At 45.8% G+C, this 288,358-nt stretch overlaps 9 protein-coding genes across 14 annotated transcripts in view; 4 read left to right on the top strand and 5 right to left on the bottom strand.

The window, feature by feature from the left end:
• LOC130196678 (tenascin-like) overlaps positions 1-58,750 on the bottom strand; it is a 59,159-nt gene extending 409 nt beyond the window's left edge. Inside the window, exons 1-23 of one of the 3 annotated variants that reach the window (XM_056418998.1) lie at positions 58,528-58,750; positions 42,204-42,751; positions 39,691-40,911; positions 37,512-37,775; positions 36,552-36,667; positions 35,368-35,521; positions 27,438-27,707; positions 26,997-27,182; positions 24,007-24,096; positions 23,202-23,465; positions 18,018-18,293; positions 13,469-13,741; positions 11,434-11,556; positions 9,591-9,734; positions 8,991-9,110; positions 8,561-8,704; positions 6,050-6,180; positions 5,823-5,955; positions 5,589-5,740; positions 3,645-3,741; positions 2,829-2,990; positions 2,223-2,386; positions 1-996 (exon numbers count right to left, since the gene is read on the bottom strand). The exon at positions 1-996 is cut by the window's left edge and continues 409 nt beyond it. In XM_056418998.1, coding sequence (XP_056274973.1) covers positions 886-996; positions 2,223-2,386; positions 2,829-2,990; positions 3,645-3,741; positions 5,589-5,740; positions 5,823-5,955; positions 6,050-6,180; positions 8,561-8,704; positions 8,991-9,110; positions 9,591-9,734; positions 11,434-11,556; positions 13,469-13,741; positions 18,018-18,293; positions 23,202-23,465; positions 24,007-24,096; positions 26,997-27,182; positions 27,438-27,707; positions 35,368-35,521; positions 36,552-36,667; positions 37,512-37,775; positions 39,691-40,911; positions 42,204-42,693 — 5,085 coding nt within the window. In that variant the 5' untranslated portion in view covers positions 42,694-42,751; positions 58,528-58,750 and the 3' untranslated portion in view covers positions 1-885. The remainder of the gene's footprint in view (positions 997-2,222; positions 2,387-2,828; positions 2,991-3,644; positions 3,742-5,588; positions 5,741-5,822; positions 5,956-6,049; positions 6,181-8,560; positions 8,705-8,990; positions 9,111-9,590; positions 9,735-11,433; positions 11,557-13,468; positions 13,742-18,017; positions 18,294-23,201; positions 23,466-24,006; positions 24,097-26,996; positions 27,183-27,437; positions 27,708-35,367; positions 35,522-36,551; positions 36,668-37,511; positions 37,776-39,690; positions 40,912-42,203; positions 42,752-58,527) is intronic. The other 2 variants (XM_056418999.1, XM_056419001.1) reach the window with 2 other exon arrangements.
• Positions 58,751-124,718: 65,968 nt separating this feature from the next.
• On the bottom strand, positions 124,719-148,933 carry LOC130196697 (TNF receptor-associated factor 2-like). 2 transcript variants are annotated; one of them, XM_056419022.1, is made up of 11 exons: positions 148,364-148,933; positions 147,133-147,211; positions 146,218-146,316; positions 145,368-145,529; positions 144,605-144,679; positions 144,386-144,460; positions 142,583-143,068; positions 141,464-141,641; positions 141,228-141,376; positions 140,023-140,241; positions 124,719-124,785 (listed from the first exon to the last, which is right to left on the bottom strand). In XM_056419022.1, the coding sequence occupies exons 1-10, from the start codon at positions 148,549-148,551 to the stop codon at positions 140,023-140,025; spliced, it is 1,710 nt and encodes a 569-aa protein (XP_056274997.1). In that variant the 5' UTR covers positions 148,552-148,933; the 3' UTR covers positions 124,719-124,785. The 2 variants fall into 2 exon arrangements, with proteins under 2 accessions (XP_056274997.1, XP_056274995.1); XM_056419020.1 differs by lacking the exon at positions 124,719-124,785 and adding an exon at positions 136,053-138,641.
• Positions 148,934-149,208: 275 nt separating this feature from the next.
• On the top strand, positions 149,209-169,208 carry LOC130196690 (rab-like protein 6). Of its 2 annotated transcripts, XM_056419012.1 has the most exons (17): positions 149,209-149,313; positions 151,166-151,535; positions 154,557-154,691; positions 155,009-155,056; positions 155,264-155,293; positions 155,790-155,842; positions 155,990-156,078; positions 158,171-158,311; positions 158,820-158,925; positions 159,166-159,269; positions 159,503-159,873; positions 159,987-160,137; positions 161,060-161,257; positions 164,085-164,313; positions 164,985-165,174; positions 165,851-165,906; positions 166,016-169,208. In XM_056419012.1, exons 2-17 carry the CDS (start codon positions 151,406-151,408, stop codon positions 166,205-166,207), a joined length of 2,223 nt encoding a protein of 740 aa, XP_056274987.1. In that variant the 5' UTR covers positions 149,209-149,313; positions 151,166-151,405; the 3' UTR covers positions 166,208-169,208. The 2 variants fall into 2 exon arrangements, with proteins under 2 accessions (XP_056274987.1, XP_056274988.1); XM_056419013.1 differs by lacking the exon at positions 155,264-155,293 and having other exon boundaries at positions 166,016-168,514.
• Positions 169,209-170,282: 1,074 nt separating this feature from the next.
• Positions 170,283-180,616, top strand: abcb9 (ATP-binding cassette, sub-family B (MDR/TAP), member 9). 2 transcript variants are annotated; one of them, XM_056419010.1, is made up of 13 exons: positions 170,283-170,711; positions 171,205-171,268; positions 171,899-172,578; positions 174,039-174,153; positions 175,173-175,303; positions 175,396-175,601; positions 176,407-176,604; positions 176,696-176,824; positions 176,905-177,093; positions 178,064-178,237; positions 178,339-178,498; positions 179,372-179,508; positions 179,598-180,616. In XM_056419010.1, exons 3-13 carry the CDS (start codon positions 171,900-171,902, stop codon positions 179,913-179,915), a joined length of 2,436 nt encoding a protein of 811 aa, XP_056274985.1. In that variant the 5' UTR covers positions 170,283-170,711; positions 171,205-171,268; position 171,899; the 3' UTR covers positions 179,916-180,616. The 2 variants fall into 2 exon arrangements, with proteins under 2 accessions (XP_056274985.1, XP_056274984.1); XM_056419009.1 differs by lacking the exon at positions 170,283-170,711 and adding an exon at positions 170,781-171,100.
• Positions 180,617-180,795: 179 nt separating this feature from the next.
• Positions 180,796-188,586, top strand: vps37ba (VPS37B subunit of ESCRT-I a). The gene is made up of 4 exons (XM_056419043.1): positions 180,796-180,977; positions 183,134-183,305; positions 185,418-185,500; positions 186,358-188,586. Exons 1-4 carry the CDS (start codon positions 180,873-180,875, stop codon positions 186,853-186,855), a joined length of 858 nt encoding a protein of 285 aa, XP_056275018.1. The 5' UTR covers positions 180,796-180,872; the 3' UTR covers positions 186,856-188,586.
• A 1,547-nt stretch (positions 188,587-190,133) lies between these two features.
• Positions 190,134-210,821, top strand: ppp3cca (protein phosphatase 3, catalytic subunit, gamma isozyme, a). Its single transcript, XM_056419028.1, is given in 15 exon segments — positions 190,134-190,857; positions 194,030-194,227; positions 196,764-196,888; positions 201,003-201,114; positions 201,716-201,861; positions 202,421-202,505; positions 202,508-202,559; positions 203,817-203,894; positions 203,972-204,066; positions 204,135-204,260; positions 205,159-205,236; positions 205,852-205,936; positions 206,222-206,319; positions 207,215-207,241; positions 208,725-210,821. Coding segments are annotated over 15 exon segments (1,536 nt in total). The 5' UTR covers positions 190,134-190,790; the 3' UTR covers positions 208,889-210,821.
• A 543-nt stretch (positions 210,822-211,364) lies between these two features.
• Positions 211,365-227,736, bottom strand: LOC130196687 (zinc metalloproteinase-disintegrin-like lachestatin-1). The gene is made up of 22 exons (XM_056419011.1): positions 227,368-227,736; positions 225,875-225,963; positions 225,719-225,795; positions 224,574-224,652; positions 224,327-224,403; positions 222,560-222,746; positions 222,389-222,451; positions 222,112-222,183; positions 221,837-222,006; positions 220,864-220,945; positions 219,946-220,079; positions 219,344-219,521; positions 218,356-218,445; positions 217,224-217,419; positions 217,030-217,135; positions 216,666-216,822; positions 214,132-214,212; positions 213,559-213,646; positions 213,371-213,476; positions 213,217-213,304; positions 213,042-213,137; positions 211,365-212,216 (listed from the first exon to the last, which is right to left on the bottom strand). Exons 1-22 carry the CDS (start codon positions 227,426-227,428, stop codon positions 212,184-212,186), a joined length of 2,310 nt encoding a protein of 769 aa, XP_056274986.1. The 5' UTR covers positions 227,429-227,736; the 3' UTR covers positions 211,365-212,183.
• A 7,621-nt stretch (positions 227,737-235,357) lies between these two features.
• Positions 235,358-266,057, bottom strand: apba1a (amyloid beta (A4) precursor protein-binding, family A, member 1a). Its single transcript, XM_056418358.1, has 13 exons — positions 265,969-266,057; positions 251,994-252,057; positions 247,712-249,277; positions 245,357-245,458; positions 245,216-245,255; positions 243,690-243,835; positions 241,033-241,065; positions 238,470-238,556; positions 238,044-238,232; positions 236,073-236,252; positions 235,745-235,963; positions 235,526-235,645; positions 235,358-235,405 (listed from the first exon to the last, which is right to left on the bottom strand). The coding sequence occupies exons 3-13, from the start codon at positions 249,230-249,232 to the stop codon at positions 235,358-235,360; spliced, it is 2,685 nt and encodes an 894-aa protein (XP_056274333.1). The 5' UTR covers positions 249,233-249,277; positions 251,994-252,057; positions 265,969-266,057.
• Positions 266,058-268,086: 2,029 nt separating this feature from the next.
• On the bottom strand, positions 268,087-279,146 carry ptar1 (protein prenyltransferase alpha subunit repeat containing 1). The gene is made up of 7 exons (XM_056419031.1): positions 279,061-279,146; positions 277,174-277,343; positions 275,406-275,472; positions 275,161-275,265; positions 274,184-274,388; positions 272,636-272,967; positions 268,087-271,938 (listed from the first exon to the last, which is right to left on the bottom strand). Exons 1-7 carry the CDS (start codon positions 279,144-279,146, stop codon positions 271,566-271,568), a joined length of 1,338 nt encoding a protein of 445 aa, XP_056275006.1. The 3' UTR covers positions 268,087-271,565.
• Positions 279,147-288,358: the final 9,212 nt, after the last annotated feature.

Here is a 288,358-nt window from a genome sequence, read left to right as displayed (position 1 = left end):
ATGGAAACACATCAGCTGTTCTCTTTTCTCTGTTTTCTACAATACTGTGGCTGTAGCATGATGCGTTCAGGGGGCTTACGCAATGAATGGAAACATAGCAATCCACGTGGGATGTGGCGGGTGAAATACTTTTTTTTCTCCATGCGAATTTCTACTTTTTTTTCTCTGTTCATTTCTATAACTTGGGGAGGATAAAGTGACACTGAGACGAGTTAAGCACAAAGACAAACAAATGGCAAGACGGAGATCTGAGCAGTGCCATCCGAGGAACATCCCTCTTCAAATGTTTAAATCTGACGCATATGTGTACAGTGCTGTACAAGGAATAGAATGTCTACGACAATCCAGTGGAATTATCACCGTATCATCGGCCCTGAACCTAAACAAGACCCCATTGTGCTCTAAACAGTCTGTCCTTTCTGTAACACCACACAAGTTGAAGTAGGGAACTGTATTAATCTGTACACAACATAATGCCCAAACTGCACAGTCGCCTCCCCACAAATGCCGCAACACTAGAGAAATCGGGGGAGTGGGGGTGGGGGGGTTGTTCTTGCTCTCTTTGGTGCGTGAGGAGGATCCGCGTGGGCTTCGATTTAAGTCTGGTTCGTAACATGCACATCGATTATTTATTTTTTTCCGCACCTGCAGCATTCCTACAACCGTATCACAGAGGGGGGGGGGGGGGGTGGAGTCGATTGGTGGGGGGGTGGAGGGGTTGTTGTTGTTGTTTTTTGCGTGGAGGCAGCAGGGCTCTCGGCAGTGGCTTTGGTCGCTGCAGGGTCGAAGGTGATTTATGGGGACAGTCCAGACAGAGTAGTAGCAGTGTTGTTGTTGTTGTTGTTGTTGTTGGTGGTGGTGTCGGTGGTGGTGTCGGTTGATCGTCTATGACCGTTTCCTCCTTCCCTCCAGGTTCCTGAAGTTGGACGGCCTGATCTTCATCTCGGCGAACTCGATCGAGTGCTCATGGCCTTTCCAGTGGAACCAGTTCACTCCCTAGAGGGGAGGAGACGGAGGGTGTTGGTCAGAATAAGAAGTGGAGGTGTGCGCTCGTGACTACAGCCACACAAGGACAGCAAGTCCAACGCCAACACCTCGACAAGTCTTGCTTTCAGCAATATCTGCACCTGGCCACTAGGGTGTGGAAAGGCTCAGGAAAAACTCCCAAATCTTCAAACACTGACGCTAGTTCAGAGGCATCCAACTATCTCCAGTGTAAACCAATCCACATCAGTGTTAGAGGCTCCCTTACAGTCAGGAAATTGGCAAAAAAAAATGACCATAACAACGAATTATGTATCTCCTCTTGTGCGCAACGAATGTGTATCACAACTTGGATTTGATCTGCAGATGCTCTGGTTGAACATGAGACCAAACATTTCCAAAATATAGCCAGGACATTTTGGCCTGTGACAGAGGAGGCAAGGCTGTATGTTATCTCGCCGTCAATACCTTTTTGCAAAACAAAAGTTGATCAACATAATCAACCACGAATGGTCGTCATAAACGAGCACGCAGAATATGAGGTCGACGGATCCGACAGACGTGCACACACATGTTACCAAACGCATCACGCCTCGGGGGGACAAGGACATGTGACCAGTGGAACTCCCTCAGTAGAAGCAATGAAACATTCAAAAGCGTTGCAGAAAAATTCACTTGCGTGAGTTTAATCGCGTCATTTGCTTGATTCCCGCCTTAGAGGGGGCGGGGCTTACTCCACGGAAACAGTTAGCATTTCCGCCATTCACAATGGAAGAAATAAGCATTATTTCTGCTTTTTACTTTTGCATAACATTAATATCATACATTTATATGACATCACCCGTCGGCTCACACAGCTCAGTGACTTTCACCGACTACGTCTGGATAACTGTCTCTTCCAGCGCCATTAGAGCAGCAGCAGTTAGAAAAATTTGCGTCAATCGCAACCATTCCGGTCCGTACTTTGACTTTGATTATGGGATCTTCTCACGCGAAAAAATCTGCAAGGCTTTTGACTCATGAAACTCAAACATCAAAGACTCTCCAAACCCTGTGAAACTCTCTGGCAGCCTAGTCAAGACGAGTCAAACCCTCTTAAGGACCCCTGGAAACCTCTTCAAATTCAGCTGAACTCTCGTCAGGAATCTCACAAACGAATGGAACTCTATCACGGCCCCTCAGTGACCCCTGGAGGCCCCTTCAGGGAGCCTAATTATTGCAGTAAGGACATGCCGTACCTTGCTGTGGCTGTTGTCTCCATATCGTCCCATGAGGTTGACGCGGTGGCAGTTCTTATACCAGAAGGCTCCCTTATAGGACAGGGCACAGTTGGTGACAGCGATGTCGTTGTCGTGGTCGTAGGTGGAGAAGGGACGGCCGTGGTGGTAGGTCATCGAGTCGCCTGCAAAGATACAGCAGAGATGTTCAGTTACATTTAAGTCGCAAAGAAAAGTAGATTTGGCCACACAAGAACAGCGATATTGGACGATTCTGGAAACCTCCGATTACGACCAATGCCAACACCTCGACACGTCTTGCTTTCTGCAATATCTGCACCTGGCCACTAGGGTGTGGAAAAGCTCAGGAAAAACTTTCTAAACAATTCAGAGTATGGTGGCCCTCAAATAACATAAAGCCCTCTCTAGAGCCAGTGTTTGCTGCTAATAATACCAATTTACTCCTCGTAAATATTTGATTAACAAAACACAATGCTCATCTTTCTCAGGGAGACTACTGAACATCTTTAAAAAAACACAAACAAAAGACTACGCTGTTTCATGTGCGTGTGCCTTCGGTCGGAACCGGTGGGTTTGGTCAGAAAGTAACTCGACGGGTAACTTTACCCGCTGTTCCACTGTATCCTCCCACGTGGACCTTGTAGCGGCTCCGAGGTTCAGAGATGGAGAACTTGTCGTACTGAGCGTAGGCGGTTTCTCCCTTATCTCTCAGGTCCACTCGCAGCTCGAACTGACCTCCAGCTGTGATCTTATGCAGGTTGGAAAGACCTGTGAGAGAGAGTGGAATACGTAAGATGGACGGGCAGCAGGGATGATAATGCTGTGAGGATTTGCTCTCAATATGTAGCTAAAATAAGCATCATCTAAAAAGCTGCACATGCAATGTCAATTGTCAGAAAGACATCTGTAAATGTCTAATCGATGCCTACTTTCAATAAAAAGAATACAAAATAAAAACTAGAATGCTGTGATGTCTATGACAATATATTATTATCAGATGATACATTATAAGTCAATGTTTACATAAAAAATAGGGTTAAATAATATCTGCCGGATGATAACTCTAGTTAGATTCAAGCTTCAAAGTGTATGTACAGCATTCAATATGATTAATTAAAAAGTAGAAAAGTGCACTCAGTAGAGTTAAGTGAAATTACCCGTGGACAGACAGCCAATCACACACACACACACACACACACACACACAGCCACACACGCAAGCTGACACTTGATCTCCCCAGGGGCTCACACATGATAATTAGTATAATTAAATGAATCCATGCAGGACACTGGATGCTCTTTATTTTTGGATAAATCCTCTTATTTAGGAGCAAAAACATATTGATTATATCACCGTATTCTCGTGTTGTGGAATACTGTGTTGTTCTCTGATTATTATAAGTTTTCATTTGTCTTAATTTACCGAGCCAGAATTCGTCATTCATGTCACCGAAGCCGCCTGTGTAATTCCTCCAGTTGCGGAAAAACTCCAATCTGCCGCTCTGTCGTCGGAGGAAGACCTGAGGGCGACAGACAAGAAACGGGTCACCACGCATTCCCGCTGATAAAGAGTTGAACACAAACATATCTCAGCATAGAGTTTTTCCTTTGAACAAAATGAGAATTATTTATGATTAAAAGTAGGATGGGAGCCAGAGCCTTCAGGTATCAAGCTCCTCCTCTTTTCTGGAACCAGCTCCACCTTCAGTCCTGGAGGCTCCGCCCCCTCATGGAGACTGAAGACTTTCCTCCTGATGGTCTGAGAGTGAGACCTGAACCAGGTTCACCTGGAGAGACCTAGAGATGCTGCTAGAGGCTGAGAGGCTGAGGGGGACGCTTAGGATACACTGAGCTCCTCTCTCCTTAAGGACACTTAGGATACACTGAGCTCCTCTCTCCTTAAGGACACTTAGGATACACTGAGCTCCTCTCTCCTTAAGGACACTTAGGATACACTGAGCTCCTCTCTCCTTAAGGACACTTAGGATACACTGAGCACCTCTCTCCTCTCCTCTCTCCTTATGGACGCTTAGGATACACTGAGCTCCTCTCTCCTCTCCTCTCTCCTTATGGACGCTTAGGATACACTGAGCTCCTCTCTCCTCTCCTCTCTCCTTATGGATGCTTAGGATACACTGGGCTCCTCTCTCCTCTCTCCTTAAGGACACTTAGGATACACTGAGCTCCTCTCTCCTCTCTCCTTATGGACGCTTAGGATACACTGAGCTCCTCTCCTCTCTCCTCTCTCCTTATGGACGCTTAGGATACACTGAGCTCCTCTCTCCTCTCCTCTCTCCGTATGGACGCTTAGGATACACTGAGCTCTCTCCTCTCCTCTCTCCTTATGGACGTTTAGGATACACTGAGCTCCTCTCTCTCCTCTCTCCTTATGGACGCTTAGGATACACTGAGCTCCTCTCTCCTCTCCTCTCTCCTTATGGACGTTTAGGATACACTGAGCTCTCTCCTCTCCTCTCTCCTTATGGGCGCTTAGGATACACTGAGCTCCTCTCCTCTCCTCTCTCCTTATGGACGTTTAGGATACACTGAGCTCCTCTCCTTTCCTCTCTCCTTATGGACGCTTAGGATACACTGAGCTCCTCTCCTCTCCTCTCTCCTTATGGACGTTTAGGATACACTGAGCTCCTCTCTCCTCTCCTCTCTCCTTATGGACGCTTAGGATACACTGAGCTCCTCTCTCCTCTCTCCTTATGGACGTTTAGGATACACTGAGCTCCTCTCTCCTCTCCTCTCCTTATGGACGCTTAGGATACACTGAGCTCCTCTCTCCTCTCCTCTCCTTATGGACGCTTAGGATACACTGAGCTCCTCTCCTCTCCTCTCTCCGTATGGACGCTTAGGATACACTGAGCTCCTCACCTCTCCTCTCTCCTTATGGACGTTTAGGATACACTGAGCTCCTCTCCTCTCCTCTCTCCTTATGGACGTTTAGGATACACTGAGCTCCTCTCTCCTCTCCTCTCTCCTTATGGACGCTTAGGATACACTGAGCTCCTCTCTCCTCTCCTCTCTCCTTATGGACGTTTAGGATACACTGAGCTCCTCTCTCCTCTCTCCTTATGGACGTTTAGGATACACTGAGCTCCTCTCTCCTCTCTCCTTATGGACGTTTAGGACACACTGAGCTCCTCTCTCCTCCTCTCTCTCCTTATGGATGAATGTTCATCTCTCCATCACACATTATTAACTCTACTTCCTCCCCAGAGTCCTTGTGACTTCACGTCTCATCGGGTCCATTGGACCTGGCTGGGTCTGATCCCTCCTGCCTGGTGGGCCGGCGTCTTGCAATGGCCTTCCTTCTTCCTCTTATTTAGTCCATAATAAGCGGGTGGGGGGGGGGACTTACGATCCATCCGCCTCCGTCGCTGCTCATGTCGCAGTAGACCTGGACCGGCTGTCTCTCGTCTCCGCCCAGATAGATGGTGTACAGGTCTGAGATGGTGTCGCCGTTCAGCAGGGCCTGGGAGCAGTCCCTGGGGAACCGGTACAGCACGCCAGCTACGCACACAACGCCGGGAACCATTGGAGCATCAACACGACCGGGAAGCGGGCCGATACATCGCGTAAAGGACACACTCACTGGTGGTGAAGACGGTCGTGACGACACTGCTTCTCTTGGGACCGGCGATGGCCTGCAGCTTGACCGAATACCGCGTGGAGGCGCTGAGCTGAGCCATGTTGTAGGAGACGGCGTTGGGACTGAGGACCACCTCCTGAAAGAGAAGCCCGGGCGGGACATTTTATTCAGAAAACACGACATCGAAGACATCGTCCGCGTCCGTGGAGCTCTGGCACCTCTCCACTCACGCGGATGGTGCCGTCCGCGGCCTCGAAGCTGAGGATGTAGCCGGTGATGTCGGCGCGAGGCGGCTTCCACGTCAGCATGCCGTTCTCCGTCTGGATGTTACCAGCCGCCAGGTCCTGAGGGGCGTCCACATCTAGGAGCACAGCGAGCATTTAAATATATGTTTTTACGTTCCGTTTGCGTCAGCTCTTTCAGCCCCGAACTAACGAACCAATCGAGGCAACGTGAGACCGGCGTGGAGGAGGCAGGTGGCAATATCGCCGTCGGTGTCAAGTGTGGAATCCTGGTTCGGGTTAGAGTGAAGGCCGATGAGGATTTAGACTGTTTTCAGTTGGAACTCCATTGAAAAAAAACTACGATTTTTTACCTCGCAGCACATAAGTGTTGCCGGTCTGCCGCTCCTCGAAGGATACATTTGTTAGTTTGTTTGTGTTATCGAAACATGGACTGTATAGCTGTCCAATATACCCCACTAGAGAGCTTGTAGTACCATATCGCCCCACTAGAGAGCTTGTGGTACCATATTACCCCACTAGAGAGCTTGTAGTACCATATTACCCCACTAGAGAGCGTGTAGTACCATATTACCCCACTAGAGAGCCTGTAGTACCATATCACCCCACTAGAGAGCTTGTAGTACCATATTACCCCACTAGAGCTTGTAGTACCATATTACCCACTAGAGGCTTGTGTACCATGTTGCCCACTAGAGGCGTGTAGTACCATATGCCCACTAGAGGCGTGTAGTACCATATTGCCCCACTAGAGAGCCTGTGTACCATATTACACCACTAGTGAGCTTGTAGAACCATATTGCCCCACTAGAGGCGTGTAGTACCATATTACCCCACTAGAGGCTTGTAGTACCATATTACCCACTAGAGAGCTTGTGGTACCATATTACCCCACTAGAGCTTGTGGTACCATATTACCCACTAGAGCGTGTAGTACCATATTGCCCCACTAGAGAGCCTGTAGTACCATATTACTCCACTAGAGAGCTTGTAGAACCATATTGCCCCACGAGAGAGCCTGTAGTACCATATTACCCCACTAGAGAGCCTGTAGTACCATATTACTCCACTAGAGAGCTTGTAGTACCATATTGCCCCACTAGAGAGCCTGTAGTACCATATTACTCCACTAGAGAGCTTGTAGTCCATTTTGCCCCACTAGAGAGCCTGTAGTACCATATTACACCACTAGATAGCTTGTAGTACCATATTACTCCACTAGAGAGCTTGTAGTACCATATTGCCCCACTAGAGAGCTTGTAGTACCATGTTACATCACTAGAGAGCTTGTGGTACCATGTTACCCACTAGAGAGCTTGTGGTACCATATTGCCCCACTAGAGGCTTGTAGTACCATGTTGCCCCACTAGAGGCTTGTGGTACCATATTACCCCACTAGAGGCTTGTGGTACCATATTGCCCCACTAGAGGCTTGTAGTACCATATTGCCCCACTAGAGAGCTTGTAGTACCATATTGCCCCACTAGAGGCTTGTGGTACCATGTTACACCACTAGAGGCTTGTGGTACCATATTACCCCACTAGAGGCTTGTAGTACCATATTACCCCACTATAGCTTGTGGTACCATGTTGCCCCACTAGAGAGCTTGTAGTACCATGTTACCCCACTAGAGAGCTTGTAGTACCATATTACCCCACTAGAGAGCTTGTAGTACCATATTACCCCACTAGAGAGCTTGTAGTACCATATTGCCCCACTAGAGAGCTTGTAGTACCATATTGCCCCACTAGAGAGCTGCCTCACTGCCCAGTTCCTAGAGTCTTAAAAAGTAGGATGGGAGCCAGAGCCTTCAGGCATCAAGCTCCTCCTCTTTTATGGAACCAGCTCCACCTTCAGTCCTGGAGGCTCCGCCCCCTCATGGAGACTGAAGACTTTCCTCTTGATGGTCTGATAGTGAGACCTGAACCAGGTTCACCTGGTCCAGACCTAGAGATGCTGCTAGAGGCTGAGAGGCTGAGGGGGACGCTTAGGATACACTGAGCTCCTCTCTCCTCTCCTCTCTCCTTATGGACGCTTAGGATACACTGAGCTCCTCTCTCCTCTCCTCTCTCCTTATGGACGCTTAGGATACACTGAGCTCCTCTCTCCTCTCCTCTCTCCTCTCCTCTCTCCTTATGGATGAATTCTCATCTCTCCATCACACATTATTAACTCTACTTCCTCCCTGGAGTCCTTGTGACTTCACGTCTCATCGGGTCCATTGGACCTGGCCGGGTCTGATGCCTCTTGTCATCATAAAATCATAAAACGCTGACACCCTGTCCTCAGCGGTACCTTGATATGCCGTGTCTGCTCGAGTCGGCTGAAGGTCAATCGACGTGGATTCCTCCTCTTGGTTACCTCGCACTCACCATGCACTTTTGTTTTCAATTAAAAAATATCGTCTAAAAATAAATTACAGCTACACACTATAAGCTGCTGTTTTAGTTTGAGTCGGTAACGCTGCGCTCGGCTTCCCGGAGGCAGGTGGTGCTCACCGGTGGTGAACTCGGTGGTCGTGGCCGCGCTCTTGGCCAGGTCCCTCACGGCGTACACCTTCACCGTGTAGAGCGTCGCCGGCGTCAGAGAGCTCATGTCAAAGTCCACCACGTTTCCAGACACGCGCTCCATCACTGGAGCCACTGGGAGGACACACAGGCAGGCCTTAGAGCAGCACATGGAGGACAGGCAGACGGCTGACGACATATTTAATTGCTCAAAAAAAGTTCAGATTTATACTGAATATTGGGATATTGGCCATGTTGTCTCACTCAGTCAGATATAATCAAAATCATCCGTTCAGCACCTTAATAATGATTTAACAATGGGAGCATTTGTGTCCTGTAAAAAAAAGCATTGTTTTTTGTCATAACAAATCTTTTTTTGAATAATCAACACGTGTGATGATTCATAACGTATGTGAGGTACCCGAGTCGGCACTGTAGGTGATGACGTAGCCGTCGACGGTGGCGATGGCGGGCTGCCAGAGCAGCAGAGCTTCGCTGTCTGTGATGTTGATGGCAGTCAGACCGCGGGGCTTATCCAGGGCTTAAACACACACACACACACACACACACACTATGAAATGTCTCCCGATGGAACAGAGCTTGTGGTGGAAGGAAAACACCACCATTAGGCATGATGTTACTTTAACACAAATGACTATAAATATGTTTGATAACCAACCCTGTCACGTTGTTACAGATGCATTTTCTACTTTGTGTTCCTGGAATTGTCCCGGCTGTTGTCTCTAAATCAGATGTATTCTCAGACTCTGAGTCATAAATGTCCACTTCAGCAGCTCTTGCATCCACCAAATGTTCCACCTTCACATCTCTCTATTCTGAAGGTTTCTCCAGAGGGGTTTGTTAATATATCATTCACAACCTGTATTCTCTCCCCTTTCACTGAACATGGATACAAGAACACTTTTACAGGATCACAAAATTAACAAATCCAGGTAAATACGCTTTTTTTTAAAAACCGTGTCTAAAGATAATGAATGTGTGTGTTCCACATTTGTCGCACCTGTACTGACGCTGTCTGATGCAGGCTCACTCTCCCTTTGACCCTTGACGGCCACAACGGTGACCTCATAGGTGACCCCGGGGGTCAGGTTGGGCAGCACAGTCTGAGACTGAGAGCCGTCCACCGTCAGCGTCTTCGCATTACCTGAGAGGGGAAACAAAAAGCATATCAAAACATATATACTTCTTTACAGTCAAATGAGACAATATCAAATCTAAACATTCGAATGGATTTTATTATTCATGGTTGTTTTAAGCATTTTGTTTGTTTTTAATTTATTTTTAATTTATTTTGTTTTTAATTACTTTTTTATTTTTTATTTTAATTTATTTTTATTTTTTATTTTAATATGTATTTTTAAATGTAATATTGGTTTCTTGCTATTCCATTTGTTTCGCTTTGACTCTCTGTGGAGCACTTTGTAAACATTGTTTTTAGAGGTGCTATATAAATAAAGTTATTATTATTATTATTACCCATACACACATAGCTGGGACTGAAATAAAAGGGACTTTGTATTTTACACTTCTTTTAAAGGAATAATCTATCTTATATTATTTACGGTGTTAACTTGAATTCTTGACAAAAAAACATTCAACAAATGAAAAGTCCCGATGAATGAAAGTCAATGGAGCGTTTAACAAAAGGAAAAACTGAGTCCAGACGTCCAGGTGTCAATCATCCTGTCAAACGTTGTTAAACGCTGGTATTGGATATCAGGGTTCTGATACCCACAGAGCAGATACAGATATGTTGGACATTAAGGGACTTCATCTGGAAACATCTCAGATGTAGAACTAGCTTTCATGGAATTAAATTATTGGATTAAATATGGACTAGATATCATCTTTAATAATTATATGTGCTAAAAACCGAAAGGACAAACACTACTCGGACATTAGTGTCTTCAGGGAGTGACAACATTTCAAAGGTGAAGAAAAAATAAAGATTCTCTATGTTACCTGGCAACATATGAGGGAACTTGACATGCATGTATTTATTGATCTAATCTTTAATTGCAGGAATCAAATTATAATGGTTCTGATAAACTGTATTTCCCCCCTTTTATAGTCATACATATACATAGTTAATTATAGTTATTCTTTTAGATATTTGTTGATGATTTTTTATATTTTCTCTCGACCACTCACTCCCTCGTTTGGTAGAAGTGCTTATAAGTCGTCACTAGGGGGCAGAAGTAGTCTATCTTTGGAGAAAAGAGCAGATGACACAGGATGAAACAGAATGAGAGGTCAGCAGTGAGAATGTCCCTCATATGGAATAATCATCTGTGGCTGGAGGAATAACGGTGAGCGCTCCTCATCTTCATGTCAGAAAGGCATTCTTTCTTCTCCTGAGTCATTTGGTTACCATGTGTGCATTTGGAGTCTCCAAATGTCCTTTTTGGAGCTCCGCCTGGATCTTTTCATGAACAACAATGTAGGATGGTCATACTTTGTCCTATCTGAAGGCAGGTGTTTAATAATAGTGAAGTTACACACCTATTATTATCCTGTACAGATAAAGACATCGATGGGCAGTTATTTCTCCTGAAATACATAATCTTACATTGTTACTGCCTTCAAAGGCCCGCTGCTCTGTTTCTGTATGAGAGTAAGGAGTTCTGACACTTTCACGAGTAATCTCGGTGTTTTTTTCTTTCTGGAAAGAGCTCATTGATGCTTATAGTCAGAGGGGTTCAGAAACTACAACCGTTTTAATTTCGTCATTTCATTTTAGGCGTTTTTCCTAAAAATAAAAAAAAATGGGGGCGGGGGGGTGGAAGAGGTTAACGGTTTAGTGTTTCAACTTGTTGTTCTCGTGACTGCAATACGACACTGACCTCCATGAGCGGGCACATACGTGACCCTGCTGCCGTCCACCCGAGCCTTGGGCGGCGCCCAGTGGACGGTGGCCGACGTGTCCGTGACGTCGGAGAAGCGGATGCCCGTGGGCGAGCCCAGGCCTGGCCCAATCGAGACACAGCAGGCGGGGGGGGGGGGGGCAAACAGAACAATACGGGTTTAGTTCATATGCGCATGCCGCCTTTCTGAGACAGCGGCGAGGACTGGAAATATCGCCACGGACACGTATGTTCTGCTTTCACGGTTAACACCAGACAGGAGAAGACACACACACGCGTATTATTGACATGGTAGTGTAGCCGAGGCAGATCCACCACTGCTATAGAAAGAATGAAGCGAAAGAAAGGGGAGAGAGCAAGGCGGAGCAGACAAAAAGGGGGCCTGGGGAGGCCGAGAGAGAGAGAGGGAGAGAGAGAGAGAGAGAGAGAGAGAGAGAGAGAGAGGGAGAGAGAGAGAGAGAGAGAGAGAGAGAGAGAGAGAGAGGGAGAGAGAGAGGAGAGAGAGAGAGAGGCCCTTCCTGGCTAACCAGTGAGCCACAGTATCTTGCGTGACAGACCCGAGGAGATTAACTTGCCCCCATTTCATGGCAACACAAAAGTGAAACATGCGCCACGCAACCCAAGAGTAAAGCCCCCCCCCCCCCCTCAGGGAGGACAGGAGACACATAGACACCCGTTCTATGTGACACAGACAACTGCTCCCCCTCCCACACACACACACACAAAACACACACTTTACAAGAAGCGACTCCGACACACAGTCAAAGACGACATTGGGGACGACGACCGGACAGAGGCGACACAACGGAGGGGGGGGGGGGGGGGTCGGCTTATTATTAACTTTCAAGGCTGTTTCTTGATAGTTCTGGGCTCATAACTTCCCCCACGGGAACATAGACTACGAGAATGATATATTATCAATATCGCTAGATTTTTAAAACACGGTTGATATCAGCAAACACAGCCTATCTCAGTCTAGATGTGATCCAGCAGCAGCGGGTCGGGGCCCTGAGGTCAGCGGACCCGAAGCCGCCGTGTGGTCCTCCGGGTCCCAGCCTGTGTGCTTGGACATTGCTGGTCTATCTGGAACCCGTCTGGAGCAGACCGACCGGCGACTCCCGACACCACGCAACCAGAGCTGGTCGTCGTCATTAACCCTCCTGTTACCTTTAGGGTCAATTTGACCCCATTCAATGTTTAATGTCGGTGTTCTTTGGGGTCAATTTGACCCCAGGCTGTTTTTCACTGTGTCAAACATATAAGAATTAGAACGGGCACTCGGTAGAGCGCATACCTTCGCATATCACAGGATTGGGCATTGAATTATGAACATGTTGGCATTAGTTGCATGCCAATTGGATAGAAATTGACCGCGCTATGGTAAAAAGAAGATGTTGACCTTTTCATGACCTTGACCTTTGACCCGATCGATCCCAAAATCTAATCAAATGGTCCCCGGATAATAACCAATCATCCCACCAAATGTCATGCGATTCGGTTTCATACTTTTTTAGTTATGCGAGTAACACGCATACAAATAAATAAATAAATAAATAAATACACGGCGATAAAAACATTACCTTCCGCATTTTCAATGCAAAGGTAAATATCAACTTTTTTATATATTTAAAGGGCTATTTAGGTAGTCAACAAACAAACATAAAGTACCTCACACTTAAACTTGGGAAACAATATTAATTCTAATAATTTTCTGGAGGTTTTAATCGCTGGGGTCAAATTGACCCCGAGGGTAAAATATGTCAGCAGATGTAAAGGTAACAGGAGGGTTAAGAGTGATTAATTCCTAAAGATAACCTTTCTGATTCCGTCAAACGGCGGTTGTTGAGTGCCTTGGATTTAGTTAGAAGACAAAAAGACAAACACAGGGATTAATCACCACGTTTTCATGCCGTTGCCACAAGAGGACGAGTTTGACGAGAGAGGACGTGAACACATTGACCACGCTGACACGTCTCCCCGCTTCCTTTGGTGCTCCGCCCTCTTCACCGTGTACCTGTTCTCACCCACTCCTCTAAAGACTTGGAGCGTCTCCCCAGAACCAGACCAAAGATTTTGACTCTGTACTCCGTGTCCTCGGCGAGGCGGGTGAAGGCGGCGCCGCTCTCCTCGCCGCCCAGCACCAGCTCGCTGGGCTGGCCCGGGCCCTCGGCCTCCCTGACCATCACCACGAAGGTGTCGAAGGAGTCCTCCTCGGCCGTCCAGGCCAGCCTAAAGCTCTCGGGGGTGACGTCGGAGACTAGGAGAGCCTCCACCTCTGGTTCCACCTCTGAGTGACAGGGGAAAGTCAGTTTTGCTCCGCTGTGAAACTTAAAGAGCGCTTTGAAATGTCAAGGAGCTGCCAGAGAGCGTGTTTACGGCTTTGTGTAAACGCCAGCATCGGTTATACGGAAGCCCAGCAGAAAGAAAGAGCGTGAAGAGAAGAGTTTCACTGCAGATCTGGCGAGGAAGGAAGGAATGAGCTGAGCCCGTCAAAGGCTCTTTGGAAAACAGATGGAAAACGGAGAGTTAAAGATTGGGGCCGCGGTTATTTTTCAGGACATTTTTGTGGGACAATATATTATCCTGGCCTATGCTACTAAACGTTGAACTCGAGGAGGCAATTCAATATCTGGAATGAAGTCTTTGAATAAAAAGATAAATGTAGAAGAGCCGCATATGTGTGTTTATATGTCTGTCGAACCAAGTGGTCTTGGTGCCTCGAGCTAAATTGCGTTCGTGGATGGCGGCACATCATCTTCATCAAAATGACATCGATTGAAAAATTGTGAATGAAGGCGGTCACGCACAATCGCTTGAGGAAGCTTCTGAGCTCTATTCTTTACTCTTTCTGTTGACTCCCACTGTGCTTTTTGTACAGATCATTGAGTTCATTCACTGATTGGAAACACAAGCTAGTTAGCTAACGGTGTGCTCGCTTGAACAGGCCGATGGGTTCACAGGGTTTATTCAAAAAATGTATTTTAACAAAAGACTCCCGTCTCATGGCCGTCTCTTTTGTGGAGCATTTATACCCTGATGGCAGATCTACTGAGCACCGACAAGCGAATGCACCATCGCCGCAATTCTCCTGGATTTAACTGATTTCAATGCAAACGTTGCCATGTTGTCTGTTAGTGTGTCCTTATTTCTGAAACGCATTTAGGGTTAGCGAGGGCGACCAGACGTCCTCTTTTCCCTGGACACGTCCTCTTTTTGAGACCTAAAAAATGCGTCCGGCAGGGATTCCAAAAACGTCCGGGATTTTGCTTCGTCGGATATTTGTGTTTCTCTGGGTCTTTCACAAACTAGTATTTACCCCTTACGAGTTTTGGAAATGCTCTGAGAACAGTCATTGGTCGACCGACCTCAGGGTTGCCAGATACCCGATAATTATCCTCCAAATACGACCATTTTGAGCCTTTGGTACGATACTTCACCATTTGAGCACCTTGCCGCCTCCACTAGTTGCATTGTTGTTTGTGCGGCATCCTATACACTACTACTACCCCCCCCCCCCCTCCGAGACGAAGTGTCCTCTTTTTCACAAACTCAAATCTGGTCACCCTCGGTTAGCTGACGTGCGATTTCACTTAAAACAATTAAAATCAAATAAACGTTGAAAAAGTAAGCCAAAGTAAAAGAGGCTCTCTTAGAACGTTGCTCCAATGCGGCCGGCGCCCTGCCGACGGGGGAGTGTGCGGATGTGTTGCAGTAAGAGCTGGTAGTTAGGCCGTCATTAGCAGCAGCTAATAACGGAAGTGATGGGAAGTGAGGCTGAGAGACAGCAGGAGCCTACAGCTGCTGGAGGAAGAAAAAAAAAGAAGCTCCGTTCCTCCAGAGGACGAGTCCGCTGGAGCTAATTAGCGGGAGAAACTTCCGGCAGCAGCAGCACAGATGGATACGTGGACCGGACGAAGCTCTTTTAAAGCAGCCGGGATAGAAGCAGATAGAAGGGAAGGCTCAAGGAAAGCCTCAATAAAGCCCAGCGCCACTGCTCATTAAAGCACTCCACCAATGGGAGGGTCTCAGGGGTCCTTGAACTAGCCTGAATCTCCCCACACCCCCGCTTCTTTTTTTTATTGCGAGGGGGGAAAACGCATGAGACTTGTTGTGAGTAAGAAGAAGCGGTGTGGCAATGAGAAGCGGAGCAGACAAATCCCAGGGAGCTGTCACTCTTCATGAGCCGCCGGGCAGCTTTAGCTGGTCAGTGGAAGAGAGGGAGGGCCGCCGCCTTCGGCTAACATGTGCTAGCGTGCTACTGACTCCCCCCCCCCCCCAAGACCTGAGGCATCACACTCCCCGCTCACAAAAGAGAGCCTGTTGTTGGAGGCTTGTGTTGATATGAATCCCAACCGAGTCCAGCTTGTTTCTGGTTGCCGTCCACGTCTCTTTGTGGTCCCGTCGCTCATTTGTTGCGGTAAAAAAAGAAAACTCAATGGTTTCCTCCTTTCGGAGGAGGAATCTGCTTCCCCCAACAGCGTCTTCTTCCAGCGGGGCCGCCGCCGATGACCACCGTGCGCAGCATAATCAAATTAGTCGGCACTTGTGTTCACAAGTTGGAATGTTTTATGGATTAAGTGATGCGAATGAAAAAATGTTAAGATGGTTTCCCCCCCCAGACATTAGCATGCAGACAATAGGGCCGCGTTGAGCGCATGCCATATTCTGCATGGCCCCAGAAGCCCCTGGCACCCCGAGCACCAGAGCCCGGGGGCAACGGCAGCATGAGAATGAAGAGCGCTCCGGACTCGGGGGGGAACTGGGGATGCATACAGAAGAGAGGCCGCACACAAAGTGACAAAAGAGCCTCAGGGTTGGTGTTTGTGTCCTCTGTCAGTCCTCCCATCTTTCTTCCAGCTGACTGATCCTCATCAGTACAATGTTGAATGATAATGTTGGAATGGATGTAAGACTGGTGAACTCCTTTTTGGTTTTCAAGGGAATTATTTATGAAACAATTCTTGAGTTATAAATGTGATTAAAAACGTATTTATATGGAAGATGTATGTGTTAGTATATATAAATATATTTTGTTTTTTATTTTGTTTATTGTTGTTTTTTTGTTGTTTTATTTTCTTCTATATTTTATATTAATTTTCTGATTTATTTTGATTTCAATTCAGGATAGGAATTTATCAGCATTTTTTGCTTCTCCCTATACCTTTTCAGTCTTTCTCTTTTGTATATTATATAGGATAATATTGTATTGTATTTGATTTGATTGACTGAATAAAATACACAAACAAACAAATAATGTTGGAATAGAGTCTGACGTAAAAAAATAAGTTAAAAAATCAACCGCGGTTATAAAACGATCATTTTAAAAAGTGTAATCTCGTCTAAATAGTTTTCCTGGGTGACGGGAAAGGTGTGGATCCTCGGAAGGTATTTTGTGGTGATTTATTCGTGACAGTGCCATGAACAGCCGCCTTTAGAAGATTTTGGTTTCGCTGTTAGCGGCCCACTCATTAGGCACACGCTGTAACTCTCAGCGCGTTAATCACGGGTAATGACTGTGTTTGGTGTAGTGGGCGGGGAAACCAGCGCACCTGTTGTGGCCCAGTTAAACAGCACACTGACCTTTTTTTTATGTGTTTGTGCCTGTTCACACAACAGACCAGGTGCTATTCCAGGCTGGACTCGTACCAACAGGCAGACTGACGGCTCCAAGGTGGATCACACGCGTATCTGCTGCTGCGTTAATACGGATCAGTGTGTGGTTGCTGTGGGGTGTTAAGAGTGTTTTCCATTTCACAATCCCCTCATCGAAGGCATCATGGATGGCTGACGAGGGAGTGTTTTTTGGGGGGATTTGGATTGACACTCCGTTGGATGGAAAGGACCATTTGTTTACCGTGAGAAGAAGACCTTCCAGCTCCGTGGCTCGGTAGGTTTTCTTCTAACACCTTTTTGAATGTACCTCCATACATCAATTGTGATCAGGAGACAGGAGCTGAGTTGCCGATGGGGATGAACAAAACAAGCCTCCATCCCTACAAGTACAGCATCGTGTGATCAGTCACACAGGTTTGGCAAATTAAGGTCTTGAAAACAATTAAAAGTGGCAGATTTGACTGTTTTAAGACGGTGATTGTTTTAACCCTCCTGTTACCTTTAGGGTCAATTTGACCCCATTCAATGTTTAATGTCGGTGTTCTTTGGGGTCAATTTGAAATATCAACTTTTTTATTTATTTAAAGGGCTATTTAGGTAGTCAACAAACAAACATAAAGTACCTCACACTTAAACTTGGGAAACAATATTAATTCTAATAATTTTCTGGAGGTTTTAATTGCTGGGGTCAAATTGACCCCGAGGGTAAAATATGTGAGTAAATGTGAAGGCAACAGGAGGGTTAAGGACCTGGAAAAAGTCCCAGAGCACAAACAATCAGAGTCAACGTAGTCAACATACCAAAGAGGAATCGCCAAACCCCATTTGACAACCGCGATGAACCGTTACGAAGAAAGTCCACGCAGAAACACAGCGGTCGGTTCCTTGTGTGCGGCAGAAGAAGGAAGCAGAGGAAAGAGAGAGCCCCCCGGCGTCGACAGCGGTGATACCTGTGATCGTGTCTGCAAAGACGGGGTCTACGAGCGCCCCCCTGTGCACCCCGTACAGACTGGCCCTGTACCAGGTGGTGGAGGACAGGCCAGAGACGGCGAAGTAGCGAGCATTGGCGGGCACCGTGTGGTTTTGACACTCGTCGCCCGTCTCTGCGTCGATGACCTCGATCAGAAAGGCCTCGAACGCCCCGTCCTCGGCGGACCAGGACAGGAGGAAGCTGTCCCACGACACGTCGCTGACGGTGACGTTGGTCACCGAAGGCGTCTCCTCCTCTGGGCGGCAACAAACACATCAACACGGGAGCGACAGGACAGACACACAGCATACAGACAAGAGGTTAGAGCGATGCAGGGCGTTCGCAGACCATCCCGGAATCCTTCGGACTGGAACTCGGCCGGAGAGGAGCGGACGGCTGATTTCAGAAGTGTTCCAGAATTGGTTGCAGGTGCATATCGGTCGAACCTCACGGCACACACACAGCTGGGTTCCATTTGAACCTTTGTTGTGGAGAACAATGACCATTATGGAAGATATTAGACAAACAAGACGGAGCTTCTGCTCAACATTCGATGAGTCCTCCTTGACAATATCCGCTGCAAAAAAAAGAAAAGACGATCCCTCATTTCATATTTCAATCAGTTCATTTCGCTGTCCAGAGGAAAAAAACAAGAGAATAGGTCTTCACTTTGTCTGGGGCGGAAATATTCCCTCATTTCCACCACAAAAAGCCTCATTATCAACGACCGCCTAAAGCCATCTCCCTTATATTACCATATAAGTGGAAAGACTTTGAGATAGAAGGCAGCAGACAGAGATGCTGATGCAGCTTGTGCGCATTAATGGCTGTGGATGAGCCATTAACATTTGAAGGTGCAGCGTAGCCTGACCGGTGTGGCAGGAGTACGCCGTCCACTTCACAACCCACGGGGAGGCCATGCAGAGCCATGCACAGCAGCCGGTAATTGGAGTCCATTGAGTGCACGAGTAGATTAGAAAGAGACCGAGATAGATGTTGCAGGTAAACATCGAGGCTTCCATTATCCTCTTTTCACTCTGAGAGGGGAGCGCCAATGGGGTGTTAAACAATGGGAAGGGGATTGGGGGGGGGGGGGGGCTTTGCTGGGATGGGCTGATCATCGCTTGTGAGAGCTCATATGGAAAACATGCATTTGCTGTATAATGTGTTGATTTTGTGGCTTGAGTCTGACTTAAGTCATCTGACTTGAGTCCACACCAAATTAGGGCGGGTATCCCTTAACCCTCCTGTTACCTTTAGGGTCAATTTGACCCCAGGCTGTTTTTCACTGTGTCAAACATTTAAGAAATATCAACTTTTTTATATATTTAAAGGGCTATTTAGGTAGTCAACAAACAAACATAAAGTACCTCACACTTAAACTTGGGAAACAATATTAATTCTAATAATTTTCTGGAGGTTTTAATTGCTGTGGTCAAATTGACCCCGAGGGTAAAATATGTTAGTAAATGTGAAGGTAACAGGAGGGTTAAGTCATCTGACTTGAGTCACCTTCCTAATTCGGGCGGTTATCCCTTAAGACCAACATTTTATTTGGCTACAATTCTTTAAAAAGTGATTGCTTACATTTGTAAGATAGGGAATTAAAAGGGAGGGTTCATTTAAAGAAGCGAGCTAAAAATCATGAACATATCCTTTGAGCTCGCTTCCTACATTATATTAGGACAATATATTCCTTTAGTATTTGAGAAAATACATTTCACTTATTTTCCCAGCCCTAAGTGTCGGTTCACCCAAATTACAGAAACATATTTTCCCTCTTGCGTAGAGGTATCTCTGGATGTTGATTTGTACTTAGCAATGTCCGCTGTTTTGCTGTTTTGATGTTTCTGGGAAGAGATGCTTTTCAAAATGTCCTTTTGCGCCACACAACTAAATGTGATCCGTCTCTATTTGACTCTGGCAAAGGTAGGAATCTTCGGAACCAGCTGTGGCTGGAAACCATTACGGCTAATCATATTTATTTGTCTTTATTTCTTCGTATTTTGAGCGAACCAACTCTTGAAGCCTCCAGTTCTGGTCGTCACATGCGGGCGAAGATGTGTGTCGTGACGAAATCAAATGTTCCCCTGAGATATCGCCTTCTCATGCGGATATCTGCCATTTGATCCACACTCAATCACATCATCTTTTAAAATGAGAATCAATCCGTCCGGGCATGCTGGACAATGATCTCGCTTTTTTTTTTTCATGCTTATTGTTCTCAGTTTGTCTCCGCGAAGAAATCGTGTTCTCACACACTCTCGTCTTTTTGAAGTAAGACGCTACCAACATACTGCCCAAAATGATGTCATACGACATATAAAGACCCTTTTCACAGTTTACCGACAATGGTGACGTCCACAGTTTGGCAACGGAAGTGCGGCGGACGGAAATAACTCGTAGAGCGAAACAAGAGCGTTAACCAGCGTACAATTGGGAGTTCAATCTAAACAAATTGACTTTCCAGATCCATGTCCGATCATGAGTGGGCATAATAAATGGAATTTAGTTCCCCGTTTAAAGTTGGATCAAAGCACCACTTCCCTTGCCAACATGATGGGGGCACATTGTTGATGACATTGGCTGTGAAAGGGTTTTATGAGTCTCAGTGCACAGCTGATACCAGTTTAACCCTCCTGTTACCTTGGGGGGTATCAAAGAAATCAACAACAGCAGGCAAACATGTTTGTTCAATTTCTTAATTTGTACAAAGATGGGCTCTGAATGTCGGGACAATGAATCGTTATCATTTCCACGTGGCTGTTGTCATTGTTCCCCGGAGCAGAACTCAGATTATTAGTGTAAATTATGATAATCCTGTTTTGTGTCTCTGTGTCTTTCAGTCGGTATACCTTCATTTTCAGGAGCACATTTCGGCTCGGTATTGACTCTAAACAGCTCTCCTGAAACACTAAAAAGAACAAATTGAATAAAACTCTTATGACCTTTTTATTATTGCCCCCCCTGTAAATCGAGTGCGCTCCGTGTCTGGAAACGATAAAGACCGAACGGTCCGGGCTGCGGATTAGCGGGCTGCTGATTTTTCAGAGACAGCATTTTAACAGGAGTCCCAGCATGCGGCCCTTTATCTGACAGACCCGCGGTTCATCGTGGTCAAATAGCACAAAACCAGAGGGGAGCGGGGGCTCACGCCAACAATCATCGCATGAATGAACCGTGTGCTGGCTGCACACATGTTCCCCCCCCCCCCCACACACACACACACACACTCAGTTTCCCTCTATCTGAGTCTTTTTAGCCACTCAAGCCTCCCAATCATATGTGCCACACATGAGCACACAGACTAGTGGACATAGAGAGTGGACACGTGCATGTGCGCACCCCCACCCCCCCTCACACCCCCCCCCCTCTCCACACACAACTAGTCTGCATTCTTCTTGGCAGTGTAAAATCCCAAACCAACAAAAGGCGGTTATCCCGAAGCTAAACCAACTTTCCTCTCGCTCCGTATTGATTTCCGCCCGCAGCCCTGCAGGTTAACGGGCACTCGTCGCATAACTGGAAGGTCGTCTGAAAGAATATGCCACAATCGCCACTTTTGTCTCAACTTGTTTTGGTTTTAGAAACAGGGGGGGAAAAGAAAAATAATCCCACATGCTCTAAATGAGCCTTGGCGGGAGGGGAAGGGTTGGGGGGGGGGAGGTGGGGGGTAGAGACAGAGTGACTTACATTGAGGAGCTAACAATGAATTCAATTCATCGCTTCGGTTTGGCTGCAGTACTGAGGGACAAAATAAACTGAACCTATGGTTATTCTCTAACCCGGCCTACCAGCCAGAAGCCTCATGGACACAGTGGGCTTCATTCAGAGGAGCCTCCCTCTCACACACATTTCACTGATCCTGAATAGTTCAGTCTAGCTACTAATAAAGGCACCTTTACCACCTCTTTGCTTTGTTTTTGGCAGTCAGCTTTCAGAAAAGAAAAACTCACTTTCTTCTGGGGGTGTTTCGCCACGCAGATTTACTTTTTACCGCCAAGATTTGGAGATATTTTTACCTCTGAGTGAGATCTGGGAGATCCTTGACCAAGACCACAGGGTACAGGAGTATCGGGGAAGCCAATGGTCCAGAGGTAAGCCAATGGTCCAGAGGTAAGGCAATGGTCCAGAGGTAAGCCAATGGTCCAGAGGTAAGGCAATGGTCCAGAGGTAAGCCAATGGTCCAGAGGTAAGCCAATGGTCCAGAGGTAAGCCAATGGTCCAGAGGTAAGCCAATGATCCAGAGGTAAGCCAATGGTCCAGAGGTAAGCCAATGGTCCAGAGGTAAGCCAATGGTCCAGAGGTAAGCCAATGGTCCAGAGGTAAGCCAATGGTCCAGAGGTAAGCCAATGGTCCAGAGGTAAGGCAATGGTCCAGAGGTAAGCCAATGGTCCAGAGGTAAGCCAATGGTCCAGAGGTAAGCCAATGGTCCAGAGGTAAGCCAATGGTCCAGAGGTAAGCCAATGGTCCAGAGGTAAGCCAATGGTCCAGAGTAAGCCAATGGTCCAGAGGTAAGCCAATGGTCCAGAGTAAGCCAATGGTCCAGAGGTAAGCCAATGGTCCAGAGGTAAGCCAATGGTTCAACAGCGGCATTTATTCGTATCCGTGGCGTACAGAAACATGCAATGCCGACATGTTGTCTCCTGCCGACTGGGCTGCTTGTTTGACATTAGCCACTCTGGATAATCCACAGATGACAATTAGAAGAGGAGCTATGTTTCATAGGAAACATAGGAGCTATGTTTCATAGGAAACATAGTATGTTTCCTATGAAACATAGCTCCTCTGAAAACCATCCAAGGCGAGATCGTTGGGTTTGAACATCAAGGACATTATCAAGCCCAAATCTATCTGTACTGTAGTGTGTGAGAACATAAGGTGTTTATAGTTTGGGTGAATCACCGTTATAAAAATAACAATTTGCTGAGATTGCGCACAAAATAACCAAGGCCAGAATTCCTGTCTGATTATATTTCTGAGTTAAGTTCAATGTTGATAGTTGGAATAAATGCCCAACCATAAACGACCAGACATTTGAGCCAAAGATTCTTCCCCCTGTCCTCCACTGTTTCCTCCCAAATGTTTTCGGAACTCAATAACTTCACGTCACGACTGCTTCCTCGCGCCCAGTCAGGGCCGGTATGCTCCCGAGGGTGCTAACCTGTGGGTGCTGAGATGGTGGTGGGTGTGCTGGTCCTGCGGCCCCTCTCGGCGATGATGCTGACGGTGTACAGCGTGCCGGGTGTCAGGCCCCGCAGGGCGTGGGACTCGGAGCTGCCCGGGACCACGTCCTCCACCCGGTGGCCGTCGGCCGACACGTAAACCAGTCGGAAGGAGTCCAGTTTGGCCAGGGGGCGTTTCCACTCCAGCATCATGGTGGTCTCCGTCACCTCCGCCACGGTCAGGTCCTTGGGAGCGTCCAGGGCTTTGAAGTAGAGGAGAGGCTGTGATTGGAGGTTGAGCTTTTGATACTACAAATCTTAAAACTTGAAGCCATTTTCTGAGACATTTCCAAAGAAATTACATCATTAGCTTAGGAAACAACTAAAAACGCATTGGTAGAAATGTGATTGACACATTGAGTTGTTTATTTCACATTTTTGTCTCTTTGCGTTTCATGAATTCACCAAAAGTTACCGTTTGATGATGCCTCATTTGCACATTTCGCCATAACATGTCCGAAAACTTGTAATAGAATGTGTCTTAATCTAAATAATCACCTGGAAAAGTGTCATGGGGATATCTATTCGTACATTTCACTCAGACTGTGCCATAAATCTCTACTTTACCAACGTAGCAGCTAGGTGGCTAACGCTAACAAGCTGTGGCCACCCGTGGCTCGTGATTGGTTCGGGGCGAGTCTGTGGGCGGGACCGCGATACCCAACTCCTCCACACCCTGATATTAAAAGCCCAAGATGGCAGTAATATGCAGCGTGGATGAAGTAAAATGTGATCGTATCTCACCGGTCACTGCGTTGGTGGTCGTCGGCAGACTCTCCCGCTCCTCCGTCACCGCGGTCACGCCCATCCCGTACTCGGTGCCAGGTCTCAGGCCTACGCGACAAAGGTTCGAAATATATATATGTTTTTTTTAGGGCTGTGAAACGATTACAATTTTTAATCGGGTTAATCACAGGTTTTTGTGGATTAATCATGATTAATCACATATTACCGATATTCTCGGTATATTTTGTGAGAACATAGAGATTTATGACAAAAGACGGATATATACATTAATACATTCTTCTATACAATGGTGCTGCAACTCAGCAGTTATTTAGCAGTTTTCTTCCATATGGAACATTAATACATCTTCATCCTAAACAGAATGTTTAACCCTCCTGTTACCTTTCGGGTCAATTTGACCCCATTCAATGTTTAATGTCGGTGTTCTTTGGGGTCAATTTGACCCCAGGCTGTTTTTCACTGTGTCAAACATATAAGAAATATCAACTTTTTTATTTATTTAAAGGGCTATTTAGGTAGTCAACAAACAAACATAAAGTACCTCACACTTAAACTTGGGAAGCAATATAAATTCTAATAATTTTCTGAGGTTTTAATTGCTGGGGTCAAATTGACCCCGAGGGTAAATTATGTTAGTAAATGTAAAGGTAACAGGAGGGTTAAGCAGAACATTTTCTCTTGTTTGTCAACCATTAACTCCACCATGATACAATCTAAAGGCCTCTAGTCTTCCTCTAGCAGCTGCTGAGGCAAACTGACTGTGTGGGTTTTCTTCATGAACTGGGCCGTGATGAAAGGGACGGCGGACACCGCTGCAAAGCTGAAACCTCACCGGCCCGGACAGGTGGACAGATTGACAAGTGACTTTTTTGCTCGGTCCCGATGCGCGCACGGAGCTCTGTGGCGCGAGACGGAGATCGATAAGTGTTAACGCAACGCGGAGAGACAGAAATGACATGCTGCTGTGGAGATACGATCAACAACAGACGTTTAGTTTAATAAAAGAACAAAGACGTGCTCTAGAGAACATGTCAGGGGGCGGGCCAATCTCTTTAATGTCATGCGATCTACCGACACTACGCCGCGATCGACTGGCAGGTCGCGATCGATGTGTTGAGACCCTGATCTACAGGAAGTAAAAGTCGTAACAAGGTTTCCGGAGGTGAACCTGCGGAAGGATCATTACCGATGAACAGACCGTCTGCATGAGAGCGGACAGAGTTCAGATTGAAGTGGTGGATTGGAAGCTCATTTTGCAAGTGACTTTTTCCGTCCGATGTGCCGCGACACGCCGGCATCCGAGCTCTGCGCGCGAGACGGAGATCGGAGTCGTGTTAACGCCCGTAGAGACAGAATGACATGCTGCTGGAGAGACCAACAACAGACGGATTGGAAGCTCATTCTGCGCATGCGTTAAATGCGTTTAAAAAAATAACGAAGTTAAACCTGTAATTGAATTAACTGAGTTAACGCGTTATTTTTCACAGCACTAATTTTTTTTAAACACTTGATACAGAAATATAAAAAGCAACGTCATGTTTTGGTTTGTTCAAATCGGGGAGGCGCTGCGGTCAAGCGGCCAGCTGTTTCGGCTCACGGCTCCGGTGGGGATTGCAAACGCACAATAAAAGCAGCGCTCTCATGTGGCCGGCGTCGCATTTGCATTGATGGATCTATAGGGCCCTCGTGGCGGAGCCGGGAACACTCCACTCGCTCCGACACGGCGAGCTGCGGCGGCCCTCTGGTCTCGACAATGAAGGCCTCTCCTCCTGGGCCGATCGCCTCTAATTCCTTTATTAACTCCCGCAGAGGTCATCGCACGCACGGTCTTTCAGCATGAAATTACACCTAATGCCCAGGAAACTCATTATCAATAAAACCACGAGCGTGAAAGCAATTACAGATAATAACTGTGTGAACGAAGTGCTGATGCATGTGTGTGTGTGTGTGTGTGTGTGTGTGTGTGTGTGTGTGTGTGTGTGTGTGTGTGTGTGTGTGTGTGTGTGTGGAGCCGAGTGGGACGTCGGCTGAATGGACACAGTGCTTTTATTTCCACGGGACGGGCCTCCCAAGGACAAAGAATTGGGCCAGACAAAGACACTATTAGCCCATTTTTAGAAGCTTTTTTTCTCCTTTTTTTTTTCTCATGGTATCTAATCCGGCCGCGCAGCGTCGAAACAAACAAACACACACACACACACACACATCCGCCTCAAAGCACGGCTTTATGGTGTCAGCGGCGCGAGATAGATGGAAACGTTTGAGCGAAGACAAGCGGCCGTGTTATTCCATTTAAAGTCTGAATGCCAGCCCCCCCCCCCCCTTTACCCCCCCCTAGTGGGTTTTTTTCCAATAAAGTGAGCCTTTTTGTAGACGGGCAAACATTTTCCCGACGCAAAACAAAAGGCAGCGCGTTCTGGAAGTGAGAAATATAACACTGAGCGATTAACGGGACGCTCGCAAAACACTCGCCCGAACAATTAGGGGAATAAACACTTAACTCTGTTTTCCTCCTTCTTATTCACACAGACGCTTTTTCACACGAGACTGAAAGCCGTTTGTGTGTGTGTGCTCTCTCTCTGCATACGTGAGGGACACAATGCAGCAGCAGCAGCACTGACTGCGACCTCAATGACATCATAAAGTCAGAACTGTTATTGTGATATAAACTCTACACTGAGATAAAAGCTGTTCCTTCTGGTCACATGACATCTATTGCATCCGTCCATCCGGGAGACGGACCCTCCTCTTTTCCCTGTGAAAGTGTTTTTTCTATTTTTCTTGGGAGTTTTTCCTGATCTGATGTGAGGTCAAAGGTCAGGGATGTCGTATGTGTACGGATTGTAAAGCCTCCTGAGGATGATTAGTAATTTATGATATTGAGCTATATAAAATAAACTGAATTGAATAAACACTGAATATCCGTGATAACTGGACTAACTTATTTCTGTGTGTGTGTGTGTGTGTGTGTGGCTGGGTCCCAGTACCGGTGATCTTGGCCTGGGTGCTGTCCTTGGGTCCCGGGGGGAAGAGCATCTCCCCGTGCTCCCCTCCGGACAGCGGTCCATACTTGATGCGGTAGTTCTCCACCGGGGCTCGGCTGTTCCTCCACTCCAGGGTGATGCTCTCGTCGGTCAGCTCCACCGTCTGCAGGTCTCTAGGGGCGTCCAGGTCTACGACGCGGAGATGGAGCAAACCGTAAAGGAGTGACAATGGGGGGTGGGGGAGGAGGAGGGAGAGGGGCCTTTCGGTCTCTCCAGGAACACAAAGCAGCAGGATGACCTCCCTCATTAACGCACAGCCCCCCTCAGTAATGTCTGTGTGGTCCCGCCAGCCGACACACAGCTCGTTAAACTCGGCTATGATCAACAGTCCATATCGGTGCCAGTTTCACCCCGAAGGTTGTGATTTACATGTTTTCGTCTCACCTGTGAGGAAAGACTGGTAGACGGGGACGCTGGTCCGCTCTCCCCTCCGAGCCAACAGGCTCACCTCGTACTGGGTGTCGGGGATGAGGCCTCCCAGGTGGTACTGGGTGTCGGGCAAGGACAGCTCGACCACGGTGCGATCGGCGGGGTTGGAGCTGAGCCCGTAGGAGACGCTGACCCCGTCCACCCGGGCCACGGGCTGAAACCAGGTCACCAGCGCCGTGGTGTCCGTCACGTCGCGCACGTGCACCTGGCTGGGGGCGTCGATCACTGGGGAGGCAACACGGTGACAGCTGTTAGTGTCCTTTTGGAGGGGACTCTGTCTGGATCACATCGTTCACAGGACTAGGAGGGTGGAGTGCAAGATACGTGACCGGGTCCCTTTAAGAGCTGGGAGCGTAACCAGGGCAACGAGGTGGCGTTGAGGGGTTAAAGGTCACGAGTTGTCAGTGTCACGGGTGGAATGTTTGTGTGAGTGAAGAAACGGCCACGGAGGTGTGCAGCCAAAGAAACTAACTTTGTCCGCAACGTTCATTCCCGCGCTCCTACACTTTAATATATACAGTAGATAATATATATATGTGGATACACGTATCAACGGGTGTTTGATTAAAGATTGTTCAAATTAAAACTTTTTGGTTTCATTTTGGCCAAAAGGAAAACCGTATCATTGGTGATCCGTCACTTATGAACATTCCACTTCTTCAAAGTTGTTACGGTTGAAAAGAAATCAAACATTAAAAGGGACACACTGCAAAAAAGTCACTTATAGATATCAACATCAAACTTCCCAGTTTATAACTGAAGGAGAGAATTATTGTTGGGTTAAAAGAAATTCTATGAAATGTTGAAATATGCAAATGAGGCACTATCTTATGCACTAATTTGCACTAATTTTGAGAAATCAGACATTGGATGAAGCCGGGTTCAACATTTTTGTTTTATTGAGTTACCGTGACGTCACATGGAGTGTCGCCGTGCCTGAAAACAGTCATTTTAGCAATGCGGGTGCAGAACACATGACAGCCCGACTGCATTCATGAGGTCAAATCCCCGCGCCATGAACGGCGTCTTTTCACCGGAACTGAAATTGATTCGTCACACGGAAACAACGTGAGCAAAGTCAACCTTCTGCACGCGGCCGATAAAGCGTGGAATCTGCAGTTTGAGCTGAGCACGGATTTGTCTTCTCAGAACGCCGCGAGGATGTCACCATGATGCCGTTCTCCCCGGGAGGCCTCCGACCCCTCTGAGCCCGACGGCTCGACTGACTGGTGCCTCCCACGCATGGCGGGTTGGTTGGGGGGGGGGGAGAGGGGAGTGTGGAGGACTCGCTCCACACAATTAGCCCCTCGGCATGCAAATCCCACAGTATGAGCCCACAAGCCGGTGTCATGGGAGACATTGAGGAGAGCCTGAGTGACACAGAGAACTCTGAACCTCACAATCCAAGTCGTGCTGAGAGGTGGGCACACATGTGTGTGTGTGGATACACCATGCATTTAATACAAGGTCATCCATTTTGACTTTTTCTTGCATCCACAAGACCTTTTGGCCAATAAAGAAAACTTTTTTCCAATTGATCCGTCCATGTCAAAGAGCAGAAAAAGACAAATGACCCCCCCCCCCCATACAGTTTTTAAGAAACACATATTAGTTCTTTTAAAATATAAAATTATGTCAGATATTTTATTATTTCCTTTATACGTTATGAAAGATGATCAAATAATAGTATTTCATGTTATAAAGATTTTTTTTCATACCATTCAGTTTTTAAAACGTTTCTTGTTATGACACCATCTCACTTCCTCTTGTTGGTATAATTAATATAATCAGGATTTTAGAGTGTAAAACAGGGTGTGCTACTTCAGCCATCAAAACACAATGAGACGGCCTTCGTCACTGCTCTTCCTCGTCTGAAGAACTGTAACAAAAACACTGTAATTCACCAGCCCCGCTCTTTAGCGCTGAATTCATAAGCAACGGTCACGATCGGCCTCTAATGGCCCCACCATGCATGCCTTTGTTTATCCTGGCAAAGAGCAGACCATTTTCACACCATCAATAAGCAATGAAGTGGCCTGAGCCACCGCGAGAAGCTGCAGCTGACATAGATTAAACTTTGAACATTGCTGCGCCTGTTGAAACACAAGTCTCCCGGAGCTCAATGCCACGAGACGATACACGGAACAGACTCACGTAACAACTCCATCGAGAAAATGGAGAAATGTTTTGACCTGCCCCCCCTATTCAACACCTAAAAATAGTTGTTGGTGGTTCGTCATGCCGGTGAAGCCACACATTTAAACCAGTTTTCTCTCTTTATATTGATCCCCAGACCTCCGGGGTCTGGGGTAATACCATAGTAATACCATAGTAATACCATAAGTAATACCATGAGTAATACTATGAGTAATACCATGAGTAATACCATATTAATAACATGAGTAATACCATAGTAATACCATAAGTAATACCATGAGTAATACTATGAGTAATACCATGAGTAATACCATATTAATAACATGAGTAATACCATAGTAATACCATGAGTAATACCATAGTAATACCATAGTAATACCATATTAATACCATGAGTAATACCATATTAATAACATGAGTAATACCATAGTAATACCATGAGTAATACCATAGTAATACCATATTAATACCATGAGTAATACCATATTAATACCATGAGTAATACCATATTAATACCATGAGTAATACCATGAGTAATACCATGAGTAATACCATATTAATACCATGAGTAATACCATATTAATAACATGAGTAATACCATATTAATACCATGAGTAATACCATAGTAATACCATATTAATACCATGAATAATACCATATTAATCCATGAGTAATACCATATTAATCCATGAGTAATACCATAGTAATACCATATTAATACCATAGTTAATATACATATTAATCCATAGGTAACATATTAATACTATGAGTAATACCATAGTAATACTATATGGTAAGTGCCATTCAAGTGCCACTGATTGCTAATCTGTTTTTCAAAATATGATCAGAAGACGTGTTTTGGTTTCGGTGTCAGATCTAGAGCCTTCCTGCTGTCCTGATGGCCGATTGGGGGAGCTCGTTCACACCACTGAGGAGCCAGAACAGCAAAGAGTTGAGATTGAATCTTTGATTTTGAATACATCATTTTCATCTTCCGTTCTAAACTCCATCCCTATATATGATGAATCCGTTGCTGTATATCGTGAGGGGCTACGTTGATCGACACTCATAAGCTGTGGCAGACCAGCAGTCCAGAACATACCACTTATACCATCAAGACAGATGTACATCCTGCTGGGGTGAGACCTCTCCCTGTCCCAGGCTGTTGTTCCTGAGAGCTTCAAGATGTCCACCATTGTGCCTGTCCCCAAACACCCCAAGGTAACCTGCCTGACAGATGACTGGAGACCCGTAGCCCTCACCTCGATTGCTCGGTAAAATGCTTGAGAGGAAGGTTGGTCAGGACTTCATTGCAGTATCCATGTTGCCTGCCGCTGGACCCACTGGGCCAGCAGTTGCACTCATCGTCAAAACACCTTGATCCACGACGCGGCGCCAATTGCCATGGCACTTCTACCGCCCTTTCCCACCTGGAGGAGGAACTGTTGTGTCTTGCGAATGCTGAGTTGTGGACTACGGCTCAGCGTTCCAACACACTATTGTTCCATAAGCTCGACACCAAGCTCAGAGGTCTGAGCTGCATACCATGTGTGCAGCTGGATACTGGACTTCCTGGGCGGACGCCAGGTGGTGAGGATGTTGAGTACCACCTCGACCCGTGACCCTCAGCAGGGCCCTCAGGGATGCGTGTTGAGCCCTCTCCTCTACTCCCTGTACACCCCGCGACTGCACCTGGCCATGCAGCTCAAGCTCGTCATCCATCATCAGGGTTTGCTGGCTGACACAGGTGTTGAGACTGATCACCCGACTGACGACAGAGGCTACGGCCTATGGGGAGGAGGTTGGATCACTGAGTACAGTGCCAGGAGAACAGCCTGCGTCCTCAGCGTCAAGAAGACCAAGGGAGCTGATCGTGGACTACAGGAAGCGGAGAGCACACACCCCCATCTCCATAGGCGGGTTACGTGAGAGGTCAGCAGCTTCAAGTTCCTCGGCGTGCACATCTCCGAGGACCTCCACATGGACCACGCACGCTTTTTCACTCACGCATTGGTGAAAAGGACCCAACAACCAGCCTGTCATTTCCTTAGGCATTGAGGAAATTCAACATATTTCGCATCCTCAGAACATTCTACACCAGTACCATCGAGGTGTTCTGACAGGTTGCATCACACGTCTGGTACAGGGAACTGCACACGCCCTGGGCGTAGGGCACTACAGAGGTGGTCGCGGTCGGCTGACAGTACATGCGTTGGAGGTGAGCTTCCTCCCTCCTGGACATATACACTAGCCCAGTGCGTGGCAGGAGCCAAACGGATGATGAAAGACAATAACCACCCCGGCCACAAGCTGTTCACGCGCACTTCACCGTCAGGCAGAAAGATACCGCGGTATCAGGTGCCGCACAAACGAACTGAGGACAGCTTCTTCCAGTCAGGCCATCAGGCTGCTGAACAGGACTGAGACCCTCATTAACTACACCAGAACATATTCTGTGAATATATCTATAGCCATGGTGTATATTTATTACATTGTTTATATATATATATATTGTATATATATATGTGGCAACATATATACTATATATATATATATAGTCTCAAAAAGTGTAGCATTTTATTACATTTGTTTATATATATATATATATTACCTTGATGTATATTCTGTTACATTGTTTATATATATATTGATAATACTTTCTTCTTTTTTTTTTGTGTGGATATTGTAGTTTATTCTCATTCTTATTCTATTTTTTGGTCTGCTACTGCTGTCCGATTGTTTTACATAAAATTTCACGAACGATTATACTTTGTATAAAAGGATGTGACAATAAAGCTTGAAACTTGAATTTCAGCACAAACCCCCAAATGACCAGCTCACTGCGGTGTGCCACTCCACCTCTGCCCTCCTCTGGCCCCTCTGCTCGTCCCCTTATCACGCTCTCCCATTCACCTCAACTCTGCCGGCCCCCTGCTCCGCTGCTACTCTGATGGTCTTGTCCTTAAGACAGCCGTTCAGAATCCATCTCTCCTCTTTGCGCATCGGCACGACAAGCCCCTCGACGACGCGAAGCATATGGTCAAGTGAAAGGGAACACTTGGTTGCTTCAACTCCTCCCATTCTGCCCTACTTTAGGGCAAAAGTGATCACAGAACTCTGTCTTCACTTTCCCCAAAACTCTTGTAATTTTCAAGCCCTTACCCCTGTCCCCCTTACCTTTGTCACATTCTACGACTATTTCACAAATAGTCGGAACCATTTCCTTTGAAATCCATCTTCTATCCCCCAAAACGGAATTTCACCCTCACTTTCTCTTTATTTGAGTCTGCCAATGTTAGCTTGGTGAGCCTTCTGACCGCCCCTGCCTGGCCTTATGGTGGCGCATTCGGCTATTGTCCTGACCTTCTGACCTTCCTCACCCATCTTATTAACAGCTCCCTCTCAACTGGCTGTTTCCAACTCTCTGAAGGAGGCGAGAGTCAACCTCTCCTGAAGAAACCCGCTCGACCCGTCTGAAGTCAGCAACTACAGACCGGTCTCTCTTCTTCCTTTTCTCTCCAAAACTCTGGAGCGAGCTATCTTAAACCAAGTGTCCCTATCTCCACAGTAACAACCTTCTTGACCCTCACCAGTCTGGATTCAAGGCCGGCCACTCGACAGAGACTGCCCTCTAGCTGTCTCTGAGCAGCTTCACACTGCTAGAGCAGCCTCTCTCCTCTGTCCTTATCCTTCTCGACCTTTCTGCAGCATTTGACACCGTGAACCACCAGATCCTGATCTCTTCTCTTCAGGATCTGGGGATCTCAGGCACTGCACTCGCTCTTTTCTCTTCCTACCTTAAAGACCGCACCTACCGGGTAACTTGGAGAGGATCTGTGTCTGATCCTTGTCCTCTCACTACTGGGGTTCCTCAAGGCTCTGTCCTGGGTCCCCTCCTCTTCTCTCTGTACACAAATTCTCTCGGCTCTGTCATTCGTTCGCATGGCTTCTCCTACCATAGCTACGCTGATGACACCCAACTGATCTTCTCGTTTCCACCGTCCGAAACAGAGGTGGCGGCGCGAATCTCTGCCTGTCTGACTGACATCTCTCAGTGGATGTCTGCTCACCATCTGAAAATCAACCCTGACAAGACCGAGCTACTATTCCTTCCAGGGAAAGGCTCCCCCACCCACGACCTGACTACCACCTTCAACAGCTCTGTGTTGGCCCCTACCCTGACTGCCAGGAACCTCGGGGTGACACTCGACAGTCAACTCTCCCTGACGGCCAACATCGCTGCGACGACGCGTTCCTGTAGGTACATGCTGCACAACATCAGGAGAATACGGCCTCTTCTTACTCAGAAGGCGGCGCAGGTTCTGATCCAGGCTCTGGTCATTTCACGCCTCGACTACTGCAACTCCCTCCTGGCTGGTCTACCTGCTAAGGCCATCCGACCTCTGCAGCTCATCCAGAATGCAGCAGCTCGACTGGTCTTCAGCCTCCCGAAATTCACCCACACCACTCCGCTCCTCCGCTCTCTCCACTGGTTACCTGTGGCTGCTCGCATCCGCTTCAAAACACTGGTCCTGACGTACCGTGCTCTAGACGGATCGGGCCCTGTCTACATCAGGGATATGGTCACACCGTACACCCCGGCACGTTCGCTCCGCTCGGCAACAGCCAATCGACTTGTGATTACTGCACCTCGAGCTAATCACTCGAAATCCAGACTGTTTGCTGTCCTGGCTCCTCAGTGGTGGAACGAGCTCCCCACTGACATCAGGACAGCAGAAAGTCTCTACATCTTCCGTCGGAGACTGAAAACACACCTTTTCCGACTATATCTGGATTAAAACACAGATTAGCACTTCAGTGGCACTTAAATAGCACTTACTTATGGTACTTTTGTAGTTCGACTATGTTGAGGAAATGTTACTTCCTGTATTCTTGTTGTTCTTAGTTTGTACTCTAGGTTGAAATGCACTTATTGTAAGTCGCTTTGGATAAAAGCGTCTGCTAAATGACATGTAATGTAATGTAATGAGTAATACCATATTAATACCATAGTAATACCATATTAATACCATGAGTAATACCATGAGTAATACCATATTAATACCATGAGTAATACCATGAGTAATACCATGAGTAATACCATAGTAATACCATGAGTAATACCATGAGTAATACCATATTAATACCATAGTAATACCATATTAATACCATGAGTAATACCATAGTAATACCATATTAATACCATGAGTAATACCATATTAATACCATGAGTAATACCATGAGTAATACCATAAGTAATACCATGAGTAATACCATGAGTAATACCATAGTAATACCATAGTAATACTATGAGTAAGTGCCATTCAAGTGCCACTGATTGCTAATCTGTTTTTTTTCAAAATGTAGTCAGAGAAGACGTGTTTTAGTTTCCGGTGTCAGATCTAGAGCCTTCCTGCTGTCCTGATGTCGGTGGGGAGCTCGTTCCACCACTGAGGAGCCAGAACAGCAAAGAGTTGAGATTGAATCTTTCGTTTTGGTCATCATTTTCATCTTCCCGTTCTAAACTCCATCCCTATATATGATGAATCCGTTGCTGTATACGTGAGGGGCTACGTGTGCGTCGACACTCATAAGCTGTGGCAGACCAGCAGTCCAGAAAATACCACTTATACCATCAAGACAGATGTCCATCCTGCTGGAGTGAGACCATTCCAGCCTAAAACCCCCAAATGACCAGCCAGTCAGCGGTGCGATTGTGTACACTCACTTGTGACGACGTTCTGGGAGGCTGGCGGTCCACGCTTGTTGTTCTTCACCACCTCCAGCTTGACCTCATACTCCTGGCCCGGGCCCAGGCCCGACTGCTCGAAGGTGGTCTCTGGACGGCCGAGGGCGTTCAGAATCTCGCCATCTTCCTCTTTCTGCCAGCATCGAGGAAACAGCATCAACCTCTATGACGACTAGTCCTGGCATGATGTGTCAAGTGGAAGAGGGGGGGGGGGGCACTCTGGGTGGCGTTTAGACTCAAGCATTGACAGGGGACTACGTTTAGTGTGGCAGTGAGTAGATCACAGTAGCTCTGCTAGGAAACATTTCCCAGAGCACTCTAAGGGGAAAATGAAGCGGTACACAAAGAAAATGTACGGCAATCAGAGCTGTCAAGACATGCTAACTGCTCTGTTTCACAATGCTGGCTCGGCGGAACCATTTCCCACAGGAAACCCGACTTGATCCTCACGTATGAACGTCAGGCAATTACTGGATTTGAAGTTGGGGTCTGCAGTGGGTCGTGTGAGGCTTCTACCAGTAGAAAAGGTGCCTTATGGTGGAGGCTGAGGTAGGCTCTACAGCCGCGTTCACACCAAAAGCTTCTACTTGCGTGAGTTTACTCGCTTGACTGTTTGTGGTTTATTCGCTTCATTCGCGCCTAAGAGGGGGCGGGGCTTATCTCCGTGGCTTTACTCCATGGAAACGGTTATCATTTCCGCCATCCAACTTGGAAGAAATAATCACTATTTCCACTTCATACTTGTTGATGACATTCCAAAAAAGTTAGAACATCTAACGCCCTCGTGTTTGGGTTCATAACATTAATATTATGTATACATATACTGTATATATATACATGACATCACCCGTAGGCTCACCAACGGCGCAGCATCTCAACGCTGATTGGCTTTCGCAACTCAGCGTCGGGTGAATTTTTCTCCAAAGTTTAAATATTTAAACTTGAGGCAATTAAGGCACATTTTTCGCTTTGCTCAATTTGTGTCATTCTGGTAAAAATGTGCGTCAATCGGAACTATTCCCCTCTGTGCATTGAATTTGTATGAGATCTAGTCGTGTGAAAAATTCTCAACACTTTTGGTGTGAACGCAGCATAAAGGCCAATCCTCCTCCTGGAATACAGAAGCCTCGTGACGTCGTTAGCATACGGGCAGCGGGACTCACTGTGTTTCTGAAGATGAGGTTCCAGCCATCGAAGGCGACGTCCAGCGGGTCCCACTGCACCTCCACTGACGTCTCCCGCACCGACTTGAACTTGAGCCCCTCGGGCTCGGGCAGATCTGGGACCCATAGAACAAAACCGTCACTACCTTTCATCTGGATTTATACTTTAAAGCTCCTCTTTTATGGAACCAGCTTCCACTTTTAGTCCAGGGCTGAACCAGGTTCACCTGGTCCAGACCTAGAGACGCTGCTAGAGGCTGAGAGGCTGAGGGGGACGTTAGGATACACTGAGCTCCTCTCTCCTCTCCTCTCTCCTTATGGACGCTTAGGATACACTGAGCTCCTCTCTCCTCTCCTCTCTCCTTATGGACGCTTAGGATACACTGAGCTCCTCTCTCCTCTCCTCTCTCCTTATGGACGCTTAGGATACACTGAGCTCCTCTCTCCTCTCCTCTCTCCTTATGGACGCTTAGGATACACTGAGCACCTCTCTCCTCTCCTCTCTCTACTTATGGATGAATTTTCATCTCTCCATCACTCATTACTAACTCTTTGTGCCTTCACGTCGCATAGGGTCCTTTGCACTTGGCTGTATCTGATGCTTCCTGCCTGGCGAGCCGGCCTCCTGTCACGGCCCTGCTCTTGCGCCCTTTCTGCCCCCCCCCCCCTTTCTGGATCGTGGACCATGCCTTCTACGAACTACCCATACACAACTAGTCATACTCATTGAATGTGTTTATATAACATTGAATGTGTTGTAACTCTGTAATGATTCATTCTGTACGTCTTCTGTCCATCTTGGAGAGGGATCCTCCTCTGTTGCTCTCCTGAAGGTTTTTTTTTCTTGTGAATTTTTTTTTTCTTCAAATTCCTAATTTGTGATATTGGGCTACATGAAATAAACTGAATTGAATTGAATCCTCTGCGTTTCGTTGAGTGCCACAGAGGAGATTGACATACGTGTCGCCACCCGAGCGCTGACGGGAAGACTCCTCTTGTTGTTGAGCACAGCGTAGACGCTGATCAGGTACTCTACGCCAGGCTCGAGCTCCCGAATCGTGGCCATCATCTGGTCTCCGGGCACCCGCACATCCAGCTCCAGACCTCCAGGGGACGTCGGGGCGTAGGTGATCAGGTACTCGGTCACTCGCATCTCATTCCTCCAGGACAGGTCCACCGTCTCTGCAGTGACCACCGCCACCATCAGGTCCTTGGGTGGCGAGACTATGGAGAGACACTGGAAATCAGTGATTTGTATTGAGGTATTGTGTTTTATCCTAGTAACATTGGAGTTTTCTCCGAGTTCTGTATGGTTTAGAAATGTGGCTATGGGCAGACGAGAGAAGATAACATCAAGGATGACTTTATCTAGAAAATATATATAAATAAAACCGTAAGACTACGTAAAGGATTCAGAGCCATTTTGACATTTAAGTGTAAAACTCACTGAAGGCTGATGTTCTATAAAATGAGTTAATATAGCAATAATGTCCAAGATATTCATTTTCATAAATGTGTGTTGATGCCAAATGAGGAAATCCAATGGTGATTGAGCCTGTTGCACATGATTTGTTCCAGCTGTAACGAATCATTCTCTTGCTGTATATTTACCTTTAGTTTTCCAATCAGCTGTTTTTAAAACCACAATTTCCATTTTTCCATGTGATTATGCAGAAATAAGATAAATAATATAAACCAAATCAATGTTAGTTTTAATGGGAAATCAAAACTGGTTCCCATTTGGCAATCGCATTAATTAAAAACGCATTTCATTCATATGTAGAACTAGAGACCATCCCGTTTATGGTAATTATGCCATTAAGGGAAAATATATCTAGAAAATATTGTAATTTTAACCAAAAAGTGTTTCTGTAGAAGAGGAAAGAACAACCGATACCTGACAGTTCATTACAAGATCTCAATCTAAATAGAATTTTCAAGCCAGGTCAAGCTGTTTACAGCGACAACAAAAAGGTACCAACCAAGAGACGAAGTAAGAGACTATAGCTGCAGACGAGGTGGAGCGTGCAGTCGTTAAATTGGTGGCCATTTTCTTCAGGTCGTTGGTGGAGAACAAAACGGAGTTAAAACGAAGATTGATTTTGGGACTACAACATTCAGGAATAGTCTTCGAATAATGTTGCTCCATGTGTGGTGGATGCAAACGGACACGGTGTGCCCCCGAGTGGCAGCTTTAGAGCCCTAATTGTAGAATTTGCTGGCACAGTTTGTTTTGCGGCACCCTCCGGTCGTGGGGTGGGGCAATCATTTCCATTTTCATCGTCCCATTGCGGTCACTCTAGATCACTGATAGGCTCTCCAAGGAGCCTTGAAATGGAACCGTTATGCTTCTCACTAGAAATACAGTTAAAGTTACATGAATCAACATTCATACGAGTGTGAATATTTCATTTAAAATATCTGAAAACATAATAGCAATCTCTTCTAATCAAACAAGCGCTCCCTTTTAAAAGTCTCTGTGTCTGTGCTGAGTGTGAGAATATCACAGCATTCTGTTTAACATTAATATCTTAACTTTGATTTAAAAATCGTGTCCATAACTACAGCTGTTTGGAATTGTTTGGAGCTTCTAAGCTTTATTCGTAATGTTCTAAAATAATTGTATTATAAATTATTTAGTGAAACCCTCTTCCCCTGTCTGGCTCTCTTTCAAACACAATCCCAGCTCCTCGTCTCCTCGTCTCCTTGTGTCCTTGTCTCATTGTCTCTGTTCTCAGTCCTAAAGTCAACATTCATTTAAATAAGATGGATTTGATCAACTCAAACATGTTTTCATCTCACAAAATCTTTTGCTTCAATCCATACCCGTTGGCGTTGAGCCCTTCAAAAACAAACTCATCATTCCGATCACAACATGCACCTGTATCAATATACAAAATCATATTTCTTCCCCATTTAGTGACGAGGTTATGGTGATTACAGAGATCATTTTGATAACATTTTTGTTCTGGTAATCAGTTAAAATCACCTTCAAATTGGTGAAGGAAAAAAACACCCGTCGATCATCTCTCCAATCGTCGACCTCGATCCGATCGCTTTACCGGCACTTGGTAATACCGGTAACAGTCTGAGAATGAATTCTATTAAATGAACCCGTAGAATGCGATTTCTCGCTTACCTTCGGAGCAGTCCTCTCCAACAAAGCCCTCGCTGCAAACGCAAACTCCGTCCTCGCAGTGCCCCTGGTCCCGGCAGTCATTCGGGCAGGTCAGCGCGGAGCAGTCCGGCCCGGTGAAACCTTCGTAACACACGCAGCCGCCGTCCACGCAGTAGCCTCTGTCCAGACAGTTCTTGGGACACGTCTTCTCACCGCAGTCCTCCCCGGTGAAACCCTCGTGGCAAACGCATTGCCCGTCCTCGCAGCGGCCGCGGTCCAGGCAGTCGTTGGGGCAGGTCAGCCCGCCGCAGTCTTCCCCGGTGAAGCCGACGAAGCACGCGCACTTGCCGTCCACGCAGTCCCCGCGACCCATGCAGGCTTTGGGACAGGACTTCACGCCGCAGTCCTCGCCGGCGAAGCCTCTTTCGCACGCGCATCGTCCATCGACGCATCGGCCGCGGTCTTGGCAATTGTTCGGGCAAGAGACCTCGCTGCAGTCTTCGCCTTGGTACCCGACATCGCATACGCATCCTCCGTTAACGCACTGGCCCCTGTCGCCGCAGCCGTCGGGGCACGAGAGGACGGCGCAATCTTCACCCTCGAATCCCGGATCGCAGATGCACTTCCCGTTGAAGCAGTGGCCTCGCTCGCTGCAGTTCTCGGGACAGGTGAGCTTCGAGCAGTCGTCTCCGCTGTAGCCGCTCTGGCACGCGCACCGGCCGTCGGCGCACACGCCGCGGTTGTTGCAGTTGCCCGCGCAAGTGGGCGCCCCGCAGTCCTCTCCGGCGAAGCCGTCGTCGCAGTAGCAGGTGCCGTTGACGCAGCGGCCGCGGTCGTAGCAGTCGTTGGGGCAGATGAGTTCGGAGCAGTCGGCGCCCGCCCACGGCTCGTCGCAGACGCACTCCTCGTCGACGCACCGGCCGCGTCCCAGGCAGTTGTTCAGGCAGTCGGTGCGGGCGCAGTCCTCGCCGACGAAGCCCTCCTCGCAGAGGCAGGACCCGTCGACACAGTGGCCGTAGTCGCCGCAGTCCAGCAGACAGAGCTCGACGCCGCAGTCGCCACCGCCGAAGCCCTCGAAGCACTGGCATTTGCCATCCACGCAGCGGCCCTGGTCCTGGCAGTCGTTGGGGCATTCTGGTTCGGTGCAGTTGGGGCCCTTCCATCCAGGTTCACACACGCAGCCGCAGGTGTCGGCGCTCCAGTTGCCACGGCCGTTACAGAAGGGCTTTGTGGACACTTCACCTGGGAGAGGGCAAGGGGGGGAAAGGAAGGATTGTAAAGCTGTGTGATCGCAAATAATTCCGTAAAACAACGATGAACACAAACCATGGCTGCATATCTGAGATAGATAAGAAGAGAGTTGCAGGAATGATTCCGAAAAGCCTCCACATTAGTCAGGATTTTAGCACAAGATTTCCCTCGTGTCAAAGTCAAAGAGTTTTTGCTTGGATGCCTGAAAGAAGGTGTGTGGTTAACATAAGTTCTACAGGATGAAATATGTGAATTAAATCTGTATATACACTACCGTTCAAAAGTTTGGGGTCACTTAGAAATGTCTTTATTTTTCAAAGAAAGGCACTGTTTTTTTCAATAAAGATAACATTAAATTAATCAAAAATACCCACTATCCATTGTTAATGTGGTAAATGACTATTCTAGGTGGAAGTGTCTGGTTTCTAATGAAATATCTCCATCGGTGTATAGAGGCCCATTTCCATCAACTATCACTCCAGTGTTCTAATGGTACATTGTGTTTGCTAATCGCCTTAGAAGACTAATATCTGATTAGAAAACCTGTGCAATTATGTTAGCACAGCTGAAAACAGTTATGCTGGTGATATAAGCTATACAACTGGCCTTCCTTTGAGCTTGAAGTTTGAAGAACAAAATTAATACTTCAAATATTAATCATTATTTCTAACCTTGTCAATGTCTTGACTATATTTTCTATTCAATTTTCAATTCATTTGATAAATAAAAGTGAGTTTTCATGGAAGACAAAATTGTCTGGATGACCCCAAAATGTTAACGGTAGTGAACATATATACATATGTATATATGTATATATATACACATATATATGTATATATACACATATATGTATATATACCGTATGGTGATGTACCACCTTACACATTTTTAACTGTATTCCTACTTCCAGGTGGCCAGATTCAGTCCATTTTATTTATTTAGAGAAGCTGGAAATCTTTTTGAGGGTTTGAATGTTTTCAAGCTTTGATGACACTGACACGGACGCTCCGACAACCCATAACTGACAGTCGGATGCGAAGAGGCTTTGCATTGACGACGACGTTCAAACTCAAGTCGTGGCAGGATATAAACCGCGAGCTTGAAAAAGATCATGACAATCTGTTTGTTTGCATTGGCCAGCTTTTCATGAACTGAAATCCAAAATGAAATCCTTTCTGCCCTCAAACTGGAAGCCCTTTAGAAAGAGATTCCGACGTGAGTCGACTTGTCTCGTCAACGAGACACTCTACCATTACGCCGGCACATGAACGATATCGACTGACCCGTAACCTGAGATCCACAGCAGCCCGTCCCGCTGCCGCACTGCTCTCTCAAACCCGACAGCTCGGACTCCAGCATCTCCAGCCTGCTCAGGATGTCCTTGATGCCCAGCTGGTTGTCGCAGCCGCACGCCTGCTTGGGGATATTGATGCGGTGGGTGAAGACGATCTGATTGTCGCCGTCCAGCGTGTGCTCGATGTGCTCGGAGTTCTGCATCTCCATCGGGGCGCCGCCGCCCTTGTGTTTGAGCTCGCCGTCGCCGGGAGAGTCGAGGTGCACGGAGCAGAGGGACGTGGCGGGGACGTTGATGTTGTAGACGTGGTTGAACACCACCGGCTGGTCCGGGTGGGGCAGGGTGAGGTTCTCCTGGGTTTTCGTCGGCGCCAGAGAATCCCGACGGTGGCGGATGACCTTCTTGACCAGGCCGGCGGCCGAGAGCTCGAGGAGCAGGGCCACGGTGACGCAACCAAAGAGGAAGCCTTTCATCCCCATGATGACGCCCCGAACCTCAGGACGTGGTTGTGGCGACTGTTCTGGGATCAAATGGGTGCTAGAGAAGGAAAAAGTACAGAAAGAAGCGAAAAATTAAGAAGGGCACTTCTTTCCAGGCACATACACATTTAAAATAGTTTGTCTGGACACTGCAATCTACGCATCATTCTGGTGGATGTTACCCGTTTCTTGATCACAATTGCCGTTCACACACTCCCACCACAAATGCGTCCGCACCAAAGCTAAATTGAAATATCATAGTATGCCACTGAAAAGCAATTACCCTTCTTCTGTTACCCCCCCAAACAAAAGACCACTTCCAATCCTGGTGCTGACCCATTTTAGGCCCCTCTGCTCTTCGAGTCGGAGACACACACTTATTTGTTTTTTGTTTATTTATTGGATCCCCATTAGCTGACACCTTAGCGACCGCTAATCTTCCTGGGGTCTACAGAAAGGACAAAATACAATACATACAAAAACATACAAAACATATCGTGAAACCAACAGTTAAAAATAGTACAACAAAGTAAAAAATAGTGCAGTCAGATGCACAGTTGAAGGATAAGATATATGTTATGCAATTCAACTTAATTCATACAAAGAAAGAGAAAATCAGATGACTAAAAAGCAATAGAATACGTCAAGTGGTGAATGTTCTTAGGTGCGCCTTTAATTGTTTTTTGAATGACAAATTATTACTTGGCAGATGATATTCTTCTCACAATTCCTTTGAGGACCGGGGAGCAGCAGCCACCGCAGGGGGCGGCGGCGTACGGCCTCGGTTGATCCGAGGCTTTTCCCCTTTTTCTCGGCCACGTTGAAGACAACACCTGCATGGTGGGGAGCCTCCTCCGACATTTCTTCCCCCCCCGCAGTCCAGGCCACAACCCAAGCTGACGGGTTAATAACGGAGTGCGGTTAGTCCATCTGTGGGCTTCCTGTAAAGCACAGAGGTCTGCACAAACTTCTCGGCTTCCTGCAAACATCCCATGTCAGCATTCCCAGACAGCCACTGGGTTTTCTTTCATTCAAGGAAAAAAAAAAGGTTGTGGCATAGAAACCAACCTCAAGACCTGGTGTGTTTTCTTCTTCTAAATGTAATATATGGGCTTGGTTACAGGTATGTTCTTGCTGTTACATTTGGTGTTATTCATGGAAAAGAAGACTGAATCTTAAAGCATGGTGTTCCTTTTAATAATCCTGTTTCTATTAGTTTTATATCCTGAAAGATGCTGACAGACATGCAACGTTACAGTATTAACCTCTCAGTACTGGAACCGAAAGGGAGAAGAAAACTATTGGCTCAGCCTCAGTTTATATAATGCCCTTTTTAGCCCACCTTGCTGACACCAATCATTTTCTGCCTCTCATAAAACCAATGTGTGCCTTGGCTGCTCTCAATGTAATAGCACCTGTTAGCCCAAAGCAAATATCTGGATAAGCACACAAAGCAGATTTCAAACCCTGCGGTGGAATATATCTTTTTATAGGGCTTTTTATGTGTGCGACACCTGACAGTGGCGCTGATATGGATGCATTAAAGAAAGATCTTTGTTTGTTTTTCTTTGCATCTTTGCATCTTCACGTGTGGACACAGGGGGCCTGGCAGTCAGCAGGTCATATTCCTTGAAGAGGTGCTCGGCTTCTTCATCCCGGCCCGACGTGTGATTAGGCAAGCTGACAGATGAGCTCAGCTTGGAGGGATCCCACCGCTTCAATGCCCCCCCCCCCCCTGATTAGACAGGCAGGGATGAGCACCTCCATGATGGGTCGACTGTAAAAGTGCTAATGTGCGCTGATGGAAGCGCTGAGGATCTGGGCCCTCGGGGGTCCGGCCCAACCCCCGCCACCCTGTGTCTCATGTCGCACATGCACATCGACGCGCACACACCGATGAAGTCACACCGCTGTTCCCAAGCGTCACAAACCAGGGATTCAATCAACAAAATAGCCAGAAAATTGCTTTGAGCTGCTGCTCAGGTTTTAGTTCTGGGCGGATGGTTGGCTTTCTCACTTTGAAGGCTGGCTGCTCTCCACATGGACTTCTGAGCGAGGAAACCCTGAGAGACCAAAGCGCGCTTTGTTCGAGAAGCTGTGGCTCTGGCAAAACTCTGCTTTATTCAGAATTAGACGCAGAGAGAAGAGAGTTCCACGGACTCGGAAATTAAATCTGATTTGACCTTCTCTCTCCTCTTTGATGTCGTCTACCACGCTTTAATATGAAGCAGAACAATCGCAGTAAGAGAATCTGAGTGTGACGCTGATACCCCCGTTTAGATTTCCTTCATAGACACCATGTGGCCCTGGCGCTATGCGAATGCTGCTGGTTGCTGGCACTGCAGACAGACTTCATACAATCTGACTGCTGCTGCTTTGTCATTCCCACATTTGGTTTTGCTGTTTGGTTAGCTTCTCCAACAGCAACAAAGCTTGTTGCCCGTCTTGTGGTCGAATGTGTGGCAATTCTTTTTTTGCTCAAGAGAAACCTACTGGCATAAACATTTGGTGCAACTGATCTAAATGATCCTGTTGTGAATGACCGAAACACTTCAAGTGTTAAACCTCACGCAGTGGAGAGCTGGAAATATCGATTTGGGATTGATTTTAAATGTGATGAGGTCTCTCGCTGTCAGGAATGTTGTTGTTTTGGGATTAAAGGGACAGGGTCCGCCAATCAAACAGCTAAACTTAAACCGTGAACTGACTATAAATGTAACCTTTCCCAACCTAAAGCACAATGCATTGTGGTCCTCATAACAACAACAATTTCACACCAGATGAAAAGAAAAACATTTTGGCATTGCATCTTTCTGAAAAACCAGCAATGTGACAATGCCACGTGACGACGTAACGTGACGACGCAACGTGACGACGTAACGTGACGACGCAACGTGACGACGCAACGTGACGACGTAACGTGACGACGCAACGTGACGACGCAACGTGACGACGCAACGTGACGACGCAACGTGACGACGTAACGTGACGACGCAACGTGACGACGCAACGTGACGACGCAATGGCGACGCAACGTGGCGACGTAACGTGACGACGCAACGTGACGACGCAACGTGACAACGTAACGTGACAGCGTAACGTGACAACGTAACGTGACAACGTAACGTGACAGCGTAACGTGACGACGTAACGTGACGACGCAGCGTGACAACGTGACGACGCAACGTGACGACGCATCGTGACGACGCAACGTGGCGACGCAATGTGGCGGCGTAACGTGGCGGCGTAACGTGGCGGCGCAGCGTGGCGGCGCAACGTGGCGGCGCAGCGTGGCGACGCAACGTGCGGACGGCGCAACGTGGCGGCGTAGCGTGGCGGCGTAACGTGGCGACGCAACGTGGCGGCGTAGCGTGACGGCGCAGCGTGGCGGCGCACGGCGTGGCGCGTACGTGGCGGACGCAGCGTGGCGGCGCGGCGTGGCGCGGCGCGTGGCGTGGCGACGTGGCGTGGCGTGACAGCGTGGCGTGCGACGCGCGTGGCGGCGCAACGTGGCGGCGTAGCGTGACAGCGTAACGTGACAGCGTGGCGTGACAGCGTAACGTGGCGGCGAACGCGTGGCGGCGCGACGTAACGTGACAGCGTGGCGTGACGGCGTGGCGTGACAGCGTAATGTGACGACGCAACGTGACGACGCAACGTGACGACGCAACGTGGCGACGTAACGTGACAGCGTAACGTGACAGCGTAACGTGACAACGTAACGTGACAGCGTAACGTGACAGCGTAACGTGACAGCGTAACGTGACAGCGTAACGTGACGACGTAACGTGGCGACGTAGCGTGACAGCGTGGCGTGACAGCGACGTGACGTGCGCGTGGCGTGACGGCGTGGCGTGACGGCGAACGTGACGCGCAACGTGGCGACAAGCGTGGCGCGTGCGCAGCGTGACAGCGTAACGTGACGACGTAACGTGACAGCGTAACGTGACAGCGTAACGTGACAGCGTAACGTGACAGCGTAACGTGACAACGTAACGTGACAACGTGACGGCGTGCGTGGCGGCGCAGCGTGGCGACGCAACGTGGCGGCGTGGCGTGGCGGCGCAGCGTGACGGCGTGGCGTGACGGCGCAACGTGGCGACAGCGTGGCGCGTAACGTGACGCGTAACGTGACAGCGTAACGTGACGGCGTGGCGTGACGCGTGGCGTGACAGCGTGGCGTGACGACGTAACGTGACGACGTAACGTGACGGCGTAACGTGGCGGCGTGGCGACGGCGTAACGTGACAGCGTAACGTGACAGCGTGACGCGTAACGTGACGCGTAACGTGGCGTGACGGCGTGGCGTGACAGCGTGGCGACAGCGTAACGTGACAGCGTAACGTGGCGACGTAACGTGACAGCGTAACGTGACAACGTAACGTGACGACGTAACGTGACAGCGTAGCGTGATGACGTAACGTGACAGCGTAACGTGACAGCGTAACGTGACAGCGTAACGTGACAACGTGGCGTGACGCAGCGTGGCGGCGTAACGTGACGGCGTAAGTGACGTGACGGCGTGCGGCGGCGTAACGTGACGGCGTGGCGTGACGGCGTAACGTGACGGCGAACGGCGTGGCGTGACGGCGCAACGTGACGCAACGTGGCGGCGTGACAGCGTGGTGACAGCGTGGCGTGACGGCGTAACGTGACGGCGTAGCGTGACGCGGCGCGGCGTGGCGGCGCAGCGTGGCGTAACGTGACGGCGTGCGTGACGCGACAGCGTAACGTGACGGCGTGGCGTGACGGCGTAACGTGACAGCGTACGTGACGCGTGGCGAACGTGACAGCGTAACGTGACAGCGTGGCGTGACAGCGTGGCGTGACAACGTGGCGTGACAACGTGGCGTGACGGCGTAACGTGACGGCGTACGTGACGGCGTGGCGACGCAACGTGGCGCGACGTGACGGCGTGGCGTGACGTGGCGCGACAGCGTAACGTGACGCGTAACGTGACAGCGTGGCGTGACGCAACGTGACGGCGCGTAACGTAAGCGTGACAGCGTGGCGTGACAGCGTGGCGTGCGCGTAGCGTGGCGGTACGTGACGACGCAACGTGACGCGACGCGTGGCGACGGCGGCAGCGTAACGTGACGACGTAACGTGACAGCGTAACGTGACGACGCAACGTGACGACGTAACGTGACGACGTAACGTGACGACGCAACGTGACGACGTAACGTGACGGCGTAACGTGACAGCGTAACGTGACAACGTAACGTGACAGCGTAACGTGACGACGTAACGTGACGACGTAACGTGACGACGCAACGTGACGACGCAACGTGGCGACGTAACGTGACAGCGTAACGTGACAGCGTAACGTGACAGCGTAACGTGACAGCGTAGCGTGGCGGCAACGTGACGGCGTGGCGTAACGTGACGACGCAACGTGACGACGCAACGTGACGACGCAACGTGACGACGCAACGTGACGACGTAACGTGACGACGTGACGCGTGACACGCAACGTGACAAGCGCAACGGCGTAACGTGACAGCGTAACGTGACAGCGTAACGTGACAGCGTAACGTGACAGCGTAACGTGACAACGTAACGTGACAGCGTAACGTGACGACGCAACGTGGCGACGTAACGTGATGACGTACAATGTAACGTGACAATGTAACGTGACAATGTAACGTGACAATGTAACGTGACAATGTAACGTGACAACGTAACGTGACAACGTAACGTGACAACGCAACGTGACGACGCAACGTGACAACGCAATGTAACTCGAAAATATACAACGTTAACGGAAGGACGAAACAGAATGACAAAACGGAACAAGGAAACAGAACAGAACTTGACAACGTCAATGAAAACACAATAGAAAACAACGGAACAACTGAATCTAACCGTAATAGTTACCGTGACTAAATGACATGACGTAACTGAATGACGCGGCGAAGCGACGCGGCGAAGCGACGTTACATGCAACAGAGCAACTGAATCTGACAACCATAGCTAACGCGAATAAATACCAATGTACTTTAGCAGACTTTATTCGGGGCCGATCACACCAAGCCGTGTCGCAACAGGGGTTGAAAAATCTGAACTTTTGTAACAGTCGCTCGTTGTACAAAAAATGTCACAAAAAAGTCAACATTTCATCATATTGCAGAAACGTCACGTTGAACGGGGCTGGAGCCGATCCCAGCTGGCAATGCGCAAAAAACAGGATCCACCCTTCCAGGCAATCACAGTCTGACACATAGAGACAAACATTCACACTCACATTCACACCTACGGGCAAGTTAGAGTAATTAATCCGCATGTCTTCGGATTGTTGGATGAAAGCCCACACAGAAACAGGAAGAGAGGCTGAAACACAGCAACCACAATTAAAAATAAATGTAGCATTCGTCATTCAAAATAGCATTTTCTGATCTGTTGCCCCTGTTGACAAAATCCATTTGAATCATGGGATTTTTCTGACCCGTCTATTCTGTGTTTGGGTGAAGTTTAAGAAATTACAACTATATATATATAAATTAGAAAGATCAACATCCCCGATTAAAGAAATGTCAGAACACCCGATACCTATCCAGATCCAAAGCATGCATGAGCGTGGTATGCACAAACCTTCCAACAAATGTCATACTCCTTCATTTGTGAAGGCTAGAGGAAACAGTCACATCCAAAGAGTCTAGAATTGACAATCCGCAGAGAGCTGCCTCTTTACAATAGTCTTCTCATACATCCTGATTTTTTCTCATGAAATTAATGTAAAAAACAGCAGCAGTAACTCACGTCCTTCCTTATGTGTGTATTCCAGCATATCCCTTTCTTTAGCTTCCATGTTGTGCAAATACAGAACCTTAAACCGTGGGTCCATCATGAGGACACATTTATTTTACACAAAGACAGACCAAGGGCATCCAGATAAGAGTAAAACACGGCCAGTCCCGTCAGCCCGAATCCCCGTAAATTACCAAATATCTCCAACCCAACGCGGCGTGCAAAGATTGTATTATCACTCAGCATTGATAGTGCATTTGAACAGCGCTGCTTCAATGGCAATAAATCAATGCCTGTTGGATGATTACTTTAGCAGCGTGATTCTTTCCTCCTTTTAGACAAAGATTTTATTTTCAGGTGGTTAAGAGATTTAAGCGCAAACATTCTGTAAGCAGACATAACTTTTTTTCCAACTCAAGCCAGGGCCCCATGCTGCCAAACAGTCGTTACTGTGGTTCACCTTTGCTGAGATTACTAAATGACAGCTTTGCTATTGCTTGGGAACACAGTGGTTATCTGTACAGCCGTTCTGAGGAGGAAATGACATTTGTATTGGCACAAAAGAAAGGCCAGCGAGCAATGTGTGGTCTGTCATTAAAAAGCAAACCGATATGTGAAAAGAAAGATTGCTAACAGGGATGGACTGGCAGACGGAGCATTTTTACGATGGAACCATCTTTGTCTCACCGCTCCATGAAGCAGGTTCATTTAATTTTTATATTTTTTTCGTAATTGGCTGGCACGATCCCATCTTTAAATCCTTTGCCCTGTGGGCTCAGGGCCTTCATTCAACAGGGCATCTGCAAAAATAGGATATGGAATATGGGAAATGGATAAGACAAAACAACATGCAAGGAATGCACGGAGCAGATGCAGGCCAACGCAAATACAGTCCAGAATGTTAATAGCTCCAGACTTTTCAGACCCTTAAGCGTCTTGCTGCTCGCTGAGTAAAGTTCTGCGGTTATTGAGCAGCTTTTTTCAGGCAGCAGCGTCTGTAATCTCTGTTCTTACTGTGGTTGGAAAAAAAAGTATCCATTATATATACTATAGGAATTCTATTCATTTATTTCTTGCAAAAATGTGTAGAAATCGTTTTGAATGCTATATAATGTGGTATAATTATGGTTGTATGTGATGGATATAGACTGCTTCTAGATTATTGTGCATTACCAGTATGTGTGTGTTGATGGCATTATAGACATGAAAGTGCGACTGAAAAATGAAATTTGATTCGGCAGTGAAGGAAGATGAGCGTTATTATCAGCATCGTGTCGTAGTTCATTTTTAAATGAAAAACCGAAGATAAGAAAGATGTGTTGACTATGACTGGATAACGGCAGCAGTGAGTGTGAACAGACAGGTGCAGCAGCCGCCCGATAACTCGACAACAAACAATTTGGATAATTAAGCGGCGTGCCCCCCCCTCGGTGCTTAAAAAGCTGTAAATATTCAACGACTACAACTCGAGTCCCAAGGCTTGTTGAACAAGGCTGATAGGATGCGCATGCTTTCTTTTGATTTCTGAAGAATTTTTCAAGCTTGCCTAGTTTTGTAGGTCACCCACGACAAAACCTCAGCCTGCCGTCTTTGGTACAGTATCCAAATCTGGGTCGCTGGTATAAGGACTGAATGAAGGGTTATTGTCTGGGGCTCTTTTCACCTTGAGACACTCTCCCACTCTAACAGGGGAATGACCAGGAAATGGACCTCTGTCACGGACACTCACTGCCATGTCAAGAATCACGAATCACGAATCCAAGCCAAGCCACATGCTCCAAACAAATGGTTTCAGTAAAAAAGAAGAGGAAGGCGGAAACCAAACTAACAGCAGGTGGAGAATACGTTAGCTAGCTAGTTTACGTTAGACATCATGTGTTTATCGTGACACTAACTGGCCCGATAGGTTTTCATAGCGTGTTTATTCGAATAAATACAACTAGAACACCAAGACTATTTTATTGTTGTCCTTATGAAGGTGGGTGGTCGGTGACAAGGCGGGACGGACCTTCAGTTAGGGGTTAGCTGTAGCAACTCAATTAAGCCAGTGCAAACCTCAGCCCTGGAAGTTACAGCGGGCTAAACTGTGTAACGGCACCAACAAAAAGTTTTCTGATCAGGCAAGGAGCCTGGGCAATCCCCCCGAGGATCCCCGGAGGGTCAGACCCCCGAGTATCAGACCCCCAGGCGCTGAGGTTTGTGCTTGCAGAGAAAGTGAGTTGCCACAGAGAACTGCGAACTGAAGGTCCGTCTTCCGGACAAAATGAAGGTACGTTGTTTTTTCTCGAACTATCAAAACGTACAGGGACTTCAACACGAGGATAGACTGGACTTACATTGACTCACTGTCACCTCTATGGGTACTGCTGGTATTGCAAGACGGGACGGGTGGGTTTGCATGCTAGAAGAGAGCTCCGCAATACATAGATGTCTTTGACGTAACGTGAACACTGTAACCTCTTCACGTTCTTTACATTTCACATCTGAAAGAGCTCATATCCCAAAGAATCACATATACACACGAGAATTGGAATCTGCTGATGACCATGTTTATCACAATCAACTTGCCTTGCAAGGTGAAGGAAACCACATATGTCCGGAGCGAGAGCAGGTTAATATTGATTTGGATTCCTGTGTCACCACCAAGGTCGTAGCCAGAGAGATAACAAGTTGCTGAGGACAGCACTCTGGTTGTGAGTTATCATCGTCAAACACAGAAATGAATTTCCAGGAAGAGGCTTGAGCTGACCGCCCAACGCTCAATCGATGGTCCCGTTGTTGCGTGGCAGAAAAGGTTTTTCAAAGTGTTATCACCTCGCACTCTGGAAGACACACACACGACTTTCTTTTTCTGCCCTTTAATGACCGATCATCGTTATTGTGCTGAACTAGACAAAAATCCCCCTCCGGCAGAGTAAAGCAGCAAAACTGCTCGTTTAACGGTGGAGGCGGGAGAGATGCGGCGGTGGGAGAAAAGACGAAGGGCGATCAGTTTCGACTCATTTCATGTTAAGGAAATGTGGCAGTCATGTGGTCAGGCCATGACAACAGCACACAGCTAATTTGGTAAAGACAAGCCTACTCCGAGTCTGATCCTCCTCGGGAAAATCTTCTTCTGTCTTGTCTGACAGATGCATATTTCAAAAGCAAGTTAGGTGCAGCGGTTCCCAGACCAAGATGAATGGTTATTACACATATGATCTGAACAATCTGTAATTTATAAGGTCATGGGACCAGCATTATAGATACATTTGACACTATTTTTAAAAGAATAAAGCTTTGAAAAAGCTTGTAATAAAATCAATGAAAAGTATCATTAGTTTCAGCTGATAAACACATATACTCTATGAGTGATGTCTTTACAGATTATTCTGCTAACCCTCAGAGGCCAACACAGCTTTCAAGATATGTTCTTGAGAACTTTGAAAATGACTATTCATGCTTTAGTGTGAATACAGTAACTTATAATGCCCATATATAATGAGAGGATTTGTATTCACTGAGGTCCAGATGACACTTAGCATATCCAGGGCAACGTGGTTGAATGTAAATGTATGTAATAACCATAATTATATTCAACTTCTTCTAACAAAAGTCCTTTGCCTTTGAAGTAAAAAAAATCTCTCTATCCCGTCACGCCTTACAAATCTGACAGAAGACACTGACGTGTAATCAATCAACCATATCAATATTTCCACTACAACACGCTATCATTATTTCCCAGATGGTAAACAATTTATGATGATTTGACTTGCTAAACAGATATGAAATGGGGAATACTCTCTTTTTGATGGATGAAAAGAAGGCTGGTTTCATCCGCCGTGACCCCATTGGGTCTGATGACACAGATAGCGGGGGGAGCGGTGGGGGTGAGTGTGTTCATGGCTGATAAGGCAGACGGGGAGGTTGGATCTGAAATACCGGCAGAAAACACTTATCTGGGTACTCGGAGAGAGAGCGCTCTGCCGAGGATGAGCCCTATCTCGCTCGCAGAGTGCTTTGGAGCCTGAGCTGACACGTCTGACTGATACCGCCCCAAAAAAGTCTATCCCTTCAACCAAAACCAATTTCCGACTTTGACACTGAGATACGGAGAAAACGAATGTTGAACGAACGAGCGCGCTTCACTGGGTCAATTGCACAGCAGACAGTCAAATCTCAATTTACTTTTTTTTTTTTTTACTGCATTGTGATTTGACTCGCGTCTCGCCCCGAGGCCCGTCGGTGTTCTTTTACGACGTGTCCCCTGCAGCGCCTCCGTCTCGCGCTGCTGTTCTCGACGGGGCCAGATGGAGAGGTCGGAGGCTTGTTCATTGTTCCTGAGCTTTGTAACATGCCGGGGTGCTGGTGACCTACTGTTTATTAGCCTACCCCCCCCCCCCCCCCCCTACCCCTCCGTGTGGCGTGCAGACTTGGCAGCCTCATGTGCAGCCTTTACAGCACATCCACCTGCTGTTTTCGAGTGATCGCGTGGCCCACCCTACCTACTTCCTCCCCTCGGCTTTCACGCTGCACCGCAATCGCTATTCAAATCTGGCTCGCACCTGGCTAGTGCCTGCGTCGAGGTATTGATGTCGACTTCTGGGACTCCTCTAAACTTACCATGTAACGAACACCTTCCCTCTCAGGTAAACAGCTGCGAGGCGAAAGCCCCGGGCCCCAGAGAGCGGTTTGGCTAGTTGCGACTTGTGAACTTTAAAACATGGAATTGGTGTCAGTGTGTGTTCTCAAGTGGCACCATCATAGAAAAGTGTGGACATGTGTCTGACGGCAGGAATATCTTGACCTTCAAACTATAAGATACGAGCAACCAAACAAAACAGACTCACCACTTTCTGTGTGGAATATCTTTGAAATGTGATTCAGACATTGGAGGCAAAGGAGGCTGAGTCAACATGTCAGAGGACTTTGCAAGGCCTTTCAAAGACTGCATGTTACAGCACTTTACACTAGAGGTTTATTGGTTACTTCCATTTACACAGGATGGAAAGGATCTTTTTTTCCTCCACTATAAATGGAAGCGAGCGTGTTGGCTGTGATGCCCGGACATCTGTTTGTCCTTGTCTGTGATGAAAGCCTGAAGCGTGTTGCGTGTCCAAATTGGGAGTGCCTTCCATTCAGACACGTGTATGAGCCTAATGACCTCGGTCCCCGGGGTCGGCTCTTCATTGGCTTCCCCGCTTTTTTACTATTTCCCCCAATTTTAATTGTGTGCCCCTCTTTAAAGGGACCCCATATTGCTCGAAGAACATTATGGCTCATGCATTCCAATGTGTAAGGTGACTGGTGGAGGCAAAGTGTCAGTACGAAGAGTCTACCACAAGTGATCATCCATTGGAGGGTATGGGCAATACAAAGGCATCCCGGATCCCACAGCTCCCAAGACTTCCACTCCTTTGCTGTCACAAATTAGCATCCGAGGAACATTAAAAACCATCTGGAATGCTTTAAACACTGGAATTCTTCGAGGGGAGTCTTTATACCATGGTGATGACAAATCAGACTTGGACTGAGTGGGGCGCAGGGAAATCTAATTGTGGTGACTTTTGTCAGCATCATTGATGCCTTCCAAACATTTATTTGAAAAAACAAAAGCACACTACCCTTTGATGCAATCCTCCAAGTTCAGCAGAGGATGTTAGAATTTGAGAAGACAGGATTCTTCTTCCGTGACCAGATTTTCCGTCGGTGGCGCTCGAGTACAAGTCTGAGCTCCGTCCAAACCACAAATGTCTGCAGACATTATCTTTAAAGTCTATACTTAAAGCAGTGATTTATATTGTACTGCCTGATGCTCCTCTTTTAACATTAGACCTCCAGTTTCACTGTGCTCAATGTGTGTTTTGCTTTACTAGATATACGGTATTTAGAGCCATCTGGACCACAGGTGGTCACATAAATCAAGTAGTTCAGTTCAGATGAAAACATCTCATGAATTATGTGAAATCTAGGGAGATTTACTCAACACGACAGCACGACGTTCCACCAGAAACCAGAGACAATGTAGAAGCCAGAGACAAAGGGTGAGGAAAGAGGGGAGGCGGCATAGAGAGGCTAGATCGGCCTGAATTAAAGATGACGTTCATTTAATCCAACCCAAAACATCTCAGCATCTCTCCTGAGCCTCATCTGAAAAAAACCCACGATGACTGTTTGCTTTCAATCACCAGTGAAGGAGCTGAGTGGGGTTAAAGACAGTCACCCTCTCGGAGACCTTTGTGGGGCATTGAGCGTCGGGAAGTGAACAGCTGTGCAAACAAAGGCCTGTTTCCCACTCGTCGTCACGCCGAGTGTCCCTGTCAGCGGCGACTCGCACGCCGAGCCAAGGCACCGTGAAACATGCATGCGAAGGAGCCTCCGATGCCGCCGACAGTCGGGGCCGATATCCACAAAACAAGTCAGTGTGTGACAACTGAAATAAGTCAAAATGAGACAAAAGAAGAGGTGTTTCACATACACTACCGTTCAAAAGTTTGGGATCACTTAGAAATGACTTTATTTTTCAAAGAAAAGCACTGTTTTTTCAATAAAGATAACATTAAATTCATCAGAAATACACTCTCTACATTGTTAATGTGGTAAATGACTATTCTAGGTGGAAGTGTCTGGTTTCTAATGAAATATCTCCATAGGTGTATAGAGGCCCATTTCCATCAACGATCACTCCAGTGTTCTAATGGTACATTGTGTTTGCTAATCGCCTTAGAAGACTAATGTCTGATTAGAAAACCCTTGTGCAATTATGTTAGCACAGCTGAAAACAGTTATGCTGGTGATATAAGCTATACAACTGGCCTTCCTTTGAGCTTGAAGTTTGTAGAACAAAATTAATACTTCAAATATTAATCATTATTTCTAACCTTGTCAATGTTTTGACTATATTTTATATTCATTTGATAAATAAAAGTGTGATTTTTCATGGAAGACACAAAATTGTCTGGGTGATCCCAAACTTTTGAACGGTAGTGTAGATGGAGCTGAGCCGGAGGAACCTGAAGTCACAGCTGCTTCATTGTGTCCGCATCTCCTCATCACACACAAATACCACCCGGCAGACGCTGCCCTGGTATCCTGTGGGTCTCCTCCATCACAGCACCTGATATCTCCACAACACACCCACTGCTCGCTCTCCTGCTGGCTCTCCTCCTCCCGACTCACCAGTTTACCTCTAATCCTCCACTTTAACCCTCTCTGGCGAAGATGGAGGTGGGGGTCCCCGTATTACCTCTCTGACCCTCTCTCACTAAGATGGAGGTAGGGGTCCCTGTATTACCTCTCTGACCCTCTCTCACTAAGATGGAGGGAGGGGTCCCTGTATTACCTCTCTGACCCTCTCTCACTAAGATGGAGGTAGGGGTCCCTGTATTACCTCTCTGACCCTCTCTCACTAAGATGGAGGTAGGGGTCCCTGTATTACCTCTCTGACCCTCTCTCACTAAGATGGAGGTAGGGGTCCCCGTGTTGGGCACCACAAGGATAGGATTTTTTTCCAAAAACAGCTTCAGGGGTACTCAGTCTCAATCTGTGAGCCCTGCAATAAATCCTGCCTTAAAGGACTGCTAAACTAAGCCAAAGAATTCCAGGCAGATCTAGAGGCGCGCTGCACTCAGGCAGGAAAATCAATTTGATGCTTCAAACTCCTTTCGTGAGAAAATGTAAATCTTGAATACAGCAGTCATTTGCCTCCAAATAAACACATGAAATCGAGAGCACTTGAACGCACCGTTTCTCAATGCAACATTATTACCTTGTCCGGTCTGACCAGCAGCTCATGGAGGGCGATGTGAGTCAGGTCGCCCTCCATGAGTGCTACTGTTACACTATGTTTAAGAAAAACGACACACCAGTTTGCTTTAATAAGAATAATTAGTTTGACTAGAGATTGTAAGCTCTTTAGCTGTCCAACACCCACACACCATCGTATTTAGTGATCCATCAAACGTCCTCTATTTCATCCGTTTCTCTTTCGGCAATCGCTGTGTGGGACGCACCCGACAAACAAATGAAGCTGACCTCAAGATAGAAGACTGGGAAGCACATGGAGGGGGACAGCCACTGCCAGCATGTTGGTGTGTGTGTGTGTGTGTGTGTGTGTGTGTGTGTGTGTGTGTGTGTGTGTGTGTGTCTCAGTGAAGCTGCCAGTTTACAGCCGGCAGTGTGAATGCTGGAGATCTGGGAAAGGAACCAACCAGCAGCATCTAATACATAGCAGCTGTCTGTCTCCTGGGTAACACAAGCCTACTGTCTGCTGGCAACCAGAAAGTATACAGCTGGAGCTATTCCGGCAAGCAGCGCATACGGACACACACACACACACACACACACACAGACACGACCCATCTCTCTCCGATCGGCATCAGACCCAACGCATGCAGAACAAATCAGTGGAACATCACAGACTTCCATCTCGGAAGAGATTATTCTTTTTGTTTGTTTCTTTTTTTTTACCTGCGCTGGTAATAAAATGGGAATTAGCGCGAAAAACGAGAGGAAAACACGTTCCCGGCCAAACATAATTGGCACCCAGTTGCATTCAGTGAAGTGCGAAATTCACCCGCTGTCTGAAGTCCTCCCTTGTAAACCATGAGCATGATTTTCAGAAGCTGCTCTGATGAATGGAAATTCCAAATGTGTTTTCACTGGAGGTGATGATATATAATAGCCACACATAATTAGATGATTAATTTAATTGACAAAAGGCAATGCATGTGGGTCATTTAGCAAGCAAACGTGTTAAAGGCTGATTAGTTTTTTCAAATAGGAGAATTATTCTGATGTTTGTGTCATTGTAAACTTAATTTTTGAGGCTTTTTGGACAAAATGTGTGATTAGATGTCCCTTGCTGAGAGTAGCATGTGTTTTATGTTTTGTCGACTAAACAATTATTATTGAAGCTTTAGAAATCAAATTTCTTTCAAAAAAGAATTCAGAAAATAATTCTCCCAGAAAGTTTTGTTATCAACTCATATAAAACCAGGCAACAGAAGCTTATACAGTTGTCCAGCTTTGCAAATCATTTTTCCTTCAATCATCCTAATTAAAGTCCATTCATTCATTCTGCTCCGGCAGGTAAAGAAGGTGACTTACCTCACGCGAGGCGCACGATGCTCACGGCTCCTCCACTGATGAGGAAATGTGAGCAGAAGCAGGCGTTGGAAACCTTATCAGCCAGCCCCCGATAAACGCTCTCAGTACCTCTCAGAGCGCTGACAGCTCTGTCATCTTCCCTCTGTTCTCCGAGAGTGTTTACTCGAGTCCACCTCGAGAGCCGGCTGATGTTGTGCAGCCAGTAAGAAGAGAGAGACGGAGAGTGGCAGACTGAGAGAGAGAGAGGGAGGGAGAGAGAGTTCCCTTTCTTTTAAACAGTAGACCCTCTGCGGTCAGACTCCACTCCCACCTACTGCTCTCTGAAATGCCCCCCACCCATTCACCGTCTCCACAGCATTGTGGCTGAAAAGCGAAGGAGGCTGAAACGGGACGCCTCGAGGCTGGATGGCGGAGAGAAAGACTGACTGAGAGAGAAAGAGTCGGGAAAGGGAAGGGGGGGTTGGGGTTTGAGGCGGGAGGGGGTGGTGGGGGGAGCTGGTTGGACCATTAGCAGCAAATTGCAGCGGGGGAAGCCAATGGAAGGCGAGATGTGAGTGAATGCAAGGGCCCTGCATTAACATAGCGTTTAAGAACTTGAAAGCGGGGAGAGAAGGGGCCCCGCCTCGGCTCCATTGGTGAGGCCGATGCAGGCAAAACACTGAAGGAATAATTAAATGATCAATACGTCGCTATTTTTGGTCCGACTAATGTTTGGTCCTCAAAAGCGTGACAATATCTTGAGAACTTTCCGGTCAGGCTGTGTATCCGTACCCCATGAACTGTTAGGCATCGCCAGAAAAAGGTGGCATCGCAGCTTCTCCAGTCAAACGATACCTGCGACCCACATGGAGAAAATAAATCACTATTCGTAGGATTTTTTGCCACAACCAACAACCCATACAGGCTGCTCTCAGCTCTCAACAGGGAGTCTGGCTCAGCTGTGGCAACAGTGTCCACATTGCTGACAGAGTTACCATGATTAAACGTAAGGGGAGTGGCATAGGCTGGGCTTTACGCTCCCGTGAAGTTCCGTTGGCTAAAAACAGCCAATGGCTATCAACAGTAACAGCCATATGAGATATTTGCTACCCAGTGAGACGTGCACACAGTTTCCATTCCCATGGTGGGTCTCGAATGAAGCACTCTATTGTCATAAGTATCACTTTAAGGATAATTGGATCGGTAAGAGTATTTTTTCAGAGCTGCTTTGTGAACTGACGGCTAAGTTGCTACTTGCCAATAAGCACATAGTTTATTAAAAAAGATGTATATGTACCATCCCAACATGTCTCATATCTGTCTAAAAACCATGACCAGTCTGTGGTGTCAATACCTTGAGCACGGAGGATTAAATAAAGGTTGACGGAAACGCAGTATATGAAGAAATGATGGGTGTCTCCATTTGGGGTTCTCCGTTCCCCCAAAGGTTCGCTCTGTTATGGTTTGCTATTGGTGTGAATTTGCACGGCAATGTTTTAACCCCACTGATAACTCCAGTGGTTGCACCAAATTCCTTGGAATCTTGGACGAAACTTTTCTCTTTTAAATGCTAGTGCAACCGACCCTTAAAGCGAGCCCGATCCCATTAGAATAAACATCATTGTGAGCTTCTGGTGTAGTTTGAATCATCGTGAATCACCCACTGTGACACCATCGGGTCAATGTTCTACAACGACGACACCCTTAATGTCGGACACTAGCCAAGAATCCTTTGCGCATATGTACGCAATTTGCAGTGCCAGAAAGCAAATGCGTAGAAAGGTGGTAGCTGATAAAATCATACAGTGCAATTTAAAAATGGGGTTCGATGTCATGGAAAGCTTATGGATTAGCATCGTAGTTTAAATAAATTCATGAATAAATAAATTCATAAAAAATTATATTTAAATAGAAAATAGCAAAAGAAATTAATTAAAAAAGTAATCACCAATAAAAATACTAAATTAAATAATAATAATAAAATAAAAAATATGTTAAATTATAAAAAAATATTGGTGCCATAATGGAACAATTTTTTTTATATTTGGGATTTCAAGGTCATTTAAAAACTAGTAAGCTACAAGCAATACAAATGTAATTGAAATATTCACACTGTCCATGAAATATTGTTCATTGTATAATGAGTTATACTCTGGATTCGCATTCTCATTTGGCTGCACCCGCCCCGACCGGTGGCCTCCTCGCCACCGACGCGTCCGTTCAACGCGGTTGGGCGGCGACCGCCAACTAGAACCGCCCTCGAATAAACACAGGAACAAAAGAGCCTGGGAGGATACCCGCGCCACACAGCTCCTATCCACCTTGGGGTGGAGGGGGGGCGGGGGGAATATGTGGGGGGGGGGGGGAATACTAGACTTCAAAGAGCGTAGATATGGCGCATCAAAGATCTTCCATGAGAGGCGGCGTGACACTCATTAAGTCAGAAGATGACCCCGCCGACTGATCGCACTGGCTTTGTTGCTGCTGATGGTGATGGTGGGGAATGATAAAGACTTCCACCAATATTTCCCTATTTCTTTTTTTTGCTTGATGTATCGCTTCCTGAGCAAACTATTACAAAAGTGCTAATGATGCAGTTCCAGGGGGAAACAAGTCATACGGAGGCTAAATTAATGTATGTTTTCCTAACTTATATGCAGAAGCCTTTGGGGAAATATGGCTCATCAAAAGCTGAAACGGCCAACATGTTGATGAAGATCGTGGTATGCGAGGGGAAGATTCATACGGCGGGGGGGTACCGAGCGGAGCTTCTTCTTTCCCCAGAAGGGGGAATGATCCTCGTCTCGTTGCTGAGAGCCGGTCGCCAGTCAGGCAGAAAAGATCCTCTCTAATCCCAGATGCAGCACAATGGCACATGTGCAGCGCGGCTATCGGGTGATAAAAAGCGAATTCAATGACTCGAGGGCCCTAAATTCATTTTCATCTCCCGCTCCCAAGAGAGAGGGAGGAAATCTATCCAGTCCGGGGGCATGGATCCCTTCTTTTCTTTTAATGAATTCTGTCTGTAATGATCATCATTTAGATGAGATGATGGGCTGAATGCCTGGCTATGTATAGCACCTGTTTTAAGTGACTGTAAATGTAGATTCCCTGTGTCTCTCCATCTGTTCCTGTTCTCACCTCTCTCTCTCTCTCTCTCTTTCTCCCTTCTTCCTTCCTTCACAGCCTCGGCTGGCTTTTCTTTTATTTGCAGAGAATTGCTGTGGGAGTTCTCCGCCTCCCTGTTTGTGAAGGCGTGTACCTGTTCACCCGCTTTCGGAAGCAAGTGAACTGGGGGGGGGTGTTGATTTCCCTCGATGACTCCTCGTACGCCGCATCCTCGCCTGTCAAGTCCTGCCGCCGCTAGAAGCCGGGAGGCGTCTGCACGAAAGGAGCCTGTTTTTTATTTCCATTAGAGCGAGGTTCACTTCAGATCGGCCGTCATTTGAAGAGAGAGAGAGCTTCGTGTCGCGGCACTGATGTACGGGACATTTCCTTTTCAAAGAACAGTTTTTTTCCGACACACAACCTATTTCATATTCAATTTATGAGCTGCCAGACGCAATGCAATCAATTATGACAGGGTGTATTGTAACTTAATTGTGGAGCTGTGTATAACTCGTGCTGGGGGAACTTAATCTAGTGGCAGCAAGAGGAGAAGTGAGGCAAAGGTTGCCTGGAGCACTTATAATAAGGTCTTCTTGCCACTGTGTAATTGGTGGCATCCGACTTGAAGGGGAGGAGAGGGACTCTGTGGGAAGTGAGAGACGTTCTGTCAATGACAGTGAGACCTAATTATACGATGGAGCTCCTGCAGCCAAGGAGGATGTCAAAGCGGCCAGCCATAAGGCGGACACACCACCCGCCGGTGTGTGTGTGTGTGTGTGAGCTCACAGGTGACCTGGAAGGACCTGTTTACCTCATTAAAAATGAATCACAAGGTAATAAGGGCCCCCGCTCCCATTCCTCCCCCCCGCCCTCCCAATGTCTGTCCTTCATCCATTATGCAGCAGCGAGGTGGGAGGGTTAAGTCCTCGGGGAGGGTCACTCGGACCGGGGACCCCGGGCTGCCGAAGCCCCCGCCTCTGTAATAATGAGACCATAACACCTGGGTGGCGGGAGGCGTAATGTAGGCGATGAGCGCCGAGGCGGGGAGTCCAAGTGGAAGCGGCCGTCAGGGGCGAGCCTGTGGCTGCAAGAAGTTAAACAAGGGAGAAACGGCCTATTAGCGGTGATTCATAATTCATCATGCGGGGGGTGAAAGAAGGGGCCCCACCACGGCTCTTATGAGGCATGCAGGCACAGAGAAACCAAGTGCTTCAGGTTTGTGTTCCTGCTGCTGTTTGCAGAGCCACTTGCATTATATATGTGAGGGAAATCGTCTCATCTAGAGAGGGATTTGGAGTTTAGAGGGCAGAGAAACCGGCTTGAGATCGGAAGGTCTGAAGGTTAGAATCTCGTACTGGAGAAGATCGAAAGAGGGAGAAGTAGAAGAATCCCACAGTGAAAGGGACGTGTTAATATTTCATGAAACTAATGCTTTTGAGATGAGACAGGAGTCGGGTTTAGTTAGCTTAGCATAAAGGGTAAAGGACCCCCCCCCCCGGTAACTTGTTGAGGCGACGGGTCGAGGTAAAGCATCGACCTCGAGTGGTTCGGGTCGGTGGAGCAAAGATGGTCACAGGACCTGAACAAGTTGGGTTAGGGGGACCTCGGCGACCACGGGACGCCTCGGGCCAATCGTAGCGCTTGAAAATGCTTCTCAAGGCGGGTCTTGCCGGTCTGTACGAGCGGCGGCGGCCGAGTCCGATCGAGTGCGGCGTACGGGTTTCTCGGCGAGCCTGAGGCCCGAGGGGGAAACCCCCGGGTCGGCCCGCGACCATCTGGACTCACTGAAGCGACATTATCTTGGTCACGCCGTGAGTTTGTATCGCCGCTTGAGGTTGCCGTGCTTCTCGTGTGATTGCCAGCGTTACGCAACAGTCAGATACGAATCGGCCTCTCGCTCGCTGTGGTGCGATTACTTTTCATTTTGCGTTTCAAAATATACAAAAGAAATTATTCAAATACAAAATAGGGCTGATCATTTGGATATTTACCTTCGCATTGAAAATGCGGAAGGTAATGTTTTGATGATTGATATTGTTATTATTATTGTTATTTTATTGTTATGCGTGTTATAACGTAAAAAAAAGTTATACGAAAAATCGCAAATAATTTGGGATGATTGGTTATTATTATAGATTTGATTGAAGATTCTGGGATCGATCGGTCAAGGTCAAGGTCAAGGTCATGAAAAAAATTTCTTCTTCTTTTTACCATATTGTATCCAATTGGCATGCAACTAATGCCAAAATAAATGTTCATAATGCCCAATCTTGTCTTGATGCTAAAGATATAAGCTCTACCGAGTGCCCATTCTAGTATTATTTGTATTCGTGAAACATTTGGCGGTGCGGTCTTTGTTAAAGGCGGAATGTGTCTCAAAGCACCATCTTCATTTTGATATCGTCCTGCTGCCCGTAAAGATCACACCACCCTGATGTTTTATCCTCAACCTAACAAAGTAGTTTTGTTGGCATTCCCAACGGTAACGTCACGGTTTTCCGCGGCGGGTGACCCGGGGCGTTAGAAAGTGGCGCCAAGAGAGTAAGTGTCCGTGTTGAGAAGTGGGGATGGAAACCGATGGACTTTTTTTCCCCGTCTATCGTAAATCATATCAAAGCCCAAAAGAACTGAGCAGAGACATTTTGCTGGGAGATTAACTGGATAAACAACAAACTAGCTGTAGTTTTCCTACCCGTCTCCAGTCTTTAGGACAAGCTCCACCAAACACTTCCTGACCCTAGATCAGGAAGAGGGGAAACCACCGTGCTATTGCTTTATGATGAACACTGGCTGACACAGCGGCTGTATATGTGAGATCCCTCGTCCCCCGCGGTCATAAAACATATCGAGTATTCACAGGAGTTGTTGTGGGGTCACACACAGTTACGACCGCGGCACCCATTTGTATAAAAGGCCAATAACTGCCTTCACAGTGTCGGGAGCTTGTATCTGCGGTGTGGTCCCTAACCTTTGACCTGCTAACCGTTCACCTTTTGTGTTGCTACAGTTGGCCCCCAGTTTCCTGCCGACATTGACGGATTACAAAACTGTTTTATTTCAATTGACATTATTACCCCCGTTTTTTTTAAACAGCAAAAGCGATCCATGAGAAAGTCGGTCTCCCTCAAAAAGTAATCCAAGAATGCCATATTGTTGAAAGGGAAAGTTATTTTGAAGGAGACTGGGCTGAAAGCAGAAGGGGTGGGCAATACGGTACTACAAGCTCTCTAGTGGGGCAATATGGTACTACAGGCTCTCTAGTGGGGCAATATGGTACTACAGGCTCTCTAGTGGGGCAATATGGTACTACAGGCTCTCTAGTGGGGTAATATGGTACTACAAGCTCCCTAGTGGGGCAATATGGTACTACAGGCTCTCTAGTGGGGCAATACGGTACTACAAGCTCCCTAGTGGGGTAATATGGTACTACAGGCTCTCTAGTGGGGCAATATGGTACTACAGGCTCTCTAGTGGGGCAATATGGTACTACAAGCTCATATGGCACTATAAGCTCTCTAGTGGGGCAATACGGTACTACAAGCTCCCTAGTGGGGTAATATGGTACTACAAGCTCTCTAGTGGGGCAATATGGTACTACAGGCTCTCTAGTGGGGCAATATGGTACTACAGGCTCTCTAGTGGGGCAATATGGTACTACAGGCTCTCTAGTGGGGCAATATGGTACTACAAGCTCTCTAGTGGGGTAATATGGTACTACAGGCTCTCTAGTGGGGCAATATGGTACTACAAGCTCTCTAGTGGGGCAATATGGTACTACAGGCTCTCTAGTGGGGCAATACGGTACTACAAGCTCCCTAGTGGGGTGATATGGTACTACAAGCTCCTTCAGATATGATGGAATCTGATCGATGGCACTAATGACCAGCATTAAGAACAGCGATATAAAAACAGACCGTCTTCTTCTGACCGTCTCATTCAGTGATGTCAGACCTCAGTGTTACATTGAAATTGTTCCACAACCGGCTCAAAAACCATTACAGTTACATTAAATAGATAAACAAAATAGCATGTGTCTTTTTCACCACGCCATATTCATCTCACGTCACAAAACCGAACGCTGTAAAATTAAAAAGCAAACTCCATCTCCAAGTGGCAATCACATGGAACAGGTAGGAAATGGTCTACTGCAGGAATCCACCAATGCGATCCCATCGTTACACAGGTGATGCAGTTGGCTGATGTGAGAATGATGATGATTAAAAGGAGCCAATGTTTGGCGTTATAGTAGCTCATTTCATACACTGCTAATTGGTGCTTTCTCCTTCACATTATTTGATATTAAAATAGGACATTGTGTGTCATGAAAGGGCCACACCGGGATCATATTTACCCATTGTTGGGTTTTTTCCATGCCTACATTACTTTGTATTAGCAGAGATAATAGAAAAATCTAATTTTTGTAATCCTCTCATGTGTGCACGCCTCATTTCTTCATGGAGCACCTATCAGCACGCGGCACTTTTTTTTATTTTTTATACAACATGTAACAGCCTGGATGTTCCCCGTCCTTATCTCTTCTATTTTAAGCCGTGCAGCCCCTATAGGACGGTATGGCAGATCCCACCCGTTGTCTCCCGGCTGAACCCGAGCTCATATTTAACGTCACACAGGTGGAGACAGACACGCAGCGACAGCACATGTCAGACGGCATTGCTTTGTAGATTAGCATGCCGGGGAGTTCAGACTATTCCTACAAGCCTGAGCTACAGTAATATAGCTTATGGTTTAAATATGATGCGATTTGTGCCGCAAACCATAACAGAGGCGTAAGCTGCAGGATTCAATCTGACAACGAGGATCCAGAGCTGATATTTTACTATCGGAGGCAATTTAAATTCCTGTACGGCTTCCTGATTCCTCAGCATGCAGACACCGAGCTCACACACGCGTTACTGTGGGCTGCGGGGGCGTGAATGTAGTTACGAGACAAACCATGAGCAAATAAAAAGTCAGACGACACAAACAAATGCAGGAAATACAAACAAACATAGAAGAAACAACCAAAGACAGGAAAGACAACAAAACATATAAAACACAAGCAAATACAGGAAATACCACAAAACATAGAAGAAAGAACCAAATACAGGAAATACAACTAAATACAGGAAATACAACTAAATACATGAAACACAACTAAATACAGGAAATTCAAGCAAATACAGGAAATACTACAAAACATAGAAGAAACAACCACATACAGGAAACACAACCACATACAGGAAATACAACTAAGAAACAAGAAAGAGAAGCAAATACAGGAAATACAACTAAATACAGGAAATTCAACCAAATATAGGAAATACACCCAAATACAGGAAACACCACAAAACATATAAAACACAAGCAAATACAGGAAATACGACAAAACATAGAAGAAAGAACCAAATACAGGAAATACAATTACATACAGGAAATACAACTAAATACAGGAAATTCAAGCAAATACAGGAAATACTACAAAACATAGAAGAAAGAACCAAATACAGGAAATACAACTAAATACAGGAAATACAACCAAATACAGGAAATACACCCAAATACAGGAAACACCACAAAACATATAAAACACAAGCAAATACAGGAAATACTACAAAACATAGAAGAAAGAACCAAATTCAGGAAATACAAATAAATACAAGAAACAAAACCAAATACAGGAAACACAAGCAGATACAGGAATAAGTCCCAAGTCCAGACAACACAGACCCGACCCAGAAGCTCCTGATGCTCTCCAGAGCTTAAAGGTTCCTCTCTGTGTGGAGCACATTCCTGTGTTCGGCGTGTTGTCCGTCTCTGGTGCCACGTTGATGATGTCTCCTTCATGTGCTTGTCTTCCGGGCCATGCCGGTTGTGCTCCCAGTGGAGGAGATATAAAGCCTGAAGCCTCCCTCCACACGGCCGACATGGACTCAGGACGTCCTCCCAGACGGAGCGGCCAGAGCTCCAGCGCGGCTCCATTCAGGCCCGGCGGCTCTTTATGGCTGCTTTACACCGTCTGTCTGGGCAAAGGGTTCAGGCCTGTGTCTTTTACCTCCTTTGTCTGCTCTCCTGGGGGACATGAATGGGAGGTTGGGGCCCGAACAAAAGGCAGATCACGGGTCCATGGGGGGGACAAATGAGCTTAGTTTGGGTAATGGCAGCCCAAAGGAAAAGGAGGTCTGGGGAAGGATTGAGGCTCACCTAGGACCGGAATGGGAGGAAGAACAGCTGAACTCCTCCTTCCCCCTATGCACATGCGCCTTCACTATCGGACGACAACAACAACAACAACAACGGGGGGTGAAAGGGAGAGGATCACCAGCTGATGGCATGTTTCCATGGTAACCGTGAGCTCTGATCAGTGATGTCGACCCAATAAAAAGGAGGCCGACCTTTGACCTCCGGCTGGTGATCATCACACCCTCTACTACTTATCGCTGCCTCTTCCACAACGTCGTCATGTCGAAGGGTTTGTCCGACTGTCTATTGCAGCCTCAAAGCCCTATATCTTATAAAATAGCTTTTTTTTCCCCATGAATATATTTATCTTAAATATATGTGGAAAAGGTATGCATGTGCCTCTGTATATTCCTTGAGGGCAACAACTTATGAGCAGCAGCCGGGCCTTTTATTCTGGGATCAAGATATTAGACCTTTGCTTTACAATAGAGACGGAGTTGAGGTTTCTCTAAATGTCACCGAATCACAAATGCCAATTGGATTCCAGCCGCCTGCGATGCTTCACACTTTTCTTTCTCTATTTTTCCTGTAAAAAAACATTTCTTTGTGGACACACACACACACACATGTCGTCCCCCCCCCCCCCCACCCACACACACACACACAAAACTCCCTTGTGGTTTTCCTTGTCTGCTGCTGTTGCTGTGTGCAGGTTATCCTGCAGAGCCTCAGTGTGGGCCAGCAGAATGCCAGTTGCGTTCAGGAGCACTTTACCGCGTCCGTACATTCGCACGTCAGCTTTCATAATCGTTAACGTGGTCAACGACCACCGCGTCGCAGTTTGGAGTGTTCGCTGGGATCCAATTCAATTCAATTCAGTTTATTTGTATAGCCCAATTTCACAAATTACAAATTTGTCTCGGAGTGCTTTACAATCTGTACACATAGACATCCCTGCCCCAAAACCTCACATCGGACCAGGAAAAACTCCCAAATAACCCTTCAGGGGGGAAAAAAAGGGAAGAAACCTGCAGGAGAGCAACAGAGGAGGATCCCTCTCCTAGGATGGACAGATGCAATAGATGTAATGTGTACAGAAGGACAGATTTAGAGTTAAAATACATTCAATGAATATGACAGAGTGTATGAATAGTTCATAGTAGGCATATTCCACGATGGAGACCTCCACGATCCATCAGGCAGATGGCGGTGGGGAGGAGGAGTGGGCGGAGTCTCAACAGGACAGTGGCGTAGTCATGAGCAGGAATTCCACGACCCAGGCGTTCCATCTGGCAGATGGGATCTATGCCGTCTCATAGGGTCCGATGACCCCATGAGGCGTAAAGTCAAAAAGGACTTCGGGAGAAAGCAGAGTTAGTAACGTGTGATTGAGAGATGAAAATTCATCCTTAAGGAGAAAAAAAAGAGGAGATAGGTACTCAGTGCATCCTAAAACGTCCCCCGGCAGCTATAAGCCTATAGCAGCATATCAAGGGGCTGGACCAGGGCAAACCTGATTCAGCCCTAACTATAAGCTCTGTCAAAGAGGAAGGTCTTAAGTCTACTCTTAAACGAGGTGACTGTGTCTGCCTCCCGGACTGAAATTGGAAGCTGGTTCCATAAAGAGGAGCTTGATAACTAAAGGCTCTGGCTCCCATTCTACTTTTTAAGACTCTAGGAACTACAAGTAGTCCGCATTTAGTGAGCGTAGCTCTCTAGTGGGGCAATATGGTACGACAAGCTCCTTAAGATATGATGGAGCATCACCAATCAAGGCTTTGTAGGTTAAGAAGAATTTTAAAAGTGATTCTTGATTTTTCTGGGAGCCAGTGCAGAGCAGCTAGTGCAGGAGTGATGTGGTCTCTTTTCTTAGTTTTAGTGAGAACACGAGCTGCAGCATTCTGGATCAACTGGAGGGACCTAAGAGATTTATTAGAGCAGCCTGCTAATAAGGAGTTGCAGTAATCCAGTCTCGAAAGTGACGCGTGAACCAATTTTTCTGCATCTTTTGAGACAAGATGTGCCTGATTTTTGAAATATTACGTAGATGAAAGAATGCAGTCCTTGAGATTTGCTTTACGTGGGAGTTAAAGGACAAGTCGATCAAAGATAACGCCAAGATTCTTTACAGTGGTGTTGGATGCCAGGGCAATGCCGTCTACAGAATCCACATCACCAGATAATTGATCTCTGAGGTGCTCAGGGCCGCTTAAAATTACTTGGTTTTGTCTGAGTTTAACATCAAGAAGTTGCAGGTCATCCATGTTTTATGTCTTTAAGACATGCTTGAATTTTACAGAGTTGGTTGCTCTCCTCTGGTTTTATCGATAAATATAGTTGAGTGTCATCTGCATAACAATGAAAGTTTATGGAGTGTTTCCTGATAATATTGCCCAAAGGAAGCATGTATAAGGTAAATAAAATTGGTCCAAGCACAGAACCTTGTGGAACTCCGTGATTAACGTTGGTGGTTATCGAGGCGTCATCGTTTACAAATACAAACTGAGATCGATCTGATAAATAGGATTTAAACCAAATTAGTGCCGTGCCTGAAATGCCAATCGACTGCTCCAGTCTCTGTAACAGGATGTCATGGTCAATGGTGTCGAATGCAGCACTAAGGTCTAACAAGACCAGGACAGAGAGGAGTCCTTTATCTGCTGCCATTAAGAGGTCATTTGTAATTTTCACCAGTGCCGTCTCGGTGCTGTGGTGTTTTCTAAATCCTGATTGAAATTTCTCAAATAAACTATTATGATGTAGAAAGTCGCACAACTGATTTGCGACCACTTTCTCAAGGATCTTGGAGAGGAAGGAGGTTAGAGTTCGGTCTGTAGTTAGCCAATACCTCTGGATCCAGAGTGGGCTTCTTCAGGAGAGGTTTAATAACAGCCACCTTGAAGGAGTGTGGTACGTGGCCTGTTAGCAGAGACACATTGATAATATCTAATAGAGAGCCGCCAATTAAAGGCAAAACGTCTTTAAGCAGCCTCGTCGGGATGGGGTCCAAGAGACAGGTAGACGTGTTCGAAGTAGAAACCGTTGAAAATAATTGGTCACGGTTGATAGGAGAAAATCCCTCCAAATATACACCAGGGGATACAGCGGTTTCCGCCTTCTCAACAGACAGCCTTCATGAACCTGAGCAGATGTGAAGTCAGTCACATTTCATGTGTTCAAACGTTGGTCCAAGTGATTCTAATAACTCACAGACACACAATCCTTAACACATATTTACACTTTCGATCAGTTTTTCCCTTCAACTTCTTTCCTGGTCCAAGACCCGGCTGCGGCGATGGTATTTCTGATGTGGGCGATGTGACTGATGACCAGCGGCGACCTCTGGGTACGAGGCCGGGCCGACGCGTTGACAGGTGATGCGTGAAGCGACAGGAGATGAGCTGCTGAATAATGAGCCTTTGTCAAACACGGCTGTGGAAGAGCCGGCATCGAGAGGCGGCGCGGCCTCCCCGTGATTGATGCCCACCTCGGGGGACCGGGCTCCAATTGGCTGGTGGTCCCCCGAATGTGAACGGAACGGAGCTTTTCTTTTCAGTCGTGTCATGGCGCCCGCAATATCTTCATCTGCTGTCTTTGCGAAGCCATTAAAAAAAAAAATAATGCCATGTTTTTGTCAATCCATTTAAGCTCTGCTAGGATAACTGTCAAGAGAGAGTTGCGCAATGAATTTGAATGAGAACCGTTCCCTTAGAGACTCAATGAAAGAGGAGACAGGCTCCGCCCCCTCATGGAGACTGAAGACTTTCCTCCTGATGGTCTGATAGTGAGACCTGAACCAGGTTCACCTGGAGAGACCTAGAGATGCTGCTAGAGGCTGAGAGGCTGAGGGGGACGTTAGGATACACTGAGCTCCTCTCTCCTTAAGGACACTTAGGATACACTGAGCTCCTCTCTCCTCTCCTCTCTCCTTATGGACGCTTAGGATACACTGAGCTCCTCTCTCCTCTCCTCTCTCCTTATGGACGTTTAGGATACACTGAGCTCCTCTCTCCTCTTCTCTCTACTTATAGATGAATGTTCATCTCTCCATCACATATTATTAACTCTGCTTCCTCCCCAGAGTCCTTGTGGCTTCACGTCTCATAGGGTCATCGGACCTGGCCGGGTCTGATGCCTCCTGTCATGATGCGCCCCGTAATTTGTGATATTGGGCTATCTAAAATAAACTGAATTTAATTGAAAAGAACTGGAGGCCGACTCGTCCCCTTTTCTCCTCTCGCCTTTACATAAGCATCTTTTCATCTCGTAGAAAATGCAGCCAGACTTCAGGATGTTACATGGCATCTCCGGAGAAAGAAAACACGCCCGCCCGTCAAAGTGCGGACGGCAGCTGTGATGCGTGGAAGGTGAGAGGTGAGGTCAGGCGGGTCAGACCGAGAGCAGAAGGTCCCGCCGGACAACAGAGGGGAGCTCGGCCCTGAGGAGGCAGCTTAGGACGAATCACATTAGACAGCTGTGAAGAGGTTGGAGTGGCACTCCGCTCCCCGAGTCCATTACAGGTGGTCAGCTTCAAGGTTGAGCCATTAGGAAGCTGCTCCCCGTGTCATCGCTGTGCTCCGGAGGTAATTGGCCTCTCATGAGCCTCTAAATGACACGTTCTGCCGTCTCTGACCGGTAGAATATGTTGGCTTTCCCGAGTTAGAGTAAAATGTGCCTTTCCGAGAAATGAGTGTTTAATGTATGCATCTTACATTTCAATGACTTATTGTTGTGTACGTTTTCGGTTTTGACTGTGTGGTCATTTGATTGGCGTCATATCTGTGTGTGTTCTGGATGTTTTTTTTCCATTTGATTAATGAAAAGTGGGCGATAGTGAGCTTTCAAAAGACATTTGAGAGACAATTGCAAGTAAGAAACGATTGTCAATGTTATTTTTAAAGTCCTCTTGAGTTTTGCAATTTTCAATTAAATTCAGTTTATTTTATATAGCCCAATATCGCAAATGTGCCTAAATTCTAGCAAGCTGGTTGGTCTCCTCTGGTTTAATTGATAGATATAATTGAGTATCATCTGCATAACAATGAAAGTTTACGGAGTGTTATCTGATAATATTGCCCAAAGGAAGCATGTAAGGTAAATAAAAGTGTGCATTTTCTACCTGTGAGGCGAGACTACTGACTACTTGGATCCTGCTAAGTATCTTCTTTAAACTAGTTTTATCTGCTAAAGTCACTGTTGTATTTGTTGTTTAAAGCTGCTGGATTGTTAGTCTGTCCTGTTTTAAGGAGTTGTTTTGGTAGAGAGGTGTGTCCTGTGTTCCGACACCTGAATCTTCACTGATTGGACGAGCGATCGTCACCTGGTTCTATTGAGTGTCATTTGAATACCAAAAGCCAAGGGGCGGTGTCAACGCGGCTGGAGGTAATTGGCACTAACTTGGGCTCATAACCGGGTGGGGTTTTTCGCGTCAGCTGTAGCGTCATCGGACGAAGACTCGGAGGACAAAGACATAGGAGTCTTCCGTTGGAGTCAAGACTCGAGGACAAAGACATAGGAGTCTTCCGTTGGAGTCAAGACTCGAGGACAAAGACATAGGAGTCTTCCGTTGGAGTCTTCGGGGGTGGCTGAGTATTTCCCCTTTTTTTTTTTTTTTTTTTTTTATGTGTGTCTTTTCCATACCTGTGCGTATCTCTACTCGTAGTTACTATAGGACTCGCTCATTCATGTACCGGAACCCCTCCTCTGTTATCCTTCCTACCCGTTCTACTCACACCCAGCACCTGGTCACAGGAGGCCTCTGGAACTGTCAGTCAGCCAACCGCAAGGCCGACTTCATCTCTGGCTTTGCTGTGGAGCAGTCGCTTGACTTCCTGGCTCTCACTGAGACCTGGATCACAGCAGAGAACACGTCTACCCCGGCTGCTCTCTCCTCTGCCTTCTCCTTTAGCCACACACCCAGACCCTCTGGTCGGGGTGGAGCTCCAGATTTACTCATCTCACCCACATCGTGTCTCTGTGCCTACCCGCGTCCACTCTTTATCCCACTGACTTTTGAGTTTCATGCGGTGACCGTTACTCATCGGTTCAACTTCACATTGTTGTTCTCTACCGTCCCCTGGTTCTTTGGGAGATTTCTTGGGCGAGCTAGGCGTCCTCCTATCGAACTTATGGAACACGGCCCCGCTCATCCTTCTGGGTGACTTTAACATCCAGACAGATAAGTCATGTGATCTCTTACTCTTACTGTCTTCCTTTAACCTCTCACTCAGTCCCTCCCCTCCTACTCACAAAGCCGGCAACCACCTTGACTACATTTTCACAAGAAACTGCTCTACCTCCAACCTCACTGTGACTCCTCTCCATGTCTCTGACCACTTCTTCATCTCTTACTCTCTCTCGCTCTCTGGTACTGACAACCCACCCATATCTACAGACTCTGCACCTGTACGCCGCAACATTCGCACCCTCTGCCCCTCCTCTCTGGCCTCCTCTGATCTCCTCTCTGGCCTCCTCTGTCCTATCTGCTCTCCCCTCAACTGACTGCTTCTCACTCATGCATCCTAACTCTGCCGCAGACACTCTCCTCTCTTCCCTGTCTTCATCTCTTGATTCTCTTTGTCCTTTTAAGACACGACCGGTTCGGAAATCCTCTCCGGCTCCGTGGTTGTCGGACTCGGTCTTGCGCCGAGAGAGCCACCCTGCGGCACGGAAAGAAAATGGCGCAAATCGAATCAAGCGGAAGACTTGCTCTTCTATCAATCTCTCCTCTCCTCCTTCTCTTCCTCTATCTCTGCAGCCAAAAGCTCGTTCTACCTGACCAAAATTCAGTCTTCCTTCTCTAACCCCAAAAAACTCTTCTCTATCTTTTCCAACCTCCTTGATCCCCCCTGTCCCCCTCCTCCTTCCACCCTTTTGCCGAGCCACTTTGTCGACTACTTTACAAACAAGATAGACGACATACGCTCCTCCTTTACAAATCCATCTTCTATCACCTCACCAACACTAACTTCTTCATCCCCCTCTCTTTCCTCTTTCACCCCCTTGTCTCCCAATCAAGTTCTTAGCTTGGTGACCTCCGCTCGACCGACCACCTGTGCCCTTGACCCCGTCCCACATTCTCCAGGCTATTGCTCCTGATCTTCTGTCCTTTCTCACCCATCTTATTAACAGCTCCCTCTCAACTGGCTGTTTCCCTAACTCTCTGAAGGAGGCGAGAGTCAACCCTCTCCTGAAGAAACCCACGCTCGACCCGTCTGAAGTCAGCAACTACAGACCGGTCTCTCTTCTTCCTTTTCTCTCCAAAACTCTGGAGCGAGCTATCTTGAGCCAAGTGTCCTCCTATCTCCACAGTAACAACCTTCTTGACCCTCACCAGTCTGGATTCAAGGCCGGCCACTTTCGACAGAGCGGCCCTCCTTGCTGTCTCTGAGCAGCTTCACACTGCTAGAGCAGCCTCTCTCCTCTGTCCTTATCCTTCTCGACCTTTCTGCAGCATTTGACACCGTGAACCACCAGATCCTGATCTCTTCTCTTCAGGACCTGGGGAACTCACACACTGCACTCACTCAGTTCTGTACCTACCTTAAAGACCGCACCTACCGGGTAACTTGGAGGATCTGTGTCTGATCCTTGTCCTCTCACTACTGGGGTTCCTCAAGGCTCCGTCCTGGGTCCCCTCCTCTTCTCTCTGTACACAAATTCTCTCGGCTCTGTCATTCGTTCGCATGGCTTCTCCTACCATAGCTATGCCGATGACACCCAACTGATCTTCTCGTTTCCACCGTCCGAAACACAGGTGGCGGCACGAATCTCTGCCTGTCTGACTGACATCTCTCAGTGGATGTCTGCTCACCACCTGAAGATCAACCCTGACAAGACTGAGCTACTATTCCTTCCAGGAAAGGCTCCCCACCCACGACCTGACTATCACCTTCAACAGCTCTGTGTTGGCCCCTACCTGACTGCCAGGAACCTCGGGGTGACACTCGACAGTCAACTCTCCTGACGGCCAACATCGCTGCGACGACGCGTTCCTGTAGGTACATGCTGCACAACATCAGGAGAACACGGCCTCTTCTTACTCAGAAGGCGGCGCAGGTTCTGATCCAGGCTCTGGTCATTTCACGCCTTGACTACTGCAACTCCCTCCTGGCTGGTCTACCTGCTAAGGCCATCCGACCCCTGCAGCTCATCCAGAATGCAGCAGCTCGACTGGTCTTCAGCCTCCCGAAATTCATCCACACCACTCCGCTCCTCCGCTCTCTCCACTGGTTACCGGTGGCTGCTCGCATCCGCTTCAAAACACTGGTCCTGGCGTACCGTGCTCTAGACGGATCGGGCCCGTCTACATCCGGGATATGGTCACACCGTACACCCCGGCACGTTCGCTCCGCTCGGCAACAGCCAATCGACTTGTGACTACTGCACCTCGAGCTAATCACTCTACATCCAGACTGTTTGCTGTCCTGGCTCCTCAGTGGTGGAACGAGCTCCCCACTGACATCAGGACAGCAGAAAGTCTCTACATCTTCCGTCGGAGACTGAAAACACACCTTTTCCGACTATATCTGGATTAAAACACAGATTAGCACTTCAGTGGCACTTAGATAGCACTTACTTATGGTACTTTTGTAGTTCGACTATGTTGAGGAAATGTTACTTCCTGTATTCTTGTTGTTCTTAGTTTGTACTCTAGGTTGAAATGCACTTATTGTAAGTCGCTTTGGATAAAAGCGTCTGCTAAATGACATGTAATGTAATGTAATGTGGCCCAAGCACAGAACCTTGTGGAGCTCCGTGACTAACGTTGGTGGTCATCGAGGCTTCATCGTTGACAAATAGTGGCGGAATAATCGCGCGACACAACGAATCGGTAATGAATTTCATTATCAATTTGTGTCAACTATTTTAATAATCGATTTTATCGATTTGTTGTTGCAGCCCTACTGCACACACATATTTAGTATTTATTGCTGTGTTCTTTATCTTGATCGTTTATTTTATAATCTTGTGATTAGTTTCTGCAGTAGCTACATAATTCAATTTTTCAATTAAGTTTATTTTATATAGCCCAATATCACAAATTAAGAATTTGCCTAAGAGGGCTTTACAATCTGAACACATATGACATCCCTGACCTTTGACCTCACATCGGATCAGGAGAAACTCACAAAGAAATAGAAAAAAAACCTTTCATTTACATACAACACTATAAATTGCCTTTCCATATGAAAGTTGATTTTTGCAGATGACAATCAGTGTTGTTCCTATTGTTCGATGTCGCCATGCAGTCTAGAAGTGTATCTTTCTTTTCTCTCTCTAGCTTGTCCTCATCTGTAAAATAAAAGTCTGTTAATGATTCCTCTTCTCTTGCGTGGGGACGGAGGGACAGACGCAGGGAGGGAAGGATGGAGGGAAATGGGAACGACTGAGTGTTTATTAATGATAAACGAGCTCCAGAGACTCCGGAGGGCTCGGCGATCTCTCGAGGCACAGAGTCTGCTCTATTTATTCCCTCAACTTTTGAAACAAAGGGAAATATATATATATATATATATATCTGGAGCCCTGCTGCGCTCATTTACTGAGCCTTGCAAACATGAATTACATCCAAATTTACCCCAGAGCTTTTCTTTGATGATGACAGGTCTTTTTGAAATTCTAATGGATGCAATTATGTCTGGAAATACATTTGTAATAGTTCGTCGGACTGGTTGGAGAAATATTGCAGCGTATTCTCAGGAGAGTAGCCTGTTGGTTAGGTTGGTTCAGTAAATATCAACAGAGTCATTTGTGTGTTAGTAACTAACCCTAACCCTAACCCTTAACCCCGAACCATGAATACCAGCGTCATCCACAGAAGCCTGGTTCTCAGGAACCTCTGATTTTCTGTCCCACCAGGTAATTAATTACATCTCAAGCATGAATCAGCTCTTGATTACATGCCGACAATGAGGAGCAGCAGGAGACTGAGTTCAACTGATCCTGAGTAATGATGCCCAACTTTCAGGCTCTAAAACAAGAATGTTTGTGCTCGTCACTGTTGTCTCAGTGATGTCGACCCAATAAAAAGGAGGCCGACCTATGACCTCCGGCTGGTGATCATCACACCCTCTACTACTTATCCCTGCCTCTTCCACAACGTCGTCATGTCGAAGGGTTTGTCCGACTGTCTATTGCAGCCTCAAAGCCCTATATCTTAGAAAATAGCTTTTTTCTCCCATGAATATATTTATCTTAAATATATGTGGAAAAAGGTATGCATGTGCCTCTGTATATTCCTTGAGGGCAACAACTTATGAGCAGCAGCCGGGCCTTTTATTCTGGGATCAAGATATTAGACCTTTGCTTTACAATAGAGACGGAGTTGAGGTTTCTCTAAATGTCACCGAATCACAAATGCCATTTGGATTCCAGCCGCCTGCGATGCTTCACAATTTTCTTTCTCTATTTTTCCTGTAAAAAAACATTTCTTTGTGGACACACACACACACACATGTCCCCCCCCCCCCCACACACACACACACACACAAAACTCCCTTGTGGTTTTCCTTGTCTGCTGCTGTTGCTGTGTGCAGGTTATCCTGCAGAGCCTCAGTGTGGGCCAGCAGAATGCCGGTTGCCTTCAGGAGCACTTTACCGCGTCCGTACATTCGCACGTCAGCTTTCATAATCGTTAACGTGGTCAACGACCACCGCGTCGCAGTTTGGAGTGTTCGCTGGGATCCACACGTGACTCCGCCTTCTCAACAGACAGCCTTCATGAACCTGAGCAGATGTGAAGTCAGTCACATTTCATGTGTTCAAACGTTGGTCCAAGTGATTCTAATAACTCACATACACACAATCCTCAACACATATTTACTCTTTCGATCAGTTTTTCCCTTCAACTTCTTTCCTGGTCCAAGACCCGGCTGCGGCGATGGGATTTCTGATGTCGGCGATGTGACTGATGACCAGCGGCGACCTCTGGGTACGAGGCCGGGCCGACGCGTTGACAGGTGATGCGTGAAGCGACAGGAGATGAGCTGCTGGATAATGAGCCTTTGTCAAACACGGCTGTGGAAGAGCCGGCATCGAGAGGCGGCGCGGCCTCCCCGTGATTGATGCCCACCTCGGGGGACCGGGCTCCAATTGGCTGGTTGTCCCCCGAATGTGAACGGAACGGAGCTTTTCTTTTCAGTCGTGTCATGGCGCCCGCAATATCTTCATCTGCTGTCTTTGCGAAGCCATTAAAAAAAAAAATAATGCCATGTTTTTGTCAATCCATTTAAGCTCTGCTAGGATAGCTGTCAAGAGAGAGTTGCGCAATGAATTTGAATGAGAACCGTTCCCTTAGAGACTCAATGAAAGAGGAGGCAGGCTCCGCCCCCTCATGGAGACTGAAGACTTTCCTCCTGATGGTCTGATAGTGAGACCTGAACCAGGTTCACCTGGAGAGACCTAGAGATGCTGCTAGAGGCTGAGAGGCTGAGGGGGACGAGAGGATACACTGAGCTCCTCTCTCCTTATGGACGCTTAGGATACACTGAGCTCCTCTCTCCTCTCCTCTCTCCTTATGGACGTTTAGGATACACTGAGCTCCTCTCTCCTCTCCTCTCTCCTTATGGACGCTTAGGATACACTGAGCTCCTCTCTCCTCTCCTCTCTCCTTATGGACGCTTAGGATACACTGAGCTCCTCTCTCCTCTTCTCTCTACTTATAGATGAATGTTCATCTCTCCATCACACATTATTAACTCTGCTTCCTCCCCAGAGTCCTTGTGACTTCACGTCTCATCGGACCTGGCTGGGTCTGATGCCTATTGTCATGATGCGCCCTGTAATTTGTGATATTGGGCTATCTAAAATAAACTGAATTTAATTGAAAAGAACTGGAGGCCGACTCGTCCCCTTTTCTCCTCTCGCCTTTACATAAGCATCTTTTCATCTCGTAGAAAATGCAGCCAGACTTCAGGATGTTACATGGCATCTCCGGAGAAAGAAAACACGCCCGCCCGTCAAAGTGCGGACGGCAGCTGTGATGCGTGGAAGGTGAGAGGTGAGGTCAGGCGGGTCAGACCGAGAGCAGAAGGTCCCGCCGGACAACAGAGGGGAGCTCGGCCCTGAGGAGGCAGCTTAGGACGAATCACATTAGACAGCTGTGGAGAGGTTGGAGTGGCACTCCGCTCCCCGAGTCCATTATAGGTGGTCAGCTTCAAGGTTGAGCCATTAGGAAGCTGCTCCCCGTGTCATCGCTGTGCTCCGGAGGTAATTGGCCTCTCATGAGCCTCTAAATGACACGTCTCTGTCTGGTAGAATATGTTGGCTTTCCCGAGTGAGAGTAAAATGTGCCTTTGCGAGAAGTGAGTGTTTAATGTATGCATCTTACATTTCAATGACTTATTGTTGTGTACGTTTTCGGTTTTGACTGTGTGGTCATTTGATTGGTGTCATATCTGTGTGTTCTGGATGTTTTTTTCCCATTTGATTATTGAATAGTGGGCGATAGTGAGCTTTCAAAAGACATTTGAGAGACAATTGCAAGTAAGAAACGATTGCCAATGTTATTTTTAGAGTCCTCTTGAGTTTTGCAATTTTCAATTAAATTCAGTTTATTTTATATAGCCCAATATCACAAATGTGCCTAAATTCTAGCAAGTTGGTTGGTCTCCTCTGGTTTGATCGATAGATATAATTGAGTATCATCTGCATAACAATGAAAGTTTATAGAGTGTTATCTGATAATATTGCCCAAAGGAAGCATGTAAGGTAAATAAAAGTGGCCCAAGCACAGAACCTTGTGGAACTCCGTGACTAACGTTGGTGGTCATCGAGGCTTCATCGTTTACAAATAGTGGCGGAATAATCACGCGACACAACGAATCGGGAATGAATTTCATTATCAATTTGTGTCAACTATTTTAATAATCGATGTTATCGATTTGTTGTTGCAGCCCTACTGCACACACATATTTAGCATTTATTGCTGTGTTCTTTATCTTGATCGTTTATTTTATAATCTTGTGATTAGTTTCTGCAGTAGCTATATAATTCAATTTTTCAATTAAGTTTAATTTATATTGCCCAAAGAATTTGCCTAAGAGGGCTTTACAATCTGAACACATGACATCCCTGACCTTTGACCTCACATCGGATCAAGAGAAACTCACAAAGAAATAGAAAAAAAACCTTTCATTTACATACAACACTATAAATTGCCTTTCCATATGAAAGTTGATTTTTGCAGATGACAATCAGTGTTGTTCCTATTGTTCGATGTCGCCATGCAGTCTAGAAGTGTATCTTTCTTTTCTCCCTCTAGCTTGTCCTCATCTGTAAAATAAAAGTCTGTTAATGATTCCTCTTCTCTTGCGTGGGGACGGAGGGACAGACGCAGGGAGGGAAGGATGGAGGGAAATGGGAACGACTGAGTGTTTATTAATGATAAACGAGCTCCAGAGACTCCGGAGGGCTCGGCGATCTCTCGAGGCGCAGAGTCTGCTCTATTTATTCCCTCAACTTTTGAAACAAAGGGAAATATATTTTTATATATATATATATATATATATATATCTGGAGCCCTGCTGCGCTCATTTACTGAGCCTTGCAAACATGAATTACATCCAAATTTACCCCAGAGCTTTTCTTTAATGATGACAGGACTTTTTGAAATTCTAATGGATGCAATTATGTCTGGAAATACATTTGTAATAGTTCGTCGGACTGGTTGGAGAAATATTACAGCGTATTCTCAGGAGAGTAGCCTGTTGGTTAGGTCGGTTCAGTAAATATCAAGTCATTTGTGTGTTAGTAACTAACCCTAACCCTAACCCTTAACCCCTAACCATGAATACCAGCGTCATCCACAGAAGCCTGGTTCTCAGGAACCTCTGATTTTCTGTCCCACCAGGTAATTAATTACATCTCAAGCATGAATCAGCTCTTGATTACATGCCGACAATGAGGAGCAGCAGGAGACTGAGTTCAACTGATCCTGAGTAATGATGCCCAACTTTCAGGCTCTAAAACAAGAATGTTTGTGCTCGTCACTGTTGTCTCTAGGTAGCAAAGGCAGGGCGTTGTTTTATCATTCAGAAAAATACTTGAAGTTGAGTGCTTTATGTTCCATATTAAGTCATTATGATGTTGGAATATTGCCCGTCTACACATCAGATCAACATTATCATTCATTTGGAATATAACATTAATATCATATATATATATATATATATATATACTGTATATATATGTATATATATTATTTATTGATATATTGTTATATTTTATATATTTATATATAGATATACTGTATATATGAATAAATAAAATATAATAATATATAAATAATATATATATATACAGTACATATATACAGTATATATTTATATATATATAAATATATAAAATCTAATAATATATAAATAAATTATATATATATATATATAAATAATATATATATATATATATATACAGTATATATATATATATATTATTATATAACATCACCTGTAGGCTCACACAGCCTGGTGTCTTTCACCAACTACGTCAGAATAACTGCCGCTTCCAGCAAATAATTCTCGCCGAAAGCAAACATTTGCGTCTGTACATTGACTTTGCATGGGATCGACTCGTGTCGTGAACGCAGCATCGGTCGTGTGCTGTTGTTCCTGTTGCAGCTCACCCTCCATCGGAGCAGATGTCCTCGCACATCTGTACGCCGGCAACGAGATGCACTCTCTGGAACAGTAGTGGGGGAATGTCATGGCTTCCATGTGCATGTTTAACATAGACACTGAAGACTCCCTGTTTGGTCCTCCATTACTTTCACACTTTTCTTTACATTCCTCCGCTCTGTGTGTCTGTGTGTGTGTGTGTGTGTGTGTGTGTGTGTGTGTGTGTGCGTTTTCTCCCGTCCACGTTGCTCACACAAATCTGGGCCGCTGCGAGGCGAAGCTACAGTTTCAGATCCGGCAGCCTATAATTACGGCGGCAGCTCCAGGGTGAGAGCGAGAGAAGCAGCCTGCTGGCTAATTGCCACTCAGAGCACCGGGGGTGGGAGGACGGCTGCTTCACGTCCAGCACTTAGAGGAACGGATCAACCACAGCCATTCCAGAGGTGGAGCAGGACCGAAAAAAGAAGGAAAAGACACGCCGGAGACGGATGCATCGAAGTAAGTCGGCATCAGTCACACAATGGATACGACGCTATGCTTTCACACTGCATGACATCATTCATACACTGATGGGAGGAGCCTGGTGTCCATCAGGACTGTCCAACATTAATACACCGTCGGCACAGATACGGAAGACATTCGGGGATAAGTGTCTTGCCCAAGGACACGTCGACATGGGCGAGCGGAGCCGGGAGATCCTGTTAAGTTTGTTTCTCAGGTACAGAAATGATGTTCAGTGACCTGGTGAATGTTGAATCATCCAAAAGTTGTAAGAAACCTAAAAAATTCTGAGTATAGTTTGTACCTCGTCACCACCACCATTACGAACAATTCAATCAGTTTTCAGTGGGATGGAGTTATTCACCCCTCCATAGATCAGAGTTCAATAAGTATAACTGTATTTGTTTTAATGACAAATACATGTTCAAACTACATTTTTAGGGTCACTGGAAAAATCTAGATATAAATTGCATTAGTCTACCATAACATGTATGTTCTCCTGAATTATATTTGCATTTTGTTATTCTTTTGTTGATGGGGTGATGTAGATACATAGAGATGAGACACCTGTGTGCTGTTCAGGGTCATGTTGGCCCGCTCACTCAAAATCAAACCAAATGAGTGATAAAGGATTTGTATTGAAAGTAAACTTTAGTACAAGCAGAAACCTCAAAAATCGGGTGGGGTTCAAAAGGTTAACATTTGTTATTATATTGGCCCGTTTAATAATGATAATGAAATATTGCATCCTTCCCTGAACCCTTTGAATTTATGGAGCTGGAACAAGTGATTTATGAGAAGTTGTTGCATTAAAGAGGGTTATGTGAACCAGGACACACACACATCAAGAGGAGAAAAGAAATGTGTACTTAGGATAAAATTAAATAATAAAATGTTCCGGTATGAGGCCTAATAAATACAATTAGTTTTTAAATTATCTCAAGCTCTGGAGGGGCCTGGCCACGAGGTGGACTAAAGTAAACTCACATCTATTGCCACAGTGAAATGTTCAGTATAGATTATGTTTATATTATACTGTATACGAAATTCTGGGCAAGTTGAGCACTTTTACTTTGCTATGTTATCACATTTCATTACATTTCACTGATACGTATTGGTAGAAGAAGTAGAAGATGTGAACACTCCCCCCCCCCCCCCCCCCAATTGTAACACAGGCCTTTTTGTTAAAACGTTGTCGTCTCAAGCCCGATGACATCATCAGGGTTATTTCCTCAGACTTGACAGACACCATTAATGGACTGCATTTACACAGCCTTTTATCCATTAAGCACTTAACATTGTGCCTCATTCACACAAACACACAAACACACACACACACACACACACAACAGAAAGCTACCAAGGAGCTGGCACCACCATTGGGAGAGATGTGGGGGTCAATGTCTTGCTCGACACTCGGTGGGATGCTCTGGAATGCCATTTTATTTAATATTCTATAAATATAGATGCTTTAAAAAAATGCATTAGTGAGGAAATAAATATAGGAATAAATGTAAATACAAAACCATGAATAAGTCAGTGTAGTTCAATAAATTAGATTAATTTCTTTCTTTTTTTAGGATTTTTTTAAAGGACTACTTATTTCATAATTTCTTTCTTTCTGCAGAATATAAATATATATATATATATATATTGATGAAACTATAATGAAAAATGTATATACTTACATTAATTTATATATATATTTATAACCTCATTTATTTATTTCAGGATATCATATATATTCATATATTTAATAATAAAACGGGAAAAAAATATTTTTATTTAGTAATATAACAAAATACAGTCTATTATTCAAAATAAATGTTTCATAATGTGCCCTAAATCTTCTAAAAACTGAAAAAAGAACATGTGCATCTAGAAAAAAATATAATCCAATGTAATTGAAACACTTGCTCAAAATGATTTATGGTCTGTATGGGAGTATCTATGAGAGCCGTCTATAGACCACATCCCATAAAACATGTAGAGAACACATGTGAACACACACACACACACACACACACACCTTGGGGAAACCCCTCACCGGTGTTCATTTGCTCCGACACACAACCTCTCGGCCGACTGTCTCGGGTTGCAAGCAGATGCTTCTGAGACGTGTGTTCATAAAAGCCAACAGTGACCTCCACGCTTCCCGCTCCGCACCATAATTTTGTTTTCAGGTCCTTTTAATGAGTAATCGAATGATCAGGTCCCTTGATGAGGAGACGTTGAGAGATCCGGTGAATTACAACACTTATCGATCAGTCTTCATCCTTTGCTCTAATTCGTCTCCACGAGTGATTGTTTCCTTGACAAAGGTACGGGGGATGGTATGGAACATGCTGAGTGACCTTTACAGGACAGAAGATGATTTACACGATTGCCCCTTCACATAGTGTCAAAGATAATATAACTATGAATATATAAAATTACCATTACACACCTTTAATATTCACAGTTTTGCGTGTGTGTGTGTGTGTGTGTGTGTGGTCAGTCGTACACACTCTAACGAGCCTTTTCTTTGCCTTCTCATCACTGAGAGCCCAGGAGGGTTTTGGGGTACATCGCCTGTTGCCTGATTGACAAGCGCCACCGCCGCCGCCGTGGTCTCATTGCACGGCTGACTCGGCCCAATCCGCAGAGTCAAAACAGAATAAGGCCTTCGCACATTGACATGCGACGGAGAGCACCCGGGGGGATGAATGGATGGGGAGCCGGCAGTTTCCACTCGCTGTGATCACCACACACACACACACACAAACACACACACACACACACACTCTATACAGCCTCGCTAGTGTCTGACGGGGGAGTGACACAAAGCCTTCAGTGTGCGATCGCCGAGGTGGAGGAGAGAGGGACGGGGATGATCTGTGTGTCCACGCAGACAAAGACACTCGAGACGCGAGGATACATCACTCCATCCTTTTATTTAAGAGAGATTTGGAGATTTTTGTCAAGTTTCAGCACTGGATTTCAAGTTCGTTAGGAAACACACGCACAACCACACACACACACTCGGGATGATTCGTTGCATTTGAGGATTACATAATTTACGCAACCTGCAAATCTCGTGACGCCTAACCAACCTAAAACAAACCCATGTCAGTGTCCCACTGCAGCTAGAGAGAGCAAGACGACTTGTGAGACTCACTCCAGGAGTCTCCAATTCAGCCTCGGCTGCTGACTGATTGCCAATCAGCCAGCAGCCGACGCTGCTCTCATAAAAGGAGCAGTTGCGAGTGGAGTGTGAAGAGTGAGCAGAGGCAAATCTCTGGTGCTTTGGGGGGAAACCCACGGGTGACAGCAGGGATCTTGTCACACAGACATACATTTAAATCCCTTCGAGCAGAAATGAATTAATACTTGTATAAGCCTGTGGAATGTATATCTGGTATTTAATACTTCCATCATCTTCCTCTGGGTATAAAAGGGGAAATGATATATGTTGTGAGAACCAGTGATCCCTCACGTAGCACATATAGCTGAGATGTATATTAGAAGCTTGGAGAGAAGAGGGTGTTACTCGATGTGTTCGGGGACGTAAACAACCCGACCCAACGTGAGCTGATGGTGTCTCGAGGGAACCAATGCTCACAGTAACTGTGGAAAACATATCCCATCGTCTCATTTCTCGAGTATATGTGTCCAGATAGAAAAAGAAAAAAAATTTCCCCCCTCAGCGATGTACATTTCTCTTCCACGCTATCTAAACTAATGAGAAAATGCTCACACATTTCAGTGCCATACGGTTCTTGTTTCTTTTTTTTCCAGCAGACATTTTATCAAGCAAGGCAGAAGCGCCGGGAGCCGCTCAGTGTGGACGGTGATGGGAAATGATTGGGATTAGAGGGAACGCATCCTGAGTTCACATTTTACACACCTTTTACATTTTTATCATTGTACATGTTGTGTATCTGGAGTGGCTACCAACGAACAAGTACAAAGCAAATGCGTCTCAAGATGTTTTGTCGGTAGACCTTCTATCATTCGACAGCTCAAGTCTCCAGAAACCAATTTCTTCGTGACTCGGGATAATCTAGCCACCTTATCGTGCTGTCACTATCAGAAAAAACTTTCCACAGAAGAACTAGTCCCTGCTTCTGAGCATCACATATAGACTTGAAAGCACCGCCAAGAGTTTTTTGTGTGTTTTATTAAAAACAAAATAAAAGTAATTGCATTTGTTTATCCAGGAGCAAGGAAGAGATTACATTAATTGGACATATAAATCCGAAAGTTAAATAATCCAGCTCTCCGGTACTGCCTCTCATTCTATTGTGTTGTGCACACCTCAGCGGGACTTTAGTTTATAAGCTAATAAATATTAAAATCCTCCGAATATACATCTTAAATATGGTCTTAAATAAATATATTAAAGGATACTTAGCAACAGCAACAACTCAATGAGACAATAGTCAAATGGAGACATTCAAATTGATAAATAACAGGTTATTGATCATAGCACCAATGGGTGAGGTTGGGCTCAGGTGTTGAGGTGGGGGTTTGGTTATGGTCAGAAACCTCGAAGATTAAAAAAATATTCTTAAGCTTCTTCTTTTCTTTTTATAGTTGTTTATAAAAATGCACAAAATCTGATGGTAAGAAACCCACTTCCTACCGCAGCATTAGTTCATTGTGTCTGGAGCTGTATTAGGGTGATCACTAACAGCTCCATGCCAGACCGCGACACATTGTGACTCACTGGGTTTCCACGAGTTTCATTCAAGAGTGACACAAGCTTTACATCACAAATACAACTTCCTGCCTCCGTCACATCCTCCAATTATTACATTATGTGGCCGCGAGGTTCTCAACATGTGGCAGCAGCTCCGTCTGCCGAGCAGAATCTCTCCACGCTTAACGCTGACATCAGGATTTAAGAGCGGCTTCGAGATCTGGACTCGAGGAGATGATGTCACGCGGCTGCAGACACCGACACATCTGCACATCGTCTGGCGAGACCGCAGAGATTTCATCGTCAAAACCCGGATTTATCCCCGTTTGATGAATAAAATACACACCGAGCTCAGATTCACAGACAGTGAATCCAGTAGCCGGTTGTCGATTATGGTTTTAATCACGTGACGATCTCTGGAGGATCGTGAGCTCATCGGCGCAGTTAGCCAGAAATTTGGAAAAACTCTGTTTGGTGTGGACCGAACTCCCCCGGCTGCATCTTGGGAGCGTCACCGCTTGGCCATTAACCAGGCGGGCGGGGGGGTGGTGGTGGCAGAAGGGCGGTGTTTTAACAGCCACTTAGCGAGAGTGCGGCGCCGTGCTACGTCGACACATTCATCCCTGTGTGTGTGTGTGTGTGTGTGTGTGTGTGGACATGCTCACATCCCCTTTGCTGTCGGTGGTTAAAGTGCATCAACACTCCACAGCAGCACTCGGATATCGCTCGCCGGGCTCAATGCCGTCGAGGACAATCGGCGGAAAAACATCCCGCTCTGCCGGGGGTGGGGTGGGGGGGGCTTTCCGAGCCCGTGCGATCTCCCGGCGCGTCCCTCTGGAAACCGGACTGCTGGTCTTCCGACGCGGCCGGTAAACGTATCTGCTGGTAAGTGTGCGGCCCGGCGGGCTCCGGCAGAGCGACGGGCGATCCGTTCCCCGGCGAAGATGGCAGCCTGAATAATGCAGGCGCTTGTTCGAGTTTGAATGAAATGAAGGAGTTGGCGCTGGGAAAAGGTTCTGCTGGCAGATGATCCGGTGGCAGAGTGCCTCCCCCCCCCCCCATCCCCCATCTCTCTCAAGGGAAAGAAATGGAGTTCTCAAACAGGGTGCACCTTCACAGAATCACACATTCCAGGAGGGTGGCAGATTTTGCATCCTACAAAGACCTAATTGAGCACTGAGGAGGTCTCACCGCGGCATAGCTACCTGTTACCATCTGATATCAGCCCCCCCCCCCCCCCCCTCAGAGACCCGTGCCCATGGAAACAGGAGCCTGAGAAAAAGTCTTGTGCAAGGTGCTTTTTCCCGACCCCTTCTCTCTTCCCCTTTATTTTGTGAGCATTAATTGCTTGCCAACGGCTCTTGACTGCAGCGAGTTGAAACCTCCCTCTCGGCAGGTCTGGAGCTCGGTCCACAGTGCAGGTCTTCTCTTCTTCCTCCCAGCGTCAAGCCGCCAAGGAACCGGATCGCTTCCGTTAGCTGTGGTTAGAGAGCCGCTCCCCCCCCCCCTGTACTCTTTCCACGCCTTGTGTACGGGGGGAAATGATTGGGAGACTGGAAGCAACAGAAGGCGGGGGTGTTTTAAACTCCCCCTCACCCGCCGCTGGAGTCTGGTTAACAGACAGCGAGATGAGGAAACTCAGCGACCCTAATTTAATTTCCAGAACAAGCGTAACGCGAGTAAACGGGGACTGTTATTTTATAAATTGTTCCTATTTGACCTGCGTTCATCCACTGAATCGTGTTCCGTTATGGGCCCAAGATCAGAAACTATCAATTTCACCTCTCTGCAAATATTGGAATTACTGATGCTGCTCAGGCCTTCATGGCTTTTCTTTTCTTTCAGGTTAGCGCTCTCTTGACACGCTGTCATCAAGCTGAGGATCATTTGACAGAAGATGTGCCCCGCCGTCTCATCGGGAGTCGGGAGCCAGAAGCCAAATTGTTACTCTTAGCGGCCGCCCGACGTGTCAGTCGAGGAGCCCCAGATTATTTATTTTTTTATGTTTTAAACGCTCCCGAAAATACACCTCTTCACGAGACAGCCGACTCGACTTTCGGCGACCTCATGCAGCGGCGTCCTCTGAAAAGAAGCGCTGAATTGCCCGTAATAAGGTCCCTCTCGAAGTTAAACGACGGGACTCTCAATGCAGCGATCGTCGTGCAGCGTGTGGGGTGGGGGGGGGGGGGGTCATTAAACTTTCAGAAAAAGTATTTTGATAAGAAGCACAATGGCAGTGAATTGAAAAGGCTGTTTGTTACTTCGCTATGGGCTGAGTGTAGTCTATCTTTCCCCCGTAACACTGCCCATATATAATAATAATAATAATAACATGCACATCGGATCAGGAAAAACTCCCAAACAACCCTTCACGTGGGAAAAAAAATTGAATTGAATTGAAAATTGATAATAAACAATTCTATTTTGCTCACCTGACTCGTTTTTCCCCATTTAACTATCTTAATGCTACATCTATGTGGTCCAAATGTTAATAATAATAATAATTCATTTCATTTTTATCGCACTCTTCCTTCAAAGAATCTCAGAGTGCCACACATATAGTGAAAACAAATAAAACCGATTAAAACAGTTAAAGCAACCCATAAAATAAAAAAAAGAAGAATGAAATAGCTGACAATAAATTAACTCAAGGTAACAAATGCCTTCCTGAATAAAAAGGTTTTCAGGCCAGTCTTAAAAGAGTTCAGTGTCTGAGTTGCCCTCAGGCACATGAAGGTCAGTGGACTGTCAGTTAGTTGTCAGCCTGCTGTGTAAAGTCTTCCGCGGCTCAAGTTCTTCGTCAAATCTTATGAAGTTTAGGTTCGCATGATGGATATTTGTTGATTGGCGACACTAGACTATATCATTCACCCTTTTTTTTGGCAACACATAATAAATTGAATTAAAGCTTCTGTCAGTGTATCTTCTACCCGACTGGCATCCAAGCTGAGATGATGGAAAGCAGAGCTTTCTAGAAGTTATGTCCCATCCTCCAAAGACGCTTTCTAAACACAACGTTTGCTGATGCTTTGTCGCCAGCAGAGCCAACACCGCTGCCCCAACACCGCCGCCCCCCCCCGAGGCCGCCAAGCCCCAAGAGAGGAGTGCAGCCTGGAGGCATGCGACGGTAATGTGTGTGTGTGTGGGGGTTCCTTTGCCGGCGGCGCCCTCCCCGGCTTTGTTCCGCACGTTATCTTTGGCGGCAGATAATCCTGAATGTGTTGGATCACAGCTGCTTCGCCGGGAATCGTCCACCGGGCTCACCGCGCACGTCAAACTCATCACATATTCAAAAGGGACTAAATCTCCTCCTTCGCATATCTGCTTGCTGGAGGGGCACGAGCATGTGTGTGTGTGTGTGTGTGTGTGTGTGTGTGTGCCTCAGCCTCCTCCTCCATCCTCATAGAGGCTTTGCAGCCCCCCCCCCACACACACACACATTTAACCTTCCCCTTTCATCCTTACCCTTGTTCACATTCACTCATGCTCAAAGACTTGGGGAAACAGTCTGATTCACAACTTCACTTTGTGGATTAACTGTTGACACACGCACACACACACACACACACACACCGAAAGATGTGTTGAGATAGACACATTGTGTGTGTGTGTGTCTGTTATACAGGGACAAGGCACTATCGGACTCTGGACAGATTGGAGGGTGAGATAACTGATCCTGCAGTGGGTGTCAAAGGTCAAACGGGCCAAGCTTGACCCCGAAAACTTGAATTCAAGCTGCGGAAATCGATATTTATTTTCACAGTGGATCGAATTACTGCATGGAATACCCACAAATAAAAAAGCCCGACCCAACACGGTTCTACCTCGTCTTCAGCTTTAAAAGCTCGGATGAAAGGAATTTGTACCTCCATTACAACGGGGTCAACGAAGTGGCTTTGAAACGGTGGATAAACACATTTCATATTCTATGTTCTTCACAATAAAAGTCCACAGAATTTGTGCTACTTCATCGTACTCTTCATCCCGGCAGTATTACGAGACGTTTTTTTATTTAACAACTGCGGCAATCAAAGATCTGTTGATTTGGTAATAAACACTTTTCATTTCCTATAAATTCCTGAGAGTAAAAATGTTTACTGTTCATTTATTGTTGATAGTAAAAGATTATATTATGAAGCGGCAATACATCTGGAAATGTTAGGTTTTCATGAGCAGAAATGTGCCTCAACTCCAATCCAGTTGAAAGCTCAACAGGAAAACAAAGCAGAGATCTGAGAGTCCAACCCAACTCTAAATATGGGCGACGACGTGAGGCAAGCCATCAATTATGTCCAACTTTAAGCCGTACAATAATTTAAACGGGTGAGTTATATGAAAATATTCACCTCGTACACATATTAGTACCAGGCTGTAAACATGCTTATTTTTGCCCCAAGTGGACGTTTGAAGAACAGCAGGTTTATTGGGCGGTTCCATGTTGATTCCATTTCTAAGCAGCGGATTTTTGCCGCTTATTTTGAGGGTTTAGAATCAAGGTCATAACGGGTTGACCTTAACCATCGAGACATTACCGCAGTCCGCTTGGAGACGGGTGGAGCGCGAGGCGGCCTCGTGAGCTGGTCTGTCGGCCCAACTGGTCGTGGAAGAAGCAAATCAGCGCTGTGTGGTTTTTACTCGCCGCTGCTATAAAAAAAAGGATCCGAGACTATCCGAGACTAGCTGGTGAACATAGAGGAGAATTTAGCACATAAAGAGACAGATCCCCCCCCCACCCACACCAGGAGCTGACAGGAGACTAAAGAAGCGTCAATATTAGAATATTTGTTGTTTTGCAGGAAAAAACGACCCCAAATAAAAGCAAATGTTGCATAAATTCAATTCAGTTTATATTTTCTATACAGCCCAATATTACAAACTACGGATTTGCCTTGGCTTTACAATCTGTACACATTATTTTCCCTTACATACTAATGGAACACGTATGATTGCACACACTAACTGAGGCTTTGCTGAGCTTGCACAAAGAGCTCCAGACAACGACCATTTACATATTGTAGTTAATTAGTGGGATGAGGTGTGCATGCTCGGTATGCCACCTAATTGCACTTTATTGCAGCGATCTTGTTTGGGTTCCCCATAAGCAGGATAAGGGCTAATCTGGGCTTTTATATAGCCAAATAAATGACATGGGCTGAGTCTAAAATGCAAGAAGTGGCTGCGCTGAACAATAATAAGAGCATTAATGTATAAAATGCATTGGGGGTAAACGGGAAATAACTTGAGAGAGCTCGTCAGTTTGTTGTAGAACATGACTTGTGCAGTTTATCTCGGGTGGCCAGACGTCCTCTTTTCCCCGGACATGACCTCTTTTTGAGACCTAAAAAATGTGTCCGGCAGGGATTCCAAAAACGTCGGGATTTTGCTTCGTCGGATATTTGTGTTTCTCTGGGTTTTCACAAGTTTTGGAAATGGTATCTCCCTTACATTCCACCTTCTTGCGCGAGCTCTGACTGTAGAGAGAACAGTCATTGGCCGATCTCAGTGTTGCCAGATACACGATAATTATCCTCCAAATACGACCACCTTGAGCCTTTGGTACGATACTTCACCGTTTCCAATCTGGCAACACTGAGTACCTTCCCGCCTCCACTAGTTGCATTGTTGTTTGTGCCGCGTGCCGCATGCCCCCCCCCCCCCCCCCGAGACAAAGTGTCCTCTTTTTCACAAACTCAAATCTGGTCACCCTAGTTTATCCAATAGCTCATACAATTCATCTGCTTGCGCATCTTATTCCAGGATCTGCACTGAGGGGATTAAGCAGCGGATCGATCCCCAGTGGACATGTGTTGGGCAATGTTAGCTCAAGCAGTCCCGCTGGTAATGCGCTTGTTTGAATGTGTGGCCACTCAGTCGGTGGCCGTTGATCTATCTGCAAGTCCTCACCTCCACACTCCCCCACTACTAATCCTGTCCCCAGACAGGCTGATGCCAGATCAGCGCTGACTTCAGGCTGGAGGGACCCCCATCTCCAAAAATAAGCCCCCCGGCCTGAGGATCAGCCTCCATAAATCAGTGCCGTAATGTGAATTTGTCTCGTACATTACTTACTTTGTGCATTATCAATTTTTTTCGTTATAATTTTCTGCAAGTCATATGTAAAGAAGGATTATCTTTATTAAAATATATTTTTTAACCATTTCTTTGAACAAGGATTGCAACCATACAGTGATGTATGGTGTGGAGTTAAATCACTTCTATAACTCCTATCTTATGAAAGCAGCGCTGACTGTACTTCATGTGTTCCCCAAAACAGTGATGTGTTGCCTTGTTTGACGGACCACCCGGTTTGACCCCACCTGAATCACTAAGTAAAGAGCCTCCTCCTGCAGTCCTGTTTTCGTGTCGTGCTTTTGGGTTCCAGTACCTGTAACCATTACAAAAAGTAGGATGGGAGCCAGAGCCTTCAGGTATCAAGCTCCTCCTCTTTTATGGAACCAGCTTCACCTTCAGTCCTGGAGGCTCCGCCCCCTCATGGAGACTGAAGACTTTCGTCTTGATGGTGCTTATCTGCTCTTCTCTCTCTACTTATGGATGACTTCATCTCTCCATTGCATATTATTAACTCTGCTTTCTCCCCAGAGTCCTTGTGACTTCACGTCTCATCGGGTCCATTGGACCTGGCTGGATCCGATGCCATGGCGCTGCTGATGCCCCGCCCACTCCTCCTCTCTACCTCCACCTGCCTGATGGATCGTGGAGGTCTCCATCGTGCAATATGCGGACTACAAACTATTCATACACTCTGTCATATTCATTGAATGTGTTTTAACTAATGATTCCTTCTGTACACATGACATCTATTGTTCTGTCCATCCTGGAGAGGGATCCTCCTCTGTTCTCTCCTGAAGGGTTCTTACCTTTTTTCCTCCTGAAGGGTTATTTGGGAGTTGTTCCTGATCCGATGGGAGGTCAAAGGTCAGGGATGTCTATATGTACAGATTGTAAAGCCCTCTGAGGAACATTTGTATTTAAACAAAAATTACATTACAACCGTTTTTGATTTCAAACAAATCTACTAAATTTTAGTCTTTATTTCAAGAACAGTTTTCCAAACAACAGAATATGTCCTAAATGTCTAAAAACGGCAGTGTTTGTCCAAAGCGTAATGTGGGTAGGTCCTTTCCTAAGTATTTATTGATTAGTTTCAGACAAAATATCGATGGATACACGATTCCACAAATGACGTTGCAGCTCAACACAAAACGTCACACTTCTCGTCCAAGCTCTCGGCTCGATGTGAGAATCACGTACGTTCTTGTGAGAAGGACACAGAAGTAGAACGTCTAGATTACGGCAACAGCCAAACCATATTTCTGTGCCGCTTTACCGCCACGATATGAATGAAACCGTTGCGTAAACACCGCAGGATGCGCCCGAGCCTCCATGGACTCCAGAGATCTCCCAACAGCAGAGCTGAAAGACGCCTGAATCCCTCAGGATACACAAACCTCCTCCAGCCCCGGGATCAATTCCACCTCCTGACATTTGGATTTCACTGCCGCTTATTGGCCGCCAAGAGATAAGCAGCGGCACTTTGTTGGTGTGTGAGTAGAATAAAATGAGGTCTGAGTGCAACAACAAAAAAGCGAGCCATTGGAAAGAGAAAGGGCCAACTGGCCCCCAAACACAAGTCAATACCGCTTCTGTCGCGCACCGGGCTAATTAAATCTACAGACTCTAAAAGTATATTTGGAGGAGCAGAATACATCTGAAATGATGCACACTTATACGCTACCGTCCAAAAACACGACGGTCCTTCTTCATCCCAGGGTTTTTAAATGGGTCAATTTGGACGACTTCTTTAATCTACTGGACACACATGGGCTGAGATTCACGGTGCGTGCTCAGAATTTCTATCGGGTACTCCCGTCATTCTCCCCCTCAACCCCGCTCTATCTTCCTCAGTTCAATAAGTCTCAACACGTCATCCTCCCACCAACCACCTCCATCATATTGTTGTCCTATTGTAATGTTTGAGGAGCTGGCGGGAAGATCGATGTCTGATTATAAGGAACACACAGAGCGTTGCTGCGATGTCAGAGCTGTATCCGAGGGAGCAAACATGTGTGTGTACATATACATACGTATAAGTTACATTAGCTAACCACGAGTCAGAGTCCGCCATGCCTCTGAATCCAATACAAAGGCTTTAAAAATGCACTCGGGTCAATGGATCAATGGCGCGTCTGAATCAGTCTTTGCGGGTTTGTCTTGTCAGCTACATTAGATTCAGGAGGAAAGTGGGTTGATGAGTAAACATGACGGCATCAATACTGCATGAGGCCGAAACATCCAACGATTTATTTTTCTTTAATGTCTGTAAGAGATCTGGGTCGAATCCTCTTCATACTGCCGACGTGAAAAACCTTCTTTTTTTCTTCTTTTTCTGCCACATTCAAAATAAACACGGAAAGTGTAAAAAGCCAGAAATAGTCGTAAAGAAAGCCATAAAGTTTTCCAGTGTGCTATGACATAATTTGCCCATCAGAGAAAAAAATATATATTGTTTTTGAAAAGAGCAAACCAAACCACAAGTGCCAAATCCTGCAAAGGACATGAGGCTTCGTCCCCATCAACCTGATCATTCCAGAGCCAGAAAGAGAAGAAATAAAAGGTCTACCTTGTTCAGACGGAGTACTTCAGTGGCATTGTCGGCGCTGGAGCTGCAGGGCGCTTGTGTTCCCCCAGTGAACTGAAGCAGATGTCAGCAGAGACACCTGCTCCAGCTCAGCCTCCTCCTCCGGCCCGGGTCCCAAAATACCCCAATCGCTCAGCCTCCCGGCATGCTGTTGTCTTAAGCACGGCGGCGGGATTTATCGACTCATTTACGACATTTCCCATACATTTCCTCATCTGTTGCGCAACCGTTTTTCGACGTCGTAAACGAAGGGTAGCGTTAGCCGTTAACCTAGCGTTAGCCGTTAACCTGTAGGCAAAGTGTCGTTGTCGGTGCAAAAATACGAGTGTGGTTGCTTTGATGAAAAATACCTAAATTAGTGGTAAGCATTAAAAAAAAAAAAATTCTAAGGAGCTTACAGTCTCTTACGGAGGGACTCGGCCCCGGGGTTAGGGCTGGGCGGGGCGTGGGCGGGTGTGAGTTGGCGGCTGGCCATCTGTTTGGGATGTTTCCCGGTGGGCTTGCATCAGCACCCGTATGAGTGACTGACAGTCGGGTAATCCAATCTCTACGCTTTTCGGGGGGGGGGGGGGGGTTGGCTAGGGTTCTCCGCGAGGAAGGATATTGAATCACGCAAGAAAGAAGTCAAATGTTGTGTCACTGTGGGCAGAGATCTTCGGCCCCGGGGTCGCCGCTTTAATCGGGCTCCGCTGGGCAAAGACACGAGGAACAGTGACCTACATCTGAAGATGTCCCCGGTGTCCTTGCTGCAGAGTCGTAGTATGTGCTCATTCTTTTGGCGATTACCGCCACACGGATCAGGCATCCGCGGCTTCCGCAGCCGCAAAGAGCTCCGCGATACGTGTAATTACATATCAGATGTGATGCTGCTGTGGGGGATCTGATAATCCATGAAAACGGCTTTGATTATTTGGTAGTTGGACCACTTTTCCAGCTTTTTTTTCCCAAAGGCTTCTTAACTGCGAATTGTGGTTTTCTCATTTAAAAACATTAGTGAGTGGACCTTCATGTTAGGATTATGTGGTCAAAATATTTTAATAAAATGTGCATTTCTTTGCCAATTAGCTTGTTTGTGGGTGGGTCTAATCGCCAGAAAATCCATTGGCAACTATCTTTATAATGGATTAATTCTTTTGTTTTGAAGCAATACTCCCAAACAATCGGTCAAATGTGAGGATTTGTTGGTTTTCCATGTGATCTAGAATATTTCGTTGAGTGTCTTTGGTTTTTCTAACTGTTGGTTAGCTAAAAATTTGAATGAGACAATTTGGGCTTAGGGACTTTTTTTTTTACGACTATATCCTGACATATTTTGAACCAAGTTACCATTATTAATCAGTACAACTATCTATGCTGGCTAGATTTGAGTGATTTCTCTGCCTAATCCGTTTTGGAGAGATGCTCCACAACTCTCCAAAACCTTTTTTGGAGTTTTTTTACCAAAATAAAAGATAGAGCTTTGAGGCCTTTATTGCTGCAGTATACAATGTGCATTGTGGATTTTACTAAATATGTTCACGTGTTATCAAGTTAAACAAAACCTTTCACAAATTACAAACTAATTGATTCTAAACACACAGAGTGGGAGAAGCGGGGGCCAGAGGGGGTACAAAGGTTATGTTTTTCTGCTGGGCCCTCGAGGCCCTCGAGCAGCGGTGGCCAACCAGTCAGAGACTAAGAGACCATTTTTACTGTGTGTTACCGCAAAGAGCACACACACACACACACACACCTCAGATTTATGTAAATGTCACACACCAACATGATGACATAAATGGACTCCTACAGTACTAGACCACAGCCCAGTCATGTTCAACAATGAACATTGTGTGCCCTGTCTCACACACTCTCTCACACTCACACACTCTCTCACACACACACTCTCAGTTCAACCAAGTCCACAAACAAAAATATAATAATTTACAACAGCGTTTTTCTTTCACTATGCATGTTGCTTAGTGGGATTTATGGCATTCCTTGAACAATCCTCTTCAAATCTGGCTTAATTCCGTTGTTGCCACTCGAAGCAGTTCTTTCACACGAGTGTTTCCAAAAGCTTCTTTTTAAACTACAAAGAAAAATAAGTAGAGTTGGTGACAAAGTTAGAGGAAGACAATACATTGATTTGGTCGGGTTTCTGTTGCTCCTTTCTTTCTTTTTCCCGGCCGTAGATCACCTTTTTTTTCTTTTTCTTCTATGATGTGTCAAATGTTCATTCATCTTCAGTCATCACAACGGAAATCTGGCTGTGCAGAAAAATAGGCCTGGCTGATCCGTGGGCTGATCGCATCTATCACATTACACACCTGTGCTGTTGTTCCTCACCATGAAGGCAAGGTCGGATTTCACTCCAGAACGCACACACACACACACACACACACACACACACACACACACACACTGCCACCGGCTTCACACCACTGGCATTTCAAAACTCTTTCTGCACCCAATCTATTGCAGGAGACCAAGGGCAGAAATAAACCTCCGAGGTGCCATTCGTTTAAACTTAATCCTTCAATAATCCTCGGGGCACAGTTGTAGAACGGTTTTAGACCTCGTCACATATTCGGGCGCTTTGTACACATGTTATTTGTCACCTTCACATTCTGATCTAAATGAGATTCACGTTGCAACGCTACTCGGTTGAGACGTAGATTCACTTGAGTTGTTCGTCCAATCCCCAAAAAAACAAAGTACAGAAGACAGCGGGTAACTATGGAATCTTGATTCATTGATTATGCTCTGCAAGCTGGATGTATGGGACAGGATTTGGGTATTTTGGATGTAGTATTGACCAATTGCGTTGGAGCAGGCTTGGGTTGAGTGTCAGTGTGGAAAGAGGTGGAACACGATCACGACGTACTCCTGGGTCCGTCCGTTGGGGACGAGTTAGCTTCTAATTAGCCTCCCAGACGGGATATTTACGAAACATTCCGGTCGTAGACGTCGTCTCTCCACTCCAACCGCAGTCTTGCGTCTCACGTTGCTAATCTGCCCGTAAACAGTGACAGGTGCACGGAAGAGGAAGCAACACCCAACCCCCGATATTTTTTTCGTGGCCCTCGGAGGCGGAAAATCGTCGTCAGACTGAGAGCCAATGGACTTTCTTTTTTTACTTCTTCTTTTTTAAATCTTAGATGTTTGCAGCCATTCAAAAGGTTCAGAGGTCGAGGTTCACAATGCTTGTGTATCTGTCTTTGCTGGATGCTGCACGGCACCCTCTCGTTCACACTGTCCCGGTGGGTTTTCCCGCTGCCTTGTGTTCATATTTTTGTCTGAACCATTTATGACATTTGCCTCCTAAAAACTATTCATACATTCTGTCATATTCATTGCATGTGTTGTAACTCTGATGTTTATTCTGGTCACATGACATCTCTTGCTTCTGTCCATCCGGGATTCTTCGAAGTTGTTCTAAAAGACGATGGAGGCCCCTGTTGGGTTTTATCCTGAGCATCATCGGTGACCCGTAGACCACATAGCTTCTACAACTCATGCCCTGGTAAGATGTATAGGCTCCTTTAAATAACTCTGGTGCAATATACTATGACTAAATCCTAAATGAGACACCTGAGCTAATTACACAAGTATTAACCAATAATTGGATCCTCCTCTGTTTCTCTCCTGAAGGTTTATTTCCTTTTTCCCCCTTAAAGTGTTTTTTTCTATTTCTTGGGAGTTTTTCCTGATTCGATGTGAGGTCAAAGGTCAGGGATGTCGTATGTGTACAGATTATAAAGCCCTCTGTGGCAAATTCGTAACTTGGGATATTGGTATGTATTAAAATAAACTGAATTTAATTGAATATACACTTCAACAACCAGATGCTGTTCTTCCAGTTGTTTTCTGGAGGTGTCTGCATCGGCTCGGGGGCAGTTTGGCACGTGCCGCATGAGGTCTCCTCCTGGGAGGGTCTGTGTCGGCCTTTGTGACTTTTTTTGTTGTGTTTGTGACTGATGCCACCTGGTAAAAAAATTTACTCCTCCCATTTCCATTTACACCGCACGCCTCTGGCAATAAACTTTAAAGTCAGACACAATGCCATTGTGCTGTTTGCCTTTGAGCCAGGCACCATTAGTTCACATAAGTAAAGCCCGCTCACCCCTAATCCTCCGAAGATGTATGTAACAAGATTTCATTTCTGAAATCAAATATTGGGGATTTTCAGTGATCATAACCCAGAATGCTTTGCTGCTCAACCGTAGGACTTGTGAACAAGTAAGTTGCGTTCTGGATTTGGCAACTGAGCATTCAATGTAAGTACATAGTGTGAATATGACGTGTGTGATTGGTTCCACATGGGTCCTCAATGTTTAATGAGTGTATTCACACATGGGTGATTATAACAAGGGAACAAGGCTGCTGGATATCACTCGTGTGTGTGTGTGTGTGTGTGTGAACAGTTATAGCTCAAATATAAAACTTCAAAGCGGCTACATAAAGCAACTGTAAAAGCCGTTTACAACCAGCAGCCGACTGTTCAGGTTAGAAGGGACTTTGAAGACTAACACCGGTACGTCTGGATTCAAACGGTATATAATTGACATTTTGGGGCAGCATGTGCAGCTTTTTATTAAACTTCTAAACCTGGGTGTGAGTTCAATAACACTGAATATGCTGAGGGAATTTGCTGGCATCTTGGAACGAGACGGTAACACGAGAAATATGTCAAACCGCTCAAGAACCACGAGCAGTCAGACAATTGTCACTGTGTTCAGAGACCGCCGCCATTACTTTGGCATATTAATGTCCAGAGTTATTACACACAAGGTGTGACCAACCCGAGTTCTGTCCACTGTGAGTTTACAGCAATTTCTGTTAAACAAGCCTAATTATTATAATATACAGTTCACAATTAAGACAGACTGTCTCTGTCATGGGGGATTCATGTCTTTGTACCTTTTATGTTCAAGTTTCTACGTTACATATTAAAACCTTTAAGAGTTTTGCTGCCTGAATTAGCTCTAGGATTGTATGAAACAGATAATGATGGTAACTCTCACATATAATAAATGTAGCATGAATCACACTGAATCGACTGTTGAAGGCTTGTCACTGTGTAGTTTTGCTACATTTTAAACCGCATGAATAAGTTATTTTCTCAGCCACTTTGGGGGCAGAACTTGGCCTTGACTCGGCAGTAAAGATATTAGATATTTTCCCTCTCGATGATATAAACATATTGATTAAAGCAGCTTTACAATTAATATGAACACAATGACAATACAACAGAGTTTGGCAATTAAAATGATGCTGTTAGTATGGTAATATGGGGATTTATTAGAATATCTCAAACACAAATCAGCATCTGGGGTTTCTTTGAATAGACCCATCCATTGCAAAGTGAATATGCTTTTTAGAAATCCTAAACCAGACATTAGGTTGCAGACTCCCAAGGTCGAGGTTGGAGGTTGTGGGGCGCTCCCCCTTGTAATGGAGCTATCAGACATACTGACATAGATATTGCACAACAAAACACCAATGAATGTGATTTATATGTCTACTGCCTTCTATATGAAATGGAATTGTCTGGAAAAAAAGAGACGCCATTCGCTGTCCTTTAAAAACAAGGTGACGGATGCTCACGGAACAGTATCATTTCAGAAACTCATTAAAATGAATGAGGAACTATAGGTGGGGTCAAATGTGTTGTTATCAGTCGCCAATGGGAATTTGAGATTGATTGAACATGCTCAAAGAAATCAAATTCATCGGTATTTATGTCACAACGCTGCTGACTTTGCAGTGGAAATGTCATTTTACTTCAGATATGAAGCCCTTTTGTTGCTTTCTCTAAAATGAAATTAAAAGAGCAGCATTTAATCACGGTGTGCAGAAAAAAGAGGATTTGTAGAAGTTGTTGTAAAAGACGATAACGGTCTTGTTGGGTTCTACATTGAGCATCATTGTTGACCCGTAGACCACATAGCTTCTACAACTCATGCGCTGGTAAGATGTATAGCTGCTTTCAATAATTCTCTGAATAGGGGATATAGTTGGATCCTCCTCTGTTGCTCTCCTGAAGGTTTCTTCCCTTTTTTCCCTGTGAAATGTTTTTTTATTATTTGTGGGTGTTTTTCTGATCCAATGTGAGGTTCTGGGACACGGATGTCTATGTGTACAGACTGTGAAGCACTCTGAAGGAAATTTGTAATATATTGAGCGATATAAAATAAACTGAATTTAATTCAGTATAAAGTCTCTGCTGTCAATCACGCTTGGCATTCACTCCTAATGTGAACGTTAAACTTGAACATTCTCGTTCTCAGATTTACTCTGAAGCTAGAATCCAACATGCAATCCATACGGGACTCAAAGAAAACAAAGCTGAAGAGGAGCCGTTGTGATGTGGGGTGTTGATCCTTTCATTTATATTGCAAATGAATGTGAATACAGTCTAAATATAGTCGGATCTTTCTTCTTCCCAATCCAGGTCACTGGGACACGGGAATCGGTCTCGTCTTTCGTCGCCGTCCCTCAGGGTTTGAGTATTCTCGGCGTCAAAGCGTTGCATGTTGGGAGCTACACAAGAAGAAGCTCAGTTTCCTAAACACACACTTGTGCTTTGTCAAATTTACAAACCAGCAGGCAAATTGAGTAAGTATCCATAAGGGGATTTAATGCTATATTCCAAAAAGGTAAGTTAAAGGATTGGTTAGAGTAGGGGCGGGGCCACGGGGCGCTGGGTGGGCGGTTGTCTTCTGAATGTTTTCTCAAAAGCCCTGAATGTTTTTGGGGTTTCATAATCCCTTTGTCTTTGTAATTTACTCTCTTTGACTGGACCGAATTCTACAAAATGTGACAGGATGCAGTCGGACATCCTGGTATTTTGTTAGACGTGGATCTCAAATGGTTAAGCCGACACATTGACCTTGAATGTTTACGGTTGGGCATTGAGCGCAAATGGTTACGGTTTGTCATCGACCAGATCTGTGGTCTTCTATGTCTTCAGAAGGTTAAGTTGGCAAGACTCTGTCCATCTTTTACAGGTTGTGTTTAGGAAGGGGCCACTTCAGGGCCAGTGTGGACGGAGGCGATGATTACAGCAGCCAACAACTCTTTAAACACATTTGAGATGTAAGTAATAGTATAACTGTATAATAAGCTTAAGACGACAAAAATCCACGAGCCAACTACAAAATCAATATGATTAGTGAAATCGGTCCTGTCAAAAGCAACGAAAGAAATTAAATGAAATATATACTTTAATTATAACTGCAAGTAGTTGTCATTGCACATTGGACCATTGCTGGCCATGGTTCATGTGATGGCAAGAGAACAAAAGTTTGAAAGAGTATTCTGTAATACATGTTGTTCTCTCGAACGCCCATACTAGTGCAAACATACATACAAATCCTTATCACAGATGTTAGTGCAGCCTGAGTTTTATGTCAAGGAATTAACCTGTGATATCAGATATCATGTGTGATATTTAGTGACCGATACGACTCAGAAATCAGAGGCCTCACAGGCGCCAAGCGCATCCCGACACAGAGAGACACAAGAGTCAATGTCATGGAGACGGAGTCAGACCTGGGGAATTAGGTCAAAGTTTTTAAATCATTAATCCATGTGCGCTTCGTCTTCCTCTATTCAGTCTTTCATCAGGTAACATGACGCTCAAGCTTTCCACTGTTTGGTCATCGTTGCCCGATACACTAGCCAGCTCTGCTCTAATCCGGCCGTTAGATGGTGGTCCTGATGGAGGATGACCACATCGTCTGACTCACACACAGTCCGACCGCAGCTCGGGTTTCAAAATCATTCGTGCTCTTTTTCCAACCGAGACCACGCACAGTGAAACTCAACTCTGTAAAGGCAGACGGATCATTGGCCTTTGCCTAAAAAAAACATTTGCGCGTCAGGAATTAGTTCGGAGTTGCACGTTTTTCCCCGAAGATCAATTTACTGAATTGATGTCTTCCAGCTTTTACCGGCATTGGCTCTGAAAATGTTTAAACATTCTAATGTGTGAGTGACAATAACACAAATACCCTGATTGGCCTTCTTTTTATGGAGAAAACCTATCTGCAGTCCAGCTGTCCATGAGCGCGTTATACAAGTGATAACCCCGCAGTTTGCATTAACTCGGACTCACTTAAGGTGGACTGACCTTTAAGGTGGAGCAGCGCCGTTGTCCTCAGGGATTGAAAAGCATGTTGTCTTTAATGTTTGTATTGATGTGGTTTTGATGAGTGTTTAAAGTTTGAACAATCATCAAAACTACATCACTTATCCAAGTCAGAAGCTGTAAAAAAAGCATCATTATAGTCAGATTTATATCTTTCCGATGGAAGCAGCCAAAATGAGGCTTAAAATAGTGATTTTTCATTAATTGTCTTGTATTCTACATGTCTCATTTAAACTCTCGCCCGAGTACACAAAGGTAGAGGTTGTACAATTGTAAATAGTTTCCAACATTTGGAACACTTAGTTTTTTGGTGTGACCGCAGCTCGAGTCGGTGACGCTCCACCGGCTGCTTCTTCAGTCCACCTGCTGGCCGCTCTTGACATTTGCTCCTGCAGCTCCCTTCCCCAGCGCAGCCCGCTCCATATGTGGTACATTTGATATATTTACGACAGCTTTCAAAATACCAAATCATGACGATGCACATATTACGGTTCTGTCGAGTCCAAATATATTCCTACCACACTTGCCGCTGTCCGCGTGAAGAACAAATCACTTGAATCCCCCGTTGAGTCTTTCAACGCAATTCAAACAAATCAGTGTTGGAGACATAACTTGGGACTGAAAACATGACCTCATGGGCGAGATGATAAGACATCAACCTCTCATTAAACCGGTTGATCCCGACAACTTACGCAACATCTGCTTCAGTCACGTTATTTCTGCCTCAGATTCGTCGTGTATCACGAGAGCGTCGCTGAGACTTTCCTCCCCTCGGTTTTAACCCCCACGTCAGCGCTTTCCTGCCCTCCTCGTCTCCGTCTCCGCTTCAGATGGTTTTCCCATTTGTTGAGCTCCACCTGCCAGAGAGAGCGCCGAAATAAAAGGAGAAGACTGCACCAAATAAGTCGGGGGTGGGGGGGACGAGGAAGGAGGCCCGAGGCCCAGGGGAGGCCTTCATCCTCAGGTTACCGAGCTGACCATTACTCTGTGTGGACACGGAGAGGCTGATTGAAGCCAGATAGAGGAAGTTGGGGGAGGGGAGGGGGGGAAGGCGAGACAGAGGCTGGAAGACTGACAGGAAGAGGGGGGGGAGACTCAGGTTAACGGAAGGTAAACTGTCAAACAGGAGCAATAAGTACAACGTGTACCATTCTGTCAGGGACGTAGACAAACTAATCTGCGCTGTAAAACATCGGAGACAACGCTTCCTCACAAATATATCATTTGAAAAGCGACCCAGGCGCCAGAGAGTGGCTCAGTGCGTTGCGTGGGTATCGGACGCCGGGGTTCAAGCGTCGGCTCGGGGGCCAGAACGGGTCGGTCTCGTCCGTCTGAGTGGATGACTTCACGTTTCCTGGTGGGTGGGCGCCGGATGTTTCCACTCACGTTCTTCTACTTCCTGCTTCCCTGCAGTCCAGAAGTTGTTACGACACCCGCCATCGGCGTTCCTCTTAGCGCGTGACGAATTGACCAGAGCGTGGAGAATAGTAACTCGTGCCTCGGAGAACCGAGGTCGAGCTCCCGCCGGGGTGATTTTTGTGCAAGTGGAGCGGAAATGTTCCCTCCTTCTCAAGGGCGCCGGTTTGGTCTGCGCTCGGGTTGAGTCTAATTTCAACGACATGCGTTGAGACGCGTAGAACTTAACGAAACAATCCATTGAACTGGCCCCGTGCTCCGAAAGAGGAAACGGCCGATAGATTATTTGGACTAGCAAGGTGAGGAGAGAGATGAGGAGGCTGGTGGTGGGGAGGGAGCCCTGACAGGTGTCTGACTGATGGTGAAAGGGAGGCAATGATTGACACCAAAATAAATTGAAAAAGGACGAAGAGCTTGAGAAGTCTACCACTATTTCAATAAAAAAACATATACCGTGCCGTGACATAATAAGATGCGACGAGTTACTCGCACCAGCGCTTATACCAGGGGAAAAGTTAGACCCCGTTTACACAATGGGAAAACGCATATATTTTCATGCGTTTTGGCCTTTCATTTACACAAAAACGGAAGTTTTATCACGGAAAACGATCATTTCTAAAAACTCCGGCCAAAGTGGAGATTTCTGAAAACTCAGTTTTTGTGTTTGCGTGTGAACTAGGTCAAACGGAGTTTTAGGTTGTCAAACGTCACAGTATGCGACTAAAAATGCTTCACGTCATGTGAGCGTCCTATGTTTACAGTTAGTTTGCTTAGGTGCGCCCGACGTTATTTTTGAAAACGGAGGGGCAGAAATATTCGTTTCTGTAAATATGTGTTTAACATCTGGGGGAGACCCGGAGGAGCCGGGTCAAGCAGTAGCTGCAAATCATGTCGGTTGTAATCGGTGTTCACCGCCACGTGGCCGGGCTTCTGGCTCTGACACCGCGGGTGAATTTTCAATCACAGGAAAGTTCAGTAAAATTACTTTACTAGTGTTACGAGATACGCTCCCAGCACTTCCCGTGTCACGGGGTAAAAACCCTTCGCGGGCATAAAGCGTGCTGAGTGTTGATCAGTAAAATGCCCGATGCTGGTTTCTCTCGTACCATATCCTATTGATTCTTTAGACAACGACACTGTATAGATGTTTGAAGACAGTACGGGTTCAGAGGGTGACAATATTAACTGATGAAACTTTCCCAGTTGATTACTCGTCATGTTAAATATGCAAATGAGGCATTATCTAATGGTAACCGTTGGCGAATTTAGGAGAATCTACATACGCAAACAGACAAAGTAGAAAAGTAAAGACCGAAATGTGTTTTTCGGGATGTTTCCTTGCTCAGAAAGAAGACATGGTATGAAGCACAAAATCTAAAAATGTACCAGTGTGTGAAAGAATTATGTATGAGCCTGAAATAAATCGTGTTTAACTGCTTTACACACACAATAATAAATAATAAACTCCATCCTGTGAGGTTGTACAGTATGTTGTAACTATAAATGTGTTGAAATTGAATATGAAAAAAACCTTGAATGTCATTGCACATAAATGGCTATTTTTTACTTCTGCTTGGTTTGATCAGTCTGCAGGAGGAGAAGGAACGCTGACGACAACGTTGCATTGTGGGTACATATAGGAACATAGGAGATCCCTCGGGAGAGAGAAAGAAGTGAGAGCTGCTCGTCATTAGAGGAAAACCATTTCATGGGTCCTCCACCTCCCCTCGGTGTCGGTCTTTTTATATAATATTCTTCGTGAGACTAAGATGATATCCATATTTGCACAAACTGTATCCGCCTGCACTCAAAATGTCGGATTCTTGAAAGTCATATAATCCTTCAGATTTCGCAAATTCCAAAGCGTGTCGCCAAACTAAGCTTTCATTTAGCATTCTGATACACTGGTGAAGGGACGGATTAGAGTAACCCGATTAACGGGACTGGTCCTGCATCTGTGAGACGGCTTTCTTTTTATAATGGCCACACGACAAAGATTCTAATTAGTGGGTCTTCGTTCCCGAGAGGTTATTATGCTGTTATTAACGGCAAAGCCAAGGTTGAAGCTCCTCTGTGATTATACTCTCACCAAAACGTGGTCAAATCGCATTGGGAGTGGAGGAAAGCAACGTTGTGTCAAAGACGGCTATAGAAATACACAGTAGCGTGCAAACCAGTGTTATTATTCCACGTCAGCGTCCAGCCCGTCCTCAGTCACACGTGAGAGGACGGAGCCTCGGGCTCGTCAATAACACATCGGGTTAAATTGCATGAATGAGAAAATGGTACCCCTCTTTCGGGTCGGGCCACCTTGTGACTGACGGGGCGCTGCCCGACCAGAAACCTATAGGTCAGGGGTCGGGAACCTCTGGCTCGCGAGCCATATGTGGCTCTTCCGGTGACGGCATATGGCTCCCAGACAATGTAAAAATCTCCGCCCGCCCCCCTGTAATTTTCTCTATCGCGCCAGATTACAGCAGAAATAATGTCAGGTCCTTTTCTTAAAGACGTCTTTGTTCTTTTATTAAACTAAACGTCTGTTATTGATCGTATCTAACCAGCAGCATGTCACTCTGTCTCTACGTGTCGCGTCAACACTTCTCGGCTCGCCGTCTGGCGCGCATCGGGGCGGAGCAAAGAAAAAGTCACCTGCACCCCCCCCCCCCCCCCCCCCGGTAGCATCATGCAGCACCAGAAGTCGCATTAAAAGCAAGACATATTTAATTTATTAGATGTTAAAAATACTATATGGCTCTCAATGAAATATATTTAGAAATATTTGGCTTTTTATGGCTCTCCCAGTCAAAAAGGTTCCTGACCCCTGATCTAGATGGTCGGAAGTTGTCGGGTCCGGGTAACGACCCTTTTTCACAGGCAACATTTTGACTTAGCGGTTAATTTAATAATGATAATTGACTATTAACTTCATCAACCGATTATTAATATTTGATGTCGCGCTCAGCGTCCACCAACCAGGTTAGCCCTGTGAAGATGGTCAATCACAGCACCGTAGTTGCAGCCAATCACAGCCCTTTGTGGGAAAAGCTGACAGGGATTAAATGTATAAATGTAACAGATGTAAAACAGACTGTTCTCAGCTGCTTTCATCTTTTTAAAAAATCTCAACGATGTTCCTTTCAAACACAGCGAACGTTTTACTAACGTTAGCTGTGAAAACGTGTGGCGTTCAATGTCCCCGACAACCTCTGGATTCCATTGAGCCACTTGTTAGCAATCACCTCGTTAAAGAAAAGCTTCAAAATACACCAAAGGGGTATTTAAGGACTTATGTTATGTCGTAGAACAAAATATTAACATCTTTTAAACTAGCCACAGACTGTATTTCAGGCATCTAACCAAAAAGCCCGGCGACTTCGTGATGAGGAAGCCAGAAGCGCCAACATGCTGACGACTTTAGCTCCAGCAGCATTCGTGGAGCGCGGGCCAGAAAATTATAACAGGGTTCTTACACATTTTGACCAATGGATTTCCGTGACTTTTCCATGACTTTAAACCAAATTGCCAAGACCAAATTGAAATCTCAGTATAAACATGAAAAATTTAGAAAATGTTGTGTATCGAGAGCGTACGCCGGCTTATATTTTGAGCGTCTTTCTTTAAAAAACATCTCAATTATTCCAAACTCGGCGTGAATGAACATGTGATTATAACAAAATGTCCATGAATTTTCCAAAACTTTTATGATTTAAGTTTTTTCCATGACTTTTCCAGGCCTGGAAACGACCATTTTAAAATTCCATGACTGTTCCAGGTTTTCCATGAGCGTACGAACCCTGTTATAACGCTATTTGGTCGTGCAGCTCTGATTTTTGTAACTTGGTCACAAATAGTTGACTGATAAAGACACTGTGATTACACGAGGGAGGACCATTTGTTTGAGATGCTTTAGAAACAGAAGGTTTTAAAATATCCACATTTGAGTCACTATTGTCCAAATCAAAAAGTTTACAGGATAGTCGACCTTTTGTTTCTTAATAATACATTTATTACATGACTTCTTTCTTTACGGGGCTCGTAAAAAGGCAATAAAGTAGCCCATGGATACGAGACTTGAGTTTACAGATACAATTCCTCAGCATTATTGTGGAGGTCGGTTTATGGCTTTTCGCCGCTTACGCTCGTTGTCTTTCTGCTTCTGTTCGTACGCCCTCTGGCGTTTCTGAGAATAACGCAACAAACAGCGCATGGAGAGAAAACGCCTCCGCCATCTGCGGATGCTCGCGCTACGATGCCAAGAGCGAATATAAACAAAGCTGCACGGCCTACTGGGACATTTGAATCGAACAAGAGATTACAGTTATTCATACTTTTCTATAAGTAACTAAACTAATAATGACTTCTTGACTTCAAAGTATTCAAAATCAGTGGATGGGAACTGTTTTGTGGGCTGTGACTTCTGGTCCCCGTAATGTATTCTCCACGAGTCTAGCATGGAAAATCTATTACGGCACGAGGTCGGCATTTTAAAGAGACGGCTCTGAAGATCAGACAGGAAGGAAGCGCTTTGTACCGCACGCCGCTAGATGTGCCCCCCCCCCCCATCCCCCCACACACCCCCGCACTCAAACCTCAAGAAAATATATGTGATGAAACACACGAGCCAAGTGCAAAGAAATCAATTGGCATGAAGCCCAAAGCGAGCCGTGGCGATGCGCAGATGGAGACGTGTTTATCGAGAGAGCCCGTCTGAAGGTGTCGAAACCTCCGTGAGCGGCGGGAAGAAAACGGTCCATAATCTCAATCTCGCTCCGGCGGCCGACACGGTCGACTGCGAAGGAAGAGACTGTTGCTATGGGAACGACGAGCGTGTCCATTTTGTTGATGTGTATTTAATATTTCTTCTGAAAGTATAGTTCAAACACACTTTTTTTCTTTAAATGGATGATTCTGTTAAATACGGCACGGTGTGGTTTCCTCTCGGGCTCAGACCTGCGATGCATCCCTCCCAGAGAAAAGAGTTCAACAAGTATTTTCATTTGCGGTGAGAGTCTTGTGTGCATCCTCAACGGGAGCATTCGGGGAGACGAGGGCTGGTGGGCGGGGCCCACTTTTTTGGCATTCCTCTAATAATCAGTTGAACTATTGACCTCGTTCATATTGAGCCGCTGGGCCTCCTTCTCTCCTGCTTGCCTTCGCTCATCAACTTCCAAAAGATGTAATGACAACAAAAAAGGGGACGGACATGGGGGTCACCCATCAGCTGGGTAATAGAGGAGGAGTCTGTGTGGACCTTCACACCTGGCTGTGTCATCATCATCATCATCATCATCATAGGTCTGCCCAGCTGTAAGGGATGCCTTGTGAAAATGGGGGTGGGGGGGGGGGGTACAACCTTCGTTCTGTTATTGAACCATTTACACACAACCGCCTGTCTTCAGATGTGATATAAAGTGATTTACCGAAGAAGAAGAAGCACATGAGCTCTGTTCTTTTGTTTCAGAAAATCCTCGTCCTTCCTCAGGTCACACGGGGGGTGATGAAGCATAACGCCCCGTTATTCCTGCGCCGAAGTCTGGATGGTTAATCAAGAAATAAATTGTCCCGGGCTGTAGGCGACCCCCCCCCCCCCCCCGCCTGTCATTTGGACTAATCCCCCCCGTCAAAGTTGTGTAAGTGTAATGGACGGCGAACCTGTGAAGCGTCCCACAAAGTAATATTCTCCGTGATGAGACGTCTTCAAAGAGAGGAAACTCTCTTTTCACACAATTAATCATATTCCGTATCCACTGTAGTTTGGATTATTTATATATTTGGTATGGGCCGCTGAGGAGACGCATTATCAACCGCTGCTAACAAAGTGTTTGTCAAATTGCTAAATAATGTATGTAAAATGGCAGAGCCGGTGTGCAAAGGGAGCTGGATCATCATAATCCTCCGGTGGATGGAATCCCATTTGCCGCGGGTCAGCGCCTCACGATGAGAAGGGTCAGATTATTGCTGCAATCCGGCATCAGAGGCTGCGTGACGCCGCTCTACCGACACCGCCGTGGAAATCTACAGCAGATCGCGGCATGTTTCTATATTACAGTCTGATGGACTTCTGTTCCCTCCACAGGATCGGCAGAGCGGCGCCAATGTGGGCCTGAAATTATGATCACAGATATTTAACACAATTATTTAACATAGTTATTCATTTATTCTAGGGACTACATAGTATATTTTTTATATCTTTAAATATGTCAAAGATGTCTATAAAAATACATGATACTGTATATATATATATGTAATATATATATAATACATATGTATATATATATATATAATATATATATAATATATATAATATATATACATATAATATATGTTGATATATATACAGTATATTTATTTTTGGGAAAAAATGCTAAAATAATTCCATAATTTTCACACGAAATTCTTAAGGCTACATTATAGAGTAAAATGTTGTTTGGTTGCTCGAGTAAACGATTTAATCACAAACACATTGTTTGTATAGATGTGAATGGTGATGACTACTCTGTGGAAACCGTTTTCATTTCCACCATCATGCAGAAATAACCACTAGTTCTGCTTCATACATGTTGATGACGTCCCACACACGTCAGAACATCTGACGCCCTCGTGTTTGGGTTCATGACATTAATATCATATATATATGTAAACATAACATCCCCCGTAGACTCACACGGCTCGGTCACTTTCACCGACTACGTCTGAATAACTGACGCTTCCGGCGCCGCCAGAGCAGCAGCAGTGAGCAGGAGCAGCTCGACGCCGATTGGCTTTCGCAACTCGGCGTCAGGCGAATTTTTAAACAAAGTTTAAATCTTACAACTTGAGGTGAAAGAGGAAAACATGTGCGTCTATCGCAACCACTGGCGTGTGTACGTTGACTTTCCCTCTGGGATCTAATGGCGCGAACAATTCTCAACGCTTTTGGTGTGAACGCAGCACGAGGTGTCGTGTGTTTCCTGGAGGAAGTGAGACGTCTCGCAGCCAAATTCATTTCCACGTGAAGCAGAACGTCGTGAATCCCGAAGCTCGGACAATTGCGTCTCCGAAACGACGTTTCCGATCGTATCTCGGGACGCGCTCGGCCGTCTGGATGGAGCGCGTTGACATCTGTTCCGTGTGGGTTTGCTATCGCCTCGCGCTCAGAGCGCTGAGAAAAAGGTTCTACTCCCCCGACGGCAGTCCTGTACTTTTTGCCTCCTCCGCAAGCACGGAAAACTGGATGTACGGTAGCAGGAGCCGGCGTCTGGAGACGAGACACGGAAGTGACCTTCGGCGCGTTCTTCCTGCTTCCCGGATAATAGCTGCAGCAGACCTCTGGCGGGACTCGAGCCAACGACTTCCCACGAGGCCCCGGACCGCAGCCCGGCGGCTGGAGGCCGAGGCGCACCGCGACGCATGGAGCGAGGTGGAGCTCTGTTTGTATGGCAGACAGGCAGTGGTGGATAACGGAGTTAAAGGAAAGATACCTGACTGGTAAAAGACGACAATACAAGTGAAAGTCACCTATGAGAACTTGATTAAAAGTCTTAAAGTATCTGATTCTAGGATCAAAAGTATTGTTCTGATATTAAATGTGCTTAAGTATTGAAAGTAAAAGTACAAGTTCAAGCTATCTATGACAAAGCAAAAGGTCAGAATTTTGAGAATTCTGAAGTTTACTCTTTTAACCCTCCTGTTACCTTAAGGTCAATTTGACCCCATTCAATATTTAACCCTCCTGTTACCTTTATATTTACTGACATATTTTACCCTCGGGGTCAATTTGACCCCAGCAATTAAAACCTCCAGAAAATTATTAGAATTAATATTGTTTCCCAAGTTTAAGTGTGAGGTACTTTATGTTTGTTTGTTGACTACCTAAATAGCCCTTTAAATATATAAAAAAGTTGATATTTCTTATATGTTTGACACAGTGAAAAACAGCCTGGGGTCAAATTGACCCCAAAGAACACCGGCGTTAAACATTGAATGGGGTCAAATTGACCCTAAAGGTAGCAGGAGGGTTAAGTGCTGTGGTCAACGACAAGTTGGGTGTTATCCATCCAGGAGCAACAACGTTCATCATGTATTATAAGGATCCTTTTGCATCTACTATGAACTTATCATCCGATGTGAGGTCAAAGGTCAGGGATGTCTATGTGTACAGATTGTAAAGCACTCTGAGACACATTTGTAATTTGTGAAAATGGGCTATATCAATAAACTGAATTGAGTTTGAGTTTAGTTTATTTTGATCAGCAAAATATACAACAATCAGAATTCAACAGAAGAAGAAAGTGGCTGACGAACGGGTCGAGGCTGAAGCCATCGAGCTTATAAGTGCCCTAACCATGATTTCTCCAAAAAACTTATTTTAAAGAACCATATATAGAAATACATATACATACACAAATACATAAAACTAAACAAACAAACCAGAACTTCAAGAACTTGTCCCCATTAACCGTGACTTATGATGCTTCATCAATGCTGTTACGTCTTTACTTCTCCAGAGTCATGTCTTTAAATTGTTGAATTGAATTGAATTGGATCATAATTCTCTGAGAAGCAATAAGAAACCATGAAGGAGTTGTGCATTTATAAGTCCCCTCATTCCGACCAGAGGATGCAGCGGGCAAATGCAAAATATGGTGTTCATTAAAAACATCAACAGGATGCAACGGGCCAGCGTCGAGAGAACGGACTCCTGCCTCGACGAGCACGCTGCCGGAGAGGTTCCACCGGAGAGGTTCCACCGGACGCTGCAGCTCGGAGACCGGCCCAACGCGGTCCTCCTGCTAGTGGGTCTGTGTGGTCGCAGGGAGACAACAGTGGCAGACGGCTCGGGTTCCCCCCCCTCTCGCTTCCCCGACAGCCCCCGCCGACGAGGCTTTGTTCCGCTGGCTTAAACTGCGGCGGACCCAGGGCTTCCCCAAACCCTCTGACATCAGCGCACAGCTGATACGAAGCACAAAGGATCTCGAGAAAGGGAGGAAAAAGAAGCGATGCCTTCTATTTATAAACCATGAATGAAGGCCGCGATTATTTTTGCTGGACCTGAAGGACAAACTCTGTATTGAAAACAGCAACAAGTTCCAATAGGAGGGAAAGGGAAGCCGCCTCATATCTGCATCAGTAGAAAGTCCAACTATTCCGAAGTAGAAGTGTGTTCCCGAGAATTTAGCACATCTACACAGACCAGGAGTCCAGTGAGATGGGAGGTATGGAGCCGTTCTCATTACCTTCGCATTGAAAATGCGGAAGGAAATGTTTTGATCGCCGTGTATTTATTTATTTATTTGTATGCGTGTTACTCGCATAACTCAAAAAGTATTAAACCGAATCGCATGAAATTTGGTGGGATGATTGTTTATTATCGGGGACCATTTGATTAGATTTTGGGATCGATCGGATCAAAGGTCAAGGTCATGGATAGGTCAACATCTTCTTTTTACCATAGCGCGGTCAATTTCTATCCAATTGGCATGCAACTAATGCCAAAATGTTCATAATTCAATGCCCAATCTTGTGATATGCGAAGGTATGGGCTCTACCGAGTGCCCGTTCTAGTTTCTCCATGTTGTGCCTCCTCGATCCTCCTGCTTGTGACCTGGACATTTTAAGTCAGACTTCTGATATTGTCTTTTAAAAGGAGCTTTCTTTTTCTTGGAAGACGTCCTCACTGGACCTTTGCCCCTTTACAAAGAAGCTTTCCAGATAACTCAGTTTTTTACTCATTTGTTCTAGCCTGTTGAGGTAATTTTTCAAAATAAAACGTCTTTCAGACCTTGATTCATTATTTCGGTGCCCGGTGGTTGGGCACCGCTGCTCTAGGTGAACTCTTCCCGACCTACAGCACCAATGGAAAGAAGATATTGAACTATTTCCATGTTTATAACGTCTACCTACAACCTCTCTGTGTTCAGCAGCCTCCAGGTTTCACATGACTGGGGGTCTCAACCGAATCAATCATGACTTCATCTGTGTTTTTACCGGATCGGCTTCAAGCAAAGAGTTTTTATTTGAGGCGATATTCTAAATAAGATATGTCAATCTGTGAAATGCAATTTTTTTGTGCTAAATAACCATCCTGTGTACAATAGAAATGACGTTCCCAGCAGGCTGTTGGTTTCAGGGTCCTGTCTGATGTGATTAATCAGGGTGCAGAAATGATGACAATCAGTGAATAATGTTGTGTATACAAACTGGAAGGATGGTTGTTGTTGTTGTTTTTAAATATTAATTAATATTTTTGATGAAATGTCAAAATTGTAGGCTTCGTTTTCCTTTTCCTGACTGAAGCATTGCACAAGGACCATTGGAAAGATGAAAATCTCCCAATAATCACAGTTCTTACAGTTTCTGGATCGGATACACATTGTAGTTCTGACAATTCTTTAGAAAGAAAATAGGTTTTTCAATCCCGCCGGCAGGTTTTGGGGTCCAGAGGATTTGACTCTGCTGTTGAAGATGCACATAAATGTATTCATGCTTTTGTTACTTCTCCATTAGATCGTAAAGTCCTCCGAGACAAATTTGTGAATCGTGATTTTCGGCTGTATAAATGAATTGAATTGAATTATCGCTGCTTTTATTATCATTCTATTATACGCACTGCTGCAGTCATTAGTAGTTGCCAGTCATAAATTGTCTTTTATTATTTCTGCGGAGACTGCCACTACTGCTATTACTGCTCTCATTATATGTATAATTTCTGTCATATTGATCGACTATGTTGTAATTTTATTATGTTGTCTATTCTCTACACATGACATCTATTCCTCGGTTTCTTCCCTTTTTTTCCCCGTCAAAGGTTTTTTTTGCTCCTATTTCATAACAAGACAATTATTACCAAATAGCATTGTATATTTTAAATTGTTATACACTTATATCTGTGGCAGCCGATAAAACCAACAATAGGATTAATTAATAATCCACTGGGGTATCGATGGAAAATGGTTCACATTGCTCATGGGTCAGGGAGGAGGGACCCTGAGCAGAATTGTGCTTTGGGTCCCAGGCATGTCGTATATTTTCACACATGTTCTGTTATTCCTCTGCTAACTGGAATGCGGCGTTATTGTACAGTTTGAATGATGTCGAGTGCCTCGATTTTGTGAGGTAAAAATGTTTTTGTCAAGGCCAGATGACAGAATCAACTGAGCCAGCTGGAGGGCTCTGTGTGCTCCAGATTGAAGAGCTTATGAAAAAAGAGAGTGCCTGGAGTTATGTATCCCTCTCCAGAACAGGGCATCTGAGGGTTAAGCACACGGCGAGCTGAAGAGCATTCCAGCTGATCTTAAATGATATCAGAACGAGGAGAGATGGGATGTGACATGTAATCAATACGTCTAATATCATACCTCCTCAATGCTGGGAACAGTTATAGAAGCACGACGGGCAGATGCCGTTATGATCCGTCCTGGAATTTCCACCAACTTCAGTCTCAGTCAGCACTCTTCCACATCCATCCATTCCATCCATTATCCAAACCGCTCTTCCTTTATTATGGTCGCGGGGCGCTGGAGCACATAGACAACTACTTGCCAACTTTTAGACCCGATGACATCAACGTCATCCGGGCACCATGAATGTATCATCCACATAGCATGGCAATCCTTCCAATAATTATCCAGATATTCAGTCAAAAATATCTCCACTTCAGCATTTGATCTAATTAGCATATGAATGATTGAGTTATGGACGTGTGTTGTGAGGTCACGGTGACGTTTGACCACCAGAAAGGAATCAGTCCATCCTTGAGTCCAGGTGGTTTGAGGAAATTCCCTCAAGGCATCCCAGAGATGTCCATTCTCAAGAATGGACAGTACGGACGGACAACAGGGATCTTGAATGTGTGAAAAATGTTGTTTAATATTTTGACAAATACAACATAGATTGGGGGGCTGCACTTCCGTGTGGACGTTGCGTGTTCTCCCCGTGTGATATTTATCTGTAAGTCTCTTCGGCAAATGTCAGATTTCATCCGTCAGCACCGGTTCTGGATGGAAACGTCCCACTCGGGAACACACGGCCCAGTTACCGACACACACGGCATTTCTCCCCGTCAATCAGAGACACACTTACGACCGATTCCAGCCGTCTGCACCATTATTACTTTTCAAGACTTTTTCTGTGTTCCCAGCAGACTCGGAGAGAAAGTCTCAGAGAGAAAATTCATCTCAATTTCACAATACTCGACGCGGCTGCGATCGAGGATTGGATTGCATGCCCCCCCTCCCCAATTTCCCTTGACCTCAGTAGGACTAAGAAAACACACGGCTTGATCCTCCAGAGCCACGTTCAAACACTTATCTGATCATTAACAACTTCTGCGGAATCCAGTGGGAACCATTCCGGGCTCGTAGGTGTGAGCCCCGACTGGACATTGTTAGTGTAGAAGGAGTCAGACACGGGCAACGTCTCCTTCTCCTTCGGCGCAGTGGCGCGGGACGGCCAGGCGGGGATTTGGGGGGGTTAATTTTGATTAATGGCGGCAATTAAGCGGATAAATAGAAGCGGACACCTAATGAATCTGTCTGCCTGTAGTCAGGAGTCTGAATGGAGCTCTGGAATTGCTCCCAGAGCCCGATGCTCCTAATTTGATTGCATAAATCACAGCAAAGCTCGCCTTTAGCCCCCGCTAAACCCTATTCAACACTAATGGCCGACGCAGAATTCCATCAGACCTCCCCAATTATCTCGGCCGACGGGGAGATACTAATCTGTAATAATTGCCATATGTTGATTTAATTGAGCCTGATGAGGGCTCAATCTGTGTGCAAAGAAAAATCTGTTAAATGGCTGATAATACAGACATGATATCATAGAAAAGTACACAATGGAGTCAGTGTTTAGCCCGATGTCACGAGCAATAACTCAAGAGGCGCTTTGAACTGCAAAGGAAAGGAAGCGGGCCGCATCGGTCTTCAGAGAGGAATAACCTCCCCCCCCCCCCCCCCCCCCGGGGCTCTTGATGCAGTGGGGAAATACCCCCGCATGAGGAAGGCTGCGTCTCAGATAGAAATCTGTCCCCGTGTCGGTCACTGCGTCTGCATGTAATCTCTTCCCCAGACGGACTGTGGGCCAGCTGCAGGTCACCACACATGGTCTCGAGTGGAGAATGCAAGATGCCAGAAGTTACCTCAGCTCCCTCTCAAGCCGCCCACCGGGAGCCCCTCATCATCATCATCATCGCGGTCATGTCATCGGCATCGTTAAACAGTGATGTCAGATAAACAGCCACTGCAGTTTGCTCTGATGTCATGTTGTACGCGAAGGCAGATCCAGGCTATTAATCTTCATTGATTTCTGTAGCACAATAAACACAATAAAATGTTTCAGCGCGATAGCTTACCCCCCCGTGTCGGACCCCGAGAGAACCACAAACATCAGCGCTGTCGAGACGGTTGGAATTGGAAGATGGCGCAGCTTTGTTTGCCAAAGTTGAACTCATCGTATAATTTGACTTTTGATCTGAAATGTCATCATTCAAATGCTGATGTCATCGCCATAAACGGACATCTGCAAATGAATGCTGTGGGCAATGAGAGGAGAAGATGTTGGTTTTGGAAGCGGTTTGGTTTCCATTTGTCGTTTTTTTTTTACCAATCGAATTTGAGCGGGCTTCGGTTGCATCGACTGTCGCTGAGAAGTCGACGTCGTCGTCGTGACGTCACCCATTGGTTTGTGGACCGATGTTGGGAAGCTGGAGTTTGTGGTGTTTTGGTTGTCGCCACCTTGGATCACGGCCATTGCCCTCTTGGCCTCATGGCAACCAACCGGTAAATGGAAGTGACCATATGTGGATGGCGGAGGACCGATGTCGAGACATCAAATACGACTCTGCTTGGGTTGTGACCTGAACACTATGCTGTATTGTTTGTTTGTTTGTTTGTGTATTTTATTCAGTCAATCAAATCAAATACAATACAATATTATCCTATATAAGATACAAAAGAGAAAGACTGAAAAGGTATAGGAAGAAGCAAAAAATGCCTATAAATTCCTATCCTAAATTGAAATCAAAATAAATCAAAATTAATATAAAATAAAGAAGAAAATAAAACAACTATTGAAGAAACCTTTAAACTAACGATTGAGACCATAAATATTTTCAATGTTGACTGTTGTTCACTAAGAGGACAGACCACTAATAGACGGTTCTGAATTTGAAGTCGGGGCTTTTGAAATACATTTAGTATGCGATCGCACGCTCATATGGTTTCTGGTCTCCCCAAAAAAAATTCATTTTGGAGAATAAATGGATCTGAATAATGAGCATGAGCAAAACACTGTGGCTGACCAGAGGCAGTAAACTCCAACCTCATCAATAAAACAATCAGAAGAAAGTGATGTCATGAGAAGAAACAGGGTAAAAAAAAGCCTTAAAGATGTTGCCAATACAAAAAAAAAGTTGTTGTGCAGATTTCATATTCAAAATGTCTCATATTTCCTCTACCACCTTCTCCGTGTTGCCTCTGATCTGCCCCATCAGAGCAAGTTGAGGGTTAAGTTACTTGCTCAAGGGCACCTCGACAGTTGTTGTTAAGGGAACGGAAATCATTACTCACTCGCCCCTTCTATATTTTCCAGAAGTCTGATGACTCGCCTACGCAAAACCGCCACCCTGCTTGTCCGTGCCTCCCCACTCGACTGCATGCCTATCTGTGGACAGTTTATTATTATGACTTCCTCCCCGCACTTCATTTGCAGAAGTGACCTTTGGTTTTTGCCCTCTAGATCTCAATGTGTCAGGAGGGGCTCGTGTCCCTGAGGGGTGGTTACGCCGCGCTACGTAATTGTTTAAGGTAAAAGACCGCCGTAGCAAATGTGCCATGTCGAAAAAACGGCCTTTTACCGCAGACGCCCCCGAGCCGGAGGATCCCCGAGCAGCCGGCCGCCGGGGCCTCGGGCCTGTGGGGAGTTGGTCTTGGACGAGAGGATGCAAGATGTCAGAGAACAGAGAGCCCTTGTGCTCTTTGAGCCTCGCCGGTGACCTCGTGGTTCGGTGGCGTGCCGCAGAAATGCTGAGAAATCATGCGGCGTGAACAGGAAGTGTGCTGCCGCTCGCCGTGTGTTTACGGAGCGCAATGTGCCGTGCCGCCGCTCTTCATCCCCGATGTAACCGTCGTCCACAGACCAATGCCGTTCCCATCTCTGAAGCTGTGTACGTTGAAGGCGATAACAGACGTGTTCTGCCAATGGCCTCATGTTTTTTTCCATCCACCACATCTGATGTAGTCGGAGTTTGCACCCCGTGATATTCTTAGCGGGGTGGAATCGCTGAAACGCCATTTAGGCAGGCATGTAGTGCGGAAGCTTGTTTTCCATTAAAAAGCTAATTAAATTATTTTATGTGGATCGGAACCTCCTTTGGGCAAGGTAAACCACCTAATCCAATCAGCTGTAAGAGAGATGGATCTATAAAGAGTTCATTTATATCGCAGCTCGTGAGAACTGTTTTCGTGTCGTTGTAATTCAAGCCGCAATAGTCAATACGGCGAAGGATTAAATGCCAACGCGTATTGTAAAAGGAGCTTCTGGTAATGATCATCAACCGCCTCCGCAGTCCCCCCTCGGCTCCACGGAGCATATTTCAGCTCATAGTTTGGGTTTTCATCAGCATTTTCTACTGGCTGCAGCTGTGTTCAGCAAAAAGCTGTAAAAACCCAACGAAACAAAAAATATATATTTATAAATCTATCCGTCTGCATATCTTGCCGGAGAGTCGTTAAATAGACGCGTTAAATATCAATACACTTTTAACTAGAATGGGCACTCGGCATATCACAAGATTGGGCATTGCATTATGAACATTTTGGCATTAGTTGCATGCGAATTGGATAAAAATTGACCGCTATATGGTAAAAAGAAGATGTTGACCTTTTCATGACCTTTACCTTGACCTTTGACCCAATCGATCCCAAAATCTAATCAAATGGTCCCCGGATAATAACCAATCATCCCACCACATTTCATTCGATTCGGTTTAATACTTTTTGAGTTATGCGAGTAACACGCATACAAATAAATAAAAAATAAATAAATGAATAATAAAAACTAACTTATCATATTAATAGCGTCGCCGCCGCCAAAGTAGCATGACATACTTATGTCAAAGAAATGACCTCAAAACATAAATTAAATATTTGTCATACTACGGGGTCCTTTTCCTCGGGGTACCAGGGCCCGTTACATTACGTCTGTTTTCCTGAACCAAGGCGGCGCCAAGGAAGTTGTTTGCGTGATCGGTTTTTCCAAGAAAGGAACGCCACAGACCGAACCGTCTGCCCTTTTCTTAACAGGACGCCAGCGTATCGTACTGCCGCATCCTGAACCCGCTTGCCTCTGGGCCCGGAAGGTCGAGGTTCCCCAGGCCTTTCCTTGCTTGCTGTCTCTCTGCCGTCACTCCATTGTTTTCTGTTTCTCCTCTCCACACAACCAGTGTGAGGCCCCCCCCCCCCCCATCGCCCATCCCCCCTCCCATCTATGGCTCCTCGGGGAATCTCTGGAATGACGCCTATTTACAGGGTCTCACCCCTATGAATGGATTTTTACTCATGGGGGTCAATGTGCAAGTTCTTTTTAAAAATGCGTTTTCCCAGGATTAAGATGTTTCTCTGCACCAGTTACGCGGTAAATGCCAATAACCGGAGCTGCAGCGACTCGACAGCAGCAATAAAAAAAGCATCCGGAGGGGGCCCCACGAACAAAGACTGCCGCACAACAAAATTAGATCGACCTTTGAACTTGGTTGAGTCCCTAAAACTGAGCCAGTAATTTGTTTCACACAACACCAAATTCATCCGTCGTGTCCACGTCGACAGCAGGAAGCCGGTGGACCGCTGCTGGCGCTTTGACTTTCGGGGGCTGGCGGCATTTGTTTCGGTAGGCGAGTCGCCGTCGGTACCGAGCGCCCAGATTTATCCTCTTGACAGGACTCAGAACTACCGGGGAAACTACCCCCCCCCCCCCCTCCATTCCATGTTAACATCCAGCTTTCAAACAGCAGTTGATGGAAATAATAACTATTATTATCATTTCTGTGGCAAGGCTGCACCCTTTAAACCACCACGAACGTCCAGGTGCTCGTCTTTGAACGTGAATGATCAAAGCCTTTTTGGGGAGGGTCGGATCCTGCCCTTCATACTGTTTGCGGCCGTGAAAAACAATAAGCACCTGATATTTTAGTCCTCAACTTGTGACATTGAGCGAAGTAGTGGTGGCTCGTCTAATGAATGGCGAGCTGAAAGCTAGCTGGAAGGCCGCAGCTCACCCGGGCGTCTTGAGTGAAGGTGTCGAGTGTCGAGAGTGATTTAGAGGCGGGGCGTTGGAAGTGAACCAGCCTTTTCTAATTAGTGGCGCTTCGCTGTCTTTCACCTTCTCTTCAGTCACATAACCCAGCAGACTCCGTCCCCTCTTTGACATTTATTTTTTAATTTTCACTAGCTTTTTTCGTAATTTTGCTTGAAATTAATTCCACCCTTTTTCCAACATCATTTTTTCATATTCACACTTCTCAAACTTGTCTTCAGTTTATTTTACATGGTAAAATTATTTTTAGTCTTTTGAACTTGTTTTCATTGCGAGTGTTTTTCTTCTTTTATCTCCTAAGGACTTTATTGTTTTATTAATTCCACCCTTTTCCAACATCATTTTGCTCATTTGTTGTATTCGTACTTCTCAAACTTGTTTTCAGGTTATTTTACATCTTAAAATAATTTTTAGTCTTTTGAAACTTGTTTTCATTGCGAGTGTTTTCCTTCTTTTATCTTCCAAGGAATTTATTGTTTTATTGTGTTATTTGTATCTTCTGGTTTAAATACTTCTTTTATTGTTTTTCCTTCTAGAGCAATCTGAGCAACATTCTATGATATGAAAGGTGCTGTATAAATTTAGTTTATTATCATATATTTATCTATTTGGCTGGAGGGAGGTGAGTCATGACTTCTTGGGGGAGGGGGAATAAAAGAGGGTATTTTAGATTTCTCTGCCCAGATTTATATAATTGGAGGCTGCTCTGGGAGTCTGGGGCCCCGCCAGCTCCGCTCATGCATCAGAATCAGTCAGAACACTCGGTGCTTGGTAGCCTGCGGATATTTTTCCTGCTGCCTGTGGACTTTGGGGAGACTCTCTGTTTGGTTATACAACCTTTAGTGGCTGGTAGTGTTAAAGAGTTGTTTTGCAATGTGATTTATTATTAGCTCATTTGGTCGACAGCCTTGATACAACGTATTTATGTTTATTTTCAATGCACCCTATAAGGCTTGATCAGGTATTCCGCGAGTATGTCGAGTCTATGCAGCGATTTGATAACATTTTATTTGATCATAAGCTCACGAGCAAACTAGTACTAATTCCATTAAGATGCAGCGAGAGCCTGGATGGGAGTCAGAGAAGACATGTGGACGAGGCAAGAAGAGTTTTGAATCAATGAAGACGAGTATCTTAATCGGAAAAACAGGTTACACACATCTGCAGGATGTTAAACCCACGGCCGTGCCACTGAAGGCCAAGTCCGACTCAGACGCCTTCAGCCACTGAACGTGATTTACATCCCTGCATCGCATGCAACAGTCATTTCCCCAAAACAGCGACCTCTGCATGGCGGTCTGTGTCGGAGCGAAGCCGGGCTCATAAATCGAGGGTTATCGGGACAGAAAGCGTGATGATGAGAACCACACAGGGGGGTTCATCTGCGGGGACTTTTTATACATTTTTATTTTATTTTTTTAATATCTTTCGCTCCACAAGTGTCAATCGTGAGCAGAACTCTTCACCTCGCGCTCTAGCTGCGGCGCCATCATTGAGAGAGAGTGCGCCGAGGCCTCCAAAGAAAACAGTAGCCGTTGACAAGGAAAACACGGGGGCCCGGCCTGAGGCCCCCCCCCTCCTCCCCGGTGCTTCAGAGGATACTGCTTCCACCAGCAGTGGAAATAAAGCCTCCTTTATGTCCAGTCCCGTCTAGAGACAGACGGACACGAAACCTTTCGGAAGCCGACCGCAAGGCCATCTGAAAGGAATGAACGTTACGAGGATTAGAGCTTTATAAGAAGGATGCACATCAGCGTGGAACACGGAGCGCCTCGTCGAGCCTTTGTCTTCAAACCGCTCGGTTGAATTAGCTCGAGTCTCTCATTTCATGAGCGAGAAGGTCGAGTCTGTACGTTCTCAATAAATCTGTCACACCAGTGGATTGGATTCAATCTATTGTCATTGCACAGAGTGCAGGTACAGAGGCATGACATGTATTCTCTACATTTAACCCCTCCTTGGTTATTAAGGAGCAGTGGGCTGCAGCGATGCGCCCGGGAAGCAACTGGGGGTTCAGTGCCTTGCTCAAGGACACATCGACTTGCAACTAATGGGGAGAGCGGGGATCGAACCGACAACCTCGGGGTTGCAGGACGACCCCCTCACCCCACTGAGCTGCAGCCGCCCCCAGTTCCCAGTGGAACTCTTGTTTCGATAATCAAAGCATTAATCAATATGTTTTATACCAGCGACAGGTGAGATTATTAAATTCTACCTCGGTGATATGATTCTGTCACATCTCAGTCATTTCCCGTGACTTTTTGTAAATCAATTTGTTCCGAATGACTTCATGTCATGGTTTTCTGTATCCGTTTAAATGACGGTAATCCGAACAGTAATGTTTGAGTGGCTGTTAAATCCACAATTAAATTACGCTACAAATTGTTTTCACCTGTATAATCTGAAACATTCAATTCAATTTATTTTGTATAGCCCCGAAATCAGAAATGACAAATGTTCCTCAACATGATAACCCAAATGCAAACCACCCGTAAGAGAAAAAAAGCACGGGTCTGTTCTTGATGGTTTATTAAGAGTGTGTGCACGTACACACATTCAGAAACAACCACTTTACTTTCACCCACTTTCACATCTCTTTACATCGTGTATTCTTTAGCTAGCGCTCACCATTTTTGTATATTTTCCTTTTTGTTTCCGTTTCAAATCTCTTGAACAGGTTGACGCTGACCTTAAATATCAAGCCTGCCAAAACAATCGCGGAGCATCGCTCCGTCGACCTTTCCGTCTGTTGTTGTCCGCGAGCTCGAGAATCTCTCCTGCGCTGAGCGTCTGAAGAGCTCTCTGGGAACAACTGTTGCTTTTCACGGAGAAGAGCCTTAACAGAAGCCCTATTCATTTTATTTGTGGGTTTCCTTTTGCTGAAAACCACACCTGAAACTTGTCTTTGTTGGAGTAAGACTTGGCTGCCCCCCCACCCCAACCCCGTTTGTCAAATTCAATCAAGCCCTCAGAGCCGGGCCATGGACAGAACCACATCGCAGCGTGGAGTGGGTGGTTTTATTAAAGGAAACATTCCATCGTAGATCCTCGTCCTGAAGGATAATTGCATCGATGTGCCTGAAGTGATGATGACCCTGCCCCTCATAGCTGTATATATATTATCTACTAAACATTCCAATTCTAAGAACGACATCAGTTTTCAATTTATTTTACATTTAAACCTTTCAATTGTTGGGGAATTGTCTTTTTATGCTTGAGGAGGTTCCTGAAATGACCAGAATGTCAGCGGTGATAAGAGCTTGAGTACATTCTCCAAATGCCAAGGAAAGGTGCTTCAGTGCATCCTTTCTTATCTCCTTTAGCAAAGGGGAGAGATGGAGTTATCCAAGAATGTCTTGCAGGCAGGAACTTTAAAGCTCTGCATCTTTCTGCCAACAACATCCTCCGACGCGGTTTGATTTTAAGGATGAGCTGAGAACATCCTTCTTGGAATCCTCGTACTCTACATCATTGAGTTTTTTACTCGACGTATTTTCTGCAATGGACAAATAAAGTTGAATTTTTTGTTGTTGCCTATAGTGTAAGTGCAGACGCTTCCTCAGCACTGCGGTTGTCTTTTCCTAAGTCCTTACGAACTCTCCTTCACATCTTTTCCTTGAAGTCATCAGAATCAGAATCAGAATCCGTTTATTGCCAGTAATGTTTACACAAACGAGGATTTTTTTTTGCCGAAAGGTGCAACATTTGACATGACAAAGGTGTGTGTTTCAAGAGACATGTGTTGACCGTATTAAAGTGTATGTTTACATGATGTGTGTTGTTTGTTTAACCTGTTTGCCTTTTCGGGTCATTTTCCCGAAAATAATACACCCTCCCCGCCTATGGGTCATTTGACCCGATTCAATGTTTCACCCTCCTGTTACCTTTATATTTACTAACATATTTTACCCTTTGGGTTCAATTTGACGCCAGCAATTAAAACCTCCAGAAAATTATTAGAATTAATATTGTTTTCCAAGTTTAAGTGTGAGGCACTTTATGTTTGTTTGTTGACTACCGAAAGAACACCGACATTAAACATTGAATGGGGTCAAATTAATCCGAAGGCGGGGGGAGGGTGTAATATTGATTCGGGTCAAAATGACCCGAAGGCAACACAAGGGTTAAAAGTGCATGTTAAAGTGACATGGTGTTTTCCAAGGAAATGTGTCATTCAGACGTCACATTTTGTACTTCTACCTCGGCCTCAGTCTCAGATCAAATGATGTCAAAGAACTCTTGAGGTTTCCTGAGTCAGCCAGAAGGGACCAGCACACTTCCCTTTATTCACTGATGAATGATGATAAGCTGATAAAAGATACACAACCTGTCCCGACACCCCCTCCTCTCTACCTCCTTCTGTTTCATGGATCATGGAGGTCTGGATCGTGGTCCATGCCGACTCGTAATTATTCATGCACTCTGTCATACTCATTGAATGTCTTTAAGTAACTCTGTAATGATTCCTTCTGGTCACATGACGTCTATGTCTTCTGTCCATCCTGGAGAGGGATCCTCCTCTGTTGCTCTCCTGAAGGTTTCTTCCCTTATTTCTATTTCTTGGGAGTTTTTCCAAATTCGATGTGAGGTCAAAGGTCAGGGATGTCGTATGTGTACAGATTGTAAAGCCCTCTGAGGCAAATATGTAATTTTGGTGTCTAAAAAATAAACTGAATTGAACATGAATACAAATAGATGTGCATTACGTCGGCTGATATATCATCTTATAATCTTAATCTTGAAAAACAATGAATGACTTAACACAATTTAAATGACAAATTAAAATGTTGATTCTAAATACATAAACTTGCCTTTAATGTTTGACGGAAATGTTTCATTTGTAGGACTCTTGAGTTCGGTGCTTAAGAAAACAATTGGACAGTACATGGTTCTCACTTTAAATTGCTATTACAGTATGTCTTTTAACTATGAAAGCTTTTTATGAATAATATCCCACACTGCATACATTGATGCTTTTCCCACCATCTTTAGTATATTTAAAGTCCTACTTTTTAACAAGAATGTTTGGACTCATAAAGCAAAGTTGATCATTGTTGTCAAGACCAGATTCCAGTCCACAGTATGTCGTCCACGTCTGTAGTCTGGATCCCCATTTTCATCTCACCAAAGAACATTTCCTTGCTTCAGCCAAGACCAAACCCCGTTCTCAAACCATCAATCAAAAACCTCCAACCCTCCATTTCTTTTCATTCATCCGTCTCACTTTCCTGCTGTGAGGAGAACTGAGCTCATGATTACAAAGCGTTCATTGACGTAATATTTGAGTGATATCGTCGCTTTTCTCACAAAACTCTATAAGTTCCAAGCTATCAGACTCTCTGCAGAACTTCCCTTGTTATAAATGACAAATTGCTTTCGCCCAGTGTCTTCAGGCGACTGCTTTATCATCCCTGTCCCCCCGGTGAGATGGGACAGCCACATCCAACTGTGACGAACTTCTATCTCTGGAACTCTTCTCTCCATCACAACGTGGCCCTCAACGGACCCGACCTGGAGGAGCAATGACTTGTGGAAAGGCCCAATACCACCTGTTGTTTCATGCATTTGTGCTCTCTGGGGAGTCACCAGGCCCTGTCAGAGATATGCAACTCTGCTGCCCATGCAGGTGAACCCTGACATTACCCTGGCCGAGAGGCGCCCCCATCTGGTTCAACAGGCAGCCGGGGGAAAGAAGTTCTGGTCGATGCGTCCGAGTCTCCGACTGGGTGGCCCAAATTGGAAATGCTGGTTGTGGTGGAGCCAGGTTGTACCACACTGAGTCACACGAGATCATACGAATGCCCTGAGACCAAAATGGTTAGAAGATCTGACAGCTCCCGCAATGTTGCGACGTCAAGGAGATTTTGAGGAAAACCTAAATAAACACAAGACGTCCGCATCCGACAGCCTGCGTCCAGATGTTCTAAGAAACGCCTGTCGGAACAGTGTTTATGGAAGAAAAGAAAAGTAATTCACATGGGGGAGCTGCCGATGGTGTTGCCATGGCACCGGGAGCAGACGGTTTAGCGAGCCCCCCCCAACCACGCCGCCATCCCCTCCGGTTTGTTCCATTCCCACCAGCCGCTGACTGCACGCATCTGTTTCAAAGTGTGCATTTGCAAAGACTAATGAAGGACATTACGAGCATGTGCGTATTCGCCACATCAGCAGAACCACGAGCTGGAGGTGGGAGTGAGCTCAAGACACCAGAATGTGGGTTACACTGGTAAAAAAAAGCAAAAAATACACCACATGAAAGGGGCTCCTGTGGGAACCCATGACTTTTTCCCTCCTGCAGGAGCTTTCCAACCGGGGGGCCCCAATGTTCATCGTGGGTTCATGAGCGTTGCCAAGTGACACGTGAACCAAGCAAATCAGCTCCTGTTCATTTGCTGACGTACCTCTCAAGACCTTTCAACGACCACATCGGGGGGGGGGAAACAATTCTATAATAGAGTGTGAGGTGAGAACGACTCGCCCGGGGGCCCTCCACGATCCAAACTGATCATGACATCATGTTGAGCCATGTTGTTAATGACCTGATGTGCCTCTGGCGAGTCTGTGTTAAAAGGTGGCGAGCGCTTACGACTTTTCCATCTTAACAACTGTGCTTTTTTTATTTTTGAGCTAACAGGCTTATTAAGGATCAGTTCAAAGTACGAGAAGGGGGGGGGGGGGTGTTCAGTAACAGTCCTGCCGCTCAGTGGGCGACTCTTCACGCTAACGATGAAACACACAGCAGGTAGAGACTCTAGAGCCCAGCGGCATCTCCTGAATGCCATTCATTCTTTCCGTTGAGTAGTAAAACAGCTGCCGGTCCAGAGAACACACAGCGCTGTTTGTGTTCTCCCGGGCCTCGAACAGCGATAACGATAAGTGATTTTGGGGCGCAGGGTGATCTAGGACAAACATAAGAAGTGAGAGTCATCCGGTATATATCTCTGCCACGAGAGATCCCAGGGGGAATGAAAAAGTAAAACTGCTTTTTTTTGTGAGGTCCCGGGCCAGTGATGTCCTATGTGTACCGATTGTAAAACCCTCTGAGGATGATTTTTACTTTTGGGCTCTACAAAATGAACTGTATTGAATTGAATAGATGGATGTAACTTTAGCCCTTACAACAAAAAAGACTGCTCTCTCGTAAAAACAGCAAAACTCACTGCAGATAAACGTTATTGACACATAGTTCATGTATTTCTATTTGTATCACTATAGTAACTAGAATGGGCACTCGGTAGAGCGCATACCTTCGCATATCACAAGATTGGGCATTGAATTATGAACATGTTGGCATTAGTTGCCAATTGGATAAAAATTGACCGTGCTATGATAAAAAGAAGATGTTGACCTTTTCATGACCTTGACCTTTGACCAGATTGATCCCAAAATCTAATCAAATGGTCCCCGGATAATCACCAATCATCCCACCAAATTCCAATGCGATTCAAGAAGATTGACCTTTTTCATGACCTTTACCTTTGACCTTTGACCCGATCGATCCTAAAATCTAATCAAATGGTCCCCGGATAATAACCAATCATCCCACCAAATTTCATGCGATTCGGTTGAATACTTATTGAGTTAGGCGAATAACACGCATACAAATAAATACGCGGCGATCAAAACATAACCTTCCGCATTGTCAATGCGAAGGTAATAAACCCTTCTCGAGAATGCCAATATTTCAACTCAGACTCCTAATTTTTCTTCATAAGATGTTCGATTTCAGATGTGGAAAGGAAGGGCTACTCTGGCTCCTCCAGCCGTGTTGAAGGCCAAGACGCTTTATCCCGACTTGCTCAGTTATAAATGATGAGTTCGTCCTCATGGGCTGCGTATGAATAAGTGTGAATTGGTGAATGACATGTGGTGTAAAAGTAGTCGCTTTGAGTAGGAAGACAAGTAATCTATTTTAAATGTTAGTTTCAAGTCTTCTTCAATACAGCATGATGTTCATTTAGTAAATGAAGGTCCACTTGGACCACCTTTACTGGGGAAAACCAGTGCAGTTAAAACCTAGAAATTAGGACATCGGTTGACCTTCAAATGAATTCTCTGGGATATTCCACATTGTAATTCACTGTGAAATCATTGTAAACTGTTGTGTGGTGCGTTAGTTCCTGAAAGGGAACCAGCCAACAGCACACCAACAAGGCCAGAGCGCCAAGCTAACGAGGCTCCAGCAATATCTTCACCACGAACCAACGTTTCTTTGCGAATGACATCTACGATGTTAATCTTTCAGCACTAGACCGGCTGTTCAACTTTCCTTGTTTTTGTTTCCATTTCAATGATTCGTATTCATGCACAGACTTTTAAATGTGTTCATTACAACCTACGAAAATGCAAAATGCCGTCCATCAATATTCATAACACTCTTGAAACATGAATAATTAAACAGGGAAGAAGCAAGAGTGAAGACTTGCTGGAATCACATTCCTCGTCCTGCGTGGATGACGACGTCACGTCCCCATCCTGCAGTGGACACGCACAGCAGGGGGCTTCCTCAGTGGCCGCCCACCGTTTACCTTTGAGACGGAGAATGCTGTTTGTGTATCTGACGGAGGAAACTCACAAGAGTCCTCCTCATAGACATCTTCATAAACGCCGGGATCACAGAGAAGAGTGGTTTGGAAACTATAGAGGATAGGGGGTTTTGGGAGGGGTGGTGTCTGGTTTGAAAATAAAATATCATTGATAGGAAAGAGGATCTCAGCGGGTTATGGTGACGGGGTTGAGATGGGTTGGAGAGGTGCATGCATGGGAGACTTAATCATTCTCCTCACCTGCCACTCCATCTTCCCCTTTGTATCTCTAATGACACACACAGGTATATCGAATCCCACACTGTGACAGCGGGTGCATCAACGGGTACAAATATGTGAGAAGAACACTTCTGGTGGGCATACTGAAAGAGGAATTGGCTTGTGGTGTGAAATACTTTCTCATATTTGAGTGAAAACTGAGGCAAGCCTGCCCTCTGCAGAGCAACATGATGCACACAGATATTACAGGATGTCAACGTCTTGATGTTAAACGCAGACAAAACTGAAGTTATCTTACTCGGCCCTGAGCACCGCAGAGATCAATGATCTGGTGATGTGGTTTCTGTAGACGGCATTGCTCTAGCATGCAACACCACTGTAAAGAATCTCTGTTATCTTTGATCGGGTCCTTTAACTCCACGTGAAGAACATCTCAAGGACTGCATTCTTTCATCTACGTAATATTTAAAAAATCAGACACATCTTGTCTCAAAAAGATGCAGAAAAATTGGTTCACGTGTTTGTTACTTCTAGACTGGATTACTGCAACTCCTTATTATCAGGCTGCTCTAATAAGTCTCTTAAGTCAACTCCTTATTATCAGCTGCTCTATAAGTCTCTTAAGTCAACTCCTTATTATCAGGCTGCTCTATAAGTCTCTTAGGTCAACTCCTTATTATCAGGCTGCTCTAATAAGTCTCCTAGGTCAACTCCTTATTATCAGGCTGCTCTAATAAGTCTCTTAAGTCAACTCCTTATTATCAGCTGCTCTATAAGTCTCTTAGGTCAACTCCTTATTATCAGCTGCTCTATAAGTCTCTTAAGTCAACTCCTTATGATCAGGCTGCTCTATAAGTCTCTCAGGTCAACTCCTTATTATCAGGCTGCTCTATAAGTCTCTTAAGTCAACTCCTTATTATCAGGCTGCTCTATAAGTCTCTTAAGTCAACTCCTTATTATCAGCTGCTCTATAAGTCTCTTAAGTCAACTCCTTATTATCAGGCTGCTCTAATAAGTCTCTCAGGTCAACTCCTTATTATCAGCTGCTCTATAAGTCTCTTAAGTCAACTCCTTATTATCAGGCTGCTCTATAAGTCTCTTAAGTCAACTCCTTAATAACAGGCTGCTCTATAAGTCTCTTAAGTCAACTCCTTATTATCAGCTGCTCTATAAGTCTCTCAGGTCAACTCCTTATTATCAGGCTGCTCTATAAGTCTCTTAGGTCAACTCCTTATTATCAGGCTGCTCTATAAGTCTCTTAAGTCAACTCCTTAATAACAGGCTGCTCTATAAGTCTCTAAAGTCAACTCCTTATTATCAGGCTGCTCTATAAGTCTCTTAGGTCAACTCCTTATTATCAGCTGCTCTATAAGTCTCTCAGGTCAACTCCTTATTATCAGGCTGCTCTATAAGTCTCTAAAGTCAACTCCTTATTATCAGGCTGCTCTATAAGTCTCTTAGGTCAACTCCTTATTATCAGGCTGCTCTATAAGTCTCTTAAGTCAACTCCTTAATAACAGGCTGCTCTATAAGTCTCTTAAGTTTGGGCGGCTTTAGCTCAGTGGGGTAAGAGGGCCATCCCTCAACCGTAAGGTCGTGGGTTCGATCCCCGCTCTCCCCATTAGCTGCAAGTCGAAGTGTCCTTGAGCAAGGCACTGAACCCCCAGTTGCTTCCCGGGCGCTTCACCGCAGCCCACTGCTCCTTAATAACTAAGGATGGGTAAAATGCAGAGAACTAATTTCCCCTTGGGGATTAATAAAAGTGTATATTTATATTTTTATTTATTTTATTTAAGTCAACTTCTTATGATCAGGCTGCTCTATAAGTCTCTTAGGTCAACTCCTTATTATCAGGCTGCTCTATAAGTCTCTCAGGTCAACTCCTTATTATCAGGCTGCTCTATAAGTCTCTTAGGTCAACTCCTTATTATCAGGCTGCTCTATAAGTCTCTTAGGTCAACTCCTTATTATCAGGCTGCTCTATAAGTCTCTTAAGTCAACTTCTTATGATCAGGCTGCTCTATAAGTCTCTTAGGTCAACTCCTTATTATCAGGCTGCTCTATAAGTCTCTTAAGTCAACTTCTTATGATCAGGCTGCTCTATAAGTCTCTCAGGTCAACTCCTTATTATCAGGCTGCTCTATAAGTCTCTTAAGTCAACTCTTATGATCAGGCTGCTCTATAAGTCTCTTAGGTCAACTCCTTATTATCAGGCTGCTCTATAAGTCTCTTAAGTCAACTTCTTATGATCAGGCTGCTCTATAAGTCTCTTAGGTCAACTCCTTATTATCAGGCTGCTCTATAAGTCTCTTAAGTCAACTCCTTATTATCAGGCTGCTCTATAAGTCTCTTAGGTCAACTCCTTATTATCAGGCTGCTCTAATAAGTCTCTTAGGTCAACTCCTTATTATCAGGCTGCTCTATAAGTCTCTTAAGTCTACTCCTTATTATCAGGCTGCTCTATAAGTCTCTTAGGTCAACTCCTTATTATCAGGCTGCTCTAGAAGTCTCTTAACCCTTGTGTTGCCTTCGGGTCAATTTGACCCGGTTCAATGTTTCACCCTCCTGTCGCCTTCAGGTCAATATGACCCGATTCAATGTTTAACCCTCCTGTTACCTTTATATTTACTAACATATTTTACCCTTGAGGTCAATATGACCCCAGCTATTAAAATCTCCAGAAAATTATTAGAATTAATATTGTTTTCCAAGTTTAAGTGTGAGGTACTTTATGTTTGTTTGTTGACTCCCGAAAGAACACCGACATTAAACATTGAATCGGGTCAAATTGACCCGAAGGCGACAGGAGGGTTAAATATTGAATCGGGTCAAAATGACCCGAAGGCAACACAAGGGTTAAGTCAACTCCTTATTATCAGGCTGCTCTATAAGTCTCTTAGGTCAACTCCTTATTATCAGGCTGCTCTATAAGTCTCTTAGGTCAACTCCTTATTATCAGGCTGCTCTATAAGTCTCTGAGGTCCCTCCTGTTGATCCAGAATGCTGCAGCTCGTGTTCTCACTAAAACTAAGAACAGAGATCACATCACTCCTGCACTAGCTGCTCTGCTCTGGCTCTCCATAAAATCAAGAATCACTTTAAAAACTTTCTCTTAACCTACAAAGCCTTGATTGGTGACGCTCCATCATATCTTAAGGAGCTTCAAACCTGTTGATCTAAACCTGTTTTCTTGCCCATATGGATGATGGTCCAAACCCTGAAAATAAGAATGAAGTCTTTACAAACTAGACATTTTCTGAAAAAAAGATGTTAAAGGATGAGACTGTTCGCATAAAAGACCCAAACCAACAATGAATGTATCATTTAACACATATTATACGATACATATTCTTTCTCTGTGCCATAGAGTTCCATTGTTTTGTCCAATTTACCTATGAAAACACACCAGTGAGTCACACTGTGGGCATACTATGAACACAACCACACACACACACACTGTAGAACACACACTAAATGTCTGACTCCCACATACACCATCCTGCTGCACCAAGTACTCGCTATAGAGCACTAAATGTGGATTAATCCATCGCTGAAAATAGTCCTAAACAAATGTTTTGAGTCCCGTACGACGTGACCAGATGTTCAGGTGGTTACTTCTCTTTCCACCCACTCCATCCAGAGGATATTTTCAGGCATTTCTTTTGCCCCCGAGCTATTATTTCTTACAATCACACTGATGAATTGATAACACGCGCTTCTCGGAGGGATTATGCAGTCAAGCATGTCCCACAATGCCTCCGGTTGAACGGAGTAAATTCTTCCTCTTGGATATCTCCTGCGCTAATCCACATATTAAACCACATATCCCGGCTCAACTTGCCAAGTGTCAAGATCTATAATTAATGCGATCTTACTTCTTAAAGCTCACTCTAAATAGTTTGATTGCATGAATTGATATTACTTTAAGCCCCACTTTTCTTATCTCACTTTATCGAACAGGCCTCATAATGGTTGATAATTCTGTATCTTTGTGTTGTGAATTTTATCTAAAGATAATTGTTGTGTCAAAGTGTTCCCTGAAGAGACAAAACACTGGCTGCTCCGTGTGCATGCATTTGCACTGTGCGCCCCCTTGTGGTCAAACTATGTCACTCAAAGCCCCCCAATGGTCTGCAGTAGTTTCCCTCTTTCAGCAAGAATGTGTGAATCTTCACGTTACAAAACTGTGCACTTCTTTGCATAGAGGGCATCTTAAAACCTTTAATAAAACAAAAACAAAATACAAATATGGAACAACATTTTTCCCGGTAGTACAAAGAAGTTTCACGAACACACGACGAGTCACTATCCACACCGACGTAGTAGCAGAGAGAACAACAAGCGAATTTGCAGTTTCATGTCATTGCTACAGATGAAAAAAAAGCTCCTCATCCTAAATCTCAACACGGGCTTCAGAGAGAAAACAGAGATGTGAAGGAATCAAACACAGTTCCAGTCGGAGTAATATTGGAAATGTGCACGTCACGTTGACACATTGTTCTGTTGCGATAACAGTGAGGCAGTGTGGCATCTCCTTAGAGTCAATATCGCTGATACAGCATAACATCTGCCGGGCTCCAAATGTGTGCATGTGTGTGTGTGTGTGTTTGCCTCCGAGGGGCATTTTAGCAGACGGGGATGAAAAAATGTGAAGCCCTTTTTAGTTTTTAGTTATGTTCGCCAGCTATGAATGACGACTGAGTCCCGGCCCGCGTCGGGCAGAAGGAGCGAAAAGAAAAAACGTCCGCGTGGCAGGTAGCAGCCGTTGGAGGCCACGGTCCGCACCGAGGGAAAAAATGTCATCTGCAAAATGTCCACAGCATGGTCTGAATATGGAGAAAGGATGTAGGACCACGTTTCCGTAACGACGAGGCAGCAAAGGGGTCAGATTACAGGCCGCGTCTTTTCTGCAAACAAACCTGCAAAAATTTGCTTTCAAGCGGTCTCAGCACACGATAGAATCCTCAATATACACGATCTATACGTTACTCAGATATGTTTTCCATAGCAGCACACATACCGCATCGAAGCTCTACATCAAAAAGGTGGGACCTACATTTTAATCACACGCTCGCGTGCTGTATATATTGATTATCCAATAAAATGCTGGTCCACAATATGAACTTGTGTTTTTTTTCATATAAATGCATGTTTCCATTTCCAGATTCCGGTATTTGTTGAGAGGTTTATAAACGTGTCGTGTGTGTTTGGAGGAAGATGCCATCTATGATTACATAAAGTAAAACGGGAACATTCAATAGTGTTGTGTATGCAAAGCGAGACATTCTTAGTCACTGGGATTTCATCACATCAAAGAGTTCAGAAAGAGGAGGAGTGGGGGAGAGACGGTAAGACATTCAAATGAAAAAAATACACTTCACAAAATTATTTTCACATTTTGGTAGGTTTGAACTCACAGGAAAGCACATGGAACATTTCAAAATAAATAAATAAATAATAATTTAAAAAAAGGTACAGGCACTTCTTTATCTGTAAAAAGTAGGTCAGTTCAAAGCTGTGAGGAAAGTAAAAAATAGGAAAATATTACAATAATATCCACCGTTTCCTCTTCTAATACCTCGACTCTCTTCCCATCTCAATTCCAGCCTCCACGCGGCGTCTGCGTGTCTAAGCTCCGCCCACATGGAAATATCACCGCGTCTCCAAAGAAGCATCGACGTCCCGTTCTGCATTCAGTGACATTACGAGTTCAACAAACAGGCGCAGCTGAGGAATGATACGTGTGCACTCACAAAGCTGAAATGCAGGTGACGAATGTTGGCGTGAGAAAATGTTGACACACGCTTAAGAATGCAAACGCTGATCCCGTTGCATAAAAAAAAGTGACGGTCCGATTGTATGCATATGGCGGCCTGCCTGCTCTTCATACTGCAACCGTTTTCTTAAAATTAGAATTGAGAAAATCGGAATGATTTGTCTTGGCTGACGTCTCGACATATATATCGCCACATACGCGGCGATATTTCCCGATATATGGCATTCTTAACCTCGGTATCATTCTTTTCCAAGAGATAAAATCACTGCGAAAGGTCAATTCAATCCTCATTTATGGCCGTTATAATATTTGTACGTATGAATGTTTTGAAATATTATGAATTGCTCAAATGGAATTGATGGTATCCCTGGTAAAAAAGGTCAAAGAAAAATTCCAATATGCAGACAACAAATATTGGATCTATCAGACTTGTAAATATAGGTTAGATTTTTAATATAAAATATGTGATGTTTCCATGTGTGGGAACTGGGCTTTGACTCGGTGGCCAGACGAGGTCCATCTTCCACAGAGCCAACATGCTCGCGAAACAGCAGAGAAATGGAACGCCGCGCACACGGGAATACTGCACTCAGAATTCATGGAATTCAAGCAAAGTCCACGAATGATACGAATGAACACTTGAGGGCTGAAGACGTTCCAGGAGCAGCAAACTAGTCCAACTGCGTACGCTGAAGGCTACACGGGATTATCACACCGTCGTTGGAACGCCACGTCGGAAATGCTAAAGTCACGCCCTCCCCCCCAAAAAACAAAATCTAGGAAATTAGTGGCGATTAAAAAAATGTAAATAAAAAAATACAATACAAAAACCCCAGGTGAAAATCAGATAACAAAAACGCTGTTAGCATCACCAGCACCTTGTAGTTTAACAGCTGCAGTAGCTAATAGTTATACGTTCACATCGGGCCCAACGACGACATGGAGCAGGTCGGTCATCGGGAGGGAATTAGAACCCAATTCTGCAGCTCCCGCGGTGAAGAGACCAGAACGGATCTAAAACGAGAAGATATTGGACTTCCGTTAGCCGGGTTGCCAAAGACACGGCTCCTCGTGAATGCCAACGTCACTCCGTCTGCTGGATGTGTAAATAAGTAATAGTTTGTCCACACGTCAGCCAAATGAGCTCCTCAGATGTGTCCTTTTGAGCTTTTACCGAGCTTCACTCGAGTCAAGATAGTTACGCGAGCCACTAGCTAACGCCCAGTTATTTTGGAACATAACTACCCGCTAGCCGCAATAACTGTTCTTTGAGCTCTATTTAAACTTGCAGAAGGAAACAAGAATAGTCGTGTTTCTAGTCACATATGTTGACGCATTAAAGAAGTCTGAAAGGAACCAATACAATTTCATAAACTTCCTTAGTGGAGCGAAAGCGTTTTTTATACTCACTCAAGGTGATTTTCGCTTTTGCCAAAGAATAGTTTGTGGAAACGTCTTTAAGGTTTAAAAAAAGAGCCAGTGTGTAGGACTCGCCGGCATCGAGCGGCGAAGCTGCAGACCGCAACAAACTGATTGGTGGCCGAAGTTAAAATGCAAAAACACAAATGTCCTCGCCTGAAGCCAGTATTTGGTTTGTGAAGAGGGTTCACGATGTAGATATATAAACGACTCATTCTAAAAAAGGATTACAAAAACAGTGGATCATACAATGAAGACAAATTACTTCGAATTTTCTACTTCTGCCAATATATTCGCCTTAAATACGACACACTGGCCCTTTAACTCTCAGGAGTAATCAGCTGTTTCTGCCGTCGCAGTCTTCTAGAATATTCCCGAAATAAATGCCTCCAGACAAGCATGAAACATAACTATCGTACGTGAGCTGGATGGCCGAGGCTCCTGGTTTACTCGTTTATCCGCTGTGAATCCAGTTGGTGGAAACGCGCCGAAATGAGATTGCTTCAAGTTCGCTCGACAACCGAAAGGGAACGCGGCTCACGGACATAATTAATGTCCACGTAAAGATCTGTGGTGATGACTGGAGATTAGAGACGATGTCATCTTCGTGGTTCCACAAGCAGAATATTCCAAGCCTCAGAAAGAAGGTTGAATACCTTTGGGAGGGTCTCCGGTCACCGGGGACACAACGGCATAATAATATTGTGTCGCTTTGGTAGGTAATCTATGTTTTTGTCAAATAGAAACTCAGTTTGATTGGTAGACTAGATGGTTTAAAGATGTCTAAACCAACAGCCACTGGCCCCAAACAAAAAAAGAAGCTTCTTGCTCTGGTCTTGTGTATCGCCGCCAACAAAGGGTACCGAACCCAAAAGAACGAGACGGACCCCAAAGACAAGTGGCGGTAACTGGTGATGCAGAAGCCCGTTGACTCAAACAGGTGAGTGGCGCCCCAAAGGCAGGGGGTCCTTTTTACCTAGAGCCCAGTGAGGTCCACAATGGCCTTGATGAAGATGGTGTCGTCGCGTATGTAGGAGTTCTTGGAGTCCAGCTTGGCGAGCGGGCAGAAGAGCGGGCAGCCGCTGGCGATGTTCATGTCGCTGACGGGCCTCTGGAAGGACGAGGAGGAGACGTCGGGCCGGAAGGCGTCGATGATGTGCTCCCTGTTGTTCTGGTCCAGCAGCATCAGGGTGACCTGGGGGCGGTGGGAGGAGCCGAAGCGCCACTTTAAAAGGTGCTCGTTGGGATATGAGTCACGCTTTATTCAAAGGTTGTTACGGATCGGAGAAAAGGTTATTAAAAAAACTATATAAATTCATAAAAAATTATATTTCAATAAAAAATAGCAAAATAAATTAATTAAACAAGTAATCACCATTAAAAATAATAAATTCAATTAAAAAAAATATTAAATTATAAAAAAATATTGTTGCAATAATGGAACAATTTTTAAAATATATTTTGGATTTCAAGGCCATTTGAAAACTAGTAAGCTACAAGCAATACAAATGTAATTGAAATATTCACACTGTCCATAACATATTGTTCATTGTATAAAACGATCGTCTCTCTTCTTGACAGTGAGATGAGACGATAACAACCTCACTCCTTGAGGTCTGAAGCTGGAGTCAGGACGGGTTTAGCCTAGCGTAGCATAAAGACTGTTAGGCAATGGGAAACCACATCCTGACTGCAGTCACATAAGCATGGTTCAGTTCTGTGTGGATGCAAATATGCAAATTAAGAATGACTCAGATGTTGAACATAAGGAGAAGTAGCAATGTAGAAAGTAAAAGTCCTGCATTTAAAATGAGAATAAAAGCATTCACCTGGGTGGGCCTTTGTTGTTTTTGATACCAGCGTTAGAAGTTTGCGTGTTCTTTTGTTTTGTTCAATAAATGATCAATGCTTTCTTTTGCCGATGTGAACCACAAAGCCATGGCGCCTCACTGGCAATTTGATTTACGTTTCTTCTGGATTTATTGGACAAATGGCCACTCCGATAACATTTAGCATTAATTCTCTGCCATAACTAAGTTCCCGAGGTAGTGGAGTAAAAAAAAGAAAAGAGTACAACACTGGCCTCTGACATGCAGTGGACTATATATGTACATGTGTTGCTGAAAGTAATTAACATTGGGTAGGATTATGTAAGCGCGTGTGTGTGTGTGTGTGTGTTACCTTCTGGTTAAAAGGCCACTTGAGCAGCGCGTCGCTGTGGCCTCTCATCACCACGAAGAACAGGGACAGGTGTGTGCCGCGGCCCGTCCCGTCTCCGTTCAGGTAGATCCTCAGGCACATCTTGTAGCCGTATTTGCTGGTGTAAAAGGCTGGAAGAGACAAGGGGGACCACGATCTCTCAAAAATCCCTGAAAATCCGACCGGCGCCGCCGTCGTCGGGGTCGCGGAGCGCTTACCGGGGGAGAACATGGCGGGGGCGCGGCCCGCCACGGCGTCCTGCCTCTTCTTGGTGAAGTCGGAGATCTTCCAGACGAAGATGCCGTCGTACGTAGCCGCCGACATCTCCCTCATCTTCCCCTCCATCTCCACGACGGAGAGGTCCCGCAGGCTCACCGTGCGCTCCAGCTGACGCACCTGCAGCGGGGCACGGGGGCAGGAGGGCGGACTCCAATGAATGGAGCACATCTTTCAATAATTTCATAGTTTGAATTCACTCATGCAGCAAAACGCGTCTTAGAGGTCGAGGTTCATGTTTAAATCGAGAAATGTTGCGTTGTTAAGATGCATATGAATTAAATTAGAAGCAAAATCAGTCATGTAAGATTTGGTCTTTTTTTCTTCTCCCCTTCACATTTACGGGTTGGGACAAAATAAAAAAAATAAAAAAATCCCTTTCTAGACAATTTTTGACGGTATGAAGACGACTTGACTTGTTATTATTGTGGATCGATTGACATTTTCAAATCCTCTTTTTAATTTCTGGTGCCTTGATAATTTGACTCGTCTTGCTGGTTTATTCAAATTAGGTTCCCAATATGAATACGCTCTAGTATGAAATGAGGTGTGAGATGGTCTCTGTTGTTCTTGTTGTTGTTGTTATGGCTCTCTACCTTGCAGACAAGACTTAATCTAGACTCTCCCTCGTCTCTCTGACCAGTTTTAAACTAAAGTTAACAGAACTTTATAATCACAAACTGTTCTTGCATATCAATTTTTGTCTTTTTGTGTAGAATCCCATCTGGATCATTTAGATTTAAACTTTATCTTTGTGTTTATGTAGCTCTGTAACGCTGTCCTTCTGGTCACATGACATCTCTGTCTTCTGTCCATCCTGGAGAGGGATCCTCCTCTGTTCTCTCCTGAAGGTTTCTTATAATTTTCCCCCCCTCAAAGGGTTTTTTCTAATTCTTTATCCTGATCCGATGTGAGGTCAAAGGTCAGGGATGTCATATGGGTTCAGATTGTAAAGCCCTCTGATGATAATTAGTCATTTGTGATATTGGGCTGTATCAAATAAACTGAGAAAACTGAATCCAGAGGAAACCACAGCTGGACCCGCGTCTCTCGGGGTCTACCTTGTTGTTGAGGATCTCGATCTTGTCCTGGTCCAGCCGGTGCTGCCGGTTGTAGGCCTCCATGGTGGCGCAGGAGCGCTCCATCTCGCGGTTGAGGACGCACACGATGTTCTCGAACGTGCCCACTTTGACCTCCAGCTCCAGGCAGCGGCGGCTCAGCTCCGCCACCTTGGCCTTCTCGCTCCAGAGCTGCAGCGCGGCGCTGGGCAGCGGCGTGAAGGCGACGGCCGGACGCGGGGCGCACGCCGCCGCCGGGGGGGTGGCGAGGGCGCCGGCGGCCGCTGCGGCCCCGCCCATCTGGCTCATCTTCAGCTCCAGGTCCCTGAGGGAGCGGTGGAGCTCCTGCAGCTTGTGGCCGGCCACCTCCAGGCTCTGGGGCTGCAGGCTCTCCAGGCTCACCTTGATGCCCATGATGAAGTGCAGCAGCAGGTTGAGGTGCTCGTAGGAACACTGGCGCTCGTGGTCGTGCAGCTTCTCCTTCTCCACCTCCACTCGAGAGAAAGACACCAGCAGAGGCACGTCAAGCACGCCGCGAGCCGGAGCGGGACATTTCAGGGCCGGAGAAAAGAGAAACAAGAAGAGCTCCGGATGGAAATGCACGCTGTGCAAAGTATTCGTGCTTTTCATCGCTTCGCCGCGTTGACACTGATCAGCCGTTTGACAAAAACACAGGCCCTGCTGGAGCGGACCGACTCCGATCTGAGAGAGCGGTTCGTGCAAGATGAAGCGCCGAGTTTTGTGTTTCTCCGTCACCATGGTTACGGCGATAACAGACGCTGCTTCATTTCTACGCTACGTTTTCACGCCTGGTCTCCACACTCGGGTCTGGGCACGTTTGTTCTTAAATTACGGCCACAAACGCACGTTTTTTGTGAGGTCACAGTGACCTTTGACCTCGGCGGTGCAATAAGAGATAACTTTGTTTGTTCTCTGGGGAATAGTTATTGTGCCAGAGATTGATCACAGAAGAATAAGAAAAAACAAAAGAGTAACATATATATCAACATATAAGGTGTATACAATGTAACACTGATGCCAGTGTAATATAGAATATAAATAAGATTACAATATGTTTTGTAAAATAAGCAAAACTAGTTCGAATATAAAAATAAAAACACGTAAAAACATAAAGTGTATAGGAAGTAAATATAAACAGCAACTAAAACATAAATATATATTGTCCATGATATTGAGACTAATAATGTCAAATAGCATTGAAAAGTAATAAAAGTTATATTGCACAAGACATGTTGAGGTGGATATCATGGCGATGATGTCATCATCACGAGAACAGACCCAAAACAACCTTTAAAAACTGGAATTACAGGCTCAAGGAAACCGATTGAGGTAATCAATGCAGAACAATAAACTGCAGTCCAATGTGTGCTTCACATATTTGCACTCAGCTCTCCAGAAACGGGCCTGAGCCTTTTCACTCGTCTGCTGATCAGTCAAAAAGCAGAAGCACAATGATTGCATGCGTTATCAGAAAGCAGAAACTCGTCTTATTATTATTTTTCTTAAGCCCACATTCGGCTTCGTGCTCAACCGCCACAGGCATGCAGCAACAAATTATGCAATAACTGATCAATTCTGAATTTATTTATTTTTTATCAGTAAGTATGCATTTATTTTCTCATATGTAATGTAACTTTCTCCTTAAATCATTGGTCTGAAAATGGATTTTGGAAACTCTTCCTGGGAGATTTTGTTATAATTTTGCAAAGTTATTGCATAATGCAGTCGCTGTTGCTTTAGCCACCGTTACACAGAAAGCAAATTATAACAGAAATGTCTACTTACAGACGCATCGCAGCCAACAACATGAAATCTGCACGGTGCTTTACATTTACTGCAGAACTTAACATGGTCCACATACTGCAAAACAAAACAAAACAAAAACAAAAAATAAAATGAAAGAAGCTTGTGATCGATAGAACATGTCGTCGAATGGTTAATGATATCAATCCAACAGAATTATGAGAAATCACGTATGAAAAAAGAGAGAAATGCGTGGCAAACCTTTTCTCTGGGGATCTTTTTCTTCGCACAGCCTTCGCAAATCATCGGGTACTTTGGACAGATTTCATCGTGAGCCTCGAGGAATAAAGTAAAGTTACTTCACTGCGAGAGAAATGGCGGCAAAAAAACACGGCGAGGGAGGAAATTCCCCTTTTGGCCCCTGTACCTGAACCTCTCTTAGTTCACCTGCTGCTCTTTTGCTGCCCCTATTGCGCCTGTTTTCCATTATTATCCACTAATCATCTCACATTCACACCGACGGGCAATTTAGAGATCAATTAACCTGACTGCATGTCTTTGGACTGTGGATGGAAGCCGGAGAACCCAGAGGGAACCCACGCTGCCACGGGGAGAACATGCTGCACACAGAAGGACCGCCCCGACCGGGAATTGAACCCACGCCCTCTGGCTGTGAGGCGACAGTGCTAGCCACTACACCACCGTTGTGTGTGTCTTGCTGCCCCTAGTTTGCATCTTTTTCTGCCTCCGTTATGCTTGTTTTTAACTTCTGTTTTCCACGAGTTGGCCGTTGTAAATTACTTCTGCATAATTTGGGCTTTTACTTGTTTTGCTTTAGATTATTTTCGTTGATTCCTGTAATAAACTTCTGGTTTGTTTTACTAAACACGTCTCTGGCCAAATCTCTGTCCTGAACACTTCTCAAACTATAAATATCGGGGTTGTTAAGCTGATATTTCTCGGGGTGCGAGCTGTCTTTCATTTCCCTCTAACTCTCTAAATGAACGCCCCACAGAGTCGATACCTTGATGTTCTTCAACAGGAAGGGTTCCTTGCAGTATTTGCAGTTGAGCGTCCTCTCCGGACATTCCCTCTCGTTGTGGCGCTCCTGCTCGTTGGCCCTCATCAGCTCTTTGCAGGACGGACACAGGATGATCATGAAGTCACACTTGCCCTCGTGGCCGGCCTGCAGAGAGAGGAAACCGAGTGATGGACCTTGATGATGTCACTCATTGTAGCGGCCGCGCGTTGGGAACGTTATGCGTACGATGAAGTCACGCTGGCTCTTGACATTATGTTAGTTCCAGTCTTCAAAAATACTTGAAAAAACAGTTTGTTTCCGAGGTTAATATCGATCAATCAGACGGGCCCTCTCTACCTTTATTGTGGCACAGAAACCGCACGTATGAACGTTGCATGATTCCCTCAGAAACACAGGCTCTGATAGAGCGGGGAAGTCCCGCCTCCTACGGGGTGGACCACCCCCTTATTTCGGAAATAATTACATATGATCGTCAAATTATTTGATCCTGTTTGAATTGTTCCAAATGATGTTTGCAATTTTTTTAATAGATTGCTTTTTGAGTCAAAAGAGTTTCATTTTGTCGTATAACTGTTGAAGTTTACCGCGAAAATATAGAATTAGAGAGACGGCGCTCCGAAGACACACCGAAGTGTGTTTGCTGTCGGGACAACAAGCATTGAACTCTCCCTCGTTCGAACTCACGGTCGTGTGCGAGTGCACGTGAACGTGCGTCGTGTTTATTTTTTTGTCATTTGCATATATTCTGCACAGATGTAGTTGTTGTCATTTTCTATGTAACTCCCGTTGCGTTGCATTTCTATTATGCACGAAAACAACCACACATGTGCACCTCAAACTCTTTGATGCTGCCCGTCCAGGTGCAGCCTTCGTTGGGACAGACGGCCGCCAGGGCCTCCACTTCTCTCCGGGCCGCATTGTCGGGGAAAGCCTGCAACGGAGAAAGCAGAGGTCGTTGTTGTTGTCGTTGTTGTTGTGGGTTCGGGATCCGGTCGGCGTCTTCAGTTACGGGGTGGGGGGGTTAGCGACGCCCTGCGTCAGTTTACCTGGGGATCGAATGTTTCATCTCCCTGGCTCTAATGTCTCGGGACGCGGGGCGGCGTATTCTATTTCCTAGGCTTGCAGAGGAAAGTTGAGCAATCGAAGTCGAGCGCGTCGGCTCACCGAAAACAAACGAGGCTGCAGCGTGGATCGACAAACTACTCACACACTCATATTCATAGAATGTGTTTATGTGACTCTGTGATGATTCCTTCTGGTCACATGACATCTATTGTTCGGTCCATCCTGGAGAGGATCCTCCTCTGTTGCTCTCCTGAAGGGTTCTTCCATTTTTTATAAGGTTTTTTTCTACTTTTTGGGGGAGTTTTCTCTGATAAGATGTGAGGTCAAAGGTCAGAGGGATGTCGTATGTGGACAGATTGTAAAGCCCTCTGAGGATAGTTCGTAATTTGTGATATTGGCCTATATAAAATAAACTGAATTGAATAAAGTTTTGGGTTGTTAGTCTAAGCTTGCGTTGTCATGTATCTCTCTCAAAAAAAGGCCTTTTCTTTTTCCGGTTTCATCCCGCCCTCGCTGACTCCTCACTCGCTACTCCCTAAGTGGCCACTAAAGATAATAACACAGCGCATCTATCGTCCGATTCCTTCTGAAAGTTACCACGAGGAACTTTAATTGTGTGTCTATTGGTTGGTCCGAGTAACTCTGTGTAAACAAGATGTGAAAGAAAAGAAAAGGTACATACACCGCCTTGCTTGAGAATGGAGGTGGGTTCCTCAAACAAGTCTTCTTTGATACAAGCGCTGCACTTCTGTGGGCCGGAACTTGAAGGGAGGAAAGGGAAATATTAGATTTGTATAGATACTGGCACCAAAATATAAACGACCATCCCCGCCCTTCAAAAGACTGATCAGTGATTAATATTAGAGGTACAATCTCAACTAAAGCTTGTCTGAGTAAACCTTGAGATAACATATAGAGCTGAAATGATTACTTCAGTGTGTTACTGGGTATATGCCACGGAGGATTAAGGCAGTTCTGAAGGCAAAAGGAGGTCCAACGTGGAAACTAGCAAGGTGTACCAAATAAAGCGGCCGGTGAGTGTGTGTGTATATATATCTATATATATATATAGATATATATATATTCCCTAATTCGAATTTAGCTAACTAAAAAATATAAATTTCACATCGTAGTCACATAATATGAAGGGTCACAGATGTATGTGTAAGAAAAGCACTGATGCAAAAATACAACTATCTAAAAAATGAAAGAACGAACAACAACAACAAAACGGCGCACATGCGCAGTGCAAAGAATGAAAACCCAGTGATCTCACAACCAAGCTCGACTTCAAATACGAAGAATTATGACGTACAGCATTGTTTTGTTTAAAGCCTACGACGAATATAAAGACACGAAGTGCTCCTGCTGTCTTTCTACAAGAGAAGACGCGAGTAAAGAGGACGCGTAGTGGGTCAGAGCCTCGCGGGTCACCGTATCTACCAGATGGAGAAAGGTCATCATAAACTGTCATATTGACAAAGAAACTAACTGGAACACGTTTTAAATATGTTTACAGTATATTTTCTTTACGATATTAATAACAATACGAAACACCATCCAAGTGTAACTCTTCGCCATCTCCACTGCTTGCTCGGGCCAGGTTAGCGAGACTCGACCACCGGGGGACATCTGGCACGAGCCGTCACACACACGTTCAGATCGTGTGTGTGTGTGTGTGTGTGTGGGGGGGGGTCACGTGGTGGTGATTGGTGAATAACCTGCACGGCCGAATTATTTAGCGGGTTCTTCGCAATCTATTTATCCGACGTGTCCGCGCGGTCGCACGCGGCGGTGCCAGCGGCGACGCGCAGGGCGCATCGAGGGCTGCCGGAGGGCTGCGGACGGGGCTCGGGTCGCCCCCGCGCTCGCGCTACCCATCGAGCTAGCTGTCGAGCAACGACACGACTCACCTCACAATTTTGTTGAAACAGAACGAACAAAAGCGGTGTCCGCACTGTGCTTGCAAGGGCCTCCTCAACACTTTCTGGCACGAGTTGCACAGATGCTTGTCCTCGAGGCTGTTGGCCAAAATCTTCTTCGGGAAGCCGGGTTTGTTGCCTTCCAGGGAAGATGGTGGAGACTGCTCCTGTGCAGCCATTATTCCCCTTGAACAATATCGAGGTGCTCAGCGGGGTGCGTTCAAGAAGCGAACGCGACTGGGTGTAGTTTGAGGACCAGTCGCCGGCAGCGACCCCATTGCCCCGTGACAGTTTATTCACATATGCCTCCCTGCTTCTGTTAACAACGCATATTTGATCTTCATATGCATCGGCAAATAAGACCCAGGCGTTTTCATGTGATAGATGTGACAGCTGAGGATGCTTCGTTCGGTTGTAAGTGACCACGTCTACCGCTAGGCGCCGCGAGCCCGGGAGGAGAGAGCAGCGACGGGGCGAGCGGCACCAGGAAGCGAGCGGCTGCTCCGCGCTGGATTGGACCACCAGAGCTGCGACCAAGTTACTACATGCAAGGCGGTTTAATCTCGGAAGTGTCTTCAAAATAAAATCAAGGTATTTGTGTTCACCAGTTGTAACTGGAGTTACGACTGACTTTATTTTCTGAATAGACTTTGGGGTGGGATATATTGTTCAACTGTTTCGTCCAGGCTCAGGAATGCATTTATCTGCTTGTCAAATGTATTTTGTGTTGTAAATGCCTCCGAAGCGCTCACGTACGCTTTATTCTGAAAGACGTAGCGGAAGTTGCACATTTGTGTCTCGCGCTTGACGCTGGGTCTATGTGGCTGCTCGCTTTTTGCAACGGAATGTCGCTGCTGCTATATGTCTGTCGGGATGGAGGGCTGACAGATGTTTCGAGGAGAAGATGTCGCGACTGCAATCTCTCCTGTTATTAAATATGCGTGAGTATGTTGTAGCGCATGAACCCGCGAAGAAAACCTCCTGTCCGGCAGCGGTTTAATGCCAATGAGCGGACGCGAGGGGAAGCTATGCTAGCTAATATCGTCTGTGGAGCTAACTGACACGGAGCCGAGGGATAACGTTACCGCTCAGCAGGTGTAGGTCACACACCTGGCAGCCGCGTCACTCGTTGACTGTCGACATACCCGTTAGACTAGAATGCGCGGCTTTAATATTTTGAGCATAATTGCAATACAAAATGTGATAAAAATAAATCCTCTCTCGAGCGCTAAAGCAGCATTAACAGCTAATGCTAGCGTGAGGTGGGGGACGTTAAAGGGACACACGGACGGCTCCCCGGGGGGTCGCGGCTCCCCGGGGGGGTCACGGCTCGAGTCGCGGCTCCAGTCACGGCTCGAGCTCTTTGAGGTGACCGCTCACGGGTCCCGAGGCCTGATGGTGAATCATGGATCGGTGACAGCTGGGACCCGTTGGGATTGAAGAGGGACGCGGAGCAGCTATAAGGCCTTTATTTATTTAGCATTATTATGTCTCTTTTAATCGCCTATTCGATTGGGCTAGCCCCTGTTTTGTGGATTAGGAAGCAATGGCACGATTTTTGGAAACCTTTAAAAAAAAAAATATATATATATATATATATATTTTTTCAATATGACAACAAATATGTGTTTTTTTTATATTTAAGTGTTTCCATATATTTTATATTAAAGTGTTTCCATATATATATGTGTGTATATATATGTATGGAAACACTTTAATATAAAATATATGGAAACGCTTAAATATAAAAAAAAAGATGTATTTGTTGTCATATTGAGAAAATTATATATATATAAATAAATATAGCATATTTTGTATATTTAATTTTTCTAAATAATTATATGGAAACACTTATTTTCTTACCAGTAAAATAAATAAAAATCTATATATTTAATTTTGTTGTATTGGAAGAAACAAAATCTAGCTATATCCATCTTTAAAAAAATATGTCATATATATATATATATATAATTTCTTTTGTTTGTTATCGTATCAGAATCAGAATCAGTTTTATTGGCCAAGTAAGTTTGCACAAACAAGGAATTTGACTCGGTAAAGTGTCTCAGTGCTTACACAAAATATACATTACAACACAATACAATACAGAACAAACAAAACAAACAGTGCAGTACAGAACAAACAGTGCAAAACAGTGCAACGGTCTAAGAAGTTTTAGAAAGTGACTTAAAGTATATACAAGAGGAATGGCTATATACAGTGGCTGTGAAACAGTAGTGCCAGAAGAAGTGGAGAGTGCGAGAAGTGCAGGGATAAATATATATGCTACAGTGGGTTATTGTTTAGTAGTGAGACGGCGTTTGTTTCAGACGTGGTGACATTTAAGTGTTTTTTTACATGAAGAACAACAACAAAGAACATCAATAGATGCAATCTAATTAAAAGACAAAGTATATAAAATTAAACGATAAAAATGAAAGGTAAGTAACTTGAAAGAAAATCCTAAGTACACTGAAGAGGAATAAAAGCACTGGAAAAAGAAACGCGTTAGCATCTGAGCTCTTCAGCCAGTGTTTGCCAGTTTCATGCAGCATCACAGCAACACACTACTTTGCTGTGTTCCGTTGGAACTCTGTGCCGTTGTAGCTGAGGCGAGGGATGACATCTGGGCCATTTGGCGATTCACGCTCTTCTGCGGCACTTAAAAATAGTCTCACAGGATAGCCTCGTGTCAAGAGATATGGAGGTGGAATACTGTTCAAAGGGTGTGAGGTTTCTGGAAAAACATGCCAACCGTGGTTTTTGTATTCCTCTATTTGTTTTGTTTTTTCACAGATGATGTTCAACACAACCATAGTCGTCCCCTCTACCTCTGACTGGTGACCAGGAGCATCCAGTCAGATCTAAGAGCCTGAATTCAGAGCTGATATCTCGTCCGATTGGCTTCCCATGTGCTTCTAAGCATGGACCCGTAGCGCCCTCATCCACCAGGAGACGCCGTTACCCGTTGTGTGACAACCGGCCTCTGGGAGATCCGCCGCACGTTACCGCACAGGCCCGCGACGCACCGCCGAGATGTTTACGGCGTTCAAGAAGCTGGTGGGGTCCGAGCCCGGGCAGCTCAGGGACAAGAACTTTCCGGCTGGCTTGCAGTCCATGAACCAAAGTTTGCAGAGACGCTTCGCCAAAGGGGTCCAGTATAACAGTACGTGACGCCGGCAAAATCTAGATATATCCATCTTTAAAAAATATGTCAAATATATATCATACCTGCAAACTTGTCACCTTTCGGTGAAATTCACCGTTTTGAAATCAAAATAGGTCATCCAAGTGAATCGTGTGGATCCGAAGAGTTTTTGTTTTGGGGTAGGGGGGCGGGGTCAACTGGCCGGCCGGCGTTTATGAGATTGGAGTGGGACGCGGAGAAAATGTGGAGTGGTGCTCTTCGCAATAAAACATCTTTGATGGACGTGTCGCGTCTCGGCCAATCAGCGTTCAGATGTCGACAGCGTTTGGGAAGTTAGGTTAGCTTGAATGTTAGTCCGCTACATCTGCTGCTGTCACGCTGCACGGTGGAGCGATGCTAACAAAGTACCGTACGATAAACACGATGTGATTGAGCATTTCTTTTTTATCAATACTTCATTAAAAGAGCGATCAGAGCGCACGCGCTGCTCCGTGTCGAGCGGTCTGCACGCAATGCGCTGCGCAGCGCTCACAGCGAGTGGCGTCAAGTGGCGGAGCTTTAGAGACTTGAAGTCTTCAGCTTTAAAAAAAGAAGAAAAAGATGATTCCAGAAGTGAAATGTTTCAGTTCTTTGTCTCCAATGCAGACAGTCTGTAAAGTGATGTAACTCTACAGCTGCTCATCCTGATGAACTCTGTATCATCTGGTCAGATACAGACTAAAGGCCTCTTAGCGTATAATCAATGCTATGATGGCACCATGTAGTTTCATTCATATCTTGCTGTATTAATACTTATATTACTGCCATTTGTTAAGTGTTGAAAAAGTTGGTAAAAAGTGAACCATACATATGTTTTATTTATTACTATTATAGACAAATTTACCAGTATCGTATTTTTGGTATCATTGTTTTTATGGTATTGTATCGAATTCTGGCATCATGATATTTATGGCAGGTATCGTATAGAAGTTATAATGTTAGTGACAGCCAGGTAGAGGCAGAACAGACTCAGGGAACAGAGTCATGGCTCAGCAGAGCTCACGAGTCCTTGTTGTTCAGGCCAAAGAAAGGGAAGTTGGTTTATGAATGACTTTAACCATATGATATATAATGACAACGCATATTTTTTATTACTATCATTATATCATTAATAATATTTCTACTTTATACATTTTGTTGTAAAACTACCAAAGTTCAGCTAAAAATATTATTAGATTAATCAATTAGTTGCTTAAGAGAAGAAAAAAAGAAGAAACTAATTTGATAATAATTTCACTTTAAATAATTAAAAAGACATTTTATGGTTCCAGATTCTTAAATTTGAAGATGTGCTGCTTTTCCATTTTTCCTAATTTGAATGATTTTAAAATATTGTTATACTTGTGTTCGCCAGTAGGGGGCAGTAGCGGGTTTTGACATGACTGGCGCCGTAATTCTTGTCTTAAACAAACAAGTTAGACCAGCGTAACACAGACAGTGACGCAGCTGTTGATGCGAGTCTCTTGGTGTTTACAGGTGAGAAACGTACATAAACACCATATATATATTAATGTTATGTTCGCTCGCTTTTATATTTTGGCAGTTATTAACTGTAGAAGTTAAAGTGAAGACAGTTAGCGCCGTTTAGCTAGCGGATGTTAATAGCACCATTGTACAATGTTCTGCTGGCCTGATAATTACATTGTTCCATGAAAGATGAGATAGTTACGTGTTGTGTCCCGTGACAGATATAAACAGTAGTATGCACACACATAAGTACATATATACATACACAACGTGTACATGCATATCAAGTTTAAACAGGTTTCCTGGTGGAAGTCACTTGTCCTTCGATCTCCGTGACCTTGTCCGTCACCATGGAAACGTTGTCACGTGACACTCTGGTTCTGTGACGTCGCAAGTCACAGAACCACGGAGTGACGTCACGGAGCACCGAACCAGAGTCTGTAAATAGAAGTGATTTCCAGCAGGATTTCAGTCTGTGAATCTCACAGAAACCCCCCCACCCCTTCTCCATTCAGCCACTTCCCGGGGTGTGGGCCTCTGATGAGATATCACAGACAGGGTGGGTGGGAAGGTTTATTACAATATATTATTGGATAAAAGAGGAACAAAAGGAATTAATTTCTAAAATAATTTAGAAATTAAAAAAAGTGTTCAAGTGCACCAAATTCAGGAAGTTACTTGATTTGTAAAATAGTGTAACGTGGGACTTGTTAACCTGTGTGATTGTCGCTCAAGTGGGCCGTAGAGATGTCTCTGAATGGGCTTCGCTCCTATTCACACCTGGGCCCATGCAAAATAAATATTACTGAATATTTCAAGGTGTGGCGGCCATATATATAGATATATATATGTTTGTATTTATATATATATACATACAAACATCTATTATATTCTTATTAGATAGATAGATAGATAGATAGATAGATAGATATATACTTTATTAATCCCCAAGGGGAAATTTGTCGAGCCAGTAGCAGCAACACACAAGAATAAAAATAAAAATAAAAAACACAAATATAAGAAGGGTTAGGGTGATCTGGCAAGAGGTGAACTGTTGTAGAGCCTCATAGCCGTCGGCAGGAATGTTCTCCTGTATCTCTCCTTGTGGCAGCGGAGCGTGAGGAGACGTCTGGAGAAAGTACTCCTCTGTCCCTGTAGGAGGTGGTGGAGAGGGTGGTCCGGGTTGTCCAATATGGACAGTATTAGAAGGGTTTGTGGCCACTGACTTAGTCAGAGCAGAGGACCCCCACCCCATTGTCACCTTTTTCACCCCTCATGAGTTTGCAGGTATGATATATATTTTATTTTATTTTATTTTTTTATCGTATTGCAAGTTTGTTTCGGACGTGGTGACATTTAAGTGTTTTTTTACATGAATAACAACAACAAAGAACATCAATAGATGCAATCTAATTAAAAGACAAAGTATATAAAATTACTAATTAAACAGTCGGGCCGACTCGTTCTGTTGTTGCTTGTGAGCGGAGCGGATGAGCCGATGACTGACCGACTCTTTATTTCTCTGTATTTAAGTGAAAATAGTCATCCGGGGAGATCGAAATACCGGCAAGAGTACTTTATGGCATCGACTGCAAGGCAAGAAGTTTGTGGAGGAGTACCTCCCCACGCAGGAGATCCAAGCCACGAGTATCCACTGGAACTACAAAAGTAAGTCCTCGTGTTCTGAGCTGCTGTGTTTCTACTTTGGCTCATGTTTGACGTCTGTTGTCTGCCTCGCTGCTTCTGTTTCAGTGGCTCCATATCAAGGTAACATGTCGACTTGGCTTCAGCGAAGCCGTCTTAGAGTAGCGGTCCCGTATTTGTGTTAGTCGCTCCGCACCGAGCCGATCTCTCTCCACCGCCACGACCACCGCTAGCGTCTGCAGTTGTTGGATCCGTACTAGAGTCGCTTAACCGCCTGCACATTTGAAGTATTTACCCCAAGCACGTGAATAATGCAAACGCCCTTTCTACTTCCTCCTCAGCGACCGACGATGTGGTCAAAGTCGAGGTGTGGGACGTGGTGGACAAAGGTGAGTGTCGACGCGGAGGCTCGCCTCGCTCTCAGAAGCCCCGCCTCTATCTCTCCGCTGCTGTCGATCAGCTGCCGTATCCCACGACGACCAAACGGACGCGTCGGTTTCAGCTTTTGTTTGTGCTCCTGTCCTCGGTGTTGACGTTGTCTTCTTTTTCTTTTTCTTTTCCTTTCTATTTTTATTTTTTTTTGCACCTTATCTCAGGCCAAAAATACCCTCTTCCCGAAGGTGGAGGTGAGCGCCGCTGTAGTGAACTAGCTTGTGTGCTTTGGTTTATCTTTAGCCCCGCCCTTATCTGAATGTCAGTATTCCCCTGAGGTCTGCTGCGTGGACACTTTTCTGAGTTTGGCTGACTTCTTCTTCTTGTTCTGCTGTGTGTAGCGTGAGAGATTTTCTTTCGCTCTCGCTCATCCGGTACCGCCATCTTTGAGCACGCCTGTTTAAAAAAAGAAAAAGAAGCATGTGTGCACATTTTCTACAAGTGAGGGTTGTGACCCAGATCTGAATCGTCATGACCGTGAATGACCTCTTGTTGACCCTGGTCATTGGTGAGAGAGGTGTTAATGCCCACATTGTGTGTGTGTGTTTTAAAGGACAATGTGTGTTAAGATGCTTTTTCATGAGGAACGTGGCTGCTCTGCTTCTTTTCCTCACCAAGCAGCTGAGCTGGAGGCTGTGACGTTCCTCTGGCCTGCAGCTGGTCTGACCTCGTGATCTCTTGTTCTTCCAGGCAAAGGCAAAAGACGCGGAGAGAATTTAAAGCTGGAGAATGAGCCCCAAGAGGTGATTATCACGCGGCTGTCACAGGTTCAGGGAACGGGCTCCTTCCTGGCGTGCGGGTCAGCGAAGGAGTCTGGGAGAATGTGGTAAGAAGTTGTGCGTTTGCTGCCTGTGTCGCGTGATTAATCCGTTTTTATTTAACGTGTGTAGTCGGATGACGTGGCCCTGGATGCAGAGTTCCTGGATGTGTACAAGAACTGTAATGGAATCATCATGATGTTCGACATCACCAAGCAGTGGTAAGTGGGCTGGCCTCAAGAACACTACGTTATAAGAGGGGGGGGGCCTCATTATATTTTACGGTATATGGACATGAGTTAGATGATATGTACGATATCGACTTATCAAATGATATATGGACATGACTTTGATCATTTTTATGATATTGACATATCGTACGATATATTCAATTCAATTCAATTCAATTCAGTTTATTTGTATAGCCCAATTTCACAAATTACAAATTTGTCTCGGAGTGCTTTACAATCTGTACACATAGACATCCCTGCCCCAAAACCTCACATCGGACCAGGAAAAACTCCCAAATAACCCTTCAGGGGGAAAAAAAGGGAAGAAACCTGTAGGATGGACAGATGCAATAGATGTAATGTGTACAGAAGGACAGATTTAGAGTTAAAATACATTCAATGAATATGACAGAGTGTATGAATAGTTCATAGTAGGCATATTCGATCCATCAGGCAGATGGCGGTGGGGAGGAGGGCGGAGTCTCAACAGGACAGAATTCACGACCCAGACGATCCATCAGGCAGATAGGATCTATGCCGTCTCATAGGGTCCGATGATGATGAATGATCATTTTTATGGTTTTGACTTATCGTACGACGTATGGACTTGACCTCGATACTTTTTACGATATCGACTTATCGTACGATATAATGGACATGACTATGCTAATCTTTACTATTTCGACTTATCGTACGTTGTTTGGATATGACTTTGATAATTTTTACGATATCGAATTATCGTACGATATATGGACATCATTTTGATCATTTTCGCTGACCTTGATACTGCTCGTTATATTTGTATGTTTGTTTGTAGAGGACTTTTATCCAACATGATGCCAGAATAACCAGTAGGGGTTCCGCTAACGTTATAATACGTGGGCATTGCACCGATATTGCACATTTTAATGAACAGATAGCAATAAGTTTACTTATTGTTTTGGTTGTGTGGTTATATTGAATTTACTTATTTTTTCACATTGCATTTCCAATGCCAATGTCTGAACATCTTTAAGAATTAAGTTCATTGCTCTTTGAAATGTCGCACTTGTAGTGCCATGCTATTTTATTAACACTACATCTGTGGCATTAAATGGTCTTGAAATGACTTCTCATCATGGTTGCTGGGACAATCCGGCGTCTCTCGGCCCAGAGGTCGGAGCTGTCGGAGCTGATGTCCTCTCACCGGCTCGTCAGTGAGCTCTGATGATACAATATTCATGGGCAGGTTGGGTTTCACTGGTGGGTTCTGTTCAGCACCTCTAAAGACATTCCAACACAACTGTTTGCCATTATATCTGAGGGAAAAGATGGAGATCTTTTTTTCATTTAAATTTTTTAATAATGTCATGTCCTGAGGGACAGGTGGCACCAATAGATGTTGGAATGTTTGTTGTTATTGTCGCCATGTACTGACGTGTTACTTCCAACGTCGTAACAGTACTGGTATCGCTGTTAGGGCCCAGATCTCGCAGATATCACGACGACACTATGCGAGTGAAATCGCTGCAGTGAACACGACTTCATTGATTAATCCGTGGTGTGTTGTCCCACCGGGGAGACGACGCGGCACGCTGAACACAGGCGAGCTGTAAACGGATATCTGACGAGGGTATCGGAGCTCGCCGGAGCGGAGGAGTAACCATGGCGACCGTCACTCTCCTCCTCCGGTGACCCGACCCGGCAAACCTTCCCCACCTGCACATATGGATCGTGTAAATTAGCACCGTGTGTAAATGAAGCCGGTGACGACACTCGCGCGACCGCTCCGCGTTCTCATCGTGAATCCATGAGTAAACGTATGGAGATACTACTTCACGTGAGTGGTGGACACCAGCTGATGATCTGAGTCCTTTAAACAAATTTTTTTAGACCTCCACTGAACTTCACTCAGGGCTGTGTGCAAAATATGGATGTGTTATGTATAGTGGGGTCTGAGGCTGTTCTGGATATGATGATATGGCATCAGCGCATCGTTCTCCGATGGTTCCAGCTGATCGATTATTTGCACAAGTGATATCCGACCTGACTCTACTAAATAATTTCGTCCCCCCCCCCCCCCCACGTGTTTGTCCACTCGCAGGACTTTTAACTACATCGTGAGGGAGCTGCCCAAAGTGCCCTCCCACGTGCCGGTGTGCGTGCTGGGCAACCACCGGGACATGGGCGAGCACCGCGTCATCCTGCCCGACGACATCAGGGACCTCATCGGCGGACTGAACCGGTAAGAGAGCGGCGCTGAGCGGTCGCGGTGGGCGGAGCCTCGTGGAGCTTTAAAGGCGCTCTTTCCGCCTGTGCTGCTTCCAATGCGGCCGCAACACCGCCACCTGCTGGTTCGGACAGCGCATTGCAGCCAAACGGCAACATGTAATAACTAAATGTCGCTGTGGGGCCATTTGTCCAATAAATAAATCAAAAACGATCATAAATTAAATTGCCACTGACGCACCGTGGGCTTTGTGGTTCACGCAGCCAAAAGAAAGCGTTGTCCATTCAGGATTTATTTAATTAAACAAACAAACTTCTAAAGGTGCGTTCACACCAAACCGAATCCCATGAAAAGTCAACGTACAAACGCGTGTGGCTGCGACAGACGCCATATTTCTCCGGGCGGCGCGTTTGGGGCGACGGGTTCACAGTAAAGAGTTCAGCTTCAACGCGCTCGCGTCTCTTTGTTTGATGTGATGCAGAGATCTACAGCATGTGTGGGACGTTGTGGTTTTCCTCTCCAGGCCGATGGGAGCGTCTTACATCCACTACGCCGAGTCCTCCATGAAGAACGGCTTCGGTCTGAAATACCTGCACCGGTTCTTCAACATCCCCTTCCTGCAGCTCCAGGTACTTTATGTTCACTCCATCATTAATATCATCGTTATTATATATTTTTTTTTAATTAAATCAGCTGTAACTTAAATGGTTGTGTGTGTTCATATTAGCTTTATATATATATATACATAGTAATATTAGAAGCAGGCAACATTCTCAGAATAAAAAAAACATTGAGATTCGCTCTTGTGGCTCAAAGGTGTACTGCAGATATACATGTTAAATTAAGTGTGTGTGTGTGTGTGTGTGTAGAGAGAGACCCTCCTGAGGCAGCTGGAGACCAACCAGCTGGACATGGACGCCACGCTGGAGGAGCTGTGTGTCCAGCAGGAGACCGAAGACCAGAACTACGAGATGTACGTACGATACCGACTTATCGTACGAGATAAGGACGCGACTTGGATCATTTTTGGAGCGCTGATGTGATTCATAGATTTGTGAAGCTGTGTTTGTATCCAAGCTTGAAACTAATGAGCATTTTCTCGAGCGATGAACTTAAAGAGTCGAGACGATTGAAACGCTACCGATGACTTTCGGGGAGCGCGTATCCTCGGTGTCCTCACTCACGGCCCCGTTGTGATTCCTGCAGTTTCCTGGAGAACCTGGAGTCTCGCAGCAAGGGCTCCGGCCCCGCTAACGGTCAGAGTCCCGACTCGGGCTCCCAGTCCCCCGTCGTCCCTCCCAGCGGCGCCTCTACGGGCAGCTCCAGCCCCAGCACCCCTCAGCCCCCGCTTCCCTTCCAGGCGCTCCCGCAGTCGCCGTCCGTGTCCGCCCCCTCCCCTCTCCCTCCGCCGGTAGCCGTGGGCGCCGCGGGTCCCCCCCCCGCCGTCGAGTCGAAGCCGCCGGCGCAGTCGCCCGAACACCTCCGGGCCCCGGGAGGCTCCGCCCCCCAGAAGCGCGGCTTCATCTCCCGCTGGTTCGGTCCAACCGCCGCCGCCGAGGCTCCTCCCTCTGCACCGGGTGGGTCCTCCCGACAGGTCACTTGTTGATGCTCTCATCCTCTGGTGTGAAACTTGTTTAAAATAATCAAAGGACTGGAGTTAATTTGAGTTATCGGGCTGTGTTCTCCTCAGACGACCCCCCCGCCCCGGCGTGCCCCGGCAAGGTTCAGAGCGTGGACGACTTTGTGCCCGACGAGAGGCTGGACCGGAGCTTCCTGGAGGAGAGCCGGCCCTCCAGGGCCAAAGGGCCTCCTCAGCATCCGGCGGCAGCGGACAGCGACAGGTGAGACGACCGCCCAGGCTTCGGTGGCTTTTTGATCTTACTATGTTTTAGCCTCAACACGCGTGTTTAATTGATGTGTTATGTACATTCATTGTCACTGAGGTTCTGGGGTCGGCCGCACAAAACATCTCGAGTTCAGATTTTCCCTAAAAGTTTGAATGAGGATTCCCAGCAAATATAATCAGTAGCACAAAACAGGCTCAAGTCATCTTAAAGTTTACGCTTGAAGATTTCTCCTCATCTCATTCTTAAGGAATCCCTTAAAGTTAGTCAAAAAATGTGAAACCAAAATAAGGAGAACAACTTAAAACATGGCGGAGTTCATGTCAATAGATGAAAGCAGTGAAAATATAATAACCAGTGTTGTAGCGATTCCAACAATCCGTTAGTGTCTTGAAGCCGTGCAACTGGCCCCCTGGTTTCCACGAGCTGGCTGTTTTGGGTCAGAGATGCTCAGTAGCCCCCAATGGAAGACTCCCCCCCCCCCCCCCCTCGCAATAAGAGTAATGACAGGGTTCATACGGTCATGGAAAACCTGGAAAAGTCCTGGAATTAGTAAATAGTTATTTCCAACCCTGGAAAAGTCCTGAAAATAAAAAAACTCAGTCATGGACATTTGTTACATTCTTATTTTCATTTACGCTCAGTTTTAAATCACGCGTTTAAAAGAATGACGCTCAAAATATAAGGCGGCATACGCTTTCTCACACATTTTTCGCGCTGCAACTGAAACTACATCAATGTTTATTCTCTCAATCAAAATATTGTCACTCATTTATGTCATCTAAGGTTATTTACTGTATGCTTTGGAATTCTCATTGTTAGTTTAAATACTCACTTTTTCGCGTGTACACCGAGGTTTCACAAAGGGTCTGCTCGTGGAAAACCCTGAATGAGAGCTCCCTGTCCCGTGTCTGTCCAGTGACGGCGAGGGCAGAGGAAACCCCATGGTGTCCGGTTCCCTGGATGAGCTGGACCCCGACGACGCGGAGCCCAGCCTGCCCCCTCCGAAGACCCCGCCCCCCAGCAAGGACTTCACTCTGACCAGCGACGAGGACGACGGCGTTCCCGGGGCCATCGCACAGAACCGAGACCCGGACAGCGACCTGGAGCTGAAGGCGTAAGTCCTCACAGCGGCATGAATGCTGTGCTTCTGAGGGCTGACGAGGAAGAACAGAAAGAAAAGTCCAAATTCATTGGTCATGTGGATGAACCTGTTCATTGTTCATGAGGATGAACCTGTTCATTGGTCATGTGGATGAACCTGTTCATTGGTCAAGTGGATGAACCTGTTCATTGGTCATGAGGATGAACCTGTTCATTGGTCATGTGGATGAACCTGTTCATTGGTCATGTGGATGAACCTGTTCATTGGTCATGAGGATGAACCTGTTCATTGGTCATGTGGATGAACCTGTTCATTGGTCATGTGGATGAACCTGTGCATTGGTCATGAGGATGAACCTGTTCATTGGTCATGTGGATGAACCTGTTCATTGGTCATGTGGATGAACCTGTTCATTGGTCATGTGGATGAACCTGTTCATTGGTCATGAGGATGAACCTGTTCATTGGTCATGTGGATGAACCTGTTCATTGGTCATGAGGATGAACCTGTTCATTGGTCACCATGAGGATGAACCTGTTCATTGGTCACCATGAGGATGAACCTGTTCATTGGTCATGTGGATGAACCTGTTCATTGGTCATGAGGATGAACCTGGTCATTGGTCATGAGGATGAACCTGGTCATTGGTCATGAGGATGAACCTGTTCATTGGTCATGTGGATGAACCTGTGCATTGGTCATGAGGATGAACCTGTTCATTGGTCATGAGGATGAACCTGTTCATTGGTCATGTGGATGAACCTGTGCATTGGTCATGAGGATGAACCTGTTCATTGGTCATGAGCAGTGGTCCCAAACGATTTATTATTTTCGGAGAAAATGGCAATAGAACATCTTTGATGGGGTGTGGCGTCTCGGCCAATCAGCGTTCAGATGTCCACAGCGTTTGGGAAGTTAGGTTAGCTTGGATGTTAGTCAGGATTTTTCCTGGGTCAAAATGAGTCTTGCACCGTCTACTCGTGCAAGTCGGGCTGTTGAGTGAGTGATCAGCAGCACCTCACAGTTGCGTATTGATCAGACAAGAAGACTGAAATCTCCACCCCCGATCAGAGCGCGCGCTGCTCCGTTAAATGCTGTCTGCAGCGGCGTGAGTGATGCTGGCGCACCACTGAGCCGTGATGCACTTCTCACTAGCACTGTTCATTAGTCATGTGGATGAACCTGTTCATTGGTCATGAGGATGAACCTGTTCATTGGTCATGTGGATGAACCTGTTCATTGGTCATGAGGATGAACCTGTTCATTAGTCATGTGGATGAACCTGTTCATTGGTCATGAGGATGAACCTGTTCATTGGTCATGAGGATGAACCTGTTCATTGGTCATGAGGATGAACCTGTTCATTGGTCATGAGGATGAACCTGTTCATTGGTCATGAGGATGAACCTGTTCATTAGTCATGTGGATGAACCTGTTCATTGGTCATGAGGATGAACCTGTTCATTGGTCATGAGGATGAACATAATGATGGTGTTTATTTTAATGTTTGGACATAAACTTTGCGCCAAAACAAGGGTTTTGTCATCGCGCGGGCGGACCACGACAACAGCAGTGAGTCTCTGGAAAATAAGATGGATGATGTTTCGGACCTACATGATGTGTACTTAAAAGAGCCGAGGTGAAGTGTTCACCACAATATTCAACCTCTCCTGGCTGAGTCGGTGGTCATGAAATGCTTCCTCCATGGACAAACAGATCCACGGATGATGCTGTCTCCCAGGTACTGCACACCACACTCTCTCATCTGGACAGCCAGAGGGGGCTATGTGAGACTGCTGTTCATTGATTATAGTTCAGCTTTCAACACCATAGTCCCTCCAGACTGGCGGCAAGCTGATTGAGCTGGGACTGAACACCCCTGTGTGCTTGGATCCTGGACTTCCTGACCGCCAGGCCACAGGTGGTCAGGGGTTCAGCTCAACACCATCATCAAGTTTGCGGATGACACAGTGGTGGTGGGCCTGATCTGATCTGTCACTCTGGTGCCAGGACAACAGCCTCATCATGAATGTCACCAAAACTAAGGAGCTGATTGTGGACTTGCGTACTCACCACTGGGGATTAACGGGACTACTGTGAGTCCACATCACCGAGGATCTGACATGGTCGAACACAGACACTCTGGTGAGAAAGGCTCAGGCAGCTGAGGAAATTTAAAGTTTCCCAGAGGATCCTTCAGTCCTTCTTGACGGGAAGCATCACAGCCTGGTTGACTACACTCCCACCCTGCAGGACTTGTACACCAGGAGGTGCAGAACCAGAGCCGGCAGGATCATGAAGGATCCTCACCACCCCAACAACAGACTGTTTCAGCTGCTGCGGTTTCTTTCCTCAGGCCATCAGGACTGTCTTACACACACACACACACACACACACACACACTTACTGTAAATATTGTGTTGTTTTTATTGTAAATAGTGCATCTTGAATCTTGAACCTGTTCATTGGTCATGTGGATGAACCTGTTCATTGGTCATGTGGATGAACCTGTTCATTGGTCATGTGGATGAACCTGTTCATTGGTCATGTGGATGAACCTGTTCATTGGTCATGAGGATGAACCCTGTTCATTGGTCATGAGGATGAACCTGTTCATTGGTCATGAGGATGAACCTGTTCATTGGTCATGAGGATGAACCTGTTCATTGGTCATGAGGATGAACCTGTTCATTGGTCGTGTGGATGAACCTGTTCATTGGTCGTGTGGATGAACCTGTTCATTGGTCATGAGGATGAACCTGTTCATTGGTCATGTGGATGAACCTGTTCATTGGTCATGAGGATGAACCTGTTCATTGGTCACCATGTGTTTTCCCAGGCGTGTGATCCACATCACCAAACCACAGCCGGCCCCTAAGGCCCCCCCGGCGCCCGCCTCCCTCTCGTTGGCCCCCGCGGCGCAGCAGGGCAAGAAGAAGGGAAGCCCGCCGAGAGCCGAGGACTCGGACACGGACCCCGAGGCCCCCGCGGCCCCTCAGATGCTCTCGTACATCATGGACGACCCCGACTTTGAGTCCGAGGTGTCGGACGCACCACAAGTTACCACGGTAAAGTCTGTTTAGTCGTTCTGTGAATTACACGGCGTCGGAAAACCGCCCTCAGAAATATAATGCTGCCCTGATGTCCCCATGAGGGCCACACAGGCCCCCAGAATGTCCTCTCATCGTGATGATCATTTATTAGCTGTCTGTATTGCCTGTACTAGGTCGGTTCACACATCAATAAATATAATGTTTTATTCTTTAAAAAATAAGAAATTAGTTCTAATTGTCGATAGTTGTTATAACCACAAAGAAATAAGAATAACATTTAATATGATAGTCACTCAGAAAACACGTTGAATCTGTAGACTACTGCTTAATAGTTTTATTCCTGCCTAATAATCTTATTATTGCCTAATATTCTTATTATTGCCTAATAGTCTTATTACCTAATATTCTTATTATTACCTAATATTCTCATTACTGCCTAATATTCTTATTACTGCCTAATAGTCTTATTATTACGTAATATTCTTATTATTACCTAATATTCTTATTACTGCCTAATATTCTTATTACTGCCTAATAGTATTATTATTGCCATTTTTATGACAACTGCTCATACCCTGTGAGCCTGAATAGTCGTGTATAAAGCTTCTAAAGACGTTCTGGTCCCGTCCAATGAGAGGCCTCGTTCCCCCCCCCCTTCATGCTCTTCGCCCTCCTCTTCCTCTCAGGATGTGTTTCCGGTCCGAGACGAGCTCCTGTCCGACCTCTCTGACGACGAGCTGCAGCTGGCCGCCGCCGCCGCCGCGCCCCTGAAGCCCGCCGTGATCTCCTTCAGGCACAAAGACGACGCCGACCTGTTCGGCCTCGGCGTCCGAGACGAGTCGCCCGCCGCCAGGGAGAGCGGCGAGGAGCAGGAAGGCAAGTCTCTGTGTCCTCCTAACTCCGTGTCCTCCTAACTCCGTGTCTTCCTAACTCTGTGTCTTCCTAACTCCGTGTCTTCCTAACTCCGTGTCCTCCTAACTCCGTGTCTTCCTAACTCTGTGTCCTCCTAACTCTGTGTCCTCCTAACTCTGTGTCCTCCTAACTCTGTGTCCTCCTAACTCCGTGTCCTCCTAACTCCGTGTCTTCCTAACTCCGTGTCCTCCTAACTCTCCTCGCGATACAACACGGCCGTCTTTGGGAATCTCTTCAACACTTTATTTGTCTTTTCCCCACAGATGGAACACATATATACAGAAATGAAAAACAAATAACAACAACAGCAGGAGAAATACAAATAAATAACTTTAAAAGGGGCGTGGTTTGCTCCGTCATCTCAAAAGCAGGAGATGACTTGATGTATTCCCTCAGTAAACATTGTAAACATGAGTTTATGTCTCCATCTCCAGTTTGAAATCTTCTTCAATACAGGGTGATGTCATCATTTAGTACTCTATGGACCGTGGAGCAGAACATGGGCGGGGCTACCTCGACGGTTGCGATCTGGTTAAAATGTCGCCTTTAGTGTCTGGTTTTACTTAGCTCCACCCACTTTTGGAAAAGACCAATACGGCGACGGTCCACCAACCAATCGGTGTGTCTGTTCCTCTTTCAGACAAAGAAAGCAAACCCTCCAAAGACAAGAAGAAGAAGAAGAAGAAAAGCAAAGAGGTAAAGTTGCGTCTGCCACGTTGCTACACACACACACACACACACACACGGCGAGCGGTCACGTGTCTGTAAGACGGCGACGCAGTAACTCGAGCTCTGTGTGTCTCAGGAGGACGAGAAGAACAAGAAGAAACACAAACCGAAGAAGAAGGAGAAAGACGAGCCTCCGGCGGCGGATGACAAAGAGAAGAAGAAGAAGAAGTCCCGGAGCAAGAAGACGGAAGTGGACGAGCTGGAGGACTTTTTGGGCGGAGGAGCGACGTCGATCAAAAGAGATGACGGAGATTATGAAGAACTGTAAAAACAACAACAACAACAACCCTCCTGGTTCCTTGACTTGTAAGAGCATCAAACGCCTCCGAGCCACACGCAATACACACGCCGCCGCCAGCAGCGGGTGAAACCAGCAGGGGGCGCTGCACGCTCCCGCTGATCGATTCCTTGCTTCCATTCCAACGCCGTCCGTGATTGGTGGAGCCACGGAACATTGATTTGATCCACGCCCCCGATCCGCTACTGTAAATAGGGCCGGCGTTTAGCTCCGAGTTTGTGTGTTTGGGTGTCATATTATTGGAGAGCATGCTTAACGGGTGACTCTTACGCACTCCTGCGTGTTCCGCCTTTTCTTTTCCTCTCGCGGCTCTAAACGTGAACTCTGAGGAGGATTCAGATCGAGTTGATTTGAAGACTTTGTGTCCATCAACGGCAACAAAAAAATGACTTTCCCTTCTTCTTCACTCCGGTGATACGTCCACAGCTTCGCTTTTGTTTTAGCCTCCATCCCTTCGTACGAAAAAAAACTAAATGCAAAAATACTCTCAAACATATTTAAACGAACTGTCGGTGCAGCCTTCGGTACTGTGAGAGACGTTGTCGAGTTTCTCTTTCGTGAAATGGTCCGAGGGGATTTGAGTTCTCATTGGAAAACGGTTACACAGTGTATATGTCTAGGGCTTTTATTGTGAAAGGTCGGGGCAGATGTAGGCAGTTGTGTTTGCCGGTGAAAAGAGAGAAAAGTGTGACGGTTGCGTTCCTCATTTTTGTTGTTGTGCGTCAACAGATTCAGCGTCCGAGTGTCCTGGAGAAATCTACATGTGTGCGTCGTTTGAAAGACGTTAGCCGGCTGAATGTGAAACTGACCCCAGGCCTGTCGCGATGCGTTTACACCGGGCGACGACGAGCTCGGCAAAAATTAGCTGCGAAGTTAAAATCGTAAAAATGATCGCAGTTTATGTGCATACATCGTAAAAAAAGTCGATAGTGTAAAATGATCGCGGTCATGTCCATACATCGTAAAATAAGTCGTAAATTATCGCGGTCATGTGCATACATCGTTAAAAAAAAGTCGATCGTGTAAAATTATCGCGGTCCATACATCGTAAAATAAGTTGATAACGGTTGCGGTCGTGAATACATCGTAAAACAAGTCGACAATAATTGAGGTCATGTTCATACAACGTCAAATAAGTCAATGCCGTGGTAACGGGACCCACATGTCACCCTCTGATTTGATGAACTTGTGCATTAGTTCCCTTCATGTAGCCGTATACACACACACACACACACCCTCCCTCCCCCGTGTGTTCTGCAGACTGCCTTCCTGAAGGTTCTCCTCTGGGAACGTGGTTCTGCCGTCCTCGTGGAACCCCGGTTACGTGTCCTCACCGTAAAGCGTCGGCGAGCATCTGTCGGCGTTAACGCGTCGCTGTGCGTCAGGACGTCCGTCCGCCTCCTTTTGTTTTCCTTTTGATCCTCGTTGGACGCCACCGCCCCGCTAGTCTCGAGGGTTTAGCGTTCTCATTGCTCCGTACGTTGTTTTATCCCCGTGTTATTTATTGCTTCCGTTTGTTTGCGTGAGTTTGTGCTGAAACTGTCCGATAAACGCTCTGGCGGTTCCCTCCTGCTGCTTCTAGCCACACCCACCTGGTGATGACAAGTCAGCATCATCCACACACCTTTTCTTTTCTTAAAAATAACGTGTATTTTTCAACAGATTTCATACGTGCCTCCATCTCCGATTCATACGTGGTTTACAAATAAGTTTGTTTGATATTCCAAAGTGGAAACTATGCAGCATTGATCCTGAATACTGTGTGCTCTTCTTCTTCCCGTGTGTTTCATCATGTGATTGAGGATGAATGCTGAGCGCCCAGTTTCAAGACGAGCGTGAGACTTCAGTGTACAGCGAGAAGAGAATGTATAAAGTATATAAATAATACCCGTCTATCTGAAGAGCTTTGTGTTCCAGAAGTGATGCCTACGTGCCGTGTGCAGACGACGACCCCGAGAAGCTATGATCTGATCAAGACGGTAACCACGGCGATAATGGATTTGTACTTCCGGGTATTTTTAGTTTTTCCAGACGTACGGCATCGTGGAACCAAAGCCTTCATTTATTTTTCACCCCATAAACATTTCCATCGTTACACTGTGAGTTTGCCTACTTTTTGGTTTGTCCAATAAATGCAAACTTATTTCTTCATTAAAAAAAAGAATTATTGTCTTTTTTTAATATTTAATTTAATTTTTTTTAAGTTGAAGGAAAAAATTAAAGTCTGAAGTCTCTGGTTTGGATGATTCTGTGCGAATAAACAAAGCCTTCATTCTGTTTGGTGTGTGAATGAAACCGTACAGTTTATATATTTTATAACTCTTTATATTAGTTTTGGACAACTTTTCAGATGGTGATTTATGACCTTGTTCTAAACATAGCCCAAACCAAAAAGGTTAACTTTTACTTTTAATTTAGCTTTTTGTTAATGTGTAATATTTATTATGCGTGCTATGTTTTGTATATGAGATAGTTTGCTTCAATGATTTTTATTGATTGTTTCTGCAAAAAAAAGAAAGAAGAAGAAACCCATCTGCAAAAGCTCCATCTGGAATGAAGCCAGGACATCTCTGCTCACGGTGACGTCATCAAGAAGATGACGTCATCTGGCGAGTCGTCGCCTTATTAAATTAGAAAAAGATGAATGTGGCTTTAAAGGTGCCTACATTAAATGTAATAAGGCCGATGGGCAGATCTACGAGCTCTGCTTCCAGATGTTTGATGGGGTCATGTCCGGGGTCAACCCTCCATCCCCAGGCTTAAAGTGGGCGGAGCTCTACCTGCACCAAACCCTCAGCTTGTCATCCTCTTCTGCTGCTTCTTTTTAATACATCCCTTTTGCTGCATTACAAAGAAGCATCAGAAGAAGAAGAAATAAATATGAATACGGCATCAAGTAAGACACTGGTTCTGTGTGTTGGACCAAGGAAGAAGACAGAAGCTCATAATAAAAGACAGGATTGGACAGTGACGCCTAGTGGTTTCATTTACACTTAACTTTGTGTTGTATTCATAGCAAACTTTATTTATGGTTGAATCTGTGGACAGCTGCAGTTCATGGCTCTGATAGAGGGGCTTACAATATTGGGTAAAGCTATAAAAATTCAGCCAACATGCCAATAAAAGATACATATACTGCTCTGAAATGGAGGGAAGCGATTATACATGTGGTTTTGTTTCCATAATGGGTTTCGAGCCATCTGAATTTCATAAAGCTCTTCTGGTGAAAATGTCCTGAAAGATACGTATATTGTTTTCTTTCATGTTCTTTATGCGCATGAATGAATACTGGTAACATTATTTATATATATATTATGTTATATATTTATATATATAAATATCTATATCTTTCTATTTCTTTATATATATTAAAATATATATATACACATATATATAAATATAGCATACTTTTTCCTTCACAAAACAATATTTATTTCCCCAGATCTCTAAATTATTTATATCAATATATATTTTATATTATATTTATATATATAAAGAAATATATATATATTAATATGTATTTATATATATATATTATATATTGATATAAATATATATTTTTATATGTATATATAGCATATGTGTTCCTTCACAAAACAATATTAATTTTTCCAGGTCTCTTTCTTGTGAATTTGAATTTTTCCTCAGACGGAATTCCACGTTTAAATTTTTAACCACATCTCGCATGACGAAGTATCTTAAACCATAAATTGGAGTAACATTTCTGGTGTTTTAGAAATGTACTTGCATATTTTAAAGCAATGACCACACATAACTTGTGATTAATGTGTAATCGAAAGGCCGGATGCTTGCGACTGATAAGACTTGTATTACATTTGTGAACAATGAATCTCTTCTCCCGATTGCCGTAGAAATCTCCCACAACAAGACCCGGCCTGATCTTTACAATCATCCAATGCGTGGCAAAGGAATCATAAGCAGCTGTATCCCTCAAGATTTATATCAGGACTTTCACCTCACTTCCCAAAAGTGACACAAACCCACCTCCAATGAAGAGAGCAAAGGCCGCGCACAGTTCACCAGAGTGAGACTTCAAAGACACATGTTAGTGCCCCGTTATGAGTTTATAGTTACACACTACAATGTAGACTCGATATTATAACGGTGTTACATTTGTCGTATTTATTGTGGGTGACCCATTTTACAACATTATTTGTTGTAAACATTATATAATGCCGCTCTTGAACGCGCCCTGAACATATGCGGTGGGAGGGGCTGCGCACGGCCCCTTCTGCAACAACTGTCAGAGAGGTACAACAAGAGAAGTGATGTATCACTCTTCATCGTTTTCGGTGCACTCGTCGGAGTGCGTCTCCTAATATATGGGGGTTGTTTGAATTAGTCACGAGCGCGTGCGCACCGACCGGCTACTTTAACAGCCTCCGCTACACCTGACACACCTGACGTCACAATTACAAATCCACCGAGCGGAAACGCAATCACAAATTATAAGGTGAGTGGAAATAGTCGAAACGTCCCGGTGTGGGTAATGATGCTTCTCTTTAAAACAAAATGTATTTATTTATTATTTTTATTATAGCACTGAATATTCTAATGCCACGAGCAACGTTGTGTTTACATCTATTACGGATATACTTTGTATTTACTTTGAAAGTGTCGGACCCGTCCGAGCAGAACTCTTCATCCTCTGTCGCGTAGACGATCTTTGACGCCGGTGTCCACTTCTTGACTCTGATGTCGGTTCTCCGCCTCGAGCCGAACTCCACGCGCTTTAAGACGCGGAGCTTCTTCTCTTCCTGGAGGGACGACATCACGTCCCTGTGCGTGTTGTCGTGGGTTAACGTGGCGGGACGTTCGTGGAGTTAAGGACACTGGCGTCAGGTAACCGGTGTTCGCCATGGGGGGGGGGCGTCCAGTGGAGCGCGTCGTCCTCCTGCACCTCCATGACGGCGCGAGGACATTTACAGTGGACTTTGTTCTTGTAGGACCGCCTCGTCTGTTGGCCCCGCCCCCTCTCTGACGAGCCCGGAAGTGAACCCTTCACAATAAGTAAGTGTCAATGAATAATAAATGTTCATATTGCGTCATTTCAGCTTCTTCAGTTTACAATGTAATAAAATAGCTTGGTACAATGTTAATCATTGAGTGTGTGTGTGTGTCCGTGTGTGTGTGTGTCACTCTGTCTGTGTGTGTCTGTGTCTCTGTCTCTGTGTGTGTGTCTCTATGTGTGTGTGTGTGTCTCTCTGTGTGTGTGTGTGTGTGTCTCTGTGTGTGTGTCTCTCTGTGTGTGTGTGTCTCTCTGTGTGTGTGTGTCTCTGTGTGTGTGTGTGTGTCTCTGTGTGTGTGTCTCTGTGTGTGTGTGTGTCTCTCTGTGTGTGTGTGTGTCTCTGTGTGTGTGTGTGTCTCTCTCTCTGTGTGTGTGTCTCTGTGTGTGTCTCTCTGTGTGTGTGTGTGTGTGTCTCTGTCTGTGTGTGTGTCTCTCTGTGTGTGTCTCTCTGTGTCTCTCTGTGTGTGTCTCTCTGTGTGTGTGTCTCTGTGTGTGTCTCTCTCTCTGTGTGTGTGTCTCTCTGTGTGTCTCTCTCTCTCTGTGTGTCTCTGTGTGTGTCTCTCTCTGTCTGTGTGTGTGTCTCTCTGTGTGTGTCTCTGTGTGTGTGTGTGTGTGTGTGTCCTGCCTCTCAGCATGTGCGTCCCCGTGTCCGTGTTGTTGTGCGTGTCCTTCGTGCTGCTGGACCTCCTCGTCTCCTCCCTCCTCTTCGCTCACGGCTCTCGCTGGGCGGCGTTCCTCGAGGAGCTCGTGGCCTTCGACGTCCTCCGGTCGGCGTTGGACCTCTGGGGCGCGGCGCTCCTCAGGGCCGCCCTCCTGCTGGGCGCCTGCGTCGGCGTCTCGTGGAACAGACGCGACGGCCCGCCGAGGGTCGCCAAGGTCGCCGCCCCGGTCCTCTTCGTCGCCCTCGTCCTCGTCACCTACGCCCTGGCCAAGCTGCTGATGCTCAGCGAGCTGGAGCCCGCCTCCCGCCAGCCCTGGGCCCTCGGCCTCGTGGGGTGGACCTGCGCCTCCTCCCTGGGCGTCGTGCCGCTCTGGACGCTGCTGGGGAAGGAGTCCCACGTCATCCCCATCGGCAGCAGCAGCAGAGGAGGAGGAGGAGGGGGTGAGGACACGGAAAGGCTGGTGGAGACAGCTGGTGAGGAGGAGAAGGAGGTGGGCTGTGAGACGAGGAAGAAGAAGGAGGAGGAGGAGGAAGGGAGAAGCCACGAGAAGAGCGGCTCCGGGGCGACGCTGGGCCGCCTGCTGGGCTACTGCAGGAAGGACGGCGGCCTGCTGTCCGTCGCCATCCTCTTCCTCATCATCTCCGCCGTGTGTGAGTAGACTCTCGTCCAATCAGAGCGGCTCGTCTCCATTTCCCGAGGATTGCGACACCGGCGTGCGATCGCCCGTCACTCATTCAGATCACACACCGGTCTCTGGACCGAGTGCTCAACAAAACACTTGAAATATTGACAATATTCACGGAGCACCCTATTTAACCCTCAAAGCGACTCCCCCGCCGACTCAATTATGAGCCTCTCTAACGACGTCTGTTGTTACCTTCGCATTGAAAATGCGGAAGGTTATGTTTTGATCGCTGTGTGTTTGTGGTTTATTCGCATAACTCAAAAAGTATTAAACCGCATCGCATGAGATTTGGTGGGATGATTGGTTATTATCCGGGGACCATTTGATTAGATTTTGGGATCGATCGGGTCAAAGGTCAAGGTCAAGGTCATGAAAAGGTCAAAATCCTCTTTTTACCATAGCACGGTAAATTTTTATCCAATTGGCATGCAACTAATGCCAGAATGTGGCTGCGGCGAAGGTATGTGCTCTACCGAGTGCCCGTTCTAGTTTAATAATGTTATTAATCTAACTTTTTTTAGTCATAGACCTGGTTTTATTTTCATAAATCAATAATAATAGAGATTAGATCACTCCCTAGTTATACATTGTTTTATTTAAGTTTTTTCTTCTTCTTTTCTGTTGTTCATCCTATGCTTTACACTTCTTGCTCTAAATATGTAAAACTATAAAATGAGCATCATCTAGAAATCTGCACATGCAACGTCAACAGTCTGAAAGACATCTGTACATGTCTAATTGATGCCTACATTCAATATAAAAAAATAATAATATGAAGATGGAATAAATGGTAAGGGAAGTGGACTTTTATCAGAATAGCTTCTTTTCTTCTTCCTCGCCATCAGGGACCAGAAACTGAGTCGATGGAAACGGGAGAAGCTCAGGATTACGATCCGATCAATTACTAATCACAACGGATGACTATACATGAATAAAAATGCCAAATCAATATTGCAAGCCTTTTATTCTTTTATATTTTTAAATATTTAAAACAAATTATTCTCTAAAAAAATAAATTACAAATTTTAATTAAAAAAAATTTAAAATAAAAATGAAAATTTTTTTAAACAGCTGAGTGTTTTTGCAGGTGTTTCCTTTTAGACAATTCAAGTAATATGACCCTGATCAAGTACTTGTTTTTTTTTTCATGATATATATTTTTTTATAGATTTATTTATTTTTTTTTTAATAGATAGCCCACAATTAAATAAAGGAAAAGAAAAAAGGCACAATATTTAAATTGTAATGTAAATTGATTGAATGCAATACATTTTTTTTTTTAATTGCATTACAGAAAATAAAGAACTTCATCACAATATTCTAATTTTCTGAGACAGTCCTGTATATATATTATGACTATATATATATTATTTTTTTGTGGATTAATTTATCAATTTAGGCCCTTTTCTCTGTTTGGACCTGCAGGCGAGGCCTTCATACCGTACTACTACGGGAAGGCAATAGACGGCATCGTGGTTCACCAGAGCATGGAGTACTTCGTCAAGCCCGTGGTCACGCTGGCCGTCCTGGCCGTAGCCAGGTGAGTTCCCCCAAACGGGGTCTTCAGGTATATTTCATGAATGATAGATTAACATCAGCGTGTAAATAATGGAATAACGCTTACTCTGGAAATGAGAATCGTTGTGTATTTTTACAGAATGAGACGTTTCTGTTGACTAGATAGGATGTGGGGTCCTCGTGTTGCTACGGTGGCCCAGCAGGGACAAACCAAACACTGCTTACATTCTCTCTCTCCCTTTTTACTTTGTAGCTTTAATTCATTTCCACAAAAAAAGAGACAAAATATGAAATCAACAAAGTTTATTCGACTGACAGCATTATTACTATTGTTATAATTTTTTGTTTAAACTATAGATTTTGCAAAAATATCTTTATCGTGAATTAGTTTTGTGCTTTAAAAAAAAATTGTGTTGTGAAAACCCCCGTGACACGCCTACTTCTGAAGAGAGAAGTGGTTCAAAGTTTAAGTAAAAAATATTTGCTTTGATTTTGATAGTAACAATAACACTATATGAATAAATATAAGCTCCCACTATTGCTCAATACATTTTCATTACCAGCTGCTTTGGCACAATTTGTAACCCAAGGTAATTAAATCATAAACATAGTTTTAAATGCTGTATGGTATAAAACAGTTCACAGTACGAGTCATTTTCCTATTTACATTTTGAAATCAATGTTTTAGTGTATTTTTCTGTTCCAATTTGCATTGTTCTTTTGAATCATCCGAAGATGCCGGCCTGCTATCTCGCCGAATGTTCCCGCGGCAGCTTGTGGTCGAAAGCTCCTCGCCAAAAAAATCCCGTTGATCTGATTAAAAGAATAAACATTTCTATACAGGTTTATTCTTTTAATCAAACGAGCGTCTCTCATTCATGTGTGTCATTAAAGATACATACTGTGTATTGGGGTTTTAAAATTGCTGGGGCATCTTGCCGTTGTCGGGCAGGAAAGAGAGCGTGATGATGTAATGATGATGTAATGACACGGGCGGACCGGACTCGCGTGCCTTGACGACCCCCCCGCCCTCTCCCCCAGTTCTCTCGCTATGGGGGTTCGCGGAGGAGTCTTCACCCTGATGTTCGGCAAACTGAACCTGCGGCTCAGGAACCATCTCTTCAGAACTCTGATGAGGCAGGAGATTGGCTTCTTCGATCACAACCACACAGGTGACACAGGAACACGAAATCCATCCCTCCCATCTGTATCAAGGGGGCAGGGCTTATAGCGAAAATGCTGTGTCCCCCCCCCCCTCGTGCAGGTGACATCATTTCCCGGCTGTCTGCCGACACCACCCAGGTGAGCGACCTCATCTCCGTGAACATCAACGTCTTCATGCGCAGCGTCATCAAGGGCGCCGGCTTCTCCGCCTTCATGTTCATGATGTCCTGGAAGCTCACGCTGGTGGCCGTCATGGGCCTCCCCTTCATCGGCCTGGTCTCCAAGTACTATGGCGACTACTACAAGGTGAGGGACATCTCACACACACACACACATATATATATATATACACACTAAAGGTTTTAGAACACCTACATTTCTCTAAAGGAAGGACCTTCACTTTTAAGGGTTATAATGCTCTGTCTTTGTTAATTTTCTTGCCATTTTAAGAGTAATATACGACTTCCTGCAGTCCAGTGCTGTCCGGTACAGACAGTAATCAACTAAAGTTGAGACACCTGGAGGATTTGTTAGCATCAACTTTCACGGCTTCATTAACTTCCAGAACAGCTGCAAGTCGTTAACCCTTAATTACTTGTTCCCTGAAAAAAATGTGTACAACTCTGAAATGTACATCATTTTTCAGTTTTTCGCAACCTAAACTTATTTGTTAAACCTGGAAAATGGAAAAATGTGTGTGTTCTAAAACTCTTGGTCATGCATTTTTATTAAAATGAAAAATAAAAAGTATTTATTTATTATTATTTTGTATGCATATTTGAACAAAAAAAAGTTTTAAACCGAATAATCAATTGAAAGGTGGATTGATGGTTATTATTAGACCAGGACCATTTGATTAGATTTTGGGATCAATGGTCAAGAGGTCAAAAGGTCAGTCGATAGGTCAAAAAAATCTTTTACCATAGCACGGTCAATTTCATCGATCAATTGGCATGCAACATGCCATGCATGCATTCATTCAAAAATCCAATCTTGTGATATGCGAAGGTATGCGCTCTACCGAGTGCCCGTTTTAGTTTATTATTATTTTCGTCTGCGTTGCATTTGCAGATGAAATAAAAGTTGTATTTAAAATTTTTTTATTTTTTAGAAATTGACAAAAGAGGTGCAGACGATCCTGGCGGAGGCCAATAAAGTGGCGGAGGAGACCATCTCGGCCATGCGGACGGTGCGGAGCTTCGCCAACGAGGGCGGGGAGGCCGACTCCTACTACGACAAGCTGCTGGTCATGTTCCAGCTCAACAAGAAGCAAGCGCTGGCCTACGCCGGCTACGCCTGGTCCAGCTCGGTGGGTACCGGCGGGTCGTCTTCAGGACGAAGCTCCAAATCGGTCCAAAAAATATGTTTCTCCTTCATGGTGGTTCTATTCTTTTCTTCAGCTCTCGGAGCTCGCTTTAGAGGTTGCCATCCTCTACTATGGCGGCCATCTTGTTGTCACCGGGCAGATGAGTGGCGGTACCTTGATATCTTTTTTCATCTACATGCTGGAACTGGGAGAATGTCTGGAGGTACGTCGTCATCCGTGGTGTTCTTCATTTGAAAGACCCCCCCACCCTTAATCAAAGGCACGTGCGCTATCGTCTGGCAGAGCGTTGCGTCGGTGTACACGGGCCTCATGCAGGGAGTCGGGGCCGCCGAGAAGGTTTTCGAGTACCTGGACAGGAAGCCCAAACAGCCGGCGGCGGGCACGGAGGCTCCGGACACGTGCGCCGGCGTGGTCGAGTTTCAGGACGTCACGTTCGCCTACCCGACGCGGCCCGACGTCGATATTCTCAAGGTTCGTTCTGAGGTCACGGTGCCCATGTGACTGATGCGTTTGCCAAATGGGTACCAGACATTTATTTAAAATCTGTATTAAAGGGACAGTCCACCCCCCCGAAGAAAAAAAAATTCCTCTTGATGCTATTTTTATCAATCTAGATTTAAATGTTGTTTTTAAGTTGCTTGGTTCTAGAGATGTCCGGCTTCTCTCCAATATATTCGGACTGTATGGCACAAAAAAATACATTTTGAAAAACTCGATCGTGACTCCAGATGATCATCAGAACTTTGTTTAGGCCCCGCCTCCCAGCCCTCGGCCTCATTCACATAAATGGAGGAAGGGGAATAATATCGGTACATGTTCTAACTTTAATGATCGGAACAAATCATAAGGAGAAGAGGAATGTGTATTTTTGATTCTCTCCTCTTTATCTTAAAGCTAGGAATGCTCCTGAGGGAATCATACATTTCTTTTTAAATGTTATTACTATATTTAATCGTGATAATATTCATATTTGAAGATGATCAGTGGTAGGGCATCCAATCAATTTTAGCAAACATCCCATAATATTTCAATCTATTAAACACACATTTCTATTTAACATTTATTACAACACTGACAGAATAAGGACATATTATTCATACAATTGAGTATATTCTGTATAATATGATATATATATAATCTAATAGAACATGTTTATGTTAAGATGCCCCTATGAACCATGTTAAAAGCATATTTTGTGCAGATATGTTATTTTACAAATATTACTGGGTATATTCCATATCTCCAAAAGTCCATTTTTATAATTTATAAATATTATTCATATAATTTTGTGCAAATATTGTTGTATTTTTGTGTGTGGCTCGAGGTGGGTGGGGCCAGGCCCTCGCACCGCTCTCGTCTCTTTTGTTATTCGACTGCTTATCAACTCTTTTCTGAAAATGTTCTGACGACCAACCGCGTGCCGAACGCCGTGTTTCCGCAGGGCGTGTCCTTCACCCTGCGGCCCGGCAAGGTCACCGCCCTCGTGGGACCCTCGGGCAGCGGGAAGAGCTCCTGTGTGAGTCTGCTGGAGAACTTCTACCTTCCCCAGAAAGGCCGAGTGCTGCTGGACGGGAAGCCCGTCCACACCTACCGCCACGACTACCTCCACTCCAAGGTCGGTCTGTAGCGGCGGGATCGACACGCGAGATCGCAGGAACGAAAAGACCGATCGTGTGTCGGTGTGTCTCTGACCCGTTTGCTGCTGTGGTTCTGAAGGTAGGCCTGGTGGGCCAGGAGCCCGTGCTGTTTGCCCGGACGGTGGAGGAGAACATCACCTACGGCCTGACGGGCGTCCCCAGGGAGGCGGTGGTGCAGGCGGCCATCAAGGCCAACGCCCACGAGTTCATCTCCGCCCTGCCGACCGGCTACCAGACAAGTAACCATCGCCAGAGCCAATCGCCAGTGTTGTTGCAAGAGAGAGGCGGAGTTTACAGAAACGTGTACAGGGGGATGTTATGTTTTCTATAGTACGTGACATTTGCATCTCGGACCATTGGCAACGGCGCCTCCCAGTGGAAGAACCAACTGGGTATTCAAATGGCCATCAGCGATCACGTTTTTTAATTTCTCGAGCTCTCCTCATTTGAGAACCCCTCCGGCCAAAGAGGAAGGCAGGCATTCTTATCTCATGGAATGAGTGTCAAGTCGGTTTCAGTGATGGACTCGGCTTCCCGTAATTTTTAATTCAGGAAAAACGCCCAAGAAATATAAACGGAAATTAAAAATACATTTAAAAAAAGATAAAGAACCAAATATATATATATATATTATAATAATAAAAAAATAATCCCCAAAGAATTACAATAAATAAAATTATTATAATAATTTTCTGTTTTCAAATTTGGAGAATACATGTTTTGAATTGCAATAAATAAAATTATAATAATTTTCTGTGTTCATATTTGCAGAATACATGTTTTGATTTGGGGATTAATGAATACTGATGGTATAGGAAGCCGTTTGACATTTTTAATTGGCGTTTTTTTTTCCAGAGCCCCCCCCCCTCAAAATGTTGCTGTTGAGGCTCTCGGATGTCAATCAGGGGCCACAATACTCCTCTGAGTCCGATACTATTGGCTCTTGAGAGTTAGATCTACTGCCCTCCTTTGGTCTCTTTCACTTTTAGGCTCAGTGGGATTTTGTCCCCAGTAACATCTCAAATATTACTTTAGTCTTGAAAAGCATCATTCAATACCTCCATGCAGTCGAGTTATAGCCCTCCGTATCGCCCCCCCCCCCCCCCCCCCAGATGTTGGAGAGAAAGGCACCCAGCTGTCCGGTGGGCAGAAACAACGGGTGGCCATTGCCAGAGCTCTCATCCGCAGCCCCCGAGTTCTGATCCTGGACGAGGCGACCAGCGCCCTGGACGCGGAGAGCGAACACATCGTACGTGTGAGGGGGGGGGGGGAAATCAAATCTTAAAAATAAGACCCTGTGAGCACGTTGTGTCATCACCTCCCGTCTCTCTGCCGCAGGTCCAGACGGCTCTGCACGACGTCATGCGGGAGCACGCGGTGCTGGTGGTCGCCCATCGGCTCAGCACGGTGGAGAGGGCGGACAACATCGTGGTGATCGACCGCGGCCGCGTGGCGGAGCAGGGCTCCCACGCCCAGCTGATGGCCTCCGGGGGGCTCTACTGCAAGCTGGTGCAGAGGCAGGTGTTGGGCATCGAGACGGGGGCGGAGCTCCTCAACCCGGCCGAAGGCGTCGGCGGACGGCCGCGGAGAAGACAAAGCAGCAGCAGCAGCGCGGGAGGAGGAGAAGGGGACCCTGAATGCAACATGCGTTACTGAGAATGGACTGGGAATGGACTGATGCATGAGTTTCAGAGAAGTTTGGGATTCTATGAGATTCATGTGTACGAATAATTTATGCACTTTTGGTCTTTAAGGTAAATGAACAGTTCGGAATACAGGAAAATACCAACGTAAGTGGCATTTTGAAGATTAAAAAGATAGTTGAGTGTATGAAAACATATTATATATTGAGGGATGGCATTGCCACTGGAATTACAACTTGAATGAATGTCCAATGTCGCTATCGGCGTTAATAGGAGGCGGTGTGTAGCCGTTGAATACTGCACAATGTTGCTTGTTCTTTTTAAAACGTCATTACAATCCAGACGGATACATTATTGTTTTACTGAAGTCTTCCTCAGTATTTGTTTAGCTTTTATCCAGCTTTAACATGCTTCAGTAAGCGCTGTGATGACTGCAAAGAAATGACAGGTGCAAAAAAAAAAATCCGGTCCAGAGATATGTGATATGTCAGGGATCTGTAAATAAACTGCACGTTGGCCTTTATGTAAACAAACATGTGAGAAATAACACCAGATGCTGCATTCAATGTCTCCTCGTAAATACCCCCACCCCCAATCAGACATCGGTCGTCTGTTGTTTCGTCGCTGCACAATGCAGAGGAAGCGGTGAGGCCTTCAACTGACGGATTGGATGATATCTTAATATATTTAAATGAATAAAGAAGAAACAAGTTCGCTATGTTTTCTTTATGTCACTATAATGTCAACAACAAGCTGACAACGTCGAATTTGGTCAACATTTTAAGCGAGTTGAGTTTCACACCGGGATTCTTTTTTTTAAAAACTACGTTGTGAGGTTGACCGGTAAACGCGACATGTCCGACGGCCCGTGAACGCGGCACCGGGCCGGATGCTACTTCCTGTCCGCGCCGCTCGGTCAGCTGTCACAGAGGAGCACGCAGGCGGAGAGGAGCGCAGCACCCGAGAGAACATGGCGAGTTTTAACAACAAGTTCAGCGCCTACTCGATGACTGAGCTCAACGAAGTCCTGGAGGACGACGAGAAACTCTCCACGATGATCCGGGAGCTGGACGAGGTGCGTGAAGCTCCCGGTGCTACCGACCCCGGTCACTTGTTTTTGTTCTTCTCTCTTTGCCCTCCACCCTTTAGTTGCGCGTCCCCGACGTCTCCTGCGCTCCGGTAATGGCTCGTATGTGTGTTTCTAATGAAAGAAATAACATAAATTAAAATAAGACACGCTTCGTTAACCGTGGGAGCGAGTGTTGTCTCGAGTTTAACGCTCGGAAGGTTCCCGGTTTACGGAAATGTCGACATGAGTTTATTTTCTTTCGAGTGTCATCGTCCAACGGCCTCGTTCACACGGCGGAGCGACCCGGAGACCGAGGGGAACAGAAGTTAACACCCCGCGTCTATTGTGTGTGTGTGTGCCTCCGCTCGGCGAACAAGAAGTAGTCCCTGAGAACTCAACACGGTGCAGTTAAGTTGCCAGGTCTCTTTACACATTCACAAGACGTCTAACGTGACTTTAGTTTCACACGCGACGGAGGCCCGTGAGGTCCAAGGAGCTGCAGGTCTCTCAGTCTTCCTCCTGAACCGGTGACCGGTGAGCCGAGGCCAGGAGGTCGTTTCTCTCTTTCTTCTTCCCGCGGCCTGACCTCCTCCAGCAGCTCGAGGACTCAGCAGTTTCCAGTGACCCTGTACCTGGAGCCCTGCGGTCACATGTCTGATCACGGGCCGCAGCTTTCTCCACAGGAAAGTTTTAATCTATTTTTACAACTAACAGAAATGTGACATATCAAGAGGCAGTGCAGACAGGTTTAAAACGTGTGTGTGTATATATATATATATATATGTATTAGTGCTGGGCAAATATGAACAAATTAAATCCATTAATTGCAGGATTTTTCTGTGATTAATCGCATTATGCGCAAAATTCTAAAATAAATTTAAAAAATAGTGTCATGTCATCAGAACAATATAACGACGCACATATTATCTCTTGCTGTCGTGGTGCTGTGCGTTTCTCTTCTGGCATCATTTCAGGGCTTGTTGTCTAATATAAAAACAACCTAAAAGCTGCTGTGCGTCGTCATCTCTGTTGAGTTGGGAGGCGACCAGTAACGGCACCGCGGCGAGGGAAGACGCGCCCGAGCCACGGAGGTGCAGCGGCCGGGAAAGTCCTCTTTCTCTCTCTTTGTGTGAGGCGCCGTACGGGAAACAAAAGGTGGCGTCACAGAGGCGTGGAGCGAAACCCGAGAGTGAGAACCTCGCCACGGTGTGCAGACGCCTTGTCGTCTGAGGCGTCCCGACGCACCGAGGCCTTGTTTTGCATTGTGTGTGTGTGTGTGTGTGTGTCACTTTGGCATTTCTTCCGCTTGTTGGGTAAAGAACGAGTTTGATGGTAAAGAACTGCCCAGACAAACATGTGCTGATAGTTTTAGATGGCGTGTTACTACGGCGACCCGCGTCTACTTGTGGTCGGGGTTTGCCCCACCAGCTCTCCTGGCTAGATTTTGCACATTCGCCATGCGGGTAACGTGTGAAATGAGTCATTGGCAAAGTAGCATCAGACATTATTTCTTCTATTTTTGGGGGGGGGGCTACATATCTTATGGATCTCTCTTCTCACGTGGATATAATTTGCTGCTTTCTCTTTGTTATAAACACAGACCGTATTTAAGAAACGGACGTATCCACCGCGGCGTCGCCCGTTAGTTTCTAGACTGCCGTAAAGAAGATGTGAAAACGAGAGGGGGCTGTGTTTTTCCTGCTATAACGAGTCTGATCGTCATCGTTTCGTAGCAGAGCAGCCATTGGTCGACTCGATTGTCCGTCTCTCTCAATTGAGACGCATCGCCCTCCGGAAATGAAATTATCATCGGTTGTAAAAAATAAAAAAGAAGGGATGCATTTTCCTTTCTCTCGCCTGCTTGAAGCTCGATGACAAGTTTTCTTCTCACTGCTCATCTTTCTAAAAAGAGGCTTGTGGGAGCCGTGTGAAAAAACACACAAAAAACTGTCAGGTTAAGTGCAACGCTTCATATTTAATAGTCACTTCTTTTCTTTTCTCTTCTTTTCTCAGCATAGAATGAATCTTCCTTTGCAGAGGAGGACGGCTCCATCTCCCCCGGTTCCCTTTGAATCCAGAACGAAAGAGAAAGAGAAACGTCCGACTGGCTTTTTTAAAAATATCTCTATATGTTTGTGTTCTTCTTCTCGTCCTCCTTGCAGATGCAGGAAGTCCAGCAGAGCAAGGAGACCACGCTGGTCAGCAACCGGACCCTGGCGGAGCAGAACCTGGCCCTGCAGCCCCGACTGGACCACAAGAAGGACGAGCTCACCAAGCGCTACCGCGGCCTGCAGGAGAGCTTCGAGTCCTTCCAGCTGCGCAAGTCCGCCCTAGGTACAGCAGCGACACGCGGAGCGATGAAGGAACCGGCACCGATTGGTTCTTCCCCGCATCCTGAATGTTTAATGTTTGACCCGCCCCGTACCGGGTTTCAGTCCTCTAGTGGAAAAGCATACGGGACGAGCTTCAATCCGAGAGACCCGACCCACTATGACGCCTCGGTGGTCTGGGTTGGTGTGAGAATGTTCAAACTATTTATTTTTAAAGAGAAATATCACCAGTGGGCTGCAAATGTTTTCACTCAAATGATTTAAAAATGTATTTGCTGGATTTCCTGTTTCCAAAGCATCTGAAAATGAGCTCGCCGTCTCAAAAGTTCAGCGCAACGTCCGGCTCGGAGCAGGAAGTCGGGCGCGGGCGTCTCCGTTGGTCCTTTCACGAAGAAATATGATGCAATCCAACTGGACTGAGCTCGCACATCGGAAACGGGACCGTCGGAAGCTCCTCTGTTATATATATTTCTTTCTCCTCCCTCTTTGTTTGTTCTTCTCCTGCGTGAACACAAACAGGAGACCGGTTCGTCCAGTTTCTCGTGTTTTTCCGATCACGCGTCGTCCGCTTCCCTTTCTTTAATTATTATTTGTTCTTCCCTCACACGTCTCCGCGGTCGAGCCGGTTTCCAGATCTGATCTGCGCTGCTGGGTCTCGTGAGCGCTCGTCGGGGCTCTTTGAGAACCCTTTTTTAAAAAGCGCACCTCCACAGGACTTCCGTGTGTGTAGCGGGAGGAGTGACCACGCCGGTGACCTCGGTGACGCATGCGCCGGTTGCCTAGCAGCCGGCTCAAAATAGCACGGCGTGGCGGCTCCTCGGCCACGCCCATAACGAGTTTGACTTTACCTTCTTCCCTGAGAGGCGTGCGGACTCTAAACGCCAAAATCGAGAAACGGTTTGACGTTCCAGAATCGAGTTCAGAGAAAGCTTCCTGGACCTCGTGGTCATCGTCCTCATCATGGAGCGCTACAGCGTTCTAGCTGCTCCCTTTAAGCCCCGCCTCCCAACCGGCACCACGCCTCCAGGTCTCATTCACGTGAGCGGAGGAACGGAACATGACTTTAGATAATGTTGTTATTGACTGAATGAACGAGTGGGGAGTTGCGTGGATCCGTTTCGAGACGATGGCGAGACGATCTTTTGATTCCCGCTTGTGAATCGGCGCGAAAGGACGAGAGAAATGGAGCCCGTTGACCCAGAGGAAGCATCCGGCCTGTTGTCGCCTGCTGGGTGTGTTGTTGTTGTTGTTGTTATTTATAAAAAAATAGTTTTGCATCCAGCGCCCTCCTTCACCTTTTCCCCCCCCAGGAAATGTGCGGCCTTTGTCTACCCTTCCCTGTCCTCTGGATGGCAGGGGAAACTCCATCACCTCCTCCACCTCCACACAGTGGGGCCTTTGTGCTGGTGGACAGCACTGGGCAGGAGGGAGTGGTGGATGATGGGGGGAGAGAGAGGGAGAGGGGGAGAGGGAGAGGGAGAGGGAGAGAGAGAGAGGGGGAGAGAGAGAACCTCTCTGAAGTTTGGCGTCCCGACGTGTTTTTTTTGTTTTTGCGTCCCGCTCCAGTTTAATTCCCAGTTAATTGGCCCAGTCAACAGAACTGCGGGGTCGAGTGTTGGCGAGCGTCTCCGTTGCGTAACGCCTCCTCCCTCAGGTCGGACACGTGGAACCACGAAGGTCGAGCAACGTTAATCAGTCGCCGCTCCGCGGCCTTTGCTCTGCGAGCATTTCCTGTTCTTGCGGAGCGCGGCGAGCGAAGTGCAGCCGGCGCGTCCGGGAAACCCCCGAGGGGCCGCAGAGCGCTGCTGGGCGAACGAGGGAGAGGCGCCGACAGCCGCTACACACACCGTAGTGTGTGTGTTATCTCGTGTGTGTTCTTGCCCGTGTGTGTGTGTTCTTGCCCGAGCCGGTGTTGACTTTCACGACTGCTTAGGAACAGAATAAACACGAGTCCCTCCTTGGCGACGTGGAGCCGGTTCCTGTGACCTCTGTGACCTCTGGGCCTTTGGGAGTCACGGGCGAACAGGAAGAAAAAGATATTTAGTTTGAGCCAAATAGTATTTTGCATGTGTTCCACATGTGTCGCTCAGTTTGGTGTTCCTGTCCTCTTTCACAGACCACATGGCAGGGAACACCTCCCTGGACGTCCTGCTGGCGCTGCTGCAGACGGAGGGAGCCAAGATAGAGGAGGAGACGGAGGTAAGGACTTCATGGTGGACCTGCGATGGATACCCGCCCATCATCGGGCTGCTGTGACTTAACCTCCTGTTACCTTCACATTTACTCACATATTTTACCCTCGGTCAATTTGACCCCAGCTATTAAAACCTCCAGAAAACTATTAGAATTAATATTGCTTCCCAAGTTTAAGTGTGAGGTACTTTATGTTTGTTTGTCGACTACCTAAATAGCCCTTTAAATATATAAAAAAGTTGATATTTCTTATATGTTTGACACAGTGAAAAACAGCCTGGGGTCAAATTGACCCCAAAGAACACCGACATTAAACATTGAATGGGGTCAAATTGACCCTAAAGGTCACAGGAGGGTTAAGAGATAAAAGAATAATTCCAGAGCTGGGGGGAAGGGGGTCAGGCTAATCTATTTATTTTCTAACATACAAAAATAATATAAGTCGTGAATTTGCAAGAAGTTATATGTGTTTTAACTTGAGCTGCAAAAGTTCCGACTTTTATTTGTCTTTGGGTGGGACTCGTTTTCATAACCGGTCCAGAACATTCCTCACGGTCGCTTGAAGTCGCTCCTGTTCCCCGTTTGTTTCCTGCCACTCTTTATTTGACCGGAGCTTTATCTCATTGTCTTTTATTCTTGACACCTTGTGAAAAACGTGGCAATACCCGCATCAAAGCAGACTGTGGATCCTCTGCCCCGGTGCATGCTGGGAAGCTTTCCCCTCCCCAGAACCGCGACCTCATTGTCTGCCGTGTGACGTTGACCTCGCCGCTTTGATCTTTTATTTTATTTTCGTTGTACATCCTCATCAGGTGATAATTGTGACGCTTTTCTTAAGACTCCGAATCTCTTTCCGCTCCCAGAACATGGCCGACTCGTTCCTGGACGGCGACGTGACCCTGGACTCCTTCATCGACAGCTACCAGAGCAACAGGACGTTGGCCCACTTGAGGCGGGTGAAGATCGAGAAGCTGCAGGAGATGCTGCTCGCCGGCCACCGGCTCCCGCAGGCGGCCGGCTCTTGGGCCCAGGACGCGGCGGCGGGACCGTGGCTCTCCTCCTCCTCCTCCCTCTTCGGCGAGGCCGGCAGCGGCTCCTCCCCCGTCGCCCAGCCCCGGAGGAAACCCCCGGGCCCCCCGACCCAGCCGGCCCCGGTGCTGACGTCGGCGCCGACCGCCCCGCAGCCGTCTCCGGCGCTCTCCTCGGCCTCGCCGTACCCGCCCATTCCTCCCAGGACGGGCCAACCCTTCCCCGGCGTCCCGTCCGGCTACCCGACCCACTTCCTGTCTCAGTACCCGCCGGCCGTGCCCCAGCGGCCCGCGCCCCGCATGGCGCCGCAGCCCGGCTTCATCATGCAGTAGACGGACGCGCGGCGGAGACCTTTTGGTTTTTACGCGACCGGAACTCGAACCTGAGAATGATTTTATAATTTTTTTTGTATTCCTACGACGGCCGCCTCGTCTTGGAATACGACCAATCGCAATGCAAGAGGGCGGTCCCAGCATCCGGTCTGGCCATGTTCAGCTAAATCTCCGATAATCTCCGTGGATCCGCTCTCACCTCTCGCTTCTAATAATCAAAACAACAACAACTCAAATGAGGAGGCGGGCCCTCTGGCTGTGGACTGAGCTGGGACTCGTCATGAATCAGAGCCGTCTCCGCCTTGGTTCCTCGAGCTTTTACGGAACGTTAATCCTAAAAATACAAAAACACGCGGCATACTAACTTAATGATGATGTATATGCAAGAAAAAAGAGACCCGAACATTACTGTGCAGCATCCCAGGATGCATTCAGGCGGACAAACTGAATCTGCGCTGTGACGTACATTTCTTTTGAGAAGTCTGACAAATCATTTTTGAGTGATTTATAGATATTTGAGCGTCGGCGTCATAGAGAGAGGGAGGAAGGAGGGAGAGAGGGAGGGAGGGAGTCTGGACTTGCGCGGCCCCAAGATGGCTGACTGTGGGGCTCGGTCCGTCTCGGTGTCTGAACTGTCGCCTGGAATGAAGGATTCTGCAAAGCCGTCCCGTGAACATCGGGCGTGTTGTTCTTCTGAGGGTTCCGTTGTGATGCAACACTCCAATTATATTATTACTTTTTTTTTAACACACTTTTTTTTGTTTTTAAATCCTCCTGGATTGGGATCAGGGATCGCAGCGACGGTGCTGAGGCCCCGCCCCCTAACCCCTGCGTTTTCTTTTCCGCCAAATACTCCAACCCTCCGTGTTCGTGCACCGCCGCCCCCAACCAGTCTCAAACACTCCATTTTGTATATGTGCGAGGGGGATTGTTTTTGCGAGAGCAAGCTGGCTTTGGGAGGAACCATTTAGTCCCCCCCCCCCCAGCCGCCGTTGAAGAGCCACGAGTGCCTACACTTGAAGTGACGTCGATGGCGTCCAGCTGACTCCTCCCAGGACGGGCCAACCCCCAAGCCATGTTTCTCCTTGTCCAGCTGTAGAGGATCGAACCACGTCCCCCCCTGACCCCCAGCAAGCCTGAGCAGTTGGTCCTCTCCGTCGACTGCTGCTGATTTTATGTCCCGCCGGATGGTAGGAAAAGGCAGCATCTGACTTACTGACTGTCGGGCTTTTGCAGAATCGCCTGGACACAGCGACACGCTAAACACGCGCCAGAGGGGGGGGGGGGATGTATTGTCGTAGCTGTTATTATTGTTCTTTTTTTCTTATCTTAATTGGTAAAATAACAGGATTCCGAATTGTTCCGCTTCACATCTGGAGGATGACGCCCTCCCTCGATGCCGAGAAGCGGTCCGCAGGACGAGTGAAGCGCACCTGTCGGCGGGCAGAACTACAGAAATGGCTGAAGCTAGAACATCCAAATCATGATGAATCAGCATTTCTGGAAATAAAACTAACGATGGATAATTATTGAGTGCATGCTCTTTTGCTCTTTGTGTCCAGTCTGATTCCTCTTTGCATACTTTGTTTGTTTAGCTGCTCTCGACGTTCCACCCGATCCTCGCTCCAGGGTTTTATGTGTAATGTTGTAGGTATTTACTTATAAATGTTTCAGTGGCATTTAATGCTATTTTCAAGTTCAATAAATCTCAGATTTTTATATCTGCTTTCATCCAGTTGCTTTATTATTACACATCTGACTTTTCGCTTTGAACGTCACCCAGTCACGTGGCTCAGGCAGCCATACTGTAGGTAGGCTGAGGTTTTGCACTGAGCAACAGGTGTAAAAAAAGTAATATTAAATGCATAAATGAAGCAGGAGCGCCCTCTAGTGTTCCTGTGGTGGTATTGATGGAGAAACCGGGAGAACCCAGTTCGATAATACTATGAGAAAAAACATCTGCATAAATACATCTCTGCTCTTATAGTGTATATTTAGTTAGAATGTTAAAAAAATAACGTCACGTTATATTGGCAATGTTGAGTATTACGTATTGTAGTTACAATGAAAGCCATGGAGCAGGGGGCTGACTTCGGATTGACGAGATTTAAATGATTGAATTAATTTTCTCACTCTTATATGCTGCACGTCATTTTTAATGCATGATGTTACATCATGTAACTCGTTGCAGACTGCCGTCGACTCGGATGTAATCGATTCTGATACGTCAACGTGGCGTATTAACAATGTGATAAAACAGGTGGCGGTTTTGAATGCACCTCTACTTCTCCGAGCGTTGCATTCAATGTCCCATTTGACGCACGGAAGATTGCGATTTTTACTAAACCTACCGATCTGACGTTATCCTCATCACTGACAGCGCAGAGGCTTCTAGGCCACGCCCACCAACATCGGGCTGTGTTAAAATGGGCGTGTCGCAGAATATATCCTCTTTGTTTTCCAGCTGTCAGTTTAATAGATTTGTTGAACATAATTTTTTTGCTGCGTCAAAAATAAATAAATGCAACTTTCAGAACTTAAAGGAGGAACTTTGAAAGGAGCCCGAAGGCTGCAGGTGACTCGAGACGGGGTCAGGAAAGACAGGGATTACGTTGTGCTGGATTTTGAGGAGGAAGAACTTCCAATAAATAAATGCTTAAATAAATGTATAAATAAATAAATACAAGAATAAATGTATAAATAAATAAACACAAGAATGAATCAATATAAGTAACTCAACAGGACATAATTAAATAAATGTATTTCTACATTTCTGTATTTCTTCATTTATTTATGTCTCTATGTGTCCACACGTATTTCTTCATTTATTTGTGTGACATTTATGTGTCCTTGTATGCAAATGAGCTGGGGCGGTCTGAACCTCTGTCTAAAGCATGAATACAGAAATTTAGAAATACATTTATTTAATGATGTCCTGTTGAGTTAGAACTTATATTTATTCATTTCTGTATACATTTATTTAAGCATTCATTTATTTATTCCTGTATTTATTTATTTATACATTTATTTAAGCATTTATTTATTCTTGTATTTATTCATGCATTAATTTATACTTAAGTCATTTAAAGTCCTCCATAGGTTGTGTTTGTTTTGTAAGGGGATAGGCTGCTCTGGTCTACACTCCGACAGTAGGTGGCGGAAATACATCCGCCAAAAAATGTAAAAGAAGAAGAAGAAGAACCACACGTTACGCCCCCACAGTCGGAGGAAATCCACCGCCGCGCCTCCCCCCTCCTCCTCCTCCACCTCCTCATCATCATCATCATCCTCCGCCTCCTCCTCGCTCCCTGGCAGATTAGAGTTTAATCTGAGGGGGAGGAAACACGGTCAAGACGCTGTCTGCATTTTGGGAAGGACTCTCTGCGTTTCTCCCCACCGAGTAACGTATAACGCGACTTCTTCGTCTATTTCGTGTTCCTCCCTTCTTCAGACAACACGGCGGCCTGCGCGTGCAAGATGGAACGCCCGTTACCCGTTGCTGACACGTTAAGACGTTAGCTGGCTAACTAGCTGGAAAAAAGAGTAACTAAATCGGATTAGCCGACCACGGAAGCCTCCCTCCGGGTACTATTTCTCCTTGACAACTAACTAATACGAGGCCAACTCGCTTCTTTCATGTGAATTTAATTTCTCCGTTTTTTTATATTCTCCTCGTGTCAACATTACTAATTACTCTGTGCCATAATTGTTCGCTCGCATTAATGCCGCCGCTAGATAGTTAGGGTAATTAGCCGGCCGACCAACGGCAGGAGCGCGAGCTCTGTGCGCGAGAGCTAATCTTCCCGCGGATGTGCTAGCTCGTCTCTGGGCCAGCTGCCGAGAGAGAGAGAGAGAGAGACACAGAGAGAGAGCGAGAGAGAGAGAGACAGCGCGCGCCCCCTCAAGATTTGAGCCCCGACATTTACGAAGCAAAGATGTCCGGGAAGGATAAGGACAAAGACAAACCGGAGAAGCAGTCCACCACGGAGCGGCTGGTGAAAGGTGAGTGTTTTGTCTTTTTCGGATGACAGTGAATGTTACTTCTGTTTTTCTAAATGATTTTGACAACAACACACACGTAAAAGCTAACGCGTGATTTGGGGGGGAAACGCCACCTGTGGCTTGTGGGATAACTTTGTCCAGACCTGGCTGTCGAGCACCGAGAAGAAGGCGCTGAGTAGTGATCCATCTTGAGTCACGTCCTCCAGCTTCCCGGAAGCCAGTCCCTTACATCAGGAGAAGCTCGCCGGGTGAATCGGGGCATCTCTCTCTTTAAAAATAAAATGATAATTGCTCAGCATATCATTTAATAAATAATCTCCATAGTCGTCCACTAATATTGGTAATACGGGGCCACATAGTGGAAACCAAGGGACAAAAAAGTAATCCTCCGTCGGAGCCCAAACCCCTTGATATTTTAGGATGGATGCAACCTAAATCCACGAGAACGTGGACCAGCCGAGGTCCGCCCGGTTACCGCCAGAGCTCTCTGGACAAGATGGATTCCTCCACATGGAGGTGGTCCCGGATTGTTGGACATGCGGGACACCGCTTGTTGTGTCTGAGGTAGGGGTCTGCGGCAGGGTCTGAGGTAGCTCCCTGGGGGGGGGGGGGGAAGAGAACCCAACACACACACACACCTCTTGATGCCAACGCAGCCTACTGTACAGCCCGTCCGTCCGTCTGCAAGGGCACTGGGAGAGTGTCCTTGCAGGGGACGGTGGAATGCTAAAGTGTGAGCCAGTGGGGGAGAGGGTGAGTTAATTGTGGAAAGAATCTCCCCAGTGATGTTCCCAACATGGAGAGAGAGTGAGAGAGAGAGAGACTCACTCTCGTTGGTATTGAGACCAGCCATCATTATCTCATTAACGCTCGTGGCTGTCACTCAAAACGCCGTCGGGTTACCTGGCGCCCGTCGTGTGGCCCGTTCTGTGCCATCCCCGCGTCTTCTTCGTTGGTGCCGGAGCGTCAGCGCAGCGAGGCTTTTTAAATAAACGGCCCTCAAATCTGGAAGCCCTCGCTAATAGAGGCTTTTCTTCATCCGTTCTTACCTCGGCTTACGGCGCTCCTCGCGGCCCGGGGAGCGCTCGCCTGTTTATTTATACGCCACGCAAACGGTCAACGACAACAATGCGTGACGGCTCGTCCACAGGCCAGCTGGGGCTCCTCCAGAGCGCTGCAGGGACGAGTCTCCAAACACTACAGGTAACTAGAACGGGCGCTCGGTAGAGCGCATACCTTCGCATTTCACAAGATTGGGCATTGAATTATGAACATTTTGGCATTAGTTGCCAATTGGATACAAATTGACCATGCTATGGTAAAAAGAAGATGTTGACCTTTCCATGACCTTTGACCCGATCGATCCCAAAATCTAATCAAATGGTCCCCGGATAATAACCAATCATCCCACCAAATTTCATGCAATTCGGTTTAATACTTTTTGAGTTATGCGAGTAACACGCATACAAATAAATAAATAAATACACGGCGATCAAAACATGACCTTCCGCATTTTCAATGCGAAGGTAACCAGTCAGCAATTTTGCACTTAGCGGTCACCTGTGTGTCGAAATCGATGTTTTCTTTGATTGGATGCCTGGAATGAAGTCTGTTCCACACTGGCTGACGGTCAGTGAACGCCCCGCTCGTGAACTTTGAAGCTTTGTACACATCTTCAAAAAAAAGTGTCTAAAGTGAGACGACGAAAAGTCATCCCGACATCGCTCTCCTCCTTTCGGCGTGAGCGCAGTGTGCTTCACGTGAAGCCCGATGGCGGCTGGTCACGCTTGAAACATAAGGGCTGTTCGCTTGAGCTCGTCTTGCTGAGGGAAACACGCGAGTATCGTGAACCTTTCTACAATCATACAAAATCCAATGTCAGAAATCTCATCTTTTTGCTGACGGATCCAGTAGGAAGGTAATTTCTGCACGGATACACTCACTGATTTCAGTCACCAGCATCTCCTGCGTCAAACATTCATCTTCACATGTTGCTTCATTGAACCAGCAATGAGCCGAGGCGTGTATTCTGAAGGCTGTGGAGCCTCGTGGGCTCCTGCATGTTCATGTTGGTCAGGACTGATTCTTACCTCTGCTGCATTGCTGATGAGCAAACACGCACCCACACACAAATCATCAACGCTTTTTCCTTCCTCTTCTCTTCCTTCACATTGCACTTTGATTTGCTCTGCGTGGGTGTGACAACATTCTCAGAACGCCTCCCTCCTCCTCCTCCTCCTCCTCCTCGCTTATCGCACAAGGAGTTCTGATTTCCACGAGCCGACGCATGTATTCACGTCTCATCTGATGGCTCAGGGTGTCCTGTGAGCCGACCCCTAGCTGCATTTGTTGATATCAGGAATCCAGGATAATAAAAATATTCACTGTGATAATATTATATATATAAATGCATATATTTATATATGCTTATACATATATGCATATATTTATATATACTTATATATATATTTATATATGCTTATACATATATATGCTTATATATATATATTTATATATATATGCATATATTTATATATGCTTGTATATATGCATATATTTATATATGCTTATACATATATATATATATGCATATATATTTAGATATGCTTATACATATATATATATATGCTGTACAAATGCAGTCAGATTGTTTTATTTGCACTTGTCTCTGCGTCCCCCTCCCCGCTAGCTTTACACCGAACTTAATTGGTGCCACGTTGTACTTGGTGCGTGTCGGGCTGGTTATGAGATAAACCGGCTGTAATCCCTCTTGCTTTGCGAGCCCTGGGAGCGAGAGCCTCGGATCGTACGCCGCTCCTGTTGTGAGCCTGTGCAGCTGAATCCGCGGACGCTTTCAATTTGAGCCCTTTTGTCTTCTTTTTTTACGTAGTAGTTCACTACTTTTCATTACGGGGCTCACGGCGTTATCACGGAGGCGTGCGTCTCTCCTCGCGGGCCGACGACGTCATCGCGGCTCGGTCGCCGCAGATGTCGCCTCGCGTGGTTACGGCGTCAGAAAGTGGGAGGGTTTCTTTCTCGGGTCGTATGTCATGTGTTGCTTTAGGGAAGTCGACGTCTTTTCTTGCATCTAAACAAATCCCACTAATTGTGATTAATTGTAAGCTATTCATCCTCATGGATGTTGTGTCCCCCCCCCCCTCTTTCCCGACAGCCGTGCCGTACCCTCCGCAACACAAGCTGACGGTGAAGGAGCTGTTTGTAAGCGGCAAGCCCAACGCCGAGCTGCTCCGCAACCACCTGGTCAAAGAGGGCCGGGTGGAAGAGGACGTGGCCCTGAAGATCATCAACGACGGGGCCAACATCCTCCGCCAGGAGAAGTGCATGCTGGAAGTGGACGCACCCATAACAGGTAGGCTGCCCGATGCTCGGCTGTGACCTCTGACGATGACCTCTGACCTCGTACTGTATGAGCATCCTCGGGGGAGGGGATGAATGTCTGTCAATCAAACTCTTTCCAAAACCGTGAGGGAGGAGAGCTAAAGCGTCTTCTCCACGGAGGAAAGCCGCCCGGGTCGCTCTTCTTTCAACGAAGGCGACTCGGCGGTTCTGGTGGACCCGACGCTATTGCATCATCGAGGCTGACCCCCGTCGACACTGTTCCCTCCCTCACACCTCCGCCATGCCTGTACCTGCTGGTAGCTCCTCCCAGGAAGTTAATCGTCCACGCTCTGGCTGAAGCCCGACCAGATGGATTTTTCTTGTCAAGCAAGCTAACAATACCCCCCCCCCCCGACATGGTCGCATCCCTCGGCATTGCTAGAGTTCGGGTGTCATTTGGGCGCAAAAGCTCACACCAAAATAGCCGGAGAGCGAGCTGTACCCAGCATGCCGCTCAGTGACAGGCAGGCGAATGAGAGCGAGCTGCACCCAGCACGCGCTTCATCAGGTGTAAACCGTTCGTATTGTAGCAAGTGAGAACAAACTGTACCCAGCATGCAGTTTGGCAGCGTGTCAGCGGGCGAGCTGAACCCAGCAGCAGGCCGTGCCCGGTTCGGCAGCGTGTCCCAGGGGGGCGGGGGGGGGTCCCCTCGATACACTGGAGCGTGTTAATCACACGCTGCTTATAAATATGTCCTGTAGATCTCAAAATCTTGGAAAAGAAACGCAATGATTGGCTGGATGGTTGTCGAGTAAATGGAAGACGCGGACGTACAGACGGACACTCCTTCCATTTGAGTCAGATTTCCAGACGGAGCGGCGGAGTCGAGAGCAAACGCAGCACCGATCTGGGCGTCGTCGTTCCATCACGACGCCGTGGTTCTGCTCCAGCAGCCGGTTCGGGGCCAGACCCGAGGGCCGGGCAGGCTGTCGGAGTCAGAACTCAGTCGCCAATCGGTTCCCTACAAGTATCCGCCGCTCCCTCTGAGGTGACCTGTGAGCTGTGCTTGGCCTCAGTGCTGTAGACTGAATCCAGCAAGAAATATAATTTATTTATCACTTTTTCCTCCCGTCTAACTTGCAAACGCAGTTGGTTTCATGTCATGTAGAGAAAAGTCTGTCTCAGTATTCAATTGCCCAAAATCACAAATTATCCTCAGTGGAAAAACTCCCAAGAAATGGAAGAAAGAAAAAAACTTTCACGGGGAAAAAAGTCAAGAAACCTTCAGGAGAGCGACAGGAGGAGGATCCCTCTGCAGGACGGACTGAAGACAGATGTCATGTGACCAGATGAACAGCATCACACATCAATGAATGACAAATTATGAATAATGAGGAGTAGGCAGGGACCCAATCCAGACTTCCACAATCCATGTAAACAGAAGGAGGTAGAGGGGCGGGGCATCAGCAGGAGCACGAAGGCTAAGCCCAGACCATGACCTCGGGGCCGGATGCAGGAAGCTGGGGCAAAGACTGAGGGGGAGGAGCCAGAACCAGCTCCATACGGGGCCGGGTCCAATGGACCCTGTGAGGCGAGGGGCACAAAGACTGGGGAGGAAGCAGAGTTAATAAAGTGTGATGGAGAGAAGAACATTCATCCATAAGGAGAGAGGAGAGGTGCTCAGTGTATCCTAAACGTCCATAAGGAGAGAGGAGAGGAGAGAGGAGCTCAGTGTATCCTAAGTGTCCATAAGGAGAGAGGAGAGGAGAGAGGAGCTCAGTGTATCCTAAGCGTCCATAAGGAGAGAGGAGAGGAGAGGAGCTCAGTGTATCCTAAGTGTCCATAAGGAGAGAGGAGAGGAGAGAGGAGCTCAGTGTATCCTAAACGTCCATAAGGAGAGAGGAGAGGAGAGAGGAGCTCAGTGTATCCTAAGCGTCCATAAGGAGAGAGGAGCTCAGTGTATCCTAAACGTCCATAAGGAGAGAGGAGCTCAGTGTATCCTAAACGTCCATAAGGAGAGAGGAGCTCAGTGTATCCTAAACGTCCATAAGGAGAGAGGAGCTCAGTGTATCCTAAACGTCCATAAGGAGAGAGGAGAGAGGAGCTCAGTGTATCCTAAGCATCCATAAGGAGAGAGGAGAGAGGAGCTCAGTGTATCCTAAGCGTCCATAAGGAGAGAGGAGAGAGAGGAGCTCAGTGTATCCTAAGCGTCCATAAGGAGAGAGGAGAGGAGAGAGGAGCTCAGTGTATCCTAAACGTCCTTAAGGAGAGAGGAGAGGAGAGAGGAGCTCAGTGTATCCTAAGCGTCCATAAGGAGAGAGGAGAGGAGAGAGGAGCTCAGTGTATCCTAAGCGTCCTTAAGGAGAGAGGAGCTCAGTGTATCCTCTCGTCCCCCTCAGCCTCTCAGCCTCTCAGCCTCTATCAGCATCTCTAGGTCTCTCCAGGTGAACCTGGTTCAGGTCTCACTCTCAGACATCAGGAGGAAAGTCTTCAGTCTCTTTCATACAGCAGCTCGTATCCTCTACTTGTTGTGACGTCTCTTACCAGCAGCCTGTTTGTCTTCCAGTGTGCGGCGACGTCCACGGACAGTTCTTTGACCTCATGAAGCTGTTTGAAGTGGGCGGGTCACCCAGCAACACGCGGTACCTCTTCCTCGGCGACTACGTCGATCGAGGATACTTCAGCATCGAGGTGAGGTCATACATGTGTTTTCCAGATTGAATACGACTCATTTTGGTTTTGTTGTTAAGACGTCTTTTTTTTTTTCATTTCGTTTGTGTTTTTCATTGCAGCAGAAATGAGTTCTGTAGACGTACATTTCATTCAAAATTAAACATGACGTGTATTTCTACTGCAGTGAAAATGTACTGAAAATGTGCCGTGATGATATTACGTAATACTTTTAACACTGGTGTGTGTTGGTGTCCTGCCACTCGGTACTGGTTTGTAATGGGTTCATAAGGTCTTCATTTAACGTAGAACGTTGAATTAGGACCGGTGCTGTTTGGATTGAAGGAGTTGAAGTCCAGGGTTTTGAGTTGTTCAGTATCTCTTTGTTTCTGAGTCGGTACGGAGGGGTTTCTCCTCTGCTTCTTTGGTGGCGCCCAAACGAAATGATCTGCGAAAAATCTAAAAGACAACGATTGAACTCCTCGACCGTCGGCGTCACGAAGCCGTGGACTCGCCTCCACGACGCAGGAGGAGGGGTCGTAATCATCTGTGAACTCGTAGATCGTGTTCGTGGACGGCGGGCCAAGTTTGACATTTATTATTCTAAAGAAATAAAGATTGACTGTCCTGTAAACTGTTTGATTTGGCTGCAAAATATAAACTGATGCAGATCTTGAAGGCCTCCCGTTTCTGAAGCGCCTCAAAACCAACTGTTCGTATAATCCCTCTTCATTCAAACTCGACTGCGCGTCACCACGGCGAGCGGATGCCGAGCTCTACGGCCGAGCGTCTTCTCTTGACGCCGAGGGTGGCAGCGTTTAGGACGGGCCGCATAGCTTCTGGGATTTAAGAATTTAAAAAGGCTTTAACACATTCTGGAGGCCGCCGCCGGTTTGCCGGCTCATCTCGGCGACGGTGGATCGCGTGAACGCCGGACCGAACATTATGTGCTCCCATCTTTACGCTCTACTCTGTTTTTATAATTGTATTTTCTTTTCTTTTCTCCGTACGTTGGGCTGGTACAAGCGTGCCCCAACAGCATCAATAGAACATGTAAATGAACGGTGATGTCATTAGGCTATATTCATTTAAGTGAGTCTAACTTTCTTTTTATTGTAATTTTAGTTATTTTTATTGCACAGATTTTAGGATATTTTAACTATGTTGTAAAGCGTCTTTGAGTATTTTGAAAAGCGCTATAGAAATGTCATGTATTATTATAATTTATTATTAACTAATTTATCTTGGAATTTCAAATTACATATTTTTTTTTTTTGTTAATGAAAAATGTTTAATCTATTATTGTACAAATATTTAGCTCTTTTTAAAATTGTATTGCATACAGGTGCTGTACAATGGCATCAATGGGCAATTTAAATGAATGGTGATGTCATTAGGCTACATTAATACATTTAGAATTTAATAACTGACATTTCGAATTATTTTTAGACTATTTTTCAAAAGATCTTAAATAAAAATAATGACATGAAAACCCATTATTGTAAACGTATGACTATAGCTGGGCTTGCGAAACCCAGGATCTAAAAAGATCGGTAGGTGAGCTGAACCCGATCACGGGACGTCCCGGTTGGATTCTCGGCGTGGTTAAGATGGCGGGTCAGAATAGCAACAGAAATCTTAACGGCTTACCGCAGCGCTGCCAGACGACCAACTGGGTTTTGCCATCTGAAATATTCTATTGGAATGACGACTTCAAAGGGCACAGTTCACTCGCTTATTAGACGGTTATAAATGGAACGGAGGAGCTGCAGCCTGGCAAAGGGAAGCCGCAGCGGAGACGCCCGGCCCGAGTCGTAACCTTCAGAGCCGTTCACGAGGGGGAAGCAGTTTCATTCATAAAGGCCAAATAAAATGACCTGAGGAAGTTGAGAAGTCCAAATACGATCGCAACGAGCTAAAACGAGCCGGAGCTTTGAGGCCTTTGAATAGGCGTACAAAGGCGCCGATGTCATTGATTAAAAAGGAGAAGCAGGACCGGTGCAGAAGGTGGTTCCTACTTAGAGGTTGTTAGTGGATTTTTTTTTATGGCCGATATAACGATTAGTTTAGAGCCCTCCCATTAATGGGTGTAAATTCTTGATATTTATTCATTTTTTTAAAAATGAACAATATTTTTGTATAAGTATTGACTTACTGAATATCTGAGTAAAAGTAATAAACACATGAATATATAAATCAGCATAACTGAGCATCAAACTTAAAGTAATTCATCCGTAAATAAATAACTAAATCTGGAACTAAAACATCAAACTCAAAGTAACAAATACCTAAATAAATCAATAAGTCTCCGTGGGGGCTTTTGATGGCCACCGGGGGGGGGGGGGGGGGGGAAATGTCACGGATGAAAGGATGAAAGAAGCGGACTGAAGGGCGCCGATTTCAGGGTCCAACTTTGACACCGGGATCATTTCCCGATGTGTTTCTCTAGAGAAGTGAACCTCTTCCTCCAGAAGAGGGGGAGGGGGGATCTTCTCCACTCGTAAAGCGGTCGGCTCGACGCCGCGGCGGGAGGCGGGGCGTGATGGGAGGCGTCTGGCGTGATCGGAGGTGTCTGGCGTGATCGGAGGCGTCTGGCGTGAACGTCCCACTGTGAACTAACGCGGAGCGGCTCATTAAAAGTAATGGAGCGCTGAATGGAGCAATTATCCTTAAAAACAAGGCGGCGTTTCGGCTGCAACCCGAGCCCGCGTGTCATGAACACGGTCTCGGGTCCGGATAGAATGGGTCCAGGACCGGGTCCAGGTCCTACGATGGTCAGATGAGTCGGCCGTGAAGATGACCGTTGCTCGAAGCCGACAGCGGTCGAAGCGATGCTCCCGCTGAGTCGGCGTATTTCATGATAGTCGAATGACACGTCCGCCTTCACAGTTCGGGTTCTTCTCCGTATCGGAGGAGGAGGGAGAAGCTTCTCCCTGATTCGCTGCCACGAAACAACGGCGCCTGAAAGCGCCAGACTCTTCTCTACGTTTTTTTTCTTTCGCTGGCGGGGCTGAAAAATATTCTGTGTTTTCAGAGCGAGGCCACAGAGCTCGCTTCACTGACACACACACACACACACACACACACACACGTAAGACGGCTGTGGGAGAATGGATATCGGCGTATGCGGTCGCCGTGGCAACATAAAGAGTCGCTGTCGCCTCCTGAAGCAGCGCCTCGTCGCCTCCTTTTTACCGCAGGCGAGAGCAATTTGCCAGAGCGATCCATTTCAGTCTCGACTCCTCTTTTTCTCACACACACACACACACACACACACACACACACACACACACACCAAGGGCTGAAGTGGGTCTGAGCTGCCGGGAGCCATGTTTCCCTTTGTCTGGCTCCTCTCATTAAAGCCCATGTCGGCTTCCAGCCGCGTCTCCTCTGCAAATCAGGAGATGGAGTCACATGTATCTCCACTCTACTCCCCAAAGACGAGTCGGTCCCGGCTTCCTCGTCCCATGTTCTCCCCCCCCCCCCTCACCGTCCGTTGCTCACACCTGCTGACTCGCCTCGGCGTCTCGCTCCAGCAACTTGATAGCGGGCCGGGGTCGGCGCGCGTTGAAAGAGTGGCAAAGTGGCGGCTAATTGAGCGGCGCCTTGACCGTGTGTGTGTGTGTGTTTGTGTGATATGAATCAGAAGTAGCATCTGAGCTAACGTTCCTTGATCGAGGTAGGCCTGGATGATATTGAAATATCATCAGTGAAAAAGCCCGTCGTGATGATTCCGATGTGAGTTTCTGAGTTGACTTCCTTGTTTTTATTTTGCCGTTAACACACATTAGTAGCAATGTTAAAATTGCAGTTTTTCTTGTCGTTAAATGAAAGAAAAGAGGATGAATTGTGCCGCCCTGGATCGAGGTCGCCGTCGGACCGAAACAAAGACAAATCAGGCCGAGTGTGTGGGAGTGTGAAGCTTCTTTTGTTTGAACAAATAATAAATCTGTCGAACCAACTGCTGACATCTGCATTAATGTGAACAGCTGATCGGATCACACAGCCTCACACACCTCCGCATCCTCCCCTTGTTCAAGGTCTGGGCATAATCCTCAGAACACATCGCTCTCTCTCTCTCTCTCTCTCTCTCTCTCTCTCTCTCTCTCTCTCTCTCTCTCTCTCTTCCCAACAGTGTGTTCTCTACCTCTGGTCGCTCAAGATCAACCACCCCAACACACTCTTCCTCCTGCGTGGGAACCACGAGTGCCGACACCTCACCGAGTACTTCACCTTCAAACAGGAATGTAAGTGCGGGCACATCCCTCCAGTGTGTGTGTGTGTGTGTGTGTGCATGTGTGTGTGTGTGTGAGGCATGCATAACGTAATCTGACTAGAGGCTGACCATTCAATGCATGTATCAATCCACGGTGTGCATTGAGCTTTAAAAGAAGATCCACATCGATACTTCAACGCGTTTCAGCGCCGATCCGATCTCAGTTGGCCGTGTTATCGTGACTTCCTTTCCAAATGCAAGATGGGTGATGAATGGCAGCCAGCTCTTATAAAACAGATCAGCAGATCCCATTTGAGGGAGTCCAAAAAAATAGATACAAAATGCTCTCTCATCCAGTGTGTGTAGGTGGGTGTTTCTTTGTCTTTGCACCTGTGGAGGATTCGTCAGAGCGCATTTCAAGAGGAATTGTTTGTCAAGATTTAGTTTAATTTCAACACTTAATGTCTCTCCTTGGGATTCTGCACAGCTTATGCAAATGAAGAGAGCTCATTTTGCAGAATCGGTACTCGAGCATCATCTTCTGTTCGGTCTCCGCCGCCCACACACGCACTGCACTAGCGGCGTCTACAACAACCCCCCGCCCCCCCCCCCCCGCTTTGTGTCTCCTGCAGGTAAAATAAAATACTCTGAGCGGGTGTACGACGCCTGCATGGAGGCCTTCGACTGCCTGCCCCTCGCCGCCCTGCTCAACCAACAGTTCCTCTGCGTGCACGGCGGACTCTCACCCGAAATCAACTGCCTTGACGACATCAGGAAAGTGAGTGATCTGATCGATAAGCACGGGAAGACGTCGTGAAACGCAAGAGGAGAAATGATTCTGTCATCTAGGAGACCGATAGACAGCCCTATTGTGTTTGTAAACAACCCCATGGAAGGTTTATTGTTCTGGGTTGATTGCCTCTTGTGTATTTGCCGTGTTGGTTTTCACGTCTGCCTGATGATATTGGTGTGTGTGAAGAATTTATAGAGGTTTTAATCCGCTTCCTCTCTAATGGATAAATCAGACTTTTATTTTGAAAAGGAATCGTACATTTGTTTTACGTTTGAATGCGTACCCGACGGTACGGCTACGGATGATGTTACGGACGGATGTGTACTTTATACATTTTTAATACCGTTTAATAGTTAAAGGACCCATATGAGGCTGAAGCTCTAACGGTGGTGATAGTTTACCAGTTTGAATGAATGTTGTGACCCAAAGGAAGACGATACAGGAGTCATTTCCCCAGCAGAAAGCTTCATGCCACTTCATCCACGGGGATCCGTGACAGCGTTCGTCAGGCGTGTTTTTGAAGTGTGTGATTTGTGCTCACCAGTTGGACCGGTTTAAAGAGCCTCCGGCGTTCGGGCCCATGTGTGACCTGATCTGGGCCGACCCCGGCGAGGACTACGGCAGCGAGAAACCAACGAACACTTCAACCACAACTCCGTCAGAGGCTGCTCCTACTTCTTCAGGTGCCGGAGACATCGCTCGGTTTATTCTCATTTCAAATGAGCGGCCGAAACTACAAAACAATAATGCATGATAATACAATGGAAAATAGGTCAGGACTTCTTTTTTTTTTTCGAGGTCAGAACGCTTGTTACGGTTCTGGGAGCCGGTTAACCGGTAACCTACTTTGCCCATCTGTTTTTTTCTTTCTTTACTCGAGTTATATGACTTTTTCAAAATAGGTTAACGGATGCAAACCGCTGGATCCGAGTGTCGACACCTTGATGTCAGGAGGACTTTTGTTTTCGCTCTTTTCTTTCGTAAAACTCCAATGTTGCCGGACTCGGTGTGATTCTGGTCTATAAGAGCGGCTGCACCAGACGAGTCAATCGTGAGAAGATGTTCCGCCGCACACCGTTCAGCACGTCTCCGGGGACGGTGGTGTCGGTCAGACGGAAATAGATCGACGATTATTGGACGGATTGTCATAAAATCCTAATTAAAAAGCACGCTGACACACTGAACTCACATGGTGAGAATAGTGAACATTGTACCTGCTAATAATTAGCACGTTAGCATTGTCTTAGAGTAAAAAGGCTCATCGCGTAATGCCGTTTCAAACGTGTGCTAAAGCTGCATTCTCTCTCCTGACCACCAGGGGGAGACTCCTTTGGTTGTATCGAAGTGTGTATATATATATATATATATATATACATGACTACTTCTCTTGATGTATTCCCTCAGTAAACAAAGTTAGCATGAGTTTATGTCTCAGTCTCTAGTTTCTAGTCTTCTTCTATACAGCATGATGTCATCATTTATACTTTATGGTCATTTAGAGTCAGACCATAAAGCAGGGGACGCTTTAGGGGCGGGGCTACAGGGTGATTGTTACCAGATACCGGTCACTTCTGGTTGCAAAAAACAAAGATGGCGACGCCTTGACTAATATTTCCACTTCTTATAAACAGTCCGTGGTTTAAAGATGCCATTGCAATTCGGGAAAAAGGTTTTAACTTCTGAGATGTGGATTGCCTCCGCATTGTCCTGGCTCCTTCCTCATGGAGCGGCAGAGCGGCAGGAAAGGGAAAGGCAGTGAAACGAGTCCAGCTTCTGCAGAGCCAATAGATACCTCTGGCTGCTCGGCATCTTGACCCCCAGGCTGGACATAAAGTGGCCTCATGCTGCTCCTGTTTCTCATGGCTTGAGTTTGTAATAAACTTTGACCTCCGCTCAGTGTTCCTCTTTTATCAGGTCCGTCTTCTTCTTTCTCGTTGCAGTTACTCCGCCGTCTGTGACTTCTTGGTAAATAACAACTTGCTCTCAGTAATCAGAGCCCACGAAGCACAGGATGCAGGGTGAGTCGAGTTCTGACGACGTACCCCCCAGGGGGTTCTGGTGAAGAACACGTTGACGAGGCTCTTCGTCCCGACAGGTATCGGATGTACAGGAAGAGCCAGACCACCGGCTTCCCTTCATTAATCACAATCTTCTCTGCTCCGAACTACCTGGACGTCTACAACAACAAAGGTGTGAGTCGTCTTCTTTGTGTTCCCGTGGTTACCGTCAGTCCTTGAACCTCTCTCTCCGTCAACCAGCCGCCGTCCTGAAGTACGAGAACAACGTGATGAACATCCGGCAGTTCAACTGCTCCCCTCACCCCTACTGGCTGCCCAACTTCATGGACGTCTTCACGTGGTCTTTGCCTTTTGTCGGAGAGAAAGGTACGTCGCTCGTCAAACGAGAAGAACGAGCGAATGGAAAGCCCCAAATAAAGACCTGTGCCGGGTCGACGGCCGGACCTCTCGATCGACCTCTCGATTTTGTCTGCAACTCGAGAGAGAATGAAATGAGACGTTTTAGACATGGAGGTCAACTGTGATTTGACTGCATAAATAAAATGTGTCGCGGCCATTTGTCCTTCGAAATCCAACCAAACTATAAATCAAACCGCCACTGATGCTCCGTGGGTTTCGGAGTTTGACGCAGGCAAAAGAAAGTAACGTCCATTTCGTTATGTTGATTCTGATAATTTATTTTCCAAACAAACAAAAAGAACAAACAAAACGCTGACACTCTTTGCTGTGGTAAAAAACCATTGGCCACCCAGGTGCATGCTGGTCCTGTGCCTCCCCACCTCTACATATAACCACAGGTGCCCAGTGTTACCCAATCAGTGAACCTACAACTAAATATATTAAACTTAACTACAACTAACATATCAAAATATAACCTAAATAAGCAATATTACTTTACAATAAAACCTAAATACAAATGTCAAATTAAATAGCTCCAACAAAATGTATTATTGTTGTTTATTTTTTTGCATTTGTTTGCCAATTTTACAACAATTAATTTGTGCTTTTCAAGAAACATCCACATTTTAAACATAAACCGTAACTTTTGTAAAATTGTCACATTGTTGTTTGTTTAGTTTAGTTTCTCCACCTGAAGGCTCTGTTGTGTGTTTGTGTTTTTGGCTCTGTGGCGACCTGGAGAAGTCCAGGAATCACCGTTGACCACGATGGGAGTGTTTTCTGAACTCTGTCAGCATCACCCAGACACAGGATGGTGGACTAGTTTAAAGTTTACCACGGACCCCCCTCTCCCCCCCCCCCACAGTGACGGAGATGCTGGTGAACGTACTGAACATCTGCTCCGACGATGAGCTCATGTCGGAGGGCGATGACCAGTACGAAGGTAAAGGCATCGTGTTGCATTTAATGAGTTGGAACGCTTCCTCCTGTCCACCAGGTTTAGTCTGTTTTATCTGAGTCGTTGCCGTCGTGGCAAGAACATACGTTGTGTGATGATTTAGAAAATGAAAGTTGTGCTTCTCCACTGGAGAGCAGCGATGGCTCCATGACGAGTTCATGTCACGGAGCAAAGTTTCTACTCCAAACGTGGCCTCAAAGGGCTCTGAACGCTCTCGACACATCGGACCCTCGCATCGCAACAGGCAAACAAAACTTTGAACAAGATAAGTTACAACACATTTAACGCAAATGAAAAAACAAACGTGGAACCTCCAGATTTAGTTTTTGTTCTGCAGGGAAACGACAACGATTTGTGTTTCTCAAAATAAACTGGGAAACAAAGTCCGACAGAAAGTTTTACCGCTACGCGACCGTCTCCTCTCCGAGCGCCGACAGTCGGGTCGGACGGCGACGTCACTTTGCTGGTGACCCTGATGAAGATGTCCCTGGAAGAAATGCTGCCCGCCCCCAGATCTCTGAAATGCGTTATCCTTTGATGTTCTGTTACGCTCAGCGGAGGTGAACTGTCCGCCCGCTAACGCCATGTGACTCGCTGCAGGTGGAACCTCGGCGATGCGCAAGGAGGTCATCCGGAACAAGATCCGCGCCGTGGGGAAGATGGCCCGAGTCTTCGCCGTGCTCAGGTCTGTAATCCCGCCGTCGCCGCGTCGCCCTTTTCCCCCGCGGCGGCGCTCTGATGCCACTGAGCTCCGTGCCAACCCGGCGTGGTCTCCGAGGGTACTTCAGGGACCCTTTTTTCTCACGGTTATTCCAAAGTCCTGGTTTGAGCTCGGGGCCCTTTAGAGCCGACGGTTACATATCCTGTGAGGGTCGAGCCTCCGGCCTCGTGGTGACCGTGCTGCCCGCGGCTTCCTGACTCGTAATGTGTGTTTCTGTTGTTGTTGTTGTTGTTGTTGTTTCCGGACCAGGGAGGAAAGCGAGAACGTGCTCACGCTCAAAGGCCTCACCCCGACTGGAACGCTCCCAGTGGGGGTGTTGTCGGGGGGGAAGCAGACCTTGCAGACTGGTAAGTGGCTTTCATTGCCCCCCCCCCCCCTCCTCGCTTTCCTCCCCTCCTCTCTTTGATTTCCTCCTTGCAAGCTATTAATAACTTGTAATAGTCGCAACTTCTACACCCCCACACACACACACACACACACCCCCCCCCCTCACACACCTACACCAGGAGCTGCAGCGATGGGGGGGTCGGGCTGTGTGGATCGGCTCTCATACTGGGGGTGTGAGAGCAGGTTGGGAAACACACACTTCTGCCTCGTGAAGTGTGTGTTGTCGAGTTGAAGGAGCAACGGCTCCATCGCCGACGCCCCTCTCGCTACCATGAGAAGAAAAACAGTCAAGCAAGAAGTGGAGATCCCAGAGATGGAGATCGGTGGAGAACCGGCGTCGCCGTCCCGCTTGTCCCTCTTTTAAAGGGTTCAAGGTCGATCACGGCCACGGGGAGCGCACACCAGACCGAGTGGGGCGGGGGAGGTGGCCGCTGACCCTCTGATCTGAAGGTCACGCGGGGAGCCGCTCGAGGCCCGGTGACCTTCTCGGAGAATGTCAGCGTCCGTGTCCGCTTCCCCCCGCCGCAGCTTTCACATCAGTGGGCGTGAACAAAGGGATTGTGTGAGGGGGGGGGGGGGTCCCGACTCGGCCCTCCATCCTCCTGAAGGACGCCTGGTCCACGGAGCACTTTAAACCTCTGACTCCTGCTTATGAACAACGTCAACAAACTCTCCTTCCTGTCCGGCTGCTCTGTACACGGGGGGCGGCCTGAGACTCTTAGTGCTCACCCCCCCCCCACACACACACACACACCCCACCCACCGTTTGACAATGTTGTACTTTTGCTGTATCTGGCTGTCTCTGATGACTCCCCCTTTGCCCCCCCCTACCTTCTTCAACCCTGATTAACATAGCTACGATTGAGGCAGCTAAAGCACAAGGTACGCATGGCTGTCAGGCTCCAGTCTCATTACTGTGTGTGTGTGTGTGTGTGTGTGTGTGTTGTTCATCGTTTAAACACAAAACCCTTTTTTAAATGTTTCTATCACTGACTACAGTATTGATACGATCGTATTGCTGTACATTACTTGATCCTCTCCTGTCGCCGGTTGCTCTTGCATCATCAGCGTCGGTCAGATTCGTCGGTTGTGTGAAGATCGTGACCGTGTCGCACATTTTAAAAGAAGTTTGCAAAAGACCAAACGACTAGTTTAACGGTAAAGAGGCATGTCGTAATATTGTCACCCCGTCTTCGTGGACCCAGGCCGGTTCTGGTTCTGGGTCTCGGGTCCAGGACCAGGCTCCTTGTTGACGAGGATTTCCCCGGCTTCGGTCTCAAGGGTCTTTTCTCTCCGGGTGTGGCCCCCCCCCACCAGAGGAAAGAGAAGAGAAGATCAGACCAGGCTAAGATGAGACCAGGGACACCCAGCAGCTCATCCTGTTACGCCATTTGGCTGTTAAAGGGGGGGGGGGGGGGCTGTGTGCGCTAGCTAGCATCGACTGTAAAACATTGAGTCCTGTCCAGCCTCACCGGCTCAATGGCTTCCAGCAGTGGTTCCCAACCTGGTTTCCTGGATCAAACCATTGCATCAGTGATATAAGGGTGGTTTAAAATAATTTTTTTGTTTTGAACTAATCATTTCATCTGTGCATCCATTACTTTAGCTTTATTTCAACCGTTTCACCATAACTTTAAGCAAAATACTCTATTGTTATATAACTTTTGGCTAACTAGATTAATTGTCCATCACTTTCAGCCAATTATTGAACTGTTAATTCATTCTTTAAACTGATGACTCATTACTTTAGTTTGTCCATCACTTTTCACTATTTATTTGATAAACGGATAACGTTTTTATACTTTTAGCTTTTCACCATCATTTGCTGCTAATTACTTTCAGCTGTTCATTATTCATTCATTCGGGTTTTTTTGTGGAAAATTATTCAAACTATTCAAACCGCGTTCATGTCATTAACTCATTGATCCCTTCATCCTGTTATTTTAGACTGATCACTTTTGTGTTGATCATATTGAACATGTTTCTGATTGGTCGAGCTCCTGGTTGGGAACCGCTGACCCACAGATATCTGATGATGCAAGAGTACGACCGTGACCTTTTGACCTTTAATGCCCCCGTGTGACCTCCCCCTCGGCGTGTTCATAATGGTTGAGGAGTTTCTGTGAACGCTCCCTCACGAGTCTCCTTTTCCTTTGCGCTCACGTTTCCTGGCCCGTTCCCGGACGTCTCCGTAAGTTGACCACGTGTTCGCCGCTCGCCGTTGTCGCCTCGCCGTGTGCATGCCTCGTGTTCCCCGGCTGGTCTGCTGCCGCATCCAACTCTTCCAGGAACCCCCTTGATGTTCCAACGGTTCCCCGCCTCCGGATCCTAACGTGTGTTATCTGTTGTCCGGGCGTCTCTTCAGCCATTCAAGGTTTCTCTCCCACGAGGAAGATCCGTAACTTCGAGGAGGCGCGCGGCCTCGACCGCATCAACGAGCGCATGCCGCCGCGCAGAGACAGCCAGCAGCTGGACGGCGCCGCGGTCAGCGCCGCCGCCTCCCCCAACAAGAACGGCACCGACGGATAGGCGGCAGAACCGCAGCCCCTCAAACCCCTCCCCTTTCCCCTCCCCCTCTTTCTCTCCCACCCCACCTACTGACAATGCCCGTCCACCTGCCGCCGGGTGAAGGAACGCGGCGCCTGGAGAACGTCTGTTGTGTCATCTGGGGGAGAAAATCTATATATTACATCTATTCAATATCTTGTTTTATTGGAACATTCAATGAAGACATTTTACAGTTCAGATGAAGTCCTAACTTATATTTAAATTTTAAAAAATCTCTATATATATATAAAAAAATATTTTATCAACTTGAGTTGAGGCAGATAAATGTTATCCAGGAGTTTTAGTCACTAAGTTTTTAGTTCTTTTGAATTGTTCTGTGTGTTTGCGAACATCTGAAGTCCAGACGGGTTTGAGGTTCTGGTCGAGACGCTTTCGGCCCTCCAGCTTCTCCGGTGTTTGCTCTCGTGTGCGTCAGGCGAAAGATTAAATGACGCACGCGACAAAAGAATAAGGGAAGTAAATTATATCGGGACAATTATTACAAATTCATGTTTTATACTTGAAGACTTTTATCCTATTTATAAAATGTCAACACCAAACTTTGAATCCCCAAAGATGCTGAATGTTTTCTCTTCGGGTTCAGGATTTTCTTTGTGTATTGTAACTTGTGAATGAAGCGTTCCCAAGTGGGAGGCGGCTTATTGCTCTGTGTGCAATGCTGGGTGCTGTTGCTGGCTGTACTGTGCTGGTTATGACTTGTTCTCTGGGACGGCAACTGGGAAGTTCTCGCTCCGCTAAGCCCCCCCCCCCCCCCCCTCCAAAAACAAACGAGTGGTAAACAGTAAAGCGTCTTATTCAACACGAGACCTGCCACTCCTCCCACGTCCCGCCTGTCCGGGGTCGAGTACGGCACGAGAAACCAAAACCGACGACGGGCTTTTTTCCCCCTTCGGTTGTCTTCTTTTGAGACAAAAGAGGACTTGTTTGCTCCGAAAGGAGGCGGAGCTACACCGTCCTCAAACAGACTTGATGCTCATTGTTGCTTAAGGGAACTTCAGTGTATTTAACAAGAATTCTGTGGGGATGATTTGTGCTTTTATTGTCGGACATTTACAAGAAAGAAAAAAAAGTGTTAAAAAAACAATATTTCAGGCTGTATTAGTATTTCCATCTACTGTTGATTATACAGATGTTTTTATTTTTATTGTGACAAGCGAGGGAAATGTTTGACACGGGGACGATGCTATAAAAGGTACAGCTGTCCGTCGACGCCTAAAGAGTACTGTAATCATCTCAACCACGGCTGACTGGCGTACAGTATATATAAATATATAATATTATATATATAAAAAAAATGTAATACCCTGCGGTCGCACCATTAGCTCCAGACACTCGACCCTTTAAGACGTGTTCACCGAGACACGCCACCCACTCAACCGGTGCTCCGACACGCCTGACTGTAATCCCGTTTTCTTTTTTTCACTCAAGAAGTTTGGGAAATAATCGTTAATATTTGCCATTCTCTTGTGAATTTTCTTTTTTTTTTAAGCGAGGCGTTAGCGCTTGTGTGCCATGCCACTTTGGCCACGTCAAGATCTGTGTGTGTGTGTTTCACACTTTTTAATGATTCTATGTAATATTAATCTTGATATCTTTAACATTTGCAAAATAGTTGTTTGCCGTTCCGTTCAGTCGGCTTCTGGGAACGCTCCCTCAAGTATTTGGGTTTTGTTTTCACGGCGAGGCTCCATCGGGCGCTGACCTCCTGTGAGGTCACACGACATATCTTGCCGAATGAAAACAAATAGTTCATTAAGAATCTTATAGCTGTAAAAAGGGGTGGAAACAAACAGTAATACAATTGTACCGTATTTGTCATGCGAGGAAATGAAATCTTTTACGTAGATGTATCACTTGAAAGAAAAGAATAAAATTCAAATAGTGTTTTATCTGACTCGTCTTGTACTTGAGTGCTTTCACACATTCACCCACTGATGGGAGGAGCTAAGTAACTATCATTCACTGATGGGAGGAGCTAAGTGACTAACATTCACCCACTGATGGGAGGAGCTAAGTAACTCATTCACTGATGGGAGGAGCTAAGTGACTAACATTCACCCACTGATGGGAGGAGCTAAGTAACTCATTCACTGATGGGAGGAGCTAAGTGACTAACATTCACTCACTGATGGGAGGAGCTAAGTAACTCATTCACTGATGGGAGGGGCTAAGTGACTAACATTCACTCACTGATGGGAGGAGCTAAGTAACTAACATTCATTGATGGGAGGAGCTAAGTGACTAAAATTCACCCATTGATGGGAGGAGCTAAGTAACTCATTCACTGATGGGAGGAGCTAAGTGACTAAAATTCACCCATTGATGGGAGGAGCTAAGTAACTAACATTTACTGATGGGAGGAGCTAAGGTTCCACCTGCCTACGAGGAGTAACATTCATATGTGTGTAATGTGAACAGTTTGTTTTTGTACGCAATGCATTTGTACAAAATAGGTTTATTTTCAATCACAAATTGACATGAAGCGTTTTAGCCTGACGGTAGACATTCGTGTAATGCCTTGCTCGAGAGCTGGTAAAGCAGAGGAGTAACATTCAGCCAAAGCCCTGAAAGCTTCAGGAACACGGCGTTGGGGTTTTCAGATACATCCAACCGCTGTTAACTTGTTCCAGTGAGACGTTTAGGCCGAGGGAAAGAAATGAAACTAAAGCAACACCTGGACATTGAGCGCAGGTTGCCGAGCAGCGAGGGAGTCGACCTATCCTGTTACTCCTAAAGCAGTCTGCTGATTGTAAACGCCCAGAGTCTTTCCTGTAAAAGTGGTTAAAACATGTCATTTAAATTGGAAACATGTATCTTCCATGTCTTCTTATTTCATAGTATTTATATATTTTTAAAGCGGAATACGTGAGTCAAGAGCAGAACAATCACCGACGGTCCATTTGAACTCTTTCAGTCTGTAGTTCTACTCGATCTCACTAAGATTCATCAGAAAGTTCCAGAAATGTGAAACCAAGTTCATCGAAGGGGTTCACGATATTTTGGACGATAAAAATATGAAATCGCCGCAGAATACTTTCAAACAATTAAATCCAGTCGGTACTTTCGACCGACCCGACCCCGGAATACGCGGCCGATAACGGATGGATGGTGCTTTCAAAGTCCAGTTGGTTCCTGCTGCGCACGAGCGGGACCCGGCGCCTCGAGGAGAAACCGGTCCGGACCACCGGCTCGTTGGGGGTTGACGGACTACGGTGCGTCTCCCCTGGTTCACCAGCAGGGGGCGCTGCATCAGTCGTCACGCCTTCGGTGGAGGCACCGGCCTCAGAGCCTACGGAGCAGAAAGAAGTGAGTCGACCTGACGGAGGTTCAACGTCGTCTGAGACTTCAATTCGCTTTTCTGCCCGAGACTCAAACGACGAGATGGGGTTCTCCTCCTCTCCACCTGCCTGATGGATGACGGAGGTCTGGAGTCTGGACCGCGGTCCAAGCCGACGGCCACCTAGTCATCCCCTCCGTCATACTCATTGAACGTGTTGTTAGGGCGCGAAACAGACGCCACTTTTAGAAGCACAGACGATCCAAAAACGCCATGGCAAATACGGGTCGGGCTAAACGGCTCCGTGCGCCTGTGGAGAGCAACCGACCGTCGGTTTGGGGTTCACGATATTTTAAAAAAAAGAAAGGAAAGAGTTTGGCGAATACCACCGTCTATTCCGTGAATTGTGTCTCGATGGCGAGGCGTTCAGCTTCACTTCCGACCGAGCGGGAGTCGGTTTGGAGTCGTGTTTAGATTTAGAACTATGAAGCTCCTCGTCATGAACTCTGATCTGAGGTTCACGTCGGGAAAACGGGAAGGAAAGCCTCCGATTGGCCGCCTGGGGCCTCCTGCTTGATCCCATTGGCCGCCTCGGCCGAGACATTGATGAGCGGTGCGTCTCCGCGCCTCGCGCTTAAATTTGAGAATATTTTAACTTTTAAGCGCGCCTGAAAAAGTGCTATAAAAGGTTTTTAAAAAAGGTAAGAAAAAACCGCTAGAAATAGGAAATGAATTGTTTTGCTAGCGACGTGTTTTTGAGCGTCTGCTGTGAGCAACGCGTGACCTTCACGGGGCTTTTCCCCCCCGAGGAACACATGGCGAGGCCTCGCCGCTCACCTGGCGTGCGGCGGTGTAGTTCTGGCCCGGCGGCTTCGGTCGGTTCCCTGCCGGCGGCGGCGGAGGCGGGGCTCCTTTGGGTTTCAGCCTCGCAGCCTAAAAACGTTTACAGGACCGATTACAGCGAATTCATTCCACGGTCACGCCGTACACGAGCTCGGCGGCGCCGCGCTACCTGCGCCGGCGAGGGTTGGCTCGGCGGCGGCGCTTTGTTGAGGCGGCGGGCGGCGCCGTCCGCGGCCGGCTGCTTCCTCTGGGCGCCGCTGGAGGGACGGAGAATTAACGAGTTTACGGGAACGTGGAACTGCGCCGCGGGGACGCTCGCTTACCTGGGCGGCGCCGGGCTTTGCCGCCTCTTCCACAGGAGCCCCACCACAGCGGCGGCGGCGCCCAGAGCCACGAGGACGACCACCACCACGATGGCGGCGATGCCTCCTGGGAACAGAAACGAGCGGCGAAATTCAAACGTCATATTTGCTCAAACGCTGCGGTTTGAACGGCCGCCGCCGGCGCTCACCGGCGGAAACGGCGTTGGAGGCGTTGGCGTCGCAGGCCGGCGCCGCCCAGCCGGCCTCACACTGACACTCGCTCCGGTGATTACACACCTGGAGAGCAGAGAGAATCACGTGTTGTGTTCAAAGGCACGGCGTTACTCACAACGTCCAGTCTGACAGCGGCTCATCTCCAATGTGTATTACCTCTTTATTACACTCCACTTTGCCCTTTAATACTTTTTTTTTATAAATGTACAAACAACATAAAACAACTCGTGCCATAAATATAACACTTTGATTTTTTTTCAGTTTAAATTGAGTAATCCACCAGATTATGCACGCACAGCATAATCACACCTTTTATCTGATATTAAATGTTTTTGCCAACACACAAAATAATATTTTTTGCATTTCTTCCTGATGCTGATGCATTTTTATCACTTTCATGTTCATCGTTTGTTGTTTTTTGTTCAAGACCTTTTGGGTTTTAAAGCTTTAAACACTTGAAATGCTTTAAAAGTAATATTTATTTGACCGACATAAAAACAACAAGATGTCGTTGAAGTGAAGGCGGCGGCGTGTGGGCGTGTACTCACAGCGTGGCCCGCGCATTCCGCTGAGCAGTTTATATTTCTGTACGCCGTCTCAAGCGCCACACACTGGTTCTGGCTGCACACCTTGAAAGAAAAGAAGAAAGAAGAGAAGTAATAAGTAAAGCCTAACTTTGACAAACATCGGAGATTTAGTGCTGCAACATTTACAGAATTAATACATAGTTAAAAAAGGGTTTGAACTAATATCCAATTCAGTTTATTTTGTACAGCTCAATATCACAAACCTCCCCTCAGAGGGCTTTACAGTCTGGACACAGACATCCCTGACCTTTGACCTTTGACTTCACATCGGATCAGGAAAAACTCCCAAAAAACATTTCAGGGGGAAACGATGAAGAAACCTTCAGGAGAGAACAGAGGAGGACCCGTCTCCAGGATGGACAGAACAATAGATGTCATGTGACCAGAAGGACAATAGATGTCATGTGACCAGATGAACAATAGATGTCATGTGACCAGATGAACAATATATGTCATGTGACCAGATGAACAATAGATGTCATGTGACCAGAAGGACAATAGATGTCATGTGACCAGAAGGACAATAGATGTCATGTGACCAGATGAACAATAGATGTCATGTGACCAGATGAACAATATATGTCATGTGACCAGATGAACAATAGACATCATGTGACCAGATCAACAATAGATGTAATGTGACCAGATGAACAATAGATGTCATGTGACCAGATCAACAATAGATGTCATGTGACCAGATGAACAATAGATGTCATGTGACCAGATGAACACTAGATGTCATGTGACCAGATGAACAATAGATGTGACCAGATGAACACTAGATGTCATGTGACCAGATGAACACTAGATGTCATGTGACCAGATGAACACTAGATGTCATGTGACCAGATGAACAATAGATGTCATGTGACTAGATGAACAATAGATGTCATGTGACCAGATGAACACGAGATGTCATGTGACCAGGTGAACAATAGATGTCATGTGACCAGATGAACAATAGATGCCATGTGACCAGATGAACAGTAGATGTCATGTGACCAGATGAACAATAGATGTCATGTGACCAGATGAACAATATATGTCATGTGACCTGGTGAACAATAGATGTCATGTGACCAGATGAACACGAGATGTCATGTGACCAGGTGAACAATAGATGTCATGTGACCAGATGAACAATAGATGCCATGTGACCAGATGAACAGTAGATGTCATGTGACCAGATGAACAATAGATGTCATGTGACCAGATGAACAATATATGTCATGTGACCTGGTGAACAATAGATGTCATGTGACCAGATGAACACTAGATGTCATGAGACCAGATGAACAATAGATGTCATGTGACCAGATGAACAATAGATGTCATGTGACTAGATGAACAATAGATGTCATGTGACCAGATGAACACGAGATGTCATGTGACCAGGTGAACAATAGATGTCATGTGACCAGATGAACAATAGATGTCATGTGACCAGATGAACAATAGATGACATGTGACCAGATGAACAATATATGTCATGTGACCAGATGAACAATAGATGTCATGTGACCAGATGAACAATAGATGTCATGTGACCAGATGAACAGTAGATGTCATGTGACCAGATGAACAATAGATGTCATGTGACCAGATGAACAATATATGTCATGTGACCAGATGAACAATAGATGTCATGTGACCAGAAGGACAATAGATGTCATGTGACCAGAAGGACAATAGATGTCATGTGACCAGATGAACAATAGATGTCATGTGACCAGATGAACAATATATGTCATGTGACCAGATGAACAATAGACATCATGTGACCAGATGAACAATAGATGTCATGTGACCAGATGAACACGAGATGTCATGTGACCAGGTGAACAATAGATGTCATGTGACCAGATGAACAATAGATGTCATGTGACCAGATGAACAGTAGATGTCATGTGACCAGAAGGACAATAGATGTCATGTGACCAGAAGGACAATAGATGTCATGTGACCAGATGAACAATAGATGTCATGTGACCAGATGAACAATATATGTCATGTGACCAGATGAACAATAGACATCATGTGACCAGATGAACAATAGATGTCATGTGACCAGATGAACACGAGATGTCATGTGACCAGGTGAACAATAGATGTCATGTGACCAGATGAACAATAGATGTCATGTGACCAGATGAACAGTAGATGTCATGTGACCAGATGAACAATAGATGTCATGTGACCAGATGAACAGTAGATGTCATGTGACCAGATGAACAATAGATGTCATGTGACCAGATGAACAATAGATGTCATGTGACCAGATGAACAGTAGATGTCATGTGACCAGATGAACAATAGATGTCATGTGACCAGATGAACAATATATGTCATGTGACCTGGTGAACAATAGATGTCATGTGACCAGATGAACAATAGATGTCATGTGACCAGATGAACAATAGATGTCATGTGACCAGATGAACAATAGATGTCATGTGACCAGGTGAACAATAGATGTCATGGACCTTCAACGTTACCTTTCCATCCCCACACGTGGAGCCGGCGTCCACCTGGCCGTAGTCCTTGGTGTGGTCACCAAAGAGCGCCGCCTTGCAGTCGCTCAGAGTCACCTTGCGGCCGTAGTTTGGGTTGTCGCTACCGCCGTGGCAGAAGAGCTTCCCGCAAAGCACGTCTCTGGAGAGGGGGAGAGAGAGAGAGAGACACAGAAAGAGGGGGAGAGAGAGAGAGAAGGAGAGAGAAAGAAAGGGTGAGAGAGAAAGAGGGGTAGAGAGAGAGAGAGAAAGACAGAGAAAGAGGGAGAGAGAGCGATAGATATAGATTGAGAGGAGAGAGAGAGGGCGTGTCCCTCCTCCTCCTCCCGGTGTTCCTCTCAGGACTCACTGCTCCTGGCAGGGCATGAAGCGGTCCTTATCGGGGCGCCTGCAGTAGCCGTAGTAAAGTCCTCTGGCGTTCTGCTTGTAGCAGAACGACCGGGCCTCCACGGCACCTGGCGGTGGGAGAGAGGCGTCAGGGTCAACCCCGCTCCCGTGACCTCCTAACCCTAACCCCCCCACCCCCGGAGGCTCCGCACTCACCCGCTCCGTACATTTTGACGCACTGGTCCGGCCTCTGGGGACAGCGGCCGTCGTAGCAGTGTCCCCGGGCGCCGTCGCACGGCAGGCCGTTCACGGCGAAGTTGTTCTCGGGACAGACGGCGCTCGCCCCGTCGCAGAACTCCGCCAGGTCGCAGACGTCACGGCTCCTGCGGCACTCCCGGGACGTGGGCAGGACCTGCGTGGCGGCGGGACATCAGATGACGTACAGGCGAGGTCGAGTGTGACGAGGTCCATGTCAGCGGAGGTGGAACACGACGCGATGAACACTTCTCAGAGGATGCAGTCACGGCCCAAAACCTCTGGAAACCCGTGAGCCCACATCTGGACTTTAGTCTCTGGACCGACGGCGGGAGAGAAGTAAAGTGACGCCCGTGTCCTATCTGTGACCGTACATGTCATTTAATGTCCCTCACGTGTCACCATCGGTATTAATTACATCTAAATGCAGCTGATGGATTTTTCAAAACAAAAGCCCAAAAACAACCACACCTCGATACCCGACCGCGAGTGCGCGTAGTACCACCGTCACTCCACCGGGCGGAGACAGATGGCTGCAGCATGAATACGGACGGCTAGAGTCCAGCAGCCGAGGCGACACACGGCCGTGGTTCGCTCTGCAGCCGTGTGCATGTGGAGGAACACGGCTGTAAAGCACGTGAGCGGCGAGCCACCGCGCCTCGCTCGGTTCTGGGACCACCTCCTTTGGGTTTCTGGCCGTCTGATGATGAAAGAGGTGAGATTTGGCATTCCAGGTGGGGCGCGAGGGGAAATGCAGAAGTCCATCTCTTTATTGAGAACGTCACGTTGAACAGTTCAAAAGTACTTGGACGTACAAGTAAAGCACATCCGTGTTGGGGCGGCGGAGCGAGAACATTTGTCTTCTTTCTAAGAGGCGTGAGAACCACTGGTGAACGTCGAGTGTCTCACGGTAAATCTACCTCAGAAACGATCGCTTATTAAATTATCCACTCAATTAAAAACAACATCGACTGTGAGCTTTGTAAAGAAATACCCAAGCCAGATGTGTGGCCACACGAGTGCACGTGCAACAGCTCGAACCGCCACTAGAGGGCGGTAGCGCATCAGGTAGAAGCAGCGTGTGGGGCCTCACCTTGCAGTCCTCGCAGCACTCCCCCTCGGCGCACTGGGCCCCCTCCCTCAGGGTGCAGGCGGTGGCGTTGCAGCAGGGGTTGGTGCACTCCTGTCGGGGCGACAGGCGGCCGCCGTCAGGCCGGCTTCCACAAACTACACGACTACAGAGAAACGCCCACGAACCGGAGGGAAGACACAGCAACACGGCACTCTGGGGTTGGTCTGGATCGTGGAGGGCGGCGACTAACAACTACGCCATGGCCCTGCTGAGACTCCGCCCACTCCTCTCTACCTCCAACTGCCTGATGGATCGTGGAATATGCCGACTAACAACTATTCATCCACTCTGTCATATTCATTGAATGTGTTGTAACTCTAATGATTCCTTCTGGTCACATGACGTCTATTGTTCTGTCCATCCTGGAGAGGGATCCTCCTCTGTTCTCTCCTGAAGGGTTCTTCCCTTTTCCCCCCTTAAGGGTTATTTGGGAGTTTTTCCTGATCCGATGTGTGGTCAAAGGTCAAAGGTCAGGGATGTCTACGTGTACAGATTGTAAAGCCCTCTGAGGCAAATTTCTAATGTGTGCAAATGGTCTCTACAAATAAACTGAATTGGTTTGTGGGCGGCTGGTGAGGAGCGACCGAGCTCGAGCTGCTGAGCCTCTGCCGAGAATACCAGGAGAAGCCGGATCAGGTCTGAACTCGTCCTCGGGCCGGATTGAACGGATGAGGGTGAATCACACGTCGTTAAAATATGTTTGGCGCTTTTCTTTTCTCTTCAAACTAAAACAAAGTACGTCTACAAGCTCTTGAACCAGCGGAGCCGTCAGGTCAGACAAACAGTGAGGAACACGTTATCTTCACCAAGAGGTTAAAGCAAACAAGATCGACTGAAACTCCAGTCGACCTCCGGCTGATGAAACCACGACTGGAGGAAACACAAAGCTGGGCGCAGGGGAGGCGTTCCAGTCACGCAACTCCTTGGGCTTCGTGTTTGAGCCGGTTACCTCCGCGCCGCCGCAGTCGCACCGCTCCCCTTCCTCCACGAAGCCGTTGCCGCACAGCGGCGGCGTCTCCAGGGCCCGGTAGTCGGGTCGGTCCAGCATGCAGTCGGGCCCGCGGCTCAGCAGGTACCTCTCGTAGTCGCTGCTGCTGCAGCTGCTGAAGGTCCGAGGAACGTTCCAGCTGAGGGGAACAAAGACGACATCGTCTGCTTCCCGAAGGCCGACGTCTCGTTCCTCGGAGCGCAGGAAGACGATTCCTTCAGCGTGTCCGCGGCGCGCTCCGATCGGGGTTTCATTTAAACGTCCCTCTAAACCACGATGGCGGTCGGGCGGCGTGCCGCGAGGACCCGGAAACATTCCCCCCCCCTCGCAAACATGGGTCCTCCTCTCCACAGTCGATATCCATTTTTAAAAAGATAACGCTTTTTTCCCCCCAAAAGTCATATTTTTGGCTTTCATCCCCAATTGTTGAGCTTTTATCTTTGGTTTATTTGAAAAGGGACATTCATAAAAACATTGCTGTGAATGTGCGTTAGCCAAGAGGTTCCTCCTCCTCCTCCTCCTCCTCCTCCTCCTCCTCCTCCTCCTCCTCCTCCTCCTCCTACCTGAGTGCTGCCGCCATGATGCAGCTGTCCCCAGAGCAGGCACAGATGCTGGAGTCGTCGTGGCTCATGCCCAGGTTGTGGCCCATCTCGTGGGCCAGCGTGGCCCCCACCGCCACGGCCCTGGCATTGTGATCCTGAGGGACGGAACTCTTTCCAGTTAGTTCAAGTTCCCTTTCTGTCAGCATTTCACATTTTGTTTAACATTTTGATTTAATTTCTGTCTTTAGGTCCACAGATAAGAGGTTCAGATTGTTGATAACTTATTGGTGACAGAACGGACACAAATGGCAACGCTCTTTGGACTGTTCTGGTGATAGTATAAACAGGTGGTTCTCAAAGGGGTGCCGAGCGCCTCTAGTGGGGCGCAGCGGTACTACAGGCGGAAATGTAGAAAGACGGACAAAATGATTGTCGACTCGCTGATTCTTTGACGTTTTGCCAAAAGCAAATCTCCGTGAGATCGGCTTTTCTGCTGTCGCCCTTCAAAACAAGAGCTCGATATTGAGCATGCATCGAGAGTGGTCGCATCAAGCCTGCAACCACGCTTAAAAAAAAGATTTGTAGTGGAACGCATGCTTGTTGCAGCCACTAAAACTATTACAATTAACATACACATGCACTAATTTTGTTTTGCACAAGTTGCATGTTATTGTTTTGAAAACATATGCAGTGTAAAACACTTAGATGCCAAATATTTGAGTGATGCACATTTGGTTTACTTGAAAGTGATTGCAATTTTCTGTATTATATCATTTGAAAAAGCACAGAGTCATGAAAAGTTATTTCAATAAAAAGTCAGTTAAAGGAGCCCCGCCCATTACGTAGGTTAGTTCCCTCCAGATAAATCTTTCTGATGCGCTCTTGTGTCAACAGATGTTTTTGTTGTTTTGCATCCTCACGTCTCGTAGGAACACTCGCCTGGATTATTCCAACGGAGTGACCCGAGCACAGAGTCGCGATGTAAGCCAATCCCACGGTGGCGCCCTCAAAGTCGATACCGCTGGAAGACAAGCACTCATTTGGTTACGAGAGGACAGACAGATAGATAGATAAATACTTTATTAATCCCCAAGGGGAAATTTGTCGAAACAGTAGCTGCACCAATAAACTAAACACACAAGAATAAAAAATAAAATATAAAAAACAGGGATGAAAGATATAGATGTATACAAGAAGTATACAAAGTAAAATATATATGTATATATACAACATATATGCATACACAATACAATACTAATGACTAAAATTAAATTAAATATAAGAATATTAAATATAGACGGTGTGCAAAATGCAAAGTGTGTGTATGTGTGTAGTGTAAATAAATGAAATGTGTGAAGTGCAGATCAACATAGTGTAAATATGCAGTTATTGCACAAGGATCTGGCAAGAGGTGATCTGTTATAGAGCCTCATAGCCGTCGGCAGGAATGTTCTCCTGGACGCGCCAACACAGACTCCATGAGGAGCATTTTAGTGGTGTTTTCGGGCTCGGTCGGCACGTCAGATATCGCCTCTTAATCCCACCAGGAGGTAACCGTGTGTCAACACAAGCGTTCTCTGCATGTCACGCAAACATTATCCGTGACGCCACAGCTAGTGTTGAAAGGCGATCGCGGTCTCGCGTGCAACGGTTAGATGTGGAAACCTGCGGGTGGACCCACGTTGTGAAACACATCGCAGCTTCCTTCCACTTCGGCGAGAAATTTAAAGTGAGATCCAGAACGCCGGGTTCCTTCTGAAGCCCGAGGCGACGGCGACTCATCAACCAAAGAGCGACCGCAGTGAGCGGGCGATGAAAGTGAACGTGTCAAAATATTGAGATGAAAGTTGTGAAGACATGACAATGAATTCATCAGAGACCGTCGGGCTCCGCGTGTCGACGCCGCTCAGACCTGATGAGGTGTGCGTTGTCGTGCTTCTTCCTTTTCACCAGCACAGAGTTCCTCCACTTCATGAAGGCGTCCAGGTTGGCCCCGGCCGGGCGGCTCACGTGGATCAGGTCCTGGGCGGACCAGACCTCCAGCCCCACCAGGGCAATGAAGGTCCTCAGCGGCTTGTACACCTGCGGGGGGGGCAGGCCGTCAGCAACACTCGCCTCAAAGGGTCAAAGGGTCAAAGGGCGGCCGTATGTGGCATGTGCCCGGAAATGGCAGAAACGCTGACTCACCATGTTGACAAAGTTGACAATTTCAAATATCCTCCGTCTCAGCTTGGTCTTATCTCGCGCCATCTTCTCGTACTGAAACGTCACGCCCCTCACGTTAGACCACGCCCACATCCCGTCTCTCAGAGGTTGACTCAGTATAAGTCACCCGGTGACTCACGGCTGACTTTGACCCCACAAATAACCACGTGTGATTGTCATCACACCCGAGACGGTCCAACAAGGTGTCGGCATTTTTGCGTCTGAGGTTTACCGATGAATTCCCACGTGAGGATCTTACCTCTCGATTATCAGCAACAAGGAAGAGCTCGATGTACTTCTGTTTCTGGACCATCGATACACCCTGGAGGACGAAAGAACCGAGCAGGGGAAGACAAAGTTTAATCGCGTCGTCCCGTGACGACGAACGAGAACTGGTCTTCGCCGGGTGTCCCGACTGTAGCGGCGTTACCGCTGATCTGGAGCGGCTCCGGCTCGTCGGGGGTTCGAAGTCGTCGCTCCAGCTGGTGTTGGTGACGCCGCACATGGCGGGCGCGGACGCCCCCCCGTCGCCCAGAGTCGTCACCCCGTGGTCGCCCTCGTCGCCGCCAGACAGAGGCTCGATCAGGTACCTCTGGGCCGACACGCGGAAGTAACCGCTAGCAACGAGAGCAGTCACACGGTTAGGTCTCCCGGCGCCGCTTTGTGGGCCGGGGTATATCAGAAGTAATAATATTGGAATACAGTTGGAGCTGCTATATACATATATACACACACATATATATACAGGACTGTCTCAGAAAATTAGAATATTGTGATGATGTTCTTTATTTTCTGCAATGCAATTAAAAAAACAAAAATGTCATGCATTCTGGATTCATTACAAATCAACTGAAATATTGCAAGCCTTTTATTCTTTTAATATTGCTGATTATGGCTTACAGCTTAAGAAAACTCAAATATCCTATCTCTAAATATTAGAATATTTCATGAAAAAGTATACTAGTAGGGTATTAAACAAATCACTTGAATTGTCTAATTAACTCAAACACCTGCAAGGGTTTCCTGAGCCTTGACAAACACTCAGCTGTTATAAATCTTTTTTTTACTTGGTCTGAGGAAATATTAAAATTTTATGAGATAGGATTTTAGAGTTTTCTTAAGCTGTAAGCCATAATCAGCAATATTAAAAGAATAAAAGGCTTGCAATATTTCAGTTGATTTGTAATGAATCCAGAATGCATGACATTTTTGTTTTTTTAATTGCATTACAGAAAATAAAGAACTTCATCACAATATTCTAATTTTCTGAGACAGTCCTGTATATACAAATATAATATATATACACACATATAAAAATATATATATACAAATATATAATATATATACACACATATATAATATTTATATATACACATATAATATATATATATAATATATATTATAAATATATATATAACATCATCAGGCTTCATACACATGGGGACCAATGGGTTTCCAGGACTTCAAACCAAATTTCCACGACCCAAAAAAATATCTTGTTGTATACATGAAAAGTGAGAAAATGTCGTATCTAAACTACCTATGAGAATTCCAAAGCATACAGTATATATCCTTAAATGCCACAAATGAATTAGAGACAATAGTTTGAATAAAAGAATAAACACGCGTGTCTTTTTATTCAAGGTGCGTTCACTTGCAGCGGAAAATGTGCGAGTATTAAAGAGCGTCTGTCGGTCTATATTTAGAGCGTCTTTCTTTTAAAAGCATATTCATTATTTAATATTATATTTAACATTTCATTGACTTTTCCAAAACTTTGGGGGGGGTTTTCCCAGGACTGGAAATAACCATTTTACAAATTCCTTGACTTTTCCAGGTTTTCCATGAGCGTACGAACCCTGATAAGGTTGATTAGCAACTTGAGGTCAGGACCTTTCCTCGGTTCATTGAATCTTTTGACAAGATCTATCCAATAATAGAGTCTGAAATAAAGCAAAGGGCCTCACACACACGGCGCTCTGTCAGTGGTCACCAGATTGGTGAGCACTGGTTTCATCTTTACTTAGTTTGTAATACGTTCATGTTTTTAAAGCGTGTTCATCTGAAGAGTAACTACTTCCCCCTCACTTAATGTCGTGCACTCAAAGTGTCATTTCTTTTGGGGATGATTCAAGCACAACTCAACTTCCTACTTTCAAGTGAAGACAAAGAGCTCCGGGTGGTTCGAGGGCCTCACCTGAGGCCGTCGCAGGTGCTGATGCTGACGGACGACTGGCTGTCGTTCCCGATGCTCCCGTGGTAGTAGCAGTGGTCCTGATGAGGAACCACAGGAGCGTCACGCGATGGCGCAACAGTCGAAAGCTTCGTCAGTTTGAGTCTCGGGACGTGCGAAGTGCTTTTGTGAAAGACGGGGGCGTGTTCTCTGAGGCGAGTCACGTCGGCCGCACGGGGAACTGAAACTCAAAAAAAGGCAAAACACTCACGACGTCCTCCGGCGCCGCGGTGACTCGAGTCCCGTTGGCGAGGTAGTAGGTCTCCGTGTAGACTTTGGGGAGCAGTTCACTGAGGACGAAAGAGATCGCCATAATCTCATCTAGGATTCATCCCGCTGGGTTAAAAACACACCAAACCTTTAGTGAAGTACGGAGACCTTTTCTAGCCGCTCCATAGCAACAATGAGCAACACCTCCTCCCCCCCTCCCCTCTTTGTTGTTGTTGTTGTCTCTGTTTTTTCTCCTTTAGCCATTACTCACTCTTTTTTACATGCAACTTCTCACTTTGTTAATTTTCATTTCCAAATTGCTTTACGTCACCTGATGGATTAATGTAATTATTACCTTCGCATTTAAAATGCAGAAGGTAATGTTTTGATCGCCGTGTATTTATTTATTTATTTATTTGTATGCGTGTTATTCGCGTAACAAAAAAAGTTTAAACCGAATCGCATGAAATTTGGTGGGATGATTGGTTATTATCCGGGGACCATTTGATTAGATTGGTCATTATCCGGGGACCATTTGATTAGATTTTGGGATCGTTCGGGTCAAAGGTCAAGGTCATGAAAAGGTTAACATCTTCTTTTTATCCAATTGGCATGCAACTAATGCCAAAATGTTCATAAATCAATGCCCAATCTTGTGATATGCGAAGGTATGCACTCTACAGAGTGCCCATTTTAGTTTGACTTTGTTTACATCTCCGTCTCCTGAATGTACCTGAAATTACCTGAATGTATTGTATAAATTCCGTAGCCCGTAACCCGACAACTGGTGGGTGGGGTGTGTGGGGTTGGGAATGAGGTTTTACATTTCAATCTGTAATTGCCCTGAGACATGTGTGAATCCTCTTCCCTGGTGGGATGAAAACTGTGAAAATCAATAAAACAAATTTTTTTTTAAATAAAAAAAACACACCAAATGTCCATGTTGAAAATAACCCAATGGAGCTTTGGAAGTCTGATTCTGAGGCCGTAGAAATCGGCGTTGATCAGAAACGAACGGCTTTCAGGGTTTCTTACGGCAAAGGTAAAAACAACGGATGAAAACCACAGATTGTGAAAACCAGAGAGGTAAATCCAGAAGGCTGCCCTGAAACATCGGCGCGCCCCGATGAAACACGAGGAACTTACCGATTTCTTTCTAGTCGCATCTCGATGTGTCGTCCTCCCACCGTCATCGCGTACCTGACGGTCTCTGGCCTGAGATGCTGCGCAAAAGGAAAGGTGCGCTCTTATTTCCCCCGTGGCCAACAGTCAGACTCCAGCGGTTGTGAAACAGGAAGTCACCTCTGCATGTCTCCTGCTGACGGAGTGCAGCCTGACGGGCCGGACCACCTCGTAGGCCTTCACCTCCTCAAAGTCGTGGCCGTGGCTTTCTGCGGAGGGACGACACACACGACCTACTTAGTGAGGGGCAAGTTTAGTGTATGCGCGAACAACACCGTTGTCAAATTTAAAGAGACAGTGTAGGTATTTGAGTGGCACCTCATGGTTTGTGGCAGGTTGGAAGCAACTGAAGCTCAGGCCCCTGAAGGAGAGGTCACTTTAGGATGCAAGTACGATGAGGAGCTACTCTCATCTGCTACACTAAATAACGGCTTTTGAAAAGATAAATTAGATTTAAAAAACAAATTCAGAACAGAATAAGTTATTTATAATTTGAATATGACTAAATATTGTGTCTAGAGCAGCGACAGTTCACAACAGCAAAGTCACTTTATAAAGACATTAACAGTCCACTGGAAACAAATGTACAATGTCTATTAAATTAAAAGAGTTTATAAAGAAGAAGAACAGTCATCTCATTTAAGAGGAGACTGAAGACTTTCCTCTTGATGGTCTTATAGTTAGATCTTATAGTTAGATATACACATATATATATATAAAACATTTTTTAATATACATATATATATTTTTTTTTAAAAACGGTATACATATCGTTAGTTAAAATATATATATATAAAATATACATTTAAAAAAGACACGCATTGCCTGCTACAATATAAACGTTATTCTACTGTAATCGTCCGATTGACTGAATTGAAATTAAAATAAAGTCGTACTTCTGTTTTATTGTGGTCTCTGCAGATTTCATCACTTCCTGTTTTAACTCAGTGTTCTGCACGTCCTCGCAGCTCCGGACCGGAACATGGGAACTTCCGGTCAGCCGAAAGCGCCTTGAAGGAGTCCGTCGCCCTACGTGACGGTCCACCTGGACAGGTGCGCTGCGTCACCTGGCGAGGGCGGCTCCTCTGATGTGGTCCCGAGTCTCGCGACCACGACGGTGTCACAACATCAGAGAGGCGTCTGAAAGCCCCGCACCTCGCTCCGGTTTACCGCACGGTCCCGGGCTTACGGGGTCACGGTACCGGGCTTACGGGGTCACGGTACCGGGCGTGTTTACGGGGTCACGGTCGGGCGTGTTTACGGGGTCACGGTACCGGGCGTGCTTACCGGGTCACGGTCGGGCGTGTTTACGGGGTCACGGTACCAGGTGCGTGCTTACGGGGTCACGCGCTCAGAAAGAAGAGTTCACTGCCCCGCAGAAAGTCGGACAAAGGAACATCGAACATGTATTCACATACATAGACGGGTCATTCTCGTGAAAACTGATGGGAGCCTTTACGCAATTAGAACATCCATGTTTTTTAAATAATAATAACAATGTTAAAGCTACTTCTTTTACTTGAAATGCCCCCCGGGGCTTCAAACCGACCCGCTTGAGTTACTAATGAGCCGGCGGGCGGAGAGGAGGCAGGTAACCGGATCCGGTGACTCACCTGCGGGCTGCAGCGAGGCGGTGAGGATGAGGACCCACAGCGGCAGCAGCGTCCCCGTCATGGTCTCACTGGATCTGAGCAGCTCGGTGCCCCCCCGCCTCCAGACCTGGATCGGGACTTTTATGTCCGGTCTACCTGCACGCAGCGTGAGGCCACGCCCCCTCGTGTTTCTCCTCCTAGGACCTGTGACAGCTACTTCCTCATAGACAACAGCTCGACCGGCCCCAGCACGCCCCTGCGCTCGGAATGCAGGAAGGACCACGGCCGCGCGCTCCGCTCCGCGCGCATGCACAGCCTCACCTGCGCGTCGATCACCAGAGCGCACGCGGACTTTTCTTCTTTTTTAAACTTTTTTCTTTCCCTGCATCCAACTACGTCATCCGCTTCTTCTCTGATTGCTGCAGCCCTGGTGTCCCGTGCTGTGTGGCGGCTGATTGGCTCACAGCACTTGAGCCACATGGTTATTTCCCGCGCGTCATAAAGTTTCACAACTATAGGATCCGAGCTCCGTGGACGCGTCTGATCCCCGGGCTGCTCCGCAGGACGCGTGCCCGGACCGAGGTCAGAAAGACAAGACGGCCAGTGTGTCCTCACGAGGGGCCAAGTGAGGATAAAGAGACAGGGGGTAAAGTTACGCGCACGTCCCGGTGGTCCTGCTGTGAGAGAGCAGCGTTCATGTTGCCAGTATCATCGGAAATGATCGTAATAATAATCTTCACAGAAGAAGAAGAAGAAACAAACGAGTGATGTATTACAGAGCACACACACAGGCTCAGCTGCAACACCACGTGGTCTACAGTCAGATCAAGACTGACACCTGCTTCCTGTACGCGAACCCTGAAAGGTCAAAAGGTCACGCCTTGTTGAGGACATGACCCAAACACCGATCATCTCCGGACCATGCGCCTCTCAGCAATGAGCCCCTGTGAGTCGCTGACATGCGCAGTCGTGCTTTGCGGTCCCTGGAGTCACAATCTGCGTCCCGTCGTTCTGAACGTCATTCCGTATCACGACATTTGTTTTGGTCATTTTCTCCGGCGCACCTTCCATGACATGTGGGTGACCATACGGTGTTTCCCTCTCTTCTTTATTAAATGAGAAACCATCGTCACTGCAGGTCACAATATATCTATCTATATATATATACGTGTCATATATGTATGTCACACACATATATATGTGTGTGTGTGTGACATGTGTACTTATATATGTATATGTGTGTGTATTTATACATATACACACATATATATATATATATAAATACAGACACACATATACATATGTGTGTGTCTATGTATAAATAGGTACACATACATATACACACACATATTTATACATATACACACACTGTATATATATATATGTGTGTGTATGTATATATAAATATATGTGTATATATATATATATATACACACATTACTGACCATCTCTACGAATAAGTTCTCCTCTTATTATCACGAACAGGTCAAACCAGTCGAGTTTTGTTCGTTTCCTTGAATACTTTATAAACGAGACCAATAAATGCGTTGAGGTTAAAGGTCATGAACGTCTCGGCCTGCGGGCTCCCCCGTGTGGCTCAAAGGGGAACTGCACTCATTCTTCTGTTACCAGCAGGTGGCGCCATGCTTCTTCCCCAGTTGATTACTTACATTAAGACGATCGTTTTTGTGTTGGAAGTTTTCTGAAATGTTATGTTTAAATATGCAGTTGAGACATAATCTTATAAACATGTTCTAATTTGTAAAAAAAAATATTAAAACATATATATTTTTGAAGTGTTTACAAAAGAGTTATAGCATATGTCTATAAAGTAAAAAAAGAAAAATCGTACAAAAACCATAATGTAAAAGTAAATTATAGTAAATATATAGTATATATGAGTAAATGTATAGTAAAACAATCATAGTATAGTCAGTAAGAAACCGATAGAAAACAATGGTATTCAGAAGTCCTTCTGCAAATCGTTTATTGTTGTAAATACTGTTACAAACATTCTGGCTCTGGTACAGGAATGTAGCTCCAACAGCTAGAACATCACAGGGAAAAAAGAAAAGCTCGCAAATAAATAAACATTGCTGCTGCTTTACAGAAACTGTATTTTTCTCGTATGTTTTTTTTTGTTTCTTTTAATCTTTAGAGACATTAAGAGTTTCAGTTACATTCAAATTGAGTGCACTTATAAATACTCGTCAGCTTCAACGCTCGTTTCCTCGTCAGCTTCGTTGCGTCACGCTACGACCACACACACCACTGAGAGAAGCATCACTTAAATTATCTTGTGCTCTAGCTGTATGTGTGCGTGTATACACATACAGTATATATATATATATATATATATACACACATGTATGTATACATATATATATACACATGTATACATATATGCACACATATATGTATATGTATACATACAAGCATATATATATATATACAAACATATGTGTGTATATACACAAACATATTTGTGTATGTATATTTATATATGCTTGTATGTACATATATATATACAGGACTGTCTCAGAAAATTAGAATATTGTGATAAAGTTCTTTATTTTCTGTAATGCAATTAAAAAAACAAAAATGTCATGCATTCTGGATTCATTACAAATCAACTGAAATATTGCAAGCCTTTTATTCTTTTAATATTGCTGATTATGGCTTACAGCTTAAGAAAACTCTAAAATCCTATCTCATAAAATTTGAATATTTCCTCAGACCAAGTAAAAAAAAAGATTTATAACAGCAAAACAAAATCAAACATTTGAAAATGTGTTTCCAGGTGTTTCGAGTTAATTAGACGATTCAAGTGATTTGTTTAATACCCTACTAGTATACTTTTTCATGATATTCTAATATTTAGAGATAGGATATTTGAGTTTTCTTAAGCTGTAAGCCATAATCAGCAATATTAAAAGAATAAAAGGCTTGCAATATTTCAGTTGATTTGTAATGAATCCAGAATGCATGACATTTTTGTTCTTTTAATTGCATTACAGAAAATAAAGAACTTTATCACAATATTCTAATTTTCTGAGACAGTCCTGTATATACGTACACATATATTTATATATACATAAACATATATACACACATATATATACCCAGTATGTATTTATATGTATAAATATGTGTGTATAAATATTTGTGTATATGTATATATATATATATGTGTGTCTGTATTTATATATATATATGTGTGTATATATGTGTATATACACACACATACATACAATATACACACATGTATATACATATACACATATATATATAAATATATATACATACATATAAATACATATGTACACACATATGTATATACATATATACACACACACATATATATATGTATATACATATATGTATATATATATATATATACACGTCAGCTTCCTCCATTCCACATGACGACCCGTCTCGTGTCTTTCTATTGGCTGACCCAAACACACAAAACCATTAGAAGTATATACCTTTACATAGTTGTCTATATATTCTCTATATGTGTATTTTTATATATATCCAGCTGGTTTTCCTTTGAACAAGGAGTACATTGGTTGTAATCGCACGCCACGCACACAGCAACCACACGGCAGCGAGAACAGGAGCGCAAAGCACATGTTGAAAGTCCCAAAAAACATGGCCGCCGCCGCCACCTATTCCTCTGCAGCTTCAGTGTCATGAAAAGTCTGGTAGTCGCGGTAAGGCCGAGATGAGAATCACAATGAGGTCAGGCCACATGGAGTGAGCCGTGGGTTTAGAGGCGGGGTCTCGTAAAGCAACGAGACGTTCACAGGGGGGACTCGTGGGGAGGAGAGCGTGGCGCCCGCCGTTTGTCCGCGGCGGAGTCGACGGCCGATGAAGAACGGCTCCGACGCCGCGCTACATTTCAAAGGGCCGTATTCCCACGAGGTCATTGAGACATTCCTCATGCGTCTTCATTGAATTCAACCAATAAGCTCACAGGCTTCACACTACGGGGGAGGAGCTTACGAAACACTTATTTCAATCAGAAAAACACATTTTCCAATATTATTTTTTAAATAGTTGTACACATCTTCGGGCTAAGTTATTTAATCCCTCCAAAGGTACTGTGATTATCAGAACCCGCGCCACATGACCGCTCTGAGCCGATGACAACCAGCCGGTTGAAGATGTGCCACCAAAAGAAGAACATTGAACAACGTGATTCACATTCAGTCTTCTCCAAAGAAGACGAGCCAGGATAACGTATGGAGGACTTAAAATGACTTAAGTATAAATACATAAATAAATGCATGACTAAATACAAGAATAAATAAATAAATGCTTAAATAAATGTATAAATAAATACAGGAATAAATAAATGCTTAAATAAATGTATAAATAAATACGTGTGGACACATAAATAGAGAAATAAATAAATGAAGAAATACAGAAATGTAGAAATATATTTATTTAATGATGTCCTGTTGATTTATTACTTACATTTATTCATGCATTTATTTATTTATACATTTATTTATTTATTCCTATATTTATTCATGCATTTATTTATTTATTCATTTATACTTAAGTCATTTTGAGTCCTCCATACTCTGCCTCTGAGTGTCGGTTCGTCTCCGAGAGGAGAGCCAGAGAGAAGAACATTCTTGTGATATTTTTTTTTTTTAAGTGATCGGAATGTTTTTTCTGAAGAAAAAAATATAAGGAACTTAAAAACAGAAAAAAATATTTTTTGTTGTATCTTTTTTTTTTTTATCAGGATCTTTTTTCACCCAGCACAACAAAATACAATAAATAAAAAGTAATATTTCTTCCCCACTTGCCTCTCAGGGCCTCTGAGACGTCTGATGAGAACTTTTACGAAGAGGAAGTAATCAAGAATATCCACGACGTTTCGTCCGTGTTTTATCCCGTTAACGTTGTCCAACACTTCCTTTCCAGGTCGTTCTCTTTTTTTGAGGCAGCCATTGATTTCCACTGAGATCGTCTCAGAACCGGCTCGTAGAACCGTGAGATCGGTCGTGTGAGGGATGATGCTCGAACACACATTGGAAGTTTTTGCAAGCCGATTCAGCAGAAAACGGAGAAAAACAATGTTCATTTTTGGAAAGCGGTCGCGCAGAGAATACGTTTTCCTTCGTAGCCAATGGGATTAAATCATGTGACTCCAGGGCAGTCGTTTCATAGGACAGCCACAGTGTCATTGTTTATTTAGTGTTATTATAAGCACCATTCAAATGGGATTTTGTGTATGAATACTCAATACAAATATTATTATTATATGATTTAATTCATACGTGAGATCATATTTGAGAGGTTGATGAATGGCTTCACCGAGTCAGGCCTCAGCTTCAGCTTCATGTCCGAGTCCTCGGGAAACAGAAACGTTTATATTTCACATCCAAACTTTTCCTTCCAGCTCGAGAATCTGAACGACGTCGTCAGTCGAAGGTTGGAATAGATTTGCGCAGGCAGAGGACCAGCTACCCGGGTCCCGAGGACCCAGAGCGGCGTCTGGCGGTCTGTCTGAGGTAAACCGTTGTATAGCCTAAGCTACCGTTAGCTAATTTATTGAGATGCATTTGAGCTCCTTCGGGGAAACAGTGTACGGGCCTCGGGCTTTTATTGTGAAAGAACGGAAGGAGTGGATCTGGTTCGGAAGTTTGCTGCGTTGGTGTCGGACCACGTGGCCTGCATGTTGAAGAGCTCTGTTCCGCGCATTGTGATTGGTTGATGACTTTAAAAAAAAGAAAAAATTGTATTATGTACGCAAGTTTGGAAAAAAACGTAACCTCGTTCCAAAATAAAAGCCTCAGAAGGCTCTGGCTGAGCAGAGAGCAGTGGAAGTCAGACCGGCTGCGGACGACATGCTGGACTCGGTCCACGGAGCCCGGAAGACACGCCCACGGATCTCGGAAGCCCCGCCCACATAGCCCCGCCCACGGAGCGCCAGGGGGAAAGAAACAAACGTAATGGAAACACAACGACGACCGGCAGAAATGTGAAGTGCGGAAAAAAATAACGTACATTAAAAAAAAAAAACTGCTGCGTCAGCTCCTCGACAATGAACGTGGAAATGTAAGTGTGTGTGTGTGTGTGTGTGTGTGTGTGTGTGTGATGATAGGTGATGACCTCAGGGCAGGTCCGCCATCGGGGTCCCGGTCATGAAGGTCCGTCTTAGGGTCCGAAACACAAACAACGGAGAGACGCTGAAGGACGCCGCGTCATGTGACCTCCACCGGCTGAACAGGAAGCCAGAGGAAGAGACACAAACCTTTCATGACAACGCACGGAGAGTTTGGGTGAAGAGGAGGCGGAGCAACAGAAGGAGGGGAGGGGGGGGCTCGGTCTCGTTAGATGTAGACGGGCTGCTCCTGGGCGGTGAGCAGGCGGTACATGGCCGCCGGCATCGTCTTCATGTGGATCTGAGGGACCAAAGCATTCGAGTCGTGGAGTTATTGAATATGAAATAACGTTTGGAGATGGAATGGTCATCGTCAACCCAGACATCCCATTGGACACAGCAGCCGTCACTATGGTAACGACCGGCGTAGAGGATGACTGAGTATGTGAGACTTGATGATGGGACCACCTCATCCACAGTAACTCGATACAGATGAATCCTAACCAGGCGCATCAATAATTAATGTTGACACTTTGGTAATTGACCACGACATGTTTTCATAATAAAAAATAATAAAAAATAATAAAAAATTGTGGATGCTATTGACGGTAGCGTGGATATTTAAAAACAAGGCGGGTTTGTGTAGGATGTCCGGAGACGGCCGCAGTGACGATTCGCTCTGACCAATCAGTGGTCGGTAACGTTTTAACCTTGTTTAGATGCATTAAGAAAAAACTAAATTAACCCTGATATTTGACAACAAATGAAAAAACCAACATGTGTTAAAAACAGCTATATATAAATATCCATCTATAAATATCTATATAAATATATATGAATATATATATATACATGTATATAAATATGCATATATAAATAAATAAACATGTATAAATATATATATATATACATATATGTATAAATAAATATACATATAAAAATGTATAAATAAATATATATAATATATATATATAAATATACATATATTAATATATATAAATATATATAAAGAAATATACATATATAAATATATGTATAAATATGTATCAATATATATATAAATATATTGTTTTAAAGAAGGTTCAGTCCTTTCCTAAAATACTGTTTTTTATCAAATGTTACTCAAACAGGTGGAAATAGTGCATGGCTACTTTGCAAGTATTGATATATATCAATAATATATATGGACCACTAGGATGTTTTGGATGACCTGTATTCGTATGAATCTGCATATTTGTTTGAATTACAGAAAATAAAGAACTTTATCACAATATTCTAATGCAGTCCTGAGACAATCCTATATATATAAATATCCATCTATAAATATATATATAAATATATATACGTATAAATAAATATGCGTATAAATAAATATACATATATGAATATATATATATATACATGTATATAAATATGCATATATATAAATAAACATGTATAAATATATATATATACAAATACATATATGTATAAATAAATATACATATAAAAATGTATAAATAAATATACATATATTAATATATATATATAAATATATAAAGAAATATACATATATAAATATATGTATCAATATATATATAAATATATTGTTTTAAAGAAGGTTCAGTCCTTTCCTAAAATACTGTTTTTTATCAAATGTTACTCAAACAGGTGGAAATAGTGCATGGCTACTTTCCAAGTATTGATATATATCAATAATATATATGGACCACTAGGATGTTTTGGATGACCTGTATTCGTATGAATACGTGTCTCACCTCTCCCACGGCGTTGGACAGGATGTGGACGATCTTCTCGTGGGGCGTGGCCACCACGCTCTGGCTGTTGATCTCGATGATCATGATGCGTGGCCACGGACCGCCCCGCTCGCGTGCCCCCAGCATAAGGCTACGACCCGCCCCGCTCGGCGATGCCCCCGCGCATAAGGCTACAGATCTGTTGAATGGGATCGGATCGTTTTAAAGAAGACAAATCAAAATTTCACTGAATTAAATTACCCAAGAAGTGCATTAAAAAAAAACCAAGAAAAAGCAGGATCGCAGTGCTACTACCCACAATGCCATTCTGGACGCTGAAGCCCAGCTGGTAGCGCAGGTCAGGCCGCCTGATGAGGACAGTGGTGACTGGGGGGCATCGGACAATGTTGAGCTTGATCCCGGACTGGTTCTTCAGACCCTGGAGGGAAGCAGATTCATGCATCAGAGCGATGTCTGCAAGATGCTCTCAGAGTGTCTTCATTCATGATGGAGGTGCGTTATTAAAAATGATGCGTACCCCTACCTTGATGATGCTCTGGCAGGTGGACAGTGGCAGTCCCACCAGACTGGTCCCATTAATGGACATGATCTGGTCTCCTATGTTCAGTTTGCCGGACCTCTCCGCCGGCCCGGCGTGCATCATGTTCGCGATGATGACGGTGGGCAGGATGGAGCCCCACCCACTCTCCACGATGACCACGCCCAGAATCTCCCCCTTAGCTTTCTCGATGAACACCTGAGGGCAGAAATAACATTCTAAAAAGGTACAACAAATCACCGCCGGAGGCACAAACGTACAAGCGTGTTGAATGATTGGCGCCCCCCCCCCCCCCCCCCCCGCTCACGTCTTTGCAGTTTTCGGACTTGGAGAAGTGGACGAGGTCGTCGTTGTACATGTCCTGAGTGTTGAGCAGGTCACTGAACTCCTTCTGGCTCAGGTCCTCGGGGTTAATGCCGTTGGCCCGGAGGAATTCCTGATAGGCCACGCTGAAGGCCTGCCCGATGGACTGGGCAATCAACTGGGCCTAGAGGACAGCACGGGCCAACTTGTAATCATTTTATATATATATAAATATATATATAATATAAATATAATATATAGTAATATATCAATATAATATATATACACATAATATAATATATATATACATATTATATAATATATATACATTTAAATAAATATAATATATATAATATATTTCTATATATATATTTCTATATATATAATATATATCAATATATGTATTATATATATAATAAATAATATATATATATATATTAGGGCTGTCAATCGATTTAAAAAAATTAACTAATTAATCGCACATTTTGAAATTGCGATTAATTAATCGCGATTAAAAGTTTGTTCCTTCTTTTTAAAGACAAAACTTCACACAGAGCTGTGTTTTCAAAGAGGCTCCTACCTATAAAGTGCCAGCGAGGTATTTAATATCGTGGATGATAAATTGTTTCTTCAGTGAAACATCAGATTAGTAAAAAAAAGTATATTGAGACCCCATTGGTCCTGTCATCTTTAACACTGAACAGCAGCAGAACCAGTGGCCTTGGTAACTGACTGACATTCACATATGTCACGTTCACCCTCTGGAGGCTGGGCTCATTTTATACATTTTACAAAATAAATTAAATTCACCGTTTAAAGTCTTTTGCATGTGACACACCCCCACGTGTTATACATCAAACATTCCAGAACAATCTCAGCTCTGAAATGAAACTCATTGTCCTCGCGCCGTGTTCTCTGGTTCTCTGACTGACAGGCTGCTAAATGAGCCTTACCTGTGAGGTGGGAGGTCCTTTGTGATTTACTGAGTGGTCATTGGTTGTTTTTTTCCCAAAATGTTGACAGACAAACGGATTGACCAATCACGTTGAAGGTTTCGTGTGTCGCGTTCTTTCGGCGCCGCGTCACCCGACACGTCGCCCCTTCGTTCCTCTGTGTATCAGAGGGGGAGACGGAGGAAGGAGGCGCAGGAGGAAACCCGACTGATTCATCCACGAGTTAAACTGATTTCTGCTCCTTATTTTCGCGGAGAAATAATTGTTTTAAAAACGGAAACAGTGTCAAACCGTACTGCCACGGTTAAAATATAAAAAAATTGCGTTAAAATATTTTAGTGCGTTAACGCGGCCAAATTAATCGCATAGATTAACGCGTTAACGCTGACAGCCCGAATATATATATATTATATATATATATACAGGACTGTCTCAGAAAATTAGAATATTGTGATAAAGTTCTTTATTTTCTGTAATGCAATTAAAAAAACAAAAATGTCATGCATTCTGGATTCATTACAAATCAACTGAAATATTGCAAGCCTTTTATTCTTTTAATATTGCTGATTATGGCTTACAGCTTAAGAAAACTCTAAAATCCTATCTCATAACATTTTAATATTTCCTCAGACCAAGTAAAAAAAAAGATTTATAACAGCTGAGTGTTTGTCAAGGCTCAGGAAACCCTTGCAGGTGTTTCGAGTTAATTAGACAATTCAAGTGATTTGTTTAATACCCTACTAGTATACTTTTTCATGATATTCTAATATTTAGAGATAGGATATTTGAGTTTTCTTAAGCTGTAAGCCATAATCAGCAATATTAAAAGAATAAAAGGCTTGCAATATTTCAGTTGATTTGTAATGAATCCAGAATGCATGACATTTTTGTTTATTTAATTGCATTACAGAAAATAAAGAACTTCATCACAATATTCTAATTTTCTGAGACAGTCCTGTATATATATACATATATATATATATATACGTTGTAAGAGCAAAGGCCCTGTGTGACTGACTCACGTCCTCAGACTCAAACACGTGGCATATCATCTTGTACTGCCGCTTGCTCTCTTGACCCTGAGACTCCGAGGCCTCCTCGCTCTCCGGAGAGTCGGGCCGGGCCATCCGGCGCCGGGCCATCAGGACCACGATGTTGCCGATGTCGGCGATGTAGGAGATCGTCCGCAAAGGGTGGTCCATCATGGTGTCCTGGGAGGGAGAGACGCCATGACGGTCATTATGTCATCCTCATGTGGGGGCGAGTGACTGAGTGGTTAAAGCTATACTCGACACATTCATAATTCCCTTAGTGATCTTGCATGGAGAATTAAGTCCAAATAAAAGGAGGAGGATGTCTCCCTCTGATACAGAACGGGAAGAAGCGGTTTCAACACGTTATGCAACAATGTCCTAAAAACACGAAACGATGATCAGACTGTTGAGTACCTGGGAGTCAGCGTTCAGAACTTTGATTCTCTTGGTGGAGATGAAGAGATCCACCTCCGTCATGGGCTGAGGCTCTCCCTCAGGGGCCTACACACACACACACACACACACAGAGAGACACACACACACACACACACAGAGACCCATGCACACACACACAGAGAGAGAGACACACACAGAGACACACACACGCACACAGAGACACACAGAGACACACACACACACACAGAGACACACACACACACACAGAGACACACACACACAGACACACACACAGAGACACACAGACACACACACAGAAACCCACGCACACACACACAGAGAGAGAGACACACACAGAGACACACACACACACAGAGACACAGAGACACACACACACAGAGACACACACACACACAGAGAGACACACACAGAGACACACACACACAGAGACACACAGAGACACACACACACACACACACACACACACAGAGACACACACACACACAGAGACACACACACAGAGACACACACAGACACACACACAGACACACACACACACACAGAGACACACACACACACACACACACACACACAGAGACACACACACACAGAGACACACACACACACACACACACACACACAGAGAGACACACACACACAGAGACACACACACACAGAGACACACACAGAGAGACACACACACACAGAGACACACAGACACACACACACACACACAGACACACACACAGAGAGACACACACACAGAGACACACACACACAGAGACACACACACACACACACAGAGACACACACACACAGAGACACACACACAGAGAGACACACACACAGAGACACACAGAGACACAAACACACACACACACACAGAGACACACACACAGAGAGACACACACACACAGAGACACACACAGAGACACACACACACACACAGAGACACACACACACACAGAGACACACACACACACAGAGACACACACACACACAGAGAGAGACACACACACAGAGACACACACACAGAGACACACACACACAGAGACACACACACAGAGACACACACACACACACAGAGACACACACACACACACAGAGACACACACACACACAGAGACACACACACACACAGAGACACACACACACAGAGACACACACACACACACACACAGAGACACACACACAGAGACACACACACACACACACACACACACACACACACACACACACAGAGACACACACACACACAGAGACACACACACAGAGACACACACAGAGACACACACACAGAGACACACACACAGAGAGACACACACACAGAGACACACAGAGACACACACACACACACACACACAGAGACACACAGAGAGACACACACACAGAGACACACACACAGAGACACACACACACAGAGACACACACAGAGAGACACACACACACAGAGACACACACACACACACACACAGAGACACACACACACACACACACATAGAGACACACACACAGGACCAGAGCACAGGGGAAACGGTCGAGACGTTAATTACACTTTTCTGATTCATGATTTAATCATGAATTCTATTTCCGCCCCGTGAGCCAGAACATATATTGGCGTTGTGTATTTCTGGAAACCACAGGCGGTGTGTGTCCGGGTGTTGGACGGGTCACACACACACACACACACACACACACACACACACACACACACACACACACACACACACACACACACACACACACACAGGACGTTCACTCAGCAGGCCGCTGTTTGCTTCCCCTGAAGCTCTGTGATCGTCTCTGTGGTCTGGCGCCATGCCAGCATGTGTTCTGGGGCAATTTAACATGATTCAGTTTTCAATTGACAATCCAGTTGCTGCTGTAATTGAGCATCACAAGAGGGGGGGGGGGGTGTATGTTAACATAGTTTACATAACAACATGTTAACATAGTTTACATAACAACATGTTAACATAGTTTACATAACAACATGTTAACATAGTTTACATAACAACACCAAACTGCACGACGAGCACGTTCAACAAGTTTGTTAAAGACGTACAAATAAAACTACAGCGTTCCAAATGATGTCTGATTATGAAAGAGACATGGTGTGTGTGTGTGTGGGGGGGGGGGGGGGCAGAGGAGGACACAGGATACGTGGAAAAGATTCAGGGAAATGACAAACTGTCAGTCAGAATGGTGCTGGAGAGGACAGAGGACACAGAGGACACATAGAGGACACACAGAGGACACAGAGGAGAGGATACAGAGGACACAGAGGAGACATAGAGGACACAGAGGACACACAGAGGACACATAGAGGACATAGAGGACACAGAAGAGAGGACACAGGACACATAGAGGACACAGAGGACACATAGAGGACACATAGAGGACACATAGAGGACACAGATGACACATAGAGGACACAGATGACACATAGAGGACACATAGAGGACACATAGAGGACACAGAGGAGAGGACACAGAGGACATGGAGGACGGTGAAACACACACAAGACAGACAGCCAATCAGAGGACAGAGAGGCCCTTGCTGGGAGACGGAGGTACTGCACCTTCTTCCTGTCCTGGGCTAATTTCTGGGCCGTCTGCCAGCATGGAATAAAGCAGACAGGAGAGTCATGGTTAGAGCACAGCAGAGACGGGGGGTTATGTCCTCTGTGTGTTCTGGTGAGTCATGGTTAGAGCACAGCAGAGACGGGGGGGGGGGGTTATGTCCTCTGTGTCTTATGGTGAGTCATGGTTAGAGCACAGCAGAGACGGGGGGGGGGGTTATGTCCTCTGTGTCTGATGGAGTCATGGTTAGAGCACAGCAGAGACGGGGGTTATGTCCTCTGTGTCTTATGGTGAGTCATGGTTAGAGCACAGCAGAGACGGGGGGGGGGGTTATGTCCTCTGTGTGTTCTGGTGAGTCATGGTTAGAGCACAGCAGAGACGGGGGGGGGGGGTTATGTCCTCTGTGTCTTATGGTGAGTCATGGTTAGAGCACAGCAGAGACGGGGGGGGGGGTTATGTCCTCTGTGTCTGATGGAGTCATGGTTAGAGCACAGCAGAGACGGGGGGGGGGGGAGTTATGTCCTCTGTGTGTTCTGACGAGCAGCGGGAGCTCATCCAGATCGGATCCCAGGCCACGCTCTGTTTCTGACACACACGATGTTGTGCTTCCCTCTTCTCCAAACCATCACGCCGTATGAAACAAAGACAAAACGTATTGCGATGTCACTGAAGGGGGGGGGAAGCGATTCAAGATTAAAGTTGTGAGAAAAAAGAAGAAATACATTTTGCCACAAAAAGAGACAAAACGTGAAAACAGAGTTCAAACTGAACTTGATTGATAGACGTGTCATCGATGACGTCGTTCAGATAACCTGACAGCCATAATATAAACGATCAAAAACTAATTAAAAAAACAATTATATTAGACTATTCGACGTCCTTTTTTCGAGGCCCTGCTGTCGTCGTGGTGATAATCACGATGAGATTTGAACCATTTATCAGTTTTTTCGTCATATTTCTGCAGACCTGCTCAACACGTAAGATATTAAGGCGATAAACGTAAAGCCGTCACATTAAAAGCTCTTCATTTAGAGTCGGAGCGTTTCTCGTGGTTCAAACCCCTCAAACCACGCTGCGTCCACAGAGACGAGCCGATTGGCCGCAGGTCGTCGGCTCGCCCCCTTAGACCCCCCCCCCCAACACCCATCTGTCAGCGGCCATTCTCTGGTCGGGGCCTTCGGACCAGGCGTGTGCGTCGGCCTTCCTCTCCCAGCAGGAGTCTCTGTTGCACAGACCGAGGGGTCCGAGTCTCGCCGGGTCCGAGCAGAACCGCGTCGGCCCGTCTGCCGTCTCAAGAGTGAAAAGATTCAGGCGCTCGCGGAGACGCGGGCGGACCAGCGGCCCGGTCGCTGGACGTCTCAGGGAGGAATCGTGTTAGAACATCATTTTAAGGAATACAGTATTTTTGAGAATGGAGTGTGAGAGCTGAAGATGGATTACGACATAGAAATGTGCAGCTCAGCTTCTACCCATCAATCCAAAGTATTGGGCATCCAAACTACAGCAACATGTGCTGGTCTTTATGTTTATAGCATGATATAGGTAAAGATACGATGCCACAATAAACAAATATCATATATATGACATTCATCAACAACATAATAGACTGTAAGTACATTTAACAAAAGTGTATATAAACAAATGTAGGGTGTGAAGTAACTGTTTCAAATAAATAGGCCGTACCACAATACATAATATGATCATATAGAATAAAACAGATGCAAAATATGTTGTAAGGTTAATGTTTTACAGTCAGGTTTAAATTATTCAACAAAATGTATCTCTTGACATTTTACAGCTTAACCATCAATGGTTTTAAACACCACCCCCTCCAAAGCATTCCTTAGTTAACTCATGACTCGTGGAAACGGATGAAAGAATACTGCCATGACCGTTACCATGGAAACGCAGCTCTCAGTTTAGTGTTCGGCTGGACACGGTGCAAATCCCTCGGCTCCCTGTTGCCTTCATTATGACGTGCATGATGAAGGCAACAATATATATTTGTATATAAATAAATAAAATATATATAAAATATATATTTATTTTTATATATATATATACAAATTATATATTTATTTGTATATATATATATAAATATATATACACAATATATATTTATTTGTATATATATATATATTTATTTGTGTATATATATATACAAAATATATATTTATTTGTATATATATATATTTATTTGTGTATATATATATATACAAAATATATATTTAGTTGTATATATATATATATACACAATATATATTTATTTGTATATATATATTTGTATATATATATATATATAAATAAATATATATATATATGAGGAGTCGCCCCCTGGCGGTCAGTAGAGAGAATGCTAGTTTTAACACATGAAGTGTTGCTGGAGTTTGCTCCTGTTATCAAGTTATTAACAAATAGTCAAATATCTGCTGATAATCTAGAAGCTGAAAGACATTAAATGTATTACAAAATTAACGTTATCATTATGTCAAATAACAATACTTTAAATAATAAGTAAGGTGGGAAATAGGGACTTATTTTCCTAAAAATAATATATATTTTTAAAAACAAAGAATATAAAACATCTACGAGATAAAGTATGATGAATACATCAGGCGTCGTTGACTATGCTGGTAGCACACGGTCAGGGCTTCACCTTGATGCGGTTGACGGCCTCCTGCGCCTGCATCATGCGGATGTTCTTGGACGGAGTTTTATCCGACAGCAGCTGGGTGGAGCCCAGGTAGTTGGCTGCGAAGATGATCCCATCGATCAGGTCCTCCGGGTCACATGGTCCGGGGACTGGAGGGGGGGGGGACGGTTCAGTCTCACTACCTGACACAATGGTTCCCCTCCAAGTTTGAAGAAGAAGAAAAAGAAGAAAAAAGACAAAGAAGAAGAAGAAAAGAAGAAAACAAAGAAAAAGAAGAAGAAAGAGAAAAGGAAGAAGACGAAGAAGAAGAAAAGGAAGACAAAGAAGAAAAAGAAAAAGAAGAAGAAAGAGAAAAGGAAGAAGACGAAGAAGAAGAAAAGGAAGACAAAGAAGAAGAAGAAGAAGAAGAAGAAGAGGAGGAGGGCTGCTACTCAGTTTATGAACAGATATTAATCTCTAGACGTCTCCAGTTGTTTACTTAGAATCAGACAATATATTTTTGTAACACAGGTTTTGTGAAATGGCTTCATGTGTAAATATGCTAATGCGATAGCGAACGTCATGGCAGCGTTTGGTGGAATCAGGGGACACGTTTCTGCCCTTAAAGGATGTCATGAGAGAGCGTCACCATGGAAACGTGTGTCTAAAAAGGAGAGGTGTGACGGAGCCGGCTGTTTCCTCAAAGACAAAGATGGCTGGAGAGGAGCAGAGGAGCAGAGGAGCAGAGGAGCAGAGGAGCGTGTTCCTGGACATCAGCTGGAGCCAGAGCACCGTGGGGGGCCTCTGAGGGAGGGGGGGTGTGAGGGTGTGTGTGTGTGTGTGTGTGTGTGTGGTTCATGATTGAAAGCACTGCTGTTCATGCGAGTAGTGAAACTGGAATCTCTCTTTCTATCTCTCTCTCTCCTCTCTCTCCCTCCCCTCTCTCCTCTCTCTCTCTCTCTATCCTCTCTCTCCCTCTCTCTCTCTCTCCCTCTCTCTCTCTCTCTCCCCCTCTCTCTCCTTTTCCCTCCCTCTCCTCTGCCCTTCCCCTCCTCTCCCTCTCTCCTCTCTCCTCTCTCTCCATCGACTACCTGGAGGCTTGACATTTAGGAGATGCTGACACAGCATTTCCAGCCGGCATAGATCAACAGAGCAGTTCAATAATCTGATAATCTAATAATCTAATAATCTGTGCTTTACCTTCAGTCCACTAAACATCTTCAAGAGTAAAACAGCTAGTTTGGGCTATTTTAAGTCTTATTTTAATGACGGGTTAAACCATTAATGCCTCATATTTAAACACGACTTTCCAGGAAGTAATCCAATAATTAATGTCTTAATGTCCGTAATCAACTGGTGAAGTTTCACCACAATATTTATTGTGAATTTTCTTTCGCCCCGATCCACCTGTTGAGTCACCACACGACTCTGGTTGCACCTGATGACGGACACTGAGAGGTTAGCAGTGTGTGTGTGTGTGTGTGTGTGTGTCACGGTCCCTGGCAGCCATCTTGTCTAAGAGGCGGCTTGATGCTCTCTGATGCACTCACCTTCTACGTATGTGGGGAAGGACGCGAGGCTTCTCCTGGTCTGAGAGAGAGAGAGAGGGAGAGGGATTTCTTCCAGGCATCTCTTCAACTGGATGTGAATGGGACTCGACTCTGTCATGCCGGGTGGAGGAACACACTCACCTCTTTGCTGGAGGGGGGGGTCTTGAAGCTGTCGTCCTGCAGCAGGCGTCTGCTGGACGCCTCTGCTCCCGGAGGGGAGGGCGAGCCCGATGAGCCGGGGGACTGCGGGGAGGAGAACACGCAGCGGTGAAAACATGCTTCCTACAGGTATCGTCCAAGGCGGGGCAAATTTTTTTTTTTTGCGTGAGTAGATCTCATCAAAATCGACGAGTGAAATATTGTCAAACCCTTCTGCTGTGAGCGCAGATTTCGCGTGGATATATTGTATCAAAGGACTCCAACTCTGAAGGTTACTGACTTCTGGTTTGAGTTTCGCACGTTTTTTTTTTTTTTCAGCGAGCGCCCGAGAAACCAGGCGGGAGAACGATCCGGTCTCGAGGTTCTTTAACGGTGACGCCAAACACAGAGGGAGGTGTGAAGAGACGCCTTTCTCCCGGATAACGCGGAGGAGAGCGCCAGCGACGCATCTCGGGGGCTCGGGAGGCGTCGGCCGGCGATATTACGAAGGCCGGCCCCCCGCGGGGCGGAGGGGCGGGGCGTCGTCAGAACAGAACCGCGGGCGCCGGCTCAGGTCGCCTCCGGGCCGTCCGTCCCCTCCGGCGTCATCGTTGTGCTTTTATTATTGCGACATCACTCTCTTTGATGTTTGAAGATGTTTTCTAATGTGGATTCTTTTCTAATTGTATTTATAAACTCTTGATGGAAGCCAGCGGATCTTTGAGGATCCGGTTTGACCAGGAGGATCCGGTTTCATCCGCCACATGCTTTATTCACCCGTGTGGAGACGAGTCTCTCGGGGAATTGTTCCCTGTCACATTTTTGTAGGAAACTTTACTAAAGAAATATAAATGTTCTTACATCTTAATCTTGAAATATGGAAGGCGTGACCTTCTGGTAGAGGTCATTTGGTATAAATCATAAACCTTCTGGTTTATGTCCTTTACTGAAGCGCAGTAAATATTTAAAGGTACATTTTATACCACGGTTTACTTCTTAATCCTCAATTTTAGTTACACTTCAGATTAAGATTAGACAAATAAAAAGTGTTGCGTTGTTAGAGAGTCAGCTTCCCAACTGTATAAGTTTATTTGTATACATTTACTAAGAAAAGATTTCGGACATAGTTCTATATTTGAGTGAACTAAAGGATCTGAATAGTTCTCATTATCGCAGGATGACGGGGCTCAACATATATAATAATAATAATAATAATACATTACATTTCTATAGCGCTTTTCAAAATACTCAAAGACGCTTAATTAATTAATAATAAATTAATAAATAATATTATTATAATATTATAAAGGCATTTCTATCAGCCGTGGGAGAAGAAACCAAAGACAATTATCTGGAAACCCGTGAGAGGAATACTGAGGTCATGATCTCCGTATCCTCCGTTGAGATAAGCTTCAAATGAGAAGTTCGGCCCTCCTGCGTCACGGCAACGCTCCACCCGCAAACATCACCCCAAAAACCACCGCCGACTCCTCCGCCCGTCCCCACCTCCTCTCCATCCCGCTGCTCGGTGGGCTGCTCCCGCTTGGCTTGGTCCTCCTCCAGCTTCTCTAACTGATACATCCAGAAGTTCTCCATGTATTTCCAGGCGAGAGCACAAACGCTTCGGGGCTGCAGCGACCAGCGAGGAGTCGGGACGGAGTGGCGTCGAGGGGCGGCGAGCGGGTGACGACGCGACGGAGCGGCGGTCAGCTGCTCGGGTGACGAGGTCAGGTGACAGGGTGGAGGCGGCGGGTCGACGCCTCGGCACCTCGGGGCGCCCTCTCTATCGACGTCGGGCGACGCGTCTTTATCGGTGAGATGAATTGAGACTTTATGTTGAGGACGCGCTCCTCACACGGGGGGCTTCACAGCAGGATTATGATATAAAACAGGAAAACAGCCGACGTCGTCCCGCCATCGGATACTCGGTGAATTATTTAACTAGTCTTGCCCTTTACCTGTTTTTTTCTTTTTTCTCTCTCACTGAATAAATCATCGGGAGAAGAGGGGAGACAACGGGAGGGGGAGAATAACAAATGGACCAGAACAATGGCCGGGGAGCGAGAGCGTACTCTCCCAATGACTGGGCGGTTCTGCAGTGGGTCAGGGCTCTGAGGCTCTGAGGCCTTCCTGAGGGACAGCGTCAGACGCATCAGGAGGATCCAAAAGTACGAATAACTGCTTGAATGTTTGTTCCGTGTCCATCGACGCACACGGACAACGCCATAACGACATGTTGGGTTTCAGGTGCTCAAACCCCAAAAAAGGGCACCCATCGCCAAAATGATTTATCTATTGATCAGGTACATGCAGACGACAGGAGAGCAACAGACACGCAACCAGAGCCGCTCTACTCACATCGCCCCCCGGTGGCGGCTGCAGGTCGCACTCGGCAGTGGGGCTCAGGTCCTGCCTCATGACCCAGATGGGCTCCTTGGGCTCATCGGGCGTGTACGGAGATCTCACCGTTCTGGTCTTCACCTCCTCGATGGCCTCCTTGATGTCCTTGATGGCCAGGGAGATGGCGTCCCTCTTCTCTTGGCTGTTCCTCACTGCCACCACCTCCTCCGAGGGACTCGCGGCCCGCGGCCCGGCCGGCTCCGGCGGGTCGGCGGGGTCGGTTTGGGCCTCGGGCTGTCTGGGTCGGGGTCGCTCCTCGCCCGGCTGAAGCTCGTTCGCTTCGTCTATGACGTCCTCCGGAGGATGTTGGAGACTCTGAGAGCTCAGGCTTTCCTTGACCTCGGCCACGATGCCGTCGATGTCCTCCTCCGGGTCGCAGCTGTCGGCGCGCGGGTACGGGGCGAACTCGGCCTCCTTCTCCGGGCTGTCGGACTCTCCGTCCGAGCGCTCGTCGTAGTGGCGCAGGCGGGAGCCCACCGCTTCCTGCTGCTGGTAGTCCCCGCCTCCCTCCCGCCCTTCCAGCAGCCGGAAGCCGGCGCGCCTCTGTCGGAGCGCCTCCGCGTCCTCGGCCCCGTCGGCAGCAGAGGGAACCGGTGCGGGAGCGTTGCGGATCTCCTCGTAGACGTGCTCGGAGAGGGAGTAAATGTCATAAGGCTCGGCGTAGGCGCCGTCTAAACTCTCCAAGCCCTGACCGGCGGAGCCGTCGGCCCGGCCTCCGGAGCGGCGGAGGGGCTCGGCGGAGACGTAGTTGGAGGAGCCGGTGTTCGGCACCTCCTCTGCCCCGTCCCGTCTCCCCCGGGGGGTTTGGATCTCAGGGTGGGGTTCGCTCCGCGGCGCCTCAGGAGGGTAGTCCGGATGCAGGTGGAGGTGTTGCTGTTCGGCCTCGGCGCTCTCGGCGTATCCCTCCGCCTCCGGCCGCAGCTGGACTCCGTAGTTCCCCGTCTCGTCTTCCGCTTCCTCCGGCTGCCCGTCGGGCTCCAGGTCGCCCTCGGCCCGGTCGGTGTGGGTGTGGAAGCCGCTCTCGGTGCTGGCGGAGCGGGCGAGCGCCGAGTCGTCCCGCTCCCGCTCGTCTTCATGGGCCATCTCGGCGTGGCGCTGCTTCTCCTGTTGCCGCGCCGAGTTCTCGGCTTTCTCCGCCTCCCTCTGCTGCTTCTGTCTGTGCCTCAGCTGCTGGGCTCTGACCCGGGCCTCGCCGTCCCCCTGTCGGCGGTACCGTGTCACCGCGGGTCGGGGGATGGGCTGCTGGGCCCGAGCTCCCGGTTGCAGCTCGGCGTCTCCCTCCTCCTGCGGCCGGCGCTGCTGGGGCACCCTCGCTCGGCCGCCGGCGCTTTCTCCAGCCGGCGCTTCGACGCGTCGGTAGCGCTTCTCCTGGTTGCTGTGGTTACGGGACCGGCTGCCGTGGTTGCTGTGGCGGTGGCGAGGAGGGGCGTCGGCCTCCTCCGTGACCTCCTGGCCGAGCTCCATCTCCTGGGGGTTCATGGCTGTCCGGTACGGTCGGTCGAGTCGTGGGCTGCTGGCAAGAGACTGAAAGGGACGGAGAGAGAGAGGGAGAGGAAACAGAATGAGTTTGATAGAAGTGAAACGCAATAGAGGGCCACAAACATTATGCATGAATTCTAATTATAATATTCATAAATTATTCAAATTGTCAATATTTGTGTTTTGGAAATATGGAATACACCCAGTGATATTTGGAAAATAGCATATCTGAACAAAAATATATGCACTTCTTGGGACCGAATCGTTCTGGCCCAGAAGAGGCGGGTCTAAGAATCAGTTGAGCCTATTACTGATCAAAGATGTAAATGAGTGATGTATAATTTAGCCAATCAGCGTCCTAGAATAGATTCAGCTTTGGGCCAAAGTCATCGAGCCCAAAAGCTGTTCACGACCCAAATGTAGTGTTCTGTGGCTCTCACAAGAAATAACAATAACCCTGGGATTAATGGGATTCGAGGCAAGAACGTTTCATGTAGAACTAAAAATGACGGCAAGAAGGAGACTTTGAAATGTCCGGAGCTTCATCACCAAGGAAGACGAAAAGGCTAAACGCCTCGAAGCCCGGGCGAAGAACTCGAGCTCTATCGAGAAGAAACGGATTTGTTGATTATCTGGGAAAACAGATCCCTCCGTTCCACTCAACACAAGGATCAGAGCCACATAACGAGGAGGCGACCCTGTGGATCGCCGCAAACTCAAACACCGACTTGAAACGGAGATCAAAGGCAAAAGAGACGAGCAAAAGGTACATTCATACATTTTGACATTCATAGATGTTGTATAGCAGCAGTGGGCGGCTGTGAAGCGCCCAGGGAGCAACCTGGGGTTCAGCGTCTCCTTCAAGGACACTTTGAAACGTGGGAGCTGGGGATCGAACCGCTGACCTTGTGGGCGGGGCCACAGCGGTGCAGTGGTACCTTTGGCATAGTCCAATCGCCTTTGTCGGGTCATCTCAAACTGGATCGACATGGGGGTGATGAGTGCTGCAGGGATGACGTATTGTTATTGTCCGACCAGGAAGTCGGCATCGCACTGGCTCCCTCGACAAAAAGAAAATGGGATTTCTTTCCGTTGGATTTCGGATGATCGCAGTAAATGAACTCTGTTTCTCAGCGTGACAATCTGGACAAAATGAGCATCACTTTTTTTTGAAGAGTGAACGCAGCCGTAGAGAAAAAGGCTGAAGGACTTCACCACCGATCCAACGGCAGACGAGTGTCGGGCGTTTTGTAGTCTTAGTTAGCCACCGCCGATATGAAGGCGGGTACTAATCTCTTTTACTCGTTATAACCCCAGAACGTACTTCAGGCGTCTAACCATGACAACAAAAGAAATGGAAGGACAATAAATGCTGACTAGTTTACGAACTTATTCCTGGAGCACTCATTGGCCTAATATAAACCAGAATGTATCACACTGCAATACGTCTGACTTCATCATCACTGTCAGTCTTCTGGCTGCTCAGCACTCTGCGGGTCAGTGGTCAGCAGGTCCGTCTTTCAATCAGACGATCGGCGGTCGGATCCGATCAAACACTTGACCCTGAACGCGTCTGCGGTTTATGAGATTGTAAGTCGCTTTGGACAAAAGCGTCAGAATGTAATAAGATACCCAGCCGAGGACAAAAGGGCCGTCTTTGCATTCTCAAATTGTTCTTTTTCAAACGTCTCCTTCATTTTACCTGGTTTATTGGTCTTGACCCCCCCCCCAAAAAAAGCCGGGGCAGAAACAAAACACATCCGATATTAAGTGAGGGACTTCTTGTGGGAACAGACATGAGGACACGAGGACTCTGAAGAGAGTGTGCCGCCACAGCACCGCCGCCTGATTAAAAGGGAGGGGAGAGGCCGCCACACACGAGAGCCGAGCAGACGGAGAGGACTGGAACCGGGCGAGCAGTCTGGAGCCCCGGCAGCGCCCCCTAGAGGCGGCAGCGAGCATTACACTGGAAATCATTCCACAGGATGAGCGGAATGAACCAGTGGTGATGACGCGGTGCACAAAGCAACTACAGATCGGAAACTACAGATCGGAAACTACAGATTATAAACTACAGATCGGAAACTACAGATTATAAACTACAGATCGTTAACTACAGATTGTAAATTACATATTGTAAACTTCAGATTATAAACTACAGATGGTAAACTACAGATTATAAATTACAGATTGTAAACTACAGATTATGAACTACAGATGGTAAACTACAGATTATAAACTACAGATTGTAAACTACAGATTGTAAACTACAGATGGTAAACTACAGATTATAAACTACAGCTGGTAAACTACAGATTGTAAACTACAGATCGTAAACTACAGATTATAAACTACAGATTATAAACTACAGATTGCAAACTACAGATTGTAAAACCCTCTGAGGATCATGTGTAATTTGTGGTATTGGGCTCTATAAAATAAACTGAATTATTTAATAATCCACATTGATGATCACAACTTCTTAGTTAGTTCAAAATATTATAAGGGAAAGTGGAAACTAGGTAGCTTTATCTTCCATCAAAGAATAGTCTATTAAAAATATATATAAAACATGAAAGAATATATACAAATAGTATCACTGAAACACATGATGATAAATATTAATATTTATAATATATTACTATTTCATGAAGGGACACGTCTTTTTTTAAGGACAAATGTGTGACGTGGGGACAATAAAGTGCACGTTATATCTTATATCTTTTATTACCGTAACTACTGTAGTTTGACGGGGACTCACCAGATCAGGGGAACGCTGCACGATAGTTTTAGATTCGGAGTCGTCTTATTTTCTGAAGTCCGACCTGGAACAGAGAAGAAGAAGTGGGATTACAACCCGAGTGCCGTGTGCAGAGCAGAGCAGCGGTAACCCGCGGTAACCGCCTGTCTTTATGCTTTATGAACAGAGACTTTAATGCACCATCATCTACTCACAGCCCTTCATACCTGTGGTGAGGCATTCACAAATAGTCTTTATGCTTTGCAAGGACCACATAGTGTTAATAATTCAAAGAATTGAAATACATTATAATATTTTCATCAGACATTATAATCACAGCTGTATATTGAAAAAAATGTTTTAAAAGCCATAAATTCACATGTTGTTGTTATTCATAGATTTAATCTCATTTTGTTCACTTTACTTAAAGCACACAACGACCGTGACCAGTGGTTATAATGCATTATATATACACAATGATCCAGTGAATGACAAACAAATATGAAATATTATGAGACATTATATGTTTTTGTATGTGTTATGATTATGAAGCAGGATATGCATGTGTGCTTATAACTATGATCATACAGTGCTATAAACAGATTACGATAATTATACACGTGTATAAAGCGTTATAGACAAGTGTTACCAATCACACATTTCAGAAAAGCTCACTAACTAATAAGAGTGCAGCAATGCATTCTGGGAGCTCCGACAGACTCCTGTGCTGCATGAGATTTGTTTCTTCTGTCTTTGTTAAATGCAAATATTAACTCTGAGGACGTCCATCCCCGCGTGAGACACACACACACACACACACACACACAGACACACACACACACAGACACACACACACACACAGACACACAGACACACACACACACACACACAGACACACACAGACACACACAGACACAGTACAACTCAGGTAGTCAGAGGGACGCTGTAACCCAGATATTCCCTCTGCAGGGAGACGATAAGACAGGCAGCTGGCTTCACGTCTCTATTTACACATCAGTGTGACTGAAATAAACAACTGGATAAAAAAGGCTCCAGATTTAGAAGCACAGAAAGTGTTCCACCTTAAATATGTTAGAAATCAATGAGATACCAGAGAGACGCTGCTAGAGGCTGAGAGGCTGAGGGGGACGCTGAGGATACACTGAGCTCCTCTCTCCTTAAGGACACTTAGGATACACTGAGCTCCTCTCTCCTCTCCTCTCTCCTTATGGACGCTGAGGATACACTGAGCTCCTCTCTCCTCTCCTCTCTCCTTATGGACGTTTAGGATACACTGAGCTCCTCTCTCCTCTCCTCTCTCCTTAAGGACACTTAGGATACACTGAGCTCCTCTCTCCTCTCCTCTCTCCTTATGGACGCTTAGGATACACTGAGCTCCTCTCTCCTCTCTCCTTATGGACACTTAGGATACACTGAGCTCCTCTCTCCTCTCTCCTTATGGACGCTTAGGATACACTGAGCTCCTCTCTCCTCTCCTCTCTCCTTATGGACGCTTAGGATACACTGAGCTCCTCTCTCCTCTCCTCTCTCCTTATGGACGCTTAGGATACACTGAGCTCCTCTCTCCTCTCCTCTCTCCTTATGGACGTTTAGGATACACTGAGCTCCTCTCTCCTCTCCTCTCTCCTTATGGACGCTTAGGATACACTGAGCTCCTCTCTCCTCTCTCCTTATGGACGCTTAGGATACACTGAGCTCCTCTCTCCTCTCCTCTCTCCTTATGGACGTTTAGGATACACTGAGCACCTCTCAGGTCATAACACGGCGCTCCGTCAACATGTGCCGCTCATGACCGTTTCAGCCCCGTCTCCCGATCCTCGTTCCACTGAAGCGTCTCAGTTACGTTTTCAGGGAAATTAATTTTCTCGCAGTAAATTGAAACGAAACAAAGACACAAAACGACTAAACCGAAACCTCATGTGGAAAAACAAACTTGAACATCGACATACCGTCTGTCCAGGAGGTCGGAGGGTCACACCAGCCCGTAGAAACATTGTGCTTCATTAAAATAAACAAAAAAGAGCATAATGACAACTTGGAGCTAAACATTTGTATTTTTGTGATCTGATGGAGTGAAAGTCCCATCACAAGAAAACTGTTTGGTGAATTTGACCCAATAGTTCAGATCAAACAGACAGAATCTATAAAGAAAATATCATCTTTTCATTGGACTGACCGTCGTTCTCACATCAATTATTCATCATCACTTATCGTCTTGGAAACAGGGAGGCATGTCAACGTCCTCCCCGAGCCAACAAGTCTCCTTCACGGACCGGTCCCTGAACAGAACACATTCTAGGGACGTTCCCAGGAGGTTGGTTCTGTGTGGCCTTTACAGAATCCCCGGGGAACGTTCCCTGAAGGTCATCTCAAAGGTCACGGTCCAAACCTTTCTTACTTTCACGCTGTAAAAAACACTTCTATTTTTTTTTTATGACTTATTTGCCGTAGCAGATCGGCTCTGATTGCGAGATAACAACAACCACAACAACAACAACAACAACAGCTTGTGATATGTGCGCAGAAAAGTAATGGTTCTTAAATGGTTCCTGAAAAGGTTTTGTGGTTCTACGAAGAACCATCACCGACTGAAGAACCATTTTTTCATTTAAGGCACCTTTCTAGGTTCTTTGAAGAACCCTTTAAGGACATGGTTCTTTAAAGAACACTGGTTTGAAAGGTTCTTTGTGGAACCAGAAATGGTTCTCCTATGGCATCACTCTGAAGAACCATTTTCGGTTCCAGAGGGCACCTTCATGTTCTCAAATCGGTGTCTTGCTCAAGGACACTTTGACATGCAGACTAATAGGGAGAGCGGGCGTCGAACCGGCAACCTGGTGGTATCAGGACGACCACGGATAGGATTCACTGTTACGTTCATAACAACATATTATTATAAAATGTCACATGTTGGGTCCGTTCAGCAGAGGAGAAAGTATGACGTGAAGGCCGGAGCGCCGCGACGCTTCCTCTCGCCCTCCCTCTCCCCCCCCCCTCTCCCCCTCCCTCTCCCCCTCCCTCTCTCGGTTTTCGGAGCGCAGGCAGACGGCAGGGCTGCTGGTTGTCATGGAAACCACTGGGTAATTGCTCTCTGTGGAAGGGCAGCCGACGAGGAGGTGACCTCTCCGGGGTGCAGCGGCGGCCTCCCGCCTCCATCGCCTCGGCCGCGTGTCGTTTCCCCGGGAGAGTGGAGCTGTGGCGGCTCGCGTTGATGTTACGACGCGGCGGGATTCAACATTCTGGACCGCGGTCGCACCGCCTCGATATCTGGAGCCGTCGGGGGGGCATTTCTACATTTCTACACGAATGCAAGTAAAAAAAAAAATCCTCCTTTCTCTGGTAGTGCAGCCTGCAGAGGAGAAGAAACGCTTTCTGTTGGGAACGGCGTGAGAGGTTCACGCGGCATGGTCGACCTGCGCCGCGTGAACCCTGAAAGTCACGCGACAGAGCGGAGGTCGTCCTTCATCAAGAGGATCGGCGGTTCCATTCCCCGCTCCGCTGATCCACGCCGCCGCGTCCTCGGGCGAATCGCTTAACCCCGAGTGTCTCCGGGCGCGCTGCCGACGGCGTGCGAATGTTAGTCGCTGCTGACGGGGAGGCGGCTCCAGGCATCGGCGTACGAAGAGGTGTTCAGGAACGACGTCGTGTTAAAGCGCCTCGAGTGGTCGGAAGACGAGGAAAGACTTCTACGGTCCGTTTACCGCCGCACAATGCCAGATAGACGGCGTTGAGGATTTCTGTCTCGAGGGTGAGGGAACACGTCGGCTGCGATGGAACGAGGACAATTTAAGGGTCCATACGCTGCAAATGACGTCGCCTGCAAAACCCTCGTCTTCAGACAATACGGAATTTCTCAGAGGTTTTACAGGCCGTTCTTAAGACGCCCGTAAAAAGTGAAAAATATTTCCAACTTTTCAGCGCCAGTCAAATCAAGCAGGAGGCGGGCTTTACTACTTTACCACTGACTTCCTGTTTAAAAAAAAGTTTTGTTTAATTATTATTTGTTATATATATTTATTTGGATTTTACAAATTAACAAGACAGGACTTTAAGGATATAAAATAAAGGGAAAGGAGGAATAAAAGGGTAAAGAACAACAAAAAACTGACCAAAAAATAGATTCACAATAATTAGAAAAACCACAGCAAATATCACATATCACCAGTCTGACGTCAGTTCATCCTTAAGTATATATTATATATACATATACATATACATACACATATATATGTTCATGAGAAACGTCGAGGAAGAGGAAGATATAAAGAATAGTGCTTGAGCTTTGCAGCAGAGATGCTGTTGGGTTTTATACATTAAATCCCAAGACCAATCGTCATCCACACCTCTCACAGAGACCTCGTGTCAAATTAGTCTGAACGGTCATCAAACTACGGACTCACATTCCTCAACATCCAAAGTGGTGTGGGAGGTGAGGAGGGCGAGAGTGTCTCGAATACGGTTCTGATTCGAGGAGATTAGTCAGGAGGAAGTCAACAAAAACACAGCGACCACGAGTCGGCCGGAGCGTGATGACCCTCATCTGATCGGCTTCCTTTTCATTTCATGTGCAGGCGCTGCATCTTTCTCCCTTTACACTGAACGAGCAGCTCGACCGCTGAGGGGAGAACCGGCCGACGGAGGCTTTACAGGAAATACCGGAGACGTGGGGGAGGAGATCAGAGCTGGAAACAACCCCGTGATGTTTGTGCTGATTGTCGTGGCGCATGGAGACGAGGCTCGGAGAAAAGCCACTGATTGAAATGTTTGCGCTCCTGTAAATAAATGATGCGAATGGGAGTGGCAGTGGAGTGCAGGAGCACTGGCGCACAGTATCAACAGGATTGAAGGCATCTGCATCGCACAGGGTTTACCTCGGGGTGGGAGCCGTAATCAATCAAGAGTCTCTAGTCCAGAAAGAAGGGCCCTCATTGGCTTACCACCAGCAAACACATCCAATTGAGTTCCTTAGAACTGTATTACAGACGAGGAATTGTTCCTCTTTTGCGTCGCACGCTTCGGTAAGACGACCCGACTTCATTCCGTTGGTGAGCACCGGAGCACCCCAGGGACGTGTGCTCGGGCCCCTTCCTGTTCACGCTGTACACTCACGACCGCTTAACCCTCGACACAGAGAACCAAAACACGGTCGTCAGACATCTCCATCCGGATGGAAGAAAAGCTCAAAAAGAACAGCTGATGTAAGCATACCGACTGGAATACGAAGTGGCGTGGGATGTCAACGGAAAGCCGGCCAGACCGTCATCAGTACCCGTGAATTGTTGACAAGAGGCGTCTGCGCAGAGCCCGAAGGATATTAAAGACGAGCCCCTCGGCATCCACAACCTGTTTGACCTGCTGCCCTCTGGCAGGAGGAACAGAACGAGACCAGCAGACCGCCGCATGTGGGAAATGCACGACTTTAGTGGGCGGACTCGGCTTCCATCGGACTTCATTAAAAAGGTCCACCTGACAAACACGTCGTTATTAATCAGAGGCAGAGTGTTCCACAGGGAAAGTGTCCGTTTGTGTTCATCCCATTCTCCTCAACACATCCACGGACTGATCAGCTGAATAAAGTAAATAAATTGCCTTGATATTAACAATGCATGTCTCCGAGTTCATTAAACATGAGACCATAAAACATTGAAAATGCAAAATAGGGCACGAGACGTCTGAATGTCTCCACAGCATTTTCAACTCCCCTCCTTCTTCTCCCCCCACGGAGTTCGTTTGGAAGTGTGTGATTTACACACTCACTTCCATCGGAGCCGTGGGGGGCGGAGCAGTGAGTGTAATAATCACCCGCACAGTGCAGCCGGCTGACAGCCGGGAAATACGCTGATTAGAGTTCCTGCCCAATTCCAGCTCAGTCTCTGTTTCAATACTATTTGGTTTTCCGTATATTTAGTAACAACTAATTCCATTCATCCATCATGTTAAGAGCATTAGTGGAAATGATGTTATGTTAGTATTAATAGAGGAAATAGCCAGACGGGAGCGTCTGCTATTACCCAACAACAATTGGCCAATCAAAGTACTTCCTCACTTCTCAATAATGCAAAAATCCCACAATCCAATATTACCATAATTCAGACCTGACCTCGTAGGGGAGCGTTCCCCGCAATAGTCTGACACACTCTGAGGTATTAGAGCACAGGTGTCAAACACAAGGCCCGCGGGCCAAATCCGGCCGGCCGCATCATTTTATGCGGCCCTTGACGGCTTGAAAGACATGTAATCCCTTTTCTGAAAGAAATTGAAGAACAATTTCCCGTGCTTTTATTTTGAAGGTTTCAAATTAAATGGATTCATGTTGTAATATTAGAGACATTTTCTTATGTACAATATTTCTACACTCAAATAAACAATAATCAAATGCAAAGAGAGTTATTTAACAATATGTTCGAGGAGTTTATAAAGTGTTTCCGGCCCTTTAAGAGGGCGGCCATGATGCTGATGCGGCCCACGGTGAACATGAGTTTGACACCCCTGTATTAGAGGGATAATTTACAACTCAATATAGTTTGACAGGCGTCATTGTGCCAACTCACTGCACGTCGTGTGTCTTCTATTGGTGTTTCACCCCGCTTCCCTTTTTCAGGTGCGCTCCCTTACTGGAGAAACATTCCCACAACAGAATTCTGAACATTGGATAAATCCAGGTTGCAAATGATTGCTGCATGTTGTTGATGTGTTGGAAACAAAGGTGTGTACAAAGAGATCTCTTTGTATCACGCAATAAAACAGATAACAGTCAACAGCATTATTATATTTGACGCCATGTTTTAAGGGAACAACCCCTGCGTAAAAACATCGGAATATAGATTGGAATTAAACTGTTGGCGTCTGCACGATGCGCCCCGATGGAGGAGCCTTCTGCAAACTGCTGCATGTCAACGTTTCTAGGCCGAAAACATAATCCATATCCCAACACACACAATGTCAATGGTTGAAGTCTGAAAGAAAACAAATGGTCCGTGTTAAAATAATAATGCAACAGCGTAAGCGACGCCAAGAGGCGGGACACGAGCAGCTGGTCTCCTGGGCCAACGCCTCAAGATGTCACTCTCTCTGCCCGAGAGCAACGGAAAGATCACATCACATCAATATTACATCATTATCATGAGAAAAACATCCATATTCAAAGTCGCTGTGATTTAAGATATTGACGTATTCTATTGCTTTTTAGTCATCTGATTTTCTTTTTCTTTGTATGAATGAAGTTGATTTGCATAACATATATCTTATCCTTCGACTGCACTGTGCATCTGACTGCACTATTTTTTACTTTGTTGTACTATTTTTAACTGTTGGTTTCACGATGTTTTGTATGTTTTTGTATGTATTGTATTTTGTCCTTTCTGTGGACCCCAGGAAGATTAGCGGTCGCTAAGGCGTCAGCTAATGGGGATCCAATAAATAAACAATAAACAATAAGATATGATTACATTATTTTTCTTTCCTTCTTTTGTTGTGTAGCTGTTTTCATTTTATGTTTGTAATTTTGTAAAATGTTTTAATATTATATAGGCGGAGGCTTCAGATAATCCCGGTTGGCTTTTTGTCTCTTCCTGCACCGACATCGAGATAAATCTCTGTTGTGATTTTAATTTATGGTATAAAAACAACGTATATTCATTACGCCGACGTATCGACGACGCCGTGACATCGTTATCGTCCCCGAGGTGAGATGCATCCTTCACCACACACACAACGCTGACCACAGCAGACCACTCGCCTCCGTCAGGTGGGTTTCCGTGTTTCGATGAAGTGGAAGTGAACGGCTCGTCTGATCGGGCTGCGCTTTCAATCCATCCAAGAAAGAAAGAAAGACAGAATAATAAAAAGCCTTCGTCTCGGCGCGTCTCATACGCTCATTCACGACGGAGCGTTTTCAGAAAGGTGAACCCTCAAATGCTCAAGGAGGCAGAAATGTACATCATCCAATGGATTCAGCCGGTTACCCCCCCCCCCCCCCACACACACACACACCCCCCATGTGTTAGCCAAAGAGTATGGGGAATCAAGTCTCACACACACACACACACACACACACACACACACACACACACACACACACACACACACACACACACACACCCCATGTGTTAGCCAAAGAGTATGGGGAATCAAGTCTCACACACTCACACACACACACACACACACACACACACACACCCCATGTGTAATCAAGTCTCACACACACACACACACACACACACACACACACATGTGTTAGCCAAAGAGTATGGGGAATCAAGTCTCACACACTCACACACACACACACACACACACACACACACCAGCGCTGTCCCGAGCCAACAGAGATGCCATTTGCCGTGACGAGGGGCTCCTTTTTTCCCCAGGTCTGCCAACATGTCCGCTTTATTTGATCCTCCCTTAAAGCCGGAGGATCTCGATGGCGGTGTGATATGACGGTTGTATAGAAGTCTAAGCTTCATGTGTTAAACTTGAGTTCTCTCTCCTGACCACCAGGGGGCGACTCCTCTGGTTGTATAGAAGTCTATGCTGCATGTGTTGAAGCTGCATTCTCTCTCCTGACCACCAGGGGGCGACTCCTCTGGTTGTATAGAAGTCTATGCTTCATGTGTTGAAGCTGCATTCTCTGTACAGACCACCAGGGGGTGACTCTTCTGGTTGTATAGAAGTCTATGCTTCATGTGTTTAAGCTGCATTCTCTGTACAGACCACCAGGGGGTGACTCTTCTGGTTGTATAGAAGTCTATGCTTCATGTGTTGAAGCTGCATTCTCTGTACAGACCACCAGGGGGTGACTCTTCTGGTTGTATAGAAGTCTATGCTTCATGTGTTGAAGCTGCATTCTCTGTACTGACCACTAGGGGGCGACTCCTCTGGTTGTATAGAAGTCTATGCTTCATGTGTTGAAGCTGCATTCTCTGTACTGACCACTAGGGGGCGACTCCTCTGGTTGTACACGCCGTCTGAAGGTACACACGGAGGGTTGCCGGGCAACGGCTTCAAAGTGAGAATAGCTGATCCATCTTGAAAAGGTCAGTTCAAAGAGCGCCCGGGCCCACGTCGCCATTTCCGTATCGCCATATCACATTTGAAAGGATGCGCTTTTTAGAAATCCCAACTTCAATTTGTACACACGTGTCACTGACAACACACACACACACACACACGGTGAAAATAAATTCTAAATGAGACCAAATAAATGCATTCACATTCTTTTCAACAATATTTCCACTCAGAATAACAAACAGCCTTTCATATTCATGAGCCTCGCTGCACGGCCTCGTCTCATTGGCCGACGGGCGACAGTGAATGCTGCTGGATGAATGGTCCATTCAGAGAGGAGCCACGGGGGGGGGGTAACAATGGGGCGTAGCATCAAATTAGAGCGTCGTTACTTGAATAATAAAGCTGCTGTGAGGCTGCTTGGATTTTGTTGATCACTTTCTTATTTACCGCCGGTCTCCCCCTCGTCAGCGGCTCCTCCGGCGGGTTCACAAACTTCTTCTTGTGAGCGAGAATTGGTTTGCTGTCACTTACATTATTATATTCGTTTAGTAATAGAAACATAAAACAAATACAAAAATGTCATAAACATAAACATATATATACACATACACCCACGAACACACACACATACATACTTACATATACACACATACATATATATATATATATATATACACTACCGTTCAAAAGTTTGGGATCACCCAGACAATTTCGTGTTTTCCATGAAAACTCACACTTTTATTTATCAAATGAGTTGCAAAATGTATCGAAAATATAGTCAAGACATTGACAAGGTTAGAAATAATGATTTGTATTTGAAGTATTAATTTTTTTCTTCAAACTTTGCTTTCGTCAAAGAATGCTCCTCTTGCAGCAATGACAGCATTGCAGACCTTTGGCATTCTAGCTGTTAATTTGTTGAGGTAATCTGTTGAAATGTCACCCCACGCTTCCTGAAGCACCTGCCACAAGTTGGATTGGCTTGATGGGCACTTCTTGCGGACCATACGGTCAAGCTGCTCCCACAACAGCTCAATGGTTGAGATCTGGTGACTGGCCACTCCATTACAGACAGCAAGCTGCCTGCTTCTTCCCTCAATAGTTCTTGCACAATGTGGAGGTGTGCTTTGGGTCATTGTCCTGTTGGAGGAGGACATTGGCTCCAATCAAGCGCTGCCCACAGGGTATGGCATGGCGTTGCAAAATGGAGTGATAGCCTTCCTTATTTAAAATCCCTTTTACCTGGTACCTCCCACTTTAGCAGCACCAAAGCAGCCCCAGACCGTCACATGACCTCCACCATGCTTGACAGATGGTGTCAGCCACTCTTCCAGCATCTTTTCACCTGTTCTGCGTCTCACAAATGTTCTTCTGTGTGATCCAAACACCTCAAACTTGGATTCATCTGTCCAGAACACCTTTTTCCAATCTTCCTCTGTCCAATGCCTGTGTTCTTTTGCCCATACCAATCTTTTCTTTTCATTGGCCAGTCTCAGATATGGCTTTTTCTTTGCCACTCTGCCTAGAAGGCCAGCATCCCGAGTCTCCTCTTCACTGTCGACGTTGACACTGGCGTTTTGCGGGTACCATTTAAAGAAGCTGCCAGTTGAGGACCTGTGAGGCGTCTATTTCTCAAACTAGAGACTCTAATGTCCTTGTCTTCTTGCTGAGTTGTGCACCGGGGCCTCCCACTTCTCTTTCTGCTCTGGTTAGAGCCCGTTTGTGCTGTTCTCTGAAGGGAGTAGTACACACTGCTGTAGGACATTTTCAGTTTCTTTGCAATTTCTCGCATGGAATAGCCTTCATTTCTAAGAACAAGAATAGACTGGCGAGTTTCACATGAAACTTCTTTTTTTCTGGCCATTTTGAGAGTCTTATCGAACCCACAAATGTGATGCTCCAGATAATCAACTAGCTCAAAGGAAGGCCAGTTTTATAGCTTCTCTCATCAGCAAAACAGTTTTCAGCTGTGCTAACATAATTGCACAAGGGTTTTCAAGGGTTTTCTAATCATCCATTAGTCTTCTAAGGCGATTAGCAAACACAATGTACCATCAGAACACTGGAGTGATAGTTGATGGAAATGGGCCTCTATACACCTCTGGAGATATTTCATTAGAAACCAGATGTTTCCACCTAGAATAGTCATTTACCACATTAACAATGTATAGTGTATTTCTGATTGATTTAATGTTATCTTCATTGAAAAAAACAAAGCTTATCTTTGAAAAATAAGGACATTTCTAAGTGATCCCAAACTTTTGAACGGTAGTGTATATATATATACATAATAAAAATTTAAAAAAGACAACACACACACAAACATACATATATATACACAAATATACACATACATATATATACACAATAAAAAAACACAAAAAGACAACACACACAAACATACATATATATACACAAATATACACATACATACGCATACATACACACATACATACATAACCCCCCCCACCCCAAAAAAACACAATTAAAAAAAACAAATTTACAAGTGCATCATTTACTTTGAGCTCACCTCATTGGCCGTAATCCTGGCTGTTGACCCCCCCTCGACCCCGCCCCCCTAAAACAGGCCTAATGGCGCCCCCGGCCTCCGTGGTTTTACAGGTACATGCGATTAATTGCCGGCGCTATAAATAACGGGCGGCGTGCGAAGCGACAGCTGTTCCGGTTCCTGAAACCTCGCAGATGTGACTCCCATCTGTAAGATTGCATCTCTTCTTCTCCTCTTCTCCTCTTCTTGACTTCATCTCTTCTTCGAGCGTCCGTGTGCAGGCGGCTCGTCTGGTGCCGTTCCCGCGTCCATTCACAAAGCTTTCAACCCCCCCCCACACCCACACACACACACACGCGCACACACACACACACACACACACACACACACACACACATTGATTGAGCCTTCCCATCTGATTACGGAAGACGTTATGGCAGCGGACATTTGTTACGGATTCTACAGATGACACTCAAAGACTCAGGAGGCCACGAGACCAGGACTCAAAGACTCAGGAGGCCACGAGACCAGGACGCAAAGACTCAGGAGGCCACAAGACCAGGACTCAAAGACTCAGGAGGCCACAAGACCAGGACTCAAAGACTCAGGAGGCCACGAGACCAGGACTCAAAGACTCAGGAGGCCACGAGACCAGGACGCAAAGACTCAGGAGGCCACAAGACCAGGACTCAAAGACTCAGGAGGCCACAAGACCAGGACTCAAAGACTCAGGAGGCCACGAGACCAGGACTCAAAGACTCAGGAGGCCACAAGACCAGGACTCAAAGACTCAGGAGGCCACAAGACCAGGACTCAAAGACTCAGGAGGCCACACGACCAGGACTCAAAGACTCAGGAGGACCCGGACCCTGAAGCTGAAGCAGGCGGCCTTGGTCGGTGACAGAGGTCCATCCCGGCTGATGGGGGGTACTGGTACTGCTGGACCGGCACCGAGGGTCCAGGTCCAGACAGAGGCCCGCTACACAACAAGAGCCACACACTCATGACCCACCAGCTTCCTCGTCGGAGCCTCTGAACCCGCGATAACCAATCCAGCGCCGGTATCGGCCTCTCAGATAGCGAGGTCGTCCGGCAGCGACAGCTTTCCCCAAACCGACGGGTTACCCTCCCAACTCTTCTTCACTCGCTTGATTTTCCTTTCTTTCGCCCCGCTGGTGCCGAGCCTGCCGGCCGCCATGAGTCAGACCCAGACGCCGCCACGCCCCTCGAGCCGCCGAGACGACGGAGCCCGACAATGCGTCCTCACTCCCAACGCCCGGACCTTCTGACCCTCTGACGTCGGTTCTGGACGGTCCACTTCAAAGTGACAGTCGTCACAGGAAGTCGGTTCAGGCGACGACATCGCCGAGAGTTTTAGGACGAGGTTAACGGGACGTTTTTTTCCCCGTGAACATTTTTTTCTTCTATTTTTTGGGAGTTGTTCCTGATCCGATGTGAGGTCAAAGGTCAGGGATGTCTATGTGTACAGATTGTAAAGCCCTCTGAGGCAAATTCGTAATTAGTGATATTGGGCTGTACAAAATAAACTGAATTGATTTGACACCATTGGGGGGTGGGGGGGGGAGAGCAGGCAGGCAGCTTCACCGGACCATGTGTTAGACCCACACACAACACACTACGTCTCTGATGGCTGGTTTACAGGCCACGCAAACACACACACACACACACACACAGACAGAGACAGACACACACACACACACACACACACAGAGAGACACACACGCACACACAGACAGAGACACACGCACACACACACAGAGACACACACACACATACATTTTTTAGACATACATCTAAAAAATAAAATAAACTATGAACATATATATTGATTTTATTTGTTTTAACTTAATGACACATTCGTGGACTGCATCCTAACGGGAGTTGGACCGAGGCAGCACATGGACTGCCCGGTTGCCCTGTTGCACGACGGGCTGCAGCATCCCACACCGACTGCACAACACCAACCTGCAGCACCAACAACAACATCAACACCAACAACAACAACAACAGCAGCAGCAGCAGCAGCAGCCGCCTCTGCAGAGCACCGGGATGAGGCCGGTCCGCGGTGGAGACCGGGCTGACCGCCGGGACTCGGCACCTGCCAACAACAGGGCCTCTCACGGGCCAACCCGGTGCGCGGTCCCGCCCCGACCGGCACACAGCCCCGCTGCGGTCTCCACAACCGGCACGGCGTTCACCTCCATCTGAATCCCCCGAGCCGGTTCCCTCCCCCGGTAGCCACTCCTCAAACAGGCAACACACGGAGCCGCGACACAATACGCCGCCGCCGCCCCCCAGCGCGCGCGCGCTTGTCCTCCCTCCCGGTTCACATCGCAGCCGCTACGGAGCCGTTTCCCTCCCGCTCCGCGTGCCCCGCGCCGCCGGCGAGGCGGCGGACAGCGAGCCGGTGCTCCGAGTGGCGCTCGGCGGAGGACTCACCGGCCTGGGCTGGAGGTCCGCTCCGCCGCTGACACACCGTCCTCCATCTTCCCTGTAGCGGCTGCCGTCTGTCCGTGTGTGCACGCGCGCGCGGGCGCGTGTGCGTATGTGTGCGTGTTCGCCAGCCTCCCTCCCAGCCCCTCCTCCCTCCCTCCGTCACACAAAAAGCAATTTTTTATTTTGTATTTTAATTTGGCATTATTACATGACTGTTACAAAAAGATAAGTTAGAAAAACATATTTTAGTCATTTAAATGTCACAATAAAGGCTTCCCCCCCCCCCACTTTTTACTTTATTTTTTTAATTTTAATTTTAGCATTATTATTTTTAAATGGCTTTCACACAAAGAAAATATTTAGAAAAAAAACATATTTTACTCATTTAAAGATTCAATTGCATTTTATCTGGTGATAAAACACCCCCAAAAAATATGTATAAAAATAAATTGCCCTTTGGACAGGCACGTGCACAGATAGACCCCTCGTGGTGCTCAAGCTCCTCCCCCTTTTGCCCTGGATGAGAAAAGTGCCCTTTCTGCTGGAGACACATTTTTTTCTTTATTAATACGTATTGAAGAATAAAAGATACTCTCTCTGTCATCAATTCCCCCCAAATGTGTTTGGATATCTGACGGGGCTTTTGTTTGAGTTCTTGTGAGAACTTCCCCCCGGTCCCGGCCGCGCCCCTTTATTAAATGGCATTTTTCGCTCCTATCATTTTGTAAATGAAAATAAATAGTAATTGTTAATATAAAACATGTCATGTGATGCGTTTTCAAAAGGTCGCCGTGTGGACGCCGATGATGCTGAAACGCTCGTGTAGATGTAGTCCGAGCAATGTGGTCATTTATCAATTTAAAGAAGCAGATTTAAACGAGCCATCAGTAGATTCAAGAAAAAGTCCTTACAACACGACAATAAACAAAAGTATGGGAACAGTAATTATATTATATTATATCTTCAGACAAAGACATCTGTAAATGTAATATCATGAATAATTTAAAACTATAATCTATTTTACAGGCAGATCAGGGGGTGAAAAGGGTGAGAGGGGAGGAGGATAGCGGGGGTTCTATAGGTCCTCCATTCTGACACCAAGTCAGTGATCGGGCCCTATAATACTATAATAATAGTAATATTGTGTATAATATGGTCATTCATGAACCAACTTCCTTTTTTTGTTGTTGGCGTGAACAAGTCTTCAAGTCTTGAGCTCTGCTGAGCCATGAGTCTGGTCCTGAGTCTGTTCCGGTTCCAGTCTGTTCTGCCTCTACCTGGTCATGATCTTCTATACCATACCTGCCATAAATATCATGATACAATACCATAAAAACAGTATACCATAAATACGATACTGGTATATTTATCTATAATAGTAATAAATAAAATATCTGTATGGTTCACTTTTTACCAACTTTTTCAACACTTAACAAATAGCAGTAATATTAGTATTAATACAGCAAGATATTAATGAAACTACATGGAGCCATCATAGCATTGATCATTGATGATACACTATGAGGCCGTTAGTCTCTGACCAGAGGATACAGAGTTCATCAGGAAGAGCAGCTGTAGAGTTACACAACTTTACAGACTGAACTTAAACATTTCACTTCTGGCATCTTTTTATTTTTTTATTTTTAAAGCCGAAAATTCTAACGCCTCGCTGTGGCGCTGCTGCAGACAGCTTGACATGAGAGCACGGCTGATCGCTCTTTTAATTAAGTATTGAGACTAAAAATATGCTAAATCACATCGCCTTAACCTACGGTTTGTTAGCAGCGCCACAGCAGCAGAAGTAGCGTCTAACATTCAAGCTAACCTAAACCACCAAACGCTGAAGATATCTTGACGCTGATTGGCGGCGCGACACGTTCGAGACGCTATCGCCCATCAAAGATGTTTTATTGCGAAGAGCAACACTTCACATTTTCTCCGTGTCCCACTCAATCTCATAAACGTACCCCAAAACAAAAACTCTTCGGATCTACACGATTCACGTAAGTCACCTATTTTGGTTTCAAAACGGCGAATTTCGCCGAAAGGTGAGGGATTCTCATGCCTGATTTTAGCAACACTTTGCCCTTAAAGAACCGCACAATTAAAACTAGGAAGACGTTCCTTTATCCCAGGTGAGCTTTATTTCCTTGGTAAGCATATGACAAACACTGAAAGTGCAGATAAAAGACTTTACCGATATAAATAAACAGAAAATCAATGAGATGCTAGGGATTATTCGCGGAGGACATTCCCTCCGCTGAAGTAAACTCGAGAATAAATTAGAAGAAGAACAAAAAACAGAAGCTACAATATTCTTTTTAAAAGCTTGTTGAACCTCTTGGAAACAAACATTTCTGCATAGATAGTCTTGTATTCAAAGTTTGTGTTCTAGGTCTGCAAGGTTGTTAAAATCCCCCCCCCCCCATACAGTTCTGATACTCGCCCGTTCCCGATAGACAAACCCAAAGAATACGTGGCTCAAAAAGATTCAGGATTATCTTTGACCACGTCCACAGTGATTCTGAGGTGATGAAGCGTCATAACTCGTGGAACGTCGTAGATCCTCAGAGGACGACGTGCTAACGGCTACATGGAAGCACACGGACAGTGTGATGGGTCATGGAGGACAGCAAGCCTGTGCACAGGGGCCACCAGAACCGTCACCTCGTGGTCAAGGAAGCAGCCAATGAGGCGACCCGATCGTACCTCTATATACAGCTGTGATGGCGCCCCAAACTTCATCAAGGGCCCGCCGACGGGACGCCAATGGAAGGCTAACTGGACACCAATGGGACGCCAATGGGAGGCTAACTGGACGCCAACGGGACCCAAATGGAAGGCCAACTGGACACCAATGGGACCCCAATGGAAGGCCAACTGGACTCGAATGGAAGGCCAATGGGACCCCAATGGAACCCCAATGGAAGGCCAATGGAACCCCAATGGAAGGCCAACTGGACTCGAATGGAAGGCCAATGGGACCCCAATGGAAGGCCAACGGGACCCCAATGGAACCCCAATGGAAGACCAATGGAACCCCAATGGAAGGCCAATGGAACCCCAATGGAAGGCCAACAGGACCCCAATGGAAGGCCAACGGGACCCCAATGGAAGGCCAACGGGACCCCAATGGAAGGCCAACGGGACCCCAATGGAAGGCCAACGGGATGCCAACGGGACCCCAATGGAAGGCCAACGGGACCCCAATGGAAGGCCAATGGGACCCCATTGGAAGGCCAACTGAACCCCAATGGGACCCCAATGGAAGGCCAACGGGACCCCAATGGAAGGCCAACGGGACCCCAATGGAAGGCCAACTGGACCCCAATGGGACCCCAATGGAAGGCCATGGTAGTAATGGCTCATGTTTCCATGGCTACACTGATACGTCGCGTGCGTCCTCTCGCGCGCTGTTGGCGACATCCATCGTCTAAAACTGAACTAAATGGAACTACGACAAACTCTCAACTTCTTAAATTCAGAAACTTCGCAGCACAATTTTAAACCAAATTCAGAAATTGCCTCTGCCGTTCACCACCGTACACGTTTTCTTTTCAGAAATAAGGTTGCGACTCGCAAAGGGGGAGGGGCTTCACCTCTTGTTTGAAGGGACGGACTGTGCAGCTTCAGCATGTCACAACTTCTTCCAAAGAGCGTTCTATCAATCGTTCCTCAGCAAAAGAAAAGAAAAGCACGATGTAGACATGGACCTTCTAAACAGAAAGAAGTCAGAACATCGACTGCCTGGCACCAAACGGTCCAAAGTGCCGCTCAGTTCTCGGCTAACGGGTGAAGTAGAAACGGCGGCTGCGTAGCACCAGTGAATGACTCCGCCCTTCAAAGTCCACCATCAGCACCCTGAGTTCGTGCTTCAGGGTTAGCGGAAGGTAAGTCAGCAGGGTTTTGACCTTTGACCTGTTGTTTAGCCGACGACTAGTTTGGTTTTTTGGCTTTCGGTTGCAAGCTCCTGGCAATGAGCGACACAGTCGGGACTCGCTGGTTGACCGGTGGAGACCCGAGCCTTTAGAAACGTGAGCGCCTTCAGACATTTAAAGGAACAGGAGTCTGGCTGAAGACCTGCCGCTGCAGCCCGACTGCATTTGAAACACATTCATCAAAAAGGTTTGGAATGTGAAGTGATGTGATGGTTTTTTTGAATGAGAAATATTTTATCAAAGCATTAAAGGGGAATAATAACCCACAATGTCTTTTAACAATGTCCAAAAATATGAATAAACATGAACAACTCTCCAAAATCCAAGAAACTAGAGCGCTAGAAGTCATCAAGTCCAAAATCTGAGAGACAGTGAGAGTAAATTTAATGGATTGATATTTCCTATCGACAATCTTCGGAGCTTTAAATGGAACAGGATCGTCACTCGATTACTTTCTGGTTTAAATAAATAAATAATATATTTTTTACATTCAATACAAAAACATATTTATTGCCATCAATAGAGACAAACCTGTTCGGGCCAATGGTAGCTAGCTAATGTTCCCTCGGACACAAAAGATATATATATAATCACAAAATCTATTTAAAAAATATATATATCACAAAATATATCATAAAAAAAAAAAAAAAGATTATTTGTGATATATTTTGTTCCGTTTATATATATATATATAGATTTTGTGTCTCCAAGGGAACATTAGCTAGCTAACATTGACCCGAACAGATTTGTCTCTATTGATGGCAATTAATATGTTTAAGTATTTAATGTACCCTTTTGGCATAACGCCCCACCAGTGGTTGAGAAAAGCTGAAACTAAACTCACGAGGGTAAATAAACAAACAAACTATTCATACTTGATGACATTTAAAGTTTGGACGAGCGGCTCATGATCACAAATACTGACGGCGCTCCATGAGGACAACAGAGTGGACTTCTTCCGTTGGGTGGAGTTCCCCTTTAATGCATTCTAATAGTTTTCTATTAATTCCAAAGAGCCAATAAAATACAAGATAATGACGTAAATGGAAGTTAGCGTATTAAAACTCAACTCATCACTTGCATATTTGTATGCAACAATTTGAATCGGAATTCATTTTTTCTTCACTCCACCTAAAAACGCCCCTCCTTGTTTTTAACGCGTTTGAATTTAATTGCTTCTTCTTTTTTTGTTGCATTCGATACCAATCAATCAACTTTTAGCATCAAGAGTCAACTCTGCTCCGCAAAGTCATTGCCCCGCCCCTCCTGTGCCAGTGAGCGTCCGACATATGTGAACAGGAAGTGAGTACGACGTGGAGATGTGAAAACATTTCGTCGTTGTATAAAGCGGTGGCCCGTTGACCCCGTTGACCCCGTTCGGACCCCCGGATCAAGAGAATCTACCAACGGACCCGGTTGTGCAGATTTCCATTCTGAAGGGGGTCCGGGCTCAGACTCCAGAGGATGAAAACTGACCCCTCACTCTCCAGGACCCCCGACCTCTCTGCTCACGTCAGGAGAACGGGGGACAGGGTACCACGCTGCCCCCCGGTGGCTAAAGTCAGCACTGCATCACGAGCAGTTTAAAGTCGGCGCTACAGGAAGCTGATCCGAAATCCGGGTCTAAAGGCGACCAGCGGGGTTTAACTGTTCTCCCCCCCCTCAAGGCTGGTGGCCGATGACGGTGTCCAACCACTTCCTGTACGCCAGGGCGAAGCGTCTCTGCTCGGGGTTCGAGCAGCTGTCCAGGATCCCGCTCACGAAGCCGTGCTCGGCGGGCAGGGCGGGGGGGGCGCCGCGCTTCAGCCGCTTGCTGCCGCGCGGGTCCGGCAGGGAGGCGTCGTCCACCTCCATCGCCTCGCCCGCCCGCCTCTGTCCATTCACGCTCTCCTTCGCCGCCGCCGCCGCCACCCCCCCGCTCGGAGCGCCGGCCTCCGGCGGCCCCGGGTCGCCGTTGTCGAGGCGGTCTGGCTCGCTGCCGCGGTGCCGCTGGTGCCCCCCCCTCCAGTGGTGCCATAAGTAATAGACATGCCGCCTAGAAAAAATAACAATAGATACGTTTTAGAAATGTTCTCGGGCTCCGACACAAGGAAAGATTTCTGGCCAGAAACTGATTTAAATTTAAATTATAGTGGAAAAATCTCTTTTATTTCCAAGATTGAATCCAAAACTTTGGAGATTCTCTAAAAAAAAATGTACATAGACGTGTTCTTGTTCACAGAAATGCTTATTCCTGACTGATCATAACTTTTATAATCAGGAATCATTACAACTCATTTATCATTGTATTTGTTAGTAAGGCTCATAACACAATTATTCCCCGAGAAACATAAATAGACAATTTAAAAAAAGGGGAACATGGCTTATCTAGCATATTTATATATTATTATAATATATATATATATATAATATTTAAGTGAGTCACTTCACTCAAGTTATTTGAATTTATTAAATCAACTCAAAATCCAATCTGAATGTGTTTTGGCATCAATAATTTTGCCTCTAAGTTTCACACTGACGGACCCAGCAGGACACTTCTTGAATTATTGGATAAATCTCCTAAGGTACATTCCACCACTTCTATTGGCAGATCTGAAGAAACCCACAGCCCCTTAAACCACCAACGAAGAAGAGCAATAAAACCAGATCTCGCTGCAGCAGGAGATCTAGTTTTATTGAACAGAGCGCAAACAGACAAACACTCGACAGCATTTTGACTCCTTCCCGCTCACCTGTGACTCCACAGAGTCTCGTGGCCAGGGAAGGACTGGATGAGGTCAGAGCACAGCTCCACCTCCTGGTGGAAGAGTTGAAGGACCGCGGTGGAGCTGATCTGCTTCTCTTCCTCGTCCTCCTCTTCCTCCTCCGAGCCAGAGAGCTCGCCATTGGCCGGGTCGTGGTGTGGGGGGGAGGGGCTGCTCTGGTGCTGGGGTGAACTGGTGGTGGAAGCTGGAGTCTGGGAGATCAGCTCCTTGAGGAGGAACTGGCGGTAGTGGAAGCCGCTGTGGTCCGACACGTGCATGGAGACCCAGAGGCGCATCGAAGAGAGCTCGTCATGAAACACCTGGAGAACAGAGGACATATATATATACACAAATATATACACACACATTATTACAGCTCGTCATGAAACACCTGGAGAACAGAGGACATATATATATATATATATATATACAAATATATACACACACATTATTACAGCTCGTCATGAAACACCTGGGAGGAGAACAGAGGATAGATATATGTATATATATATATACACATACATACATATACAGGACTGTCTCAGAAAATTAGAATATTGTGATAAAGTTCTTTATTTTCTGCAATGCAATTAAAAAAACAAAAATGTCATGCATTCTGGATTCATTACAAATCAACTGAAATATTGCAAGCCTTTTATTCTTTTAATATTGCTGATTATCACAGCTTAAGAAAACTCAAATATCCTATCTCTAAATATTAGAATATCATGAAAAAGTATACTAGTAGGGTATTAAACAAATCACTTGAATTGTCTAATTAACTCGAAACACCTGCAAGGGTTTCCTGAGCCTTGACAAACACTCAGCTGTTATAAATCTTTTTTTTTTACTTGGTCTGAGGAAATATTAACATTTTATGAGATAGGATTTTAGAGTTTTCTTAAGCTGTAAGCCATAATCAGCAATATTAAAAGAATAAAAGGCTTGCAATATTTCAGTTGATTTGTAATGAATCCAGAATGCATGACATTTTTGTTTTTTTAATTGCATTACAGAAAATAAAGAACTTCATCACAATATTCTAATTTTCTGAGACAGTCCTGTATATATACACAAATATATACACACACATTATTACAGCTTGTTATGGAATGTGTGTGTGTTTGTATATATACATATATATTTATTAAATGTATTTGTGTATATATATATATATTTTATATATATATATGTAATTGTGTGTATATGTATATATATATATATTTATAAACACACACATATATATATATAATTGAATATTTTAGAACTTTCAGAGATCCCGGTTTGCCTCTTCTTTGTTTGCCGCCGACACCGATCGATGATCCTTGATCATCTGTATATTTCTCAGCGACACGACATTTCACTGGATTACATGCAAACACATTATGACAACGTGATAATCTAACTTGGCGCGATACTACTTTTCAGCGGTCGTCAGTAAAACTTTATTTCCTCCGTGTGACGACCGGCACGAGAGCACAGGCTCCCGAGCCGTTCACGAGTCGACGCAGCAGCGGCCCCCGGCTCTCGCCCTACCTTGACGTTCCCGTTGGCCATGTGCCGCAGCACCCAGACGCGGTGCGACCAGGCGTTGTAGTTGCTGGGGTAGCGGCCGGCGGCGTCGGAGCACACCTTTATCTCCTGGTGGAGCGTCCGGGCCAGGTGCTCGCCGGGCCGCGGGCTCCGGTGCTTACGGCCCGCGGTGGAGGACTGACCCAGGATCTGCTGCAGCACCCAGCGTCTGCAGGAAGGGAGGGGGGGGGGGGAGGACAACGGCTGTCAAAAGACATGTTTGTCTTCATAGCACCAGGTGGTGGCAGGAAGGTGAAGCTTGAATGAGCGCAAAGACCCCATGAGACAGGACGCTGAAGCAGAGCGGCGCTAAGCAGCTTATATTTATATTAAATCTGGTTGGATCTAGATTGGAGTAGTTGGTGTGTGTGAGAGAGAGCGAGAGAGAGAGAGAGAGAGAGAGAGAGTGAGAGAGTTCAGAATACGAATATTGTAAAAAAAAAAATGAAGGAATTTAACACAACTACTGCCTCCCCCTCCCACACCCAGGGGTGATGATGATGGGAGGAGCTTCAGGTGGAACGTCAGGTACAGGTATATATATATATAAATATTTATATATATAAAAATATATATATATATTTTGAAATATATATTTTATTAAACATTTTTTAAATATATATACATAATATATATATACACATTTATATATTTATGTATAAATATATATAAATAAATATATGCTTGATAATGCAGCATATTTTATTAGTAGATTTATATTTTGTTAGCCACCTCACTTCCTTCTTGCGCAATACCGGCTGGTAAAGAGAAAGTTTATTCATCAACCGTCCTGGCTTCAGGGCGTTAGTTGCGTGGTGTGCAGCGGTACCAAAAAGGTGCAGAAAAAGTTTGCCGTTTGAGCTAGCTCATCTTCTTTTTTTGGTTTTACTTGTATCATTTTCTTTTACTTAATTACGGGGCGGGTTGCAGCAAACTGTTACCGGTGGATCCACGTCTCGGGGCTCTTGGGGAACTTGGTGAGGGCCAGCTTGCCCAGGTAGAGGTCCTTCTCCGGGCTGAGGGCTCCGCACAGCAGCAACTCCTTCCTGCAACGACACGCGGCGCGTCAGAGCTGCGGCGCACAACCGGAGACGCCGAGCGGCGCGCTCGAGGACAACGGCCGCGAACGGCCGGCATCCACGAGCGCCAACATCTCTGTGGCCGCGGCGACCGGGCGCGCCCGTACCTGACGTTCCATGCGGTGGTGAAGTCCGGGTTCAGCAGCAACAGGGTGCAGGTGATATCCGCCAAGGCTGAGGGACACACGGCTGGTTTAATATTGTGGATGTCACATGATCACATGACACAGGAACAACAACAACAAAAACAACAGGAACAACACGTGTCACTTGCTTTCTAAGTGATCCCAAACTTTTGAACGGTAGTGTATACAGGACTGTCTCAGAAAATTAGAATATTGTGATAAAGTTCTTTATTTTCTGTAATGCAATTAAAAAAACAAAAATGTCATGCATTCTGGATTCATTACAAATCAACTGAAATATTGCAAGCCTTTTATTCTTTTAATATTGCTGATTATGGTTTACAGCTTAAGAAAACTCTAAAATCCTATCTCATACAATTTTAATATTTCCTCAGACCAAGTAAAAAAAAAGATTTATAACAGCTGAGTGTTTGTCAAGGCTCAGGAAACCCTTGCAGGTGTTTCGAGTTAATTAGACGATTCAAGTGATTTGTTTAATACCCTACTAGTATACTTTTTCATGATATTCTAATATTTAGAGATAGGATATTTGAGTTTTCTTAAGCTGTAAACCATAATCAGCAATATTAAAAGAATAAAAGGCTTGCAATATTTCAGTTGATTTGTAATGAATCCAGAATGCATGACATTTTTGTTTTTTTAATTGCATTACAGAAAATAAAGAACTTCATCACAATATTCTAATTTTCTGAGACAGTCCTGTATATATATTTTGAAATATATATTTTATAAAAATTTTTTTTTTATATATATAGATTTTATATATATACACTACCGTTCAAAAGTTTGGGATCACTTAGAAATGACTTTATTTTTCAAAGAAAAGCACTGTTTTTTCAATAAAGATAACATTAATCAGAAATACACTCTCTACATTGTTAATGTGGTAAATGACTATTCTAGGTGGAAACGTCTGGTTTCTAATGAAATATCTCCAGAGGTGTATAGAGGCCCATTTCCATCAACTATCACTCCAGTGTTCTGATGGTACATTGTGTTTGCTAATCGCCTTAGAAGACTAATGTCTGATTAGAAAACCCGTGCAATTATGTTAGCACAGCTGAAAACAGTTATGCTGGTGATATAAGCTATACAATTGGCCTTCCTTTGAGCTTGAAGTTTGTAGAACAAAATTAATACTTCAAATATTAATCATTATTTCTAACCTTGTCAATGTCTTGACTATATTTTATATTCATTTGATAAATAAGTGATTTTTCATGGAAGACACGAAATTGTCTGGGTGATCCCAAACTTTTGAACGGTAGTGTACATATAAATATATATATAAATATGTATATTAAAAAATATATATATATTTTGAAATATATATTTTATTTAAAAAAATGTAAATATATATATATTTACATTATACATATTTAAATATATATATATATGCTTAATAATACAGCATATGTTATTAGTACATTTACATTTTGTTTTAAGAATATGAATCTTCAAAGAAGCCTAACCAGTAACTAATAAAGTCAAACCAGTGTGGTTGAGCAGCCTAAACATTCTTAGATCCATTCAACAAGAATCATAAAGTTCTTCATTTCCCTCTCAAAGGGCATCAGATCGATGCATTTAACCTCAACATGTGCACTTCCTCTCCCACAGTCGTCTCACTAAATCCTGTGGACTGTCCAGACTTTCATTTTCTGAACAGTCCAACATTATGTTACAGGCGGTCGTAACGTCTGCCTGCGGCGCCGTGGCGGCGGATTACCTTCCCGGTCCAGCCAGAGCTTGCGCTGGCGGTAGAGCAGCAGCTTGTTGTGGACGGACGGCAGCAGGAACTTGACGCACCAGCTCTCCACGCCCAGCTTGTTCTCCAGCAGCACGATGGGACTGCGGTTGTAGCGCGCCTCCGGACACGGGATCACGCCGACCTCATCGCTGAGGGCGGAGCAGACGGCGGGGGGGCGGATCACGGAAGAAGTGATCTTGTAACGCGACGCGTCGCATCATCGTGAACATCCAGACATTTACGGTCCTCAGACATCCCAAGAGGCTCTGAGGTCTACGGTCAATATTCTAGATTTACCACCTTTCCCTCGCAGTCGTTATGGAGGAGATCCAGAGGCTCGAGGTCCTGAATGAGGCTCATGCTTTGGGCCCCGACTCCACAGAGCATCCATTACACCAACAAGAGGGACACTGAGCTCCATCTCCTCTCTCCTTAAGGACGCTTAGGATACACTGAGCACCTCTCTCCTCTCCTCTCTCCTTATGGACGCTTAGGATACACTGAGCTCCTCTCTCCTCTCCTCTCTCCTTATGGAGGCTTAGGATACACTGAGCACCTCTCCTCTCCTCTCTCCTTATGGACGCTTAGGATACACTGAGCACCTCTCTCCTCTCCTCTCTCCTTATGGACGCTTAGGATACACTGAGCACCTCTCCTCTCCTTATGGAGGCTTAGGATACACTGAGCACCTCTCTCTCTCCTCTCTCCTTATGGACGCTTAGGATACACTGAGCTCCTCTCTCCTTATGGACGCTTAGGATACACTGAGCACCTCTCTCCTCTCCTCTCTCCTTATGGACGCTTAGGATACACTGAGCTCCTCTCTCCTCTCCTCTCTCCTTATGGACGCTTAGGATACACTGAGCTCCTCTCTCCTCTCCTCTCTCCTTATGGACGTTTAGGATACACTGAGCTCCTCTCTCCTCTCCTCTCTCCTTATGGACGTTTAGGATACACTGAGCTCCTCTCTCTCTCCTCTCTCCTTATGGACGCTTAGGATACACTGAGCTCCTCTCTCCTCTCTCCTTATGGACGCTTAGGATACACTGAGCTCCTCTCTCCTCTCCTCTCTCCTTATGGATGACTTCATCTCTCCATCACACATTATTAACTCTGCTTCCTCCCCAGAGTCTTTGTGACTTCACGTCTCATCGGGTCATTGGACCTGGCCGGGTCGGATGCCTCCTGTCATGGTCCTGCTGATGTGTAATTTGTGATATTGGGCGATATAAAATGAATTGAATTGAACCTCCGATCCTCTGGTTCAGGAGGACGCCTCTGCTCTGCCACTGAGCCCTCCTGAATTAAACTGAATGTATATATATGTATGTGTCCTTAATTACATAACCAAGAGTGTGTTGACAGTGAAGTCTCACTGGAAACACACAGCCGTGACGTCAGCTGGGCGAAAGCCTCAAGATGCGTTCACGGACCCCGACAGCCGGACGTCGCTGGCCCTCTCCCGAGGGCCTGAAGCAGCAGGAGGACCCGCCTGAGAGGACGACGTGTCGTTCACAGGGCGATGAATGCCTGCATTAAGGCGCTGGTGCTCGTGGAACGAGCCGCGTGTAGCTTCACGTCGTCCCGCGAGCTGACAAACAGTTTCACTGTATTTAGGTTTTTAACACGGAAATACAACCCGCGAGTGAGCGACTATAAACCGTTTCCTCTGGCTTTAAAGGCGCATAAACAAGACGCACGAGCCGGGCCGGCTAGCTAAACTGTCAACTTTCCCCGGACCGCTGTGCCTCCAGGTTATAGTCCGAGCCCACGCCGCTGAAAGGCTGCTTCAGAGCCGCCGGCGGCTGCGGGTCTCCCCGCGTGAGACGGACTCCTCTCCAGTCTGTCGCGGCCGACGATACTCACATGTTGGGGTTCTTCTTGAAGGCGTTGGTGATGTCTTTGACAACTCTCTGGACCAAGACGTCCACCTCCTCCTCCGACTCCGCCATCTTTTTTGGCACCCAGTGACGTAACGCGGACCAAAAAGTGTTTCCGGGTACAAAAAAACAATACTACGGAAGCCCGGAAAGACCTTTGGCAAAGTCATCGCGAAGGGTGATTTAACTATTTTGAAACGCGGCTGTTTTGCTATGGAATATTTATGTGTCAATAATATATATACACTACCGTTCAAAAGTTTGGGATCACTTTGAAATGACTTTATTTTTCAAAGAAAAGCACTGTTTTTTCAAGAAAGATAACATTAAATTAATCAGAAATACACTCTCTACATTGTTAATGTGGTAAATGACTATTCTAGGTGAAACGTCTGGTTTCTCATGAAATATCTCCAGAGGTGTATAGAGGCCCATTTCCATCAACTATCACTCCAGTGTTCTGATGGTACATTGTGTTTGCTAATCGCCTTAGAAGACCAATGTCTGATTAGAAAACCCGTGCAATTATGTTAGCACAGCTGAAAACAGTTATGCTGGTGATATAAGCGATACAACTGGCCTTCCTTTGAGCTTGAAGTTTGTAGAACAAAATTAATATTTCAAATATTAATCATTATTTCTAACCTTGTCAATGTCTTGACTATATTTTATATTCATTTGATAAATAAAAGTGTGATTTTTCATGGAAGACACGAAATTGTCTGGGTGATCCCAAACTTTTGAACGGTAGTGTATATACATCTATCTATATATATATACATTTATATATATATATATATATATACTTCATAATGAGTTATAGTTTCGAGAACATTCAGCCCCATGAATTTAGCCTGATTAAGCCACTTGTTGGCAGCCGCCTTTATTTATGTAAATCTTCAAAGATCACGAGGCATTCACCAATATATTTGATATCGTCGATCAAAACATTAGAAGCTTGTGTTAACCACAGACCTCGTTACATCTAAAGAAAAAGAACATTAAACCCCCATTGACTTGGGGGCCAGAAGTTTGCAATGTAAACTCACTTCTGGGTTTTAGGTCTAATTCCTGCAGCGCTCCATCGGACACAAACAAGTTCCCTGGTTGCTTATCCAGCCTTTCTCAAATAACATGCAGATGGTCATTATCTCTTTCGAAATTCACATTTAGTGTTGACAATAATATGTCTGGCCCTCGTCTTTGGTCCCATTTATCAATGAAAACATAACCTTCCAGGAGGGGGCGCTATGAGGCCAACCATAAACAACAGTTCATAAACAACAGTTTCCAATGCATCAGCTGTCCCGAATTATTCCATCTCCCTCCTGCAGTTGATCTTTTTGTTAATTCTTTTGTGATGAATAAAAAGAGAAAGAAAGAATTTCCCAGATGAAACACTTCACTGAAGATAAGATATACAAACAAAAATAAATAAACAGTGTGTGGGACAGCGAATAGCTCGACAGTCTCTCATCACCTCCCCCACCTGAAACTCAGCAAAGGCTGCGACTTCACTTTCAAACAACCTTACATAAGAGATGGCGAGCATCTGTGGAAAAAGTGTGTTATCGTGTGGGAACCACGGCGGAGGGGGGGGGGGGGGGGCCCGTCTGCAACCGTCTCATCTATCGATTCAACATGTTTCCTCCCAATGCCGTCAGCAATAAAAAGCATTACAAAATAATTAAAAACAGAACGCATCTCTCTTCCATGGTGTGAATTGTGCCCCCAGGTTTCCATGTTGGAGTCGATGTCCTCCCAGATATATCATCCTGTTCCAAGTTGTAATGTCACCTGTTTAATATGTTCCGTTATCTTTGGGAAGTTTTCCCTTATTGTAATCAATAGACTCAGTGTTTGTTTGATTGTAAAGCTCGTGGGTCAAATTATTTATTTTTTTGCTTCACAAATTGATTCTTAAATCCACTGAGCAATAAACACTTGGGGAATATGGTTATTTGCTCTCCCTTCCCAGTGCCAGACTCTGGAGGACTCTTCCTCCTGCTGGACCAGCTGTGTTTTGTTTGGGTCCTCGTCTGACTTCAGAAAGTGATCCAATACAAATGGCTCGAGTTACCCACGGCGCGTTGACGACGGCGAGCTTTACAAAAACTTATTGCAGCTTTAACGAATGCTGATTTTTTTTTAATGGTGTGCATGTTGACAGTACAGCATTTTTTTTTTAAAGTGTGACTTATACAGAAGTGACACCCCAAGAGCCCTAACAAGGGGACTCAAAGAAGCCAGTGAGAAGCATATCACAGACTTTGCTTATAATGCCCATATAATAAATGTTTTAGCTTTGGTCACTTTTTCCAGACCTCCACAAACCATGAGGTAGAGAGAGGGGTGGTCTCAGCCAGGTCCAATGGACCCTATGAGACGTGAAGACTCTGGGGAGGAAGTAGTCAAGTGTGATGGAAAGATGTAAATTCATCCAAAAGGAGAGCGAAGAGGAGATGGGTGCTCAGTGTATCCTAAAATGTCACCCAGCAGCCTATTTAGGGGCTGGACAGTATTTCTGGTGCCAGTTGACAGACATCACCCTCATCTCTTGTGGGGCTGAAGACACCTACAGATGGGAGACTGATGAGGCCTTAATGTCAAAGACTGATAGGCAATTCTATAATGCAGAGTCCATCCTCTGCTCCTCAGTCTGGTATCATTCACTCTGCTGAGGGAGTCTTATCCCTCCACGACTTGTTCTCTATGACAGTTAAGAAGGATCGACGCCAACCGCTCACCCTGGACACAAAGACATTCCCTTCCCTCTGGCAGGAGGCTGTGATCCAGCAGGACCAAGACCTCGAGCCACAACCACGGCTTCTTCACATCTGCCGTTGTGGTAAATAACACCTGGGATCCCCACTGACAGTACAAACAATGCCAAAGTGCCAATAGTTTTTCAACCCAATAGTGCACTTTCAAAGTTTAAACTGTGAGACTAGACCTGAAGATTGGGATAAACTGCCCGTTAGCCGCAACCACAATGCAACATGGGTAAAATAAAAAGACCAAAATGAAAATCAGATAAGCACAACTTTATTGTTCTTTCAGGATAGTCATGGTAAAGCTGAAGATCTGGAGACACAAAAGCAGCAAGGTCAAAATTTGACAAAATCAATGCAAAAACAGTAAAAGTATTACCTTTCAAGTAGCTCACTGGCCGTTGATGGGTTGGTTAGAGATGTGCGGGCCAACCGGCCTAGGAGGAAACACGACCTCTCCAGGAGTGTAGTGGGTTTTGGAGAAATGGCGTCTTCCATTCCAGTAGCCTGAGCGAGATCTCAAAATGTAGACCGGGTCTATGTTTGACACGTCAGTGAACACAGGCTGAGGGCGTTCCTGCTCCCCTTCACTATAATACTCAAGGCCATCGTCACCGCCTGCAGACATGGAGTTGGAGAAAGACGATCCAGTGCCAACATAACCTCCACCTGCAGACCCAAAAACGCCCCCAGCATCCTGCCCAGCGGGCAAGAGGTCGACGTTAGCTCCCAACGCGGTGTGGGACTCTCTTGGGAAGCTTGAGGGAGAAGACCAGCGTCCGGAGACGCCGGCTTCAGCAGTGCCGAAGCCGCCGGGGTAAGGACTGCCGAAGCCTGCTGGAACATAACAATCAATTCTGTTTTCAAAGTAAAGTTACCAGACATGAATATGGACATAAATGTGCATTCTGTTGACTGCCAACGTTACCTTTCCATGTAGGGAGACAAGTTACACTGCTGATCAACAGGCATGAAATCCACAACATCCTGCAGACACAACCATGTTCAGATCAGCCGACTGAGAGAAGGCAACTCAAACCACTTCAGAGGAACATCTGATAACTTACCTCAGAGACAACACCCAAAGAACAGCCATGGTGATAACACTAGAGAGTCACTGCTATGCTCCTCACTGGGCTGAGCGCTCATTAAAAAGGATCCTCACAGCTGATCATTGATTGCTGATTGGGATCAGCTGCTGGCCGGGTGGGAGGAGGCGGTCCCAAGAACTGAGCTCCCAGTAAACGTCTTGAGGCCGTTTCTCAATTCCAAGTACACTGAGTACAGAGTTGTGTTCTTTTGGGGTCTGGACTTGGGAGTTTGGTCTTGGTGTTTAATTTAATCCTGACAATTTAGGCTTAAATTAAAAGAACAACACAACCATCAATACAAAAAAAAACATCAGCAGTCTTATTAAACACTTTGACAATAAGTAAGAGGGATGGACATATTCCTCTATTTCCTGTTTCAAAAGAAGAGTATCTTTACCAGGGGATGAAACACGTCATGTGAAATATGTGTGGGCCCTGCAGAATATACCCAGAACTCCCTATGGAAACATATTACTCATCTTGATATGGTTATATTCAAAATACATCACATCCCGACGACTCAAAGTTTGCTTCTGCTTACTGAATAAAATAATTGTATTCTTCAGGCAAGACATGTTGCTGTTGAATTCTTTTCCGCACTATTCTTCAATGCCGTGAGAACCACAATCTAAATGATATTGTATTGAGTCAGATGTCTCAATACCTGGGCAAATAAGACCAAAACTATCTCTATCTGCATAGAGGGAAGTGACAATATTCTTGAATGGACACTATACATTTAGCGGTTAATATCATGGAGTGAAAGTCTCAAGACGTTTACTGGGAGCTCTGTTCTTGGGACCGCCTCCTCTCACCCGGCCAGCAGCTGATCCCAATCAGCAATCAATTATCAGCTGTGAGGATCCCTTTTAATGAGCGCTCAGCCCACTGAGGAGCATAGCAGTGACTCTCTAGTGTTATCACCATGGCTGTTCTTTGGGTGTTGTCTCTGAGGTAAGTTATCAGATGTTCCTCTGAAGTGGTTTGAGTTGCCTTCTCTCAGTCGGCTGAACTGAACATGGTTGTGTCTGCAGGATGTTGTGGATTTCATGCCTGTTGCTCAGCAGTGTAACTTGTCTCCCAACACGGAAAGGTAACGTTGGCAGTCAACAGAATGCACATTTATGTCCATATTCATGTCTGGTAAATTTACTTTCTAGACAGCATTGACATGTTATGTTCCAGCAGGCTTCGGCAGTCCTTACCCCGGTGGCTTCGGGCGCTGGTCTTCTCCCTCAAGCTTCCCAAGAGAGTCTCACACCGCGTTGGGAGCTAACGTCGACCTCTTGCCCGCTGGGCAGGATGCTGGAGGCTTTAGTTTCGGGTCTGCAGGTGGAGGCTCGGTTGGCACTGGGTCGTCTTCCTCCAACTCCATGTCTACAGGCGGTGACCATGGCGTTGAGTATTATAGTGAAGGGGAGCAGGAACGCCCTCAGCCTGTGTTCACTGACGTGTCAAACATAGACCCGGTCTACATTTTGAGATCTCGCTCGAGCTACCGGAATGGAAGACGCCATTTCTCCAAAACCCGCTACACTCCTGGAGAGGTCGTGTTTCCTCCTAGGCCGGTTGGCCCGCACATCTCTAACCAACCCATCAACGCTTCTCCCAAAGGCGGCCAGTGAGCGTCTTGAAAAGGAAAAATACTTTTTACTGTGTTTGCTGTACTTTGAATTGAGCACATTCTGACCGTCCTGCTTTTGTATCTTCAGATGTTGTCAACTGGACAAATTAAAGAGAAATAAAATTGTACTTATTTGGTCTTTATATATGTTTTGTTTGTTGCAGCTACTGTTGTGTAGCTAAAGCTTTATGCAGATGAGTCGGTCTAGCTAAAAGCAGGCACACTGCAATAGTTTCCCCACATACACTGATGGCTGAGCCCTTAAGAATACTGTGGATACAAAATGCACCATCAAGTGTGAAGTTGCTTTGACTTGACTAAAAGTTTCAGCCTTTTATATTTGTAGACTGACATGTTAGTATCCTTGGATGATAAGGTTGACTCCACATTGTAATCTGTCAGTTTGTAGTTTTATGCCTAATGACACCATGTATGCGAGGAATGGAAACTACCCGGCCCTCCCAACTCTTTGCCTCCGGGTGGCTGCACCTGGTGGGTCTTGAATACGGTTCCAGCATTATCAGCTTTGTTCACGTGTCATCTCTGCGTGCCTTCATATTTTATGCGTATTTATTTGACCACATGCTGTGAGGCTTATTCAAAACTCACTATGTAGTCCGTCTCGTTATATATAGGCCTTTTACACCGACTAGTATCTTAATTATAGTCTTCACTTATACGAAGACAACAGTGTCTTGTTACATAATGCCATTCACATAAATTGTGACACATAGTTGTTTAACACTATTTTCCTAAATCTAACATGTTTCCTTAACCTGTTGTGATGCTTCAGGTCACGCTTAAGGTTCACTCTCACAACGTGGTAGGTGCAGCTTGGCCCGTCTGAAGCATGAGTGTCAGCGTGAAGATCACTGACGCTCACAATGTGTAAGCAAAGTCCCCGTGGCTACACATCCTGAGTCCTAAAGTAGAGGGGAGTGAGGAGGCAGCAGGTGGTCAATGGGAGTATCACTTCCTCCATCAGAGGTCTTTGAGCATGCAGCCATAACCGGACACCAACTAATATGATGCATGCTGCAGCAGATGGAGATTAGCCATGGACACACACAAGCAATCTCATGATTCAACTGGCGGAGATCATACTGGAGCAGGAACGCAATAAAACACAGGAATTAGGTTGTGAGCCAGGGGAACATCTGGGCTGAGATGCTGATTCGTTGTCTTGCTCTAACAAACAGGGAGTCGCATCCTGAGCTGAGCTCTGCAGGAATCTAAAAATAAACCAACACCTCTTAAAGTTTACAGACACTTTAAAGGCTGCATTAAGTCATCTGCAAACATGCAACCCACAAAACTATAGTCAAAATCCAGAAATCCACCCATAAACAGTTCCACAGTCACTCTGAATGATCCCACAGTCAACAGTTGAACTCGAAATGAAGAAATCGATAACTGCTTTTGCCATGATAACTTTTATAACAAAGCAAATCAATTTGATGACTTCTTGTCAAAGGGTACATATGTTAATGTTATTTAGGCTCTTGACGCACAGTGATTTCTACCTTCCAGAGCCAGTCAGTTGTTAATAAGAAGTTCATATCTTAAGGAGCTTGTAGTACCATATTACCCCACTAGAGAGCTTGTAGTAACATATTGCCCCACTAGAGAGCCTGTAGTACCATGTTACCCCACTAGAGAGCTTGTAGTACCATATTACCCCACTAGAGAGCTTGTAGTACCATGTTACCCCACTAGAGAGCTTGTAGTACCATATTACTCCACTAGAGAGCTTGTTGTACCATGTTACCCCACTAGAGAGCTTGTAGTACCATATTACCCCACTAGAGAGCTTGTAGTACCATGTTACCCCACTAGAGAGCTTGTAGTACCATATTACCCCACTAGAGAGCTTCTAGTACCATGTTACCCCACTAGAGAGCTTGTAGTACCATGTTACCCCACTAGAGGGCTTGTAGTACCATATTACCCCACTAGAGAGCTTGTAGTACCATGTTACCCCACTAGAGAGCTTGTAGTACCATGTTACCCCACTAGAGGGCTTGTAGTACCATATTACCCCACTAGAGAGCTTGTTGTACCATGTTACCCCACTAGAGAGCTTGTAGTACCATATTACCCCACTAGAGAGCTTGTAGTACCATGTTACCCCACTAGAGAGCTTGTAGTACCATGTTACCCACTAGAGGGCTTGTAGTACCATATTACCCCACTAGAGAGCTTGTAGTACCATGTTACCCCACTAGAGAGCTTGTAGTACCATGTTACCCCACTAGAGGGCTTGTAGTACCATATTACCCCACTAGAGAGCTTGTAGTACCATGTTACCCCACTAGAGAGCTTGTAGTACCATGTTTCCCCACTAGAGAGCTTGTAGTACCATGTTACCCCACTAGAGAGCCTGTAGTACCATATTACCCCACTAGAGAGCTTGTTGTACCATATTACCCCACTAGAGAGCTTGTAGTACCATATTACCCCACTAGAGAGCTTGTAGTACCATGTTACCCCACTAGAGAGCCTGTAGTACCATATTACCCCACTAGAGAGCTTGTAGTACCATATTACCCCACTAGAGAGCTTGTAGTACCATGTTACCCCACTAGAGAGCTTGTAGTACCATGTTACCCCACTAGAGAGCCTGTAGTACCATATTGCCCCACTAGAGAGCTTGTAGTACCATATTACCCCACTAGAGAGCTTGTAGTACCATATTACCCCACTAGAGAGCTTGTAGTACCATGTTACCCCACTAGAGAGCTTGTAGTACCATGTTACCCCACTAGAGAGCTTGTAGTACCATGTTACCCCACTAGAGAGCTTGTAGTACCATGTTACCCCACTAGAGAGCTTGTAGTACCATGTTACCCCACTAGAGAGCTTGTAGTACCATGTTACCCCACTAGAGAGCTTGTAGTACCATGTTACCCCACTAGAGCTTGTAGTACCATATTACCCCACTAGAGAGCTTGTTGTACCATGTTACCCCACTAGAGAGCTTGTAGTACCATATTACCCCACTAGAGAGCTTGTAGTACCATGTTACCCCACTAGAGAGCTTGTAGTACCATGTTACCCCACTAGAGGGCTTGTAGTACCATATTACCCCACTAGAGAGCTTGTAGTACCATGTTACCCCACTAGAGGGCTTGTAGTACCATATTACCCCACTAGAGAGCTTGTAGTACCATGTTACCCCACTAGAGAGCTTGTAGTACCATGTTTCCCCACTAGAGAGCTTGTAGTACCATGTTACCCCACTAGAGAGCTTGTAGTACCATATTACCCCACTAGAGAGCTTGTTGTACCATATTACCCCACTAGAGAGCTTGTAGTACCATATTACCCCACTAGAGAGCTTGTAGTACCATGTTACCCCACTAGAGAGCCTGTAGTACCATATTACCCCACTAGAGAGCTTGTTGTACCATATTACCCCACTAGAGAGCTTGTAGTACCATGTTACCCCACTAGAGAGCTTGTAGTACCATATTACCCCACTAGAGGGCTTGTAGTACCATGTTACCCCACTAGAGAGCTTGTAGTACCATATTACCCCACTAGAGAGCTTGTTGTACCATATTACCCCACTAGAGAGCTTGTAGTACCATGTTACCCCACTAGAGAGCTTGTTGTACCATATTACCCCACTAGAGAGCTTGTAGTACCATGTTACCCACTAGAGAGCTTGTAGTACCATGTTACCCCACTAGAGAGCTTGTTGTACCATATTACCCCACTAGAGAGCTTGTAGTACCATGTTACCCCACTAGAGAGCTTGTTGTACCATATTACCCCACTAGAGAGCTTGTAGTACCA

The sequence above is a fragment of the Pseudoliparis swirei genome, chromosome 7 (genome assembly GCF_029220125.1).
Source record: "Pseudoliparis swirei isolate HS2019 ecotype Mariana Trench chromosome 7, NWPU_hadal_v1, whole genome shotgun sequence".
Lineage (NCBI taxonomy): Eukaryota > Metazoa > Chordata > Actinopteri > Perciformes > Liparidae > Pseudoliparis > Pseudoliparis swirei.
The sequence above is the reverse complement of the archived record's forward strand: the minus strand, read 5'-3'. Positions and strand labels throughout refer to the sequence as shown.

What these genes read in the sequence shown, in the direction of transcription:
- LOC130196697 (XM_056419022.1), bottom strand. Translation starts at nt 148,551, where the DNA reads ATGGCTGCACAGGAGCAGTCTCCACCATCTTCCCTGGAAGGCAACAAA. An exon ending in AAAAGATCCCCAGAGAAAAG is followed by an intron (nt 144,461 to 144,604) that starts GTTTGCCACGCA and finishes TTTGTTTTGCAG; the next exon opens with TATGTGGACCATGTTAAGTT. An exon ending in TTGTTGGCTGCGATGCGTCT is followed by an intron (nt 143,069 to 144,385) that starts GTAAGTAGACAT and finishes TCTCGAGTGGAG; the next exon opens with GTGGAGAAGGAGAAGCTGCA.
- ptar1 (XM_056419031.1), bottom strand. Translation starts at nt 279,146, where the DNA reads ATGGCGGAGTCGGAGGAGGAGGTGGACGTCTTGGTCCAGAGAGTTGTC. An exon ending in ACCACCGCATGGAACGTCAG is followed by an intron (nt 275,266 to 275,405) that starts GTACGGGCGCGC and finishes GTGTCGTTGCAG; the next exon opens with GAAGGAGTTGCTGCTGTGCG. An exon ending in TGGCCAACGGGAACGTCAAG is followed by an intron (nt 272,968 to 274,183) that starts GTAGGGCGAGAG and finishes TCTGTTCTCCAG; the next exon opens with GTGTTTCATGACGAGCTCTC.
- LOC130196690 (XM_056419012.1), top strand. Translation starts at nt 151,406, where the DNA reads ATGTTTACGGCGTTCAAGAAGCTGGTGGGGTCCGAGCCCGGGCAGCTC. An exon ending in GAAGACCAGAACTACGAGAT is followed by an intron (nt 159,270 to 159,502) that starts GTACGTACGATA and finishes TGATTCCTGCAG; the next exon opens with TTTCCTGGAGAACCTGGAGT. An exon ending in GCGGCAGCGGACAGCGACAG is followed by an intron (nt 160,138 to 161,059) that starts GTGAGACGACCG and finishes GTGTCTGTCCAG; the next exon opens with TGACGGCGAGGGCAGAGGAA.
- vps37ba (XM_056419043.1), top strand. Translation starts at nt 180,873, where the DNA reads ATGGCGAGTTTTAACAACAAGTTCAGCGCCTACTCGATGACTGAGCTC. An exon ending in GCTGCGCAAGTCCGCCCTAG is followed by an intron (nt 183,306 to 185,417) that starts GTACAGCAGCGA and finishes CCTCTTTCACAG; the next exon opens with ACCACATGGCAGGGAACACC. An exon ending in AGATAGAGGAGGAGACGGAG is followed by an intron (nt 185,501 to 186,357) that starts GTAAGGACTTCA and finishes TTCCGCTCCCAG; the next exon opens with AACATGGCCGACTCGTTCCT.
- abcb9 (XM_056419010.1), top strand. Translation starts at nt 171,900, where the DNA reads ATGTGCGTCCCCGTGTCCGTGTTGTTGTGCGTGTCCTTCGTGCTGCTG. An exon ending in CCTCATCATCTCCGCCGTGT is followed by an intron (nt 172,579 to 174,038) that starts GTGAGTAGACTC and finishes TTGGACCTGCAG; the next exon opens with GCGAGGCCTTCATACCGTAC. An exon ending in AACTGGGAGAATGTCTGGAG is followed by an intron (nt 176,825 to 176,904) that starts GTACGTCGTCAT and finishes ATCGTCTGGCAG; the next exon opens with AGCGTTGCGTCGGTGTACAC.
- apba1a (XM_056418358.1), bottom strand. Translation starts at nt 249,232, where the DNA reads ATGAACCCCCAGGAGATGGAGCTCGGCCAGGAGGTCACGGAGGAGGCC. An exon ending in CCCCCCCCTCCAGCAAAGAG is followed by an intron (nt 245,256 to 245,356) that starts GTGAGTGTGTTC and finishes TCTCTCTCTCAG; the next exon opens with ACCAGGAGAAGCCTCGCGTC. An exon ending in AGAGCATCATCAAGGTAGGG is followed by an intron (nt 235,646 to 235,744) that starts GTACGCATCATT and finishes GCTTCCCTCCAG; the next exon opens with GGTCTGAAGAACCAGTCCGG.
- LOC130196687 (XM_056419011.1), bottom strand. Translation starts at nt 227,428, where the DNA reads ATGACGGGGACGCTGCTGCCGCTGTGGGTCCTCATCCTCACCGCCTCG. An exon ending in GACAACGCACACCTCATCAG is followed by an intron (nt 220,946 to 221,836) that starts GTCTGAGCGGCG and finishes CTTGTCTTCCAG; the next exon opens with CGGTATCGACTTTGAGGGCG. An exon ending in CTCCAACGCCGTTTCCGCCG is followed by an intron (nt 213,477 to 213,558) that starts GTGAGCGCCGGC and finishes TTCTGTTCCCAG; the next exon opens with GAGGCATCGCCGCCATCGTG.